Below are 288,358 nucleotides of genomic sequence, written 5' to 3'. Positions count from 1 at the left end.
CTTCTGACGTTGAGACAACAGCAGCCCCCACCCCAGCAGCTGGCTGTGGTGATGGGGTGGACTTGTGGTGCTCTTGGAGCAGTGCCTGTGTCCTGCAGTAGCTGAATGTGTTTGCTTCCACTGCTTCTTTCAAGAGGAGCCTGAAGACAATTCCAATCAGCAAAGGCAATGAGATTATTTTAATGGTAGAAAAACATGAAAATAACACACTTAAAACTGGTTTTTACAAGGCTCTTTTAAAATATTATTCTACATAGGACAAGAGGAAATGCAATGCTGGAAAGACCCTGAGACAGGAGTCAAGAACTTCATTACCATGTCCTTCCCACTGCTGCCCAAGTGACCTGGGGAGGCCCCTTCCCGTTTGAGGTCCCTGAGTTTCATGTCATGTGAAAACAGTGGTGAGTCCCTGGATGTGGTGGTCTGGGATGACACCCACCTGGGTCCTCTTTGGAAGGAGGATACAGCAGTCTTCCTGCCCACCATTTTACCCATGTATAGGCATAGTTAGTGCATGACCAAAACCCTGTCCCCTCTTTTTGCCCTCATCCCCCAGAAGGTAGCCCCGGGCTCCTGGAAATCACCCATGACTAGCTTAAGCTTTCTGGGTCCAGCAGGGGACTTGCAGTCGTAGGAGGAGGTCAGCAGCAGCTTCCCGGTAGCTCAGTGCTGGAATGCATGGGGAGAGAACCCACCTTTGCCTTCCAACGTTCTGGATGTCACCTGTGGTCACCATGCATGTGGGGTGGCATGGAAAGACAGGCTTCAAGACCAAAGCCAGTGCTCTGAAGATGATGGACTTGGGGAGAACAGTCTTGCCTTTCAGGGCCTTTATTGATTCCAACTCAAGAGCTCTCTCTCTGGGTTTTCCATGAGAATTGAATAATTGCCCCCTAATTTAACACACAGGGCAGGTTTTTTTTTTTTTTTTTTTTTTTTTTTTTTTTTGTTATCTGCAACCATCCACATCCTAAGTGATGTGATCCAGTACCCATTGGGGTGGAGGGAGCCGAGGCAGGGGCACGGAGCTCCTCTGCACCCCACGGCTTCTGCACAGACCTTCCCTGTGCTTTTGGCCCTTTCCATTCCCCTCTCCCCCCTGAGCCCTGTGCCTGGCTTGGTCCTAATCCTTCCCACCTCCACCAACACCTTCTCCCCTCAGGGCCATGGCTTCTGACTCTCAGGCTAAATTGGTATATTCCTCTGGTGCATTCACTGCAAGGTTCAAGGAGAATTTCTCCCCTCCCCATGCATGGATCAGAACCCCAGGTACACAGAATGCAGCCTGTCAACTGCTCTGTCCCTTGAGGGCGGAGACCACTGGTTTATTTCTGTGTCCTAAGTCTTGGGCTTCTCAGCACAGTGCCTGGCAGAGGGAGGGCTTGATCAATAAAGACCACATTAGCCTGAGGCTGCCTACTCACTGCAGCATGTCTGTGCAGCTTCCCGCCTCCTCCCTGAATTCCAGGGTCTGGTGATGTCCTGGGCAACGGGGGTGTGGGAGAGGAGGGAGGTCGCCTTTTCTTCTTATTCTTTATTTGGTGCTGGGGATTAAACCCAGTGGTGCTTAAGCACTACACAGCATCCCCAGTTCTTTTTATTTTTATTTTGAGACAGGGTCTCACCAAAGTGCAAAAGCTGACCTTGAACTTTCCGTCCTCCCTCCTCAGCCTCCCTCTTTGCAGGGATGACAGAAGCGTGCCACCAAGCCAGGCCCTTCTTATTCTTGATGTGTCCATGTGAACTTGACTGAGATGCCCACCTCCATATTTCACATGGGGAACTGGTCTTGCCCTCTGTTCCCTGGGAAGCAGCTTCCACACCTGTTGGCCTTCCTCCTCAGTGCCCTACCTCACTAACCAGGATGTGGCTGCTCTTCTCCCAGGAAACTCAGTGGGCCAGACTAAGACTCAGTGCTCTGCAGGCTGTCTTGGGCTCACTTCCCAACCCAGTCTCCTCTCTTTAGGGTCAGAACACCCGAGTCATTCAAACCCACTTGGGATTGACCCAGGAGAGATACCATCCTCCCTGCCTTAGAGCCTGTTCCTTCTTTGGAGGAGGTCAAAGCAGTTAGACCAAGGTGCGTTTTTAAGATTTCCAACATGTCCAAGAGGGTATGTGATTGTACGGGGCTTTGTAGCGACTGCCGGAAGGAAGAAAGATGCAAGGAGGAGCAGGTCTGCAGAGCGCAGGCAGCAGGCGGCCTGAGCAGCACCCCCTCTGGAGCCCTTCATCTATAACATGAATTATGTATGTCTCGGTCTGATTTTGAAGCTCATTTCAAATGTTTGTTTAATTTCCTCAATTATGAAAACATAAAGCATCTCCCCCTGGGGTCCCTTAAGAGTTAGCTTGGAAGTCCTGGGTGTTTGTTTAGGGGTCTTCATTGGCAGCTAGATGCATCATCTTAAATATTTATGAAAATGTTAACAAATAAATCTCTCTTTGCAATTGGTATTAGATGATAGGGACAGAGTTACTGCATGTATTTTCCTTTGGCATTAAAAACCATAAAGAAAAAAAAATTAGTTTCTGTTACCTCCTTGGAATAAGAGGAACTATGCAAGAGAAGAAAAGTAGTTGCTCTCTGAGCTTCAGACTTTCTTTACGAGGACTCTTTTCCTGGTGATGCTTCTAAGCAATCATTACTGCAGTAATCCTGGGGTCTCCCATCTCACTCTCTCCCTCCTTGTATATTCTTAGGGTCCCTAATTTGAGAACAGTCTGCTTCTGAGCAATCAATTCCTCTATAAGCCCCCTTTTGCCAGAATTCCCAGATAAAGTACAGGAGAGGTAACTGAACTTCAGAGAAACAATGTAAACATTTTTAGAATAAGTATGTCTCAGATATTTTATGGGCTATACTTATGCTGAAAAAGTTGCTAAATGCCTCCCATTAGCTGAGAGGGTTCATGCGGGCTTTCGGGAAGCCTTTGCTGGAGGAAGAAAGGTTATCAAGGGGTTGGAGGAGCACTTAGGATTGGACAGTTGAGAAGTTCCCTCTGTCCCTGCTCACTGCCTAATTAATACATTCGGGAAACAGAAACAAGGGGTGGATCAACTTGCTGTGCCCGTCTTTTTTGCTTTTTCCCAGGTTTCCCAACCTCAAACCATTCATTTGCTAAAACAAATGACAACCAGATGCAATAGTTACAGCCAATGCCGAGAGCTGCTTCAGTATGTAGGATTGTAGCTCTCTCAGTTCGGCCTAGAAAGCCAGGCCAGGGATGTCTGAAATTTATATCTTGTTCTTTTAATAACATTATATTAAAAGTGTGGACTTGCTCTTCATCCTGAGGCTGACGACTTCTTCCCGTTTTCTTATGTTGCTGAATTCCACCGTGAATGATCTGGGTTTTGTATCCCATGCCCTGATTCATCTGCAAATGAGAAAATAACTAGCCAGGACTTTTGCCCAAACAGGTGTTGCAAATTCACTTACATGGACTGGTCAATGTGCATTAGTGCTGAGCCACTGACCTGGGGAGGGAGAAGGATCAGGCTGTTCAATGCCCAGGTGGGAAGAGATTCCCCCTTCTTGTGACTCCACTGAAATAGGGCTCAGGTCTCAGCCTCTGGCTTCAGATGGCACTTCTTCCTCATGGTGGCAGGCCACAGGCCATATGGCCCTTTTCCCCATTCACAGGGGCTTGGCCACACTGTCTGTATGCATGGTGTCACGGCTGCCTTGCCTAGGCCTGCCGACCACACTGCTTCCGAGGCTATAGACTTGTTAAAAGAGCAGCAACCTGGAAAATTGTCCCCACCCCACTGGACGGCTGCTCCCCCTAATGCCCCTTCCCCTCCAAAGTGAACCTGGACAGTGGGTTCCACCCATGGTTACTCTAGTTGATTCCCTTCTAAGTACACAGATTTAAAAGCTCCATTCAAACTGGCTTAAGGCAAAGGGAAGAGCATTTTTGATGTGTTTTCTTAGTTGCTATGGGAAAGTGCATTTTATCTTCTCCTAACTACAGTCATAAGTCCTGGCAATTTCAGCTTGACTTACATAACAGTTCTATTCCTGAACCCATCCCGACCAGGGAGGAGGGTGGAATTGTCGTCTCAGGGCCACCTTTACCATGCGTCTCTTTTCATGCAGTTTATCAAGGCTCCTGTATGTCCATCCAAAACAGGGCATCTATTTAAGACAGGCAATTTTCTGAGCTTGGACACTTGCAAATGATTCTCTCCAGCCAGGCAAAAAGGAAGTCAAAGTTTAACTTTGTATTTCGTCAGGGCAGATACTCACTTCCACAAAACCTGGATACAGCCATCTCTGCTCTTCACTTCTCAGCAGGGGCTCTGCCTCTTGCAGAAGGACGACTAACTTGGCACTGTCAGTTCAGTGATTTTCCCCACTTGTAGGGCAAGTAATTATTTCACTGGGGACCTGGGTGGATGTGCATGCTCCCATTGCTCCTACTCCTGAAAACCTACAAAAATACCTGGCACATAAAAATGAAAACCTAGTTTATCTGATTTCAAACTCTCTGCTGAATAAGACTGGATGCACAGAGCAAAGGGGTAGCAGCTGCCCCCAGGATGCTGTCCAATCAGACAGCCACCAATTACCACCATCTGAACATTGCAACCCAACTGTGGAATAGTCCCTAGGAAATGATTCAGCTATTATGCAAAAAGCAAAATACCTATAGGGATTCATGAGTAGAAAAAAATGAAAAATGTCAGATCTATAGATAAGATATATAAAAGCTCTTATGATATAAAAGCCAGGAAAAAAATTGTAAAGCATATTTTGAACAAGATTTTGAAGTAAAAACACATTCTTATTTGTGTGCTCTGATAAGATGTGCAATCAATCTGCAAAATTGAGCACAGGTTAGAATATCTTAATATGCTTTATTGCTTTCAGGACATGTAATAGTTCCCTTATTTTGAATTTGAGAATAAAGGGAGAGGTATATGGTTTTTATCCTAGAATATGCATTCTGCCTGCCTGGCCCTGGTAGATGTTGTGCCCTGTTGTTTGAGGAGGACCCAATTGTTCTCTTGCTAATACTGGAGATATATTTCAACTGGGTCATGACCTGGAGATAGGTAAAAGCACTGACTCAGGTTAAATGAGTTGGTCTCTTTCTCTGGGTTTGAAATCTGAGTCCAGAAATATCATTAGGTACCAACGAAGCAAAAGCCATGCAAAATAATTGTGGACAGCAGAAATGTCCATCTCATGTGCTGGGAGCTTGCAATCTGGGTGGACAATCTAGGCATGTGCATGGGACATGGGCAGTGCCAGGAGACACCCAGCCGTGTGCCCCTGTGAATACCTGCACTGTGTGTGTGCACTTGTACACGTTCACCTCTCTGAATTTGGGGGTGGAGCTCATGAGAGATGCCGTTGTGGAGTAGAAGTCTCCTCTCCCTGTTTTCTTTGTCTTATTTCTAATCTTCCCCACAGAGCTCCTGAAATAATCTTCAGATAAAATTAAAGTCTTTCTTCATCTCAGCAGGTGTGGGGCAGCCCAGTGGACTCTGGGGCACAGAGAGATTGACTTAATTTCTGCTCTCCCTGGGCTGGGCTCCCACTTGTACCCTTATGATGCTCCTGCCTCCTCCTCTGTCTTACATCTACACCTGAGTTTTTTTTTTTTTTTTCCCAAATGCCACCTTTGAAATAATTACAAGTTTTTTGTTTGTTTGTTTGTTTTTAAACAGTGGCCCTCATAACTGTGGCTGTATGAGGTCTCCTGTCTTTCAATGTCAGGACAGGTTATTGATGGACATATTTAGACTAGACATATCTGCAGTGAGCTTTGCCTTGACAACACAGCTAGTACTCTCAGAAAAGGTTGGGGGGAACCCAACAGCTCACTCTGTTTAGTTAAAGTAGTGAATTGGCAAATCAAGGCTTGCAGCGTGGTGACTCTTTACACACACACATTGTGTAATGACCATGGGAATCACCTTGCTCAGAACCCCCAGTATCACCACTCTGTGGACGAGGTCCCCAGGCCTCATTGGTCTCATAACTGAAGATGGTCCCTTTGGCCAACATGTTCACAAACACACACACACACACACACACACACACACATACACATTCACACATACACGGATGTGTGTGTGTGTGTGTGTGTGTGTGTGTATGACATTGTCGGAAGCACCCATGCATTATATATATACATAAATGTGTGTGCCTAGATATATATAAATAGTTTTCTCTCCACTCATCTGTTGATGGTGCTCAGTTCATTTCTATAACTTGGCTGTTGTGAACAGTGCTACAGGAACGCAGGAGGGCAGATACCTCTCCGACATGCTGATTTCATCTCTTCTGTGGATGTATACAGCAGAAGGACTGCTGGGTTTCATGGTAGCTCCTGTTTTTAATTTTCTGAGGAGTTTCTGTGCTGTTTTCCATAATGGTGGTGTCAATTTGCATTCCCATCAACAGTGGGTGAGAGTTGCCTTCCCTCTCCACCGTCCCCAGCCCTTACCTTGGGTCTTTTGGGTCATCGGCATCCGAACAGGTGTGAGGGAGTGTCTCTTGTGCCAAGAGCACCTGGGGGGAAGGAGACTCCCCTCACCAGATGTTTGGTGAACTGAATGGCCACATGCTAAAGAGTGAAAGTGGATCATGTCTTACCTGACAACCAGAAGAGATTAAAGGCTTAAAATAAGATCTGACATCTAAACTCCTAGAAGAAAGCACTGAGGAAAAGCCCCTCATGCTGGTCTTGGCAATGATTCTTTGGACCAAAAGCAAAGGTGACATGATACCAAGCACACAGACAACAAAAGCAAATACAGAAACATGGGGCCATATTGGACCCAGAGGCCTCAGCACAGCGAAGGCTGCCATAGGCAAGTCCAGGTTGACTGATGTCTCAGATTCCCACCTCCTTGTGACACGGACTCCAGCCCTTCTTGGGTGAGGGTGAGTGTGAGGGGTTTTGAGGGGCCATGAAGATATTTGGATAATGTCAAAATGCTGATGGGAACCCAGGGTTTGCTGAATGGTTCTGCACTCAGCTCAGAGCTCTCCATGCGTGCTGTGGTCCTCAGCTGCCACCACCCCCTGGTGACCATGTGCAACGTGGAGATAGTTCCTGTTCAACAGGGCTGTCACCTTAGTACTCCTGGTTTCCAAGGCTATTTCTGGGACCTGGTGTTGGGATTCTTGGAATCCCGTGCCCCTTTTAGACATGGCTACAGTCAAGATTGTGCTGTGTCCTGGTGATTCTCTCATTCCCAAGTCGCAGATGCACACAGCCACACTGCAGAGACTTACCTCTGCCTTAAACTGTGTTCCTATTGGACACCTGCAGGGGACCTCTGGCTCTGCCCCAGGATACAGGCCTTGGCAGCAGCTCCATCTGGAGCTGAGGACCAACATTGCCATGAAGTGGCATGGGCCACATCTGTGCTCGTTTCTTGGGCCAAGTCTGAGGGCTCCGTTTAATTTCAAGTGGTTTCAGAAGTGCAGTTCTACCACGTGCCCGGGAAATCGAGAGCCAGACAGAATGGACCCGAGGACAACCACACAGCTCCACAGGCCCATCCTTGTGCGATGGAGAAGGTGAGCTGGACATGGATGAATGACACGGCAGGACACTGCGGCCACCACGGCTGAGTAGGGCGATGACAGCCAGACCCTGTCTCACTGCTCTCTGAGCTGCGGTTGGTGCCTGCAGCACTGTGTCCTGTATCCGCAAAGGCACTAGCACAGCCTCTGGGGCAGTGGTCCTCAAAGGTGCTGCTCTGAGGCTCGGTTCTCACCTTGGTGGCTTCCTGGGGAGAGGACACTCCTTGCCCCCCATGTGTGTATGGGGCTCTCAGCACTCTGCCATGGTGTCCTATGGGTCTGAGAGAAGTCAATCCCTTTATTTCTGTGAAGATTTTGAAAATGAAGAGGCCTATGCCGTGCTCTGATGCCTGTTGAAGTTCCTATGCTCTTCGGACAGCTCAGTGGGTGCTCTCTCAGCTGGGGCTCCTTCCAGGCACAGGAGGACTTGTGATCAGTTGAGAAGCCCTTGTGGGTCTCATCAGGGACTCCCAAGACTCCTGCTCCACATGTGGCTCTGAAGCCCCTTCCCACCAGGTGCGTCCCCAGGGCCTCCCTACATATCCTGCAGCCTGCTTTCTGCTGATCCTTACGTCCCTGAGCTAGCAGCATGGACACACCCTTCCATTAAGCCCCCCATTGCTTTCTTTTCTTTTTTCTTTTTCTTCTTTTTTTCTTTTTTTGGTGATGTCTGGCTGATGATGTTATAATTGAAGCTACTCTCATTTTTACTGTCTAGGTCTTTAGAAAACAGTCATATTCACAGTATGAAAACCGAAAACTCCCTCCTCCCCATCTTGACACACAGAACAACAGCCAGCCTGCAGGAATGTGGCGGTGGATGGGCATCCCTCACTAGGTTGCCTCCTCCTGGAATGAGGCAGCAGGGGAGGCGCCAGGTGCTGAGCCACAGATCACCAGGGCCAATGCCTGCGGTCAGGGAAAGAGCAGCAGCACCCAGGGCAGAGGCTGCCCTCCGTTTTACTTTGGTTGGGTGCTGGAGCAATGTGGCCTGTGGTCCTTGCTCTCACAGCAGACTGGCAAGTTTTCTATCACCCTTCCATTCCCACCAGGGGAAAATGGCACCTTCCATGACCTGGGGAGGGATTTTCTGGGGTGTGACTGCTTAGTGCTACCTGGGACCGTCCTGGGGCCATTGGGATGGTTGGCCAGCCAAGGAGCTCCAGGGTATGTGAGGGCTGCCTGAGTCACCTCAGGTCTGAGTGAGAATTTCTTTTTCTTTTCTTTTCTTCTTTTTTTTTTTTTTTTTTTTTTTTTTTTTTTTTTTGTGCTATGGATTGAACCCAGGGATGCTCTTCCACTGAGCCACATCCCCAGCCCTTTTCATTTTATTTTGAGATAAGATCTTGCTAAGTTGTGGAGGCTGGCCTCAAACTTGGGATCTTCCTGTCTCAGTCTCCTGAGTAGCTAGGATGACAGGTGTGTGCCACTGCACCCAGCGGAAAAAGAGATTTTTTGTTTGTTTGTTTATTTGAGAAATAAATCTTAATTGTGCCAGGCTAGTAATTATCTGAGGTTTGTGGAAGCAGCTGCTATGGTCCTCCTTTCTGTCTTCCTCCAAGCCCAAATGGCCCACCTAGATAGACACAGTTGTTACTCAGACCACAGAATCCAAGCACAGTGTCTCTGTTCATAAGCCAGAGGATGTTGTGGAGTGAGAGAAATGTAAGTTCCTAAACTCTAAAATAGGTTGTGTACCCTCTAAGTACCGTTTCTCCCAGCCTCAAGGAGAAATGAATCTACCTGGGCTAGATGTGATGAATGGTCCTCCCGCGGGATACACAGGCTTAATAAATCATGAGGGACTTTGACCAGAGGTGGCTCTATTGTGAATTACATTGCAGCCGCAGGCTGACGCTCCACACATTCTAAATTGAGAGAAATGGGTTCTTTTTGCTCATCTACACCATAGATAATAGAACATATCAGACCAAGAATGGATTCTACAAATGATCTAATCCTAATTCTGTAATTCAATTCACACATTCACTGAGTGGCTTCTGTGTGCCAGAGACTTTGACAGCCCTTGAGGGTTTAGAGGTCAAGATGAGCCACCCCTCCCCTGTCTGCACGGGTAGATGGAGGATAGAGATACCTCCTCACACTCATATAGATATAGACAGGTCAGACTGTGTGCCAGGATCAGGTGGCACAAGACCTTGTCCTGGGGAAGATGAAGAGGAGTGAAGAAAACAAAGAGCCTGTGCCTTTCAACTTGGCGCAGGGCCTGGGATTTGAAGTAACCTGGGCACAATGAGCAAGTGCATCCAAGGGAAGGGACGTCACACTCCGGGGAGACACCGGCACACCCCTGTTCACTGATGCACATTCACCTTGCAGCAGGGAACAGATTCAGTGGCCTCGCATCATTAAGGCAATGGACTAACCTCTCCGAAGGATTTCCTAATGTCTCCAGGGTGCAGCAGCCCAGTTCAGAACACGGTTCCTGGCTCAGATGATAGAGGTGACCATGGTCTGATTCAAATTCTCTTTTTAGAGAAAGGAAGGTATGTGGCCTCTGGACAGGAAGAGGGCAGCTTGTGCAGAGCCTCAGGGATGGTCCCTGATTTGTAAGGGAGGTGGGAATGGGGAGGTGAAGGGCCCTGGCCTGCTGCTAGTGGCCAGCCACATCTAAAGCCACCATCAGAGACAGAGAGCTAAAGGTACAGGGACAGGGACTCCCCCAAGAGGCTGTCTACCAGAAGATAGGGGCAAAGGCTGTGCACAGCAGGGGTCTGCTCCCCACAGGGAGAGTCTGGGCTCCAAGCCCTGCAGGAACAAAGGAGAAACATCTCAGGAAATGAGGCCCCAGTGAAGTAGCCTTATCAGCTGTGTAGAAAAGTTCACTCAGATGAAAGCTCCTATTCTGGAGCACACATAGTCCTTATAGACCCCAAATGAGGAAAAAGAAACAGCAAATCGGTAAGCAAACAACAAATACACAAAACAGAAACACAAAAATATTTACACCTAGCAATAAACCCTTAAGTGATGAAACTAGAAAACAGAATCAAAGACCAGAAAAGATCTGAATCAATAGCAAAAGGTCTTATGATCCCAGATACCTAGATTTATGCAGTAAAGGGATAAATCCCACCTAAACTGTTCCATAAAACCACCGCCATGCCAAGAAGGTTCCAAACAGGCAAGAATTCCAAGAGGGATTCAGGTGCACATGAGGAGAGTGTCTCTGCTTAATCCTAAAACATGTTACAGGACCTCAGCAATTAGCGGAAGCCATCTGAAGCCAGAGGTGAGACAGAAACCAGTCCATGCACAGAGGAGCAGGGCCAGAGGCAAACCCAGAATTCATTTGAAATTCACTTGAATTTGAAACACAAAAAAATGTGGCATTGTGAGTTAATGATAAATCAAACACATGCACACTTACAAATAAAGAAAAGCCAGTGTAAAAACTATTTGGAGCTAATTATTTTAAAATGGCAAATGCTTGCTTTGAACTATGCTCGACTATAAATTCCTATGGAGTAAATAGCAAACTCCACACACACCATCGCAATAAAATAACCACAAGGATGCAAATCCACACCCCCATTCTATATATTGCTTCATTTTTATTCATAACCCTCTGTTCCTAGTGACGGAGACCTGACCTAACTCAAGGCCCTGTTCCTGCAGTCAGCACAGCATCCAGGGAGGGTAGCATGTGCTCAGGGCTCACAGAGCCCTCAGGCACAGGGCATCTACACCAGGCCACAGGGGCCAGGGTCTTTCCTCTCTGGTCTCTGTCACCACATCTCTGTTCTCAGGGCCATGACATCTCTGGGGCTTTCTCACAGCCTGGTCACATTCTTCTTGAAAACAGGGAGATAGGCAGAGGCACTCTGCCAGGCAGGAGAGAACCCTGGGTGTTGGACTCCCAGCCTCCACAGCTGGGAGAAACCGATTTATTTTCATTATAAATCACCCAGTCTGGAATTTTGTTGTAGCAGCAGAAATCAGACCAAGACAACAAATCGTGCACCTGCGGATTGGACTTTTAAAGTAAGGGCGTGAGAAGAGGGAGCTGACTCATGGGGCTTGAGTCCATGAGTGTTTCAAAATTCTTTTTTCACCTAATAATCAGAAAAGAAGAAATAAACACATAATATGTAATGGTTGGGTCTGGGGTGTTAACAGACTCCCAGGCTAACCTATGTGTGGCGATGGGCAGTCCCAAAAGTGCTTCATTAAGACTTTCCAGGCATTGGTCATAGCCATCTCTCCTGATGACCCTCCCTCCCACTTCAGGTACCGTCCCTCTAGTCTGCTGGTCTCTGGTCCTGCTTGGCTTCCCATTCCACCCTCTCAGGCCTGGCTGCCCTCTACACGCTAGCTCCCTTGCACGTGCTGTGCCCTCCTCTTGGAGTGCTGTTCCAGCCACTTGCTCAGGAGGCATCCAGGTCTGCATTCAAGTGCCACTTCTCAGCAGGGATTTGGTGGCTGGCTGTCTGCGGGGGGGGCGGGGGGGGCACTCCTTTCCTACTCCGTGAATCATCACCTTTTTTTTTATTTATTAATTTGTTTGAGAATAAGTTACTTTGTTTATTAACTTATTCTTAAACAAAAGAAAGAAAGAAAGAAAGAAAGAAAGAAAGAAAGAAAGAAAGAAAGAAAGAAAGAAAGGTATCACACTTGGCACTTCCTGAAATTACTTTAAGCTTTTCTCCCAGCCTCTCCATGTAGCACACAAGGCCTGTGAGGCAGGCTTTTAAGTTGCCATAGGCAAACCTGGTGCATGGAAAGCGCTGGGGACCCTGGACTTGTATCTGCTGAACTGATGCAGGAAGGACCGAATGGAAAGGGAAATGTTTCCCCCGAAGCCTGAATGCAGGGAGGTAAGACTTGAAGGCCTAGAGGCGCATTTAGAGAAGGACTCTGATCACATAAAGAATTTGCAAGTCTGGGGAGTTCCTGGGTCAGGGCCTCTCCTCTTAGGAAATCTCCTCACCTGCTGGACCTGTGACCACCACAGAGACCTGCAGCCCTCTGCTGGCCAGAGCCCCACCCACAGCTACAGGGGGTGAAGGGAGGGAGCAGCAGCCTGTCTCCAGTCTCCCCCTGTGATGAGCAGCTGTCTCCCCTGCTATTTTAGCAATTAATTTCCCTGCTGAGCTGCCTAGCCTCTCTCCTGCAGGAAACAGATGACATTTCACTTTGGAGAAAAGAATCCATTGTTCCCTGAAATGGGACGCACTGGAAGCCTGCATTTCCTTTCCTATTATATTATTATTATTTTAATCATTTTCCAAACAAAATGATTAAAATAAATAGCCTGAGTTCCAAGTCAGTTTAATACTTGAAGAACTTTTCCTCCCCTTTCATGTTATCCAGAGAGATGATTTGAATGGATAAGATGGTAATCTCACTTGCCAACACCAACCAGACTGGGCCCCAGCAGGACGCCCTGGAGCAGGTCCTCAGACCTGGGCTTCTGAGGGACTGGACAGACATGGGCAGCTCCTTTCTTGCCTTAGCTCTGTATGGTTTGCGAGCAGCAGGGAAGGGAGCTGGATTGATGCCCAGGCAGGATTGTGTGGAAAAGGACCCCATGACTTATTTTTCTTCAGATGCAGAAGCTTGGACTACTCCCAGGGCTGCAGTATCCCCTTTCCCGCTCCTCTGTCCTGCACAGAAGTGCTCAGTGCCACTAAATCCACCCAAGTCTCAAAAAAAAAAATGAGGCACACTTAACTGAATGCGGCCTCTTTGAATGAGAAACCTGAAACAGGGTCACCCTTCTGCTGAACAGGGGAGGCCAGGGTCAGGAGGAAGCAGCCAAAGTAGACGAGGTGGGTGTGTGAGGAGGAGCTGAGGCCCTTCCGGGGTCCTGCAGTTCTCACCTGCAGTGCTGACCGCTGACTTGAGGTCAGGTGGGCAGGGGAAAGAGGCATCTGCCTTTTCCTGGGCTGCCCTCCCCTTCTTCCTCCCTCCCACAGCCACATCCTCCCCCCAGGTTCCCTGCCCTCTCTACTCCAGCTCCCTGATAATTGCCACTTGAGGCCTTACTGCCTGGCTCTTCTGAGAAGTGATTAGGAAGAGGACCCTGTGCTGGCTTCTGGGTTCAGGTGTTTTATCTCAATTACAGGAAATTCAGAAAGAAGAAAAGGTCATTTCACTTTAGTTTCCTGGTCTCCCTGTGCTTTGGTGAGTTCCAGAAATAATGGGGTTTAGAATCTAGGTGATTTAAGGACTTTCAAAGATAGACTCTCATGGTGACACCAAGTCCGTTTCAGCTGCCACCCACTTCCATCTAGAATGGCACAGAATCGCAGCTCAGAGACGGAGCGTGGAATTTATCTTCTTTACAGAAGTCTTGGTTTTCACTTTGCTAAGGCGGAAAAATATTGGTGGTCAGCTTTTTGGTCACTATAATGAACTCCTTGAGATAATCAGCTTGCAAAGAGGGAAGGTTTTCTTTAGCTTTTGGATTTAGAGGCTGTGATCCATGATCAAGCCGACCCATGGCCTTGGCCCTCTGGTGGGCACGCTAGAGGGTAGAGGGAGCCTGGGGCAGAACCAAGCCACTCACCTTGTGGCCGAGAAGCAAAACAGGAACAGGAAGGGGTGGCAGCCCCCAAGCCCTTCCAGGACAACCCCCAGAGACCTGGGGACCTCCTCCCCTTCCTTGCCTTCCTTCTCACCTTACCTCTAACATAACGACTTTATTTTTTCAAAACCAATCTTTAAAGATTTATTGAGGTTCAATTAACAAATGCCACCTGAGTGTGTGTGTGTGTGTGTGTGTGTGTGTGTGTGTGTTTACCATCTGCTGGGGGAGTGACAGAAACCACCACAGTCCAGCTCTCTAGTAGCCATCACCTGCACAGTGACCACTTGGACCTGTGTGAAGCACAATGAAGACCCCTCCTGACACATGTCAAGGAGACAATGCCACCTGCTCATCGTGGTCACTACACTAGAGGGACAGAACTGTCACCGACACGGCTGAGCTGGACACTTTTGGCCATCTTCTCTGGCTCCCCACCCACCAGCCCAGCAGGGCAGGCTGGCCGCGTGATGCAGCTCTCCACACCCTTGGGGATACAATAGGTCTCAGAGGGCCACCTGCCCTGCCTCCTTCAGTTCAGCAGGACAGGAGAGCCAGAGTGAGAAGGGACCTGCGAGTCCATCCACAGAGGAGTGGAGGAGGGAAACCTGGCCGCTGTAGCTGCCATTTAGCTTTGAAGGAGAAGGACTCCCCCATGATCCTGCTAGGGGTTGACAGCAGCGGTCACTGCCAAGGCTGGTTCCCTCCTCTGCGGGTCCTTTTTATTTTTCTGCTCTTCTGATTCCAAGTCTTCATCGCCTCTCCAACAGCCTAGCTTCCCCTGTGTTCCTATCTCTTCACTCCACACCTTGAGTGTTTTGCTTCCTGTTTTTAAAATGGGAAATCAAGGAAATTGCAAAATTTTTTTTGTTTTCCTAAGAGCTGTAAAATTAGAAAAATATTCCACAGGACTGCAAGGTGGAAAATTCAATCCGGGATCAAAAGGCACAGTGGGGTGCAGAGGTGGAGCAGCCTCATAGGACCAAGAGCCAGAGGAATGGCGAGAGGATGTGGTGAGTGAGCATCGGGGAGGAGGGGGCAGGCTGTTCCTTAGGATGCATTCTGGGAAGGTAATATGTCATGGTGATGTTCAGTGGCTTGAATAAGATGGTCACCTCCTATCTGTAACCGCAAGTTAAAGGCAGGCTGTCTGAGGCTGGTGGGTACCTCTAGTAACTTGAGGGATGCAATGTCCTTCCATTTTTTCTGGTTCACTGATATAATTCAAAATCCAGTCTACTTCATCATGCAGAATGGCTGCTCATGCTCCAGTCATTACATCCATATTCTGACTGCAAAAAGGAATGGGAGAAGAAGCAAATGGGTTACACCCTCTTTTCTGCATCTGCTCTTTCTAGGGAGCTTCTTGAGAACCATCCAGGACCTTCCAGTTCACACAATGCTGGCATGGTGTGACCATGACTAAGACTGAGGTTTTGAGTTTGGAGAGGGAGAGAGGTTGGGTATCGGGTGGGCAGCCTTCTCCCCTGTCCTCCTGCTGTTTGCTGCACATGGAAGGGTTTCCATGAAACCCAGATTTGAATGGGATGAGGGTCTGTGGGGATGGCACCCACTGCAGGGCTCAGAGGGACCAGAGGACCAATGCAGGACCCGGGCTGCAGCTACTGTGCAGGAACCCTGTGGGGCAGCCTTCCCTGTGTGCTCCCCGAGACTTCAACAACCCTGCCCACTGGGGCCAGGGGCAGAGGAGGCCAGGGTCCTGCTGGTCTGATGCCTGAGCCCTTGCACACTGCTCTGCATGGAGTTTATTTGGGACATTCTCCCCAGGTGTCATCTGCTTGCCCCCAGAGTCCTGAACTGGATGCTGTGGAGAGCAGGGACCTGGCTCTGCAGACAGGAATACGCGGGAGGTGCCACCTTCCTGCTGAGGGGGAAGACAATGGCAGTGTTAGCAACACAAGATCTTAGACCACCCACGGGAGCCCGTGGGCCTCACAGGGCACTGACAGCATCGTCTCTCAAACTGCACACTCGGTGCTAGAATCACAGGCTGGTGCTTTTATAATATTTATCTGCTTCAATCCCCATCGTGCTGAGTGGCAGAGACTTAGTGGATTCCAGGGCATCTCAGGCAGCTTGGCCCTGCTCTGTGCCATCTCTCAAGGTTACACCTGCTTCCTGGTTACTCCTGAGATGAACCCTTGGGGTTCATCCACGGTGATGTTGCAACATCTGTCCTGTGCCCCCTGACTCACGGCTCCCAGGGCACTCAAGCTACAGCAGGGAGCCCGGGCAGCATGAAAACTAAGCCCTGTGTCCCAGGTGGAGTTTCAAGAGTCATAACATCTTTGCAAAGTAACTTACGTGACATTGGTTATGGTTGGGCAGTGAGGTGTCCACCAAAGCTCCCGGCCAACACAGGAATGCTCAGGGAGGTGACTGGATGGTTGGAATGGACTGACTGAGTGTGACTGTAGGCAGGTGGGGTGGCAGGAGGAGGTGGGTCACTGGGCATGCCCTGGAAGGTGCCTCTTCCCTGCTGGCCCTTTCTCCCGTTCTGCTTCCTGACTCACCAAGAATGGAGCAGTGCCCCTCCACCCTGCCCACCCATCATGATGTTTGCCTTGCCTTTGGGCCCACAGCAAGGGACTCAGCCCACCTCGGTCTGAACCTCTGTAAAGTGAGCCAAAATAAACTCTCTCTCTTCTAAGTTGCTCTTGTCAGGTCTTTTGGACTCAGCAATGAAAAGATGACAATGTTTAATGATTTTTTTTTACATAATCATAGATGACTCTGTTGGAAATAATAAAAATCCTCCACACCTTTTACCCCAGTGCCCCAGAGCAATAGTGTGCAAAGCTACAACCCAACAGGACATCCGTGACATCTGTGACAGTGAGGCAGGACACACAGCACCGGGCTCCAGTCCTTCCACACCCCCACCTGCCCCCTGCCCCCTGCCTGCCCTCCCTTCACCCCTGGATCAGCCAATGAGCTCTCTGTTGATATAAATTGCCCAGCACCCTACAGGGCCCTCCTGACAGCTCCTGCTCAGCACCCTCCATCACCCCTGGTGACCCCTCTCCACCATCCTCCAGGGAGGAAGTCTAGGCTCTTATTCTCCCCAGGGGTGAGTGGGCCACAGTTGTTTTCGTTGAGTTTGGCTGATGTAGGATAATAATTATCTAAGCTTTTTTTCTACTTTCTAACTTCCCCCTGGTTCTGGGGTCTTGGGCTTTGGCTGGGGTTGATTTTTAAGTGTGTTTCCGGGACATGAGATTTGAGCTTCAGTTTGGGATCTGGGGGTGAAAATCAACCCAGAGAACTCACTAGCATGTCACCCTCAGCTGCAAGGTCCCTGGCCCATCTGTATTCTTTTCTCCACCTCCCCAAATCTTCTTGTGCTTGTTTTATAGATAATCTTAAGGTTATTTTATTTGGTCTCAGCAGAAGGAATAGAGAATGGTTCATTCCTGCTGAAAATTAAGGTCTCTAATATGTGTCGTGTGTGTAAACATACTTGTGAAATAGTGGTTAGATGTTTCTAAAGGACTCTAATGAGAGCCTGGCTGGGAAGGGGAGGGAAGGTGCATTTCCAACGCCAGCGTCTTTGTGGAGGGACTTCTGTAACCCGGAGCACAGACCAAGCCTTGGGCACAGTATCCATGACAGTTTGCGCAACTGATACCCAGAAGCTGTGCACACCCTGGGTCACCCCAGGGGGGCACCTCACCAGGCAAAGAGGAGGAAGAAAATCAGAAACAGAAGATGGAACTGATTACATGGTTTTAAATACACCATTAATTTTACAACAGTATTAGATTCACAGGCAAGTGGAGAAGGTAGCACAGACCCCATGGACCCACACTCAATTTTCCCTTCTATGCACGTCCCACATGAATGCGACACATTTTTCAAAATAACGAACTAACATCCTTACAGTATAATTAAAGGCCACGTGTTTTCAACTTGTTTTTAAACCCAACAAAAGGTCCTCCTTCTGCTCTAGGACCTCATCTGGATACCACGCCACACTTGATTGCCTGTCCCTCAGGCGCCCCTCAGGTGTGACGGAGCCTCAGCTCTCCTCCTTTCTGATGACCCCAGTGGTTTTGAGGATCAGGTGCTGGGGATGTCCATGAGGCTCTTTCAGGAATAGACAGGGGCCAGGGTTTGGGGAGGAAGATCGCAGAGGTAAAGTGCCATGACCTTCACGGGCTCCAAGGCTGGGATTCTCTGTGGGACTTCTCCCTGTGAATGCTGTCCTCCTCACCTGGCTGAGGTGAGGTCACTCTTTTTGTTGTTAATTTTCCACTTTGGAAACAAGCCATGATGAGCAGCCCACACCACAAGAGTGGAGAGCCAAACTCCTGAGGAAGGAGTGTCCACCTGCGTATTTCATTCCTGGCTTGGGAGATGTGTTGACTTATCCATTTAATAATGTTTTAATTACTTATTAATCTCAGTATGGAGAGCTGGGAGAGACTTAGCTATCTGTTAATGGCCATGAGGCTGCGAGTTAAGGCCCAGAGTGCATTTGTTCCTGGGTTGTCTCCAGCTGTCTCACGAACGTGCAGACCCCAGGCTGTGCTGTGTTTCCTGCCCAGTCCTGGACTCATTCATCCTCCCAAGGTCCCCATCCCTGATGCTCAGTGGGGGCACTGCCATTGAATGTGCTCAGGGTGTGGCTGCTCCCCTGCCAGCCAGGAGAGGACAGGTGACAGCAAGAGGGTCCCTGGCCCTTAGAGGAAGAGGGAGTCCAGGAAACTAATTCAAACTAGAGCCTGCTGTGGGGTGCCCTTCAGTGATGCCAGCAGCCCTCTGCACTCTGAGGGGTTGGGGGTAGCAGGAAGATCAGATCTGAAGCCAACCTGGGTGATTAGTTGAGACTCTGTCCAGAATAAATTGTAATGAAGGGGCTGGGGCACAGCTCAGTGGTAGAGCATGCTGAAGGCCCCGGGTTTGTCCCCAGTACTGCACAAAAGCCTACCTCCTTCCTTGGGTGCACATGAGTTTAGGTTGTGTCTTCTTGGACAGTGGCACCTGGTCACTCTAACTCCCTTATCTCTGATGACCTTCCCTGACGCCATTTCTGCTTTGTCTGAAACTGACTCAAGTGGGGCTTTGTCTTGTTCTCTTCTTCTTCTGTTAGTGCTAACACACGTCTCTCTGTGTGCATCTCTGTATTTAAAGCTGGTAACTTGTGGAGAGTGTGAAGTTGGGTCTTATTTTTAGTTTATCTGCTCTGATGATCTCCATCATTTAATTAGTACATACAGACCTTTCACTTTTACTTTGATAGAGTTGGACGAAAGCTCACCACCCGTACCTCTGTTCAATGCATTACATTCTAATTTGATTCTTCTTCTTCTTTTTTTTTTTCCTGGTTTTAACTTCACATTTAAACATTTCCTTTTGTTTCCTCTTGATTATACTTTTTTGTAAAGTGTGTTTATAAAACACACTTCAATCCAAGTCCACTGTCAAGGCAGACTGTGCTGTTCAAGGTGGGCAGGTGCCTTGTGAAGAATATTCCTGATTCTTCCTCCCACACCTCAAGAATGTGGCTGGAGGGCTGGGGATGTGGTTCAAGCTGTAGCGTGCTCGCCTGGCATGTGTGCAGCCTGGGTTTGATCCTCAGCACCACATACAAACAAAGATGTTGTGTCTGCCAATAACTAAAAAAATAAATAAATAAATATTAAAAAATTCTCTCTCTCTCAAAAAAAAAAAAAAAAAGAAAGAATGTGGCTGGACTTCCTTTCCTTATCTCCATGCTGCAAGCACCCGTTGTTTTGTTGCCTTACTACTATGGAATTAAACAAGCAGCTAGACTTTAAGCCTATTAAGGAGAGCATATAAGGCTCGCTGTCTGGCCCTCCTGGGGGCTCCTTCTCCTGTGGCTCCCTCCACCTGAGCAAAGCCTGCTAGCATATCCTGCAGGGGACTTGGGACATAGGCTGATGCCCTCGGGTTTCTGTTGGACTGGGAACATCTTAATTTCCCCTCCACTCCTGCAGAGCCTTTCACTGGACATGGGATTCCACAGGGTGATTTTTACTTTCAACCCTTTAAACATTATGTGTCATTCTCTTCCTTGAGCAGATCTGTCCTGCTTCACCAACCTGACCTGAGGGGCCAGGGAAGAACTCGGGGAAGAGGTCAGAGACCTTCAGTTCTCTGATGGGCCTGAAAAGGTGTGGTGACTTTCAGTTCACCCAGTTTTGTTTCATTAAGCACAGGAGTGACAACTTCCAAGCTCTCTTCAGGTTGGAGCTGGAATTGCAAGTCCCCTTCTATTACTTTTTACAAGAAATCCTTAAAATCTAAACATCACCTGAAAGCCGCTAGGGCACAGCTGCTGTCTAGCAGAGGGAATCGCAGGTTCCTGATCTGCAGAGTGTGCACCAGAGACCCCTCCTGCCAGGAAAATGGTAAGGGCAAGACCCGCCCCTCTGCAGCACTTGAGGGCTCTGTTCTTTCTTGGGCAAGACTGAATTCTCTGCAAGCACAATGTCCTGGCAGTGCCTGCTGCTCTAAGTTCAGGCTGGTGAGGCAGGAGGATGTGTTCTAAGAGGTCTCAGGCCAGGGGAAGGCAGGCAGCTGGAAACCCTGACCAAGTCGTGTTTACCCAACGAGGGAGTTCTCCTTCTCAGGTGACCGCAAGTGGAGGTCTGGTGTTGGTGCAAACTGCAGCCAGACTCCTCATTTCTGCTCCGGGGTTTTGCATGTTTCTGCTCTGCTGCTTGCAGGTTCATTCACCTCAGGCCTTAGGAGAAGGCTTCCAAGTACAATCAGAGCTACATGGCTCTGTGTCTGGGTCAGCACTTGCAAAGACCAGGAGATGACCCAGAACCTCCCCCGCTCTGTGGTCCGGACTTCCTCCTGCTTAGGTCAGCTTAGGTGCTGGACCTCACATTACTACCTCAGCCTCAGCTGAGCAACAGAAGGCCCTACATGGATAAGGCTCTGACTTTTGAGCTGGGGTGGAGTTAGCATCCCTAAAAACCTTGGCTCTGTGGGCAAGAGCAGGACACTTGGATAAAATCAGAGCTGCCCTAAGAAGAAATGGGGCTCACAGATAGAGAACGGACACCTCGTGGTTTCCATGGAGTTCATAGGCCTGCCCGGAACTGGGCTCCCAGACAGGCCTCCTGGCTGGGATGAAGGAGCTGCTTCAGTAACCCCTGTCTTGCCTCCAGTCCCTCATCTCCTGTCTCCACCCTCCTACTCCATCTGTCCACTCTGTGTCCACTCTAGTCCAGGCTGCAGAGGCCACTGCCATCTGCCATAGCCCCTGGGGGTTAAGTAGAATGTACAGAGCTAAGGGGTAATGGAGAGTATGTACGGGACGCAGGGCATTATACTCGTTCCCACTGAGCTCACAGTGTGAGATGAACAACTGCATGTAAGAGCTTGGGGTCTGGTTGAAATTCTGTTACCTCTGGGTGCACAGGCAGGTTGCTTGACCTCTCTGAGTCTCAGTTTTCCCATTTGCAATCTCTCTAGGGTCATGCCACAGTGAGGGTTCCAGGCCCTGGAACACAGCAGGTACCTGGTTATTGCCAGTGACTGTGGCTCCTGTTGGCCACATGTGCTAGTGACAGCTGGAAATTCCAAGTCTTTATTCCATCCCCAGGACTTTGGGCCAGTAGGCAGGACAGAGGCCAGGAGATTTGGTTTCAGAAAGGAGGGTCCAGAGTAAGAAAGACACCTTCTCTATACATCACAGAAGGGGTAGAAGGCAGAGAGTAAGCCATCTGTTAACACTGGTGCAAACCTCAGCAGAGGCTGACAGGATAGTCTGGGTGTAGATGATAATTCCCCCAGGATGATCAAATCATGACCCCCAGACAGATATAAAACCAACACACCATTTAACTCAGATGCTACCATATGAGGAACCCAATGGTAAGCAGTTCAAAGGAGAAGTCAAAAACCAACTTTTATAGGAAGAGAAGTTCTGTTGAATTGAATTTGCAAAGAGATGTGAAACGATCTCAGTCCATGGGGAAAAGAAGTTAATGGAATCACCTCCAGAACTAATTTATTTTCTTATCTACTAAAAAAAAAAAAAAAAAAAAGAAAAGAAAAACAGCTTTGCATGGTTATCAGTTATGTTTGGTTTGCAGATTAAACAATAGCTCAGAGGCAATGGTGCCCCAGGATCGGACCACCAGGAGGGTGCCCCTGCACCAGGGGTTAGCAAACTGAGGCAGAGGGGTCAATCCTGCCTCCCAGGTTTTCCAGATAAAAGTTGATTGGCATGCAGCTGTGCTCATTTGCTGACTCATTGTCTTTGGCTGCTTTGACATACAACGCAGAGTTACTTGGGAGACCAGAGACTCCTACTCTGCAAAGCCTCTGGGTCATCTGCTGGTCCTGTGGAAATGTGCACCCTGCTGCTATCAACAGAGCAGGACTCCCACTCACACAGGTTGCTTCCTATAAATGAGAGAGGGGACTCTTATAAGGAAAAGAGGAAGCCACATGAAGAGCTGGTGGAGTCCTTCCTCTGAGATAACCACATGCATTCTGACCACTCCTGGCACGACTCATCTTTTGGAGCAGCTGGTCATTCCTGGGAAGATCAGACATGCAGGTTGAAAGTGGCCCCAGGGACTTGGATGCAGGATGGACAGCAGGCCTGGGGCTATCAGGCTGGACCCTGAAGGAAGAAGGCTTGCAGCTCTGGCGTTGGCCATAGGCTATCATTATGTGAGTGCAGGCAGGGAAATGGGTTGTCAGTCTATGACGGATGCTGCCTGCAAGCCCATCTGGAGGTTCTCCTGCTCTGCTGTCTCCTCCTCCCGGGGACTTCAGAGCTGCCAGTTCCCAACAAGGACTCACTCTGTTCTTTGTGTGGATATTGTCAAAATGTCGGGTGTCGCTATGTCCGAGTAAAATGAGATCCATTTGAACTTGAGAAAGACAACACAGTGAGAACCCTTCAAAGGTAACCTTGCACGCCTAGTAACTGTACCCATTATTCCTCGACTATACAGTTAAATACAATTAAAATGGCCCATTTGTGTTTTATACCTAATAAAAGGCATTTAACATGCTTTACTGGTGCATTGTATTTACACAAAATATGAGGTTCTTTGTGACATATTGACTCATGCTTGTGATAGAATTTCCTCCATTTCATTCTTCAGTTTCCCCACTTTTCCTCCCCCTTCCTCCTCTTGGTCACCTTCCCTTACCCTATTTATCACCCTCCTATTTAGTCATTTTAAAATTGGTGCTGTGTGATCATAAATAGTGGGACTCACTCTGCTGCTCTCTTAAACACGTGCAGCTTAATTTGGTTTGTTTCATTCTCCGAAGCTCCTCTTCCCCCCACTTCTCCCTCCTGCTTGATGCCTTTCCTCTACTCTATTGGTCTTTCTGCTATTTTCATGAGTTCCCTTTTGAAATTTTTATTTTCTCTCTAGAGAGAAAACATTCTAGCCTTGACTTTGAGTCTGGCTTCTTTCACTTAGCATGATGCTCTCCAGCTCCATCCATTTACCCAATGCCTTCATTTCATGCTTCCTGAGTACAACTCCACTGTGTGCACATACCATGTTTTCTTCATCCAGTCGTCTGTTTACAGTCCCCTGAGCAGGCTCCCTAACTTGGCTCTTGTGAACTGCGTGGCTGTAAACATTGGGCTGCATGTATCACTGCAGCATGCTGAGTTCAGTTCTTCCGGATAAACACCAAAGAGCCAGACAGCCAGGTCACAGGGGAACTCCAGTCCCAGTCCTTTGAGGAATCTCATGCTGATTTTCATTGTTGTTCTCATTTGCAGTCCTACCCACAGTGAATAAGAGTTTCTTTCTCCCCACATTCTTGCCAACATTTATTATTTGTGCTCTTGATGCTTGCCATTTTAATTGAGGTGAGATGAAATATTAATGAAATTTTGACTTGCATTGTCTGGATTGCTAGAGATGGTGGCCATTTTTCATGGATTGTTGGCTATTGGAATTTCTTCTTTTGAGAAATGTCTGTTCAGTTCATTTGCCTGCTTATTGGTTATCTTTTTTCTTGTTGTTAATTTTCTTAATTCTTTATATATTCTGGATATTAATTCTCTGTTAGAAGGGTAGCTAGCAAAGATTTTCTCCCAAACTTCAGGTTCTTTCTTCACACTCTGATTAATTTCCTTTGTTTTGCATAAACTTTTTCATTTGATGCCAAACGCCTTAATTCTTGGCTTTATTTCTTGAGATTTAAGTTTTTTTTTTTTTTTTTTTTTTTAAGGAAGTCACTGCCTGTGCTAATATATTGGAGGGCTGACCTGATAATGTCTTCTAGTACTTCTAGCTTTTCTGGAACAGTTCCTAGGAATTTCATTCCCTTTGAGTTGACTTTTGTGCAGGGTGAGAAGTAGGGATCTGGCTTCATTTTATATATGGATTTCCAATTTTCTTAGCACCATTTGTTGAAAAGCCTGCCTCTGTACCACCTTATGTTTCTTGGCACCCATGTCAAAGATGAGATGACTGTAAAGGTGTGGATTCATTTCTGTCTTCTATCCCACTGGTCCTCACGTTTGCTTGTATTTTATACCAGTACCATGCTGGTTTGTTAACTGTCACTCTGGAGTATCGTGATTCCTCTAGCCTTATTCTTATTGCTCAGAATTTCTTTGGCTCTTCTGGATCTTTTAGTCTTCCTTATAGATTTCAGGATTGTCTTTTTTTTTTCTAGTTCTGTACCACAATAAAACTCAAAAGAGTTTTAAAAAGAAATAGAATGTCCTTCAGTCCTGACGGCGGAAGTAGTGTTATTATTTCAGTGATAAATACAGTCTGGCTGAGTTATAGACTCTACCCTCAGCCCTGTGAACAACAATGCTTTCCAAAATATCTTCCATTACTTAGGAAATATTGGAAAAAAACATATTTCTGAGATGCTGTATTTGGGAGATGTCTGATGTAGTTATTTAAACTACTCTTTTGAAAAGCATATAAGGAACTAATGAAACGCCATATTTAAAGGGGAAAGCAGAATTGAGAGATTTGCTGTGTTAGTGTGGGTGACAAGAGCAGGGTTGTGTTAACGGCAGGCAATGCCCCGTCCTGCAGGGGATGCACCTTCTCCCCTGGGCTGGAGCTGACAAGGTAATCAAGTCTCACCCCCTCTTCCCCCCCACACACCAAAGCTCCATCTTTGACACTGAGGGGCTACATCTTCATCCATTTTCCCTTGTCAGCCCTCAAAGTCTCCTTCCTCTGGGGAACTGATTTCTTCATAGAACTTGGCCAATTATTCCTATTTCACTGAATTGGGGGCCTTTGGAAACCCATGAGGGCTTTACCTTAGTAGGACTGGCGGTTCTGGGTGTCACATCCTGCAGCCCCTGGGCACAGCTGGCTCCCGCAGCTCAGTTAGCTCTGCAAACCTGCTCCTATCACTGGTGGCAGCTGCAAGACAACTTATTTAGCAATGATCAAATTAAGGAAGACCGTGTTTGCTCCTGTATTCAGATCCAAACGGATCTTTCAAGACTGTGACAGTCTATACTGGGGAAGGAAACATGTTGTCAAAATCTAAATATCACATTTCTTTGGCCCCTTAATTGCCATTGTTCCTAATGCTTGAAGTGGGGAAAAAATGACATTGATTGTTCAAAAGCTGAAGGATGTGAACATGTGTCAACAGTTTGTGCTTTGAAATAAAGACTGTTGGCAAGTGTCCCCCCCCCCACTAATAACAGCTGTGGAAATGAGTGTGAGGCTAGTCTTATGAAGAATTCAATGTCTTTTTCATCTTTTGGTTTGCTTTATATTTTAAGAAGGCAAAGTATAGGCTATTCCTGTGGAACCATATAGACAGAAACTTGATAATTAACCTGAGTAGAATGTGTGGGTTAATCATAAACAGATTTCTAGATGCTCAAGGTAACAGAAATGGTGAGCCATCTCCTAAAGAGGGAAGCATGAACTAGTCTATTAGCTGATGTCTATGGAGAGCTGCACACATAGATGTCTTCAAAATAAAGCATCTCATTGATCACCAGTGAAAGCCACATGTAATAAAAGAGGCAATGAGGTTAAAAGATGGTGGAGCACAACTGGGAAGCAACCTTGGACCCCTCCACACCCAGAAAGGAGCTGTGATAGAACAGGGAGGGGGTGACCAAGTGAAGGCTCTAAACTGAATAATGGACAGCTTAGACCTGGAGGGACCTGGAGTGTGCTTACCAGAGCAAGAAAATCAGGACTGAATTCCTTGAACCCAACCTTTGGCTAGAATGAGGCTAGGGGGAGGGTAACAGGGAGAGAAAGAGGGAGAAAAGAAGCCCATAAGCCCACTTCCTCAAACCAGCAGAACAATTTAAAACTGGATGGGAGCAGCAAAGACAGTGAGAGAGATCAAGCAGCTTAACCCAAATTATGGGCAGACGGTTGTGCTGGGCAGGGCAACCATTTTGTCAAACTTTAATCAACACTGCTTCTCCCACTTCAGAGAGCAACAGATAGAAGCAGAGGGAATGCCTCCGAAATGGGTTGTCTCGGTGATCCATCCAGAAGGAACTCACAGAGGGAGCCATCCTAGTTGAAAGACGAGGATACAGCCAGACTACAATACCTGTGCCTTGGGCTGCCACAACACACTCTGAAATACACATGGCAGAGCCCATGTTGGATCTGATGACCATGAATATGTGAAGTTTTTCTTCAGGAGGCATAAGAATACATCCCCTAGTTGGGTAACCTGGCTGATAAGTCACAGACAACTAGAGACCATCTCCTTTCCCCTGCAGAAAGCTGGTGGGCACCTTGACATACCAAAGGTCAGCAGGGACCTCCTGGAATTCTATCAGAGGTGAACTGGGCTGGTCACTCTACCTACACCCAGGGAAACTTGGAGGTAAAGCCAGGAGGTGGTGGGCACCTTCTCAACATCCCAAATCCTGATGAAATCCAAATCAGGAAGACTCAATTAGAAATCTCCTCTCCTCAGTATGGAATAGCATAAATGCCTCTAATGTCAATTTTGATCTTACAGACATTACTTTTCACATTGACTGAGGAGCTGTCACTTAATATTCAATTTTGAAGTCCTCAACCCATTGGAATCTACTTCTTCTCATGTTTTAAAGCATTAACTTGAATTGTTCTTTCTATATGTGTGTTTTCTAGCTCAGGTTTATACTTGTTCCTTCATCGTTTTCCTCTTGGGTTACCTACTCTTGTCTCAAATCCCAATCCTCCATTTGTTTTTCTTCTTTTTATCTTAACTCGTTTTGTATATTTTCTCTTTCTTTTTTTGGCCATTGTTTTCTTCTTCTCTTTTCAATGCCCATGTAGGGTAATGGTAATTTTACCACCAGTAGTAGTAACTAATTTCCCAACAGATTCAAGGACATTACTACAATTTTATACCCAAATTAGTGGAACTGTGGAGAACATTTTCAGTAAGTTTCTTCCCTAAGATTTATTAACACATGGTTATGTTCTGAAGTGATTGTAGTTACCAGGGTTTAGCATCTTCTCTCAGAGTGGTGCTGATACTGGAAACAGCAGATGATACATGTGGAATGGAAGCATCAATACCTGGATACTCAACCAGCCTGGGGCTTTTAACAGAAATAATCTCACTGAACATTGTCTGGCATAAAAGTAGATGAGGTGATCTCAGCAGATGGTTAGACACACAAGCAGTATGAAAAAACAAGTGAGAAAATAGCCAGGGCCCTCAACAACTGATCCCATTAATACAATCATGGAGGAAATGTTGGAGAAAGAACCCTGAGAGTTCCTAGTTAAGATGTCCAATGAACTTAAAGAAGACATTAAGAATGAACTAATAGGGACTGGGAATGTGGCTCAAGTGGTAGCACGCTCACCTGGCATGACTGCAGCCCGGGTTCAATCCTCAGCACCACATAGAAACAAAGATGTTGTGCCTGCCGAAAAAACTAAAAAATAAATATTAAAAAAATTCTCTCTCTCTTTCTCTCTCTCTCTCTCTCTCTCTCTCTCTCTCTCTCTCTCTCTCAAAAAAGAATGAACTAACAGAGAAAATACACAAAGTAGAAGACAATTTTAATAAAGAGATAAAAATTCTGAAAAAGAACAAAACAGAAAGACTGGAAATGAAAGACTAAATAAATCAAATTAAAAATTTAGTTGAAAGCATCACCAAGAGATTAGATCACAGGGAACAAAGATTCACAGGCATTGAAGACAAAGTAGATAATCTTGAAAATAAAGTCAAAATTAAAGAAAAGATTAAGAAACCATGACAGGATATTCATGAAATCTGGGATAACATTAAGAGCCCAAATCTAAGAATCACTATCACACATAAAGGAACTGAAATACAAACTAAAGGAATCCACAATCTTGTCGATGAAATAATGTCAAAATTTTTTCAAACCTTAGGATCAAAATGGAAATCTAAACACAAAAATCATTCAGAACCCCAAATAAGCAAGATCAAAAATATCTTCTCCAGGACACATTATAATTAAACTAGCTAATATACAGAACAAGATTAGGATTTTAAAAGCCACAAGAGAAAACAGCAGGTTTCCTTTAGAGGTAAACCAATTAGGATTTATACTGACATCGAAGCACAGACCTTAAGAGCCAGGAGTACTTGGAATAATATATACCAAGTACTGAAAGATAAGAGATGCCAGCCAGATTGCCATTTCCAACAAACTATCCTGCAGAACTGAAGATAAAACAAAAACCTTCCATGATAAGCAGAAACTAAAAGAATCCATAACCACTAAGCCAGCACAGCAAAACATGATGAAATATTTCACAGAGAAGAAATTTTAAAATGTCAGAGCTGCATATAGATGACTCTCACTAAAAGAATACTCAATTAGAGGAGAACTGAGTCTGAATTAAGTGTTAGAAACAAATCAAAATGGCAGAAAATAAAAAAAAATCTCTCTGTAATAGCACTGAATATAAATGGTCTAAACTCTCCAATCAAAAGACACAGATTGACAACATGGATGGAAAAAACAAGACCCAACCACATGTTGCTTCTAAGAGGCTCACCTTATAGTCAAAGGCATCCATAGACTGAGGATAAAGAATAGGAAAAGATACATACCATACAAATGGAGATTGAAAGTAAGCAGGGGTAGCTACTCATATCAGACAAAGTAGACTTTAAGCCAAAATTAATCAGAAGATACAAAGAAAGTCAATTCACACTGATTAAGGGAAATATAAACAACAAGATATAATGATTCTAAATATTTATGCCCCAAACATCAGTGCATCTATATACATAAACATACTTTACTCAGTATGAAGAATCAAGTAGACTCCAGTACAGGTGTGGAGTCCTGTAGGTGCACTTGTATAAACAGAGCCAGGAGGACCTTGGAGCAGGGAAGAGTGAAGGATTTTCTGAAGTTCACAGAGTGACCCAATTGTCCATGTGGACCAAAGTATTTTCAGGAAGGGGATGACAGAGTGGGATTTGGACACAGCAGTCTGCTCTGCAGCCTTCCTAGGAAGTCTCTCTTGACACATCTCCATTGCTTCCCAAACCCGTTTATGCTAATCGACCCAGCTGGCTTCCACAATGGAGTCATCATCAACTCTGTCAATCATCCTGCTCCGCAGCCACTTAAGTGCTGAAGTACTGATTGACACCGGCTACTCAGTCACCAGGCAGTGCCCAAAGCTGGACCAGAATTTTAACTTCAGGTTATGGGAGCCTAACAGCTCTGAAGGGAGTTTGAAGAACTGAGTAGACTTTACAAACATTACAAAATGCAACTACAAATTGAATCAGCTGTTCATAGGGCCATTGTGCCACGGTCATTAAGGACAGGACCCTCATCCACTGTCCTAATGCATTAATTGTTAAATGTGACTTCTAAAGGGCTGTTGATTTGGGCTATGATCTGGCACTGGCAACAACAGAACAGACCAATTTTGCATTTAACCATGGTAACTGAACTTTGTTTAGTTGCAGGAGTCCTTACAGCCTGTTTACTAATTAAATTTTGACCAACTGACTGGTTGACTGACTAAGCAGCACCAATTAAGTTGTTTCTATGCTTCACCTATTTTTCCATCAATGCTGTCTCTTGATGCTATTGGCCAGAGTTCTCAGAACCTCTTTGGGGAATTGTCAGATTCGTGAATCATATTTTTCTATGTTTTTTTGTGTGTGTTGATTTTATTTGCTCAAGCAACTATAGTAAACTCAATTGTTCTCAGGAATTTCACTCTTAAGAGCTTTGGCTCAGCTTTGCCTTGGAAACAGAGCTGCAGTGACCCCAGAGCACTGGGTAGACAGGCATAGGTCCCTGTGGAGCTGGCCATGCTCACTGTTTTCTGTGACCAGTGGGGACCCTGGGTAAGCTTTCTTTTTCAGATCCAAAGTTCCGTGGGTCTATTTTTGAGCTGAATCTATTTCAGCAATTTTTTTTTTTATCATATTGGGTTGGAATTCAAGAAACAGAACTGGGTCCTGAAAGTAAGTTTCAGGAGTCTGATGGGATCAGAGAAAAACACCTGAGTTAGCAAGTAGGCCAGGTTCCAGGAGGACAGAGACCATGGTTCAGCAGGATCCAGTGTCCACAATGCTACCTCTAAAATCCTTTAGGTTTGGTTTGTGCTATGAGTGAGCCTGCCCCTTTGAAGTTGTGCCCAGGGCCATTTTGTGTCATGAGAGTGCACGGAGCTTTCTGGGGTTTGTACTGTTGCTTGCATCAGACAGAATCTAGATTAGAGCCAGGGTAGGAACCTCCTCCATTTGGAGCTACAGACAATTTCACATACAAATATCCCTGTAAAATGCACCTTTTGAGAAATGAGTAAACCTTGCCAGAAATAACTGGGAGTTTTAATTTAGGTGACATTTTTCTTTGTGGGGTTCATTGGAAAGAGAAGGATCAAAACACCACAGAAACAATGGGGATCAATGGGATGCATTTAGAAATCAGTGCAGGGAGGCTCTTAAAAGACCAGCCAAGGAAAAAAGAGTTGTTTCTATAGGTTGAGCCCTTAGACCAGTGGTTTCTGCTTCTTTAACGGTCCTCAAAGCTTTGGGTCCAATGTTATGCTCAGAACAGGGACACTCATATCCTACACATAATGAGTGGTTGGTTGGTAAATTCATTGGCTTTCTGCACATTTCTTAGTAATTTTCCAAGTGGTGTTGTCACCAAGATCAGAGAACCACCTTCTTCTGTCTAATGAGATGGATTACATGAGATTGAAAGTCACTCAAATGGAGGGCAGGTAGGTATAAAACCACAACACAAACCAACCAGAGCTGCATGAAAGCATCTCATATTCCACGGGCACTTCAGTCAGTGGGAAAAGCCTCCCTCACCAACCCTGATCCCATCCTCTTTATCTGAAATTCACCAGCCACATTTGTTGAGTTCATCCATGTTCATAGGGACTTGAAAAGTCAGCTGCTTTCCTGAGAGCAGGCGCCATATGCATCTGGACACCATGTAGTACAGTTCCTATACCTGTGAGATGGTGGGGAGTTATCTCAAAAGGTTTACAGACTGATTGATGTCATGATCTTATGTTATAAATGGTGAGACAAGATATGACTGCAAAAGACAACATGGCCCCATGAACACTGAAGATGGAAATTCTGAGAATCAGAAAAGAGAGGTATGGGAGGAGACTTAGTAACACCTATTACATCAGGACTTTGTTGAAATTTGGGAGGCGAAAGTCTTAAAGCAGGAACCACACATTTCCCAGAAGCCAAAGAGCCTGCTTAGTCCAGGCCTTCCAAAGACTGTGAACCTGGTTCTGCTGAATGTCACCCAATGCCCTCCTCCTGCAGAGATGAAAAGTGCTAAAAACTACTTTGGGAGTCATCGGTGATGTGCATCTCTCCACTCTTAAGCCAGGTTCAAAAAAAAAAAATGGCTGGGAGGAAGGAATCAATAGCTCCTAAGTGCAGAAGAAGTGAAGCAAGGCAGGAGTCGACCACTCTTCTTCACGGCAGGTTCTAAGCCCAAGGCTGCTTGTAATGAGGTGAGAGGGCCACTAATGTCCACAAATTCAGGGTTTGATGATGCATAGCAAGAGACCATTACTAGGCTGGATTTGCTCCAGTAACTGGGAGACTTGGGAGATCTGCAAGCTCTGCCTAAGACCATGCCCCCAAACCACTGCAGAGCATGTTGAGCTGGGTGGAGGGTTGACCAACATTCACAAGTCCCTTTCCAAACAAACACGCTTGCTACCTCGCATTCTGAGGAAGGCACAGGATAATATGAAGAAAGGGTTATAAAAATACAGAGACAGATGAGAGTCTGTGATCCCAGGGATGCAAATCCAGGATTGCATGGTCCCTGCGTGACTGCCCCTAGGCTACTCCCCACCTATTCTGCTCTGGTTTATGAAGGGGACTGACTGTTGGTTGCTGTAGTAGTGACACCATTTCTCCTGCCATCACTGTTACTTGGGACAATTTACCTCTCTGCTTATGAGACTTGAACAAGACAACAGATTAAAAATAAAGGAACTTTTTTTTTTTTTCAATAAAAGAGTTACCCAGGCCTGGAGGTAAGGCAGCTGTTTGCTGTTGTTGTTTTTGAGAAGTAAACATCCACTTGGAAATGGAGCCCTGGTTTTTGGGGAAGCCTCTCCTCTCCACTTCACTCTTTGTGGTTAGGAAGGGGGCCCTGCATTCTGCTACTAGCTGTGGCCATAGTCCAACTCTTTTCTCAATGACTCCATGTGTCCTACTGTGCTGCCTTTGGTGATTGGTCCTGCAGTTGTCATGTGACCCAAGATGAGCCAATGAGAGCCATTCCTGGGATTTTGCTGTGTTACCCAGCTCTTAGCTGCACCTGTTATGACAGTCCTGAGTGGCAGGCCAGGAGCTGGCTCTTTTGCACAGTGCCCAGGAGTTTCTGTAACAGCCTCTCATTCTTAAGGTCTCCTCCCAAGGGCAGGGACAGAAACATCTCTCAATTATTCACACTCTTGAGTAGCTTCTTATGGGTAACTGGCACAATAATTTTCCTGCTTAGTTCTGTTTTTAATCAAACACTCTACATTATTTATCAGATCCATGGGGAAAAATACAGTTTTCATTAAGTGAGTGGTATTCGAGGTAGTGCTCAGAATCCATTAGCATGGGTGGATTTTAGATTTAAAACTCATAAATGCCAACCAGGGTTGACCTAGTTAAAGAGCCATTTCCCCCATGAATGAGAAACTATTTAATAACTATAAATATAAGGCAGTGACTTGTTCTTAAGTAGCCAACTCTGAGACCATGGCAGGTGGCACTGCCAATCCTGGAGAGACAGGTGGCTCTGGAGATGTTCAAACCTTCCATTCTAAGGAAGGAGGTTTTCAGGACATTTTAACACTCGTCAGATGAAAGTACGTGGCTTTCAGAAAAAGGGAGAAGTACATTTCCTGTGTCTAAAGTCATCTCCAGGTGTGGAGATCTCACAGGGTGGTTAGATGAGAAAGGAACTTTCAGAACCTGCATTTGCAGTCTTGAATTCATAACCCACCAGGGAACAAGGGAGGAATGTTTTCATCTTTTAGCAGTGAGCACTCACATGTGGGGACGTCCTTCCTGAGGTCAGTCCTGGCTCTGACATCTCTGTGACATGGGGTAAGGCCCTTTTCCCTCCCTGGATTCCATGGCCACCTTGTAGAATGGAATCACAGTGCTACCCTCCTCCAGGAACCTAGTGAGGACAGTGCCGGGTGGGCGAGTGCTGCCATTGCCTCCCCTGTCCCCCACCCCCTGTCCTGCTACTTCCGGCCATCCGTGGCCTGCAAGGCACTTGCCGTAAGAGTCACAGTGGTTTCAGGTTCATGGATGGTTCTGCTGCACTGGGGAATGCTGCTTGACTCAGAACTGATTCTTGAGGAATGTGTCTGTCAGACTCATGAATTCTAGAACCCAGGCACACCTGAGAGAGAGGACACTGTCCTTCACCTTCCACAGTCTACCTCAGGAAGACAATGTGATGCCCAAGAAAGACCCCTCAGCTGTAGATCACCCTGTGTCCACGTGATCCCGCTATGTCCCTTCCCTGTCAGGGAGGATGGTGCTGGAGCATCACGAAGGACCTTCCAGGTGAATGAGTAGGTGGGGAGCCTGTGCTGCTGGGCAGTGTCTCTCAGCACTGGGGCATTGAGAATTACCCAGAGCCCTCCTGAGCGTGTTGACTCCACGGGCTGCAGCCCACCCTGTGGTTCTAATGATGCCAATCTGGAAAAGGCAAAGCTGCCCAGATAGGAAGAGATCAGCGTTTGCCAGGAACCAGGAGGGAGAACAGCAGAGCACAGGAAGCTCAGGGCAGTGACAGTATTCTGTCTGACACAGGCAGCTGGAGAGTCCGTGCATTGAGTTCAACTATAGAGATGCAGCAGAACTTGCTGGAAAGAGCTCTCAGGAAGCCTCCTGAGGACAAGTGTCCCCATACTGTCCATCTTTCCTTTGCGCATCTCCTCCATAGTTCTGGAATGTGTCTATGATCCTGGAGACCAGGTGGATGGGAAGAACACCACCCCAAGGACTTGTGGTCATCGTGCATCTCCCATAGGGCCTGCGTCCCAGGTCTATGACGTGCTTTCTTGAAGGTTGCACATCCCTCACAGAGATACAGCCTGCCTTTTCCTAATTAGACTGTGAATTCCCACAGGAAGGTTTTCTACCTTACCTGCTTCTCATCTCTGTAGTGCCCAGCACTGGCCAGCTGGGAGCAGGTGTTAACTGATGGGGAGAGAGGGAGGTGAGGGAGGGAGACGCATGAGTCCCTTCCAGCAAGTCAGCAAATGGAGTTTGCTTGGTTGCAAACATCTTGGGGCAGCGGTCTTGCTGAGTCCTTCCCCTCCCATCCAGGGAGGCTCTGAAATGTGGCTTTCACTCCTTCTTAAGATCCACTAAGCTCCCATCTTTCTTTTTTTTTAATATTTATTTTTAAGTTTTTTAGGTGGATACAATATCTTTTTTTTATTTTATTGTTGGTTGTTCAAAACATTACATAGTTCTTAATATACCATATTTCACAGATTGATTCAAGTGGGTTATGAACTCCCATTTTTACCCCGTATACAGATTGCTGTGTCACATCAGTTACATTTCCATTGATTTACAAATTGCCTTTCTAGTGACTGATGTATTCTGCTGTCTATCCCATTCTCCACTATCCCCCCTCCCCTCCCCTCCCCTCCCCACCCCTTCTCTCTCTCCAACCCCTCTACTATAAATCGTTTCTTCCACTTATATAATTTTTCTCCTACTCCTCCTTTCCTCTTATATGTAATTGTGTATAACCCTGAGGCTCACCTTCCAATTCCATGCAATTTCCCTTCTCTCTCCCTTTCCCTCCCGCCTATCATCCCTGTTTAACGTTAATCTTCTTCTCAAGCTCTTCGTCTCTACCATGTCCTTGGTTACTCCCCTTATATCAAAGAAGACATTTGGCATTTGTTTTTTAAGGATTGGCTAGCTTCGCTTAGCATAATCTGCTCTAATGCCATCCATTTCCCTCCAAATTCTATGATTTTGTCATTTCTTATTGCAGAGTAATACTCCATTGTGTATAAATGCCACATTTTTTAAATCCATTCATCTACTGAAGGGCTTCTAGGTTGGTTCCACAATCTTGCTATCGTGAATTGTGCTGCTATGAACATCGATGTAGCAGTGTCCCTGTAGCATGCTCTTGTTAGGTCTTTAGGGAATAGACTGAGAAGGGGAATAGCTGGGTCAAATGGTGGTTCCATTCCCAGGTTTCCAAGAAATCTCCATACTGCTTTCCAAATTGGCTGCACCAATTTGCAGTCCCACCAACAATGAACAAGTGTACCCATTTCCCCGCATCCTCACCAGCACTTGTTGTTGTTGGACTTCATAATGGCTGCCAATCTTACTGGAGTGAGATGGTATCTTAGGGTGGTTTTGATTTGCATTTCTCTGACTGCTAGCGATGTTGAGCATTTTTTCATGTACTTGTTAATTGATTGTATGTCCTCCTCTGAGAAGTGTCTGTTCAGATCCTTGGCCCATTTGTTGATTGAGTTATTTGTTATCTTATTATCTAATTTTTTGAGTTCTTTGTATACTCTGGATATTAGGGCTCTATCTGAAGTGTGTGGAGTAAAGATTTGTTCCCAGGATGTAGGCTCCCTGTTTATCTCTCTTATTGTTTCTTTTGTTGAGAGAAAACTTTTTAGTTTGAGTAAGTCCCATTTGTTGATTCTAGTTGTTAACTCTTGTGCTATGGGTGTCCTATTGAGGAATTTGGAGCCCGACCCCACAGTATGTAGATCATAGCCGACTTTTTCTTCTATCAGAGGCCGTGTCTCTGATTTAATATCGAGCTCCTTGATCCATTTTGAGTTAACTTTTGTGCATGGCGAGAGAAAGGGATTCAGTTTCATTTTGATGCAAATGGATTTCCAGTTTTCCCAGCACCATTTGTTGAAGATGCTATCCTTCCTCCATTGCATGCTTTTAGCCCCTTTATCAATATAAGATAGTTGTAGTTTTGTGGATTGGTTACTGTGTCTTCTATTCTGTACCATTGGTCCACTCGCCTGTTTTGGTACCAGTAACATGCTGTTTTTGTTACTATTGCTCTGTAGTATAGTTTGAAGTCTAGTATCGCTATACCGCCTTATTCACACTTCCTGCTTAGCATTGTTTTTGCTATTCTGGGTCTTTTATTATTCCATATGAATTTCATGATTGTTTTATCTATTTCTACAAGAAATGCTGTTGGGATTTTGATTGGGATAGCATTGAACTTATAGAGAACTTTTGGTAATATCGCCATTTTGATGATGTTAGTTCTGCCTATCCATGAACAGGGTTTATTTTTCCATCTTCTGAGGTCTTCTTCTATATTTCTCTTTAGGGTTCTGTAGTTTTCATTGTGTAGGTCTTTCACCTCTTTTGTTAGGTTGATTCCCAAGTATTTTATTTTTTGGGGGGATATTGTGAATGGAGTAGTTGTCCTCATTTCCGTTTCAGAGGATTTGTCGCTGATATACAGGAATGCATTTGATTTATGCGTGTTGATTTTATATCCTGCCACTTTGCTGAATTCATTTATTAACTCTAATAGTTTCTTTGTAGACCCATTTGGGTCTGTTAGGTATAGAATCATATCGTCTGCAAATATTGATAATTTAAGTTCTTCTTTTCCTATTTTTATGCCTTTAATTTCTTTCGTCTGTCTAATTGCTCTGGCCAGTGTTTCGAGGACTATGTTGAACAGAAGTGGTGAGAGAGGGCATCCCTGTCTTGTACCAGATCTTAGAGGGAATGCCTTCAATTTTTCTCCATTCAGAATGATGCTGGCCTGTGGCTTATCATAGATTGCTTTTACAATGTTGAGGTATGATCCTGTTATCCCTAATTTTTCTAGAGTTTTGAACATAAAGGGATGCTGTACTTTGTCGAATGCTTTTTCTGCATCTATCGAGATGATCATATGGTTCTTATTTTTAAGTTTATTGATGTGGTGAATAACATTTATTGATTTCCGTATATTGAACCAGCCTTGCATCCCAGGGATGAATCCTACTTGATCATGGTGTATAATTTTTTTGATATGATTTTGAATCCGAATCGCCAGAATTTTATTGAGGATTTTTGCATCTAGGTTCATTAGAGATATTGGTCTGTAGTTTTCTTTCTTTGAAGTGTCTCTGTCTGGTTTAGGCATCAGGGTGACGTTGGCTTCGTAGAATGTCTTTGGAAGTTCTCCCTCTTTTTCTATTTCCTGAAAAAGCTTGAAAAGTATTGGTGTTAGTTCCTCTTTAAAGGTTTTGTAAAACTCTGCTGTATACACGTCCGGTCCTGGGCTTTTCTTAGTTGGTAGTCTTTTGATGGTTTCTTCTATTTCCTCTATTGTTATTGGTCTGTTTAGGCTGTCTATATCTTCCTGACTCAATCTGGGCAGATCATATGACTTAAGATATTTATTGATGCCTTCACTATCTTCTATTTTATTGGAGTATAAGGATTCAAAGTAATTTCTGATTATCTTCTGTATTTCTGAAGTGTCTGTTGTGATATTGCCTTTTTCATCCCATATGCTAGTAATTTGGGTTCTCTCTTCTTCTCTTCGTTAGCATGGCTAAGGGTCTGTCGATTTTATTTATTTTTTCAAAGAACCAACTTTTGGTTTCGTCAATTTTTTCAATTGTTTCTTTTGTTTCGATTTCATTAATTTCAGCTCTGATTTTAATTATTTCTTGCCTTCTACTTCTTTTGCTGTTGTTTTGCTCTTCTTTTTCTAGGATTTTGAGATGATATATGAGATTGTTTATTTGTTGGTTTTTTCTTTTTTTAAGGAATGCGCTCCAAGCAATGAATTTTCCTCTTAAAACTGCTTTCAATGTGTCCCATAGATTCCGGTATGTTGTGTCTGTGATTTCATTTAACTCTAAGAAGTTTTTAATTTCCTCCTTAATGTCTTCTATAACCCATTGATCATTCAGTAACCTATTGTTCATTCTCCAAGTGATGCATGATTTTCCTTCCTTCTTTTATCGTTGACTTTCAGTTTCATTCCATTATGATCAGATAAGATGCATGGTATTATTTCTACTCCTTTATATTGTCTAAGAGTTGCCCTGTGACATAATATATGATCTATTTTTGTGAAGGATCCATGTGCTGCTGAGAAAAAAGTGTAACTACTTGATGTTGGGTGGTATATTCTATATATGTCAATTAGGTCTAGGTTGTTAATTGTGTTGTTGAGTTCTATAGTTTTCTTATTTAACTTTTGTTTGGAAGATCTGTCCAGTGGTGAGAGAGGTGTGTTGAAGTCTCCCATGATTATTGTATGGTGGTCTATTAGACTCTTGTACTTGAGAAGAGTTTGCTTGATGAACGTAGCTGCACCGTTGTTTGGGGCATATATATTTATGATTGTTATGTCTTGTTGGTGTATGGTTCCCTTGAGCAGTATGCAGTGTCCCTCTTTATCCTTTTTGATTAACTTTGGCTTGAAATCTATTTTGTTTGATATGAGTATGGACACTCCTGCTTGTTTCCGCAGTCCATATGAGTGGAATGATTTTTCCCAGCCTTTCACCTTCAGTCTATGTATATCTTTTCCTATCAAATGCGTCTCCTGTAGGCAACATATTGTTGGATCTTGTTTTGTGATCCATTCAACTAGCCTGTGTCTCTTAATTGGTGAGTTTAAGCCATTAACATTTAGGGTTATTATTGAGATTTGGTTTGTTCCTCCAGTCATATTTGTTTATTTATTTTACTAAACCTGATTAATTTTCCTCTTTGATTACTTTCCCCCCTTTACTGTCCTACCTCCCACTGATGGTTTTCAATGTTATTTTCAGTTTCCTCTTCCTGTAATGTTTTGCCAAGGATTATTTGAAGAGATGGTTTTCTAGTTGTGAATTCTTTTAACTTTTGTTTATCGTGAAAGGTTTTAATTTCATCTTCCATCCTGAAGCTTAATTTCGCCGGATACACGATTCTTGGTTGGAACCCATTTTCTTTCAGTGTTTGAAAAATGTTATTCCAGGATCTTCTAGCTTTCAGAGTCTGTGTTGAGAGATCAGCTATTATCCTGATTGGTTTGCCCCTAAATGTAATCTGCTTTCTTTCTCTTGTAGCTTTTAAAATTCTCTCCTTATTCTGTATGTTGGGCATCTTCATTATAATGTGTCTAGGTATGGATCTCTTATGATTTTGCACTTTTGGCGTCCTGTAGGCTTCTAGGATATGGGATTCTGTTTCACTCTTCAAGTCTGGGAAGTTTTCTCGTATTATTTCATTGAATAGATTGTTTATTCCTTTGGTTTGGCGCTCTGCGCCTTCCTGTATCCCAATGACTCTTAAGTTTGGTCTTTTAATGTTATCCCATAATTCTTGAATGTTCTGTTCATGGTTTCTTAGCAGTCTTGCTGAGCTGTCTATGTTCTTTTCAAGTTGAAATACTTTGTTTTCATTGTCTGATGTTCTATCTTCTAAGTGATCTATTCTGCTGGTAGTAATGTCAATTGAGGTTTTAAGTTGGTTTATTGCTTCCTACATTTCTAGGATTTCTATTTGTTTGTTTTTTATTACTTCTAACTCCCTGTGAAATTCATCTTTTACTTCCTGGATTTGTTTCTGTAGTTCCTTGTCAATGTGATCTTTCATTGTCTGATTTTGCTGTCTCATGTCTTCCTTGAGACTCCAGATCATCTGAAACATGTATATCCTGAACTCTTTATCTGACATTCCATCTGTTGCAGCTATTACCTCTTCTAGAGTTGAGTTGACCTGCATTGCTTGTGGTCCTTTCTTTCCTTGTCTTTTCATATTGCTTGTGTTTCTTTCTGCTTGGTGAAACTGTTGTGTTTTTGAAATTTTCCCCCTATTTATTTATATTGCTCTTGTATAGTTGGGAGATCTCTCTTGTAGGTAGTGGCTGTGGTCCTCCTCTAATTAGGGTGATCTATCTACCACGCTGGTTGGTCGTAGTTCTGCCCACCCTGCGGGCGCGGGTGGCTGCTCTACTCTGCCCCCACTCCAATTGTGGTGACGTACCTACCACGTCCTCGGATCGTTGGTCCTGATCTGGATGTGGGCGGCATCTCTGCTCCACCCCTACTCCAATTGGTGTGACGTGTCTACCACGCTGGTCGGCCTCTAAGCCTGTTCCGCCAGTGGGTCTCAGATCTGCCTACCTTGCAGGCTTGGGTGGCAGTTCTGCTCAGCCCCCACTCCCAGTGGGGGTACCTGACTGCCTCTCCTACGGGTCGCTGGGCCTTTTCTGGACACTGGCGGCGGCTCTGTTCCACCCCCACTCCAACCAGTGTGACGTGACTGCTTCAATGCTACTTGTCCACCACACTGGCAGGCTGCCGAGCCTGTCCTGCCAGTGGGACCCAGGTCTGCCTACCTTGCAGGATCAGACGGCTGCTCTTCACGGCCTCCACTCCAAATGGGGTGACTTGGCTACCCTGCCGTCGGGTCGCTGGTCCTGTTCCAGGCGTGGGTGGCTACTCTCCTCGGCCCCAGCTGCAGTTGGGGTGTCGTGATACCACTCCGGCGGGTCCCTTAGCCTGCTCTGGGCACAGATGGCAGCTCCACTCTGCCCCCCAGGCCCCCGCAGCACCCAGCAGGACCCAGACCAAGAAGCAGTCCCTGTCCAAAGCATCTTTGGGAGCCAGTTGCCGGCCTCTCCAATCCCAGCCACATTCTGCTAGGAGCAGGCTCCACAGAGCAACTGCCGTGGGTTCCCCAACCCCAGGCCAAAGCAGCCCCGGGAGCCCAAGCCTGGCCGCACCAGACTCTCCCTGCTCGGTGCACGCTCCGCTAGGTGTAGAGTCAAAGACGCAGTTCCCGCGGGCTCTCCAGCCCCGGCCAAAACTGTTCCAGGAGTCAGAGCCCCGCTGCCCCTCGGCGCACGTTTCACTTGTAGCTGGCCTCAGCTCGCGGTCCCCGTAGGTTCCCCGGCCCTGGGCTCAAGCAGCTACGGGAGCCAGAACCCAGCCTCTCCGATCCCTGCCACACTCTGCTAGGAGCAGGCTCCACAGAGGTACCCCAGCCTCAGGCCCAAGCAGCCCCAGGAGCCTGAGCCTGGCTGCTCCAAACTCTCCCAGCTCAGTGTACGCTCCACCAGGGGCAGGGTCAAAGACGCAGTCCCCGCGGGCTCCCTAGCCCCGGGGCCAAAACTGTTCCGGGAGTCAGAGCCACGCCGCCCCTCAGCGCACAATCCACTTGTACCTGGCCTCAGCCCGGAGTCCCCGAAGGATCCCCCGCCCTGGGCCAAAGCAACACGGGGAGCTAGAATCTGGCCGCTCAAAGTCCGGCGCCCACCTTGCCAGGGGCGAGCCCCGAAGAGTATTCTCCTCAGGTTCTCCAGTCCCGAGCCTGAGCGATCTGTCTGCGAGACGCAGGCAAATACCAGCCTGGAATCACCTGTTCCGTAGTTGAATGAGCTGAGATCAATAGAAAACAGGGATGCTTGCATCAGCTCTCCAAGCTGGCAGCTGCTGTCCTCCTCCGTGTTCCGACCGGTGTCGGGAATCGAACTGGACAGGTTCTCTCCTCTGTCTCAAAGCCGGAACTCAGCACTAAGCGGGGCCAGTGCGCCGCTGGCAGGAGCTCCATCCGCGGGACGTTCCGCCGACCAGGAACTGCTACCCTCCGTGCGGAGAAATCGCCCGCGACCGAGCCCCCGCAGCCGAATCCCGCACGCTGGAAATCTGTCCTCTAGATTCTGGAGCACCTCAATTTCACTGGAAATTCCCAACAAGGTAGCCTTCAGCCGTTTCACCTCGTCTTTCTCCCGCACAGTGACGCGGCGCACTGGGGTGCTGCACTGCCATCACTGCCATCTTCTGCCAACCTCAAGCTCCCATCTTTCAATCACGACTCCTTTCATATATCCAGGGCAGAAAAGGAAAAAAAAATTAGCACCAGAGATTTAATTTTACTTCCTTCCCTAGGTGAAATTCCATAAATAGTAGGCCCCAGTCTAATTTGCAGGAAGAAATTGAAAACACACCTCCCTGACCTCCAGGGAGGATGTTTGGAAGCTTCAGAGGATCTTCAGCTAATGGCAGAAGCACAAGCAGATTAACGGGTCCCAGAGACAAAACGTCTGTGCCAGCTCAGATGGCATCTCACAGAGCAGGGAAATTGGTGGTGGCTGTGTCCATCTGCAGAAGGAAGTGTCCTGCAATCTCGATGGCTGGCTCTGGAACTGAACACATCTCAGTGGAACTGGCATGTTTTCTTGCCAATTGAGATAATTCACCATCTCTCCTGGTAAGGGAAGAGCTAGATATGAATTTACCACTTTATAGGAGGTGAAGTGCCCTGGCCATCGGAGATGCACATGTGATCCCAGAAGGGAAAGAATCTTCATGCTGGAAGCGCAAGCCTATTTGTAATTGGACCCAAGCAAGTAAATGGGCTCATACTGCAGCCCTAGAAACCAGGCTCAGCGTACTCTTTGAGAATCAGAAGAACAAAGGAATGGGATGTGATAGAGATGCCCTCATGGGCTGGGACAGGGGATCTGAAGTGGGGTAGCTGAGGACCGGGATCTCGGCTGCCTGTACTTTTGGGAGAGCAGCCACCAAACCCTGCTGTGCTCGCCAAGCTTCTCTGGCACAATGTACCAATGGGGAAAGGGACTGCATAGTGAATAAATCAAAGCATGCATCCTGATTGTGTCACTATGGAAATGTTTATCTGTTCTGGGAGTGTCAGGGTGTTTAACTGCAGACACAACTTCAAGAGCAAGGAAGCCTCCTTTTGGATTTATAACACATCTATTAATAAATGATGTCTCTGCACTGTCCACCCTTTCAACCCACACATCCAGAGTGGCAAGCCACCTGTGGCTAGGGTCATTGACACATGTCACTCAATCTCAGGGCCACGGTTAGGAGGAATAAGGAGGCAGAGAGGAGCCTCTGAACAATGGAGGTCTGCAGCAATAGTAGAGGAGGAAGGCCCAGGACACTCCCATTACTGTCTCCTGAATTCACCCTCAGGTGATAGCACCAGTCCAGGTTAATTGGGAGGATCCTGTGCTGCACACACACGTCTATGCACACACATTGTGAGATGTGTGCAAGGAGGACTTGTGCTTCACTGTGTGTTTACTTTTTGTGAGTAGGTTTCAATCCTATGTCATTTGCTGGTTTTGAGGATAGACTTCTTAGGGTTCTGACCCTCTGGATCTCTGATCTTTATGAAAAAAAATGTTACAAGAGCTGGTGAAGGACCACGGGTGACTGTCCCATGGTGTCTTGAAGGGCAAAGCCTCAATACCCACTGGATGGGTGCAGAGACGTGGAAGGAAGAGAAGCCTCTAGCTTTTGTTTTATTTACTTGCTTGCTTGATTTCATTATTGCATGAAATCGGACTTCTGTCTTAAAATTATGAGAATCAAGTCGATTAACACACATCAGAAGCTTAACAGAGTGTCTGATAGAGTCTGTAAATGACTGTCAACAGAAGCGACTTGTAGAACCTTAGTTGTTTTAAATGGTGAGGATAATGGAGCCGTCTGCAGTTCGGGGAGAGCACTTGCTTATTTAAAAAGAAGTTAGGAAAAATCAGACAAAGATTATCTGTGCTGATATTTAAGCTTCAAATGACATTTTGGTGCTTTGTCACCAGTCCCCACATGAGAATGTTGTGTGTCATAGCTCTAAAACTGTCAGGGTCTTTGAGCGTGGTTTCCTCTTTCTAAAATGACTTTCTTCATATTGGTTGCTGGTTTAATTTTACTAATTATAGATGGAACATTTCATCTTATTTGTTGAAAACCCGGAAGAAATTGGTAGAAACTGTTACAGTATAGCCATTTATCACCATCACAACTGAACCACGTGACTGTAATAATACCTCCGCAGCACGAATTCTCAGACAGCTGTCATCCGTGTGCTTCTTCTGCTTAAGGAGACATTCTAGAATGACATAGTTTTAGGTCAGCGGAGTTCAACAGGGGCCCCTTGTCCCCAAGAGGGTGTTGGACCATGTCCCCAGTGCCTCAAGGAGCTTTGGTTCTGCACCATGTGTGATTTCACAGTATGGACATTCCACGGTGGAGGCGAGGTGGGCATCTGATACCCTCCAGTGCCCTGGACAACCCCACAAGCAGAACTGTCTGGCCCAAGATGTCAAGAGAGCAACGCTGAGAGACACTCCCATAGGAAAGAGCTCTTCTGCTCAAAGCAAAGACACAGTGCCCGCCATCATCGGATTCTCATCGGATGGTGAGAATCAGGACAGAGTCTGCGAATTCTGGTGCCAGCCTCAAGGTCTATCCGGAAACCACCTCCTCGGCACACACACACCACAGGGTCCACACGTCCTTCAGCCCCCCTGCACAGCTCAGACTCCCTCCAGGGGCTGCCCCTGCATGGAGAAGAACTGGGGGGAAGAAGGAGGAGGAGGGCACGACCCACCCCTTATGTCGCTGCCCCTGAACTCAGCAGGGGCTGCTACATTCACTTTGCACACGGGACGTTGGAGAAAAACTGTTGGGAGTGAGGCCAAGGAAAAGTCTTAAGAAACTCCGTTGCAGGCAAAGGCACAAGCGCAGGGCTCGGCCAGGGGGACTTGAAACCTCTGCCAGTCGCTTCCTGAAAGTGGTATCAGGGGCAGCCAAAGTTAGAACTGGAGGCTCAGAGCCCTGCAGGCCTCAGCTAGGTGGTGGGCAGCTCAGCACTGAGGGCGGGGAGATTCCTGCTTCCATTAGGAGGCAGTAGCTGCTCGCTGCACAAAGCCTTCCCACACAGCACCCGGTGGGCGCCTCCCGGGCTGAGGTTCATCCTATGAAATCAAGTCTTTTAGATTTTGGCAACGAGCCCAAACTGTTTTTTAAATCACTGCTAAGAATCAAAGGAAATAGAGCCAAACAAAAATGAAAATAAATAAGAAGACAAACCAAACAAACAAAACTTCTCTCCGGATCTGGGGCACATCTGGCTCACAGATGACCAGCTTGCAAAACTGGACTTACTCTGGACCTCAGCCTCTCTATCTGCAAAAGGGGAGGGACAGTACCTTGTGTGCAGGGTAGTGAGGAGGACTAAGCATCTTTGGAGCAGTGTAGGTGTTTAGTGACTGTCCCTCCCCTGACAAGTGGACAACCGACCTGCCAGTCCTCTCCTGGTCCTTGTCCCAGGGAAGTATGGGTGTAGAAGACAGACTGTAAGGTCTTTCCACTTAGGTCAGTGATCCAAAGTGAGACCCCAGATGGCCCCCTCATCATCCCTTTTAAGGCAGCATTGTAGAAAGCTGCTAAGTGGAAATCCACCCAAGGTTCGAGGAAGTCCAGCTGCCACTTACAAATTCACATCAAGCCCTGGACTTATTCTCTAAACCACCAATTCCCCACCAGCCGTCAGAGTCTCAGTCCCTCTCCCTCCGCACCATCTTCTAGCTGGATAATACATACCAATGTTTTAGAGGTCAATCAAAGGTGTAGCCAGCACATGTACCCACCCTGGATGGGCTCAGGGTGCTCAGGGGGCATTGCACAGCACCTCACCCCAGGATGTCCCGAAGCTGCAGCATGCTCTCCCACACACCTGTCTCAGGGGCCAGGGACAGTAGGAAGCACGGTGAGCTTAGATTTTGTTTGGATTACGTACCCTTTTTTTTTTTTTTAACTCAAAAAATGAAACAAACAAAAAGATTGGATCTGGAGAAACAGCCCTTACCTCCCCTCTTCTTCCCTAGGAACATCCATCACCCATCACGGAAAGAGAGCACCTGAAGAGCAAGAATGCTCCTTACTGTTCATTACCCAGCCACACCCCCAGCTGAGCAGGAAATGGAGGGTCTCTCCCAGCCCAGCAGCTGAGCCCGAGCCAACCTGGAGGACCTCGGAGGCAGCCTCAAGTGGCAGCAGAGCCAACAACCAAAGCAGAGTGGACGCCAGAGGGTCTCCATTCCTAAATCCCAACCAAGGCTTGAGCAGTCACCTGACCCCACCCTTCCAAATAGAAAAGGAGGAGGGATTCCAAGCACCACGTGGTCTCATTAACCACAAGCCAAGCAGGCTCAGGGGTGTGTGGGTGGGGCCTTCATTCTTCACACCAGCCCACCAGCGTTCAAAATGTCCAGATTCCCCACCTCAGGAAAGCGAAGGGGGGGGGGGAGAGAAAGAGAGGGAGGGAAGGGGGAAAAGGGGGGTGGAGAGAAAAAAATTAAGATATTTATTTTTAAATATATATTTTTTTAGTTGTAGATGGACACAATACCTTTGTTTAACTTATTTATTTTTATGTGGTGCTGAGGATCGGACCCAGGCCCTCACACATGCCAGGCAAGTACTCTACCACTGAGCTACAATCTCAGCTCCAGGAAGAGATTTCTTAATAAAAACCAAATAGTAAGTTTTTCTTTGTTTCCTAGAAAATCTGTAATTAAACTATAGTGAAGGCCACTCTCCAGGAATTGTGCACGTGTGTGTATATGTGTGTGTGTGTGTGTGTGTGTGTGTGTGTGTGTGTGTGTTGGATGAGATGATTATTACCATCTAGGGGTGCTGGGTTCCTTGCTTCTATTCACTGAAAATTGAACAGGACACATAGCAAGCAAGAAGTTGGTTTATTGCAAAGGTGACAGACGTATAGAGACAGACTTCTCCAAAGAGAAGGGGCCCTGGAGCTGGGAGTCCAGTGGGGGAGTTTTGGCCTGTTCTTTTCATGGTCTTCGGAATTTTCTTCTCTCCTTCTCTCTCCCCAGACCAAGTGCTCCTCACTATTATTGATTGATGCCCCCTCTGACCTCACGTCTGTTTTAGTTTTTCTATTGAATCCCTCACTTTGGAGCAAAAGTACAGAGTGTTGTGGGATTGGGTCCCTGCTGTGTCCATGAGACCAGTGTTTTCCTCAAGCAGAAAGTTGACCTCATTAAAAGACCCTCCCTGTGCTCCTTTGTCCTGGCCCTGCCCTGACCTCCTCCCTGGCCCTCCTGCCCTGGCTGCCTATGCCCTTCTGCACCTCCCTCAAGATAATATGATAAAAGTTGCTAACTACCAAGAAACATAAACTGCAAAATAAAGAATATTAGGATGCAAGTGGTGACAGTGTTATAATGTCAACTGTGTCGTTCTTAGCACTGAGTGTTATGTTTGGATCATAAATGTTCCCCTGAGCCCTGTGTGTTCAAGGTTGAATCCCCAGCGTGTGGCACTCCTAGAGTGTAGTGGGACCCCAAAGAGGTGGGACTGGTGCGGGCAGTTAGGTCACTGGTATATGCCCTTGAAGGGGGTGCTGGCCTGTCCTCCTGTCCCTGCTTCTCAGATGCCCTGGGATGAGTGGCCTCTTAGCCACACGCTCTGCCCTGACCACGAGCCCAGAGAGATGGGGCCAGGAGAGGGCAGACTGAAAACTCTCACGTCACCGAGCGGCAATTACAGCTTTGCTCCTTTGTGTGATTATCTTAGCCTGTTGCCCCAGCAACAGAAAGCTGGTGAGCACCCTGAGACCCAGCATTCAGGACAACAACAAAGGTAAAAAGGCCGGCCTCGATTTCCAGGAGGAGAGTGTTCCAGACAGAGACCCTCCCTGCCAAGGCCCTGTGGCAGGACACATGTGGAGCCAAGGGCTGTATCTCCTAGAGTTCATTTGCTCTGGGCCTAGAGAGGGGCTGGCAGGAGGCAGGAGTCAGGGAGTCTGTCAGCACAGTGCAGGACGTCTAGTCCCCTTCTGCCCCAAAAAACCCAGAGCTCAGGATGGGCAGGTGAGGAGCCAACCCAGGTCGGGCAGGCGAGGAGCTGATCCTGCACATCCGGGAAGTGCTGGGGTCCCCGCCCAGTGCTGCTCCCTCCTGTGAGGTCCCTTGCTCAGCCTGATGCTCTGTCCAGATGCCTGTCATTTCAAGAGCTCATTCCCGTTTCATGCAGATATTCCTCCTTATATTATAGTTCATATTATGGGTGGGGCATGGAGGAGACTCGTCCCATTAAGCATGACTCTTCAGTCTGCTTAGAATTCATCTCTGGGCTGAGGAGCAGCCTCCGTGTCACCTGAGGCAGCAATGTCTGTCCCGGTGTCTGGAGAAAGGTCACAGCCCAGGTGATATAGGAGCCTCTTCCCTCCCTCCGGCGCCTGCCTCTTCATCCACACCGCATCTCCCTGCCAGAAGTGATGAATGGCCCATAAGTGTCACAGCTCAGTGGTTCTTAGTGCACCATGCACTGGCAGCTGCCACCCGTTTACCTGTGCCTGCCTGTGCCCTCCTCAGATAACAAGTCACATCCTTCTCCTCCCAGTGTGCTCTCCCCCTGGACCAGGAGGCCAGCCAGGCACAGCTCCCTCAGGGGTTCACCTCTAGAACCCTCTCTGGATGTAAGTATGGCTGGGATCCAGTGAGCAGCCCTGGGTGACTGCAGAGGGGGACAAGGGGACCCAGGGGGAGGTGGAGCATGAGCTGGAGGCGTCAGGAAGGTTCTCACGGCCCCTCTGGGCTCTGCGGCAAAAACTCTCTTGATGTTCATTTTATTTTGATCAACATACATTGACTGTCCCTGTCACCTGGGCTCAACTGCCCGCCTCCTACCTCCCCTTCCCAGCCTCTCCTTGTCACCATTCTGGAGTCTAGCAGCATTTTCAGTCTCCACGTGAGAAAGCAGGTGTTCAGTGCCTCCACCCAGGTCTGGCTCAGCTCACCCTGCAACGTCCTGCTGTCCCTCCATCCTGCAGCTAATGACAGGACATAAGTGTGTCTCTGTGCCACTTCTCTGTGTCCATTCATGTGCTGACGGGCGCCTGCATGGGGCTCCCGCTCCCTCCCAGTGCAGCGGGTGCTGTGAAGGCTTCCCAGGGCGCGGGTGGCACGGTCTGTCTTGTGTGCATGTCCACTGCTCAGGGGTGGGGCTGAGATGTGGGGACTGTCCAGGGGAGAGGGGATGGGGTGAGGCAGCCTGGTCCCCTCAGACATGGCGAGGGGTGCACAGCAGGCATGTGCTGGAGCTGACCCAGCAGCATCTGGAGGTGAGTTGGGGGTCTAAACCCACTGCAGTCGGACCTGACTCACGGCCTCTCTTCCTCCTGACTCCCACCCCCCACTCTTCCCTCTGTCCCTGTCCTCCAGCCACTGCAGACTCCTCATCCCTGTGCAGGACATGAGGCCAGCCACCCCCTCAGCCTCCCCATCCATTCTTTACTCTGCCTGGGCGAATCTTGCAGGGTCCTCTCCTGGTTCTTCCTCACCTCATTCAGAAGCCCTCCTCCCCCCCTTCCTCCTGCTCTCTCCTCCCTTCCTCCTCCCCTTCTCCTACTCCTCCTCCCTCCTCCTCCTCCTCCTCTTCTTATCCCTCTTCCTCCCAGGGCTCCCTTTTCCTCTCCCCCAGGTACCCACCCATCTTGGAGGAACATTTGCCTCAGTCTGCTATAGGAATAAACAAGAGACCAGCTTCCTGGCTTCCTTCTCCCTGGGCCCCAGGACAGGATTTGGCTGCATTTCCAGATGGTAATCCAGATGGGAGGGAGGCTTTGGAGCTTTGGAGTTATTTCTCTGAGGTTGAAAGAGTTGGAACGTAGAGCTAGCATTTGGCCAAGTCCTGCACTAAGTTAGATAATAATTAATAAGGAGTTTCAGTGGCCCCTTCAGGGAATGTGGCACATGGAGCTGTTCCCATGGGCTTTATTTTATTTTTTATTTTTTAAAGAGAGAGTGAGAGAGGGGGGAGAGAGAGAGAGAGAGAGAGAGAGAGAGAGAGAGAGAGAGAGAGAGAGAATTTTTTTTTTAATATTTATTTTTTAGTTCTCGGCGGACACAACATCTTTGTTGGTATGTGGTGCTGAGGATCGAACCTGGGCCGCATGAGCCACATCCCCAGCCCTCCCATGGGCTTTAATTAGAGGTTGTGTACAGGGGGCGCTTGCAGCAGGCACTCTGAGTGGTCTCAGGGTGGCCTAGAGGCTGGGGTGGGCAGCCCTGGAGTGAGGGGTGGGCTCCGTCTTGCTCAGTGTGCCACGGAGCGGCCTCCTGACCCTCAGCCCTGCCCAGTCAGTGGGGTGACCTCTGAGCTCCTCGCAGGTGGCGGAGATGACTGAATGACACAAGGGTCTCAGCCCATCCCAGGAACATGGCGGCGCTTGGGGAAGTTAGGATCACAATCACTCCCACCTCCACTGTGACAGTCCTGCTGTGACCAGCCCTCGGGGACCCAGGAGCCCAACCTGGATTCCCAGCCCCTTTGCCATTTCCTGACCCCTTGATTGTTTTTCTACTGGAGGAAAAAAGCCAAGGTGCGTCCTCTGCATTTTCCACTCAAGCATTGCAGACCCTCAGGCGGCCAAGGGGGAGGACCCCTGGGTGGACAGGTCCACAGGTCAAGAGAGAGCACACTGCCATGGGTCCTGTCTGGGGCCAGAGCTGCCAGAACCCCCTGTGGAGGTTGGGTGACTTCAGAGCCATTGGCACAGAGGGTCCTGGCAGCCCAAGTCCTCAGGGCCATCAGAGCTTCTGTCCCTCAGAGGCTAGTCCTTGGGTTTGGGCAGTTTTTCTAGACTGTCCCTCTGGGGAGCCCTTGGGGACCATTTGAATCCATGTAGGTGACCCTGGCAGGCGGTGCTGCCAGACAGGCCCAGGAAAGCAGGCTCATCTGGCGAGAGCTGTCTCAGCCTGGCTGTGACCAGGCAGTTCCACATCAGGCACTGGGGAATGGGGACAGGTCCTTGGAACAGGTGGGGCCTGGGGAGGGCGAGGCCGAAGCCTGTTCCTGAAGCAGGACGTTTCCAGGAGACTTTCTGAAGAGCAGGAAAAGGCAGCCCCTGTGGAAACCCACAAGACCAGCAGCATTACAAGTCACTTGCTGTGTGTCAGGAACAGAGCTTGCAAGATGGGACAGTCAGTCACGGTGGGATGACTCCGTGAATATCCTCTAGGCACTTGCTTCCTGGCCCCCTTCTAATGGTGCAGCTGCATCGTAGCCAGTGGAGTAGAAGTGGAGGTGAACCTGGAGTTAAGGGAAAAGACTGCTCTTCAATTGCACCATCTCCTGTTCTTTCCTATCTTGGACAAAACTGTGATGGCTAGGACTGCTGCAGCCATCTTGGGACTAGGAGAAAAGAGCCCAGAGATACAAAAGCTCTTGGTTGGGATAGCACTGAGCTTCTAAACCAGCGCCCAGACCACCAACTTCAGCAATGCTTGCTACACGACAACCATGGGCTTCATGTATTTAAACTCATGTGGTCAGGTCTTCTGCTAGTCACAGAAGAAAGCGTCTTATGAGACACAAGATGACATCTTAATTTACACTAATGACATTAGTGTGATCTCCTTAGAGACGTGAAGGATGGAAGCTGGGGTGCAAAGAGCAGAGCAGCCTCCCAGACTGCAGAAGACACCATTCCTCTGGGTCCTGTTGTCTTGCTGATGCTCTTTTTAATCTTTAAGTCCTTAAAATATGTTGCCTTTGTGCATTATTTTAAAAAAAATGTAAAGAAACAGAATTATTCCACATTCCAGAAATCACTGCTGAATCTGCTTTTTGATAATTTCTTTTATACTTTACACACACACACACACACACACACACACACACACAAGTTGTCTCTCTAACTAATATTGTGACTAATACAGGTCATAGTCAACGTTCATTCACAGACACGGTGAATCTAGCTCCTCACTTACTAACAGAAACAAGAGCCCAGCTGTCCTTGATGCATTGATTGTCCTTTGCTTCCTGAAGAACTCCAAGTGGGAGTCTCTGTGGACAACCTCTTGTCATTCTTGTGTGAGCTTCCTGGAGTCACCTCTCAAACACACTCTCTACCCAGCTCTGTTACCCCAACTAGGACCTGTGCTGGGGATGGAGCTGGGAGAACAAGTGGCTTCAAGTTGGAAAATGACGAGGTGGCAGTTGGTCATCTTTTCCCAGATGACTTTGGCCAGAGGAGGAAGGGACCAGTGGGGGAGGGAGAGAGCCTCAGGCAGGACGGTGGTGACAATCACATGCCACCTGGGAATGCCATCAGGTGCCCAGGAGATGGACTGCACAGGATGAGTTCAGGGGAGGGAGGGGGATTGAGAGGCCTGGGGTGCAGACTGAGGCTGGGTTCTGGGAGGGTGCTGGACATGGGGGGCAGCAGGGCCAGGATCTGGACACCTGCAGCTCTTAGCTGCAGAGCACGGGCCAGTTTTGCCCAGTGGCCTGAGGACAAAGGTGGGGAGTGCTCCGGTGGAACTTGTGTCCAGAGTGTGAGGACACTGCCCTGGGGATGAGGAGACCACCTGGGTCACTGGTCATTGTTGGATGAAGCAGGATTGGATGAGGGGACAGGCCCCTGAGGGCCAGGAGGGAGGTCAGCCTTCACGGTGCGGTGTGACCTCCTTAGCCACCCACACCTCTTTCCACCTGGCTTGATGGCTTTATCGAGCTTGCAACACCCGCTCTGCTCTTTCTTTCCTTGAAATACAGACTCAAGCAACCACTCTGTGTGTGTGCATGTGTGCATGTGTACATATGAATACATGTCTGTGTGTGAATCGCACACATGTGGGCATGGGTGTGAGCACAGTAGCTGGTTGTCTCCTCACACTAGGAAAGAAAACCTCGGCGACACTGCTCCACTGGGGCTCAAGCCTGGCTAACATAGGGGAGCAGGCAAGCAAGGTGGGGAAAAGATTGGATGTGTCTTTTGATAAAATGCCACACACACACACACACACACACACACACACACTCAACACATGTATGTTTGACGCATATGCATGGCCCATCTGCAGCTGTTCCTGAATGAGCTTTCACCAGAGTTCCACGTGGCGGGAAAGGTGGGTGCCTGACCCCACACCAGGGCAGTTCATCTCTGCCTATCTGGCTGTTGCCCACTGGATTTCCACACGGCTACTGATCCCCAGTGATGTCCGTGGGTTCCTTCTGGATGAGTGTGGCCCCGGGATGGGCCTCATTCTCCCGTCTGAGAACCAGCACAGGTGCAGAGTCTTCTGCTGCTCAGTTCACCCCTTCCTCTCCCTGCTTGCTGCAGTCACCAGGGGCAGAAGGCTTGGTGGTCTCGTGTGGCTTGGTGGTCTCGTGTGGCTTGGTGGTCTCATGTAGCAGTGCCGGAGCTGGGCGTGAAGGGAGAGGCACCCTGCACCTCCCACCATTGCTTTCCAGGCAGCAGTGGGGTGACATGGCTCAGACCCCAACAACTGTGGTCGCTCTTCCAGAGCCACCTGCAGGGAGCTGCCTTGCAGACATCAGCTCTGGGCCTCTCCTGGCTCTTGCAGCTATCCCCACATCAGAGCCTGTGCTGCCTCCTGGAGACCCCTAAATAACGAAAGCCAGCCTCTATGTCTGGCTGGCCACACTGCTTAGTGAGTGTCCCCAAGTTCTTTTCCCTGTGAACTAGTGGCCCCTCAGGGGATGGAAGAGCATCCTAGAAGAAATGGGTTTGTTTGCACAAGGAGAGGCTTAGAATGTTCCAGAGCATCTCAGTGCCTCTCTTTGGAAGGAATCGCTCTTTTGCCTCATCCGTAGCCTTTGGTTCGGCCACCAGGAGTGTTTGTGTGCAGCTCGGTGTGACGGAGGGAGAGGGCGGATCCTGGCCCAGGGACCAGGTTTCTCCTATGACAAGTGCTGCATCCTAACTTACAAGTGTCTGACAGGCCTGTACCTGCCTCAAGGACAACAGCCAGCATTGGGGGAGCCCAGGGTCCCCTCTGCCGGACGGTGGTGGTCATTGCCCAGCAAGCATGGACAGCTCCACTTTCACGAGCCAGCGAGGGAGTCCACTCGTTGGTGCCACTTCCTATTTGGAAAAGAAAAGAGAACCTCATTCATTTTGATGATGGATTTGGTCCCTTGTGGAACCCCAGGGCAACATTTGAGTAGAACAAGATGTCTTTCATGAACCAACAGCTGGGACATGCTTGGCGGCAGCAGCTGGGATAACATATTCACTGCTAATTGATTGCAAGGTCACTCCTGAAACCCACAAGCCCAGCTCATGAGAGGTCCGCGAGCATCAGAAGGGATGATGGGCAGCTGCGCACCCCATCTCACCCTCGCTGGTTAAGAGGACCAGATGGCCAGGCACCACGAGTCCCCTGTGCCTTCTGGATTGTTGGCTCATGGTGAAGCAGTGCTGGGTGGGTACGTGATGGGCAGTCTCTGCTGTGCCCCACTCTGTGCATGAGATGAAGATAGACAGCCTCCACATGACCGTGACCTATTTCTTCTACTTGCGTTTGCTAAAAGTTTCTGAGTTGATGGCCACAAGGCCAAGATGACCCAAGCTGAGATGTGGCAATGCCATTGGTGTGCCCAGGGTGATGAGCAGAGGGTCCTTGGACTCAGCTTCCACTTCTCCTGGGACTCCAGTGTAGACATGTGTCAGGATCAGAAAACCAGCTGTTACGCCAGAGTTCATAAGTGATTCGCTTATTGTAAGCATTAAAGTAAGACCAGCTTCATTTTCCAATGTGCAAAGAGGAATGAAATATTCATGGACCTAGATATTTCTCAAGTACTAACACTGTGTTCTGGGCTCATTGACTCCACTCTTCCCCTCTCCCAGGAGATTCAAAGTCTTTAATACGTAGACTTCTGTTGAAATAATTTTCCCCTACACTTACCACGAGATAAAACCCTTCCGTATTTACATAACGTTTTGCCAAATGCTCGTCTTTGTTCACTGAATGTCAGTGCCATGAGGGCAGGACAGGATTTTATTATACACACACACACACACACACACACACTCATAATAACCAAATGAGAGTAAAAATGTGGCCTTTGACTTCACAAATGGGCCACAGTGCTGTCTTATTTAATATGAATATTCACAGACCACTGACCCCAGAGAAGCCACTAAGTGACCAAGATGGATCAAGACAATAAATCAACTTCCTAATCATGTTTGAACACAGACAAGAAATCCCAAACATCCCCCTCTTCAGGTGACGTGGGTGACAGCAGCCACCCTGCCAGCGGCTGCCTCAGTCTTCCTCTGGCTCCTGTCCCAGCTGAGAGTGAAGCAGGTGCTTCAGGGGCCACTCCCACCTGCCCTGGCCTCTCACCAGAGCAGATCCCAGCTTCTCTGAACCCTGCAGATCACCCGGCAGCAGGCAGATCCTCCAGTGGCTCTTTCCAGCTCCCCCTCTGCCATGCCCGGGCTCCTCATGGAGCACAGAGGGAAGTAAAGGTCACTCCCCACAGTGGGAGCCTTCCTGCCAGCGCTGGCCGGAGGGCATGGACACAGGGTTGACACGGGGATCCCGCATCTTGTCTCACACTGGCAGATACTTGAGAGGGAATTCCAAAGCTCAAGGAATGGTCCTGTTTAAAAACAACACCATCATCAAGTCCATGGAAAAAATGAAAAGCCAATGGATAAAGATCATCACACACAACGTGTATCATGGAGGTCTTTTAATAGTTTCTTAACAACGCCAGCTTCAAATTTAAAATGGGATGAAAATAAGAAAAATTTTAAGCAGAGCTGATTTCAGTTCCCTCCTGAGCTGTGGTCTGTTCCTCTCCTGCAACTGGATCCTGTGAAGGGGTTGCCCCTACCTGTTCAGCTCAGTGTCCTCCTCTTCCTCCTCCTCCTCCAGGAAGCCTCCCCTGACCACTGCAGACCACCAACCCTCATTTCTCTCACTTCCATTTGCCAATCCTACAGACAGGGAAACCCAGAACCAGGCCTCCATGGATTCTGTAGGAAATGAAAAGGGAAAGAGATGGGCAAACTCTTTTTTTTTTTTTTTTTCTGTAAAAACACAGGGACTCGGCTGGCAGATTTCTGATGTTCCAAGAAGCTGGAGATCTCTGCTTTTCTTTGAAATATCCTGAGGGTTAAAATGATTTCTTTTTGAATTCAAAATGAGCCCAACAAAACCATCCATCTGTGCCTGTGGGTCTACAGGTACCATGCAGCCACTGGGATTAGTTCAGGAGCGGTCCCAGCCTCTCTCTGTTGAATCCAGGCACAGAGTGAACCTCTGAAAAGCTTAGACTGGATTCTCCATCCCCATGGACTGTCTTCCTGTCCCCTTCCCAGCTGTGTCTATTGAGAACAAAGCACAGGAGGGCCACCTCTGCCAATCACGTAGCTATTGACTCATGCAACAGGGATGGAAACTTGGCAAGGTGGGGCCCTTGAGACACCCTCGCCCACCTGCATGCTTCATCTGCCCGCTCACAGCAAGCACACCTGTAAGAAGAGGTGCGTTTGTGTAGGGCTCTGTGTTCCTCTATAAATCCATGTATTATCCCACAAGTGTTTCCAAGTACCCCCTACTGCCAAGTGCACACTCTGGAAACTGAGATGATTTTTATGTAAACAAAATGATGATGATAATGGCAGCAGACAGGAAGCCCTCATGGAGCTTACGTTTTTAAGAGGAAGTGAAAGCCAATTAATGACCAAATATACCCTATGTCAGCCACAAGGGCTAAGAATAAAACCAGAGAGCAGGAAGAGGAGCAGGGTGTGAAGGAAGGGATGGAGTTTTATACAGGAGAGCCAGGGGAAATCTCACTGGGACCCTGACACTGCAGTCGGGATCTTTAGGAGGTGAGGGCTTCAGCTTATGGGTCTCTGAGGGGAGAAACACAAAGGGTACAGTGTGTTCAAAGGTCCTGAGGCTGGAACATGCCTGGTATCTACCAAGCAGAGTCCAAAGGACAGCCTCACTAGAGCACAGGAACAGGAGCAGGAATAGAGAGGGACAAAAGTCCTGAGCATAGAGGGTAAGAGAGATCATGGGCTCTTGTAGGAACTTCCACCTTTATCCCAAGAAAGATGTGCAGCCACTGGACAGGACTGGGCTGAGGAACTCAGGACTGGGTTACACTGCAACCGGGCTGCTCCCTTTCCTGGTTCTGATGCACCCCATCATTCTCTTGGCTGCCTGCCTGGTCCCTGCAAATCTTTGCTTGTGCAACCCCCAGATTGCCAGAGGTGGATGTGCAGGAGGCAGAGGGAACCAGGGCGGAGGACCATGCATTTCTTCCAGGGCTGTTCCAAAGAGGCTTCTGCATCAGTGGAATTTTCCAAATGGGAGAAAATAGCTCTCTGCCAGAATCTCACTTTCGTGGCTTTAGCAGGGGAAAATCTTGGCCTTGAACTCTGGGCATTTTAACCCCAGGACAGGAAACAAGTGAGCAACAGCTCCACCACTTTTTAGGAATGCCCTTTCCCCACGGGTGGTTCAAAATCGGAGACACACCAGGATGCTCTGCAGGTCAGAAGAGGCTAAATGGAGACCGTCTCCCTCTTCCTCCAGCATGGGATGCCCACCCTCTCCTGCGTTTGAGAGAGCTGCGGCCATCACAGAGCCGAGCCGCCCATCCAGGCTCCCCCATGTGCCCAGCCTGTGCTCGGGGTCTGCTCCTCCTAAGTGGACTCACTGTGAGCCTGGTTCCTGCGGTCTCTATGGGCTGCCCAGTAGTAATGTCGCTGGCCTCCTTCTCAACCCCGCTGATGGTACAGGTTATGGGACAGGATGGAGTCCCTGTCACAGTATCACTTTCTGGCTTTTGTTACCATTCTTACCCCCTGAGATTGATAAAGTGGTCTCTGGTTTTACATAGTCAGTCATTACATAGTCAGGGACATTCCTCTGATCTTCAAAAGTGCCCACTGCTCCTGCTCTGAAGATTCATCAGGTACATGAGGGTTTTTAAAGTCACATGGGAGCGTGTGAAACAGGAGCAGAGCCCGTGCCACTGCCTGCCTCCTCCACCAGGGCAGGAGAAGTGCACACTCACCCTGAGGTGTCAGCTCATTCTGGGAAGGTGACCCCAGATCCTGGATGTCCCCAACTCTCCAGGCTTAAACACTGAGAGTCCCACATCCCTCAATCTGAGTAAACTGGGACATATGGTCACCTTACATTTAATGCTTCTAACAATGACCTTACCAGGTCGGGGCATTCCATTCCACAGATGAGCACTGCCAAGGCCATGGCCAACATCACTGTCCCCACTCCCATCCCAAGGCTGGAGAGATGCAGCTGGCCTCACAGTCCTTACTCTGCACATCTGCGCCTAGACAGAGCTCTCAGCTGGTTGTGCTGCAACCTGCTCCACCCCGCAGCCAGCTGGGAGCAACTTCTGTAGCTTCAAACCTAGGATCAGCTGACCTGCCTCAGTCTGCATCCAGGCTGTGCCCCTCATGAACTGTGGACTTTGGGTAGGGGACTTAACATGCCCTTGCCTGGGTCCCCTCCTCTGTAGGCCCGGGAAGGTTGCAGCACCTGACTCGGAGGGCTGCTCAGAGAGTGAGCTGCACGCAGGATGGTCAGGCCCTTACCGGAAGGCTGGGGGATGGTGAGTGCTGTGCCTGCGTGGCTATTATATCACAATAATCTCCAAAATGAAGAAAGTAATGTGAAGTAAAGATTCAGATCATATAGGACCTGTATTATTCGTTTTCAAACAAAACGTTATTAAAGTTTAAAACATTGTCATTGACTGCAATCGCATTTCGTCCCTCGGCACTCTGGACAGAATAGTCTGGTGGCCTGGAAGAAATTGGAGCTCATTGCTTGGGCAGCCGCTCTCATTAATTTTAATACAGAGGCAACTAACTTCTCATCCAAAATGTGAAACATAGTTTTTAATTTAGTTCCTGGGGTTCCTGCAGGACTGAAGCAGCTATCTGAAAAATATATCAATTAGGTTTATTTCCCAGCAAGAAAAGCTGAAGCCCTGCAGACTGGCCAGGGCAGAAGGAACCCAGGATTTCAAGGTGACAGCAGGGCCTTGGAGCTTAAAGACACTCGCAGTGTGACCCAGGGGACTGCTCAGAGGCAGCCAGATTCAGAGGGGCAACCTGGCAAGGTGAGGGGGGCCCTTGATTGGGAGCAGTGGTGCGGGGTCCTGCATGCCCAGCTCCTTGGTGGACAAGGGGATTTGTACAGTGGGGGCATGGTGGACCCGGATGTAGGTGTGGCTTTTCTGTGGCCCTGCAGGCCACGCCCCACAGCTGCCTTCCCTCCATCACTTTAGAATGCTTCCTTCCATTCTCCAGCAATGAAAATTTAGATGTTGTTGAAGTTTTCCTTAGTAGAGTTTGCCTTCAAAGCAATTTAAAAAGGACATTGGTGGAAGGTTACTGACTTGATTTAAAATATTGTATTTTAAGACAAATTAGCCCAGATATTAAGGTTTTTTTCTGGGGAAGAGAAGACTTCCAAATTCAGGCGTGGGGGGAGCTGAGAAACGCCATGTGTGGTGGAAACACGAGGTGAGAGTCTTTGATCTCCTGCCCCCGTGGTGCTTTGGGACAGGCTGGGTCACAGCGAGAGCCACACAGTCCTCAGATATGAGCAGTCCCCAGCCATCTGGTACAGTGCAGGTAGGGGAACCCTGACACCATCCTCCAGCTCCTGGGTGGACAAATAAACCCAGATAAGAGTGGAAATGCTTTTTTGTTCCCTTTTGGAAATTTTGAAATTTTGTGTTGTTGAAGTAACAAAAGTTGTGATGAAAGTATAATAACCCCCAAGGACATATTTCTTAACCAGTGATCCATTCTGGAGTAAAACCTCATCCAAAGTCTCACCCCTTTTTTTTTCTCATGTATTGGACAGCAAATTGCAGACACTATTCTATTTTGAATAACAGATGTCTTAGCATATCAATCTAAGGAATAATGACTTTTTGGCATAACTGTGGTACAATTATGGGCTCTAAAGCATTAATGATAATTACTTAATATTATCTAATATTCAGCCAGTGCTAAATTTGCTGAGGCTCTCAAAATGGATTTTATTATAGCCATTTTGTTTGAATTGAATGAAGAAAAAAGGAAGAACCCCCACTGCATTTAGTTGACAAGTCCAGGGTCTTGAGAACTGGGAAATGCCACTCCCCCCAAGTCATTTATTCAGTGAAGAAGTGGGTTTGTTAACTTGGTGTTCTATGTCACATCTGGGCTGTTCTGACCACACCTGGAGATGTAGCCCATACTTCCTCTGTACCCGGAAGTTTCTGCTCATAGCTGGATAGCTCCGGATGCTGGGTTTGATCTGGCTCCATTCTTCAGGTGAGGGCTTGCAGCTGGACTGCTTCTGGACATGGATACTAGGTGGCCCAGCAGGTCTGCTGTTGCAACATCCAGCCTCGGTCACTGACTGGCCTAGCAGACCCTCGTGCGCCAGGTCCTGGGCTGTGTGTTCTTTAGGGATTTCAGACTGTGACTTCCTGATTTCACTGTGTCCTCAGTATAAGGAGCTAGACTTTTTGTATGCAAAGCAACAACAAAAAACCTGGCCCTATTTTTTTTGTCTGTAAATTAGGACTGTTAAGAGGAGAGTGGTGTTGCTTTTAATTAAGATCCTCCTGTTCAAAACCCAGAGCTGAGCAAAAGTCAGTTACAGTAAAAATTGTTCCAGGGAGCATGTAAGTCTCCTGACACCGTCAAGATCGTGATGCCGAGGAACTGCAAGTCCAGATTTAAAGTCTGTGTCTCTTTCCTCATTGGACACGAGAGGACTGTGGGAAAGGAGTAAAAGGAAGTCAGCTCTCGCTTCTGACCCAAAGACATGCATTCAGTTCATGTAAGCTAATGTGCAGGCTGTGGTACCAGCTCCTCAGGCAGAGGCGTCCTCAGGATGGCAAGGCTTGTGCCAATATTTAGGGAACATAAGCTGTTAGGACCCTTTGACCTCCCAGCTCCCCACTCTGCACCAGGTGTCCCCATCATTTTTATGTGAGTTCCCCTGTCCTCTATGGCTTATTTCAGCTCCTTCAAGTGTCAGTATCTTTGTCCTATCCTGGCCCCTCACCCAGCTATCCAATGCTACCCTGTCGTCCCAGCACAATCCCTGCATTGGTCTGAGCACCTGGCACATGGGCTGTGGCTCTTCACAGGGTCTCTACATGAGGCACATAGGACAGTCATTGGCAGGGATCTGATCCCTGGATTCTTCACTTGCTAAATACACTGTAACTGATTCCACTCCTGAGAGGGGCTGCGTTGGAAACGGCCACACTTTTGCTTTCTCCTCTGAAAGTCAAAAAGTACAGGAATGGGGACTCTTAAGTTCATTTGTAGCAGCTGCTTTTGCAGGATGGATGAAGCCTTCTGGAACTGATCTGTAGAGGGGGCTCTGTGGCTGGAGAAGACCCTGTGAGGCAAAGGGAGGTTCCTCTTAAAATCTGTCACCTGCAGCCCCAGAACTAACTCAGCAGCCTTTGGGAGCACGACACATCTTCTAAGTTTAAGTCAAGTTTATTTTTCATGTTTTAAAAACCATTTGGACACAGTTTTGCTTGCACCCAGAGGCTTTGGATGGCTGTTTTTCCCAAGGTTGAGCAGGTGCCAGGCCCCTGATCTGCCTCCCAGATGTTTCTATTTCTCTTTGTTTTATTGGAAATGGGTGCAGTACCTGTGTACTTTGTTGATGTGATGCAACTCTGCCTAATATACCAGCATCAGAAACACCACTGGCAAATAGGTGTGCAGACCAGGGATCATTAGGAAGAGCAAGAGACAAACACAGATATTTCCCAGTTACAGTTCTCACTCTCATCCCAAGTACCACACAGTTTCCAGGCTGTGCTCAGTTCCTTGATTTTACAAACTGTGTTTCTCAAGATGAACAAATAACATGCAATCCTGAAGGCTTAGGATTCTGGAGAGCCAGTTATATGCACAGTGTGGCCTGCTACCACGGGAGTCAGCCATGTGTTCAGAACCCTCTCATGGACATCTCTCTATATATCTGCCCTGGGGCACGATGGTTACCTGGGTGGCCCCATGGTCCATGGTCCAGTGTGGTGCTGTACATAACTTTGAGACAGTGCTATACCCAGCTGAGGGTTCTTCTATCTTTAAATGACTTATGGGTTGGCCCCTGGGACATCAGTCACTCTGGTTGCTGTTCCAATTCGTCGGCAAAAAAGATTCCTGTCTCCTGCAGCAATTCTGTGTCTCCCGTCCCATCTCTCACCAGAGCAGCCAGGGTATCTGGCCATGGGCCTTGTTTCTGTGGACACCCATTCCTGCCCCATCCCTCTAAGGCTTCAAATAACCTTCTCTGGCAGGTGTGTTTTTATAATAATGGTTATACGCTTTAGCTAATCACTTTTGGTTGAATCTAGTAGAAGCAAACTGTGACTCCTTTAAACAGCAACTAAAAATATTTAAATGGCAGGAGAATGCACAGAGGGTGGAAGGTCAGTGTCAGAGAGGACTCGAGAGCCCAGTGCACAAGGCAACAGGCTTTGGTTTGTTGGAAGGAATGCATCTCCAGGTGTCTGAGAGGGAAAGCCACCTGTGGCCCTGTTTTACTCTCATATCCTCTGCTGAAGAATCAAGTCCCAGGAAGAACTGGACTTGTTTCATCAAATCCTCTCCCCCTACCTGTGTGGGCAGTTTTGGGAGTCTTCTTCATCCCCCAAGAAGAGCCGTGCAATGGTGAGCCTTGCTGGCTCACATGATCCTTACCCACCAATCAGACTACTCCTGCTGACTCACATGATCCTTACCCACCAATCAGAAAGCACCCCATGCCAACTGTCAAACCGTTCAACCATTAAACTGTCATAACTGTCAAACCACCCCTGGCTCTATAAATATTCAGAGCTGTTCCTCAATAAATGGGCATTTTCTCCGACAACAAGCCTTGTTCGTTCTTTCAGGCAGGGGCTGTCTATATTCATGGTCCACCACAGTTTGACACAGAGGGAGAGAGAAACCCTCACGGGGAGAAATTCTGGTTGTGCCACCACTCCCTAATCAGAGACGGCCAGTATTACAATCCTGGAGAACCAGCACGGGCCCCATGTCCTGTGTGGAGGTGAACAATGTGGCTCCTGGGAATATTTTCTTGTTCCTTTATTAAATAATGTTCAGAACAAGCACAATTTTTCAGTTTGCTGTAGAGAATACATGCTTCAGGAGTGAAAGTTATAAACAGACTAAAACAGCTTCCTCATCATGATTTACGTTTTCCTCCTTGAGACTCCATTGAAGGCCTGGGCTTCCCTGTGTCCACCAATCCAAAACCAGTCCCAGCCCGATTCCTGCTTTGCAAGCATCACCAGCCCAGGCAATCCATGTGCAAAACTCTCCTTGGCTTCCCACCTCTGCTGGAGTCAGTCCAAGCAGATGTGGCCCACGGGAGAGGACGATGCCCACCTGGGCATGAGGAATATGCAGTGCCCATCAGTGGGCTTAGCCCAGCTGAGGAATAGCCCCTCCCGTGTCCATCTCATGGAGTCTGCTTTGTACACACAGGCATGAAAGGGCTGACTATGAGGCTGCTGTCACCAGGTTCGACTGAAGGCTTCTCTTCGTCTGTCCTATCTCGGAGTGAGAACCGTTTTTGCACCAAGTTCAACACTTTTCTTTTCTTTTTTTTTTTTTCAACATACAGAAAATAATTTTATTTTTTTTTATTGAATTTCAACACTTTTCTTAGACCAGCGTCTGAATGATGTCCATGAGCAGCAATGCTTCTCTGTTGATTTTAAATCACGTGGTGGAGGCTCTTTTACAACGAGTGAAACATGGAAGGATAAACTAAGGGAAGATGGGGAGGTGTAACTGTTTTTTCTTTAACTAGACAAACCCAGAATGCTGCTTGGGGCAGCCTCTCCATCTCTGGCATCTCATCTCCCAAGTCAAGTGTGCAATGAGCACAGTCGTGTGCACGGGAAGAACTGTATGCAACTCTGAAGCATCCAGGTGAGGGATTTGCAGTGTGGGGGTGACCAGCAGTGCTAACAGGACTGTGAAGTGGTTGTAGACAGTCACTTCTATTTAAATTCAGGTGGTCGCTCACACTGAGTAAGCTGTTGGTGGGTAAGAGGGTGAGGCAGAGCTCCCAGCTCTCATGAAGCCAAAGGCATCAATTACACCCCCTGCAAACTTGTCAACACATCAATATTATTAAATGGATGCAAATATCCTCCACATCATTAATATCAGAGAAAGACAAATAAAAACCCAATGGGATGTCATCCCACCCCTGCTAGCATGACTGCCATTAAAAAGCCAGGGAACCGTAGGTGTTGGAACAGAACTGGAGGAAGGGGAATCTACTCTTCATGGGAAAGTCCTCATTATGGAAATCAGCATGGTGCTTACTCCAAAAACTAAAAGCAGATCTCCTATTTGACCCAGCCATCTCTCTTCTGGGTAATTATCCAAAGAAATGAAGTCAGTGTGTTGAGGAGCTCTCTGCACTCTCTCACAGGGGTTGCAACATTATTCAGAACAGCCAAGATGTGGAATCAGCCTAAATGTCCATTGGGATAAAGAAACTATGGTGTCTAGATATGCAATGAATATTATTCAGCCATGAAAAGGGAATCCTGTCTCTAGTAATGACATGGACATTATGCTAAGTGACATGAGCCAGACCCAGAGCAAGGTTGCAGGATCTCACTGGTGCGGGGAACCTTAGAAAGTTGAATACACAGAAGCAGAGAGTAGAAGGGCAGTTTTCAGAGATGGGAGGAGGGGAAAGCAGGGAAAGGTGTGCCAAAGGATACAAAGTTTCAGTTACACGGTTGAGGTGTCTAGAGAGCTGATTAGAGCATGGAGACTATAGCTAATAATGCTGTATTGTGTACTATAAACTTGCCGAGAGATTTGATTTTGATGGCTCTTGCCAAAACAGATCTTAGCAATAATCATTTCATTACATACATGTATTTCAGAACACATCACACACTGAGTTAGTACTTTTTCCTAAATCATGACAGCATCTTAGTTTCTTTACATCAGTCCCCCTATATGATGTCAGAACACCAAAACAGGTATAGTGCATATTAGAAATAACAGACCTCCTACTGCCTGGTCCCTCTTCTCCCTTGAAACTATGTAACTATGACACTAGGGACTCATAGTTGCATTTAATACAGGCATAAATTATATCTTGTACCATGGAAGAATCTTACAACCATTCAACCATACGATCAATAGTACAAACCCCTGAATCTCAACTGAGAAGGACATGAAAACTTGCCCAAATAAAATCACTTTCCATAGCTCACGCAGGGTGCAAGCTGATGGATATAATTAATGGCCCTGCACAGTGACCTCCAGTTTGTCTGTCTACTTCAGAAGGACTTCTCTAATCTCACACTTGATCACAGGAGAAATCCTCCCGAGCTAGATAGGGCTTGAAGCTTCCCTGACGAATATGCTAATCCATAGAGAAAATGTTGCATTGCTAATATCACAGCAGTTTGATTCTCCTCCCTGGCTGCACCTCTGAATCACCTGGGAAGACTTCACCGGGAACTTTGTCTTGTGTCAGATGTGGAAGGCTGGCCTCTTTCACAATTCCTGGGCATCGTTTCTGAGGGTAGGTCCTGGACACAAGTACTCTTGAAAGCTCCTGATTTCATCAGCAGCCAAGGTGGTAAAGCATGAAATAGACCAAATCCAGAGAAACGAGAAAAATGTAGCAGCCAGGATTCGGTGATTCTGCACATAAATGTGTGGCTGACACTAGAGTCTTCATTTTTGGGTAAATATCAGTGGCCTTCACTGATTTTTAATACCACAGTTAGGAAGTCCCCATGAGTCCCTTTGGACTTTGTCACCTCTCAACGTTACAGAGAAAGCCCAGGAAGGGCTTCCAGACTCACAAGGGCCCACGCCCCATCCGCGAGCATCCTCTAAGTGAGTAGGGACAGGTGGGCAAAGTCCAGGGGCATGTCCCCTGCTCCTGCGACAGTCCTCAAACACCGTGAGGACGGTCGGAGCTGGGCATCAAGTTTCAAATACCATTCTGATCTCTGGGTAGGAGGCATCCCTCTGGGAGTTACCCACTGCCTGAACCAGAGGCTCAGACAACAGGCGTTGCGCGGGAGGGCCCGGCAGTGCGCGGGCGCTGCTGCACACTCCTGGGCACCTCCGCACCCCTGCTGGGTGCAGGCGCGCCTCGCAGGGCCAGTGGGTCTCAGACATCTCTGTGTACTGATGTGGTCTTTTTCCGAATAGAATGACTCCCCCAATAAACACCAGGTAGTAGAAGAGTGTTCTCCTTTCTTTAAATGGCTTTAAAATACAATTATCATTCCACTCTGAAACCCACTATTCTGTTATAATTTTTATGTACCAATTAAAAAAAAAATGGTGCTCATAGTGGACATTAGAAATGCAGGCGCTCTGAGAATCTGGGACACTAGGCACACTGGGTGAGTCACACATGTTACCCAGACTCGGCCTTGAGCCCGTGTCACCTACTCTCCCCGGGCCCACCACACAGGGCAGAGGGTTGCGTGGCTGCTGAGGACAGGAACTGGAGCAGTCCTGAGGAAGTCCTGTTAGATGCACGCTAAGGTTTAAGGGCTTTGGCTAACCATGGAGCTGAGCTGGGGGCAGGAGCTGAGGCCACTGGAAACAGCTGTGGGATTTATGATTGGGAAGTCTTTACCTTTGGAATTTTATCACAGCTTTTTGAGCGTATGTTTGTATATTTTAAATGCATATTAAGACGTCTTCAATTCCTTGAACATGTCTGACATAACATATACTTACATAAGGGAACTATTAAGTAAGTAACCAGGGTTTTTAAAAAATATATAACTCTAATTTCTGTTATTTTCCAGATAGTAAACTGGTGATTGGAGAAGATAAGTGACATTTTTGATGTGACCAAGCTGGACACTGGCAGCCATAGGGCCCCACAGCCTGTTCTCTTACCTGCCCATGCTGTGGATTTTGCAGACCCTTGGGACCTACAGGACTGATGGAGGCAGGGGATGGTGGTGTGAGAGGCAGAGTAGATGCTGCTGCAGCAGGTGCATTTGGGTCCAGTCCCAGCTCCAAGGTTCACTCTGCGAGCCTGAGACACACTTCCATTTCCCTGAATCTCCAGGTCCCCGAGTGTCAAGTGGGACTCACTGCAATCTGTCATGCTGTCCCGATGAGTGAATGAAGCCGTCCAGTCTCTGCCGAGCACAGTGCTGTGCAAACAAGTCTCAGTCCCTGCAAGCACCACGCAGCAGCTTGGAGTCACACGTGGCTCACCACCTCAGGGGAAGGTGTGAAAAAGTAGCCCAACAAAGAAGATTCTGGAAATCGGTCCTGCCCCAGAGAAGGGTGATCAGGTGCGACCCCATGGTGCTGCATTTCCAGACTGCTGGCATGTCACCCCCAGACAAGGCTCCACAGCTGTACCTGCAGGGGCCCTCCCACCATGCTGATTGATGGGACAGATGGCAACTCCTATGATGAGACATTAATGAAGTGCTGTTTGCTATTATCAAATATTATACACAAAGCATTCATTTATTCTAGAAAAAGTGCACACAATATATAGAGTGAGCCTAGCCAATAATGTAGATCTTATTTTAAAAATGCTCTGACAATGATTGATACCCAAACATGCTGAATCCATCAACCATCTCGGGCCCAGGATCCACGTTTTGTCTGCAGGAAACACTTGGTTTCTTCAGCAGGAAGCATGGGAATGCTTCTGAATAATGGATTGAAACAGACATGCCTCTAGATTAGTGCTGTTTAGTATTCTGGAATAAATGCTCTGGAGGAGGGGTTTGCCACAAAACTGTTAAACTCCTGCAGAGGGCGCTCAGATCTTCTGAGTTGAAAATATCAAGCGGGAATTGGTGAGTTGAGGGGTGCTCCCTCAAGATGCACAGAGAGGAAAATGGGAACTCTAGGGTGCTGTTAATGTGCACGTGTCACATAGGAGATTATAGGAGATTCACAGTTTCAAAACCCGTAAGTACTGTTAGTTGGATCATGAAAAGTGATAGGAGAATAGGCACCATGATCAGGGAAAGGAAATCTGAGAACACATTTCCTGAGGAGTGTGTGTGTGTGTGTGTGTGTGTGTGTGTACGTACATGTGTGTGCGCGTGTGTGTGCCTGGCTAATAAACACTGTGGGGTAGTTCATACCCTCAGACAGGATGTGGCCACATCTAATGAAAATTCCTGAAAGGTGAGTCCTGAGGATGTTAAGCAAGACCTGGCAAAAGTCTGCTCTGCAAACCAAGGATTTCTGAATCCATCTGTGTCTTTGCATACAGCCAAGTTTCCCCCGGGCCTGCAGGACATCCTGCAGGAGAGCCGGACGTGAGACAGGGGCCTGCTCCTTGGGAGCCCCCTGGACCAGCAGCTGACGTCTTGCAGCTTGCCCTTTAGAGAGGAAGGTGGACAGGAAAAGGACAGAATGAGCAAAATCTAATTCCTAGAGATAATTTTCTAACACATGGAGGTTCTATCTCACCTGACGTTGGTCAGACTTTATCTACTGCCCACTGGCCACTCGGACTCCTCTCACCTTGCTCCATCGTTTCCCTGGTGCTCACCTGCTTCAGAGACATGGTGCCCTCGACTCACCTTGGGCATTTGGTTGGTTTTCTGCCTCTCCCATCTGCAACAGAAGCCTCGTCAGGATGGGCTTGCAGTCTGTTCTGTCCAGTGTCACCGAGCCTTCGATTTGTTGCAGGAGGCCAGCTCTGAATTGACTGTCCCACTTCCCAGTCAACACAGAATTATTGGGTCACATGTCTCTGCTGGGGGATTTGAATTTAGTTAAAAAATTGCCAGAGTTCCTGCTCTCAAGAGGGGATCCTGACTCTGAAGTCAGCCATGGGTGCGGAGTTTCTATCCAACAGAGATAAAAGCCCCACATAGGCCAACAGCTTCGCATAAACCCTCAATATTTCATGTTAATAAATGATTTTTTTATTGCAATGCGTGAGTCAAATGCTGCTAAGACTGGAGTCCCCAGTCCACCTGCAAGACAGAGTCCCCAGAGACACAGGGCTTCTCTTCTTGCGGCTCTGCTTGTTTGCTTCTAAGTCCATTTTCTTTTTCCATGGCAGAGATTTTCTACTAAATCTTTATTCTAAAAAAAAAATTAGAATTTTGCTTTCTTCTTCTTTTCTGAGACACACAGTCACAAGCCCAAACTTCTTTTTCTCCCACTCCTAGCACAATCCTACACTGACTAAATAACCAGTAAGCTGGTAAAATTATGTATGCAGTATGATTTCATAACGGGGGCTCTGTACACCAGTATCTTGAGTTTCCATTCTTCATTTGATTACCTTTCGATGCCTCTGTCACTTCCTCCCCAAACCATCAATATGTGTAAAAAAAAATAGATATTGTATCAGTTTTTGTTTCAATTCCTTGACATTTATCACCTCCTTCTCCTCGCTCAGACACCCTCTGTCCTCCATCTCCACATTGACTCCCCGTCTGTGGCTGCTGTGGTGTTTTTCGGGGGACGGAGCCCAGGGCCACCTGCAGGCTAGGCGAGGACTCCACCACTGAGCCACACTCCCGCCCCAGGACAACCATCTTTTAACCTCTTTTCACAACCAAGCTGGGACCTCACTTGGAGCTGAAACCTGACTGGGGCCAGACTCCCAGGGTCCCCCTGCTGCAGGAAGGTGTCATGAGACAGCCCCGCCCCCACCTACAGATGTGGGACCCAGGGGAAAAGGAGGACAAGAAGGATGGCCAGATCTTGCTCTTGGCAAGAGCGATACAAATTGCACTAAAGAGTCAGGTGCGAGTGCCAGAAATGAAGCAAACGACAAAATTAAAGCAGGTTAATTGGAAGAAAGGTGGAGAAACGCAGCCCACACAGTGGCCACCATGGGCGGAGACACAGCCAGGATCAGCAGCAGGGTAAAGAAGGGACCGCAGGAGGAAGGGTCAACCAAGTGGCAAGAGCAGACACACGTCCTTATTGGACTGGATGAATACAGGGGTCGTTTTAAGCGATGAAAGTCAACATTTATGGGCTGAACCCATGCCATCGGCTGTCCCCCAAGAGAAATTTTATTGATAACACTGGGATTCCAGATTTAACCAGGTTAACAAGCAGCCTTTTACAAAAGCGATTTTTAATTTAAAATATTTTCACTCAGTTAATAGGCCAATTACAATTAATATTTAAATTTTCAAAATTAAGCCACATTATCTCTACTTAACCAAGCATTATAAAGGAATCAAGCTAATAGCGTTACTTTGAGAAGGAAATTAGTAGTTGTGCAACTGCCTATGGTTCAAGAGCTGCGTAAGTGCAGGCTGCTATTACCATCACAAACAAAGCACTTTAATTTCCTCGTAAAGCACAGAACCAAGTGATTCTCAACCCTGGATGAGTTTGAAAACAGCAGGGTTAGTCTTCAGGGGAACATGGAAGCGCCTCCCTTGGTGTGCTGGGGCGCTGCATTCAGGTCTGTCCTCCATGGAATCTACCATATCTTGGTGCATAAAGAGTGCGTAGAGTGGCCCACTACTAAGCTGGGCACAGAGCAGAAGAAACACAGTGGGCAGGCAAGACTCCAACGAAGCCCAGTCCTGGTAGCATTTTCTCCAAGAGAACTCTTGCTAATAGGGAAACAAACAAAATATTGAGGACCAAAATGCACAGAGACTGTGCCATTAACTGAGGATGGCCTCACAGTTTTGGACATGCACGGGGAGGTATGACTGGATTGGGGCTTTACTAAGAACCAGATAAAGTGATTGAAATTTCTAGAGCTCTATTTGTGGTGTTAGGCTTCATTGAAAATAATTCACGTATCCTACACTTCACCTGATTCAAATGAAAAAAATTAAAGTTTTCTTTATGAATTTTCAAAGCCCTGCAACCAGGAGCAGAGTCTAAATTTAGAACCTTTTCAGCAGTCCATGAAGAAATCATTGCCCCATGTTCTCATCCCAAATTCCTCCTGCCTCTTTCCCAACAGGCCTCAGTGTGCTTCTGCCTCTCTGGATTTTCCTACTCTTGATATTTCATAGAAATGAATTTTGCAGAAGGTGGTCTTGCAAGTGTGGTTCTTTTTCACTTAGCACCATGTTTTCAAGTTTCATCCACATTATAGTAGATGTCAGTATTTAATTCTTTTAGTGCTAAGAATATTCACTGTAGGAATATACGTTCTTTTGCTTATCCACATATCAGGTGATGAAAATTTAAGTGGTTTACATATTTTGGCAATTATGGGTAATGCTGCTACGAACACTTGTGTACCAATTTTGTGTGGCTGTGTATTTTCAATATTTGTTTTTTAAATAAAATTTTCCTCCTCTCATGATGGAAATAGATACATTTCCTCCACCATGGTTAGGTTTTGTTACCAAGAAGTTTAATTTTTTTTCATACTTTTAGCTAACTATTATCAAAAATTCTACTGGTTACAATGAATTTCATTGTAATTCTCAAAATTGTTATTAATATGGTAAATTCCGTTTTTATTTCCGTGGCACTTCTTAACATTGAAAGTAGAAAATGTTGTTAGATATAATTGAAATCTCTGCCCATTTGTGCCCCTGAATAATGAAAATCCTCTCATGTATCCAGACCTGGTGATATTTAATTTAAAATATTATGATGATTCATTCATTTGGTTTTATGCTTTCTAATTATCCTCAAACGTTGCAACAAAAAGGTGAATTTTCTATGAATATGAAGCTTCAGACTCAATAAAATTAAATAATTGAAAGGCAAAGCCTGAGCCCTTTGTCCATGGAAGTTGGAGGTGACCTCTCAGGACAAGGAAGCTCTGGGAGCAAACTGGTGTCCCTAGCACTGGGCTAGGTGCCCTGTCTCCATGGACACCCCTCCATCCCAGGTGCTCAGGGTGTGGGGAGTCCAAGGAGGAGAGGCTGGGTGGGGAGGACTCGATACTCCAGGTTGTGAGGACCCTGAGGCGCACACTTGCCCTCTTGGAAGGCAGATATGGAGGGGGTCTCGAGGGGCCCCAAGGCCACATTGACCTTCTGGTCCTGCGACTCTGCAGGGGCCCCCAGGAGCCTGTGTGACAGGTGACCCTTCCATTCAGGATCACCCATCCATTCAGGATCACCCATCCTGTGGCATCCTTAAAGCCTGATACATAGGTGGCTTGTGCTACTCCATGAAGGGGGACTTCATCCAGCAATCTGCTGAGTAAATGAGGTTTAAGGAAATCATTCCGAGCACTTCCAAGCTCTGCAGACCTCCTGGGAACATTCTTTTATTTTATTTTATTTTTATTTTTATTTATTTTTTTTATTGTTGGTCATTCAAAACATTACATAGTTCTTAATATATCATATTTCACAGTTTCTTGAAGCAGCCATTTAGTGTAAATAGCAAGTAGCTACACAGCCCCATTATATGTTTTCCAAAGAAGCCCTGCGGGACTTTCCTAGACAAAACACCACTGAAGGGTCAGAGCTGTTGGGTTCTCTGTGTGCGTCCTTCCCTTAAAGGGGAAAAGCACATTTTGTCAAAGCCCCGTCATTCACAAGCCTCATTCTGCAGCCTAAATGCCGCTCTAATTAGCTCATCGTTCCTGCAGTGAGGGGCCAGCCATTCATGATACAAGATAAAACAAAACTTACCAGACCCTCCAGACTTTCAGCAGACATGGCCTCATTGGGGGTCTTAAGAAGGGACCTCTCAGACACACTTGTTGGTGCCATTAAAGTCCCAATCCCAGCTGGTCACTAACAAGTTGTTCTGTTTTCCTTATTTAAATGAGTCTGAGTCTTTGTGATTAATGAATCACAAGAACACGTTTGGGGGATTCACAAGCCAGACAATAAGCAGAGGGCAATGGAAGGCTGGACCCCTCTCCGTGGCCTGGGCTGAGCTCCCCGAGGACCCCTGAGCTTCAGGCCAGATGGGAAGCTGTCTCTGTCAGGCCCGGCTCACGGGCTGACCCCTGGGGGGAACAGCACAGGTGGTGTGGGTAGGTGATTGACACACGGTTGCGGAATCAATTGAAAAAACCTGGTCACGCCTCCCTCCACACGCTCCACGTCCCCCCTCCACACGCTGCACATCAATCTCCTGCCGCTGCCTCTGAGGGTCTGAGTCTTTCTTCAGGGAGAGAAGCTATTGGCTTTTTGCTAAGCGGTGGTGGAGGCACATGGCTGTTGTGGGCTGGTGTGGCTGTACCCAGGCACAGCTTGGCTTTGTCTCCTTGCCTAACTGAAGAGGCAAGAAGTCCTCGGCACGTTCTAGGGCCTGTCCTTTAGTGGTGGGGCCATACGACGGTCTCAGGCCACCCAGAGCCAGGCCCCACCAGGGGAGGGGAGGAGGGTGGCCTGGGTCGGCTCACGAACAGAGACCCCAGGCTGCGCAGCGTAGCTCCATAACTGAGAGCAACAGGGACACGTTCTCACCCACCGCGAGCACAGGGGGTTGAGGGACGTGGCTGGACGGGAGGGAAAGCTTTTGAATAATGAATTAACCTGCCGCAGCACGTTTCCACTGGTTCTTCATATTTCAATTCCAAATTTCTTCCGAGGAATCCCTTTTGGGAGGGAGGCTATCTTCAAGCCCTGGTGACATCACAGGTCTCTACCCCTAATGTCATCTGGGTGAATGATCATGCACTTGTTTTTAAGACTGTTGAAACAGTATCTATTTCTGACATGAGAGAGCAAGCTGTGTCCAGGTAAGTACAATTATTTTATTGTATTTGTCACATCATAGGGCGTCCAGCCTACAGGGGCCACTCAACATGTACCTGATGAAAGTTGAAAGAAATTAATCTTTCTTGTGTTCAGAAATTGTGGTTTTTCAAATCCCTGCAGCTAGGTAGAAATATCAATCTTGAAAGTCATTCATTAATCCTACAACCATCAGATAAGCACCAATTTTGTGCCAAGCCCTGAGAGTTTACATTCATCTAAAACCAGCGTGCTCCAAGTGCCAGACGGGTCTCTAATCTCAGGAAGTTTATACTCCTGGATGAAGAGATAAAAAGCAAATTGCCAATTTAGAGATTGATTTCATAATACCTTTATTTTGTTTATTTAGCTTTTTTTTTTTTTAATGTGGTGCTGGGGATCAAACCCAAAGCTTCACACGTGCTAGGCAAGTGTTCTACCATTAAGCCACAATCCCAGCCCATCAGAGATTAATTTCAGATAATGATAAGTGTTATGAAGGAAATTAAGCAGGTTGATGAGAGATGGTGATGTGTTGGGGGACAAGTTTAGATTTTGCTGGTTAAAGAAAGTATCTCTGAGGAAATGTCCTAAACAACAACCTAGGTCATTTAGGATGTTGTTTAGGATCAGGGTTTAGGATCGGTTGTTTAGGATCAGGGATCAGATCAGTACTGCTGGAATTAAGGTGAGCAAGTAAAATTGAGGGAGAGACTGTGAATGGAGGAAGATCAAGTGATGTCAGAGCAGTTATAAAAATTGGATTTGGGGGATATGATTGGCTTCTATAAATATGAGTTTGCCTGGATCTTGGAAAACAGACTGCAGAGGAGGGACAGTCAGGAGGCTGTTACTAGGCCAGAGATGATTGGAGTTTGTTTGCGCCAGGATCGTAGCAGAGGAACTGCCCTCTTAGATGCTGCTGCAGGTACACCCAATTCTGCAAACCACTGAACCTTATGTCATAGTTCTCTGTGGAAACTGACGGAATCTCCTCTGATTGTGTGGTTACTGGGAGAGATGCAATGGTGAACCTGAATGGCTCCGAGAGCCTTCCACACCCATGCCCTCCAGGGCCCTGCAGAGGTTGGAGGTCTTGGGAGAGGCCTCCATTGGCTCCATTACCAGCCATAAGGCAGGAGCCAAGATGGCACAAGGGGCTCAGTTATGGCCCATTAGGGCCTCAGCCCTGCAGAGCTCATAGGATTTGAGGGCTCTCAAAGGTTCTTTGCTAGCCAAAACTCAGGCAGAGTCCCTTGCCCCAGTGTGCAAGCACTAAACATGGAAACCCACTGACGAGAGTGAGAGGGCGGCTCGGCTCAAGCCCCCACCCCAAATCATGGCTTGCTGCACATCTGCAGGCCCCCCGGCTCTGGAAGGATTGGCACTCACTTCTCTAATAATTCAGTCTGAATTTTGCAAGGAAAGCAAATGAAGCTCAAATATCCCATTCATGTCACAAGATGGCATGTGTTTCCAGCCCTAGAATCTGGACAAGAAGCAAGGCCCAGTCCCCTGGCCTCATTTGCAAGAGCAATCATGGTTCCTGTCACCACTCTCAGCCCTCTCATTGCACCTGTTGGGTACCACACCATGGGCCAGGAACTGAACTCTGCTATTGCACTTAAATTACAAAAGTACTCAGTAAGACAAGTGCTTATGGATTCCAGTGTATCTCTAGGAATCAGTCGTAATCACTGGTTTTATTCTGGGTGATTATTTGCCCATGGTTACATCATTGAATAACACAAAATTCTAAAATTATTCCCACTGAATTTTCAGTGCATCCTGCTGGAACAATTAGCTTGACATCTGGGGGATTTTAAAACATCATTTGATGCCTTTTAATCCCCCTTTCATGGAGAAAAGAGCCAGTTTTGTGTCCAGAGTCTTTGACATGGAACAGTCCAGGGAGAAGGGCAAAAATTATGAACGTGGAAAGGGGATGGAGGACGTTTGAGAAAAATGGGGTGCCCTGTCTCCTGAACTCCCCTGGGCATTTTTTAGAATGAGGAAAGATAGTTGGCCCAGGCAGCATGATGTATGGCTTCTAATGATGCCGGCTCCCTTTCTCCTCTTTTTGAAAACCTGTCGCCACTTAAGTTGAGTGAGCACATAATTTATGATCCAGATCAGGGCACACTGAAATCAAAAGGAGTTGCTCTTAATAACTGCAACAAAAAACAGGGAAAGAGCAAACATAGACCCTACAACCACACAAATAAACTGGAATAGTGGGTCATCTGATCAGTGAGCCAGATTGAAACTATGAGTTGTTCTCACTTGTTCTTCATCCCTATAGAAGGTGGGCTGTCCATCACCAGGACAGAATTCTTCATTCTTCATGCAGGTCACCTTAGAGTTTGTGTTCTTGTTTTGTTTAGTTTTTTTTTTTTTTTTGGTTACTGGGGATTAAACCCTGGGGCACTTAACCACCGAGCCTCATCCCCAGTCCTTTTTATTCTTGATTTTGAAATAGGGTCTCTCTAAGTTGCTTAGGGCCTCACTAAGCTGTTGAGACTGGCCTTGAATTTTAGATACTCCTGCCTCAGCCTCTGCAGCCACTGGGATTACAGGTGTAACCACGGTGCCTGGCAGCACTGTTGGGTGTTGAACGGGCCCTCTGAGGACTCATTCCTGTCTATATTTCTCCTTCCCAAGCTCAGTCCCTTCCTTCATGCTATGGAATGTGCCCTGGGAGCTGAGTTTGTAAAATTTCATTTACACACAGTAATTGTGCATTTTTCTAGGGGGCACAGTGGGATGTTTCTGTAGGTATTTATGTCATGCAAAGGTCAAATCAAGGTGATGGGCACACCCACCACCTTAGACATGGAGTGTTTCCCTATTGGGATTACATTTCAAATCCTCTCCTTTAGCTTCTGAACTACACAATGCGTTGTTAGCGGCCCTACTGTGTGACAGAGCTCCAGAACTTGTTCCCTATGTTACTTTGTGCCCATCAATAGACTGCCCCAGTCTCTCCTCCCCTGGACTTTCTCCAGTCTCTGGTGCCCTCTGTTCTCTGCAGTGTCTTTCTAATGCCATCTTCTACCCCACCTGGGGCTCCAGTCAATGAAGCCAGCTGAGCATGAAACCTAGGCAGCCATGAGAACAAATCTTCCGCTCTAAGGTGCCTGTCTCAGGGGTTTTGTACAGTGATTAGGAGCTGACTAAGGGGCTGGGTAAAATCAGAGGTGGCACCCTGTCTGCCACACGATGGCCCTTTGGCATTTGGAGAAAGAGAAGTTGGCTTCACAAGGACCTCGGAGGATGTCCATTGGGGCCCAGTCCTGGACCTTGCCTGGGTCAGCAGGACCTGGTGGGAACATCCTAGGATGGGGTTCCCCTTCCTTAAGGCCTTAGTGGCTGGAGGGTTTTCGGTGGTTATAAAGAAGGTGACCTCTGCTCCCCATTGGTTATCTTCTAGAACACAGGGAGGTGTGTGTGTGTGTGTGTGTGTGTGTGTGTGTGTGTCTGCTCTCAGCCCAATTAATTTTGCTCTGAGCTTTTATATTTTAATTACAATAGCAGCTTTTGTAAATATTCATCAAACACAAATAAGTTTCCTGGTTCATGAGGCCCCAGGCCAGCAGGGAATGATGTGGAGGAACACCTCCCGCATGGTGAGCTCACTCCCAGGCATGCACAGGCAGCTCTGCGACCTGGGGTCTAGGGTCCATCTGCTGAATCCCTTTTGATGAATTTATAGATGGTCAGTAGGTGTGAGGCATATGGATGGGACCTGAGGACGTGAGGCAGTCGAGGCCCCTCCACCTGCCTGTGGGTGTGTCTTTCTGCATCTGTACCCACCCTGCTCCACCAGGTGTGCCTGCACCTACAGTGTGGCACTGTCTCTCTGGCAGCATCTCCATGAAACCATCCTGAAAACTTGTGCATACACATAAGTGCATATACATGTGTGTATGTACACACACGTGTGCCTGTATAGCAAGTGTGTGGGTGTCCCCACACGTGCGTATGATGGGTGCAGATATAAAGTCACCAGAGTGGAATACAAAGTTAGGAGAAATACAGGCTCTGGAAATACCATGCTTCAAGTTCTGACCCATTCTTCTGGATGTTTGCCCATTCTTTCTGAGGATAACTTGTCTTCTGTTCCGGTGCAAAGAAAGCCCCAAAATCCTGAACCTCAAGGCTTACTGTCAACATCTTTGTACTGACTCCACATGTCCTACATGTCCACTGCTGGCCAAGCAGCTTCCCTCCTCTGGTTTCCTTGCTGGGACCCAGGTTGAGACGTCAGCCTCTGTCTGGTCATGCCAGATGGACAGAGAGCATATGGACCCTCCCTACAGCGTCTGCGTGGACACAGAGGCTTGGTGGAGTGAGGAAGGAAGAATGGCCACCCACAGGGAGGTGCAGGCAGGAAGGGCGACCGTGCGTGTCGGCCAGCTTTCCTCTGCGATGACCAGCTGTCTGACCAGAACAACTGAAAAGGAGGGACGTTCATGTTTGCCTGTGGTTTCAGAGCTCTGAGCCCAGGGCCAGAAGATCCACTGCCCTGTGCCTGAGAGTAAAGGGGGTGACAAGGGAAGCAGGGGACAGAGAGAGAGTGAGGAAGGGGCCAGGGACAAGATACACCCTTCCGAGGCACACCCTGACCTTCTTCCCCAGCTAAGCCCTGTCTCCTGAAGTGACAGAAGGGACTCGGTAATACCCTTAGGTCTCTATAAGCTGCTCACCTTGTCCCCAGCAGAAGATGGTGGAGAGTTCACCCGTGTCCTTGGCCTTTCTACGGTGACTACATTGAAGTAGGTTCTAGCTGTGTCTGGACCTTGAGGGTATTCTACAGTTGGCCAGAAGAAAACCCGAGCCTGGAACAGGTGATTGGAGGGTCCTGCGTGTTGGGGAGACTTGGACATCCCATCGCTAAACACCAAGGGAGCTGTTCTGTTTGGGTTTGGACTGAAACTGAAAGATCAATACAAAGCCAAGCAGGGGCTCCAAGAGAGACCTGCGTGAACTGGCGTCACCAGTAAAGGAGGGCTCACCAGTTGTGGGCTCCCTCCTGCTCAGTCTGGGCCAGTGCTTTCTTTGGTTGGATAATAACCTTATCTCCTACTAAGGTCCAGCCTCATGATTTGCTGCACATGATGAAAAACATCACACAGTAGTGGTGGTGGCCTTCTGAATACCCCACGGTCCCTTTAGAAATACCACAGGAGAACAAAGATGGCACTTGAAAGTTTGGGCAACTTAAGAGACTTTACCACTAATTTAAACAGTGTGGATTGCAGCACAGTTTCATATCAACCATGGATGGGCCCTCTTTGGCCAGCCAGATGAGCTTCTTGAATCAGCATACTGGCCACTTGGAAACTGCATGATACATCGCCTGGGTTGGCACCACAATCTCTTGCACATCTGTGAAGCATGCGCCCTGTAATACTGGTGTTACTATTATTTTGTGCTTTCTTCTCTGAATATAAAAAATACACCTGCACAGGGCATTATATATTTTAAGCTCTCTTCTGCCATCTGTTACTTTAGCATCTCCATCATTTTTCAAGCATACATATTACAAATATGCTTTCCTATTAGTTGAGGAGGGAAAGAAAGTTTTACTAGAAATAGCAAGAAGGAAAATCAGAGAATGTCACAGGAAGATGGGGTAGAAAATCAACCCTGGAATGTGCACCCCATCATGAATTGTTCAGACAATCCCCAAATGTTCAGTAAGGCTGATTCAAATTATGAAATGCTCTGCATGAGTTAGCAGTCACCAAAATAAAGCTGTGTAACAAACAGCCCCAAATTCAGTAGCTTAAGGAGACAATTTGTCATGGTTTACAGACCGTGGGTCCACTGGGCAGTTCTGCAGGTCTTGGTTGGGATTGGCCTTGAGATTTTTCTAGTCTTGTCTGATGCCCACTCACAGGCTTGGCAGGGATTCCTCACTGGTTGGCTGATGTGGTCTGACCTCAGCTGGGAAGTCAGCACTCCTTCCCCAGATCCTTGGTTCAGAGTGGAAAGACCAGGCTTATTTTTATGCTGGAGGCTGAATTCCAGGAGGGAAACAAAAAGTGTGGAGACATCCTGAGCAGTCAGTTAATAAAGAACAATTGTCATATCCACTTTATTCTATAGACCAAAGCCAGCCACAGGGCCACCTCATAAATAGGTGGAAAATTAGATTCTCCAAGAGCCCTTGGTTGAGGATTGCTGGGAAGTGGGGAGGGAACAGGTCCTCTCCTGTCTTCTCTGCCCTGCAGGTGGCCAGCTCAGCTTTCAGCAGCTTAAGAGGAGCAGAGAGCCCCAGGCCTGCAGGGCAGCTCTGAATGGACATGGTAACTGCTCTCCATTAGCTCAAAAGTCTGGGATGCTTTAGCTCTCCCTCCTGGAACTCAGCCTCCCTCATACAAATCAGCCTGTTCCAGCCCACTCTGGACCAAGGATCAGGGGAAGCTGAGCTGGGAATTTGGAAGGTTGACCCTGAACAGACTGGATGTCCTTGGTAGTATAACAGAGAAGACAGTGGCAGCCCCTGATCTGTCTACATGTATCTGCCTGGGGACCTCCCTCTGCTGCTTTTGCTTCACTTTCTAACTGGCCTTGGGCTGCAGCCTGGGCACACATTTCCAAGGAGAGATTTTCCAACTGCTAATGTTCTGGTTTTGGTCTCTGAGCAACGTTCGAACTTCTCGAGTCCCCACTGGAACTCTGACTGTACTGCGTTTGGGTGACCTGTGTCCCTCTGAAGCCAACACCAATTCAGAGCTGGTATTTTACTAAGCTGCTCACCACCCAGTTGGCACAGCACCTGGCACAGACTTGTCACTCAATAAAATATTTTAAAATGTTCATCTTAGTGTGGTTTTTAAGAGTATGTCACACAGATCTGCCTTCTTAGCATGTGTTAAGTGTATAACACCGTGTGGTTAATCACAAGTGTACTGGGGAACGGATTTTGAATACAGTTTAGCCATGTTTCTGAGCACATATGTAAACCTGATTTCATGTCAAACCAAAGTTACATTTTGCCGCAGTCTGGCTAGGCACAAATCATGAGCCACTCAAGCAGGAACAAACTTTATTTCCGAACTCCCATGAACGCCGCCCACGCGTCCTTCTCCCGGGACACTCCACACACCAACCAGAACTCTCACCACCCGAACTTCACCAACCAACGCGAACTCTTCAGGAATCCCCGTGAGAGCTCAACCAGAACTCAACAGGAACTCCGGGAGAACTCAAAAGTCATCATCTTAATGGCTCGCTGGCGTCACCTCTCAACCACTACTTCTGGCAAAAATGCCATGCGTCATCCCAACTCGGCTGTGGCCCTCAACAACATTTCCCACTAGATTCTGAGTAAACAATTCACATTATCTTGGGATGAGAAGGCAATCGACGTACCTGAACTTTGGAAAGAACATCCAGTGTACAAAACTCACCCTTCAGGACCTTCAAACAGAAAGTGTGACCAGATCAACATTTCCACTAAATGACATGATTTCTTATCATGTGAGTATTTCATGTCTTCTCATATTAAGCAACTCATGGAGAATAGGTTGCTATCAAATAAAACAATATGTGAAAATGATCAGTGGACATAAAGGTTCTCTCCTTCACACTTGGTTGGCTGCCGAGTTTTCCATGATACTCTGCAAAGATGTGTGATTGCTGCGACTAGAGGAAAGCATTTGGTGGCACTGCTGCTTTGGAACAATAATGACACTGAATCAAGGGTAGAAGCGAATCACACAGAGCAGCCACAGACACCATGCCTAAGGAGGTGATTGCAAGTGCTGCTGGCCAGTGTTATCCTACAAAGTACCATGTGGTGTCCTCCTGTCCTGCAAGGTTCCTTAGGTGACCACTGAGCTGAGGACACCGTGGTTCAAGGAGTCCTCTCCTCCAGCTGACTGGCTCAGCCTTGTTTCTGGTGTTAACCTTCACTAGTCCTTTACCCCAGTCCTGCTGGTCCCATCCCACCCCTGATGGCCCCTTCATCCCCAGCTCTCCTCCCCACCTCAGAAGCTCTTTCATGATGGGGCCACATGGATTTATCTCAGTCTCCCAAAATGACCAGCTGTAGCTTATCTCGACTAGACACTGCCAAAAGAGACTCTTAGTATCTTAAGCCATCATTTTCATGTTGGGTTATATCTCCAAATTTTCCGGCAACTTAAACTTCACCTAAGGTGAGTCTTGTTCGTAGTTTTCAATTAAAAAACAAATCATGAATGATAAATATTGTTAGGAACTTATGATATGCCAGGCCTTGTGCTAAGGGGTCCGTTGGCCTGTTCCTATCTATCCCACACAACAGTCGTGGGAGGGGGGAACTATTGTCACTGCATAGCTTAGTGCAGCTGATTCCTGATTAGGCTCTTCTTAAAATTCTTCCTGTAACTGATCATAGCGTCTGGACACTTTCTTCGTTGGCTGGTGATTTAGATGAAATGGTGGATACATGCTCATTTTAAATCTGTGAAGAGAAGAGAGAAGATTTTTCCCTCCTTACTGACACCCTCCCCCATCCTTCCTCCCTCACCCTTTATAGAAATTATCTTTTAAGGCATAGAGAAGGTACATCAGAGAGGTAGAAAAAATGGCAGGAGGGAAAGCCAAGATGGCCTTCCAATCCATCACTGGTCACCCCAACCAAGTCGTCTCACATCTTATGGATCTTTCTCTAGGAACACTGTGGAGAACGGGTGCTAAAAGTCTGCCCCCTGAGATTGGCTGCGATTGGCGCTGCTCAAACGTTTGCATTCCTTTACAGGAAGAAGTGTGTTGTTTTACACTAGTCTCCATGAGGCTGACTCAGGCTGTGGAACTCAGAGCAGATGAAGGGCATCGCATGGTCTCATTCAGTCGCTCTGTGTGTGAATTATTGCACACTTGTATGTCCCAGATACAGTACCACATTCCCTGTTTGGGGATGACAGTCCCTGAAACCATCACGAATCCTAACGCGTGTGAAGTGTACTCAGATGGGCCCTGGATAGGCAATAGCCTCCCTGTGTCTCTGGACTACAACCTTTATTTACAGCCCTGATGTAAATGGCCACATAGATGCACAGGGCGCTGGTGGAATGCAGATGATCTTTCATCATTTTTCCTGTACAGGCTGAGTTTCTTCCTCTTCTGTCCTTGTGGGGAAGAAACACGCCATGAATTGAGAGACTGAGACTCAGACCTGCAGAGAAGGACTCATGACCAGGCCCTGCCAGTCAAGGATGTGCCCGTGGTGATGAGGACTGTGATGAAAATGGACAGGTGTTGAGGTGTAGACCTGGGCCTGTGCAAACCTGGTGAGAGAGCAAGATTTAATCTAAGTCGTCTCTCCCCAGCTCTGTCTCTGTCTCTATCTCCTCCCAACTCCCCTATCCTCTCCCTCTAAGTGCCACTGATGGACTCTGTGGGTCTCCACTTGGAGCTGCCACCACAAGAAAGTCAGACCCATGCAATGAGAAGCAGATGACCAAGAACTAATGACGTTTTGAGGACCTTGTTCTCTCCATGTTAAAGCATGCCCTGTGTGTAGCCCTCTCTGTCCTTGCAGGCAGCTTGTGCTAAGCCCTGGTTTGAAGGCAGAGAGCTTGGACTGTTTATTTTCTCGTCTCTTGCATCTTGGGAAAGCTCCTCCCTGCCTCTGCCCAGCCAAACTCCTGTGGGCAGCTCCTCTTACCAGGTGCTTGTTTTTGAAATTCCCAACATTCAGGGGCAAAGCATGGCTGACTTTCCACATGCTCTGCCCCTGGGTGCTCTGACGTCCCTGTTGGTTCCAAACCCTGCAGAGATATGCCCCTCATGGATGGCACACTTTGCTGCCAGGTCCACACTGAGATAATAAGGTGCAGCTTTGAAGAGCTGTGATCTGGTTTCTGGTAAATCCTACAGGAGACCCATGAGGGTGAGCACAGATGGCCATTTCTTTGAAGGAAGGCAGGGAAAGTTGTTGGCTTGCATTTAAGGAGAAATTATAAGAAGTTATGAATCTTGCGATGCTAGAACCATATGCAGTCTAACTAGCTGCTCAGATGCAGAGTCTTCATGGACTCCAGCAAACAAAGAACAGAGGATATCTGAGTCCCTCGTTCCCCACTTGATTTTGGAGGCCAAAACTTACTAAATGGAGTAGCCAGCTGATTTACCAGAGCTACATATAATTTGTGTACTCTTTCTCTCAAAGTCCCTCCTGTCTCTTTCCATCTGTGTTTCTCTCTCTCTCTCTCTCTCTCTCTCTCTCTCTCTCTCTCTCTCTCTCTGAAATCACTTGAACACAGTAAGACACATCACTGTCAGACAGACATTCTCAAGGTGTGGTTTTCTCTTTACCTCACTGTTTTCTCCACAGTTGTGACTAAGTCTCCTGCCTGGCTCAGACCTCTGCCAGGTTCCTCTTGGCTCTTCTCCAGGAGGTGTGAGAACTGCTGACTCAGCACAAATCAAGTCTCCATCCCTACCCTGGGGCACTCAGGTAAACTCAGGCACAGTTCCCCCCAGCTCAAGGCCCTGTCTCCATAAGGGTGGCCCCATCCTCTCGAGCTCCTCACGGAGAAGCTCAGCATCACTCAGCTTCCTGCTGCTTCTAGCAGTTTTATCTGTCAACCACACACTTAATGATGAGCTTCATTCTGCTCCCCAGCTTCCCAGGTGAACATGTGGGAGCAGTCACCCAGCTCACGAACAAATCCATCATTTTAGATTGTTTTTCTTCTCTCGGGCTTGGTTAGAGAGCATGTGTGCTTTTCCAATCATTAGTCCACTGGGTAACTGGAGAGAAGAACCTGGTTTATAGAGAGAGCACAGGATGGGCAGCGCTCATGCAGGGGTCAGTTCTGAAGAGGGACTTCCGGGGCTCTGGTGTTGCTGATCCTACTGCTGTCCAAGTGCTCTCAGGATGGGGGATCAGGAGATCCCTGTGGCCAAACAGCAGTTAGGTGTGACTCTCAGGTGAGCATGAAACTGAGACCAGGGCAAAGGGCAGGTGGCTGATTATCAAAGAAAAGAAAATGCATAGATAGCACTTCCCATCCCCATCCATGAGTGGCTAACAGCCTTGGGGGAGGGTACATCACCCCTGAATGGCTCTCTTCCTGCCTTTGGTCAGGTAGGCAGGAGAAGAAAGGAAACCTGAAAACTATAAAGCACCAGGACACCCCCCTCCCTGGGCACCAGCTCTGGGCCCCCTCCATTCCCCAAGGAGTCTCTCTTTCTCTCTCTCTCTCTTTATTCTGTTTCTTAAATAAACTTTACTTTCTGCTCTTTACTTTTTGCCTCGGTGTTTCTTGGGTGTTTAATCTTCAACACTGGGAAAGAAGGACTACATCCTGATTTTCAAAACCAGCCTGTCACAGAGGTGAGGCAGGGGTTATTCCTGAGCCCCTCAGCCTCTGTCTTCATGGTCCACTCAATGTTTGATCTTGGAAAAGTTAACTCACACTTTTGACCTCAGATTTTTCATATGAATATGCCTAATAAAATACTGTATCAGAGGATTCTTGAACAATGGTGTACCATCACCTCTGTCTGGCCCATGGCTGAAGCCCAATAATGTTAACTCATTTCCAAAATTCTCAGCTGCAGAGAAGAGTCATAGGAGTAGATATATCATGGACTTAGTAACAGCTTCTCAGGGATAAAGAAATACTGCTACATTCGAAGTTTATATTATTTATTATGGTACCATATTTGTTTTTTTTCCTGGGAAAAGGTTACTAAGTTAATATTAAAATATGTCAATGTAGACTGGAGAAAATATGCTTTTCAAAATTCAAATCCTGGGCTAGGCTGGGGCTCAGTGGTAGAGCGCCTGCCTAGCATGTGTGAGGCACTGAGTTTGATTCTCAGCACCGCATATAAATAAATGAAATAAAGGTGTTGTGTCCATCTACAACTAAAACAATATCTTTTTAAAATTCAAATCCTCAGGATCTCTGCTCAAGAAGATGCTGGTGATAGTGCCCGGGCCCTGACCACTAAAACCCTGTTGGAGCTGCAGGGTTGGGCACTCAGGCTCTCACCTGCTAGGACTTTTGAGGTGACCATCTTAAAGAAGACGTGGGAGGTGGGGGACCCTTGGAAAAGTGAGGGGAGAGTTTCTTTCCTTCCAATTTCACACGTAAGACCTCTTAGATGACCCTTACTGCTCTGGTGAAGTCCCTGGGGACATGAAGCTTACCCAAACTCTGTGAAGCTGTATAGTTCAATGTTTTTCTTGGATTAGTTTGCTTTTCTTCATGAAAAAATATTTGGGAGTTAACTGCTTAAATGATATCCTCCCCTCTTTTTAAACAAAGGATTCATGTACCCCAAACTGGCGTCAAGCATTGCTGTCATTTAGTTGTATTTTATGCCAATTTCTTTTCTGCTACCTTTACTGAAATGTAATCCTCATCAATTCTTCCAGAATTTATTTATTCATTGGTGCTGGAGACTGAACCCACATCTTACCATGTGCTCTGCCACTGAGCTGAACCTCAGCACCTCTCCTGGTTACTATTTAAAGGCATTTAAACTACTCAATTGGGCTACTTTGCATCTTGTTTCCTTCCTAGAAATAGGTCTCTTATTCAAAATATGAGGCTACGTGGAGAAACAGTGTAATGAAAAAACAGTTTATATATATGTATATATATAATATATATTTGTTTATAATATATAATATAGTATATATTATATTACATATTACATAGTGCCTAGCATGTGTGAGGCCACTAAATGTCAAATTGAGACCCTGCAGAGACTCTTTTTTATTTTGTTGTAATTCACATTTTGCCTCCTTCTAGAAAGTGACCAGTTCTTCCCGTCTTGTCTCTAGTGGCACAGCAACACCAAAGGGCCTGCCTGGAATCTTGGAGAACCCAGCATCCCAGAGTCACATCAGGAGCCTGATTGAATTTCAAGACCTTCATGATAACAATTTGGGTCTCTGTTTACTCACTTATTTAAGGGGAAATGTTCAAAAATAATTTTGCTTTTCATCTGGCTTGGCTTCTTTGCCAGGTTGCCATTCTTCAAAGATGGCAGGAGGCTCTGTCTCATCCTTCTCCGTTTCCCAGTCCTGTACCTAGGGTTAGAGAGTGTGTGCTGGGCTGAGTCTTCTGGTCCTCAAATCGTCTGCACAAGTGGGTGTCACCATCCACCGGAGAGCTCCACCAGAAGCACTGAGGGGCCAGCTCTCAGCACACATGTTCATTGGCCACTTACCTGCTCAGGGAGATGAGCACTTCCCATCCACAGTGTCATTGCCTGTAACAGTCTTTACATGATGGATTTCTTGCCTCTTTTAAAATTTAACTTTTGTTTTTAAATTGACAGGTAAAATCATATTTATCATGAGCACAATGTTTATACACACACACACACACACACACACACAAAGTCATGATTGATGACCTTCTACATTATCTGTGCGTTAACACATATATTATATTATGGTGAAAGCACTTCAGCATGTGTTATGGGATTACAGTAGGCTGTTATCCCCAGGCACAGATTTATAACTGAGCTCTTGAACACACTGTCCCAACAGCCTCCCCTCCTCCACTCCCAGCCTTTAATAGAGAAGGTGGAGCTTCAGGAAGGTCCAAGTTCAAGTGTCCCATAAGTATCATGTGGATTAATTCTCAAAGAAACACTAAAAATGGATCAGTGACAATTTGGTCCCATGTTTTCCTGAGTGTGGCAGAATTCTAATGATGGCAAATATTAAATGGCTTTGAGTCACAGTAAGAAAGGTTCTTCCTAGTCAAATTATGTTTTAATTCTTCAAATTATATCAAGAAGGAAGAAAAAAATCTCATTTGGTGCTAGAACATCTTTATATTCCCAAACATTAGCAAATTTCTTCCTTCCTTCCTTCCTTCCTTCCTTTCTTTCTTTCTTTCTCCCTCCCTCCCTCCCTCCTTTCTTCCTCCCTCCCTCCCTCCCTCCCTCCTTTCTTCCTCCCTCCCTACTTTCCTCCCTCCCTCGCTCCATCCCTCCTTTCCTTCCTTCCTCCCTCCTCCTCTCCTTTCCTTTCCTTTCCTTTCCTTTCCTTTCCTTTCCTTTCCTTTCCTTTCCTTTCCTTTCCTTTCCTTTCCTTTCCTTTCCTTTCCCTCCCTCCCTCCCTTCCTTCCTTCCTTCCTTCCTTCCATCCTTCCTTTCTCTCTTCCATGAAGGAAGACTGGCCATTAGTTTGGTACTTGGAACTTGACCTTTGGTGTGTCCACCATGTGTTCCCATGGCCGCTTTCTGTACAGGGAAACGGGTGCAAGTGTCTCATTAAGGCTAATGATAATTTTCTCTTAAATAAAATTTTTATTAAACATGACTAATTCCATTACTTAGTCCTGGGGTGTGGCAGGAGGGGTTTCTAAGGCTGTATATAACATTTATGTGTATAGAGGGAGCCAAAAAAATGGGAAAAGAAAAAGAATAAAGAAAGTGGGTAAAGGAGAGACTTCCTTTACACACCCACCTAACTCCCACTTGTGAGATCAGAGTTCAACAATGCCCTGGGCAAGTCACCCTAAGCCATGAACAAACCCACTTGCCAGATGAAAGCACAGGGATGCTTAGCTCAAGCCTCAAAGGCAAAAGGGCACAGCCATTAACTCAGCAGAGGCATCGATACAGGGACCCTGAATTCAAAACATCCCTGGCCATGGCCACGACTGCAGGTTTTGGCAAGTGGTAGGACCTCTCTCAGATCCGTTCTTCCCAATCTGAATCATCACCAGGGTTAAAAGTGTTGGCAAATACCAGGTACTGCACACTGGGTTCCATCCACCTAAAGATTTTAACAGATAACTGATAGCATCATTTGTAGATCTTGACTCCTGCATTTAGTGCTTTTCTGACCCTAGACACATCACTCAGCATACTTATAAATGCAAATATATATATTGATGATATATCTCTGCATTTATAAGTATCTCTATAAGATAGATAGATAGATAAATAGGAAAAATATAGGCACAGGTATAAGTTTTTATGCACAATTTGGAGTAAATGATACACTCCAACTTATTGAAGTCTTATAAATAGACTAACATACACCATGCCCAGGACTTTGTGAGTGATCAGTAAGTTGTAGTTATTGCACTTTTCCAAATCAGAAAGTAAAGTTGATTTTCAAACTCCTCCCACTTATGTCTTGACTTTTTAACTTTTGAGGAGCTTCTTCATAGAGCCGTTGAAGCTCATGAGAAGGCTACAGGGACAGAATGTCCTATATCCCTGTCTCACATATTGTAAGAGGACATCATGTCCTGGGAAGTCATATATGTTGTTGAATTCACAGTTAATCCTACAGAAACAACCCACAAAAACAAGAAGAAATTGAGACGTCAGGAGTCACAAACTCTGATTACTATCTCCCTGCATTTAAATCAAATTAGTCATGATATTAATAGGCCCAAGTACCTTTTTGATTTCTTACCATGCAGCAGCACAGTCTGAGGAATTTCAGGTGCTTAATTCTACTTGGTTTTCAGCACTGTCCTAAGAAATGGGCTTTTCTTAAGATGCTGTTTCACAGATGAGCAAACTGAGGAGCTGAGGTAAGATAACGAGCGATTTGAGGCTGAGCCAGGATTTGAAGCCAGAAGCTGACTCCAGAATTGAAGGCTTTAACTTCTGTACCATGTGCTAAATGGACCCGTGGGAGCATGTGAAAGGAAGGCCAGTAAGTTTGGAGTTTCCTTAGATGGTGGCGTGAAGGTTCTAAATTCATCATTATTTCTACATCTACCTTTAAGAATGCAAGTACGTTTTTCTTCAAGTATTTGTTGGCCATTTGTATTTCCTCTTTGGAGAAGCATCTGTTTAATTCTTTTGTCCTGTTACTGGGTTAATTTGTTTCCTTGGTGTTGAGTTTTTAAAGTTCTTTATATATTCTGATTATTTCTCCACTGTGGAGGAGCAACTGGCAAAGATCTTTCCCCTTCATGCTTTGGTTTCCTTTGCTGGGCAGAAGCACAGTGTTTCATGCACAGGAAATGAAAACAGACTTCAAAAAAGAGCAAATGAGTTAATCTCACCAGAAAAGTAGCTTAGCCAAGGAGTACTAAGTCTGAATGAAACATTAGAAATAAATCAACATGAGTTAAAATAATAATTGCTTTATAATACACTGAATATAAATGGTCTCAACTCTCCAATTAAAAGATGTAGACTGGCAGAGAGGATTGTAAGGACCTAACCATATGTTATTTAAAAGTGACTCATCTTTCAGGCAAAGATATTTATATGTGGAAGATGAAAGATTGGAAAAAAGATATATCTTGCAAATGGAGACCAAAAGCAAGCAGGAGTAGCTATTCTCATATCCGACAAAGCAAACTTCAAGCCAAAATTAATCAGAAGAGCCAAGGAAGGCCATTTCATAGTGGTAAAGAACTCTAACAAAAAGTTATAATCATTGCAAGTATTTATGCCACCAATGTGAGTGCAGCTACATAAATAAAACAAACGCTATCAACATAAAGTCACAGAGAGATTCCAATACAATATTCCTGGGTAATTTTAATACATATCTCTTACTAATAGGTAGGTCTTCCTGTAGATCTTAAAAGCCTTTTCTTTGATTCCTTAATACCCAGAGCTACCACAGAATTTCAACCTAGGCACATGCTTGCAGTTTACTCAATAATTATAACTTGTTGACTTGTGCTAAATAGGAATCTACCCACATGCCACATTCCATGCCTACTGTCTTGACTCTAAAAATCTGAGCCTTCATAATTAAAATAGGCAGCTATCCTGACTACTTAATTGCATGATGACTGAACTAAGAAATGGAGTCTTAGGTGTAAGAACATTATTTTCAGTTCCAGATTCACATTTCTAATAAAGGTCAGAGGCACCAAGGACACACACTGGTCTCCATGTTCCAATCTTTGGGAAGGGTACCTGCATTCCACTTGCTGCAGGCCTCATGACTCCCAAATGCTCATACATTTGTTTACTTATGCTTTCTGTATTCATTTAATTAGGGGAACTTGGATTTTTGTAATAGCTATAGAATTTGTGTCAAGTGTCCAGGCCAAGTATCCAGCCAGCCCCACCACCCTAGTGTAGGAATCCCTCCCTCATCAATGGGGTGAATAGGAGGTGAGTATAAAATCTTCTTAACCCCACCCAGTGTTTTAACTCTGACTAATGAAGGGGATTTGGGCTAAATTTTGAAGTAGGAGAGGTAATGCAAATTTTATGATCATGTATGACCATGTATGATCATGTAGAATAGAAAGCAAAGATGACATGGTATGTCAAGTGTTGGCACTTAGGCTTGGTAAGATCTATTGTCCAGATCTATTGGACCCTATTGTCCAGAATCAGGACTAGTAGCAGCTTTCTGGGGCTGGAAAAGGAAGTTAAGAGCATATTAGAGAGCTGACTTTAAGCTAGTTTCTCATTCCCCATATTATGGCAAAGTTTGAATGCAAAGATGATAAGATCTACACCAGATTTATAATTCAGTGGCTCTCAGATATGCATCAGAGGCTAAACTGCTTGATTAGCAGGTTAACTACTGAGAAAATTTACTAAATACAGCAAATTCACTGTCCGCTGCTGCCTTTCATGAATTATAACATTAGTTCTAGTACACGGAGCCTGGAAGGTAATGGACCTTCCCTGTACCCCTGAAGTTAAGTATGTTTTAAACACATATTTCAAAGTTGTTTGAATAAAAATATCCACCATTAGGTTGGCATAATTTCAGAAGGCAGGAGGCCTTGCCTTACCTGGTATCTGTAATTCCAGCCAGGATAATTTCAAACAATGACTACCTGAGTGTGTTATTCACATTTTCATTGCTGTGACTAAAATACCTGGCAAGAACTACACAGAGGAAGAATAGTTTATTTTGCTTCATGGTTTCATAGATTCAGTCCACAGTTGGCTGGTTCCACTGCTCTGGACCTTTGGTTCCAGAGTGACGCAGAACATCATGGTGAAAGGTTGTGAAGCTACTCACCTTGTGGCTGTCAGGAAGCAGAGAGAGAGAGAAAGGGAAGAAACCACAAGACACATAGACCCTCCCAGGGCATGCCCCTCCTCCAGCCATGCCCCATCTACTACAGTTGCCACGTAGTTAGTCCATGTAAATGTACTGATTAGGTTATAACTCTCACAGTCCAATCATTTCACCTTGGAACATTCCTGCCTTAACACAAAGATCTGGAAGACACCTCATATCCAAATCACAACACCTGACTGTTACCATGAGACCAAAACCCTGTCTGTCAATGCACTGGAACGCTGCCTGTAAATGCCAGAAAGGGAAGCTAATGACCTGCAGACCCAAGGAGGAAATTACTTTCTATTCCTCTCCTCCAAAGGAAACCATCAGGAGCAAAGGCAGGAAAGCCATAGAGGTAGCTCTATGTATGTTGACATGGAATGATCTTTATGGGTTAGATCAACATAAAGTGAGATCAGAGCTCAGAGTAGGATCTGCTTCTATACATATTCTTTTAAGGGTGAAATATATGTGGATATGCACTAGATAACTCTGGAAGGATGTAGACACACATACACAACCTAGAAATCATTCTCTGTGAAGACAAGAGCAGGGAACATGGAAGGTAAGGCAATTAATTCTCAATGCTTCTAGCTGTTGCAAACTCCTTTGCATTGTTTGATTTGTTTTAAACATGGATAGTATAAATTGTTTTTTTTATAACATATAAACATTAATGATTTTAATCTTGTTACAATTTTTATTATAAATTCCCCCCAAATACCATGTATTAAAGTCTTGGTTGAGCTATACCTTTAAGATGTGGAACCTATTGGGAGGAAGCTAGGTCACTGGTGTGCATTGAAGGGCGTATTGAGACCTCTGCCTCTTTCTCTCTCTGCGGTCAGCTGCAGGAGATCTGCAGCTTTGCTCAGCTCCCCTCTCCCTGCCTTGAGGTTCTGCCCACCACAGTCCTGGAGCATTGGGGCCAGGTGACTATTGATTGAAACCATAAGACCAAACAAACCTTTCATCTCTTTGAGTCGATTATCTCAGGGATTTTGTAACTGGGACGGAAAACTGATTTAAACACCCCCAGAATAGAAAATAACCATAGCAACTTTAATATTTTAATTTCTCATTAAGTTTCTTATTCAAAGCCAGACCATATAATCCTATTTTCACTTAATGGTTATGATCTTCTCCCAAGGAATACATGTATTAAGCAATCCCAATTGACAGAATGAAAGCTGAGGAAGACTAAGTAATCACCCAGAGCTACACATCCGTCATCTAGACCCCTGACCCACCATTTCTGTGTGAAATCCAAGCTAATTTACCACTGAATTCCAAAATTCTTTAAATTTCAAACAGGTTCCAGCTGCAGTATCACATGTACACTTTTATGACTCTTTTTCTCAAATCTGTAATGTTTTCAAGGTTGTATTAAGAAACTGGGGGAGTAAGTTTAGGGTGATTTCCAAGAGGAAAGTTTTCATTGGAGATCACGTGCCTTAAGCTCATTCATAATTTAACTGTTTTTTTCAAAATATTTAACAAAAGGAGAAATTCTTATTCATTTTTCCAAATTGCTGAAATTATTTTTTAAAATAGTGTTTTGTGTTCTGCAGCAGCTCATCCCTGCAGTTTTAATGCTGCCACTCCATCTTCCATCTTTTGACTGAATTGCCTGAAGGTAATTTGCATATCATTACAAATAATTACTTACAAATTTCACTAGTAAAGCTCAGCTTGGAACTGTGACATCTTTCCCCAATAATGGGTTCAAAATAAACAAAATTGCATTCACTGATCTAAAGTCAAGTAAATATTCAGTAAGCTCTATATATCCAATTCAGGGAAACAGAAAAATCTCAGTCTCTGAAGTTGGTGTCACACCATCCAGAGCCACTTTTTAGAGCTTATTACTTCTTATTCTAAATTGTCAGCAATTGTGATTTTGGCAAGAGACCACCTGGATGGAAGATGTAGTGAGGCCATACACAATCTATTCTTTTTTCTTTTCTTTTTTTTTTCTTGAGAGAGAGAGAGAGAGAGAGAGAGAGAGAGAGAGAGAGAATTTTTTAAATATTTATTTTTTAGTTTTCGGCGGACACAACATCTTTGTTTGTATGTGGTGCTGAGGATCGAACCTGGGCCGCGCGCTTGCCAGGCAAGCATGCTACCGCCTGAGCCACATCCCCAGCCCTATTCTTTTTTCTTTATTCTCCAGAATTGCCGCAGTCTGGCTGGGCACAGAATCACGAGCCACTCACAGCTTTGTAGATTCAAACAGCAATTCTTTATTCCTGAACTCACACTGGCCTCTACACACGTTCTGGGGAAATCTCAGTTCTGCCGCTGCCCAATTCACCTACTCCACAAGGCTTTTTTTCCAATATCCCATTTGAATCTCACGAGAACTCAATGGGAACAAGCAGCAGGAACACCCTAATCCCGGGAGCAATAATCTTCAACCTCCAACTTCCCTAAAACCCTTATTGTCTTAAACCGGGAACACCCTAAACCCAAGGACCGGGATACTTCCTCAAACCTGATCAGCTCTAAACCCGAATCCGCCTTGGTCCTTGAGGAAGGTCACCTTACATGCAATGTCAACAGCGAAATCCATTTAACATGGGGTACGCTAGCAAGGAAATTTCGATGCGTCATTCCTACTTGGCAATGGCCCTCAGCACAGAATCATTACCTACCAGAAAGGAAAATAATAGGTCTTACCAATAAAACACAAATTAATTTAGTCTTCACAAATATAAAATATTCAAATCATCTGTTTACATGTTTAAGAACAAGAAATATGAATCTGTTTATTAATATAATGATAAATAATGCAACCTTTTGCTTTGGTTCTATATTATGGTCAATTATAGCAGAAGGCAGGAGCAAAGGCAAATGGGCAGTAGCTACTGGGCATCAGGAGCCCTGGTGTGGGTGGTGTGTCCTGGGGGATTTTTTCCAGTTTCAGAAGCAGAAAAATGAGCTTGGTGGACACACACACACACACACACACACACACACACACACACACCACGATACCTAGTGGAAGGAGGTGGTTCACACTTGTGGAAACCAATGCCTGTTTGTTTATCTGTTTTTCCCTGACATGAAACTTCAAGGTTTTTTTCTTTTAATACTTCTGCATCAATATCTTTATAAAATTCTTCCTTGTTAACTGACATTGTTTTAGAATGCACTGTAAATTTACATGAAGTTTGAAGACACATATAGAGAGAACGTGAATTTTACCCACTTTCCCCCAACAGTGCAGAAGTGTAACCCTGTGATCACATTAAAGACGTCCAAGCTAATACAACACACCAGTCTCATTCAGAGTTCCTCATCTCCACTGGTCCTTGCCCCTGTGTGCACCTGTTCGTGTTTTCATCACATTGGGCTCCTGAGCAGGTGCATCTCAGTCAGGACCCCTCTTGATGACCTTCTGTATCTGCTCCCCTCAGTCTACATCAGCTGTGCATAAACTCTGGAAAGTGCTGATCTTGTCCTCATTTCTATAATTTTGTCACTGCAAAGCCATTATGTAAGTGAAAACTTTGAGGACTGGCCATTTTCATGGAGTGTAATTCCCTGGGGACTCGATGTATACAGCAAGAGCTCCCTGTGATACCACTAAGCAGGCCCCATGGACTCAGTTTCCTCAAACACTCTCACATTCAAGAACATCTACGCTGTTTCCAGCTTTGGATGAGGCCCAGCCAATCAACCCACAACACAATCCAAAAGAGCAAAAAGTGAAAACACAACTGCTAAGAACCACCCTGTGGAGGTCTTGCACTTTGCCCAGACAGATGCCCGGGTGTAGTTGCTGGGTTGTGCCGTGATTGCTATTTAGTTTAACAAGCATCTCCCCTACTACTTCCCAGTCACTGCACAGCTTTACATTGTCACCGGCTCCTCCAGACAGATTGGTTCTCTCCATTCTCCCCTCTTCCTCCCTAGCACTGGGGTTCACACTTTATAGTAACATTGTAGCTATTCTTCTGGTTTTACCTAGTGTCTCAATGGTTTCAGTTGCATCCTCCTGATGTCTAATGATGTCGAACACCTTGTATTGCCCCCATTTTTTATCTGTGTGTCTTCTTAAAAAAAATTGTATATTTTTCCCACTTTTAAATTAAATTTTTGGCTTTACTTTAGGTAATTTTTACTTATTTCTTTTGGTGGGGGTACTGGGGCTTGAACCCCTGGATGCTTTACCACTGAGCACATCCCCAGTGCTTTTTATTATTATTTTTTTTTTATTTTGAGATAGGGTCCCCTTAAGTTGCACAGGGCCTCACTAAATTGCTGAGGCTAGCTTTGAACTTTCAATCCTCCTGACTCAGCCTCCTGAGTCCTTGGGATTGTTTTATGCAATTTTTGAGTTGGGAGAACTTTTGTAAGTTCTGGGGAGTAGATCTTTGTGAGATATGTGGTTTGTGAATATTTATATCAACATAGTTTGTCTTTTCATTCTCTTTTTTTTTTCTTTTTTTCTTTATTGGTTGTTCAAAACATTACAAAGCTCATGACATATCATCTTTCATACATTTGACTCAATTGGGTTATGAACTCCCATTTTTACCCCAAATACAAATTGCAGAATCACATCGGTTACACACTCACATTTTTACATAATGACATATTAGTGACTGTTGTATTCTGCTACCTTTCCTATCCCCTACTATCCCCGCTACCCTCCCCTCCCCTCCCATCTTCCCTCTCTACCTCCTCTGCTGTTGTTTGATTCTCTCCCCTTATTTTTCCCTCCCCCTTGCCCCTCACAACCTCTTATAATTTTGTGTATCATTGAAGGTCTCCTACCATTTCCATATGCTTTCCCTTCTCTCTCCCTTTCTCTCCCCCCATTCGTCTTTGTTTACTGTTAGTCTTTCCCTCATGCTCTTCCTTCCTGTTCTGTTCTTAGTTGCTCTCTTTATATCAAAGAAGACATTTGGCATTTGTTTTTTAGGGATTGGCTAGCTTCACTTAGCATAATCTGCTCTAATGCCATCTGTTTCCCTGCAAATTCTATGATTTTGTCATTTTTTGTTGCTGCGTAGTATTCCATTGTGTATAGCTGCCACATTTGTTTTTATCCATTCATCTATTGAAGGGCATCTAGGTTGGTTCCACAGTCTAGCTATTGTGCATTGTTCCGCTATGATCATTGATGTGGCAGTATCCATATAGTACGCTCTTTTAAGATCCTCAGGGAATAGTCCGAGGAGGGCGGTAGCTGGGTCAAATGGTGGATCCATTCCCAGCTTTCCCAGGTATCTCCATACTGCTTTCCAAATTAGCCTTACCAATTTCCAGTCCCACCAGCAGTGTACAAGTGTACCCTTTTCCCCACATCCTCGCCAACACTTATTGTTGTTTGACTTCATAATGGCTGCCAGTCTTACTAGAGTGAGATGGTATCTTAGGGTGGTTTTGATTTGCATTTCTCTGACTGCTAGAGATGGTGAGCATTTTTTCATGTACTTGTTGATTGATTGTATGTCCTCCTCTGAGAAGTGTCTGTTCGGGTCCTTGGCCCATTTGTTGACTGGGTTTTTTGTTATCTTATTGTTTAATTTTTTGAGTTCTTTGTATATTCTGGATATTAGGGCTCTATCTGAAGTGTGAGGGGTAAAAATTTGTTCCCAGGATGTAGGCTCTCTATTTACCTCTCTTATTGTTTCTCTTGCTGAGAAAAAACTTTTTAGTTTAAGTAAGTCCCATTTATTTATTCTTGTTATTAACTCTTGGGCTATGGGTGTCCTATTAAGGAATTTGGAGCCCGACCCCACAGTATGTAAATCGTAGCCAACTTTTTCTTCTATCAGACACAGTGTTTTTGATTTGATATCTAGCTCCTTGTTCCATTTTGAGTTAACTTTTGTGCATGGCGAGAGAAAGGGATTCAGTTTCATTTTGTTGCATATGGATTTCCAATTTTCCCAGTACCATTTGTTGAAGATGCTATCCTTCCTCCATTGCATGCTTTTAGCCCCTTTATCAAATATAAGAAAGTTGTAATTTTGTGGATTGGTTTCTGTGTCCTCTATTCTGTACCATTGGTCCACCTGCATGTTTTGGTACCAGTACCACGCTGTTTTTGTTACTATTGCTTTGTAGTACAGTTTGAACTCTGGTATCGCTATACCTCCAGATTCACACTTCCTGATTAGAATTGCTTTTGCTATTCTGGGTCTTTTGTTTTTCCATATGAATTTCATGATTGCTTTATCTATTTCTACAAGAAATGCCATTGGGATTTTAATTGGCATCGCATTAAACCTGTAGAGAACTTTGGGTAATATCGCCATTTTGATGATGTTAGTTCTGCCTATCCATGAACAGGGTACATTTTTCCATCTTCTAAGATCTTCTTCTATCTCTCTCTTTAGAGTTCTGTAGTTTTCATTGTATAAATCTTTCACCTCTTTTGTTAGGTTGATTCCCAAGTATTTTATTTTCTTTGAGGATATTGTGAATGGAGTGGTTTTCCTCATTTCTATTTCAGAAGTTTTGTTGCTGATATACAGGAATGCCTTTGATTTATGCGTGTTGATTTTATATCCTGCCACTTTGCTGAATTCATTTATTAACTCTAGCAGTTTCTTTGTAGACCCTTTTGGGTCTGTTAAATATATTATCATGTCATCCGCAAATAGCGATAATTTAAGTTCTTCTTTTCCTATTTTTATGCCTTTAATTTCTTTTGTCTGTCTAATTCCTCTGGCTAGTATTTCAAGAACTAAATGAATAGAAGTGGTGATAGAGGGCATCCCTGTCTTGTTCTAGATTTTAGAGGAAATGCCTTCAGTTTTTCTCCATTTAGGATGATGCTAGCCTGAGGTTTAGCATATATAGCTTTTACAATGTTGAGGTAAGTTCCTGTTATCCCTAGTTTTTCTAGTGTTTTGAACATAAATGGATGCTGTGCTTTGTCAAATGCTTTTTCTGCATCTATCTAGATGATCATATGGTTCTTGTCTTTAAGTCTATTGATGTGGTAAATAGTATTTATTGATTTCCGTATATTGAACCAGCCTTGCATCCCAGGGATGAATCCTACTTGATCATGGTGCACAATTTTTTTGATATGCTTTTGTATTTCATTTGCCAGGATTTTATTGAGAATTTTTGCATCCAAGTTCATTAGAGATATTGGTCTGTAATTTTCTTTCTTTGAAGTGCCTTTGTCTGGTTTCGGGATCAGGGTGATGTTGGCCTCATAGAATGAATTTGGAAGAGCTCCTTCTTTTTCTATTTCTTGAAATAGCTTGAAAAGTATTGGTATTAATTCTGCTTTGAAGGTTTTGTAGAACTCCTCTGTATACCCATCCGGTCCAGGGCTTTTTTTGGTTGGTAGTCTTTTGATGGCTTCTTCAATTTCTTCCTTTGTTATTGATCTGTTTAAATTGTGTGTGTCTTCCTGACTCAATCTGGGCAGATCGTATGACTTAAGAAATTTATCGATATCTTCACTATCTTCTATTTTATTGGAATATAGGGTTTCAAAATACTTTCTAATTATCTTCTGTATTTCTGTAGTGTCTGTTGTGATATTGCCTTTTTCATCCCGTATGTTAGTAATTTGAGTTCTCTCTCTTCTTCTCTTCGTTAGCATGGCTAAGGGCCTGTCGATCTTATTTATTTTTTCAAAGAACCAACTTTTAGTTTTTTCAATTTTTTCAATGTTTTTTTTTTATGTTTCAGTTTCATTGATTTCTGCTCTAATTTTAATTATTTCTTGTCTTCTATTACATTTGCTGTTGTTTCGCTCTTCCTTTTCTAGATTTTTGAGGTGTAGTGTGAGTTTATTTATTTGTTGTTTTTTTCTTTTTTTGAGGAAAGAACTCCAAGACATGAATTTCCCTCTTAAAACTGCTTTCATTGTGTCCCATAGATTCTGGTATGTTGTGTCTGTATTGTCATTTGTCTCTATGAATTTTTTTATTTCCTCCTTTATGTCTTCTGTAACCCATTGATCATTCAGTAACCTATTGTTCATTTTCCATGTGATGTAGGATTTTTCCTTCCTTCTTTTATCATTGATTTCCAGTTTCATTCCATTATGATCAGATATGGTGCATGGTATTATCTCCACGCCTTTATATTTACTAAGAGTTGCCCTATGGCATAATATATGGTCTATCTTTGAGTAGGATCCATGTGCTGCTGAGAAGAACTTGTATCCACTTGATGATTGTTGATATATTCTATATATGTCAGTTAAGCCTAGGTTATTGATTGTGCTATTGAGTTCAATAGTTTCTTTATTCAGCTTTTGTCTAGAGGATCTGTCTAATGGTGAGAGCGGTGTGTTGAAGTCACCCATAATTATTGTGTTGTAGTCTATTTGACTCTTGAACTTGAGGAGAGTTTGTTTTATGAATGTTGCAGCTCCATTGTTTGGTGCATACAAATTGATAATTGTTATGTCTTGTTGGTGGATGGTTCCTTTTAACAGTATATAGTGTCCTTCTTCATCCCTTTTGATTAACTTAGGTTTGAAGTTGATTTTATTCAATATGAGTATGACCACTCCTGCTTGCTTCCGAGGGCCATGTGAGTGATATGATTTTTCCCAACCTTTTACCTTCAGCCTGTGTATGTCTTTTCCTATCATATGAGTCTCCTGAAGGCAGCATATTGTTGGATTTGTTTTTTTTGATCCAGGTTACTAGCCTATGTCTCTTGATTGGTGAGTTTAGGCCACTAACATTTAAGGTTACAATTGAAATATGATTTGTACTTCCAGTTATGTTTATTTATTTATTTATTTTAGTTTGGCTAGTTTTTACTTTTTGGTTATTTTCCTCCCCCTTTACTGAGATACCTCCTGCTGTTAGTTTTGGGCACTATTTTTCAATTCCTCTTCTTGTAGTGTTTTGCTCAAAATGCTTTGCAGTGCTGGTTTTCTGGCTTCGAATTCTTTTAGCTTTTGTTTATCGTGCAAGATTTTAATTTCATTGTCAAAACTGAAGCTTAATTTTGCTGGATACAGTATTCTTGGTTGGAATCCATTATTTTTCAGTTTGAAATACATTGTTCCAGGATCTTCTCACTTTCAAAGTCTGTGATGAGAAATCAGTCGTTAACCTAATTGGTTTACCCCTGAATGTAATCTGCCTCCTTTCTCTCGTAGCTTTTAATATTCTCTCCTTGTTCTGTATGTTGGCTATCTTCATAATTATATGTCTTGGAGTTGGTCTATTACGGTTTTGAATGTTTGGGGTCCTGTAGGCTTCCAGGATTTGGCAACCCATTCCATCTTTCATCTCTGGGAAGTTTTCTAGAATTATTTCATTTAATAGGTTGTCCATTCCTTTGGTTTGATTCTCTATTCCTTCTTCTATTCCGATGACTCTCAAATTTGTTTTTTTTTATGACATCCCATATCTCTTGAATAGATTGCTCATGGGATTTAAGTATCTTTTCTGTGTTGACTATATTCTTTTCAAGTTGATAAACTTTGTCTTCATTATCTGATGTTCTGACTTCTACTTGATCTAGTCTATTTGTAATATTCTCGTTTGAGTTTTTAATTTGGTTTATAGTTTCCTGCATTTCTAGGATTACTGTTTGTTTTTTAAGATCTCTATCTCCTGGTAAAGCTCATTCTTTGCCATTTGAATTTGTTTGTTTAATTCATTTTCAAAATATACTTTTATTGCTTGGACTTGCTGTCTCATGTCTTCTCTAATATTCCTTTCCATCTGAGTTAGGTATGCCTTCAGTTCTTTCCCTATCCCTGTTTCTGATGCTTCTAGGTCCTCCTGTAGATTTAAGTTGTCCTGCACTGTTTGTACTCCTTTTTTCCCTTGTTTTTTCATGATGTTCATGCTACTTTCCAGCTCTATTTGATTGCTGTGTTTCTGCTCTCTTCTATAAATTTGTTTTGGTTTTTTATATCTCTGTTGTCTCTCCTTTGTGTTGGTAGACTATGCTTGCTAACATGGATTCCGCTGGGAAGGAATTCCGATGGCCGAGCTCCAGTGATGTCACCTCTCTGCTATGGCGGGCCCCAGGCTCCTTGCTCGGGTGTCCAAATGGAGGGGTGGAAGTGGACTGTCTCTAGTTGGTTTCAGCTCCCGGACGCCGGCGGCCAGACGGACTCCAGCCGCCCAGTCTCACTGACAGCGGGTGGGCTATCGCCAGTGAGCGGGCAGTTTCCAGCCACCCATTCGTGCAGGCAGCGGGCGGATGATCGGCGTGTGGTCTTCAGCCGCCTAGTCGCACGGGCATGCGGTCTCCAGCCGCTCAGTCGCAGGGACAATGGGCCGGCTGTCACAGGCGGGTGGGCGGTCACCAGCTGCCCAGTCGCAGGAGCAATGGGCCAGCTGTCACTGGTGGGTGGGCGATCTCTAGCCGCCCAGTCACAGGAGCAATGGGCCGGCTGTTGCAGGCGGACGTGCAGTCTCCAGCCACCCAGTCGCAGGGGCAATGGGCCGGCTGTTGGTGGGCGGGCAATCTCTAGCTGCCCAGTCCCACAGTCTGTCGCCGGCGGGGGGCGGACTCCAGCCGCCCAGTCTCGAGGGCCTGGCCTCTAGTCCCCTGGTTTCTCCTGTTAGTCCTGCTTTCTCCTGCTAGACCAGATTTCCCCTGAGTGATGCCTCTTGGCAGTTCAAACTGTACTCTGGGCCTGCTGTTTGTTGGGCGTGGAGGGTGGCTATTGAGAACCCCCCGGCACTCTATTGTTTTGATTTTTTTCCCTTGCCCCTCCCCCCGTGCTGGCAATACAGGTTTCGTTTTCCCCGCTGATGGGAGGGGGAGTTGAAGGTCGGGTGCCTCTAGTTTTCCCTGTGTCTTTATGCAGGCTTGCTCTGATAATCCCTCCTCTGGAGTGCCTAGGAGAGATTTTATGTCAATTCCCCGCTGTATGGGAGATGAGCTGAGTAACACGCACCTGTTTTATTGTTGCAATCTGTTGGAGAGTGGCAGTGGTTACTTCAGCTCTCCAAGATGGTGGCCGCTGGTTTCCTTGGTGGAGTTTCCGTTGTGGGGGATAGAACTGTCCCGCTTCCTTCACCATCTGAAATCCCGAACTCAGCCCGGGGCTCCGTGAGTGATCAGGTGGCAGGATTCCACAGAATCTGCAGCAATCTCCCTGCTTGCTGGTCGCTTCTTGGTGGCTCCATGCCGTCTGTAGCCGCGGGGCGGGCCGCGCAGATCAGTCACCCCAGATCTCTGGTCGCACAGTTGGCTCGTGTATGAGACTCAATTACCGGACCTCGGTGCTGGAAATCCTTCTTCTAGGTTTCGGTGCACCCCCATTTTGCTGTAAGTTCCTAACAAGATAGTTTTTTGTCCTTCTAACTCGTTATTCACCCATGCAGTGGTGCGGTACAGGGGGTGTGATGCACTCTATTCTCGGCCATCTTGGGAATCATCAAAATTAGATATTCTTTAAGTTTAAAAATCTCCTGCATAATGTTACTCAGGATCCTTTAATGTATTTGTGACTTAAAAAAATAGCAGAGCTAAAAGAAGTTTTGGGCTTGAGGATAAGATACTTCCCACTTGATTGCAGGCGTCCCAGTTCTTTCACAGTTGTGCTCTCGGACTTGGCACCTCTTCTCTCTTGAATCTTTTCATTCTCTTAACACTGTCTTTTTCAGAGCATATGTTATTAATTTTAATGAAGTTGAACTTCCCACTTTCTCTCCCAAGGATCAAGGGGTTTGCAGTGTGTATAGGTTCTTTGTGTTTTGTTGTTGTTTTGCAAATCAATGCCCAGTACTCTCCATTGAAATGACTGTCAATTCCACATGGATTTGTCTTTTCACCTTTGTCAAAGATCAAACTTCATTTTATTATGGTCACATGGGTTTATTTCTGGTCTCTTTCCTCCTTGATCTGTGTATCTGCTTTTCACTGATATCCTACTATATTGATTACTGTCATCTCTTCAAAGAATTTTTGGTATCGGATGGTCTGAGTCTTCAACCCTTATAATTTTTCTACTTTCTTTTTGGTATCCTAGGTATTTTGCTTTTCCACATGACCTTTATAATCTATTTGCCAATTTCACAAAATTTGGGAGTGCATTTTACTTATAGATCAAGTTGAAAAGGATTGACATATTAATATTGATTATGCAATGTATAAACAGAATATTTCTTCATTTATTTTTATAGTTCATGTAAGAAAATCAGTTTTTTGGTTTTCAATATGTTGGTTCCTTATACACTGATTTTTTAGATCTATATAAAGTATTTTTCTTGAGGGTAATATAATGAATAGCATTGTTTAGTTTTTCCTCTCCATTTTTAATTTTCCATTGTTCTTATATGGGAAATACTTGGCTATTGTGTATTAAGTTTGTTTCCTGCCACCTTGCTATATTTACTAGTGCAAAGTTTTATTGTTAATTATTTGGGATTTGATACAAAAATACTTATGTTCTCTGTAAAAAGAATCAGCTGTCTTTCTTCCTTTCCTACATGGGTGCACTCTATTTTTACCTCTTGCATCCTTTCACTGTCCATAACCTCCAGTCTGAGGTGGGCCAGAGTTCTGAGAAAGGATGTCCCTGTCTGTTCCTGATCTTAGGGGGAAGCTTCCAGTTCCTTACCACTGAGCATGATGTTTACTGCACTTTTTCTTTCTTCAGTTTTTTTTTTAATCAATTTCAGGGACTTCTCCTTTTTACATGGCTATGAGGTTTGATGATGTATATCTGGTGAATTCTGTCAAGTGATTCCTTTGCATCAATTGATATGAGCACGCACATTTAGTCTGTTGATATGGGGGAGGGCATTGAGTGCTTTTCCAATGTTGAGTTAGCATTTCAAACATGGAATAACCCCACTTACTCGAGTGTTTGATTCTGTTTACACACTGTTGGATTCAACTCACCAACGTTTTATTAAGGACTTTTGTGTCTCTGATCTTCATGGATATGGAACTGTAATTTTCCTTTTCTTAAGGTCTTTTCATGTCTTTATCTGGCTTCCTTCTTAGGGTAATACAGGTCTCCTTGTATCTCTTGGCTTTGCTCCCAACCCTCAATGTTTTTTATTTTTATTTGAGAATTTTATCTGAATCCATTTTGTCTTATCAGCCCAGCATCCAGCAACTCATCAGAATTTCCCTGCAAGTGTTATTCTCAGTTAATGTCTCCCCCTCAGTTAATGTCCCCAAATTTCCATGGAAATGTTTCCTTCCACCTCAGTTCTCTTGGTTTCCCCAAGAGAAGTCACTGACTTTTAGCTTGCCCATCTCTTCTTTATCTTAATGACAGGAAGTGGTTGTCTCAAAGTTCCTTAAATGTCAGCACGTAAACTTAGAAATCCAGAACAGAAGCTTATTTTGTCAGATATGTGCCACATGAAAGCATTAGTGCCCCCACCCCCTGCATTTGGCCATCAGAGTGATCACAGCCCCATTCACCCAGCTCTTGTTCCTCCCTGGCTCTGTAAGACCCTAGAGCAGGCCCCTCAGCCGGAAGTTCAATTATATACAGAGTATATACATAAAAGAGATACAATGTATTAAATATAAGGCAAATACCAAACAGTTCTTTTCTAACCCAAGTCTAAACACAAAGCAGAGTCCTGTGAATCCTCACTTCTCCTGGCACAGAATGTCGCTCAGTATGGCTGAGGAGTTTCTGCCGGCCCCTTCCCAGCCAGTTCTCCAGGCAGTTCCCATATGCCCTCAGCCAGGCCAGTTCAGTGCCACACCCAGGACACCCACTGCTCTATTTTCTTTGCTGGAGGGCTCTTCCCTGTGCCCACTGTGAGGTCTCCAAGTCCTTGGATCTCAAGACAAGAGCCACTTCTGCACGGAGTCTCTGTGAATTACTGTGGCTCCTCTAGGTCACAGCCCTTGTTTATAACTGCAATTCCCCTTTGCATTATGTGAACATTTGATTTACGTTTTGATTTGCATCTGTTTTCTCCACTGAAATGTAAGGAGGTTCTCAATGGCTTGATATATTCAGTCATGATAGTGTCCATAATTAATTGAGGAGTCAACCAACTGAGTGCTAAAGGAGATGAACAATGTTCCTGATATTATCTCAAACAGCACAGTCTAAATATGGACTGAGGGCTTACACTTGGCCAGTTGCTGTCATTTGCATTAAAGATATTTTAGAAACACAAACAAAATGCTTCTCTCGTAGTTAATAGTATCATTGAGAGACGCACATAAAAATAGGGACAAATGAGGGTTTTACAAATATGTTAATGGAAGTTTTGATGAATAATTAAATATTATGTAGCATGGAAAAGTAAACATGCATACATTCATGTGAGCATGATGTGTCATGTCTATGCTGTGTATGTGGACACACATGAGCACACATGATTATGCATGATAAATGTGTATCATGAACACATTATGCATGTATACATTCATATATGTGCATAAGTAGTTGTGTTTTTATATCTTTAGTTCTGTTCAGAAATGGCATATCCTAATTATGAAGGTAGTTAGTTCATTGGGAAGATGAGAATCATTTGGCATATGTTTTCATGTTATTATTATCAATTTTATTCTGTTTTAATCTTATAATTTCAACATAAAATTATGATTTTAGTTGATGTTTATAATGGCTTGAAAAATAACTCTGATTCAATGAAACTGCTCATAAAACTGTGTAATCTTTTCTATGTATTTTAGCAATATAATTTTATAATAATCTTATAGTTATATGTATTTGAGAAATAGTATTTTAAATAATGTCATTAGGTTTTAAGTTAAACTACATACCAAGACAAAAGAATATTATAAAATTAGAGCTAAATGGGGAATGTATATGTAATTAAATTTAAGTGTAAATTAATATAATTCAATATACAGACAGCCAATGCTGCATTAGCCATTAAAGATCAGAGGCACAGAGTGATTGAGACCATGTTCTCCCACAAAACAATGATTCAAGGGCTAGTGAAATTCTAATGTTTTCACACTTCCAAGATAGCATCACTGTGATTAAAAAAAAAATACAGGATTTTTACTCAAATGTGGAGTTTATTAAGGTTCCCTGTTTGTTCATGCTTCTAACATTTTGGAGAGGTGACCACAATATGGAGAGGTGACCACAACAGGCCAGTTCTATTTTTCTGTAAAGCAAATATGATACCGCAGAGCCTAAAGTTCCACAGTGGTGGTGACTGGTGGGTGGGGGTGGGAGGGGGAGCTCTGAGGCCCTGGAGGGAGTCAATAGACACTGGCAAGAAGTACTCACTGCAGAGAGCACCCTTTCTCCATGGGACTGAATCACAGCAAACACGAGGTCACAGAGAAGAGGGCACCAACTCCAGGTGGGAGCCACCAGGTGCCTCCGAAATTGCTGCAATCAGGGGCTGGGGTGTGGCTCAGTGGTAGAACCCTTGACAGGCATGGACCAGTCCCCAATTCCATCCCCAGGACCACAGAGCAAACAAACCAACAAGCAGGAACAAAAAAGCAAAAAGCCTTACAAATGCTGCAGTCTTTCCCTGACACCCAGAAGATAAGCAGCATCAGAGCTTACTAAACTCTGCTCTCGCAGTGGGTGACGACAGAGAAGGGGAGTCAGCCTGGAAGCCTCGAGCCTAGCAGATCGGACCCCAGCAAATCCAGAGGGCAAAGCAAGGAAGCCAAGGTAGGTGGGCCTCACACTGCAGTGCAGCTCTGAGAAAGCATCAGCCATCCTGCCTGGAGCTGCCGGGAACACACAGCGGACATGCCTCTCGTCCAGGGTAGAATGGCCAGTACCCATCCGGGCCTCTGCACAAAGGGCTGCAGGAGGAGACTGCAGCCCAGGGCGACTCTTTGCCCTTGAGAAGAAGTCCAGATTGTGGGGTTCCTTTGCAGCACACCTTCCTTTTAACATTATTTTAAAACATTCTGGATTATAGAATAGGCTTAGTTTCAGAATAAAAGGAGAAAATGACCATAAAAATAAGGGGAAGATGGTTGCAATTTCCCAACTTTATCCCTCAAAAGCAGTGAGTCTGAATATTTGAATCCTATTTTCTGTGTAAATATAAACCTTTGCTTCTAGTCACTGGGGGTTGAATGGTTATAGCCAAGTTGCCTGAAATGGTTAAGCAATTTGTATTTCAAGTAACATTTCCAAGATAATGTCACACATATCCAAAGATATAAAATTTACCATGAGAAAATGAAAACTCAGATTATGTGTCTCTTATTGATTATGTGAGTTCTAAGCCCAAATTTATAGGATGGCCATAGATTTTACAGACAGAACTCCACCACACAGTGTTGATACTCCGGGTGCCTGAGTTCTCCTGCACCCCAGCTGAAGCACTTCTAAAGCCCTGACCCCTCAACAGGGCCATTTCCTCCCATCTCAGTTTTACAAGCCACTGTGAAATCCTTCACAGCCCAAAACAACAGCTTTGAAACATAGCTGCGCTATTGAAATCGATAATGCATCAGCGCAATGAATGTATTTGACTCCTGTAAATTTGAGAAATGTTGTGTCATTTTGGCAGTTGCAGCCGGAAGCCTTCAGATGCTGACTTGTGTCCAGGTTGGGCCACCTCTGGTTGCTCACCTAGCCAGGGGCAGTCGGGGTGAGGTGTATTTCAGTTAAAGCCTAAGCAAACAAGACAATAAGACACCTCCCTCAAAATACATACATACATACATACATACATACATACATACATAAATAAATAATTTATTGCACAGAGCAATTCGTTTTCCCTGGAAATGGGTAAGCAGGTGCTGGACGTTTCACCAATTAAATCATGAAGCTGATTCTGCAAGGTCCACTTTGCTTTCTTAAAGGTATCTTTTTACAAAAATGCTGATGTACGATTATTTATTTGCCTGGTTTTTCTGCTTTCATCCTCTGTCATGAAGATTTCATGAAAAATGTACCCTTTTCTCCCTATCTACTGAAAACCTAATGAGCAAAAAATGTGAATGCATTTAACACCACACACATACACACACACACACACACACAATGTTGTGGGGAGTGTGGGTGTGGACCCAGGATGGCTCTGCACTGTGGGTTCACGTAATGTTCTTCTGCCGGGTTCTGTGCTATCATTACAATCAGAATTCCTTCTGAAAAGAAAAAGAGATGAAATTTAAAACTCAAGAATAAAGCAAAACGAAGGGAGAGAGAATCTGGTGTTAACCAGATTTTTAGTAAAACCAAACGAGATGTGAAAACAATGATTACGAAGACTGGGGTGGCTTCTTTTCCCCCAGTAACTAAGTTTCCATTTTTTCTCACTGTGCAGAAGTATCCTGGGTCCTGAGTGGGGGTCTGTAAATGTTTTTATGAGGTGCAAGGATTTCAGGAACAAGTTGGTTTCCTCTGAAGAATGCAAGATTGTTTTAACATAATAATCAATGAAATCTCCTATAATAATAGAGAAGAACAATGAGATTATCTCCACAGCTGCAAATGGAAACATTTTTCATCATCCAATATCGATTCCTAATATAAAGTCTCAGTAAACCAGGAATCAACATTTACTTCATCAACCTGCTGAGAAGTTTTGACAGAATTCCTACAGTTGACAACATAGGTAATGTAATAAACTACCGTCTTGTTCCCAGGACTGGGAACATCAGTACTTCTGACCAGTGGCTCTCTTCAGGACTGTACCAGGGCTCCAGGGCGGTGCAATAAAGCAAAACTAATAAATAAAGGACAGAGAAGATGGAAAGGAAGAAGTAAACCTGTCTGTGTTGGCAGATAATATGATCCGTTATGTGGGAGAGCCTAAGCATTTTTCTAAACGCAGCTAGAGTTAATAAATGAGCTTAGCAAGATTGCAAGATACAAGATCAGAATGCAAAAATCACCTGAATTTCTATGCACATGTAATGAGCCACATCAAACTGAAATTGAGAATGCAATGCAACTTAAAGAAACAGTGAAATATTAAATATCATAGTATAAATTTATCAAAAAAGAGACAAGTCCTGTACATTGAAATATCAACAATCAAGGTGGTAGTTTATTCTTGTACATTGAAATATGACTATTGAAAGAAGACATAAAACTAGGCACATATATTTTACTCATTCATTGACAATTTGAACACTCTAGTAGGTGAATTATTTCTTTAATCATCATCATCATCATCATCATCATCATCATCATCCCCAGTTATGGATTCATGGAAAATTAACAACTAATTAAAATTAACAATCTCATTTTTTAAATTATATTACTTTATAAACCAGAAAGCTACAGAGTCAAGTGCAAAATGCAGGAGCCATCTTACGCATGTGTTGGGGAGAGCTGGCTCAGTTCTTCCTGACTGGGCTGCAAGTTTCATGAGCTCAAGTAGCCAACTCTGTGCATGCCAGGTTTCAGAATGATGTTTCAGAGTGAATGGTTAATGAATGTATCTGAAAATAAAAATGGATGGGTTACACAAACTGGTAATTATTTTTTATTCATTAATGGATTCAACAAGCATTCTATTAGATCATGACAGGCACCCTGCTCTGATCACCAGCTGTCTACCTCTGAACACAGGGAAGGCTGCATTTCTTCACTTCCTGGGAACGGGCTTGTCGAGGCAGTGATGTGGGAGAGGAAGTTAACATAGCCTGTGTTTGATGACTTCACTCTCTACTCTCATCCCTGCAATAGACTGCATCCCCCAGAGAGTTCAGAGGACCCATGGCCCTTGCCACCAAGACCAACAAATCATGAGGATCACTGGCATGACTGCAAAAGAATTTCTTTTTGCTTTAAACTCCAGACAGACAAAAAAAAAAATTTTCTCTATTGACACAGATAATGCTAAATTTTAGAGTTTGAGGGCAGACATTCTCTGGCTTTGCTACCCAGCTTTGCTTTCTCAGCGTGAAAGCCACCATAGATAGTATGTGAACCCAGAGGAAGGGCTGTGTTCTGGTGAGACTTGACTTAACAGCCCAGGGATTTGGGTTGCCTCTTGCATGCTCCATCTCTTTAAAACACTGAGTTTTGAGGTTACTGCCCCAGCACAGCCTTGCCCACCTGACACAAACAATCACCACCCTCTTGTAGTTGTGGGTGTCTATGAAAGGGGTGACCTCTGACCTCAAGAAATGACATCTAGGAAAAATGGCTGCTGAACACCAAGGCACAATGTGATTGACATATTGATGGATGTCTGCGTAGCATGACATATTGATGAACAGTCTGCTTATTTTTTTTAACTAATAACAATTTTTTTCTCCTCCAATGTAATACACCCCATCCATGATGGGATAAAGCCTCTTCCTCTTTCCATACTTCTCTTGCTTACTTTTTCCTTATCTGCCACCAAAAATGACTCTGTGAGAACCTCCAGATTCTATCACCAAATAGCTGAGTGGCTCCTAATTCAAAATACTGTGTTGTTTGTATCTTTACTTCTTCCTTCACAGACAGAAATCAACTACATCAAAGATGCATTTTATGACTTGAATCATTTGCAAGGAGCATCCTAAGTCACCACTGAGTTTGGGAGGTACCACCCAGGGTGCCAGCTGTCACCCAGACATCATCACCCTCTGCACTGAATTTCAAAACACCTCCTCAAGACTTGTGCAAAAGGCATTCATGTTTTATCTTCATGGTGGGACTTGGCAAAATAACTATTTTCCCCTGTAAGTTTTGATATCTTCCAAATTTTCTCTAATAAGCATGTGTTACCTTTGTACTAAAATGAATTTATTTGAAGGAAAATACATTACCACTGTTATTCTTCATAAGCCTCCTAATTATCGAGCAGATATTACACATTTCATGCCAGGTTGCACACGACCAGAACAGCAGGTCTCTGCAGAATTCTCGGGAGCTAGGATGGCAGGTTGGGTTTAGCTTCTTCGTACTATTTCCACGAAGGAGGTATTTGTCTCTGGAAAGTGGGGAGAGGACTCACAGGACAAAGCCTTGCCTCAGAAAGTGACAGGATTGATCAGCAATGTCTGCTGCAGATTTAGGACAGGTAACATATGGAGCACCTAGTGACTGACCGTTGGGGTCAGCACCATTGTTGACCCTAATGGCAGCGCATTGATCAGTTAATAATGATTAATCATCTCCACTGATGCTAATAAGAGGAACACTAAATCATTTGTTTCACAGAAAATCTCTGTGCTGGGGGACTGTATGCAAAGCCATCAAGATGACTCTCCTCCTGCCAGAACCTCCCAGCATCCTGAGTCTAATGCACGGTGCTCGAAGCCACCACCCACATCATCCAACACCAGGGTGGCCACCACCCACCCACCAAAGAGTGAACTTTGAAAAAGTGAATAATGAATTTCTTATTTTCTCTGTATAAATAATACTAAAGGCGATATTAAAAATGCAACTGTGCATTTATTCATAAATGCAAATCATGTTTCCAGAAAATAAATTGGGAAATTAAACTCATCAGCTCAACCCCAAGCTAAAAATTACATGATTAATCCTTACTTCGTTTTCCTTTAAGCAACAGACAGACTATCAAAAATTTGAATCTGATAGGCTACTAAGTGAATTGCTTAAGGAAAGCAATACATTTACTTTTACTTTTTTGCATAATAGATAGGCAATTCTGTTACCTTGTTACAGGTGCTTTTATATGCAGTAATTTATTTCTTTCCATTCGCATGATGTTTTATCATTATTTGAAATGGTCTTTTTGTAACATCACTGCCCTATAATTGATATATAATAAACTGTGTATGTTTAAAGTGTACAATTTGATAAAACTTGACATGTTTATGCCCCAGAAAGCAACACCACAATAAGGATAATATGCACATCTTTGCCTCCCCCAAGGATTCCTCCTGTCTTACTCTAGGCAACTGCACAATGCCTTCTGGTTGCTATGGATATCATTTCCCCCATTCCTTTGTACAAACAGGATCATGCAGTTAAGTAGCCATTTGGTTTCCCTCCTGCTCTCTGTGTCCATTCCATATTCCTTCATGCTGTGAATGTTGCACAGTCCCATCCTGTCCCCTGAACACTGTGTGTGTGTGTGTTCACCTGTAGAGGCACATTGGGACTGCTGGGTTTTGGCCTCTGGAAATCTGCTATGAGCATCACGTACACCCTGCTGTATGGCTCTACCCACTCCTATCTCTTGGGTAAATATGCTGGTGTGATGGTTGGTTGTAGGACAGGTGTGTCTTTGACTTCTTATGAAACTGGCCAACTGTTGCACAGTGTCATAGGGAAGGCATGATTCCTGCATTTCCATTAGTGATGGATGCTGGTTAGAGGTGTTCTGCATTCTTGCCAGTGATTGGCATGGCGAATCTTCTTAATCTGGGTGTTCTCAAAGGAGCATGGTGGTATCTCCTTGTAGTTTTAATTTGACTTTTACCAGAGGGTAATAATGTTTAGCATCTTTTCATACATTTATACTAAATATTCTCATTTTGATTAGTTTGTTTAGTTTAATGTTATTTAGAAGAAATTTCCTATGTTCTGAAGATCATTGTCAGATGAATATATAATCCACAAACATTTGCCTCCATCTGCCTTTTGATCAACAATCTTAAATTTTAAGTCAGATATATTATTTTTAAATATATTATGTGTCAACTTGAGATGGTGTAGCAAATGAAACTTTGACTTCTTGAGCATCATACAATTTTCTCCTAGGAGCTTTATAGGTCTCTGATGAACCTCAGTTAGTTTCATGTGTGGCTGCTGAACAGATAGTCCGCTTAGTATGTATTTAGGTGCTGAATTGTTGCAAATCTTCTCAGCGTCCCTGTGCTTTTTCTTTCTGGGATGCCACTTCTGCCTCCGCACCCGAGACACTCCCAGGGCTCTTCTCTTGGCCTTGTAGCCACGATAGGGCTTCACCACTCTCTCCTCTCTCCATGTCCCATTGGTGCCAACCATCTGACACCCAATCATTGACACTCTTGCTTCATATACTTTTCTGTTTCCCAGAAAGGTAAATTCGGATGCTGCTCTTTTATATGGTCAGCAACAGAAATTTTTGCTTTTTATTCAAAGTCTATTTTAAGATAAATTCCATATGAAGTTGACAAAATCAATGCAAATTCTAGAAATCAATAGGTGACATGCTATTGAATGATCTCAGTACTACAAGTACCTTATCTAAAGTGTGTACAGGGTTGCTGCTGTCCTATTTACACGGGGTAGTCTTTCCTGCCAATCAATTCATCCTTAATACCAGTACCTGAAAATTAATTAATTTATACTGAAAAAAAGCATCTGGGGTTCAGCTTGAGAATTACATTTCCCAAATTAGTTTCACATCAGCTGCATTCATTCTTTCAGTAAGTGGTTTTCTTGTACAGGATTATAAATATGCACAATCTCATTTATAGACTCACATGTTATAGGCAGCTAAGGTTGCCTGAACATATGCATAAATGTGCAACATTTGCATAGCAATTTAGAAATATTTACTTTCCAAACATTCTCCATTCTATCATCCTGTCTTATCTTTTGATATTGACAGATTCATTGGCAAGGATTTCATGATTTTTAAGACCCTGTAACCAACTTGTAGATATTCTCTTTTTTTTTGTATAAAATAAGCCAAACATGTTGTTCCAATTGATCCATCTTTCCTCTTATTATATGCTTAAGGGAATTTATTTTTTAAACACTATACTAGAGTATCAATTACGGAGAGAAATGAAGAAACTAAAAATATATGTCGGTGAACATATTCATATTCCAATATGCAGCACTTTTATTTTTTAAACTTTTTAATAATGTTGCTTTAAACTAGAGGCTGTATTTACTGGCAAATGCTAATTCAAGTAAAGGCTTTTGAAGTTTACTTGAAAGAAAAACCTGAAAATATTACTGAGGAGGAGTCACAGCCTTCTCTGTTTTTTCCTGGAGTCATTCCACTTTTTTTCTTTTCTTCTCCATCAGAATAATGCAACATATGGTCTTGTTATAAATGTCCATAAAAAACACTGTGTTCTCTGTTAATTCTTCTGATATCATTAGCCCCAAGAATTTGAGTGATGTTTTGAGAACACTGCTCTTTACAAATATGTTTGCTCTTTTTTTTTTTTTTTTGCTCCAGTAGAAATAAACTGCATTATTACTAAGTTTCCTCCCCAAATTGCTGTGGATCTGAAAAGTGCAAGAAGCAGGAGGGATGAGAGGGGTGGTTAAAAGGGAGGGGAGGTCGGAAGGACAAGGGCTGCATTCACCATGTGATATCAGCTATGTGACAGGCTCTAGTGTGAGCTGAGTTGCTTCTTATATTAGCTATTTTAATCCTATTTAGTTCCTGGGAGGGTCCTCCTAAGGTTCCCCGAATTCTATGCACAATGGCAAATCTGTTCTGACTTACACTTGCCTGCTCTCTCGCCAGTAGTGGGCTTTGCACTTTGACGAGGTGATCGCATTTGTGGGTGTGATGGATATGGTGGATCGTCTTCATGACACTCAGTCACGTTTCCTCGTTGATGAGGTGCCCTGGCTCTTAACCCAACCACAGGATACGGCCTCTGCAGAGGAGGCTGCCATGTATTTGGCAGTGATCATAACACTCAATAAAAATTAGCTTAAAATAGCATTATCTTGGAATAAACACTAAAGAATGGACGCTGCCAAGCCCAGAAGAGCTGGGACAATTATTAAAATGGAAGCCTAAAAGGGCAACGTTCTACTAATTATCAAGATGTATTATTTTTCTCCAGCAATTATGACTGTGGTATGGGTTCAAAGCCAAGTTGACCACTGGAGTAATCTGATGGCCTGGATAATCTGACTCTAACTGATGTCCTGGAGTTGGAGATGGAGTAAAACTGGAAAATGGTAGCAATGTAACAAATAGGTCACTTTCTATAAGTAGAAATCCCTGCAACTAGATCCCTGCCTCACACCATACAGGGACTGTGATATAAGAAGCTCCCTGAGTGTACCTTAAATATGTGCAGACCTTCTATTGTCAATATTGCCTCCATAAAGTGATTTAAACAAAGGAAATCAATTAAGTACATATTAGAAGCTTTGTGAACACCTTTGCACAATCATGTATGAAACAAATGCTGGATATTTGTCGAAAAATTAATTAGGCTGGCTTCAGAACTTGTGTGTAGAAAGGAGACCTTTTTCTTAGGAACTTTTAAGTTGTATAATGTGTGGTCTCAGTTATTTAAGTAGTGAAGACATTCATTTAGAAAAGAAACAAAATTCAAAAAGGCTCTTGAAGAGCTGGATGCTTTAATTCAATGTAATGAAGGAATATGTCAGGGACACGGGACTGGACCAGCAACTAGGCTGCTAAACAAGGTGCAGAAGAGACTAAGCCAAGGCAGCTGGAAAGATGTGGGTAACATATCAGAGTCTCAGGTGGAAATTGACACCAGAAACCATGTCGAAGAGGAAGCCATGGTACCTGCTTGTTGATATCTCCAAGCTCATGAGCAGAAGATGTGGGACACAATTAGCTGCTCACCAAAGGTTTCCAAGAAAACTGTCCTCAGAGGAAAGGGGGCCCTTGAGGACCAGCACAGCAGGTGATGGGGGTATGTGGAGAGGAAAACAAGGGCAAGTTCCCTGAGGGAGCCCAAGCCAGAAGAATCAGTCATCTCAGAATGTGCAAATGCAGCCCGGTCCTATTTTATCTGTAAAACAGACAAAAAGGGGTTAAATCCTATCTGAAAACCAAATCTGACATTAAATGCTGTTCCTTCTGACAAATGCTGATTTATCTCACAGAGGCATCAATGTTAGTAAAACTCTGTTAATGTCAACTAGATTAAATGTAGGGACACATGTATAAGGATGTCAATACAAGAATATCTCTGATTAAATTCAATGCATTTCCCCAAAATTAAACAAAAGATAAACAAACATTAAAAAAGTCATATCACCTCAATAATCTAGAAATTATATCTGTTTCCAGGGAAAAAGCCACCCACTGTCTTCATAAATCCACCCCAGGCCCTGTGCTTGGAAGGCAGCTCTGCCCACCATTCTACCACCAGCCTGCATCTCCTGGAGAGGCCGGGACCCATCCCAGACTCAGAAAAGAGGCAGGTGGTGTCATGACAGACCCTACCAAGCCCCTGGAGTCAGGAGCTCCCTGCAAACCAGGGCTTCAGGACACCACCCACAAGAGGGGTCCCAGGTGCCAGACATCTGTATCCTTCACCACCCTGTCTACATGCCCACATACCAGGAACCACGCTTGGGCCTCTTTTAATCTCAGCATGTCCCTTCCTAGCCTGGCAAGTCTTTCACACACCCAAGTCATTGCTATTCTGACAAGGGAATGTCTAAGCCTCAGGGCCAGTTGACTTCCTTTCAATTCTTTGCCTTTTCTCTGCCCCCTGCAGCCCCACTCTATTCCTGTAGTTCTCTAGCAACCTCCTTAATGGACACATTGACTGGCTCGGAGGGTGTCCGCCTCTGGATTCTCCAGTCCTGCCCCTGGGCCCATGAAGCCCAAGGAGACTCAGGAGCAGATGATGAAGATGCACCAAAGAGACACAGCGGCAAAGAGGTGAGCTCCCTGTCGGTGTCTATTACCCACGGGGCAGATGGAGGTAGGCGTAGAGACAGAGGATGATAGAGAAGAGGTAGGGAGGGAAGAAGAGGGAGGAGGGGGAACAGTGGAGGGGGTCTGGAGCAAAGGCCTGGGCAGAAGCCACCACAGAGGACCCCATGTTCTGTACAGGTGAAGATGCCGAGGGCAGTCTCAGTCTTATCAGGCTGGGGTGGGGCTCTTAGTGCTTCCTTCTCGGCTGTCCTCAAGTGGTCACCCGTGACTAAGCCAAGATGCATTGTCACTCCTTCCTCTGAGCATGAGAGGCACCCCACAGTATTCAGACTTCTGCATGTGACCTGCTTTGCTGAGTGCCGCAGTCTGGCTGGGCACAGAATCACTAGCCACTCAAGCAGGAACAAAACTTTATTTTTGAAAATGCCGCCAATACCCCGTACGCGTCCGGCAAGCAAGCCGGTCCACTCACGCGGTCCCTTCTACCGGAACGGGGGCCCAGGACCTCCCCCAGAATTCCCCCCTACTATCCTTCCCCAACCAATGGGAACTCTCCAGGAGTCCCGTAACATGAGTCCCGTAGCAGGCCAAGGTGGACAGCAGGAGTCCAATTTCCATATGAATGTAAATCTTAACATAATCATTATCATCTCAATGGCTAGCTGGCGTCACCTTACAACCAAAAGTGCCATGCATCATATTATTTGGTTGTGGCTCCTAGCAGCTGAGTAAGGCATCAGTAGCTCTGAGGTTCTGGTGACTTCTGGGCTTCACGTGTGCATGAGCACCACAGTGCCTTTGGATGTCACTGACATTTAAAATGGAGCCAGTCAAGTGACAGAATTGCATTCCCAGCCTCCTGTCTGGATGTCACCTCATTGTCCCCAGCACCAACTACAGAGCCTCCAGGGTGTGCTTGTACTCTGAGCCTTTCTGTCCTGTCCTTGCCTGCCTTTAAGCACCTGCTTTGTTCCAGGTCCATAGAAGCCTCCCCTGCCCAGTATATTAGGTGGAGACCAGACCAAGACCCCAAGTTGGCCATGGCTGGGTGCAAGCCTTCTGGGGACCTGAAATACCACATGGTTCCCAGTGCAGCTTCCACTGGATCAGCGTGAGAAGGCAGACTGTGAGGAAAACTCCACTCAGGGCGTCTGAGAGGACGTTTCTGGGGGAACTCAGGGCCTGTGGTCATCCTCCTTCAAGTTGTTTTTTTCTGTCCTTGTTGAATTACAAAGGCAAACTGGGATCCAGAGCCAAATTGCTCAGAACAGTAAAGAGAAATGGTGACCTCTTACCACTCTTCGTCCCACAGACGGCTTTACTTCCTCCTAAGTGGTTGTTATATTTGTAAAATATCGACTTCCAGAACTGCCCAAATCGTTACCCAGACCAGAGCACCCTTGTCTCTTGATAGAACTTACTATGTCATACAGAAAATTCCAAATGAGCCTATCTTCAGCAGAGTCTCATCTCAGGAGGAATCAGTGAAACTGCTGGACCTCACTGTGGCCTAAGCCAGCTTCTCTATAAGAAATATGAAAGTAATATTCTCTTTCTAGTTCTGTGTTGGTTACTCCACCAAAACGATATGTTATTTACTTTTCTAGTTTTCACAATTCCCAGATAGCAATGCCTTGAACCATTTCTGTTATTAAATAGATCAAAGATGCAATGACTAATTTAAAAACTGTCACTCACGTGAATTTTAATTATGTGTAAGTTGAAACAAAATGGAGAACTGATTTTTTCCTCCCAAGGCAATAATTCTTGACATTAGCAAAATCTCTCCAGTGTTGAAATACTTCAACAGTCCCAAGTCAGAAGGCTCTTTTAGGATGCTTGTCTCAATGTGGCCCCAGGATCCTGCTCCTTAGAGAATGGTGTCCTGCTGCCAGCTGCCCACCCCGCCTGTGACATGCTCACCCCCTGATTTTCTTCCCTCCAAATCCTGCTGAGAGCACATGGGCTCGGCATGCCCACTTGCAGCCCTTCCCCTCCTCAATCACAGGAACCCCATTTCCCAGGGTCTTTGCCTCTGGGTAGTGCCCAGGTCAGCCTGACAGGAGATGGAAGCACAGAGGAGAAGAACCCAGGGTTTTCTGTCTTCCCCTCTCTGCCCCGGGCACTGCCTCTGCAGGTGGCCCAGTCTCCTTTGTGGCTCCTCGTCCCATTGGGTTGGTCCAGGATTTCATTCCAAGTTCCAGGTTCTCAGCTCTCATATCATCACCCCTCTCACCTCTAGCAGGGTGATGGCAGTGTGTGTGGGTTGCCTGACTCTGGGTGGCTCTTCATGTCTTCCATCTGCTCTGGAACAAGTACCCTGAATTCAACCTCCTCTGTTTGAAATACCTGTGCTTTCCCCTTTCTTACTAATGCATGATGAGACAAATTCACCACTAGCACACTGTATTAAACACTTATTTTTTTCCAACAATGAGAACATCCCTTTGTTCTATGACAAGACACCTGTCACCAAGGGCAGTGTGTCCTGGACTGGCCACACACCACATAGTTCTACCTGTCCTTATCTCTCCTTGTGGGCTGGCACCCACCATGGCAACCCATCTGTGAGGACCCCGTTGCTTCCTGGCTCTCATGCCAAGCAGGCGGTTCCAGACACAGCACCAGCCCTGTGGGCATCTTCAGGATTGGCTCTAGCCCCAGGCTTTGTGCACCCACCACCTCCAGGAAAAAACTTCAGAATCTTACCTTTAGGTTGGTTCAGGTGAGCTGCATCCTACCATTTCCTGCTTGGGGGAGAGACAGCCTCAGCCCACTTCCCTGTCTGGAAGGCTGCCCTACACCACCCCACTTCCTGGTTTCTGCGACTTCCTGTCCTTTGTGTGCACTTGTTTCTCAGCATTCAGTGGCAGCCTAGCATCCATGTTGGACTATGGGATTATTTCCTATCACTGGTTCATGGAGCCTGTGAACCTCCCTCGGTAGCATCCAGGACAAAATATAAAGGAGAGCTAACCACGCCAGGGGTCTGATGGTGACAACCACGAGAACCTGCCTGTTGGACCCCACAGTGTGTGTGATGGTGGGCATCGGCTGCTCTGTCCTGAAAGCTGTCACCAAGTCTTTGACTTTTTCAAATAGCATCGTTGAGAGGCGATTCACACGCGGCACCCTTGCATTCGGTGTGCACGGGTCACGGGTCACGGGTCTTCTCTTTGTCTGCAGAGCTGGCAGCCCACACCTCCGTCAAGCCTTGAACACTTCATCTTCTCCCAAAGAAGCCCGGCGAGCTTCAGTGCTGTCCTCCACTCCCCCAAGGCCACAGTCCCAGGAATCCATTTACCTGCTTTCTTTACCCATAGACTTGCTTATTCTAGGTGTTTCCTATAAACAAGATCCTGCAGCCTGGGTCTGTGTGCTGTCCTGACACACTGGGCGTTCCCTGATGGAGACTGTCCTGAGCCTCTGCATTGGCATTTCATGGCCTCTGACATGTCCATCCACATCCCATTCCTCTTTCTTCCACAGACACTGAACTTAAGACTTCTCTCCTGTCCCTCCCCTGGCTCTCCATCTATATCCCCCAGAGGCATCTCCCCTAGAACATCTCTTGCAATTCTACCCTCATCTTGTTCCTGCTCTTGGAAAACCCAGACAGCACCAGTGCCAATCTGAGGAAGAAAATATGAAATATGGGCATCAGCTGCTCTGTCCTCAAATGGTCGAAGCCGTGGGCCCCCTCCACAAGCTCCCCAAATCCCCTCTCCACTTAGAGCTGCCACTTCTCTAAATCTGGTTAATCATTATCAGTGGCTCCTTAATCTGGAGCTTTGGGTGATCTGCAGCATGAAAACGTAAGCATGCTGTTGACAACTCAAAGAGGGAGCACCCCGAGAGGCTCAGCTGCATCTAGACTCAGACAAACCAGCCCTAACAGTATCATTAAAAGAAAACTTAATCTATTCCATTATATTTTACATAACTTAGCTCAGTAAATCCCCTGCCACCAGCAATACTGATATTAAACAGACTTCACATGTAACTGATCAATATTAAATTCCATAAACATCTATTCTAACCTCAGAAACAAGCTTCATAACCACTTTTATACAGCCCTCTTGCAAATAACCCATCCTTTGTAATCACCATTGATTTCAAGTGTGATAAGGAATTTAATTTTATCAAAAGATGACATTTGCCAAATGCACAAAAAATGAATTTTCCTCTGATTACGGGTTTTGATGATACTGAGTTTATTCTCTGCTCTCCAGCGGCAGAACACGGCAGAACACTGCCATCAATACTTTAATCAGATCAAAGAATTGGAGATATTAAAAAGAAGAGGACAGGTTCTGAGAAACAGCTAGGATGTGGACTGGATCCACAGAGAGCTACAAGTTGAAATTTACATTGCTTATTTCAACAAAGAAATATTAATTTTATGTCTTTGGCTGTGGTCTCGGCAATAACATTTCTGTAAACGTTTTAACTTCAGTTTCAGTCCAGGAAAGTGAAGTTGACATTCTGGGCATTTGGTGTTTTTGTACTGTAAGCATTTTTTGGTGCATATTTGGAGTTAATGGGCCGTGGTGATTTTTGGCCTGTCCTTCCAGCTGGGGACGGCCTTGCTCAGGCTGTATTCCTGGCCAGGAATAACAGGGCGCTTTCAGCCCTGGCTGAGATTATAATCTTATCCGCTAGGGGGTACTGTCTTTCTTTGAATTGATGTGTAAACATCCAAAATACTGGAGTCTTCTACCAGCTCAAAAGAAAACACTCATTTATTCCTCAGAGAATGTGGGAAGCCTTTTCTTTGGAAAACATTTGAAAAGAAAGCCAATATTCCCCTTTAGAAAACAATGCGGGCTGCTAGGATATTTTCTTCAGAGAAACATCATTTTCCAGTAATTGAGAGACAGAAAATGCTTTATTTGGCAATATCTGAACCAAACAACGAAAGTTTTAAAATGCTTTTTCATGTTGGGATGCTATCAGATACTTCACTGCACTACTCAGACCTAGGAGAAACGAGCCTTTTTAAACACACAAAGGCACCACCTGAGTTTAACAGTTAAATCTCACCAGAGTTTAACAAGAATCTCTCCCCGATGTGTCCTGAATCTCTCCTCACTGTGTCCTGAATGCCAGCCTCAATTGCAGCTTCCCTGCTCAGAAGCTCACTTGGAACCAGCAGCACTACCATGACAGAGGTGCCATCTCTTTAATTAACATGGAGCCCACAATATGTGTTTGTTTCTAACTGCAGGGAGAAAGGTCCCTGCTAACATAGGTGTCTTTGCCAAGGGCTGGATCTCTGGGAGCTGCATCCAAGAACAGGTACTCTGCAGGCATTTCTGACCCCAACAGACACAGGGACTGAGCAGCTCCCACTTGAGCTGTCCTGGCAGTGGTCACCCAGGAGACACCTGCTGCCCGTACCCCAGCCTCATCCTGTGCCCCTTCATTTGTGGATTGTGGACGGCCACCCCCTCACCATACCCTCACCTGAGGGGAACAAGCTGGGGTTACTTTCCCTTCTTCTTATTCTAATCCCAACCTGGAGGCTCTACCCCATGACCTCATCTAAACCTGTGACCTCCCAAAGACCCAGCCTCCTTGTGAAGTCAGGAGGATGTAAACATGCAGTCCCTGATGGCACCCTGTCAACATTGGCTGCACGCGTATACCACTGTGTGTGCGATAATTACCTTAATCGAAATATGTAAAAATGCTTATGCATTTTATGATCCAAATTTAGAGTGAAGAATCAGTTTGGGCCAAGTCAAGATAGGAAGAAAATGATCTTGCTCAGCTCTGGCAATCCTTCAATATACGTTGCCTCAGGCCAAAACGCTGCTGAGCAAATCTCTGTCCATGCAGGAATTACAGTTCTCTAGGGGTAAGGACCTTTGTGAATATGATGGAATCTGTGAATACCTAGAATGTTCTTGGAAGTGGGACCATGCGACAGGAAGTTGAAATGGCATCTGCCTCAGACTGGGTTATTCCCAAGAGTCAAGTACTGCTCGACCACATGCATAGGCCATTCCAAGGGTGAGCTGCGCATCCAAGGCCTGGTGATGTGGCCCTGGGACCAAGCACTTCAGGCCGCGGGTGGCCTTTGTAATAAGGTTTTACTGGAACCCAGCCATTTTTTAATGTGTTGTCAGTGGCTGCTTGATTCACATCAGCAGAGCCAGGGTGGCTGATCCCATATGGCTGGGAGGCCTAAGATATTTACAATATGGCCCTTCACAGAAAAGGTTGCCAACCCTGCCCTGGACCTTCCCTCTCAGACACCCCAACAGAGCATGAAAAATGTTCTCACAAGAGGGGACAGCATTCTGAGAAGCAGGCCCAGGCCACAGAGCAGAGTGGGAAGCCTGGTTGGGGTCTCTGAGGAGACCACCCAACTCCATGGAAGGAAGGATCTTCCACTGTCCCACAGGGCAAGCTGTGCAGGGGCCCAGCCTTGGGAAACTCTGCCCTCTTCCCTGACCCCTCCTCCTGGTGAAGAGGAAAACAGAAGCAAAGAAGGTGAAGTGGAGAGCTTTCAGGAGGCCGGCTCTCTCCCTCACCTGACTTCTACACAGAGACAGGCAGGGACAAGGGTAAGATGACCGGAGACTGACCAGCAGGTTTCTTCTTATTCTGCATTAGATAGAGAAAATAAGAAATCTTCATAAAACAACAACAGCAACAAAAGAGGAACAGCTAGGCCACAGGACCCCAAATAGTCAGGATAGACTTTATATCCAAGGTGAAGGAGCCTGCATGGAGGGCAGTGAGCACAGACAGTTGTCCGCTTCAGGCAGAGCGTCTCTGTAGGATTTTACTCACAGATTCCTAAGCGTTTCCAGGTGATTTCAGGCATCCCTTGAAACCATTCATGGAACTAGAGGACAAATCCTGAGGTGGTCTTCCACTCCTGCTCAGCTACAGCAAATCTCTCAGTTCTCAAAGGAACTTTTTGTGTTCTGAGATTCCTAAAAAGCAAATGCATCTTATTAGTCTGCTGTATTTTTGGAAGCTGCAGGGAATCTAGCACATGACCAAAGGGAAAATGCTCTGACAGTGGTGTGCCTAGGTCCCCCCAACTCAACTTCACCCCTGGTACTCGGCAAGGCCAGCAGCCGAGACCCAGAGCCAGGAAGATGAGTAGGACTGGGAGCTCAGCTCCAAAGGAGAACCTGGCTCTGTGGGGAGGTGGTGAAGAGAGATGAGGGGGAATCTAAGTAGAAGACACCCTGAGGCAGGAAAGACAAGTCCAACTGGCTTTCAAAGGAATGACATCTGCTGTCCTCTTCACCCCAAGGCTTTATTCCTGCACAATCTTAAATTATTTGATGCACCTGCTTCATGAATAGGGAACCCCAAATCTGTCTATTACATGGGGGGAAATTAATTTGGTGGCCAGCATAAGATGACTCAGAGCACTAAATAACAAATGCTAAAGGAGCAGCCAGGGGTGATTATAAATGCCTAAGTTCCAGGGAATGGGAACTCATAATAAAGAGAAAGGAAGGAATAAGAATAAGTTAGATTCTGGAGGAAGATCAAGAGTCAGGGAATGCTTACACAGGACAGTGCAGGAGAAGAGGGCAAGACCCTTGGAGAGCGACCAAGAGCTTAGAACAGCCTGTTTAACTGGCAGTGGGGACAGATGAGGTGTGAGAGAGAGAGAGACAGAGACAGAGAGAGAGAGAGAGAGGGGGGGGGGGATTACACACTTAGCAAATGGGAATTCTGTTTGTTAACCAGACAGGAAACTGATAGAGTGAGAGAGTCCCAATACAAGGTGATACAGAGTGACAGCTGGCAGCCTCTGCCTTCATTAAATAACCAAGCCTTTTGCAGATGAGCTTCCCCAGCTCCTGCTCTCAGCTCAACAAGTACCAGGGGGCTTAAGTCGAAGTCTCTCCCTGTGTTTCCAGGGTCTGGTTCACAGCAGAGGATCTTTATGCTAAACTATAATTTCTCAAAGAGAGGAAAACAAAGGCTGACCCCCCGTTTGAGTTTTTAAAATTAAGCTTAACTTCACCACTTTTTAACAAGAGCAGCCCATGCCTTTGCTCCCGAGAGGAACTGTCCTGATCTGACAGGATCCCACATGTGCGCATGAGGAATGAAAATGGTTTGCAAATCAATCCTATTGGCAGAAGAGCTGTTTTTTCCTCTGAATTAACAGGATGATGTGGGCATTTTTGTTTATATAATGTTAGACTCTGCCGATATTAAGTAACGAATTAGCAAAGAGAGGCCAGTTTCCTTTGACTTGAACTACACTGCAGCACCTCGGCTGACAGGTGTCTTGTCATGCACACAGCACTCGTCCCAGAGGGAAGTCTGCATGGAGCTCCCAGGAGAGCCTCAGTAGCCAAAGTCATTCCATAAAAACAGCACAACAAACCAATAGTAATGTCCATTCTCCTCTTTTCCCCCTAAATAAGAATCACGATTCCCCTCTTTGATTCCTGACTTGTCCAGTATTGCAGGTCTCGTCTCCCACCGCCCCTCAAACCTCCCCTGCCTCGGGCTCTATGGAGTATGCTCACAAATCTTCATAATCATCTCTTCTATTCTCGATGTTTCTCTCAGTTCTTAGAGATGTCAATCCATAGCGCCAGAGCTGCCGAAGGAAGGTAATTTAAACAACATTCTATCATAACTGTCATCTGTCACCTTTCATCTTATAGAAAAATAAATCAAACATAAAGCTTATGCATAACTCAAATGGCAACGTAACTTCATATTTAAGATATTTAATAAATGTCAGCTTCAGAAACTATGATCTTCAAGGAGGTAATATAAAAAAACCTGCTATTCCCATGAAGCATATTTCCAGATATTTCAAGTAAATATCTTATAAGATATAAGTAGAGGGGCACACTATGGGGAGTCAAGTCACAGAAACTTTTTCTAGTAGGACTCCTTTCAAATAGAAATGAAGATGAGCCCTGTGCGTTTACAGAGGTGCAGAGCTTTGTGATAGACTCGAGGTCTTTTGAGCATCCCCAGTGTAACTCCAACAATCCTTCTGAAGGTGACCAAATTAAATCAAAGAAAATAAATCATCACAATTACATTAGACAAAAATAATTTGAAGAAGAGCTTTGCCTTCAGCAGCACATGCTGTTCTTGGGTTTTATCGCGGTTATTGGTCAGGGACTCCCTGGGTGTAATTTTCTGTAGGACAATTACTCATACGAGAGAGTCATTCTCTAATAAATTGGAAGCAGTATGTGAAACGACCTGTCAACCGTCTTCTCATTGGTGCAGCCACACTTTTTATTTTTTGGAATAATGATGCCAAGTTCAGAAGGAAGGAAGACTCTAGTACCTGACCGCCGGCTACACCACAGGCAGCCACACCTGCCTGTCAGCGTTCACAGAAGTGGCATGTGGCTCTGCAGATGGGGATAGAAAAATGAACCCGAGAAGCTGCAGAGGAGACTGCATCTTCTCAACTCATTCCAGTCCAACAAGGTGGCCAAGAAAGTGGGGCAAACCCTGTGAGAGGGCATCGGATGCCTGCCGGGTTTCTAAGCCTGTGGCCATATGTAACCCCCAACCCATGTGCCTCACCAGGATGTCCCCAGTGGTAATCAGCAAGACCTTTCTAGAGGATGAAGAACATGGAGAAGGCCTCCTGGGCAAAAATAGGCAGGCAGCCTCCAGTGGCCCTGCACAGAAGGGGTGATCGCCCCATGTCACTGCACTCGCATGCTCTAGGTGAAGGGAGACTCTGGGCTCCAGGAACCACTCCCTCCTCTTTGGCTTTCCCTGCAGTGACTTTAGGCATTCCTGAACCAAATCCTGCCCAGACCTCCCACAGTCCAGCTGTGCCCAGTTCAGGGTGGCACCACAAATGAGCCCCCTCCCCCGAAACTCAGGGGCTGCATCTTTCCCGGGCACCAGCTATAAAAGGAGAGAAGATAGAGGCACTGGACCTGCCAGAGGAGCAGGCTGGGAACAGGCAGGTGTGGCTAGCACACAGGGGCCATGAATGCCTGGCTACAGACTTCGGTTGAAGGAACAGCCTGGGAGAGAAAACATCAGAAAGGAACAACTGTCCCTGAGGTAAGGTGGAAGAGAATCAGCTCCTCACTGAGGCCCACACACAAACTTGAAGCCAGCAGTTGAGACTGCAGAGGTGTGGGCCCACACAGCCTGCCTGCCCACAGACCCTCCAACCCTGGGAAGGATCCTCCCACTGAGATGCCCAAGACTCAGTGTTCCCTGGCATCTCAGAGCAGGTTTATAAATGGAAAACCTTTCCAGAAGTAGAAGGGTTTGTTTCTAAAACCAGATTCCCAGTTTTAGGAAGAGAAAGAACGTGTTGAAAGTCCAGAACAGAAAGAAGCCATTCAGCCCAAGTTCCAAGAGAGAGCTGAATTTATTACACAAAAACTTCAGGGGAAACCTTCACAGCCAGCTGTGAGTTACCTACTAAAATCCAGAGGCAGATAGCGCTTCTGGAGTTACCAGGCACAGGCGGTCCCCATGTGGAGGGACAGCACCCTCTGCACTTTAAAAAAATGTCCTTTAGTTTTTGGCCTCAATTCTTGGTGCTTCTACAATCTAGCAAGGTGAATGTGTCTGGAGACATTCCTTCTGAAGTTCTTGGAAGTCCATGTGAACTGTGAAAAGTCAAGCAGCAGACGGCTGGTCTAACTTACCCATCCCTGCACGAGGGGCGGACAGACACCTGGACACAGGTAGCTGGTGGATCCTGCCTCCCAGGATGATGTTTCTTATGCTTGGCCCACGTCAAGATGGGTGGGAGCTGTTCTTCTCCATAAGCAGTTTCATTCATTCCTCTTATTCATCTACTTTCTTCTTAACTCCACTGGAGCAATCACTGTAAAATTGAGATAAAGCTTTGACTTTCTGCTAAAGTATGAAAGATAATTCTTAGCAAAATAAAGTTAAGGTTATGGTATTAGACAAAGGGTAAAGTTGATGGCGTGAAGCAATGTCTAACTTGGAAAATCGAACACTGAACAGAATCTTAAAGCAGGTGACTATAATTCACAAAGGCGAATTATCTACATTTACCCCTAAGTTCTCCTTGCTGATGTTGGCTTCTTTGTCTCTCCTCCCAACCTTTCTATAAAAGCACCAACAACTGCAAAGTGTATTTTTCAAAATGCAATAAAGAAAGAGATATGTCCTATCATATTGTTCTAGATATTTTGTCAATAAAAAGAATATTACTATTTACGTTGAGATTCATTTAACACTGAGCCTTAAATTATACCAGAAATCTACTGTCTTGCAGGGGATGAATCATTTTACATGAACTAAGTGACAGCTAATAGGATGATAATAATAAATAGGAGGAGAAATGGTAAGACCCAGATAAAAGGCAACAGGAATCACAGAACACAGTCATCATTTGAAATGTCAAGGTAAAACAATTATGTTGTCAGAGAAGCTACGTCTCCAGTACTATCATTTTTCCCCCTCTGAGTAGATTCTGTTCAGAAGAGGCAAATCTTACCTGTTTTTTAGTTGGGGTCATCAATATTCACAAGATGTTAGCAAGTTGGGACCCCAGGATTAATTGCATTAGCTCGGCCCAGGATCCCACACCACCAGAGGGAATTCAGAAGGTGACACATATGTCATAAACATGCTCTGACCTTTGCCCCTGAGACAGGGAACAGGTTTCAAAGGTGCCTTTGTTTAGATGAATTCCATTTTCAAATTGAAAGGTAAAGAGAGCAGCACCTGCTGCAGCCTGGGCTGGGAACAAAGCCACAGGTCTTTACTTCTTGCTTGTTCCTTTAATTTAGTTTTCATCAAAAAAAAAAAAAAAAAAAACTTTCATTCAAGCTGTGCCCAGCCAAAGAAATAAAGGTAGCTTTGCCATACTGAATATACACTGTTGACTCTTTGCCTCTTCCTGAGGCAAAGGCACCCACTGAGCAAAGGCACCCATTTCGAGAGAATCACCCAGGTCCATCCCAGAGCCTGTCAGCCAAGGCAGGGAGCAAAGGGACTCCTCTGCACTAGCCAGAAGCTACTTGTGTGAGTTCATTACTGAGACCTTCCCACAAATTTGGGAGATCCCTGCTTAGTAAAAAGGACAGGCTGTGTGGACACAAGGGGTTGCTTCCCTTGTTCCCCAAATGCCATTCACGCAGTGGTAAGGTGACTTATTTTTAAAATTTCCACCACACCAGGACAAAGAGATGGTAGAGGAGAAACAGGAAGAGCACCTCAGAGTCACTTACTTGTGTGTCCAGGATGCCACATGGCCCACCGTGACCTGCAAAACACCCTTCCTGTTTGAGAGCTGGTGGCATCAGGTGGCACCGCGCAGGTGATTTGAGATGTCTGACTCCCAGGAAGGAGGCACAGGCAGCGTTCACAGCAGCCACTGCCTCTCTCCCACTCTAGGTAAAGTCAAGCGTTACAGGTTGGTGTCAGACACCGTGTCCCCAGCCTGGTGGTTCTCAAAAGTGCCTTCGCAGCAGATGATCTCGAGTTACGTATTGAGGTCCTTTCTCTGACTTGGTGGTTCCCAAACCGAAGTCCCAGGAACCACAGGATTACCAGGAAGCTTGTTAGATACAACAACCCTCAGGCCCCAGCAGGGCTTTCCCCAGGGAAAGGCCGGGGCTCCACAGGTGGGAACTGCACGCCAACACCTGTGAGCTTCCAATCCAGGTGGCTGCTCAGTCTGGAGGAGGAGGTGGGCTTCACCCTGCTGGGCACAATCAGAAACAAACTGAGATGAGAGGCGCAGGAAGGCGCCCTCAGAGGAACCCTGGAAGGGCGGAGTCCTGTGTCCAGTGTCCACTGCACCTGCTGGAAACTCTGCCTGCTCCTCGGTCTACCGAGCAGATTCGGAGGTCTTTTAGTTATAAAAATCACAAGTAAATTACAACCAGGAGCCCATTAGGTCTGACAAAGTGCCTTTTCAAAATAATGGAAATGGAGTGCAAATTTTCTAACCCAGTGAGGGAGACAGCTTTTCTTTTTTTCTTTTTTTTTTTTTTTTTTTAAGTCAAGTGTGAAGAAGTTAGGAAAGCTGAAAAAATAAGGACCAAAAGGCAACACAAGCAGAGTGAAATGTGAAGCACTTTGGCAGCAAGAATCCTAAGGAGAAGCTGTATTTTGCAGGGCACCAAGCAGGTGGTCCTGTGAAAGCCCCCTGCAGGGAGCACCCGGCCCTCAGCTGAGTGTCTTTATGCCAATTGAAGCTGCTGGCGCAAGCTGCTCCCCTTCTGTTCTTGCAAGGGGTTACCAGCAGCACATTCAAAGCCCAGTTCAGGCACAATATTTAAAGAGTGGCAGCAAGAGAACCCCTGAGACTAGCAGAGGGAGCAGGTGGCGCTCCCTCTCCTTCCCTCCAGCCCTCCTCCACCCGCAGGAGAACCCCTGGAAGGGCCTCACGGTGCCTTCCAGGTGACAGAGTCTTGGGTGGGCTCCAAGGAATGGAGTGTTTCAGGTCTGGGTTTATAGACTGCACAGCAAAACCAGCAACTGGGAAGTGAGAATCTGAGAGCCAAAAGGACCATTTGAACATGAGCCTCAGAAAATGTGGAAGGAGGCAGCATCCGCCTCAGGGGAGGGGACTGGACCCACCTGGCCCAGGCTCCTGCGCCAGGAGCTCCATGCTCAGTCAGGTTGCAGGCGCTGGACACGGGACACAGTGCAGGGCACAGGACCACACGCCAAGCTGAAGGGACCTGCTCCTCAAAACAGGACTGTTGGGGACTTCTCAGCTTTGTGAGTTTGTCACAGTGAAAGATTCACAATCTTATCATGATCACATCATGTTTATTTACATATTAATAAACTACCACCATTTAGAGGATTGATTTCCACCAGATCAGGACAGTCTTCAAGAACTGAGGAATACGGAGTTAGATCTTTTAAACTTCATTCTTATTGATTAGTTTCCTTACCTCTTGTCTTCATTTGGTTGTGGTACTTTATAATCCTGGGGTACATGAACTGATACAGGTGGTGACAGTAATTGCTGAAAATCTGAAGGATTTTTGGCTTTGAACTGAATGACTGATAAGCTGTAATTAGTTTGGGGATACTTTTAAAATATCATGCCATGTTTCTAATCCCCACTAATGAGAATTGATAATTCTCATTGTGAAGATTTTAAAATTTTTTAATAATCTGAGACTTATTATTAGAAAATAAAGCAGGGGGATCTTAAGATCAAAAATCTATGTATTCGGGGGAAAGAAAAATAAATATTTGTAAGCAAGTCAGCTGAGTCACACAGAAGGAGGCTCAGGCCTGGCCATGCATAAATGAGGACACGGATGTCTAAGTGTCTCTCTTTCTCTCTGTGGACACTTTTGTTCTCTCTCCCCATGAGCTGCTGGGGGACACTGTTCCCAGTTACCTCTTCCTGAGGCTGAGCCACCTCTTGAAAGGTCCCTTTGGCCACCCCTGGTAGATGAGAGGGGAGGCCAGGGAGCCTTCTGGGCAGCATGGTTGCTCTCTGCTAATGAGGGTGCTAGGAGGGCTCTCCTCTCCCCTCCATCTCCTGTCTGGGGCTTGGGCTTAGGGTAATCCATGGACTCCTACAGAGTATCTGCCACCTTGGGGACACAGGGACAGACTCAGAACTGAGGGTTTGACCACACAAGCCCCAGGGAGGACAGCCAGGTCAGTGGCTGGGGAGATGAACACTGCAACCCACACACATTCAATAATGAGCCCCATGCTGCATCTGTCTGCCTGTCCATCAACCTGGCGACCTCGAGGGCACTCACTGGGTCGTTATCAGGCAGGGGTGGCTTCTCAGTCCTCTCACTTTGAGTTGAGGATTTTATTCTGACCAGCCCCTCACTTTCAAAGGAACCCTGAATGAGAAGATATCAAGTCTCCTATTTCTCCAACCACATCTCATAAAATTCCAAATAACCACTGGATCTGTTTTCAAAATGTTATCTTAGCCTGCTGCCCACGTATTCCATCCTGAGTGGTGAAAGGCTTGACAGAGAAGAAGGAAAAGCTGGGAGATGGGAAAAGAATGGAGTTCTATGACTAACTGGATAGAGCTGTACCTGCAACCTGATCTTCCTGATGGTTCAGTTACACCAGACAGGGCTCGCCTTCCCCTGGCCCACAAGGAAGATCATCCATGTTTACTTAGAACATGGAGACCCCAGTGGCGGACTCCCCAGAGTCAGAACCATGCATTCACTTGACTTCCCAGGTATTTAAGCAAACATGAGAACACGCTGAGGGAAAGAGAAAGGGAGAGAGGGAGGGAAGAGAGAGAGATACAGAGAGAAAGAGAAATGGAGGAAAGCAAGAAGACAGGAGGAGTGTGGGCGTGGGAGTGGGCTCAGGGTTTATTCAAAAAGCCACGCTGCAGTCTGATCATCTTCATGACCCCCACCCCCACCCCTTGAGATGGTTCTCATGAGGTGAAACGCCTGGTCTCTGAGGCTGACCTCTCTGAAATGCCACCGCCACTGTCACCAAGACCAGACAACTGTAACCAGAGTGGTTTTACTTAGATTGTAATTATACAGATCAGTGGGCTTCTGAGACAAACTCTCCAAATCCTGGGCTCTTTTTTTTTTCCCAGAAAAGAGCCTCCGATGACACCAAGGAGCAAACCCACAGCATGACAAGCTTTTATTCAAATGCCTATTCATGGGGAGCCGGAAGTCTGTCAACGGATGCCCCCCGCATGGTCAGCAAAATGAGTGAGATTGTCTAGACTGACAGGAGGGACCAGAAGCAGGCAGAGGGATCCACCAGCCTTGGATCCACCAGGAAGCCTCCACTGTGTCTCCAAGAGCCCTGCCCTCCCCCACATAACCGACCATATGTGGCCAGTTCCCAGTGCCATATAAGCTGTAAGCTGCTGTGGTGGAGGTGGGTGCGTTTATTATGCAGATGCATTAAAACTCCTGTCAGGAGACCTCCAAACCAGCTCAGATCCAGTAGGTTTTGTGGAGTCCAGCCTCCTCCTTGCAGACTCCTGGGTCATCCATCTTGCTTTTCCATGGAGTCCATGTATCTTGCATCCCTGGTGCAAATCGTCAGCACCCTCAGCACATCAGTGATTGTGCAAGAAGAAGGAAAACAGGGGTTAGGCAAGAAGGGAAACTGTAAGGCCTCAGAAGGGGCTCAGGAACACTCTGATGAGGAAGCTTGTCCTAAAATCGCACACTTGAAAAGAATTCTAAAACAATCAATAGTGAATCGGATTTCATACTTTAGATGATGGATGGACGTCTTCTCTGGATCAAGGTTAGGGCATGTTTACAACATCAGGAAAGTTGACCAACAGGAGACCTCAACCACAGAACAGTGCTTCCTCCTGACCGCCCAGGGCAAGGCAGGAGGGAAAGGTTGGGAGTCTACATGGGAAGGATTTTCAAAAGAAAAAAAAAAATCATTAAGTTTTGTCATTCTTTGCTTTTCAAAGAACCAGAGGTCACAACACGAAGTTGGACAAGAAATGAATCAAGAGCGTGTTTTGTCAACTTAAGCAGTACCTGAACTCCTTCTAAAAGGTGAAAAGGCAATTTGGAATCCCAAGACCATTTTGCAAGTGGTGACTGGTTCTCCCTGGACATCTTGTCACTGCCAGTTAGAACTGGAGTCCTCAGCCAGTGAAACTGGACGACCCAAAGCTGAGGGAGCCTGACTTGCTGGTGGTGAGCTGGGGGACTCAGTAGTTGCTGGACCCCTGTCACATGGCTGGTCAAAATCCATCAGGAGTGTATGGAGGCTGAGAGTTTTGAGACTTTTTTCAAAAGATGCCACAAGTTAATATTTTATATAAAATTTCTGGAATTCTAAATTTTGTAACAAATCTAAATTATTTATCACATTGTTCTGGCCCAAATCATTACTTCAGATCCAGCTGAATATTGCCTGATTGTACATTTTGCCCTATAGCATCTGTGGTCCCAATGGAGTCTTCAATAAAAATGACAACAGGACATGAGACCACATGGCTGTGTGGAGTGGGAGAGGGCCTATGGACTCACGGGCTTAATATGATAGGACTTTTTTCCTTGCTCAGGTCACCATTCAGGGAAGGAGATGGAGGGGAGTCCTCTCCAGGAATTCACTCTGAGACTCCGGCTCTTTCCATCTTGCAGCCTCGTGTATTCCTGGCCTCTGTGCTTTGTAACTACATCCTGGCTGAGAACAGAAAGGTGTTAAGACACACAGCTCAACTGTTTCCATATGTGGATTCTGTTCCTGTTACTCAAATGTCCAGATTTCTCCCATTTTGAAACACTGACATCTTGAACGCATGGCCTGCGAGTCAATCAGGAGAGAGAAACCATTAACCCACAACCTCAAGGAAATTTGGGAACCAGACAATAAGAAATTGGTACCAGTTTTCCCATATTCCCCTGGCCAGAACAGAACACATGGTACCGCCCAACTTGGGAGGAAGGCTGAAATTATAGCCCCACCCTATGCAAATGAGAAAGAGCCAGATTTTTTTTTTTTCACAAACAGAAAGATCAAAGAAGAATGGGTCTTCAATAACTGTGGAGATGCAGCCTTGGTCCTTGACTACCTCCGTCCTTTGACACGGATAAAAATAAATTTCAATTATGGGACAGGCAGGCACTGTAAGGGTTTGGTGATCTAATAAAAACTGATACATAATAAAACTTGTTGGCGCATCCTCCCCAGCAGTTACAAGGAAGCAAGAACTGACTTTCTTGTGGGGAAGAAAAGCACTTGCAGCTGCATGGCCTGCCAGGAATCAAGATGGCACTACCCAACAGCAGCCCTGGAGCATTGTGGGGATTTGGGCACACTGTCCTCCAGGAACACCCAGGCTGAGCTACTGTAATCCTCAGGATGTATCCATTTAGCACAACTCTGAGTGACAGCTGCAGGCATGGGCTCTGCAGAGACTTCACACAAATCCAGACATCTTTTGCATAATGACTCTTCAGTACATTCCAACACAACTTCACCAACAGGAGGAAAGAAAAATTGGTAAATGAGTGCAATGTCATATTATGAAGTTAATTTTTTCTAATTTATAAAAAATGATGAAGAAATCAGAAATTCAAAGAAAGGTGCAAGGAGAAGTAGTAAATCACTTACACCATCCATAAATATTTTGGTATTTGTGCATTTTATACAAAAATAAAGTTGTCTGTATAGATCGTTTAATAATCGTGTTCTTTTTATTATTAATCTATCTTCTCAGGTCCTCCAAACAGTAATCTAACATCCATTTTATTATTTTCATGGAGACATCATTTTTATTTTATAAATGTGTGCCTATTTATTTTTTCTAATTCATATTGATAGTATTAATGAGACATTTAATCAGTCTCCTAATTAGGGACATTTTCCCTCACTGTAAGAAGTATACTTAAATAACTGCCATACAAATTCCTATTTTTAACCTATTTCCAATGAAGCAGAAAAACATGGTCAAAAATCACACTTAATTTAAAGCATTCAGATTGCCAAAATCATTTCCTGAAAATCTTACTTCAAATAGAAAGATTTTTTTTTTAAAGATGTATGAAAAACAATAATGCCTTCCAACATTTAAAGATATTATCAATGTGTTTGGCTCAAATTGATATCTGCTTATGCATTGTATCAGTCGTTAGTGAGATAATACACTTAAAATATATGTTGATTTTTAATTCAAAGATTAGAAACTGACTTTGTAATATATTTTATAAATTTTGTAATGATGTGGCTTATCTTTTTTGTCTAATTAAAATACGATCAGATTGCCCATAAATAGTCACATGTGGCCCTGGGATGAAGACACATGTAACAATATGTTTTAAAATAGGAAATCAAGGGGCTGGGGATGTGGCTCAAGTGGTAGTGCACTCGCCTGGCATGCGTGCGGCCCAGGTTCGATCCTCAGCACCACATACAAACAAAGATGTTGTATCCGCCGAAAACAAAAAAATAAATACCAAAAAAATTCTCTCTCTCCTCTCTCTCTTTAAAAAAAAATAAAATAGGAAATCAAAGCTCTAAGTGTTTATATATTTTTTTCCAAATCCTAATAAATTCAGAATCTTTAGGAATAGGGATAGGAACCCAGGACTCTTGCTTCCATCCCTTCTGAAATTCCCACCATAGAGATAAACTTGGCCAGCTGTAGGGAAGAGGGGGCAGGATGTCAACCACCCCCACCTCTGAGCAGGACCCTCCACGTGTGCGGAGGCAGCAAAACCTGGGGTGGACTGACTCCTGCCTTCACTCACTTCCTTGGCTGTGCTTCCTCCACGTTGAACACGATGGTGCTCACTACTCCTTCTGTGACATCCTTGTCCCCCTTGCCTGGTGGTTAGGGACATGCATGGGAAAGAAGTGTAAATACTATCAGCAAAAATGACAGCATTATCCTACTGCAAGACACTCTTATTAAAATAAAGAGCTTACTTCTACATAAAAAGGTCTTAAAAGTTTGGAAAGTTCAAAGCCAATATAAAGAATTGGAATTGAATGGTTTCCTCTTAGGGTAACCACCCAGGGTTGCTTCTAACAACCCAAATGAATTTGCAAATCTTAGAACAAGCTAACGCATCACAGACTCATCTTCAGAGGCAGAACTTAAAAACTCATGTGAACTCAAAGTCCAGGATGGGACCAGGCACAGAACATCCTCCCCAGGACTCGAATCTTATAGTGAAAGTACAGAACCAAAAACCTGTGCCTCTGGCAATGACATCTCTGCTGCGCTCAGTGTCTGAGGCTTTCCTCCATGTCTGAGCAAGTCTCTTTGAAGAGCAGCACCAGGCTTCGAATATCACAGGGATCTTTTAAAACCTCGTGTCCCCAGTGAGTGAGTGAGTGTTGTCTTTGAATCCAGATTGTTCCCCGAGAACAAGGGCAGCTCAGGCATCATGGTATCACCCTGAGGATTGCTGGTGAAATTGGAGAGAAAGCCTTCAGCAAGTGACTTAGGATTGAGTCACCCAGCTCTGAGCACTGCTTCTCTTTCCTCAGGAGACAGAAGCTTCCTGTGGGGGTGGGGACATTCACCCCACCTGCAAGCCTCCTGCTCAAGTGCAGATGGCAGGGCTCTGACACTCAGCAGGCCCTTCCCGAAAATTAAAATGAAAATGGACATAAATGATATTACTCATGGTCACATCAACGGAGTAAATTTTACCTTTATATCTCCATTAGGTGGTGAAATCTGAACAAAAGCAATTAGTTCTGTGAGTTGGGGCTCTATTTCATCAGGCTTTGGTAAATCCTGGGTATTTAATTCATGTGTGCTCAGTGAATAAATGAAAGGATCAATTTCTCTAATAATTTTAACATATCAATTCTTAAAGTGAACAGATATTCTCCTTTGTCAAGAGAAGCCAGATAATACTATTTCGAGCAATGAAAGCCCTCTTTTTTTTCTTAAAATGTCAATCTTTTTTTTTAATTTTAAAAATTTATTTATTTATTTTAACTTGTTATACATGAAACAGAATGCATTTCAACTCATAGTACACATACAGAGCACAACTTTTCATGTCTCTGGTTGTACACAAAGTAGACTCACACCATTTGTGTCTTCATATATCTTCTTGGGGTAGTGATGTCCATCTCATTCCACCGTCTTTCCTACCCTCCTGCCCCATATCTTCCCTGCCCTCCCCTTGTCAATATTTAAAAGAATATTGAGTGGCCCAGATTAAATTCTTTCATAGCCATGTGTAGACTCTGTGATAGGTGTCTGTCTCTTGTTCCAATGGATTTGGTTTTCTCTATAATAAACAGGCTATCGTATTGTTTTTAATTGTAAATAATTAGGTTTACTCTGGTAAAATAGGGAGGCGTTTATTACGGAATACCATGAAATTTGCCCAGTTATTGGAAATGGGAAAGGAGATTCTAGATTCAACTTCTATGAACAGCACTCAGAGGCCTTCAGCTATAGTGTTTTGGTATGTGGGTCCCACGACATACACATTCAACAAACGTTGAGGTTGAACCTAATCACCAATGTCGTGGTATATGGAGCTGTGAACCTTGGAGAGGTACTTGGGTCACAAGCATGGATCTTCATGGATGGGATGCACATTCTCATAATAGAGGCCCCAGGGAGCCCCCTCCCCAATCTGCCATGTGAGGTCAGAACCAGGAAGAAACCCTCCCGGGACATCCCCTCTGCAGGCTCTGTGGTCCTGGGTTTTCAGCCTCCAGCACTGTGAGGAATCAGTGCCTGTTGTGCAAATCGCACAGTCTGTGCTGTCTGTCATAGCTGCTTACCAAGGCTAGGACACCTTCCAGGAAATGGCCAGGTGGAGAAGCACAGGGATTCTGCAGTGTGGAGAAACATGTGAGTCAGCTTGTCAGTACTGGAACAAAATACCTGACAAGAAAAACCTAGAGAAGGAAATGTTTGTTTTGGTTCATGGTTTCAGAGGTTCAGTCCATGGTCAGCCAGCTTCACAGCTCCAGGCCTGAGGTGATGCAGAACCTCACAGTGAAAGGTGTAGCAGAGGGGAGCAGCTCAGGACATGGCAACAGAGAGGAGAGAGAGAGAGAGAGAGAGAGAGAGAGAAGGAGCTGCAGGAAGAACAACCCTTCCAGTGCAAAACCCCCCAGTGACCTGTCTCATCAACCCCACCACACCAACCCACAGTCATGACCAGCCATTCCAACTAGCATAGACTGAAGAGGTCACCGCTTTCCTAATCTAACCACTTCACCTCTGAATATCCCTGCATTAACAGGAGCTTGTAGGGCATACCTCACACCCAAGCCATGATAGGAATAGACTGCCATGACCATTGGACCCAGAAATACTGGACTTCTTCAACACCTGTGTCCAGACAGTGGTTCCTGAATCCTCCCCAGCCTGATGCATATATTCATGATCAATTCTTACACAGCAATGTGTGAATGTTGGGCTCTATGGTCCACGTCTAACCCCCATGGCTGTGAGTCTGCTAAGGTACTTCTGTGTATTTCAGTTCATATTATGAAGGCAGGTAGGTTCTCTATGAAGAGAAGTACTAAAATGTGCTACTTGATAGATCCCTGAAACTCAATTTCCTTCTCCATGAACCTGGACTTGGATTACATATTTCATTCCCACTGCATTCAGGGAGCGTCATTCAGGGAAAGTCAGGGTTCCAGGAACCAGTAGACTATAGAAACACGTTGTGTACACTTCTCCCAGGTTTGGGACATGTAATACTCCTACACAGTCTTGTTCCTTTTCTCTCTTCATCTTCTGACCAATAAAGAGGACATGGCAGTATTGAAGCCAGATTTAAAGTTAGGTAGTCAGTGTAGTTAGGTAAATCGGGTCTAATACCGAGTGAAATCTAAAATGGAGGCCAAGCTGAGAATGACTCAGGGAAAACACAGGACAATGGAATGTTAATGAAGTCCCGAAAAGGCCCTAGGCCAAAGTCCATCCCAAAGAAATGATAATGAAGTCCTTCCTGCCCAGATCACTTCTTTGGCCCACCTGTGTCCCAACCCCTCCCACCTACATTTCATCACCAAAACTATAAGAAGGGGAAACAACCGCACTTCCGCGGATTCCACCTTTTGGGTCCCCTTCTTCCTCCGGGAGAAGTCTTTTCCTCTGTCCTCTAATAAACTTCTAATTTCTACTCTGACCTTGCCTCGGCGTGCTTCTTTGGTGTTATTCTTCAACATCGGGGAAGCAAGGACTAGTCACCAGTCAACAGCGGTATCATATTGGAGGTTCCACCGAGATCTACACCGAGGTAAGCGCCTCTTTACGCACCCCATGTCTGTTTGAGGTGCATCTTTTTCTCTTTCTTTCTTTCTGGAGGATAAGGTGGGCACCCGACGGCTACTTAAACGCAATTAGTGCAGCCGCCACTCTACAAGACTCGGGTGAGAGGTTTCCCGGCCTAGGCAGCTCTCAATCACCTGTTCAATACAGAGCAGGCATGTTGGGTTCTGTCAAAGCCGCTTCCAACTTTTCTGTCTGGGCCCGGAGAGCAATTGGCGTGAGTACACAGTGTCCCTAATCCCGGTCTGCCTCGGATGCGTGGAGGTGGAGGAAAGAGTTTGGAACAACTGCGGAATTCCGGTCTGGGCTACTCTCAGATGTTTCCAAAGGTTCCTTTCTCTTGAGCCCCCTTCCGACAGCCCTCAGGGGTATCTAGGGTGATCGGTAGATGAATGGCACTGAGGGAAAGCCCCAATCACATTTGCCTCCGTATGGGCTACGCGCAACACTCCCAACCCCGCATCCATTCCTCCTGGATGCTTCCCTTCCTTCGCAGGTCAGAAATGTTAGCAATTCAGGTTGCAGGACTGAGAAAGGCATGAGATAATTAGCAAAATCTGCCCAGGTTCCTTAAGATGCATAGGTAACTTTCAATAGTCTGTTTTACCGCCCAATGTTTAAAATGAGCTGCGTTCTTTAAGCTACTAGAGAGGCATTTTTAGAATCAACTCCTCTGGTAATCTGCTACCTTACAACCAGTAGATATCCCTTAACACTTAGGCGGCTCCTTTAGTCTACAGAGCAAAGACAACAACAAAAGAGCACACGATTCTCTTTTGCAATGTGTTTTTAGTGGTCGGGAGGAAAGCAGTAAGGCCCTTAAGTCTGAATCCTCCCAGGGTCTCTGGCACAGGGCAAACTGAGACCCTAGCAATTTGCTAAAGGGGACCAGAAACCCCTTGGCAAAGCAAGGTGAGAGACGGGTTTTCTGGACCGTTTAGGAAGCTCAAACTTAGGGAGACGTCCCTAATGAGAACAGTTTTCTCCGGTGCAGCGTGGGCGCCTGAGTCCTGTTTTCTTCTCACTCAGACCGGAGCTTCTCTCTCTCTCCAATACGCCAGGTGGACCACTAGCCTGCGTATTGAAAAATTGGGATAAATTTGAACCTCAGATGCTCAAGAAAAAGCGCCTCATTTTCTTGGCCTGGCCTCAAATACAAGAAACCTGGCCACCAGAGGGAAATATCAATTTTAATGCAATTTTACAGTTTGATAAAATTTACAAAAAAAAGGAAATGGTGTGAGGTGCCGTATGTTCTTTGCTCTAACGGAAAATCCTAAATTATGTCAACAATGTGAAGTAGACTTAACTATGATATCTGCCATGTGAAGGAAAAAATCTTGGACTCCCTGAGGAAAAAGAATCAAGAGAAAAATTTGGTCCGATCAAAGTACATACCCCCTTCCCCCTTCAAGACCTAAGGCAGATAAAAACTGACTCTACTGGAAAGATAGGAGATATGCCAGATTGCCTAGGATTGGATCTATCCAAAGGAGCTAATCTTGCAAGTGAAAGGGAAACTGAGGAATTCCCAGCAGCTGCCCGAGCCATTTTCGCTTTGGGGAAATTTCCTCATAGTTTCCTTCACTGTAAGGATTACTCCACATAAATGCAGTAAAGTCAGTCACACTGAGACACCTATAGTTGCCCTTATGTGAGAACATCTGGTCCACTCATGGGAAATCTAAGGTGCCACTGATAGGAGTCATAATTAAATGGAAGTTCAAAACCTGGAGAGATTTTTTCTTATCTGGTCTGTTTTAAAGGTTATTATAGATTGTTTCTTGGGGATAATCTAGGTTAAATGTGTGTCTAAAAGATGATGTTTCATTGTAACATCTAGTATCTAAATGAGTTTGAACCCCCATTTTTACCCCAAATGCAGATAGCAGAATCACGTCGGTTACACATCCACAATTTTACATAATGCCCTAATAGTAATTGTTGTATTCTGCTACCTTTCCTATCCCCTACTATCCCCCCTCCCCTCCCCTCCCAACTTCTCTCTCTATCCCATCTACTGTAATTCATTTCTCTCTTTGTTTATTTTCCCATTCCCCTCACAACCTCTTATGTGTAATTTTGTTTAGCAATGAGGGTCGTTGTGGTATATATCCCAATATTACTCAGCTTTAAAGAAGAGTGAAATCATAGCATCTATAAGTTAATGGTTGGAGCTAGGGAATATCATGCTAAGCAAAGTAAGCCAATTCCAGAAAACCAAAGGCTGGATGTTTTCTCTGATAAGTGGATGCTGATCCATAATGGTGGGGTGGGGGCACAAGGGAAGAACGGATGAACTTTGGATTGAGCAGAGGGGAGGGAGGAATGGGAGTGGTGTATGAGGGAGAGATGGTGGGGAGAAATGGACATTATACCCCTATGTATGGGTATGATTGCATGAATGGTGTGACTCTACAACATGTACAACCAGAGAAATAAAAAGTTGTGCTCTGTTTGCATAAAAAATAAAATTAATAAAAAATAGGTTTTAAAAAAAAATAAATAAAAATAAATGAGTTTGAAGCATTGCGTAATCTTGCAGTTAAAAGTTAGGGTTAGGTAATTGATTAGTTTGATTTCAGATAATTCATGCCAGAGAACTTAAATACTTAGGATAGAAAATTAAAAGAACTCTACTTCCAAGTTGGCAAGTAACTCCCAATCATGCAGTTTTATTTTTTCATCAATTTTTGAACTGGGTAGCCTAAGGAGATTTCACTAGGTATACAGTGCATTGATTTGGGCAAGGATAGTAAATTATGATTTGGTATCTGTTTCTCTCAGTGTGTAAGATTTAGGAAAAAGTGTTGAATTAAAACGTTGGTCTGGCTGATTGAAATGACACTAATTAGCAACAGTCTTGGAAATTTTCAAAGTTTAATTTTAGATACACATGGTAGTGTGTGGATTTTTTCCAGGTGATTTAATGTAACTTAATACTACTTTAGGAACTTCAGAACAAAGAAAGTAGCTTAATGATCCTGAAGGAACTTCTTCTGATGGTGGCTTTTATATTATCAAGAAAGATCCTATTTTCAGTTTTCTGTGAGCAAGTTTTTCTAGTATAGGAAGATATAAAGATGAAATTTTGTAAATTGTATCTTAAACTTTTAACATATTTTTAACTTCCAAACCTGAAAATTGTGACTTATGGTTAAAATGCCTTAGACATGAAGTTTCTGCTCAAAATTCCAGTTTTCCCAGTTCCTTCCAGACCTCAGCCAGGACTTAAATTGATATGCAAATAGAAGAAGCCTGGAGCACTCAGTAGGAGACAGATCTGAGGCCCAAGGAAAAAAAAAGTAAAGGTGTCTTACCTGAACTCAAACTAGATTAAACCAAAGAGTAAATTGTATGGCATTTACTAATTACTGGCCGGTCAATTTTTTCTAGGACTTTTGCCTTTTCTTAGATTCTATGTTTTTTTTTGAGCTCATGATTTTTATCCTACAGACAAGCTAATGTTTTTCTGATAAGTTCTATTTTTGATCAACTGGAGTTTTTTTTTAAACATTGCAATGAGATTTCACCTGAGAAAATTGCAAGGCCTTTTGTGTTATGTGTTACACTTGTGTTACGTGTTGTATGTTGGTATGTCTGTGTGTATGTCCATATATCATGCAGTGATATGACAATTGACAGATGAGGAGCGCTCATGAAAAATTAAAAATGGATCCAAATAGCTTTGATTCACGTGATTCAAATGGCTCAATTTAAATTGGGTAAACAGATGAAAGTAAAGATGCCTTTAAAATTAAGCTTATAAGTTTTTCTAGGTGTTCAAAAAGGCCCTAATAAAATGTTGATGTCTATGAAATAATCTGCTTAAATTCAAAAGTTTACAAGTATTGTTTCAAAGTGTGAACAGAAGGAGGTTAACAGAAAAAAGAGAAACTAAAAGGTTCTAGATTTCTGGATAAGAGTCTATATGATTAAGTAATTAAGAGGGTTTAAGTAAATGATATAAAGAAGGTCTGTGTAAGTTTTTGAGCAAGTAATCTTAAAGACATTAAACAGCTGGTTAAACAAGTGCTGTCGTTTTAGAGAATTGTGCTATGTTATTTCTTGAAAAGCTAAACTTGGTTAATATAAAAACATCAATGTAATTGGTGCCACTAATGTGTTCATATCTTCCAGGTATACAAGTCTGAAAGGTAGAAGCTTTAGAAAGAGCATTATACCAAGCTGGTGTTCTAAAATTGTATGGTAATTTTAGGCTTAAAAGACAAACATATTGAAAATTTATTTATATCACTTGTGTTCTATAACTATACTTATTATCAATAAGTTATGTAAAGTTCCATGTTACTTTTTACACTGAGATACAATTTAAATGTATTTTTAAGTTAATGAGACCCTAATCTATGTAAAGGTTTTATTGCAAAACACAAAAGTACTTTGCTACTTTTCTACAAAAGGTTAAAAGCATTCAGCCTTTCTTTAATTCTTGTTTTAGATGTGATATTATGTTGTGTTAGCTAATATTCATGTGAACTTAAGCAACAATTTATGTAGGCTTTGTAAAATGATGTTTAAAAACAAAGATCAGCTTCAGAACTATAGTATTTAAGATTTATGAAGAGCCCCACCTTACTTGAGATAAGGCTCCATGTCCCATCTCATGTGAAAGTGACTATGAAAGAAGTAGGCTAGATTTCAGTACATTTTAAAATTGTGTCCAAAAGTTGGTTTTTGTCACGATTGCCAGGATCTCAAACAGGGGATATACTCCACCAAAATTCAAGGTAGCTATTATATGAACTAAATGTTTTTACTCTTGATAATTTCATCTTGTAGTTTTCTTATAAATGATTTAAGATTGCCTGTTAATGTTTTGCAGAGGTACTCACAACCTGGGTTAATTTAAGACAAGAAGTTATCACCTACAAGATAGAGAGATAGACATTAAAGCTCAGTGCTCTTAATATAAGGCTGTTAACTTATTTGCTAGATGTTTAAGATTAAGTTTTAAAATTAAAAATTTGGCTTTTGCCCTCAGAGTCAGTCTGAATCAGGGAATAGGGGACTTCTTCAAAGGGCTCTGCAACTCTAGGCCACATAACCTCCCAATCAGGGAGATTAATGAGACCAGTGGAGGACAGGAAGCCAGTCAGTGCATTTGCTGTGAAGAGGAGGGTCATCAGAAAAGGGAGACATCCCTGATGCTTCCGAGGGAAGCCACATGGTCAAGCAAGGCCTGGACCCATCCTAGCGCAAATGGCACTAGCAGAAGCTACTGTGAAGTTCCCGAGGACTCCCACCCAGAGTAACTCAGCTGACTGTTAACAATAGATTGAAACAAAAGTCAGTTTGACTTGCTTCATCTTAAACACTTAGCAAAGACAGTCAAAGCCAAAACACAGCTATTCCTGGACATTTTAATAATAATGATAGTTAAATGAAACTTCCATAAATAAGTAAACTGGAGGCTACAAAAGAGATTCTCAGACAGGAATGCCTGATAACTATCAAAAAAAAAAAAAAAAAAACTGCCAGAGTAGTTTTTAGTTTAAGGCCCACAGATATTCCTAACCTACACAGGTAGGCTTGGTGTTTGCTAGTATGAGTATCCAGCCCTAGGTAACAGAATTAAATATTTCTATTAGACACAAAAAGGATTTTGCAAGATCAGATGATATTAAATTATTAAACTATATCTTAAGGGAAGGACAACTGTAACCCTAAAAGTTAAATGTTGTGTTTACATCCCTGACAATTCTGGCAATGTGACAAATATCCTTAAAGATTTACATGCTCAGATAGAAGCCATGTCCTCAGCAACTTTGTCATGGAGACAATATCTTAGCTCCTGGTTCTTGGTACTTCCTGGTGGAAAACATTGTTAGTCTTTGTCTTTGCCATCATACTCATTGGCATATTCCTGTGCTGTGTTATTTATTGCTGCATCAATATGGTTCCACTACTAATGAATTCTTGTTTCTCTTATAGACCACCCATCACTCAGATGGCCTTCCAGTCTATTACTTCTCAATCAGACTTCTATCATGGACCACTCAATAGACCCGATTTTTAAAGGGGGACTCCAAACTGCTTGCCCCAACATCGCCCCTTTTGTCAGCCTGAAGAAGCCAGAAAGATCTTCGCCCCCTTTCCTTACAGCAGTAAGGAGTTCCCAAATTAGAGGGGGGAATGAAGCCAGATTTAAAGTTAGGTAGTCAGTGTAGTTAGGTAAATCGGGTCTAATACTGAGTGAAATCTAAAATGGAGGCCAAGCTGAGAATGACTCAGGGAAAACACAGGACAATGGAATGTTAATGAAGTCCCGAAAAGGCCCTAGGCCAAAGTCCATCCCAAAGAAATGATAATGAAGTCCTTCCTGCCCAGATCACTTCTTTGGCCCACCTGTGTCCCAACCCCTCCCACCTACATTTCATCACCAAAACTATAAGAAGGGGAAACAACCGCACTTCCGCGGATTCCACCTTTTGGGTCCCCTTCTTCCTCCGGGAGAAGTCTTTTCCTCTGTCCTCTAATAAACTTCTAATTTCTACTCTGACCTTGCCTCGGCGTGCTTCTTTGGTGTTATTCTTCAACATCGGGGAAGCAAGGACTAGTCACCGGTCAACAGCGGTATCAGTATCACAGGGGGCAGTGGAGCCATAAAGTGGGAGGATCTTGGTGCCCTGAGTGACTGCATGGAGCCCAGCATCCAGCCTCCCACTCAGCCAATCAGCCTTTATCTTGACCACGAGCTACTTCTCTGTCTTGTTTTACCAGCTGCATTAAGGGATTTACCAGTTCCTACAGGTGACATTGAGGGATGATGGCCATGAATAAGACACACCCTTCCAAAAGGGGAAAATACAAGGGTGCATTAAAGTCCTTCCCTCTAAGAAAGAGAGAAAAACAAAAACAACAACAAAGAAATCCCAAGACAACACAACATGAAGCAAAACCAACACAGTCACTCCAGCCATCTCTGAAGAGATAATTCCAGCAACCCCCCACACAGGTGTTCCAGCTGTCCAAGTTTAAGACTCATCCTGTCAGCCGCGTATGAAGGTGGCTGTGTTACATAGTGTCAATCAGTTAAAATAACACTTTGCAGAACCTGATGAAACCCCAAACTTTAAAACCACACCCCAGCCAACATTCCCATAGGAGCCTTATAAACCCTCTCTGCCCAGGAGATGCACCAAACTGATTTGATTGCCTGCTCTCTTCTGTGAGTATTGCATATTTAATATATTTCTTGTGAGAGAAAATATGTGATTTGTTTGTGTGGATGCTTTGCTGTGTTTTTAGGCCTTGAAGAACAAGTCACTGGTCCTGTTAGTGTGGACATGTGCACTCCAAAATCCTCTCCCAAAGGTTCCAGCCCTTTGTACCTGACCTTTCCAATTGAAGCTATTAGTTCAATTGTTCTCTGTCTTCCCAATCCCAAGTGCTTATCATCTTTTCACATGCTAAGAAATGTCCCAGGAGGTCAAACTCTGTTGATGGTTGTTAACCATTCAATTGATAAAATTTTCTAAAATGGGATCAAATACAAGGCAGGAAACTATTAGATTGGATTAGCTTTGACCTTGTGTTCCCTGATCTCTGTGTGTGGTGGTAAGAGGAGGGAAGTGGTGTTTGGGACTTCTCTGGGTTGCTGTGCAGGTTTGAGGTTGTGGGTATCGATGGGGGGTGTACCCTGGATCCATCAGTTGCCTGCAGTGAGACCCTGTGGGATCTACTCACACTGTACTATTCGAGCAGATTTCAGCTCTTTCCTGTAGACATGCACTGGAGCCTGCTCTGTGCCAAGCACAGGCAGTGAGGAGAGGCTGCCTAGGTGTTGCCCAGCCACAGCACAGTGGGTGGAGAGGGGGGAGGTACACGTTCCCCAGGGAAGTCCCTCTTCCATTGGGATCTGTCTTTGATTTTTCAAAGATCAGATTAAACCTGTCTTCAGATAAATATTACATGGGCTCTGGAGGGTTAGAGGCTGGCTGACGTGCTTCCCACCCCAGGGGAATCTGCTTTTCTGGAAAACCATAGACTTGGCATAAAGAAAGTATGAATGGCCACTCAAGGTGGGTCCCCGAACATCAGGTGGCTCATGAAGGACGGGTGGGGGTCCTTGTGCTGAACTGCAGAGGCTGATACATCTGTCAGCTGCTGAATAAGTCCCTGGGCCAGAGACCCTTCTCCATGGGCAGGCAGACTTGAAGGAGAGGCTTTCTAAGTGGGCGGGCACGCTCTCAGATGGGAGTGATATAAGGTGATGGACTTCTGAGTTTATCAGACAGCTAAAGAAACAGATTTTCTCACCTCTTGGAAAACTCTTACACATGCCTCAAGGCCCCCCTCAGTGCTGCCTCATTAGGGTAAATGTGTGGTCTTGCATGAGTGGATGTGTTGGGTGAGAAATTTAGCAAAGATTCCTTTGAAATGAGGGAGGAAGATGGGAAGAAGTTACAGGTGAGATGATGGAAATCCTACATTAAGCAGAGTGATGGCAGCAGACATGCTGTGCTCAAAAGCTCAGAAGCTCGGCAATTTTAACATGTGCAGATGGTTCTGTAGTTCAAGGTGCTGGTGACAGAGAAGTGTTCTGGGCCACTAAGTTCTCCATTAAGCCTCTCAAAAATAGTTTACTGGCTGCTTACATATGCCACACCTTCTGCTAGGAGCTGAAATATGGCAGTACAAATGCACAGTCCCCAGTCCCAAAGGAGAGACTGGCCTTGAACAAGTCACACAACTATAGGGAAAAGCACAACCATGAAATAGTTAGGACACTGCACACATGTGGTACAAAGTGTAGGACTTGACCTGCTTTTCCGAATTGGCAGGTTTCCCTCAGGAGGCAAAGCTTCTGTAGACCCCTGGGGTGCACCAGAGTTGCCAGGCAAGGGTGGAGAGCCCCCAGGCACAGGCTGTGGACAGGACGGAGATGGCAGCCCACAGGGAAGTTCGACTGCCTGTTGCTTTGGTAAACAGTTGTAGTAGGTGAGCCTTCTATTCACTCCCCTCCTTTTCTATGTTTCTGGAGAGGAGGGCTTGGATGGATGAGCAAAGAAAGCCTGTGAATTTGAAAGGGTTTCTTTGTTGCAGGGCTTTTCAGAGTCTTGGCTATTTTGTTTCCACGCACAAAGCTGCAGAGCCTGGATCTGTGGACCGGTTGCAGCTGGCTGTGGGAGATGTGGGTTTGTCCAGGATGCTACTCCACCACAAGGTTGCCACAAACAAGTGGGGAGCTTGGGTTTACCCCAGCCTCTCCTTTCACCAACAGAGGGAAATGGAGTGCAGAGGCAAGAAAGACACCAGTCCCAGGATTTCATTGCAGGATACGAACTAGAAACCTTTGTTGCACTCACTTAAATGCATGATTTGATTCATTTTTTGTTTAGCTACTCATTTTTGTTTAGCTATTTCAGGAGCAGCCACCTCCACCTACTAGGTTCTGTTGCATTAAAACCACAACTCATAACAAAATTAGGGTACATCTCTTATTTGATCCTTAGCAGAATGCCCTGGCAAGGAACCCATCCTTGGAGCTGGCCATATTCCAGCTCTGGGATTCCACACTGGGGACCCCTGTTCTGAGCAACTTTATACTTCAAAGAAAGCAGCCATCCCTTGATAGCACCTAGAAGGGCCCTGGCACTTGTCCCATGCTAATTAATGCTCTGCCCATGCCAAAGTCAATATTCAGTGTCTCCTTTTTGTGTTGGAATAGTAGACAATACACAAGATATTTCTTTTTCCTGGTGCAGGAGAGAACAAAACATGTGAGACCCAAGAATGTTAATTAGAATTTCTCATACAAAGACTCACTGCCTCACTGCCGCTAGCCCCTTGGGGCAAAGGGAAGGGAGAGACATTTACAAAAATATAAATAGATAATCCAACATGAGAGTGTTCTATTATTTATAATCTCTGTAATGACACCTTGGATTTAAGAGCTGTAATTAATTATGAGCCATGATGAATGGTCAAGGAAAAGCCAATGACCATGGCCCTGGTGGTGACAGCCTACTCGGATGTGAGGACATCTTGTCACATTCAGGCTGCTGATTTATTAGGCACTCAGACTTACCCAATCGATCTTGCAAAGAGAAATTGCTATAAATATAGAACAACTACAGAGAAATCCATCCAGGGTAGTAAAAAGACAGAGGCAACGACCCCAAATGTGGATTTTCAAGTTTGTTCAGGGAGCTGCTTCCCTGCGCAATGAGCACACTGGGGCCCATCCTGGGCCTGACTTGTCCCCAGAGCCTAGCACAAAGCTGGGCCCAGGAGAGGTGCCTTCAATTATTTTGAAATAATTCTTTGAATTAAATAGAGCCAAGTAGGATCTAATTAAGTTTAAAGAAAAAGTGCAGAAAATAAAATTCCCCCAAACCTAGGTGGAAAGAAATTCTCCCAAATTTTGGGATAATTAAGGCACAATTATTTAGTCCAGAAGCCCAGAATTGGGAAGGCATGTGACAGTGCATAAGGAACAGAGAGGGTCGAAGGGACCACACATTCCAAAGAGCTCATGCTCCCTCCAGGATCCAGGGAGTGGGAGTAGGAATGGATTCTTTTACACCTGATTTTGAAGCACAGAACAAAGATCTGTCCTAGGAGATGCTGCTTCCGTCTTAAAGCTGGAAGGATGCTTCTGACGACCTTCCTTCCTAACCTGTGATTTAGAGACCAGATCATTGCCCTTCATGGGCAAGCTGGTGTGTTTCCCACCTTCCTGGACCACCCAGAATCCAGGAAGTACCCTCTGTTCTTTGAACCCACAAAAGTGGCACCATGGCACCCAGGCACCATGAGACCTGCCCGGCGAAATCCTGTGGAAGGCCAGTCTTCAGGACAGGAGTCAGGCTACAGCTGTCCTGGCTGTGGCAGGGGACCACGGACGCTGAATGCTCAACACCAGGACTTGCTCCAAGGTGGAACAGCCACAGCAACTCTGGAAAAAGGAGCCCAGTGAGGGACAGGTGATCAGGGCCACAAGACTAAGCTGGCTGGGAGGACTCACACGAAAGGAGTCCTCTCCCACCTGTGTCCAGAGGCCACATCCTCCCACCTCCTGGGATAAAGATCAGGGAGTGGGGAGGAAGAAGAGCCTGGGAAGCCATCTTCTCAAAGGATAAGCAGAGCCGGCGGAGCTCTGAGGAGGAGTCACCAGCCGCTAGTGATCAGCCATGCCCACTGCCCACGCACGTGCAGCAGACAGCCATGCAAAGAGGTCCCTGCAAACCCTGAGAAAACAAGCTCCAAACAGACACTCAGTGACACCCAGATGAACAGAACACCCAGGAAATGTAAGGGACCACTCTTCCAAAGGAGTCAGAGGCCACCTCTGCGTCAGGTGCTAAAATCGTTGAGAGAGACAGAGTGGGGTTCAGGTCAAAGTTAGAATCTAAAGTTTTGGCAAATATTGAAAACTTAATTTTGCCTTAGATCATTTAGGTAGTTCTGATGCAATTAAACATGCATTTAAACAGATTCTATCATGGTGATAATAACAAAATAACTATTGCTTGGGTACAAAGAAATATAATCAAACTGTTTGCAAAGTCATTTGCAGGTGGCCCCAATAATCCACAGGTCTCCATGTCAGATTCAAGCCAGTAATCGTCATTAATTATTTTGCAAATTCTATAAAGCCACATTAATTTAGAATCCATTATTTCTGCAGAATGTGTGACATTTATGCTAAGGTGGAATCAACAGCACCTTTGTCTTGTCTGAGATGAAAGGGTTTCCTGTGGTAGGAACAAAGAAGTGGAGGATTTAAACTGAATACGGATGAAAACATGTTGGAAAATGGCATGTTATTTGTTCATAAATGATAATCATAACTGGAGAAGCAAAAGGTTCTGTTCATCCTTGTCCCCAAAAGCATTTTGAAGTTCTCTGCCTGGATAGCATTTATTATGTCTTAATGCACATTCAGAGTCTTAATGACAACTCAAAGCTCCCAGCATGCATTTCTCTATGCAATTTCCATAATTCAGACTTTTGCTCATTCAAATTGGCCTTCTGATTTCATTAGTCTATATGTTGTACTCACAACCCAATCTCCTGGAAAAGGCAGTTGCAGGCACTGTCTGTTGCTGGACAATCCATGGAAGGTCCTTGTTCCCTCCCTTTGGCTTTGTGACCTTGAGCCACACATCTGAGGTTTCTGTGCCTCAGCCTCTTCTTTGGTTAACTGGGGGTGATGATGAGCCTCACCTTTCAGGTTTGTTATGAGAGCTAAACAGCTTATATTAACAAAGAATGTCCCTGCCCATCTTCTCATGAAGCCCCAATTAAGATCAGCTTTGCTGGGTGTGGTGGTGCATGCCGGTAATCCCAGCAACTCAGGAGGCCAAGGAAGGAGGATTGCAAGTTCAAAGCCAGCCTCAACAACTTAGTGAGGCCCTTAGGTAACGTAGTGAGAACCTGTCTCAAAATAAAAAGTGCTGGGGATGTGGCTAAGTGGTTAAGCACCCCTGGGTTCAATCCCCGGTACAAAAAAAAAAAAAAAAAAAGATCAACTTCAATGTGTTAGTATCCTTTTTCATCAAAATGTCATGAATGGCCATACCCCTGGTCTATCTGCCAAGGAAACACCTTCGCAGTGGATCTGCTCTCTAGCATTTGGGGATCAGTGTTCGGGGACTGTACCATTTGCCTCTGCTGCTCTAAGAAGTCACCACAAACTCAGTGGCTTTTGCCATTCAGTTATTGAGGTCAGAGATCCCTGGACCACAGTGTAAGTTGGGCTGCTCTCTTCTGGAGGCTCCAGGGGAGAGACCCTTTGTTTGTCCTACCAGCTTCTAGACCTCAGTGTCCATGGCCAAGTGTCCTTCTCTGATGGGCCCTGCTGCCTTCCTGTGAGAAGGACCTTAAATCAGACTGTCCTCCCAGTTGCCTCTGGAAGATCTTCCCGTGGACAGGTTCTCAGCTTAAGCACATGGGCAGAGTCCTATCTCCCATGTCAGGGAGCACACTCACAGGTTCTGGGGGTAGGAAATGGACATCTTCAGGGGACCCTTAAATGACCACTTTCAGTCTTTAGTTTCACTCTTGTCTCCCAACCTGCTCCACCCTCTCCCAGTCTTTCTCTTCTTAGTGAACAGTGGTGGCTTTTAAAGATGTATCTACAATTACAAAAAGATGGCTGTGCTACTGATAAGCTTCCAAGTTATATCAGTCTTGATTGGCATTAAAAAAAACTTGCCAATTAAGCAAATACACATAAAAAAAAAAAGACGACAAACAAGAGGAATAAACAGATGTCTCTCATTAGCAAAATAAGGGATTTTATTTTTACCAACTTTACTTTTCTTTCTTAATGCTCATCCATAAATGAGGTAAAATGGAGGCTTGGGCTAAATAATGAAACCTTCAAGCTTCCAGACATAGGGAACAGCAGAGTTGAGACAAAGGGCACAGCAGCAGGCTTCACTCTGGGCAAGACAACAATGGCCCCTATGAACTTGCTCTGGGGTCATGTGACCTTCTGACATCTTATGCATATAAAAGAATTTCCCAAAGGGGGCTCCATGGATTCCCAGGGAAAGCAAGTTACAGCCTTGACCTTGTCCTGACCTTGTGGCCACCAAGGTGTCTGCCCCTGGTTTCAGCGCTCATGATTTGCAGTGATGGTCCTCACTGCCTAGACATAATCCAGGTTCGTGCAGGGGCCACATAGGTGATTGGAAGGGGTGAAGCTGGCTGAGGAGCCTCCTCAGGCCCACACTTTTATTTATAGTTTAAGTACTTTCCAAAACAAGTATGGGCTTTCCCACTCCTGTAGAAATACCTGGCTCTCTCAGCCTATCTTTGGCTTCCCCACTTTGAATAAAAGCATAATTCTCAAAAAAGGTCTAACCTTCCTCTTAACCCTACCCCAAGAAATGAGACCACAAGAAAGCCAGAGCATCTCAGCTCCAGGTAGATGATGGTGGACGGTGGGAGGAGGGACTGGGCATTGTGGAAGCTCCCCTTGAAAAGGGCACTTGGGCTTCTCACCCTGCAGTTGGCTGCTGGGTGGTAGGAAAGAAGGTAGCAGAGGAGGGCATGGAGACTCTGGTGGCCATGAGTGTTGGGCGTTGTGCCCATATTGATGCTAAGTGCTGGCAGTGAAGGACAGGCACGTGAGGGCCTCCACCACTGCTCCCCCACGGAAGCCCCTTTCTAGCCAGCCCTCCCTACTAAAGGAGCTTCCTTCCTCCATTCCAGTGACGGTTCCCTGTGCCCCCTCTCTGCAGCCACACAGAGGAAGCCAGGTCTGTGCTCTGAACTAAGACAGGGCCAGAGGGTCTCCCCACCTGGGAATCCCTGGGCCAGTCAGGAGTAGGGAGCTGGCGTCTGAGAAAAGGCAGACTTGGGCTTGGAGGTGACATGTGAGAGCCCCAAGCCATGGAGTGGAGAAAAACCAGAGCAGGGGGGGAGAGTGGCTGAGAGATGGAAACTAGACATAAATCCTCGGTGACAATGAGGAGCATGATGGGAATTCAACACTAATGACCAGTCAAACCCTCATCTGAGCACCAGGCCTTACTCTTACCTGGTGACACCATCTCTCAGCGCTTGTCTTCTTGAAAGAAAGATTTCGGTCAAGAGCCTTAGATAGAATAAGGACAAAGTTGATAGAGTGAAATGGAAGTAAGGGCCTCGCTGGGTCCTCCAGGGAGAGGAGGCAGGACAGGTTTTCAGTTTGGTCTGGAAACTTCCCTCCTCAGGGGCTATTTGGGTAGTTCCTCCCAGGCCTGGGCCTCGGGCTCTGCGGGTGCTCCAAAGAGGAACAGGCCTTAGGCTGGTCAAACTCTTTTCCACCCTTCATTCTTTCCTCCCTCCCTCCCTCCCTCCCTCCCTGCATTATAATCACACATACTAGTGGGACTCAGGATGCAATGATGCTCTAATTTTCACAGGACTTGACCAATCTCACCCTTTTCACTTTTACATCCATCTGTGAAGGAGGTGATTTTATTTATGGTGGGCTTTCTTGCCGCCTGAGGTGAAGTGATCTTCGTCACTCAAGATAAAATGAGCCTGATTTTTTTCTCCGTCCATTCCCCTGTTCACGTCTAACTACATACTTTACATTAAGGCATTAAAGAGTAGGATTTGATAATAGTAAAAACTATCATAATCCTCAGTTTACAAATAGAGAACTGGCCACTGAACCACAAGGAGCCCACACTGTCACCTGCTTAGTGCCACCTCTCTGGCACATCAACTTTGTTCCTTTAGTATAACTTTTTCTTTTATTTACCAATTTTTTTGGCCTCCAATAATGAGCCGACTGCCCACCATGCTGGAAGCCCTATAGGTGATCAGATTTTAAACAGTGGAGCTGAGTCTGTTTGTCCAGGGAGGGAGTTTGGTATCTGAGCGATGAGCAGCTTCCCAGACAAATAGATGTGTTCACCACATGCTTTATTCAAATGAGGGCTACTCTCCTCTCCACTCGGTTACTTAAGCTGAATATGACGCTCCTCTCTTCCTCATCCTGTTATTAAATTTCAGCACAACACACAAAGGGCACCCCAGCAGGGGCCGCCCCCACCCCACCGAGCTCCTGCACAAGCTAAGGAGCCGCGATGGAAACTCTTGCTGCCTGACATGGGAAACAGAAAAGCTTCGTTTTCATAAATGACCTTGGATTAAAATTATTAAGTTTCCCAGAACTTCCCCTAGGGGTTCAAACATGGGAAAAGCGGTTCATGAAAGGAAAGAGATGCAGCGGAGGCTGAAAAAGAAAGGGCAGGAGTCTGACTAATGTCATTAGTTTTTCATCTCATAATAAGGATGAGGCATTTTAAAAAAAAATCTAACAGGTCAGAGAAGCTGCACAAATGAATGAGAGTTGCAGTTCTAACTGTACCCGGGTCCCATGCAAGACACTGGGGGCCTGTGGCCATGCCATGTGAACCACAGGCAGCCCCTTCTCAGCCTCCAACGTTGGTCTTCCTTCCAGAGAGCTCTTTTGTTAGGAAAGGGTTTACGGGAAAATTAAATGTTCAGAGGGAAGTGTTTCTAAGGTAAAGCTGCATCGTGCCTGGACTGTATATGTTCAGGTTATGCAAAGGCAAGACTTAATGATATCTGCTCCCCAAAAGCCAGCTAACTTATGTTCTCAGAAATAATATTTTAATGTTTTATAGGAGGGTCATGTTGTGGTCAAAGATCACACCTGGGCTCTTGGCAGAGCCTCCATTGCGTTGTCAGGGACATTTGCCCTCATCTGAGGGAGAACCAGGTTCCCCTGGGAAACAAGAGTGAGGGCCCAGTGGCCCCAAGACTCTGCTCTACGAGGCTCAAGGCTCACAGTACTGTGGAGAGGGAGACAGATTTATATTCTGTCACAATTCAAGACTTAAAAAAGGAATCATAGTAAATTTGATACCCAATTACCTTTTCATTCCTCTTATTACATTAACTAAAGTCTCAGTTCGATGCTGATACCTCCTTAGCACCTCCATAACAACACTCTCTGGCAACCAAATGCCAGATTTGGTTAGACTAACTGCATAGAACTAGAACTTAATAACATTGTTTATGCTCATTGCATATTTGGAGAGGAGTGATCTTTTCCAAGTCAACCGGTCATATTTATATTTTCACAAGACGTACAACTTTGTACATGAACTACGCACTCACATAACGCCACGTTTCCCTTTGTACTCACTTTCCTTTATGCAATACGTTTGGCAATTCATCCTCATCGTGTCCCCTTTAGTCATTCTCCTTGCTGTGCAGAATTCCCCTAAGTGAACACCACAGGTGATTCACTTCTTCTATGGTGGATGGGCCTTTGATGCTTCCTATTAGGGAAAGGCAAGCATGCCCTGGCTGGGGTGGGTTACCCAGAGAACATTTGTGGGGAGAATTTGTGCACTTTGGGGTGCATGTGCACTTATGGGTAGAGTTGCAGTTGTAGAGCCATGGGGTGTACACATGCGTGGCACCAATGGATGTCTCCAGAATCAAGGGGGTTGTTCCCGTTCACTCTCCATCACGGATGCAAGGAGCCTGCAGCTCTACATCCTGGCCAGCCCTTCCCATGTGCCTGTATTCCCCGTTCCATCATTTTCGTGGGTATTGCTTTGCATTTTCTTGGGGACAGTTGAGAGCCACCTTGTGTTCTTGGTCACTTACCCACTTTGGCTAGGTGGCCATAAAGTCATTGGCTCATTTTCCCATTGGGTTTCCTGTTACTTCTGGAAGAAGCTTGTGTCCTTATAACCCCATCTGTGTCTAGAAGAGCTGGAAACACACGTGATCAAAAGGGGACATCAGGGGGTCACTTTGAGCCCTGGTAGCGTTCTGCATTTTTATAGGAATGTGCAGAATTTGCAAAATTCAAGCTGTACACATTTTCTGTGTAAACTTAAAAATGTAAAGGAAGGTGCAATTACCAAAAAAAAAAAAAAAAAAAAAAAAAGAAAAGAAAATAACAGCAGAGGGTGTGCACAGTAAGTCCAAACTTGCATGGGTGCCCACGAGAGGAAGAGTGGTGAAGGCATCAGCTGGTGCGGCTGGAGGACCAGAGCCTGCTGGAGAGCCTGAGCAGCATCTTAGCCCTGGTGTTCAGGAGTGATTGGTACTAGTGTCCCTGGAGATGCTAAGATTTAGGATGCTTAGGTCCCTTACATAAAATTTAGGATACTCAGGTCCCTAGGATGGAAATAATTGCCAAAGGAGAAGGAGAAGGTGAAGAGAAATGCTGTGGATTCTTCCCTCACATCTTCCCACTTTCCACTGATGACCCTGACGCCTCTCCAGCATGGGGATGGAAGCCTGGGAAACAGAGTCAGCGAGAACCAGCCCTTTCACCTGGGCCAGAGCAGAGGAGCAGGAGATGGGTCTGAGAACAGCACGTGGGAAACTCAAAGATCAGCTATCGGCTTCTGTCCAGGGGCCAGTGAGTTTGAAGCCACTAGCTTCTTTCCAAATTCCAGGTTGGGCTCCCGCTGCACAGAGTAGGGTGGGTATGCAGCCCCATCCCATGGATGGGATGCCCACTCCCTCCATCCCTGGTATTTCTAGGCTGTGAAATGTCTCTGGAGTGTGTCAGGAGTGGTCAGATGCAGGAAGGACAGGTGAACACAGGGAGGTGATTCTGGTGACTGTGATGCTGTAGCCAAGACCCACCATAGCTCACATCACAGCCCCGTGGGAAAGCAGAGCTAGGGCCTAGGTGTGTGGGGAGCCCTCCCAGGTGCTGCAGGGCCTCTCATCATCAGCCTCCCAGTCAGCGGGCAGAGGCCAGGCCGCCAGCACTCCTGAGCTGACAGTGGTGGTGGATGACCCCACTGAGTGCACTTCTCTCACTTAAACGTGAGGGTTAAGAACTTCAAACCTCAAAACAAAACACTCAAAAGGAAAAAAAAAAAAACCTTAAGAGTGAAGACAACCTTCTAGTTATTTATCTTTACCAGGGTATCCATTCTCTCCAAATTACATGAGAGATAATTTGAGCATGGAGAAGGAATTGGTCAGCCTGAGTGGGGCCCGCAGGAGCAGAGCCAGGTCAACCCCCATGGCCTTTCCCTTTAGCCCCGTAAACAACAAGAACCTTTATGATGTTTCCCAGGCCAATAGCCTTTATTAGATAAAGAATTCAACTAAGAAGAGACTCCAGGGCGCTAGTGGCACATTGTAGAAGAGAGTGCTGTGCTGGGGCGCCCCAAGGGAGGGGAAGAAGGGGACCCCCTATAGTAAGGGAATTCCCTGGATCGGAGTCCCATTCCATCTGTCTTCTGTTTTCTCTCCTGGTGCTGAGGATTGAACCCAGATGTGCTAGGCATGCTACATCCCCAACCCTTATATATTTTTAAATTTAAAAGTCCCCGTCTCCACTTTTTGTGACTTGAGATTCATGACAAGTGAGTCTACTGGACCACCTGCACTCACTCCCCTCCTTGCCCCTCTCAGGCAAAATACTGGTTTCCGTTCAACTCACGGGTGGCTGGACAGATGGGAGGCAGCTGGTTCAGATGCCCAGCAAAATGCAGCTGAGGATGTGGAGGGAAGCTTCACTGGAAGTATTTGTAATTCTCCATAAATGTCCTCCGAAGGCCTCCTAGGAGCGCGTGTGTGGGTCTGCTAACTCCCTCTCCAACCACACAGAGCAAGTGATGGAAATTTTATCTTCAGTCATAAATTAACTTGGGGAATTTGGAAATATCCCAGAATATCTGAGTTGGAGAGGTCTATGAATTTCAATCTGTTGATATTCACAAATAATCCTGAAACATTAGAATACACAGCCTTCGGAGCCCAGGACATCTGGCCCACCTGTCCTTTTCTGGCTTGGCCGTGGCTCGTGTCCCCTGGTGCCACAGGCAGGAGCCTTGTGGATCCCCGAGGGCAGTGAGCCTTCTGCCCAAGCTGGACTCATTGAACTCAATCAATGGAGCTGTTGTTCTGAGCCTGAAACGTCTCTGCTTCATTCCTCCCTTGGCTTCTTCTATACACAAGTATGATATTCATTCCCAGCTCTGAGTGGCAGATTCCTCCCAGCAATAGAAATGAGATAGAAGAAAGGAGAGGAGTGCTGCCCGGCACCCCCCGGATGTCCCTTCTCATTTCACTGGCCTCAGAGCAAACACCTCAGGCGGCTGGTGGTTCAGTCTCACCAACCCAGTCAACGGCAAATGGTGGCGCTCCTGTCTCCGGCCATTCTCACTTAGCACAGGTTTCTTTTGTAATGTTTATTTCCCCATTTCTTGTGTCCTGGATACACTGAATAGGGACCTTGAAGGATGGGGGATTCCTTAGGCGTCCCCTATGAGCACACAGGGCTTGTACACCCAGGGTGGCTGAGGGGGACAGTAACAATGGCAAGGCAAATGGAGCCCCTGACAGAAGAAGCATGTTCAGGTCCCTTCTGTAGTACCCCTGGGCAAGCCTACATCTCCTATTGACTTTAACCCTGGAAGGACCGGGTCACCTGGGGCAAGGCACCCCAGAGCTGAGACTGGGCATGTACTCTTCACTGATAAGAGCCCCAGCCCCAGCGGTCCCAGCACATCTAGCTAACTGCCATTGAAGAGCGGCAGTGTAAAGAGGAGAACCTTGGGATGCTGGGCATCTGGCCCTCCCACCACACGCAGCCCCTGAACCTGGACATTGTCTCTAACTATCACACCTACCCAAGCACTGCTGGGTGGTTTCCCTGCGTCCAGGGAAAACTGGGGCCTCTAGAATCTAATTTCAGGGGAAAAATAAGGAAGGAAAAAGAAACAATGACTTATGTGGTTGTGTCTCCTCCTTCTCCTCCATCTTCTCACCCCATCCAGGCCCCCATCTACCTGAGATCAGAGAGCAGTGTGCCCCTGAGCAGTCCTCAGCTGGCTTTTTTTTTTCCATAAAAACGTCAGCAGTCTGTTTCCCTGGGGAAGTTGGGTGCACCCTAAGCCCTCCCCCTATGCAGTGGGAAGGCCCCAGCCACCATACACCTGGCTGTGGAGAGTGGTGAGCACACACAGGAGTCCTTGCTCTCTGCCTTTCAGCCTGCTTAGCTGCCACAGCAAAGCCCAGACCAGGTGTTAACAGAAAGGTCTTTCTTGCAGCTCTGGGGGCTGAAATACAGGACCTGGGTGCCAAAACTGTCAGGCTCTGGTGAGCACCTCTTCCTAGTTTGCAGGTGGCAGCCTTCCTGCTGCGTCCTTGCACAAAGGACAAAGAGACAGAGCAAGCTGTCCTGTTGAGAGCCACAGCAAAAGGAGCCCCAGCAAACTTCCAGCTGCCAGCTGATGATTGGCTCACAGCGGCCCCAGCAAACTTCTAGCTGCCAACTGATTGGCTCCTCTGTGGTGATGCTCATTGGGCTGTTTCCCTCCCCTTTCAGACCACGGAGCTGCTCATTGGGGGACTTTTTTTGGCTCCGCCCATGTGACCCAGCCAATCGGCCTTAAGAGCAGGAGGAGTGGGGGAGGTTGAGAGGCTTGTGGGAAGCCGGTGGTGGCAGTTGGGCTCTGAAGGTTTTCCTGAAGAGCTGTGTGGTTTGGCATGTGTGGTTCTAAAAATAAAGTTCATTTCTTTTGACAAGTGGCTCCTGAATTGTGCCCAGACAGACTGCAGCACTGTCCCTTCTTAGAAGGGCAGGAATCCTGCCACACAGTCACCACACTTATGACTTCATCTTAACTTAATCACTTCCCAGAAATCCCATTTCTGAATACCACCGCATTTGGAAGCAGGACTTGAATACACAAATCTCAAGGAGGGCACAGCTCAGACAATAGCTATGGCAGCCCCAGGTACTGGCATGTGGCAGGTCATTCAATAATCCATGAATGAATGAAAGAAAGAGAGACAGTCCCTAACTTGCTTTTCCTCTTTTGTTGGGACAAGCACATCTGTGTTAGGTTATTTTTTTTTTTTTTGGCTGATTTTGTCCCACCAATACTCCCTTATAAACCCAGTGACTACTTTCAGAAATCCTTCAACGATGGGAAATTAAATGAGATGTCTAAGACAAAGCAAAATGATAACCATTCTCATGGAGACCATGCAGGTAGAAGGGCAGATATGTGGACTTCCCCTCCTCTCCAAAGCCCAAGGCAGCCAGTGAGAAGGCTCTGGGAGCCAGGGCTTTCCACTGCTTACTACTCAAGTCAAGGGTGATGGTTCCTCAGACCCCCTGCAGTTCCCAGACCTTCCCTCTCTAGCACACCTGTGGTCTAACTCCAGCGTTAACCTGGTGTGACTTCAAACACCTGTAATGACTGCAATGACTCCCTTTTTCTTGATGGAACCCAGGCAGATGCTCCACCCCAAGGGACATGTTTTGTATACATTATGTAACATGTTTGTTCTACTGGGGTCTCCTCCCAAAATAGTCTAACCTCGACCTGTCTGCCGGGAGTAGCTGTGATGCTAAGGTATGAGCTGCTATTTGTATGAATCAGTGGGAGTGAGACCGTGCCAGTGGAAAGCACTGGATGAGCAAAGATAAACACTGGGAATAAGACCGGACAACAGACTTCACTGTGCACACCTGCAGATGCAAAGTGTGGACGCCTCTATCAACAGTCCCCTAGACCAAAAGCATGTGCAGTATTGAATTTAAAAGTCTGAAGGTGCATTCAGAACTGCTTTAGACCCTTGCCAACTTTTGGATCCTCCTTCACAGAATGACCTTAAAGGAAGGATGGAGGAGGGGGTCCTAGCAGGAGCCCTCTTACACTACAGTTAATGCCAAAGAGAAAAATGTTGCCCAGAAGGCCGTGGAAGATATGCCCTCATGTCTGATTGGCCAAAATGAATCGCATGCCCCAATCCTTGGCCATTTAACAGCAAGGGAGTAGTGTGATGTCACTTGGATGAGGCCAATCACAGCCTTCCCCTGGAGTGCCAGCAAGGCTGGTACTGCCCGTCACTGCAGGCTTCAACCTGCTTACCTGCAAAGGGGACAGCACCTCACTGGGACTCAGGTGACAGAAACACTGGAGCTTAACCAGCTCCAAGTCACATGGTGATGGTGACAGCTCTTTGCACAGGGCTTTGTGTTCTTCTGCCCCACCAAGAAGTAGTCAGATGATTTTCTATCTGCAAAGCCTCCCGATCCTCCCTTCTGACATAAAGGAAGCAGAACTCTGGTGTGAAGCTGGAGCCGGCTAGGTAATGGTATTTCGTGTTCATCTATTGCATTTATCTATTTTTACATATTAAAGTGGTTAACTCACATTAATTATGCAGATGAACGGGCTTCTCTGAGACACTTGCACATGCGCACCTCCTGCTTTGTTCAATGGACGGCTTTAATTTCCATAATTACACCATATTCTTGACAATTGATAATGGCTTCCCATTTATACTATTAATGTAGTTTAAAATGTCTTTTTTGAATAAATTTAAGTAAAATGAGACTTTTAGAATAAATATTAAGGAGATAATAGTACAATTATGGTAATTGTGGAGAAAATTATAAGAATGTTCAATCAAAGACTGGGAATAGGAAAAGGCTATTTGAGGAAGAGTGGGAAAGAAGGTTCTGGAGGGTCCTGGACTTATGGTGTGAGTAGACCTAAAGGACAGCTGGAAACTGTCTCTGATTAATTTCTAGAGCAAAGAATATGAAAAAAAAAAAACAAGCCTTGTTCTGGTCTTTCTTCCCTCAAACAGCATTTTGACATGCCACTATGGATCCCCCAACACAGAAATTGTTGTGATTTTAATCATCAAAATATTGGGTTATTTCAAAATTTATTTGATCCACCATTGGCAGTTTCCATTAACGGCTGCCACTATGGCAGGATTCTGACAACAGCCTGACATGCTCCAAGTCCTATCAACCATCTATTGATTTCTTGTTTTCAAATTTGGAATGACAGATGAATCCACAGGCTGATCTTTGTGTGTATACAACGTGTGCCTCTGCAGACATACACAAACATGCAATTTTAATCATGTTTCTTTAACTTTGATTCTTCCAAACAAAATCTGTATAATCCATGGGCATCCTCAGTATCTCCTGCCCAGGAAAGCCTTCTGCTTTTTCACACTGTGGAACTGAAACAGGCCTGGAGGCATATAGAAGTTGGCTCTGGGTAGGATCATACTCACAGTGTTTCCACTGGCAATATGTGACAGCACCTCTGGAAATGCCCAGTCTCACTTGGGGATGGTGTGTTTTACCACCAACAGTCCCCCTTCCCTGTGACCAAGGGCATCACAGTGATGGAGACCAGCACTCCTGGTCTGGAGCTGGCCCAGATACCTCCTTGCCCTGGGTAGAGGCTTCCCAGCAGAAAGGGCTGAGCCATGCAGAAGGGACTCAGCACCACCAGCGCCTGGAGAAATGTAATTCCGGTGGCCAAGGGCGCTCTGTGCATGTCTTTAAATCTTTCTTTCTTAGTCAAAAACAGCTTCCTGGGCTTCAGACATCAAATCCATTGTCTCCCAACCTCGAAAAGAGTGTGCCTAGAAAAGGTGAAAGGAACGTTTTCTGGAAAGACCTGTCTTGCTTTACTTGCAGGCTTTTTCTTTCTCCTGGTTGTTTATGTTGGCTTCTCTGTGTCTGTTTTAATTTTGTTTTTTCTTATGATTGTTTTTGTGTGTTTTCCTTCCCAAAGTGCCACCTGTGACTTCTTCTTTTACCTCATTGGTCAGTACCAGGTCACATGCCCGCCCTTAGGCCAATCCCAGACAACGGCACCTGTACCATATGTCTGGCTCCAACCAAACAGGCGTCATCTCTTGGGGCTGTTTGTTTGCACTTTATTTTCCATTCACGAGGATGATAGAAAGCAGAAGAGCCACTCATAGAGTCTCAGGTAGGATCCTTGAAGGCTGACTCCTAGTTCTTGGCTGATTACTGCAGGAAGAGTAAGTCTGTTAGAGCAGAATGCAGGACAGAGGAGAGAGAGGAGACACTTAGAGCTGCCCTTAGCTCTTCTGCATCTCCACTGAAGGCCACTCAGCCCAGGCCAGATGGAGAAGTGGCTCTGCTTAGGGCATAATTATGTTCCTTAGGGATGGCCATTGCTGTGCAGGTGCCCCAGTTAACCTGCCCCCAGGGCAAATGACAGCTCAGTGCTCCTGTTTGGAGTGAAATCCTGAAGCAAAGCTCCTTTTTTTTTTTTTTTTTTTTTTTCTCTTTGGTGAACAGGAGCGCTGGCTGGCCATCCAACCCAGCTCAGAGCACCCTTTCCCTGTCTGTTCACTTTCATTTCTTCAGTGAAACCCGTGTTGAGAATTGAGATTAGATGTGTAATGAGATTCCCTGCCATTCTAATTGATGAAACATTAATTCTCTATTAGTTGTAATTTGAATTATTAAAAATTTGAAATCAAATATAGAATAATAACTCAAATATGGTACCTATTATATCTCAAAGAAAATTAAAAACATCACAACACATTAATTTTTTATAAACCTGTTTAATGACTAGATAATGTGAAATTGTCTCTATCTTACCAGATCAATGTAAGGTTAACATAATTAAACAGGAATTGTTTATTTACACCCTGGAATTGTTGTGGTACTTCTGTGCTTTTTACATTTTATCTATGAATTTGAAAATATTTTCTTTCTTATGAGATATTTTCTTGGTTTATACCTTATCCTTATGCAAATTAGTATTAATTTCAAATGAGAAGCATCTGAATTAGCAAAATGTGTGGATCATAGAGGAATTTGGGGGAACAAATGAATCTGTAATCAAGTCTAGGTGTCTATCGAACTCTGTCTGGTGATTCCTCAACTATTCTACATTTCGTTTCTGGTAGAACTCACCAGCTGAATAGGCTTTCCAAATTCTTTGGTCAATGCCTATGACAGAAGCATCGTCAAAGGTACCTGTGGGGAAATTTCATGGGCACTTCAATGTTGTTTCATAATTCATGAGAGATACGTGTAGAAATCTGACTTTGTCCTTCTTTTGAATGTGCTTGTATGAGGATACGGTGCTGGGAGCTCTGGCAGCCATTTGGGGGCAAGGACCAAGCCAGTAAAGGACCATAGCTAAAGAATATGGAACAGAAGGACGGAAAAGCCTGGGTGCCTGAAGACATCGCAGAGCTTCTGGAAGAAACCTGCAGTCAGACGGCTTTAAATGTCTTGTCGTCTGAGGTAATAGAATCCTGTTTTGTGAATCCTTCTATCAGAATAGTTGTTTCTTAGCACAAATGCTTGGTTGCACTGGAGGACTTCCAATGCACCTGAGTTCTGAAGGTGAAATTCCAAGTACTGTCGCATGCAGATGTGGAACGTATTTTGAGTTTCCATGCAGCTTCCCTAGAGACCTTAAAAATTGAAGAGGAATTGTAACAAATAGGTATGTAGAGCATTTCCTCCAGCTTCAGCACCAAGGTGACTGTAGCCCAACTGTGCTCTCCTTGCCTGGGTAAAGTCCACCACTGGTGTCTCAAACCAGCCTCATGAGTAAGTATGGAGGTTCCTCGCCCTTTTCAGGCACGTGCAACCTTGATTACTTCAGGGTGTTTCCTGCATCCCGCGTTGTCCATTCTATTCACCACATCAGAGGTCTGACCTGGCTGTGTAAGGCCCACAGTTTCAATAAGGAGAGGCTGACGAGTATAGTCAAAACCATAGGGATCTGCTACTGAGTCATGGGAATGAGATATCTGGCCTATTTCTTTCTATTTCCAGTGAAAAGCACAACTTCCACAATATTTTGGAATCTCCCATAAGAAAAATATTTTTAAAAATACATTTCTTATTGTCAGTTTTGGAAGTGGCCTACAAACAAACTCCAAACTCCTTTAGCAAACTGAAAATATAAAAATCATATTCTAGTTCTAATATATCCATTCTTCCCCTAAGAAAACAAAACTTAAAAAAAAGATGAAATGGAGCTTTCTCAATATTTTCCATGATTTCACTTATTAAATGTAGAGGTTTTATTAAACTGTAGACCATGGCAGACAAAGTATGATTTAAGGAGATTAAATGAGTTGGATGTTATATGCCTCTTGTATTTAAGGCATTGAAAAATATCGAATTAATTGGAAAATGATGTCTTGTGGACACCAGGATATTTTTCAGCTGAGCAGATAATAATCAGTCTTCACAATGTTCCAGATGTGTGTGTTTTCCTCTAATAATGGGGAGTTAAAAATAACACTTCTAATCCTTCCTCCAAATGATGATAGGCAGGCCCACTGCCACCAGGCCAGTCCCTGGAGGGAGTGCCATGGGTGTCTCTGAGCAGCTCCACAATAAAATAAATATGCAGACTCATCACATTATTCAAATACAATCTTAATTACTCCAGAACTTGCTCCAAACTTTTCCAAGTGAGCTCACGATAATGAGCTCCTGGGCTCTTGTCTCCCCGCTCATGCTTTTGTTGCTAAATGGGCTGCAACTGGATGTGCTGCTTGCTGGAATGTTGATCAGTCCTGAGTCATTTTTCCATTCAGGGCCTCGGGACCTCCGGGCTCAGCTACTTTCCCTGCTCTCCTTCCCCCTCCGTCTTCTGGGTGAGTGTGTGAGGCTGGCATGTGCTTCTGAGCTACGTCCAAGGTTTTGTGCCACATGTGATTGACCTTAAGGTTTTTGTTACTTGGCAGGAGTGGAAATGACCCTGTCCCTTCCTCCAGCAAAAGTGCAGCAACTCTCCTCCCCATCCTAAGGGGGGTCTGCCTCTGGCTGGGATCCTGCTGTGGGAGTATATTTGGATTCTTCTTTTCTCTAACCTTCAGTCTTTTAGCTCTTTGTTGGCCCCTGGGCAGGGAGCTGAGGGGCAGTAGGGTGGTGGGAGGTTGTACTTAAAAGCAGTAGGGTGGCACAGAGAAGGAAGCTACAGCCCTGCACTACCTTTCATAGCTTTAGCAGCCTCATCCTCCTGTCTAAAGGGCAGAGATTCGACCTGCATTTGGGGTCACTGGGTCGAGCCTGGGCTGAGAGGAAGACTTGGATCCTGGTCGAAGTTCTGCCAACCCCTGGGTGGAGGGCATGTTCTCAGAGCCAGCGTTCCCACTGCAGAGTGAAACAATGATATTCCAACTTCCTTGAAATGAGAAAATACAGGACATGGGAAACACTGCACATGTTAAGAAGAACCTGCAAGTTCAAGTGGACCTCTACCCCGCCAATAGTGAGGTCACACCTCGAGGACAGGCCAAGCCCTCCCTGAGAGAAGAACAGTAGATCAGGGTTTCTGGCTGAGCTTTGTCCCTGGAACAATGCACCTCCAATCTGTTCCCCACCAGTGACAGGGAGGGCAAGAGCACCCTCCCTGTGACACAGAAAAGAAAACTAATTCTCTTTTCTCTTCCGGGTCCCTCTCCAGTTTACTCAGTGGGGAACTCTACTCTACCCTGACATAAATAAGGTTCCCTTCTCATGGTTGAATAATTGACCACTGTGGAGTAAACAATTTCGTTTGGAGGAGGCAGGTCTGTCCTTTGCCCTCATACCTGGGAGGCAGCCCCTGAAGTGAGATTTCTATCTCAGGAGTGATCAGAGTATCTTGGTTTTTTATATTGGCCCATTGGGCCCTCTGATAGATTATGCTGCCGAGTTGACTCATGGCAGGGCTAGGCCAAGCCAAAAAGGCCAGTGCTTAAAGGTTTGTGATTTGGAGCTAGGTGACAGCACCGTGCTCCTTGCAGGGTAGGTGCTGGGAGCTGAGTTCCTTCATGGTTCACTGAGGCATGCAGACAAAATGAAGCCCCAGGAGAATCTCTAGACCAGAGGCTCTGGTGAGCTTCCCGCTGACAATGGCCTCTGTGTATGGTCACATGCCAGAGCTGGCAAGGGGGACCCTGCCCAGGGCTCCAGGGGGCACGACAGGAACTTCCCCCTAGAGCCCTTCCTAAGCGTCTGTTCTTGGAAGGTTCTGCTTTGCATCATTTGCTCTGATCAAACAGCTCCCAGGACTAGCACCTTTCCCGAGAACTAAGCATCTCTCCAGTGAGCTTTCAAAACTGAGAGTGGTTCATAGGCAGCTGGTGTCTGAAGTATCTTTGAGGATAGGCCCCTCGACCGTGATGCTTGCCTGTCTCTTTATTCCCATCCACGGCCAGCATCTCCCTGGGAGTCCCCAATCAGCCTGGTGCTTCTGATTTCACAGCACCCCTCCCCCTGCCCTGCCTCGCTCTGCCTCTGGGCCGAACCCTGTAGTGGGAGGACTTCTTGATTCTTCTCTTTTCTAGTCTGTGGCCTTTTAGACATTTGTTGACCTCTAGAACTTGTGCAGGAAATTGAGGGGCAATAGGTCAGGGGAGGACTTCTTTAATCTGTTAACTTGGTTGAACAGTATCAAGCTCTAAGAATCTAGCACGTTTGACCCTGCCGCTTGGTATCCTCAAAGTTCTGTGCTAGGCCAGGCTCATGTGCAGTCACGGGGGCTGAATGGACAAGTTCCTGGTGGACCAGCACCTGTGAGCGCCTCCTTTGTCCCTTGCACGGACCTCTACCTCAGTCTCCTTCCTCTGTGTCCGCCTCCCTGCACAACACTCCTCAGCAAGGCCCAGGGGACCGTGCCCTAACCTTCGCTCAAACCCACATCTTCCCAGGAGCTCAGAGTGAGTCCACTTGCTCCGAGACAGTGGTCTAGCTGGAGTCCATGATGGACATACCCATGAACTTGTGGGAATGTGTCATGCTGTTTAAACACGTGCAAGAGACCAGCAAGGTGCCAGCATTGATTCCCCATTGCCAGGGTGTGACGCCTCTTCCCCTTGAGAGCCTGGGCCCCCGCACTGTAGTACATGCAGGAACTGGCTTGTGCTCCTGGTGCTTCCTGGGCTGGATTCCCTTGTTCATTATTTAACTCTTCACTTCCAGCACCCACCTTCCCTCTGTCTTGGGGCTTGACCACATCTCCAAAGACATGCAGGCTTGTAGAGACATCCCCCAAAGGAGGGCTGGCTCCTTAATTTGTTTCTGGAATTCAAGATGCAATTGTTTCTGGAATCTACCATATAATTTGAAGTGTTGAAATTGAAAATAAGCCCCCTACCCATGCAGGCTGAGTATTACAGGGGCGTGGGTACAGAGGAACAGCTTGGGCAAGGCTGTGACTCTACATCCTCTGTGAAGAGGTGACACCTCAGTCCTTCCATCTGCCAAGTCCAGCATCTTTCAGTGCCCTGGGCTGCCCCAGCCCTGCACCAGGGTCGCCTGGGACAGCAGTGAGCTTGTAGGTCAAGGTCTTCATCCAGACTTGCCCTTGGAAATGTCACCCACAGACAGAGGAACAAGAGTGCAGGCACTGTGTGCTCCCTATGCCGACTGTGCTCACCCACAGCCTGAAATTGACCTGAGAGCGGTCCCCATGCACAGCAGAATACATGGAATCTGGAAGAAAAAAACATTCCGAAGTGGAATTGAAAGGGGAAGAAATCGCCCCTTGCCCCCAAGGAGGCAAAAGAGGCGTGACTAGTGGGTCAAGCCAGCAGTAGACCTGGAGGCTCTTGTTACTGCACAAGTGGCTCAGATGATGGGTTGCTTTATTCCAAGCTCATAATAAAATATTAAATTGTGGATGTCCCCAGTTTTTTAACATGATTTCAGAACAAAGAAATATCAGGGACAATGTCAGGTCCCTTGTGATGTCAGGCAACCCAAAGAAGTGAAATACTTTTCAGGAGTAAAAACAGAGCCCTGCAGACCCTCCATTTCCAACATGGACCTCCTTGGAAAATACTTGTTCTCAGAGACCAAAATCATTATCTCCACGCTCAGTCTCTGCAGTATCTAAGGTGAAAATCTTCAGCAAATTTCAAATTTCAAAAGAAATTCATCTAAACAAAGGTCCCAGACTAGCAATTAAAGCCAGAGATATTTCAGGTTCTTTTCAAACACCAGCATCGACTTGTCTGGTCTGCGGGCAGCATCTGCCTACCTAGGGCAAGGGGGTGGTCCCCAGTTGGCCTGTAGCCAGGCCCAGGACTTTCTAGCTACACAGTAATGGCATCTGCTGTGTCTAGCTGGGGAGAGTTTAAACTATCCTCTGAACTTTCCTATTTTATTTTTTTTTCTCAAACCAAAACAACACCTTACCACAACCAATATAAATTGTATAAATTCAGGAAAAACATATTTAGCAGGTACCAAGAACTCCAGTGACTGAACACTAATACAGTACTTGCACTCTGCAAACAAACTGCTAAATAAGAAGTGTTTTTCTTTTCTCAATTTCATTTCAAACATACTGTGTGCCTTTTATTTTTGAGTCAATTATATTAAAAGTTATGCATACACACAGAGATCTGGGAAGAGCTCCAGCGGCCAGCAGCTCACTGCTCGGTTTTTCCATTAGAGAAAGAACTGGGTGAAGTGCTAAGAGAAAAAGACTTTTTTGAAGTTGTGAGAAGCCGTGCTGAAGGGGAGGAATATGGAAAAGCATTTTGATTCCTATTCTGCCAGCTCCCACGCTGCTTCAGAGTTGGCCCTGCCTGCTCTGTCTGCATCCGTATGCCCAGTGGGGCTTGCAGAAAGGGCAGGTGTGGGGAACAGAAGTATTAAGACATATCCAGAAATTCTATCCAGGGTTGCCAAGATGTCTCTTTCCCTCTGCACCGGCCAGAGTGACGTGAGATGCTGCCAGGCCTGCAGATTGTGTGCATCCTGAAGGGGAAGCCTGGGGGTCTGGGCCAGTTCACCTGCCCACTGTCTGAATCATCTTCAAAAGCCTTGGAAGAGCAAAGCAGAAGCCCCAGACCTCCTGTGATGTCTCATGTCTGTAGCTTGATCCCCCGGGAATGCAGACCCCTTCCAGTCCCTGCCCCTGACATGCGCACACACACAACACAACCACACACAGACATACACACATGGACACATACATGTACATGCTTGAGCCCACACACATGCACATCAGTATAGGCACAGATATACACATCCTTACCATCACACACAGTCACATACAAACACCCACACACAAACACACACATACACATAAACGCAGACAAATGGACACAAATGCCATCATACATACAAAAACATACACATATAGAAAAATATGTATATGCACATAAATACAGAAACACACACATAACACTCATGTAAGCACAACTACGTACAAAAGCACACACAACATATAACACATGTTCACTCACACAAAGACCTACATGTAAACTCACATATGTATACACACACACACACACACACACACACACATCCAGGCCATTAGCAAGGACAGTCCAAAACAGGAAAAGTAATGACCATCTAATAGGTGTGGAAGGTTCCCATGAGCCTCAGGTTCCTGTGCCATCTAGTTCCTACACGACACGGGAGAAGTACTTAGACCACTACCCGACTTCAGCACCTGGGACTCTACCTGAAGCAACCTTCCCTGGTTGCTAGAAGAAGAAAACGGCTTCTTGAAAGAGATTTCCCAGTGATCTTCAGACATTTCAAGCTCACAGGTGCCTTCTCGGATTGCTAACCAGTGCCAGGCTTTCTGATGGCAGTCTTGTCAGACCATGGAGGTGTGCCTCTGCCCCACGCCACGCAGCTGCACACCACAACTACAAGGTGAGCTTCTCAGTCCACCAACCAGCAGAAACCTTGGGGCAAACAGGGTGTATGTCTCCACCTCTGCAGAGAAGCCCAGAGGAAGCGTGACACCTAGCATGGGGACCAGCACCCACCACAAAATGGATCGTCTCTTTCCATCTAAATGTCTGAACGTGACCTTCGCCCCTTCTCATGAGTCCTGAACTTGGGGAGGCACAAGGGCTCTGTCCCAATTGTGATGTGCCTTTGGATGTCCAAAAGTTAAAAAAAAAAAACATATTGAGTGTGTACAAATAATGCAATCAAGCTGGAACACATTTCAGAGCTTATTCCATGTGTATATTGATGGTACTCCATGAGTAGACGTCATCTATTTGCTGGAAAATGAGGTCACTTTATTTCTTCTCCTCTTGCTTTCCCTCCCCTCAACGCACCTATAGGTTCAAACTCCAGCACTTTCCAGTAGCCACGCCTTCTGCATCTCTGTGTTTTGGCCTTTGAAACAGAGAATGTCAACCCTGGAAACTGACAGTTCACACACTCTGCCCAAAGTGGTGGGAGCAGTAGAAGCATCCAAACGTCCATGCCTTGAAGTGCTTTCAAAGACCTGGTGCTCTCAGGAGCAAACCCTGGGATGGCTTCAGGAGGGATCTACTCCATCCTGGGCGGAGGAAGGGCCTTTGCAACTACAAGTTGTCCAAGTGGTGGGACAGCTTCCCACTAAACCCACTTCTCCTGGATCCAGGCAAATATCACTGGACCCCGGGAGTGGCATTTCTTATTCTGATCTTCCTGTTCATTTTCCCACTTTGGTTTATGCCCTGCAGAGTGCAATGCCTGTTACTATACGGAAGATGAGGATGACTAAATCTGTGACTTGTAATTAGCAAGAAACAAAGCACAGGAAACATCGCTTACATTTTGGAAAGCTGGGACGTAGCAATGGCAAATATGAGAAAAATTAAAAATCATATACAAGGAAACTTGGCCATTTGGTTTTTCTCTTTGAGCTTGAAAGAGTTTTAGCACCAAGAAAAAAAAATGTGACTGCTGGGAAGAGACGATGTCTGAAGACAGCTCTGCTGTGCTCAGAAGCTCATGTGTGAAGCCCTCTGGGGGAGGTAATGCGGTCACAGTTCTGACTGCCTTCTCTTCTCTCACCTCCCTGGCTCTGGCTGGGTTCCTCTGGCCACCAGCCACCTCGCTGTAGGATTCCGTGTTTGGCTTGCAGCTGTCCTTGGGTTCATCATTTCTAGAATCATGCAGGTCACCTTCTGGCCCCACAGTGCAGGCCCCCACCCCTGCCTCAGCCATGACCACATCTCCCTGTCCTCAGGGAATGGTCTCCCTGCTGCCTCTGTATGACTCATCCTGTAATTGAGTTTTGATGTTCCCATTTCAGAAATGGATTCCCATTAAGCCTGGGCCAAAAGTTAAGCATCAGAATGGAGAGAACATTGCAAGTACCTCTGAGAAGGAGCAGCCTTTATTTGAATAATTATGTTTGGATTAGCAAACCCTTCTCTCTACAGCAGGGGCTGCCTCCCCTGCTCAGTGGAGAGGGGCACCAAGCTGTGTCTTGGAGCAGAGGAGCTCAGAGAACCTGTGCCGGCCATCTTTCCAGAGGATCATTTTATAGCAAATGGGTCTCCTGGCCCCGTTCTCTAGTTGGACTGAGGGGGAATAAAAAGAAAGAAAAGAAAAGAAAAGAGAATCGACTTTCAGTAGCCTCTCTTCTCAACCCTAATTATAACATCCGCAGGGCTCACTGAGCCCCAGCTCCTGGGACAGACCCCACTCCTGGTGACCTGTATTTAGTCCCCAGTTGTTTTAGTCAGGTTTTTTGCTTCTGTGACTAAAAGACCCTCCAGAACAGTTGTAGAGGGGGAAAAGTTTATTTGAGGGCTCGTGGTCTTATTCAGAGGTCTCCATTCCCCAGGGCCCCAGGTGAGGCAGAATCATGGGGGAAGAGTGTGGTGGAGGGAAGCAGCTCATGAGATGATCAGGAAGCAGAGAGAGACTCTACTTGCCAGGTACCAAATCTGTATCCCAAAGGCACACCCCCAATGCCACCTCCTCGAGCCATACCATATCCACCTTCAGTTACCACTCAGTTAATCCCCATCAGGGAATTAAGTCGCTGATTGGGTTAAGGCTCTCACCACCCAATCATGTCTCCTCTGAATCTTCTTGCATAGTCTCACACATGAGTTTTGGGGGGACACCTCACATCCAAATCACAACAACAGCATATTCCAGCCCCTTGGACAAAAAGACGCAGGAAGAACACCCCAGGAGCTAGTGTGAGGAGCACAGAGAGGCGGCTGGCTGTGGCGCTCCTGCCTTACATCTGTGTTTCTTCGAGAAGCAGCAGCTCAGTGAAGATTTTCATGAACCATTCTTGGCCAATATCTGTTTCAGTGACTAGGCCATCTTCATATATAAAAGCTGTGTTCAATCTCCCTACCCTCGAATTCTCACTGCGCTTTCAAACTCTTCCTGTGGTTAACTCACTAACATTTGATATTTTAAAAGCCATTCCCTGAGTCATGTGATTACATTGTCCGGTTTTCCTAACAATTGCTTCTCCACCTTCAGAATAGCCATTTCCTATTACGATTTTATTTTATTTTAGTTTTTAGAGTACACATTGCTTTGCTTCCCCAGTGAGCATCCCCTGAATGTTTTCTCTCTGGCAGAAAAATAATTGTGAATATTTTCTGGCCAGCTGTAGATGGTTTCCACACAGTGTGGAGTTGTAACATTATTCATCTATTTGTTTTTAACCTGTGCTCAGGCACATGGCGAGCCTCATCTGCACGTGCTTCCTAGGCAGTTACCTTTTTGTGCATATCAATACCATTTTTTGGATTTCAGACTGGATAAGAAAAAAAAACATGGTATTCATGCCCTTGATGTCATTGCTGCCTCCTTGGTGCTCCTTGATGCCCAACTCAAACCTGACCTTGGCTCTTCCTTTACCCACAGCAAGAACACACTTCCTCTTGGTCTTCTGGCAAGGCTCACTGATCATCATCTCCAACTTGGTCAGGGGACCTTGTCCTTCGCCCTCTGCAACCACAACTGGCCACTGGGACTGCAGGTTTGGCTGGACAGACACCACCATTTCATCCAATGAGGAGACAGTTATGGAAAAATCCTTGGCATCATAAATGTCTAAAGGTGTCACGGAGCCATCACTGAACAAAATCCAAGAACTGACTATGGCTTCCTGAGGAAAATGAAACCAGAGCATGATCAGCTCCCTTCCTGTTTGTAAGCATGTAAGAAGTGCAATTTCCTATAAAATAGGTTCTCAAGCTAACGACTGAGATACATCAACCCCTCTGTTTTAAAGTTTGGAACAGGATCGGATTTACATGGACACAGCATCAATAATGTGCTGCAGCCCCCATGGCGTGGAGAACAGAAGAATGACTTCAGTGGATGTGGTCATGTGTGTATTAGCTGATATTCATAGAACAGAATTTGAGTTTGATGCTTCTGAAAAGAGTTTGAAAGATCACATGACGCATCTGATTCAATTTCAGGCTACTGCTCCAGATGCTCTCACCTCAAGCATTCTTTATTAGGCAGATTGGCTTGAAGTGTCTGAGAAAAGACACCCTCTGGGGATTGGCATGCCTCAAAGACACAGTGACCTTGATATAATTTAGGAGGGATTTGCTACAGGTTTCAAGATGGAGGTTCAGAGCCACCCAAAATCAACATGAGCCAGCAGAAATCCTGCTCGTCTCAGCCACACTTCTTTAGGTGGCTGAAATGGGATTCCCAAGTACCAAAAATTGTTTTATAAAAGTGAAGATGTGATTCTTTGGTTCATACACATATACCCACTAGAAAGCAAATGCATGTGGACACGTGGTCAACGTAATGTCACCTGGGAGGAAAGCTCTCCTTAGATTCAATGAGGGGCTGTGAGGCTCTGTTGACTCTCTGTGTGGGACAAAGCGACCTGGAGAGGAGCTGACCATGGACCAGGGCACAGGCCTCTAGGCTCTCACCTGCTGTGGGGCTTGGAGGACATCCTGGGCAGCCACTGTGGAGACAATGGCCCTCCAGTCCACCCTGTGAGGCTACAGGGAGAGGGACAAGTCAGCTACCAGCTGCACGCCCAGCTCCATGATGGTGACACAGTCATCCAGGACCATCACTGTCTCCTCAGCCAGGATGGAGTCAGAGAGAGGTGAGAGCATCATCCCTGACCTCTACCCACCAGATGCCAGTAGCAGCACCCTCTGCCTGGGGACAACAATAATATGGCCAGACATTGTCAAGTGTCCCCCAGAGCTGCTAACCACCCTCCCACGGGGGGAAATAAGATTGCTCTCCTGTGACTGTGTGTGATGCTGGAGTTTGAACCTGGAGCCTGGTTCATGCTGGGCAAGGGCTCTGCCACTGAACCACACCCTTGTCTATAGTTGAAGTTTGAGCTTAGTGTCCACTGGTTAAAATAAGAAAATTTATGACAATAATTAAAAGTTGTTCTGTGTTTCCTTCATTAAAAAGTGTATGAGTAATGAAGATGGATGATTCCTGTGTATTGTTTTTATTATTTTATTTCACACAAAACATGTACATGCGTGGAGTTACTCACAGATGCATACTTAGATTGTCCCTTACAAATGGTGGGTATGATTTGGAGGAGGGTCCATTATTTTATAGCTACACAGTGGTAGTTCCTGGGTCCCAAACAACCAGGGCCCTGCCCTCCTCTCCCTGGGTGATTTCTTGGTTTCAGGAGCTCCATTGCAAGGTCAGTGATGTCAGCCAGACCACAACTCCTTTGTTGGGAAGGAGAGTTACATGCCACTGGTTTTCAGTCTGTGTGGCTATCCAGAGCAAAATGATCCATGCAGGCTCTGCTGTGTCCAACGTTCCCATTTCCCATCCCATGTGTCCCCGGCCACCCAGCAGGTCCTGGGTGTTCCCACCCCCTCCCATGTGTTCCCGATCACCCAAAAGGTCCTGGGCATGCTTGCTGTGTGCAGAGCTTCTGCTTCTCACTCAGAACTCAGGAAGCACATGCACTGCCTTCTGTCTTCAACCTGCTTTCACTCCAGGGGCAGCTACAGGACCAGGACTTGAGTCAGGGGTTCCCAAAGTGTGCTGCTGAGACCTTGGGGAGCTTGTGAACATCCCCTTGCCAATATGCCAGTCCACAGCAATTAAAACAGGATTCTCTTGATTGGAGCCAGTCACTGATGTTTGGAGGAGCATTTGACATTTCCAAGTGCACTCCTATCAGGGTTTGGGCACCTGTGTCTTCACGTTCCTCCCTGTGACGTGGGGAGGTTCCTGCCCCTCACAGGCCATTGCAGCCCTGAGGGAAACAGCTCATCAGTGCACTTGGTGTGAGGCCACACACTGAAGTGCTCAGTAGAACTGAAGTGTCATTGTTAATGGTGCTGGCAGAGCTCTCAGAATTCAGGCTGCATTCTGTGGGACCACAGAGAAAGGGGGGCTCACCCAACCTTAGGAAAGCAGAGCCGTCTCCCAGAGCAGGGGAAGCACCAGGAGGAGCCCGACGGGCAGGGCAGTTCCCAGGCACTACCTCCCTGGAGCCTCACCAAGCCAGGGGGTCCAGGCTCCCCACCCAGAAATGGGACCCTCTGGTGGGTGTTCAGCAAGTGAGGGGTTTAACCAGATTGGTATTTAGTAAAGTCCATTCTTGAGCAAATATAGTTTTGGGATTGAAAGATGGATGGATGAGAAGGCGACTAGATAGAAGAATCCTTGGGGCAGCTCCATGCCAGGTCCTGCAGGTGGCAGTGGGCTAGTGAGAACGGCCCCAGCTGGAAGTCCACAGACCAGAGGACCCAGCAGGGCCTTGGAGCAGAGCTTCCACACTTGTGCATGAGCCCCACTCGCATATTCCTCTGCCCCCTCCCTACCTGGGGCCATGTGTGAGCCCCACCCCTGTGCTCCCTGCCCCCCACCTGGGCCATCTGTTTGGCAGCTGTGAGGTGACAGGCTGCCTCTGTGTGTGATGTGGTCTTGTCTTGAAGCTGGTTGGTTTCCCTGCACTTTCAACTAACTTCCTGAGGCATCTAAACCAACTGGGAGATACCCAGAGCAGGAGTGTCGTTTCTCAATGAAAGCAGCATTTCCAGGGGCTTAGGGAGGTTTAGGGGAGGAGAAACAAAAGTCTCAGAAGAAGATCCTCTGTTTTGGGCAACTTAACACATATTCACTGAGCTTTCCTCACTCAAAACCCCCAGGGAAAGAAGGTGTTGGAAAAAGTAGCCATCGGGGGCTTCTGTCTGTATTTTGGGAGTCAGGACCAGTGAGGGACACCAGATGACAACAGGCTTGCACAGGTTTAGAAGGCCCAGGAACCCTGGATAAGCATCTGTCCTTCCTGGCGGGGTGGTGCCTGAGAGGCAGGAGGGTGCAGGTTACCACAGGGACAATGGGCAGTGGCAGCTGAGACAGAAGCCTGCACTCTGACCCTCACTGGCTTTGTGAGTCAGGTTGTTGGAAGGCGTCCACACCCACGCCTCTGTATCTTCCTAGGTTTCTCGGGTTCTCTGGCTCCTCAGGTCTCTGATCAGCAGCAGCCTCAACTGCTGCCTCTCCTGCCCTCTACCCAATGTTGTGCCAGCATAAGCCCTGGAGCCTCATTGCCTGGGCCCGGAGCTCTCACCATGCCTGAGTCAACAACTGATGCCTTGAAATCTCTACCCAGGAGCAGGATTACAGCAGAACCCACCTGGCAGGATTTTCATAATTAATTAATAGAACTGCTGCTTGGAACAGTTTCTGTTGAGTCGGGGGTCATGGAAAGCCTTAGCCACCATGGTTGGTGCATATGCTTCCTGGGATGCCCCATCACTGGCCTCCCCAGACACACAGGGGTCACCCAGCACTCAGCCCCACTAGTGGGACACTGCTCTTCTACCTCCTTAAAGCTGAGGAGCTGCCAAGAGAGAGACAAGCAGCATTAGCAGTCAGCTCTGTCTTCGCCAATCACACTGAGGACTTAAGTGGCTGTTAGACTTCCCAGGACATAAACACTCTCCTCTCTAATCCACTTTCTGTTTACACAACAGGATAGGCACTTTACCCCTCCATTCCAGCTTTGCTTTTTCTGCCTCAAAAATCAGACATTCAGCCCCAGGCCATTGAGGGGTTTCTCATTAGGACCCCATGCTGGAGAATTCATTGCCTCAAAAACTCTTGATTTCTGAGCTGATAACTATTTCTAAAGTCAAAGAAAATCAACTACAACAGCAAAATCGCTTATTTATGATGGTCTTTGGGAAGGCTTTCTTCTTTTCTTCTCCTTCTGTTTTTTCCCTCAGGGTATTTATTCTGTCTCTTTATAGACTGCAATGAGATGCTAAGAGCTATCACTAAAGGAGATTTCTGTTATTGTAATTTGCTCTGTGGCAATGCCCCACCAAGGAGCTCCCAGCTCTAATCCAGGCCACTGAATGTCTCCATCAAGCATTTGGCTGAAGGCAGCACATGAGCTCACGTGCTGAAGCAGCAACTGGGAAAGCTGGCCTGCAGCTGACCACATCCCAGCACATGGCAGGGAATGGGCCACCCCCACCCCCTCACACCCAGGAAACCACATCTGCAACCTGTCAGCAGAAATGCAGGCTTTCAAAAGAAATCTCCTCTTAATATATGAGCAGTTCGTCAGGGATATTGCTCTGAAATTTTCTTTCCTTGATGCATCTCTGCCTGGTTTGGGTATAAGGATGTCTCTAGAAATTTTTTGGTGTCTTTGAGGTTTTCTATTTTATTGGAATATGAATTTTCAAAATAGTTTCTAATTGTCTCCTTTATTTCAATAATGTCTGCCATGATGTTTCCTTTTTCAATGCAAATTTAGTAATTTGAGTTTTCTCCCTCCTTCTTTTCATTGGAGTGGCTAAAGGTTCCTCAATTTTATTTATTTTTTCAAAGAACCAGCTTTTTGTTGTGTCATTTTTTGAATTGTTTCTTTAGTTTCAATTTCATTAATTTTCATCCTGATTTTAATTATTTCCTATCTTCTACTATTTTGATGTTGGTTTGTTCTTCTTTTTCTAGGGCTTTGAGCTATAATGTCAGGTCATTTATTTGTTGACTTTCTCTTCTTTTAAGAATGAACTCCATGCAATGAACTTTCCTCTTAGCACTGCCTCCATAGTGTCCCAGAGATTTTGATAACTTGTATCGGAGTCCTCATTTACCTCTAGATCATTGACACAGCAAAAATTCTCAATAAAATTCTGGCAAATCATATACAAAAATATATTTTAAAAAATAGTGCTCCGTGATCAAGTGAGGTTCATTCCAGGGTTGCAAGGTTGGTTCAATCTATGGAAATCAATAAATATAATTCATTACATCAATAGACTTAAAATAAGAATCATATAATTATATCAATTGATACAGAGGAATCATTTGACAAAATATAGCACCCTTTCATGTTCAAAACACTATAAAAACTAGGTTTAGTAGGAACAAACCTCAATACTATAAAAGTTATTTATGCAAAACCGAAGATCAACATCATTCTAAATGGAGAAAAATTGGAAACATTCCCTCTAAAAACTGGAACAAGACAGAAATGGCCCTTTTCACCACTTCTATTCAACATAGTCCTTGAAACTCTAGTCAGAACAATTAGAGAAAACAAATTAAAGGGATACAAATAGGAAAAGAAGAACTCAAACTATCACTATTTGCTGACAACATGATTCTGTACTTAGAAGATCCAAAAAACTTCACCAGAAAACTTCTAGAATCAATTAATGAATTCAGCAAAGTAGCAGGATATAAAACCAATACCCATAAATCAAATGCATTTCTATACATCAGTGACGAATCCTCTGAAAGTGAAATTAGGAAAACTACCCTATTCTCAATGGCCTCGAAAATAAAATAAAATACTTGGGAATTAACAAAAGAGGTGAAAGAACTCTACAATGAAAACTACAGAACACTAAAGAAAGAAATTGAAGAAGAGCTTAGATGATGGAAAGATCTCACATGGGCTTGGATAGGCAAAATTAATATCCTCAAAATGGCCATACTACCTAAAGCACTATACAGATTCAATGCTATCCCAATTAAAATCCCAATTACATTCCTTATAGAAATAGAAAAATGAAATAATTTAGAAAAACAAGAGACCCAGAATAACCAAAGGAATCCTTAGCTAGAAGAGTAAAACAGGAGGCATCATAATACCCGACCTTAAACTATGTTACAAAGCTATAGTAACAAAAATGGCACGGTATTGGCACCAAAATAGACATGGTCTACCAATGGTACAGAATAGAAGACACGGAGACAAACCCACATTAATACAGTAATCTCATACTAGACAAAGGCACCAAAAACATATAGTAAAGAAAAGATAGCCTCTTCAACAAATGGTGCTGGGAGAACTGGAAATCCATATGCAGCAAAATGAAAATAAACCCCTATTTCTCACCCTGTACAAAACTCAACTCAAAGTGAATCAAGGACCTAGGAATTAGACTAGAGACCCTATGCCTAATAGAGGAAAACTTAGGCCCAAATCTTCATCATTTTGGATTAAGTCCCGATTTCCTTAACAAGACTCCTAAAGTGCAATAAATAAAATCAAGAATTTATAAAGGGGTAGACTCAAATGAAAAACCTTCTAGTCAGCAAAAGAAACAATCAATGAGGTAAAGAGACAGCCTCCATTTAGGGAGAAAATTTTTGCCACACACATATCATAAAGAGCACTAATCTCCAGAATATATAAAGAACTCAAAAAACTTACTTAACACCAACAAAACAACCCAACCAATAAATGGGCCAAGGAGCTGAACAGACATTTCTTAGAAGAAGATATATATTCAATAAACAAATATATTAAAATTGTTCAACATCTCTAGAAATTAGAAAAATGCAAATCAAAACTACTCTAATATTTCATCTCACACCACTCAGAATGGCAGTTATCAAGAATACAGACAATAAATGTTGGTGAGGATGTGGTGGAAAAGGCACAATCATACATTGCTGGTGGGGCTGCAAATTGGTGGAACCAATTTGGAGAGCAGCATGGAGATTCTTTAGAAAACTTGGAATGGAACCACCATTTGATCCAGCTATCCCACTCCTTGGTCTATACCCAAAAGTACTTAAAATCAGCATACTATAGTAAGGCAGCCACATCAATGTTCATAGCAGTTCAATTCACAATAGCTAAACTGTGGAAGCAACCTAGATGCCTCTCAATAGATGAATGGATAAAGAAACTGTGGTGTATATACATAATGGAATATTACTCCATATTAAAAAAGAATAAAATCATGGCATTTGTAGGTAAATGGATGGAGTTAGAGAATATCATGCTAAGTGAAATAAGCCCATCCCAAAAAAACCAAAGGCTGAATGTTCTCTCTAATAAGTGGATGCTGATCCATATTGAGGAGGGAGGAGGCATGGGAAAAATGGAGGAATTGTGATTGGGCAAAGGGAAGGGAGGGTAGATAGAATGCATGGGGGAAGGAAAGATGGTGGAATGGGATGGACACCATTACCCTAGGTACATGTATGACTGCTCATATGGTGTGTTGCTATATCGTGTACAACCACTGAAATGAAAAGTTGTGCTACAATTGTGTACAATGAATCAAAATGCATTCGGCTGTCATATATACCTAGTTAAAATAAATTAACTAATTTGAAAAAAATATGTATGAGCGTTAATTTTCTTTTTTAGAAAAAAAAGCTCAGGCAAAATTGAACATACGTAGGACCACTGTGTTATCACAGTTATAGGCCCCAACACAAAGGCATACACTCTATGATTTTCCATAATAACAAGTATTTTATTGAGATAGCCTAGTCACCTCCACTTGCCATGTCCTACCTTCTTGTCAGAGATGGAGTTAGGGAAGAGGATAGGATAGGATTCAGTCCTCTAATGCAGGATACTTCTGGAACATACTTCTTGCTATGAAAAGAGATGCCATAATAGGTTTCCCCTGGGGCAATGGAACATGCTACATCACAGAGGATCCCTGCTATAGCCTGAGGGGCAACCTGACCATGGCAGGACACTGTGACAGGAGAAGTGAAAGAACCTGGGCCGTGGGTACAATGGGATCACAGACTTATCCAACGCTTGGGGTGTTTCATGTTAGTTGAAACAGTAAGATTTTTCTATTTTGTTAAGGCCATTTGAGTCAGGGTGTTCTGTTATCTAATTAATCCTCATCATGATCTTGCAAGGTAAAGTGAGCTTGTACTTCTGAAATACAGAGACAAATGAGTCTCATCTAGGCCAAGTGGCCAAGGGTGCACAGTGAGGAAGGGATACAGCCAGCATCTGAATGTGTACCATCTGGATGCAAAAACAGAGCTCCTCTTTATTCCTTTATTTTAAAAAAAAAATTGAAAAAGAACCATTGTATGTATTTGTGGTGCACAACATAATGTTTTGAAAGTTGCACACATTGAGGAATGGCTATGTGAAGTAAATAATGTATTTTCTCACATACTTATTTTTGTGTGTGTGCTAATAAGATTTGAAATATACTCTCTCAGCAATTCTCAGTAACAAAATATTGTTATTAACAATAGTCCTCATGATGGACCAAAAAAAAATCCCATAAACTAACTTGTTCTTCCTGTTTAAAGGAAACTTTGTGTCCTCTGCCCACCATCTCCCCAGCCTTTCCCTCCCAGCCTCTGGTAACTGCAGTTCTACTCTCTGCTGTATCAGTTGGTTATGGTTTGGCTCTTTCACGCTCCCTGGAAAGCTGCTGTGTTGTGAGTGTGCTCCCCAGTGCAGTGGGGTTTGGAGGTGGGGCTTAAGGCAATGATTGGGTTATGAGAGCTGTAACCCCATTGGTGGATTAGTTCATTCTGTGGATTAATAATTTGAATGGACTTCTCGTGGTAGCCCTGGGTGGGTGGGGTGTGGCTGGAGGAAGTAGGTCTCTGGGGACATGGCCAGGACTACATCTGTCCCTGGCTCCTTCCTCCTGCTCTCTGCTTCCTCACTGCCATGAGCTGAGCACATTTCCTCTACCAGATCCTTCCGCCATGATGCTCTCCTCATGTTAGGTCAGAGCGATGCAGTTGGTCAACCATGAACTCAACCTCTGAAGCTATGAGCTCAAATAAACTTTTCCTCCTCTAAGTTTTTCTTGTCAGGTATTCTGGCCATAATGATAAAAAAAAAAAAACAACAACAATTATTACACAAACTTTTTGAGATTCCACATACAAGTAACTCCACACCACAATCGTATTTCTGTGAATAGCTTATTTTACTTAATATCTTCCAGGTTCATCTACATTGTCAAAAAAGACAGAATTTCCATCTTTTTGAGACTGAATAGCATTCCACATGTATATATGTAAAGTGTGTGGGTGTGACATTTGCTTTATCCATTCATCAACTGATTAGTACTTAGATTGGTTCCATATCTTAACTAATGTAAATAACGTTATAATCAACATGGGAAATACAAAATATCTCTTTGATATAATGATTTCATTTCTAAAAGGGCAATAGCATGATCACATGGTAAGCCTAATTTTACTCTTTTGAAGAACCCTGTATGTTTCCATTACAGCTGTGCTAATTTACAGTCCCACAGAGGGTACCAGGGGTCCCTTCCCTCCACATCCTTGATGACCACCATCCTAACAGGTGTGAAGTGAGAGCTCTTTGAGTTCTAATACACATTTCTCTAATGACCAATGATGTTGATTTTTTTTTTGTATACCTATGGGTCAATTGTGTGTCTCATTTAAAAAGAAAAAACCTATTCTAGTCTTTGTCCAATTTTAGTTGGGTTATTTGTTTTCTCACTATCCAGTTATCTGAGTTCCTAAACTAAAATAAATTAATAAAGTCCAAAGTGCTTTCAGAGTAGATTTTCTGTTGCCAGAGAAGTATCTTCCAAAAAGTTAATACTTATCAACATTTGAGAGCATCCTTGGAATAAGACTCAGTACAAAGTTCTACACATGCTGATCTGTCTTCATTGAAGCATTTTCTCTCTCCGCTTGAGAGATTTGAGAAGCACCACCAATGCTTGCAAGCTGAGGACAGGATCCCAGGCTCACGTGCATCATGCTATCCCCAGGACAGAGTGTCTCCCTGCTGAGACCCTGCTCATGGTGCTGCTGGTGTCCTACAGAGTTGTGACCAGGGGAGCAGTTCTTCAGTTTAGGTGCCATGGGTACAGGTGCTAGGGCAACAAGCTTAGGTGCACAGGGTGGGCATGTAAGTTAGTCATGTAAAAGGCAAAGCTTTTGGCAGGTGAAGAGGTTTTCTAGGGGGGAAATAAGAGGAGGGGGCTTGCAGAGTTTTGCAAATTTCTATTAAAGTTTCTTAGGACAGTTTCATTACTAAAACAAATACAGTTGCAAAAATAAGAAAACTATGTATTATAGCTCAAAGTGTAAAGCTCCAAACACTGTCTACCTCTGTGATTTGAGGGACAGGGTAGGAAGTAATGACAAACAGTGGCCTCAAAGCACCTTCCACACACACAAAGTGCAAAAGAGGAACTTAAAAAGACTCCACCTGAAAAGACCTGTCTGATGCAGAATAAGTTCTCTGTTACCAAGAGAAGGCAGGACACCCATGTCACCCTCTCAGCCAGTATTTCTCTAGAGACCAGGCTTCCAGAACCCAGCCAAGTCCAGGTGTTCTGTGAGAAACACTGAGAGCAGTGTCATGCCTCAGCCTCACAAAGGTTTTAGCACTGATGCACTTTGATGTCCCTCACCATGGCGAGCACAGGGTGAAACCTCTGCTTATGTCAGCCCTGTTCTGAGCTGCCTGACACGTCATATCCACAAACTCTGAATCAACAGAAATGACTCTTACTCCAGTTCTGCTCAAGTGTGCTACATGTACAACCTCCCCACCACTGCCCTGGTGAGACTGTGGGTGTTACTTACTTTGACGATATCAACATCTACCCAAAATCCACATCTATGTCAGCACTAGACAGACAGAAACACTCATCTTCTCTTTGGCATCCACACAGTAATTCAAGTAACACAAAAGTAGTTTGTCTATCAATCTTCAGGTGTCTAAACAGAAGTGACATTTCACCAGGTACTTCTAGGATTAGGAAAGCAAAGACAAAAGAAATCTAAGTACGGGCTGGAGAGGTGACACAACATCACTCGTGGTGCATGATAATGCTGGGCAGGTTGAGGACAAAGCAAACTGGGTGAGTCTATTTCACTGGAAGGATGAAACTGCTTCTCAGAAAAGATCCTGTCCACTTGTGAATGTTGGTCCCGTCTCCCACCCAGCTGAATTCAAGAGAAGCAGTGAGTTCAGGTTGTGCATAAAATCTCTCCATTCTCAGCACAACATGCCAACAGGGAACTTCAGGACGTGGCCCTGTTGAAGGAAGGTGAGTCTCAGCACTGCATTGGCCTGAGATGCCATTGCTTGGCCTGTGGCATAATAGTTTCCTTGACAGTGGGACTCCAATGCCAGGAGGGAGAAACTGAGGTGGGTTCTATTTTGTTCATTTTGTTGTTTTTTTCCAATGTGTCGAACCACCTTAGAAACTCATAAATTGGTGCCTTGTGGACATTGTGTTCTTCCTGGCTCCCCAAGGACTCTAACATAAACAAGTGCATGCTTCATCACAGCTGTCGAGAACAAGCTCTACCTTCCTGGAGAAGGAATCTGGGGTCAGGCAAGCGGCGTGCTGGGATGATTACTGATGTTCTCCTTGGACAGGTACTACAGACCTGGATGGGCATGTCTGGCTGCTGTAGTTCAAGTCCAAAATTCTTAGCTGGTCCTGAAGGTTTCCTTTTTTTTTTTTTTTTTTGGGGGGGGAGGGGGTGCCAGGGATTGAACTCAGGGGCACTCAACTACTAAGCCACATCCCCAACCCTATTTTTTTTTTTTAGGTTTAATCTGCATTATTTTTTTTATTGGATGTTCACAACATTACAAAGCTCTTGACAAATCATATTTCATACATTAGAATAAAGTGGGTTATGAACTCCCATTTTTACCCCAAATACAGATTGCAGAATCACATCGGTTACACATCACATTTTTACATACTGCCATATTAGTGACTGTTGTATTCTGCTACCTTTCCTATCCTCTACTATCCCCCCTCCCCTCCCCTCCCATCTTCTCTCTCTACCCCATCTACTGTAATTCATTTCCCTCCATGTTTGTTATCCCATTCCCCTCATAACCTCTTATATATAATTTTGTAAAACAATGAGGGTCTCCCTCCATTTCCATGTGATTTCCCCTTTTTTTTCCCTTTCCCTCCCACCTCATGTCTCTGTTTAATGTTAAACTTTTCTTCCTGCTCTTCCTCCCTGTTCTGTTCTTAGTTGCTCTCATTATATCAAAGAAGACATTTGGTATTTGTTTTTTAGGGATTGGCTAGCTTCACTAAGAATAATCTGCTCTAGTGCCATCCATTTCCCTGCAAATTCCGTGATTTTGTCATTTTTTAGTGCTGCGTAATACTCCATGGTGTAAAAATGCCACATTTTTTTTTATCCATTCATCTATTGAAGGGCATATGGGTTGATTCCACAGTCTGGCAATTGTGAATTGTGCTGCTATGAACATCGATGTGGCAGTATCCCTGTAGTGTGCTCTTTTAAGGTCTTCAGGAAATAGTCCGAGAAGGGCAATAGCTGGGTCAAATGGTGGTTCCATTCCCAGCTTTCCCAGGAATCTCCAAACTGCTTTCCAATTTGGCCGCACCCGTTTGCAGTCCCACCAGCAATGGACAAGAGTACCCTTTTCCCCACATCCTCGCCAGCACTTGTTGTTGTTTGACTTCATAATGGCTGCCAATCTTACTGGAGTGAGATGGTATCTTAGGGTGGTTTTGATTTGCATTTCTCTGACTGCTAGAGATGGTGAGCATTTTTTCATGTACTTGTTGATTGATTGTATGTCCTCCTCTGTGAAGTGTTTGTTCATGTCCTTGGCCCATTTGTTGATTGGGTTGTTTGTTTTCTTATTGTCTAATTTTTTGAGTTCTTTATATACTCTGGATATTAGGGCTCTATCTGAAGTGTGAGGAGTAAAAATTTGTTCCCATGATGTGGGCTCCCTATTTACCTCTCTTATTGTTTCTCTTGCTGAGAAAAAACTTTTCAGTTTAAGAAAGTCCCATTTGTTGATTCTTGTTATTAACTCTTGTGCTATGGGTGTCCTGTTAAGGAATTTTGAGCCCGTCCCCACAATCTGCAGATCGGAGCCAACTTTTTCTTCTATCAGACGGAGAGTCTCTAATTTGATATCTAGCTCCTTTATCCACTTTGAGTTGACTTTTGTGCATGGCGAGAGGAGGGGATTTAGTTTCATTTTGTTGCATATGGATTTCCAGTTTTCCCAACACCATTTGTTGAAGATGCTATCCTTTCTCCATTGCATGTTTTTAGCTCCTTTATCAAATATAAGATAGTTGTAGCTTTGTGGATTAGTCTCTGTGTCCTCTATTCTGTACCATTGGTCCACCCGCCTGTTCTGGTACCAGTAACATGCTGTTTTTATTACTATTGCTCTGTAATATAGTTTGAAATCTGGTATCGCTATACCACCTGATTCACACTTCCTGCTTAGAATTGTTTTTGCTATTCTGGGTCTTTTATTTTTTCCATATGAATTTCATGATTGCTTTATCTATTTCTACAAGAAATGCCTTTGGGATTTTGATTGGCATTGCATTGAACCTATAGAGAACTTTTGGTAATATCGCCATTTTGATGATGTTAGTTCTGCCTATCCATGAACAAGGTATATTTTTCCATCTTCTAAGATCCTCTTCTATTTCTTTCTTTAGGGTTCTGTAGTTTTCATAGTATAGGTCTTTCACCTCTTTTGTTAGGTTGATTCCCAAGTATTTTATTTTTTTTGAGTATATTGTGAATGGAGTGTTTTTCATCATTTCCATTTCAGAAGTTTTGTCGCTGATATACAGAAATGCCTTTGATTTATGTGTGTTGATTTTATATCCTGCCACTTTGCTGAATTCATTTATTAGTTCTAGTAGTTTTTTTGTAGACCCTTTTGGGTCTTCTAGGTATAGAATCATGTCATCTGCAAATAGTGATAATTTAAGTTCTTCTTTTCCTATTTTTATGCCTTTAATTTCTTTCATCTGTCTAATTGCTCTGGCCAGTGTTTCGAGAACTATGTTGAACAGAAGTGGTGAGAAAGGGCATCCCTGTCTTGTTCCAGATTTTAGAGGGAATGCCTTCAATTTTTCTCCATTCAGAATGATGCTAGCCTGAGGCTTAGCATAGATAGCTTTTACAATGTCAAGGTAAGTTCCTGTTATCCGTAGTTTTTCTAATGTTTTGAACATAAAGGGATGCTGTACTTTGTCGAATGCTTTTTCTGCATCTATCGAGATGATCATATGGTTCTTATTTTTAAGTCTATTGATGTGGTGAATAACATTTATTGATTTCCGTATATTGAACCATCCTTGCATCCCAGGGATGAATCCTACTTGATCATGGTGCACAATTTTTTTGATGTGCCTTTGTATCCGATTCGCCAGAATTTTATTGAGGATTTTTGCATCTAGGTTCATTAGAGATATTGGTCTGTAGTTTTCTTTCTTTGAGGTGTCTTTGTCTGGTTTCGGAATCAGGGTGATGTTGGCCTCATAGAATGAATTTGGCAGAGCTCCCTCTTTTTCTATTTCCTTAAACAATTTGAAAAGTATTGGTATTAATTCTTCTTTAAAGGTTTTGTAGAACTCCGCTGTATACCCATCCGGTCCTGGGCTTTTCTTGGTAGGAAGTCTTTTGATTGCCTCTTCTATTTCGTCTATTGATATTGGTCTGTTTAAGTTGTGAGTTTCCTCCTGACTCAGTCTGGGCAAATCATATGACTTAAGGAATTTATCAATGTCTTCACTATCTTCTATTTTATTGGAATATAGGTTTTCAAAATAATTTCTAATTGTTTTCTGTATTTCTGAAGCGTCTGTTGTAATATTGCCTTTTTCATCCCGTATGTTAGTAATTTGAGTTCTCTCTCTTCTTCTCTTTGTTAGTATGGCTAGGGGTCTGTCGATCTTATTTATTTTTTCAAAGAACCAACTTTTTGTTTTGTTAATTTTTTCAATAGTTTCTTTTGTTTCAATTTCATTGATTTCTGCTCTGATTTTAATTAATTCTTGCCTTCTGCTACATTTGCTATTGTTTTGCTCTTCCTTTTCTAGGGCTTTGAGATGAAGTGTGAGCTCATTTATTTGTTGGTTTTTCCTTTTTTTGAGGAATGACCTCCAGGCGATGAATTTCCCTCTCAAAACTGCTTTCATTGTGTCCCATAGATTCCGATATGTTGTGTCTGTATTTTCATTTATATCTAAGAATTTTTTTGATTTCCTCCTTTATGTCTTCTGTAACCCATTGATCATTCAGTAACGCATTGTTCATTGTCCATGTGATGTAGGATTTTTCCTTCCTTCTTTTATCATTGATTTCCAGTTTCATTCCATTATGATCTGATAAAGTGCATGGTATTATCTCAACCCCTTTATATTTACTGAGGGTTGCCCTATGGCATAATATATGATCTATTTTTGAGAAGGTTCCATGTGCTGCTGAGAAAAAATATATCCACTTGATGATGGTTGATATATTCTATATATGTCAGTTAAATCTAGGTTATTGATTGTGATATTGAGGTCAATAGTTTTTTTATTCAACTTTTGTTTGGAGGATCTGCCCAATGGTGAGAGAGGTGTGTTGAAGTCACCCATGATTATTGTGTTGTGGTCTATTCGATTCTTGAACTTGAGGAGAGTTTGTTTTATGAACGTCGCAGCGCCATTATTTGGTGCATAAATATTGATAATTGTTATGTCTTGTTGGTCAATGGTTCCTTTTAACAGTATATAATGTCTTTCCTTATCCCTTTTGATTAACTTAGTCTTGAAGTCGATTTTATTCGATATGAGAATGGCCACCCCTGCTTGCTTACGAGGAGCGTGTGCATGGTATATTTTTTCCCAACCTTTTACCTTGAGCCTGTGTATGTCTTTTCCAATCAGATGTGTCTCCTGGAGGCAGCATATTGTTGGATTTGTTTTTTTAATCCATGTTACCAGCCTATGTCGCTTTATTGGAGAGTTTAAGCCATTAACGTTTAGAGTTACTATTGATATATGGTTTGTACTTCCTGCCATGTTTGATTATTTATCTCTTTTTTTCCCCTAATTTAGATTGTTTCTCCATGGTTAGCTTTCCCCCCGTCCTCTGTCTTTACCGAGGCACTTCCCGCTGATGGTTTTGGTTATCGTTTTCCATTTCTTCCTCGTGTAGAGTTTTGCTCAAGACGCCTTGCAATGCTGGTTTTCTGGCTACAAATTCTTTTAGCTTTTGTTTGTCATGAAAGATTTTTATCTCGTTGTCGTATCTGAAGCTTAATTTTGCTGGATACAGAATTCTTGGTTGGTATCCATTGTCTTTCAGTGTTTGAAATACGTTGTTCCAGGATCTTCTCGCTTTCAGTGTCTGTGATGAAAAATCCGTTGTTAACCTTATTGGTTTACCCCTAAATGTAATCTGCCTCTTTTCTCTTGTAGCTTTTAATATTATCTCTTTGTTCTGTATATTGGATAGCTTCATAACAATGTGTCTTGGCGTTGGTCTACTGTGATTTTGTGTGCTTGGTGTCCTGTATGCATCTACAATTTGTATATCTGTTTCCTTTTTTATTTCTGGGAAGTTTTCTGTAATTATTTCCTTCAGCACGTTACTCATTCCCTTGGCATGAATCTCTGTGCCTTCCTCTATCCCGATGACTCGTAAGTTTGATTTTTTTAAATTATCCCAAATCTCTTGGATGTTTTTCTCGTGATTTTTTACCAGTCTATCTGAGTTGGCTAGACTCTTTTCAAGATGATATATTTTGTCTTCATTATCTGACGTTCTGGCTTCTACTTTCTCCACTCTGTTAGTAATACTCTCGGTTGAGTTTTTAATTTGGTTTATCTTTTCCTTCATTTCTAGAATTATTGTTTGATTTTTTTTTTTATAATCTCTATCTCCTGATAAAGATGCTTAACTTCTTCTTTTATCTGTTTATGTAATTCCTTTTCAATGTGCTCTTTAAGGTTCCTTTCCATCTGTCTAAGGTGTTCCTTGAGTTCTTTATATGGCCATTTTTCTGATGACTCCAGGTCCTCCTGAATATTTAGGCTGTCTTTCATTGTTTGTACTCCTTTTCTTCCTTGCTTTTTTATGCTCATGATACTTCTTGTTCTGTTTGACTGCTGAGTTACTGTTTACTCTTATAAATTTATTTGATGCTTGGGAGGAGAGGTATTAGAAGGGAAGGGAAGAAGTTACTAAATAGAGTGAGTGTAGGCAGGTGGAATTCAAGAGAGGGGGAATAAGAAAATTGAAAAGAAATGAAAAGACAAAAGAAAAGAAAGTGAAAAGAAAGAAAGAAAAAACGAAAAAATAAAAATTTTAAAACAAACAAAAAAAAATTATAATGATAATAGAAAAATGGAAATTGGAGTTTAAAAAATAATAATAATAATAGAATAAAAATAATTAAAAAAATTGAAACCATTAATAAGAAAGTTAAACAACAACAACAACATCAACTACAAAAAGTGAGAATAAAAAAAATACTAATAATAATCATTAAAAAAATAGTAATAATAATAAATGCAGTCATAGAGCTCGATTAACTTCTCTTCCAGTAGGTGGAGCTATGCCCACTGGGCCAGGCTTCTCCTCGTGATAGGTGGGAACCAATCACTGTGCCTCAGCTCTTCTTCCCAGACTGTGCGAGTCTCCAGTCCTGAGTGTCTAGGTCCTTCTCTTGTGGTTCCTCAATCCAGGCCCCACTCACCTGTGACACTTACCACTTTACTGGCTACACGCCGGGTCTGCTGCTCCTGGGAGCCCTGTTTTCACTGATGCCTGGGCACACCCTTTCTGTTTGCCTCCCTCGGACCCTAAGTTTGTAGGTCTTGGAGCTGAGGACCCCCAGCAAATTTGTTTGCCCTTAGGTAGCAACTCCCCTGGTAGCTGGTGCAAGGGACCTCTGTTGTCAGCCCTGTTGGGAGCGGTAGCCGGGGATTCTGTGCTGCTAGTCCCACTTCACTCCTGATTCCCTGGGTCTGGCTATGGTGCTCAGTTGGCTTTTACCTCTGTGAGATCAGGTGGGCCGACTAGTTATTTCAGCAGGATCGTTAGTGCTGAGTCACGAGAAGCAGGCGATCCGGGGCTTAAATGCAGCCAATTCGTGCTCAGTGTGTGTTTTCTGAGGGGCCCAAAGTGTGCGCCCTAGCTCCACGTCAGCTCAGCATTGTCTAGTAATCCTGAGCAAATAGGCTTTAGATAATTTACATCTCCCTATGCCCTCGCAGTTGAAGAGTTCAGAGACTTGATCCCTCCGCGTCTGCTGTCATGTTAGACCTCCTCAATGATATTCATGTTATCCTTACAGTTTCCTGGCATAAGCAAGATCTTGGGGTTATACAAACTGCTGCTTCTGTTTGCAGTCCAGTTTTCTAGAACTGAAATCCTGCTGCCGTCGCCTCCACCTCTGGTCCGAGCTCTTTGGCGTCGCGCTTGTCTGCGACCTTAGCAGCACCGCCGCGGGGGGCCCAAGGGGCTGCCGCCGCGGGGGGCCCAAGCGGCTGGCGCCGCGGGGGGCCCAAGCAGCTGGCGCCGCGGGGGGCCCAAGCGGCTGCCGCCGCGCCTGTCCCCTTGCAGAGGGATGCCGAATGACCCCAGAGCAGGCTATGCCCCAAGGTGCAGCAGGGAACAGGCGACCGAGGCACTTGAGGCCGTGGTCCAGCCTTCGGAGGACAGGGTTCGGCACGCAGCCCAGTTCCAGTATCTAGATGCAGCAGCTGGACTATGTAGACAGGGCCATCAAGACAGCGTGCAGAAAGCAAATGGTGGCTCCCGCGGAGTGGATTTTTGGCCCCGAAACTACAGCCCCGCCAACAATTCCAATCCACTAACTCTCCCTGTATAGACAATATTCAAAAAAAAAAAAAAAGGGCGGGGTGTACTGAGCTTTTTTTGCCTCAGGTACTTACAATCCACTGCTGATTGCCCCTTCAGCTTCTCTGCTGGGAGCGAAGTGAAAGAGGAAGCAGATGGGCGCAAAGCGCCCGCGGTTTGGAGCAGGAAAGCGTCCGGGAGCCAAGCGTCTCTTTTTCAATCTCTTTGTTTTTTCTGCTGCTTGGCCGGGTGGTCCACTACAGATTAATGGTGAAAGGAGCTCTAACAAGCTGGGCGAAGTCTCTATTAACGCCGCTTTTCTGAGCACCAGGCTCAGCACTTCAGCTACCCCCTTACGCAGCGGCCATCTTTTCTGGTCCTGAAGGTTTTCAAATCCCAATCTGAGTGTCGTTTTTCAACCACCAATGTTGCATAAACCATGTTCAGGGAACACAACCTTAGGGATTCTTTTTTCTGGAAAGCTTTATGCCCTGTTGAAACAGCTCTCTTGAAACCTCCTGTGGATTATCTCTGGCTCTCATTTGAAGATGTTGAGGAAAGTTCATGGATGAGGAACTATGGCTAAACAGAAGCTGCAGAGAGCCAGCAAGGCCTCCTCTCAGCATTGTGACTGTAGTCAGAGACAGAATGATCTGCCCTAAATAGAAGCAGGCAACTCTCAATATGTAGCAGCTTATTTTAACCATCATAGGCTGCAGATGCTTCCTTTGTCCTTCCCACATTGAATTGGTTGTCTGACTTTCACAGTGGGACATGATGCAATATTACAATAAGCATCTTTAATATATAGACAGCCTTTCCAACCAGCCCCCAGATAAGCTTGTCAAAGTAGATTGCAAACCCTGCCTATAACAAAAGAGTCCCAGGTTCAATTAAATGACTCACAGGTGGGAGGTCTGGTTCCCATTCAAGAGTTCAGAATAGCCTGCACAATATACAAAGGTAGAGATTTCTTTGGAAACTTGATTTAAGTCTTGTTTAGATTTCTGAGACTGAGGATTCTGTGTGCCAATCTACTGAGCCAGCAGGGTCCCATTCAACACCTTTGCAGGGAGCCCAGAATGAGTTGGTGGCCATCTTCTGGCTTCCTGGGGCTGAGATCACCTATGCTTCACTTCATAACATCTCTCACATGCCACAGTGATAATCAAAGTTTAAATGAAAGGAAAATATCCACATTGGAGGACTCTGACATGTTTGATATAATGTCATGTACATTTTCTTGGTGGTCCATGAACCTCAGGCACCTGATCTAACAAAGCTACTCTCTTTGCCTCACATGCCATCTGTGATACCTCTGAGGGTCTAACATTTCTAAGACACTTCTAGGGGCCCTGAATTTTGGCTCTTAGCCCTCAGAGAGCTCTCTGAAGTGAACCAGGGATTATTTATAGGCTGTCAGCAGCGAGACTGAAACACACTGGTAACCATGTATAGACTGGCACCACCCAGAGACTACCACCTTGGGGAACCAAGTTCTCCCAGGAAGCTCAAGTCTGAAGGACATAAGCAGAGGCAGGCCTTGACTGGTCAATCAGCACACTGCATCCTCCTATCAGCACTGATTGGTTCAGCAATAGTCAGCTGATTCAATTTCAGCCAATGAAATACACAGAGACAGGTCCCTTCACAGCCCCCTCTGCAGGTGCCTGGGAACTCTAGGTACTCCAGGGCTATGGTCAGTGGATAAGATTAGGTGGATCTGTGGGAAGAAGCTTGTGAAGGTCAGTCCTGTAATTTCTTTTCATTTTTAGGGGAGGGGCTGTCATGGGCTACTGAACCCAGGACACTTAACCACTAAGCAGCATCCCCAGCCCTTTTTTATATTTTATTTAGAGACAAGGTCTCGCTAAGTTGCTGAGCTTTGAACTCACACTCCTCCTGCCTCAGCCTCCCTAGCCACTGGGATTACTGGAGTGCATCACCAAGCCCAGCCTGGTTCTGTAATTTTGGTCAGATCATACTCAAGAGTAATCTTACTCTAGATACCCGTATTATGTAATGCAAACACTTCACTTTTCTTGATTAAGCAACTGTGCCAGTTAACTGCTTCATAACTTGCACCCATTAGCACTGACAGGTACAAGATCCATGTCAATCCTGGAGCATCTCTGTCATTTAGTAAAGCTTCAACTTGGGAAAACACTGAGCATTCCGAAAAAGGACATATGTGGGGCAACTAATTAAGGAGTGATCATGGTTTAAGTGTCACTTTAAGCACCGATATATTTACAGGTGCCTGTGGATTGGTTGTGATTTTGTGGTTGAACATGTAGAGATTTTCCCCAACCTATAATGGGGGTTGTGTCCAATAAAAACATCACAAATTGAAAATATCCTGAGTTGAAAATGAATTTAATATATCTCACTGAAGATCATAGCTCAGTGACACTGTGGTTCAACCTTGAATTGTGTGGCTGGGTGGCAGCTGCCATTCATCATAAAGAGAGGGTATGGGTCATACGGCATCTGTCTAGCACCGGGAAAGATCAAAACTGAAGATGAAAAGGCACATCCCTTCTCCACCATTGCAAAATCGAAACTCAAATGTCAAACCATAGTTCACAGGAAGCCTCCTATCTGCTAGGTGTCTTCTAGCTGATCACACACGGAGGTGACCTTGCCAGGGAACTCAGGCCCCTCTTTTAATTCATTATCTGGAGATCAACTACTCAGAACATACACTGCACTTTGAGAGGAATAAAGACAATTATCACAGCAGTTTCACATCTTATGCACTATTTCCCAAAAGAAATCCAGTTTGAGGATGAAACTCAGGGCGTTTCCCCCTCTCTGGAGTGGTGTCCCTGACCCCGCTTCTCCCCACTCCCAGCGTGGTGCTCGGGGGCGCCATTCTCGAGGCCCTTCCCAGCCTCCGCCTGCTTCCTTCTCTCGGGACATACTTAAAATCTATGACACTCAAGCTATAGGTTTATTTTTTCATCTGTTCAAATTCACATTTACCCCTTTTCACCAGGATTTTACTGCCATTTACTGTCTCTATTCTTGTATTGCTGGCATTAGCTGTTACAATATGTGCCCCTTGTCTGCTGCCTATATTTCATTTTTCTCATTTGTTTCATTTATTGTTAAATTATTTTTGTCTTGGATCTTCTGTATCTCACTTTAGATTGAAAACCGGAGCCATTGCTATATAACAGACAACAATATAGTGAGGATTTTCACTTCTGTGTTTCCTCTGTGGAGACAGCCCCTCCCTCCTCCCTCAGCCTGCTCCTCCATCTCTTGGCCTGACGCTCACCCTACAGTGATATCTACCCTCTCCCCCAAGTGCACTGGGCATTCTGCAAATAGCTAAGGCTCTGCCACCGTGAGGAAATTCTTTCTCCATGATCTTCTGGTCAGAGGCCCTCTATGGGCTCTCATTTCCTATTTTGAGACCCTTTCACTCTTTTTCCAAATCACCAAAATAGTTTCTTGTAACCCTTTGATGAGCTAAAATAGCACTTTGTCCCAATTTTACCTGTGCATTTAGTAAACTGCACTGTAAGCCTTTCAGAGCAGAAGAAAAGGCGTCATTCATCTCTACATCCTGGACACTCAGCCTGGTGAAAGACACCAGCTGTGTGACTGACAGGTGAGGAAATGAATGGATGAAAGGAGGAAGGATGAAAAGGCTGTGTGAGCCAATCCGAGCCCCCAGAACCCTCCCACACAGGCAGCTGCACAGGCCCTGGCAATGGCTGACCACACCCTTCCTCCGAGTGTGTGATTTGAACTTGGAGGGGACCATCCTGCTCCTTTCTGTCCAGAGTTACAGGAAAGAGCCTCGAGGTGCTCGTGGCAGCTTGGGGAGGCTTCCTGGAGAGGAACAGAAGTGAAGGGCACAGTCTGTCTCATGTCTGGTCCTGTCACCCCCAAGGCCCAACCTGTGACCTTGCTCACCAGTGCCCTCCCCACCTCTTCTCTACATTATTCTCATCTGAGGACAGTTTTCCTTCTGGGAGACATTCAGCAACATCTGGAGGCAGTTTTGGTGGTTGCAGCTCAGGGGAGTGTTGCCACTGGCATCAGCAGGCAGAGGCTGGCATGCTGGTAGCGGGCCACCAAGCACAGGGTGGGCCCCTGCACACACCAAGAATCATCGTTCTCAAATGGCAGGCTGAGGAACTCTGAGCCCCTCACTCCTCACTCACAATAAGGATCCTAACTGGCACGTTTGTACCAGACCCCTGAGGGCCACACCTGGCATGGAAGGCTGCACCCACCCGGAGAGGCCCCCACCAGGTGAAGTGAGCACCTCCCCAAAACTCATCCTGCAAAGGGGAAGGTTGATGTCAGGAGTCCTGACTGTCACTTGCACACTGTCTTCACTGGAGTGGACATGGACAATGTTTCCTTTCTTGGTTCTGCTCCATGTGGTCAATGTCACAGGCCTAGCTTTCATGTTAAACCCAGTAACAGTGGGGCAAGGAGACCTCCATAGGCTGTGTGTGGGGGTGGGCTCTTCACTGAACGTCAAGGAACGACCTCGGCTTGGCACATAGTGGCCTGCTTTTCTGTGCTGCTTTCTCTGAGCTCTTCACCAGACTTCAGTTCCTAAAGACCAACTGATTGGTGCAGGCCCCTGGTTAAGGAATCCAGAGCCAAGGGGACAGGAGGAGCCTCCTCCTCAAGCTCACTTGAGGTGCACCACCTAGGCAGGGATCCATCTCTCTAAATGTTTCTGTCCTGTCTTTGTTTCTGTGCCTGGGGGTGTTCTGTTTCTCTGTGCCCTCCTCTTTAGCATGATGGGAAAGGCCACGCTGCTCTTGGTGACTGCACTCTGGTTCCAGGCAGAAGTGTTCCTCTCCAAGCCAGGCAATCCCAGCTCACTCTAGACACTAGTAGGCCACGGACATTCCATCCAGTGCTCCAGCACCCATCTTGAAAGGGACATATCCCATGATTTGTGGCCCTGCCCACAAATACCACACCTGATTGAAAAATCCCTTGAGGTCCATTAAAGACTTCCTTAATATATCAAATAAGAAATGGTTGATTTAGCTCAAGAATAGGAAAATACAATCTCTGGAGCTGTAAAAATTAGGCCCATTTTCTTGCTTAAAAAACAGAATATGCTCATGGGGCACTGGCTGGAGCCTTGGCCTGGTGTAGGAAATGGCGGGGAGCTTGCTCATCTCTAAGGGCTGCTGTGCCATGGCTTGCACTTAGCAATCCCTCCTGGCTGCTGCAAAGGAAGGCCCTGAGAAGGAGCTTAGGAAACTCTGCACTTCTCACTGTGGTCCTCAAACACCCTCCAATGCAACAGAGGAATTACTTTGAAAAGATTAAGAAGCAAGTCTTAGAAGTGTTAAGCAACTTTCCCCAGTGACTGGGAGTGAGTTGCACTGGGCTGAGTCTTGCAGGGCATCTTTGTCCTTATTTACCCACACACAGCCTCCATTGTACAGATGGTTGGAAATGCACCATCAGCAACATGAACAGAAATGGGAAAAAAAAGTGCTGTAATCCGATGGTGAGAAGAAAACATGGTTGTGGAATCAGAGAAGAAGCAGTGGGGAGCTGCGTTGTGCGGGGAACCGTGTTGTGGATAGGGGCAGGGCTGGAATTCAAACAACACAACCTCTATGACAATATAACCAACCATAGGGAACAAATAAAAATGCCTCTGGGGACTCCTGGGGAGCAGGATGGTGAAGCATGTTTTAGTCTTCTCAGAACTGAGCAGAGTGCAAATATAAATGTGTCCAGGTGGCTCATGGGCTGACACCCCTCTAGGGCTCTCTGTACATCCCTCAGCCACATTTAGCAAGGGACAAGGTCACCACTGAGCTCATCATCAACTGGAAGAGGAGTTCTTCAATCATAGAACTCCAGTTTCCACACACATCTTTAAATGCCCCCTGCTCTCTCCTCTAAAGCTGGGCATTGAACCTTAAAATCTTCTAGGGAAAGACCAGGCCCTTCCAGATGGAGGCAGAGGGGCACCGAGCTCCACAGAGGTCAGCTGAGCTTAATCTGCCAAGCTCAGAGAAGGCAGGGAGGTACAACAGAAATGGACAGGCATCTCACCTCTGAGCATCCAAACAACCCTTTGAAACCAATGGTCACAAAGGGGAAATTTGACAACCTTAAACTGTAATAGTGGCCTACAAAGTCCAGCAAAGGGCTGAACAAAGCTAAGCTGTGCTGGCTGACAGTTCTGCTCTCAGTGTACCAGGAAAATGCCCTCACTTAATGCAGAGACACTGGGGAGCCCAGAAAATTGTTCCTAGGAGAAACAAGGATAATAATTATGTGATTCTGTTTCATTATTTGCATCTTGCAAATTGACACATGTAGAAATGCATTACCCACCATCGTGTTCCATTTTGCTTAAAGAGCCCCGAAAACACAGACATTATTTGACTGGCTTGCTGATGAATAATGAAATTATATTATATTTATATAGCAGCAGGGCTTGGTAGGTGGCTGAAGCTTAGCTTTTCTTGTAACAGAAAGAAGTCAAGGTGCTCAGAGTTGAATTGACTGCTGAAGGACACAGTCGGGAGCCAGGATGAGAACCTTGGGTCTCTGTATCAGAGGCAGATCAAAGCAGCAGTTATGTGTAGGGATAGCAGAACCACAGGTACTGGGTCCTGATTCCAACTCTGTCCATCACCTGGGAAATCCTAGCCCAGTCAACTTAACTTTCTGTCACTCAATTTCCTCATCTATAAAATGGGGATAATGACATCATCCATCCTGCCCTCCCGAATTATAGAACCTTAAATGGCCTTTGGAAAGGGAACTCCTTGGAGCAGTGACTGGTCACTGTAATCATCCAGAGATAGCCGCTGTGATCTGTTCTCCTGCTCTTCCTGCCATCCGGTGGGGCAGGTTTAAGAGCACAGGGGTGATGGAATAGAAATTGTTTGACTGTCCACTAATCTCTGCTTCTTTGAGTAAAATCATTCTGATTTTTTTCTGGGAAGCTCATCTTCCCAACTCAGCCCACACTGTTTGGGTCTGCTGGGTCCAGGAGGCGGGGTCAGGTCATCCAAGCACCGCCCATGCCCCTGTGCAAAACGCTTGCTTTAGAGTCAAGCATAGGTCCTGAATCCTCCTATCAGACCAGAACCAGGCCTGGTGCTGACACTCCCAGGAGACAGAAGTCCCTTTCAATCTGGGGTGCTCAGACTGGGGCCTGGGCCCCAGCAAGAGTGATGGCCATCCTAACCAAGGGGATGCAGAGCACATGTTGGGGACACTCAGAGTACCTGTTCGTGACCTGAGATCCAGCTGGGCCTCAGTCTGGACCATTTAGTGACATGAGCTGATGCCCCATCACTTCCCTCCATCACTTTTGAGTTGCATTTCTGGCCCATGAAACTGAATAAATCCCTGTTGCTTTCATTGTAGGTTCTGCAGGAGCTCAGAAGAAGCAGATAGGAAGCTGTCTAACTCTGAAAATGGCCTGTGTTTATACTCTGAGCCGAGCCTGAAACAGGACTCTAGTTTCTCTTTTCATGAGCACAAAATAAACTTTTCTCCCAAAGTGAGGACAGTGTTGGAAAGGGTGGGAGGTCAGAGACAAGCTTATGATTGCTGGAAGCCCCCAAGTGAGGCAAGCCCAAGGGGAGGAGGCAAGCCCATGGTGACGCCATCGAGCGACAGGAAGCCAGGGTTTTGCAGCTTCAAGATGATGTGTCCAGGGATTTCACTGAGGAATGCTACTTCTTACTGGAGGTAGCTGAAATGGAAGGAAAACCAAGAACTAAACACTTAATACTGAAGTTAATCTATGCAGCAGGAACAAAAGGTGAAGAAGGAAGCATTGTCTGTGAGCCACCCAGCGAGCACACAGGCCACATCTCCAGTTACAAGGAAAATAGGCCGGGCACAGTGGTGCATGACTGAAATTCCAGCAACTCACAAGGCTGAGTCAGGAGCATCTCAAGTTCCAGGCCAGCTTTAGCAACTTAGCAAGGACTTAAGTAGCTTAGCTAGATCCTGTCTCTAAATAAAATACAAAAAGGGGGGGCTGGGAATGTGGCTCCATGGTTAAGGACCCCTGAGTTCAATCTCTGATACCAAAAAAAAGGGGGAAATATAGGTGGCTACATTACTGAATGAAGTAAAAATTAAGCAATAGCTTGCTTGAGAATTTCTATTTAAATGCCATGTCTGTGCAGGAGGTGCTTCAAACATTTCTGGATGTTCTGCACACTTCCACGCTTCCTTCCAAGCCCACAGCTCCACCAGCTGCTCCCTCTGAAACATTATTCTAAGCCATGTTGAGACAGGGCCCACTGTAGGGACAAAGGGCAGATGTGCTCCCAAGGCCTTAACCTATGGCCTACTGCCCATTAGAAGTGCCCTGTGTGTCCTTCCCTCGCCCTCCGCTCCACACATTCTTATCAACCACAAAACCAGGTGCATCATGGGTGCCAGGATGCCTTTGCTATAACAACACCAAAAGTCACCTAAATGAGAGAATGAGCCTGTTTGGACCATTGCAGAAGTTTCAGAGGACAGCATAGCCTGGGCTCTTGACCCACTGGCATCGCGGCCTGGCTGCCCTTCCCACCCCGCCTCAAGCTCACTTAGGGGCTCCAGCAGCCCAACCCAGTCCCAAGGCAGGGTGTCTGCAGGAGGGGAAGGGAAGGGAAAGGCAGGGCAACCCGGGGTTCCTCTTCTTTCCCCAGCAAGACAAAGGAAGAGAATGAGGGTAGAACGTGCACAAAGCAATGAAACAGGACTGATTAGAGTCGTTTTATGTAACGCCTCCATTATTCTAGTAAGAAGAAAATACAAATATAGATGTGCAGATGAAATCCCAATTGCTTAATTTGAGTGGTTCAGTGTGTATGTCACATTGTTATGTCTGTCTTTGAGACAGTCTCTGTGCAAAGTGAACATAAATAGTAAATTTCATACGAATAATTCAAATTGTCAATATTCTTTAATAACATTAATTAGCAAATTTAAAACATCATGCCAAGTCAAGAGAGGAGAACCTGTGGAAGCAAGAAAAACACTGTATAACTTAGAACCTTTGACAATTGTTTTCCAGGCTTGTTGAAGAAAGGGAACTGCATTTGCATTTTATCCCATGAACTTTGGAACCCACTCTAACCACGGACTGACATAATGCTTGTGAAACAGAGATGTGATGGTGCTAGGAGCCACAAGCAAATAATATGATGCATGGCACTTTCGGTTGTAAGGTGACACCAGCTAGCCATTGAGATGATATGATTATGTTAAGATTTACATTCATATGGAAATTGGACTCCTGCTGTTCACCTTGGCCTGCTACAGGACTCATGTTACAGGACTCCTGGAGAGTTCCCATTGGTTGGGGAAGGATAGTAGGAGGGAATTCCGGGGGAGGTCCGGACCCCGGTTCTGGTAGACACGCACGTGGGTGGACCGGTTTTTGGCTTGCCCGCGCGTACGGAGTATTGGCGGCTTTTTCAAAAATAAAGTTTGTTCCTGCTTGAGTGGCTCATGACTCTGTGCCCAGCCAGACTGAGGCAATTGGTGGCCCAGACGGGGAACGCCTGAAACTTAGAGGTGAGTAAAATTGCTCACCCCTGAGGGAAGGCGACAGAATGGGTGACCATTTCAAAAAACAATGTGTTCTTGTTTTGATTTATTTTGTTTTTATTTCAAGCTCCCTAGCCCTAGAATTTTCTCAGGTGAACTGGGAAAAATGGTTGGCTCAAGGTTTGAAGTTATTTGGCCCTGAGAAAGAGAAAATTGATATAACCATTCTCTGCTCCATTTTTGTTTCATTCTGCTTCGGCTTTGTTTTATCCTATCTTATTGGGTTACTTTACCTTTATAGTAGATTAGAATCTAGTAAAAAACAAACCGAAAAACTGTTAAGTAAATTGTTAGAGGTCCAAACTATGGTAGAAAAAACGCTAGGTCAAGCAAAAGAGAAGGTCTCTCAAGCTAGTCAGACAGAGGAAAATTTAAAGAAAGAAAGCTTAGAGGAAAAACAGCCATCAGGTGGAGAATTACAATAGGAGGCTGCTACTAACTCCGTTCTATCACCAGAGGGCGTAATTCAACCAACAGCTCCATCTACAGCTGAGCGCCCCTCAACTCCCGTAGTTGATGGACGGAATTCTGAGGCAGGACCCCAAAGATTAGCATGCCCTGTACTTGAGCAGGCAGGAGGGCAACAAATTCACCGTGCTTTAGATTTCAAAACAGTAAAGCAATAAAAGGAGGCTGTAACAACCTATGGGCCGCAAGCTCCCTTCACGGTAAGCATGGTCGAATCTGTTACCAACTTGGACATGACGCCAGCAGATTGTGTTAGCATGTGTAAATCTGTGCTAAATGGAGGACAATATTTGTTATGGAAGGTTGCCAATGAGGAATTTTGCATGGAGACAGCTAGGCGAAATGCAGAAGCCGGTTATCCTCAAAGAAATATAGAAATGCTATTGGGAAAGGGACCTTATGAGGGTCAAAGACAGCAAATTGAATATGACCCTGGCGTATACGCACAAATTGCTGTAGATGCAGTTAGGGCATGGAAAATTTTACAGGGGCATGGAGACTTACAAGGTCAATTATCTAAGGTAATACAAGGAACTAATGAACCTTATGCTGAATTTGTAGATAGACTTATTCAGTCAGCCTCTAGGATATTTGGAAATACAGAACAGGTAATGCCATTTATAAAACAACTGGCTTATGACCAAGCAAATCGTTGCTGCAGAGAGGTCATTAGACCATGGAGACATGAAGATTTAAACACATATATTAAATTATGTAGAGACATTAATGAACAAGGGCAAGTCTTAGCAGCAGTACAACAGGCTTTAGATGCCAGGCCAAAAACATGCTATAATTGTAATCAAACAGGACATTTTAAAAGGAGTTGCCCCATAAGAGGAGGGTTTAACAAAACTGGGTATCAAAGGAATAGAATACCGGGTATTTGCCCACGATGCCATAGAGGGAAACATTGGGCTAATGAATGCCATTCTCAAACCACCATAGAGGGTATTCCGTTATCAAAAAACGGACAAGGACCAAGTGTTTACCCACGATATCGTGGAGAAAGGTATCAGGCTCCATTGCCAAAAAACGGACTAGAGGGCCCAATGCCCCGGGGCCCAAAACCACAAATATATGGGGCAATGGAGGAACCCAGCAGCACCATCAAGGTAGTGCCCAGGACGCATTATCCATTAAATCCCTCATCAGACAAACTAGAGGGAGTGCAGGGTTGGACATCTGCGCCTCTGCCAGAGCAGTACTAACTCCAGAGATGGGAGTTCAAATCATTCCCACAGGAGTAAAAGGACCTCTTCCCCAGGGAACAGTAGGCTTATTATTGGGACGCAGTTCTTCTACACTAAAAGGACTTATGATAAGTCCTGGGGTAATTGATCCTGATTATGAGGGTGAAATAAAAATTATAGCTAGTTCTCCAAGAGGTATATCAGTAATTTCACCAGGAGATAGAATAGCACAGTTATTAATAATACCCAGCCTGCATGATAAATTTTCCAGTTGTAATGTAGAAAGAGGTTCCAAGGGATTAGGCTCCACAGGTGTAGATTGGGCTATGCTGTCTTTAAATTTAGATTCTCGCCCAATGCTAAAATTAAATATTCAAGGACATGACTTTAATGGGCTGCTGGACACAGATACTGACCTCAGCATCATATCTCGTCAAGAATGGCTAAAACATTGGCCATTACAACAAGCCACTCAAACGCTTCAAGGCCTAGGAGTGGCAACAAATCCCCATAGAAGTGCTATGCTATTAGATTGGAGGGATCCTGAAGGATGTGAAGGAATTCTACAGCCCTATGTATTGGATCATCTTCCCGTAAATTTATGGGGACGAGATGTCCTAGATCAATTAGGATTGACATTAACAAATAACATCAATCCTAATGCGCCCACTACTAGGGCTAAACAAGGCTTTAGGAAAGAAAAAAGATTAAGAGAACAAGAACAAGGTATGACAGAACCTATTCAAATAAATCAAGAAATAAATAGACATGGATTGGGTTTTCAGAAAGGGCCACTGAGACAATCAAAATTACTTGGAAATCAGAAAGACCAGTGTGGGTTCCTCAGTGGCCCCTGACTAAAGAAAAGATACAAGTAGCCCATGACTTGATCAGACAACAATTAGCGGAAGGACATATACAACCTTCCGTATCCCCCCATAATACTCCCATTTTTGTCATTAAAAAGAAATCTGGTAAATGGAGATTATTACAAGATTTAAGAGCCATTAATAATGACATGGTTATTATGGGACCTGCTCAATCAGGGATTCCCCAATTGTCTGCTTTACCAAAAACCTGGCATGTTTTAGCTATAGATATTAAAGATTGTTTCTTTTCAATTCCAATTCATCCCGAGGATAGTCTACATTTTGCATTTACTATCCCTGCACTGAATCATGAAGGTCCTGATCAGAGATATGAATGGAAAGTACTCCCTCAAGGGATGGCTAACAGCCCAACTATGTGTCAAATTTATGTTAATAAAGCAATGCAGGCACTTAGAAATCAAAACCCTGAACTACAAATATTTCACTATATGGATGATGTGTTATTGGCACATAAAGATAAAAACACATTGCTAGAATGTTATGCCACACTTACAAACTTATTGAAAAATTATAATCTAGAGATAGCAATAGATAAAGTACAATTAAATCTTCCAATTAATTATTTAGGAGTTCTATTATCCTCAACCATGGTCCGTCCACCAAAAATTCAAATACGAGTAGATCAACTCAAATCACTTAATGACTTTCAAAAGTTATTGGGAGACATAAATTGGATAAGGCCTTATCTAGGCATACCAACAGGAGAGTTGGGACCTTTATTTGATATTCTAAAAGGTCCATTAGATCCAAATTCACGCCTCATGTTAACGCCTGAAGCAAGAAAAGCATTAAAAATCATTGAAACATATATGGAAAATATGCATTTGGATAGAATTGATATAAGTTTACCTTTATTATTTATTGTACTACCAACAAAAAATATTCCTACAGGAGTATTTTGGCAAGAAGGTCCATTATTGTGGATACATTTATCTTATTCTCCTAACACTATTCTTACTAGATATCCTAAGGCTATAGGACAATTAATACTCAAAGGAATAAAAGCAGCAAAGGGAGTGTTTGGGATTTCTCCCAATAAAATTATTACTCCATATACTATGGATCAAATTGATGAATTAGCTAATGAGTTAAATACTTGGGCAATAATCATGTGTAAAACTAGTGTTTCATTTGATAGTCACTTACCATCTAATCCTTTGTTGTCTTTTTGGTCTAAGCATCCTGTAGTTTTTCCAAAAATGACAAGAAAAACCCCTATCATAAATGCTCCAAATATATTCACTCATGGGTCAAACAATGGTACAGCAGCAGTAGTTACTCCTGATCAAACTTTTACATTTTTAGTACCCAAACAATCAGCTCAAAAGGTAGAGCTTAATGCAGTATTACAAGCTTTTATGATGTTTAAACAGTCTGTATTTAATTTATTTTCTGATAGTCAGTATGTAGTTAATGCTATAGTATCCCTTGAAGATGCTGGTAGGATTTCACCTTCTTCTACTGTTTTCTCTTTGTTTTCCACTATACAAAGTCTAATCTGGGACAGAAAAGATCCATTCTTTATAGGACATATCAGGGCACATACAGGATTGCCTGGAGCCCTTAATATGGGCAATGAACTAGCAGATAAATCTACATATGACATACATATTTTCTCCACAATAGAAGAAGCTATAAATTTTCATAAAAGGTTCCATGTCAAAGCTAATACTTTACAAAAGTGTTTTAAAATAACTAAAGAACAAGCCAGACATATAATAAAACAATGTCAAAATTGTGTGACATTTTTACCACAAGTTAATCTTGGAGTCAATCCTAGAGGACTGATACCTAACCATATTTGGCAGATGGACGTCACACACTTGCCAGAATTTGGAAAATTAAAATATTTACATGTTACAGTTGATACTTCTTCCGGATTTTTGATGGGCTCCCTTCATGCCGGAGAAAAAACTAAAGATGTTATAGCTCATTGCTTACAAAATTTTGCCACTGTGGGCGTTCCAAAACAGTTAAAAACGGACAATGGTCCTGGTTATCCTTCCACCTCTTAAACAATTTTGCTCATCATTTGGCATTACTCACATAACAGGAATTCCATACCATCCACAAGGACAAGGCATAGTTGAAAGAGCTCATCAAACTATTAAAATGTACTTATTAAAACAAAAGGAGGGAATTGGAAAGGGGTATATACCCCCAAAAGATAAACTTATAATAACCCTTTTTACTCTAAACTTTTTAAATTTGGATTCATCGGGACTTAGTGCTGCGGAAAGACATTTGTATCCAAAAAATGTACATAAGCCTAAGGTACTTTGGAAAGATATTCTAACAGGACAATGGAAAGGTCCGGATTCAGTGATAGTCTGGAGTCGGGGCTCTGTCTGTTTTTCCACAGGAGGAACAGCAGCCGATTTGGATTCCAGAGAGATTAACCAAAACAATTTCTACAGAAAAAGAAGATGATTTGACTCAAATCAATAACAGCTGATATCCAGAACTCCAGCTTGGCTATTCTTACATCTTCGACAGTGATCAACCAGGATGCTTTTTTCTTTTTTTTTTTTATATATTATTTTATTGTTGGTTGTTCAAAATATTACATAGTTCTTAATATACCATATTTCACAGATTGATTCAAGTGGGTTATGAACTCCCATTTTTACCCCGTATACAGATTGCAGTGTCACATCAGTTACATTTCCATTGATTTATAAATTGCCTTTCTAGTGACTGATGTATTCTACTGTCTATCCCATTCTCCACTATCCCCCCTCCCCTCCCCTCCCCTCCCCTTCTCTCTCTCCACCCCCTCTACTATAAATCATTTCTTCCACTTATATAATTTTTATCCTATTCCTCCTTTCCTCTTATATGTAATTGTGTATAACCCTGAGGCTCACCTTCCAATTCCATGCAATTTCCCTTAACTCTCCCTTTCCCTCCCGCGTATCATCCCTGTTTAATGTTAATCTTCTTCTCCAGCTCTTCATCTCTACCCTGTCCTTGGTTACTCCCCTTATATCAAAGAAGACATTTGGCATTTGTTTTTTAAGGATTGGCTAGCTTCACTTAGCATAATCTGCTCTAATGCCATCCATTTCCCTCCAAATTCTATGATTTTGTCATTTCTTAATGCAGAGTAATACTCCATTGTGTATAAAAGCCACATTTTTTAATCCATTCATCTATTGAAGGGCTTCTAGGTTGGTTCCACAATCTTGCTATCATGAATTGTGCTGCTATGAACATCGGTGTAGCAGTGTCCCTGTAGCATGCTCTTGTTAAGTCTTTAGGGAATAGACCGAGAAGGGGAATAGCTGGGTCAAATGGTGGTTCCATTCCCAGCTTTCCAAGAAATCTCCATACTGCTTTCCAAATTGGCTGCACCATTTTGCAGTCCCACCAACAATGAACAAGTGTACACATTTCCCCGCATCCTCACCAGCACTTGTTGTTGTTGGACTTCTTAATGGCTGCCAATCTTACTGGAGTGAGATGGTATCTTAGGGTGGTTTTGATTTGCATTTCTCTGACTGCTAGTGATGTTGAGCATTTTTTCATGTACTTGTTGATTGATTGTATGTCCTCCTCTGAGAAGTGTCTGTTCAGGTCCTTGGCCCATTTGTTGATTGGGTTATTTGTTATCTAATTATCTAATTTTTTGAGTTCTTTGTATTCTCTGGATATTAGGGCTCTATCTGAAGTGTGTGGGGTAAAGATTTGTTCCCAGGATGTAGGCTCCCTGTTTATCTCTCTTATTGTTTTTTTTTGTTGAGAGAAAACTTTTTAGTTTGTGTAAGTCCCATTTGTTGATTCTGGTTGTTAACTCTTGCGCTATGGGTGTCCTATTGAGGAATTTGGAGCCTGACCCCACAGTATGTAGATCATAGCCGACTTTCTCTTCTATCAGACGCCGTGTCTCTGATTTAATATCGAGCTCCTTGATCCATTTTGAGTTAACTTTTGTGCATGGCGAGAGAAAGGGATTCAGTTTCATTTTGATGCAAATGGATTTCCAGTTTTCCCAGCACCATTTGTTAAAGATGCTATTCTTCCTCCATTGCATGCTTTTAGCCCCTTTATCAAATATAAGATAGTTGTAGTTTTGTGGATTGGTTACTGTGTCTTCTATTCTGTACCATTGGTCCACTCGCCTGTTTTGGTACCAGTACCATGCTGTTTTTGTGACTATTGCTCTGTAGTATAGTTTGAAGTCTGGTATCGCTATACCGCCTGATTCACACTTCCTGCTTAGCATTGTTTTTGCTATTCTGGGTCTTTTATTATGCCATATGAATTTCCTGATTGTTTTATCTATTTCTACAAGAAATGCTGTTGGGATTCTGATTGGCATTGCATTGAACTTATAGAGAACTTTTGGTAATATCGCCATTTTGATGATGTTAGTTCTGCCTATCCATGAACAGGGTATATTTTTCCATCTTCTGAGGTCTTCTTCTATGTCTCTTTTTAGGGTTCTGTAGTTTTCATTGTATAGGTCTTTCACCTCTTTTCTTAGGTTGATTCCCAGGTATTTTATTTTTTGGGGGGATATTGTGAATGGAGTAGTTGTCCTCATTTCCGTTTCAGAGGATTTGTCACTGATATACAGGAATTCATTTGATTTATGCGTGTTGATTTTATATCCTGCCACTTTGCTGAATTCATTTATTAACTCTAATAGTTTCTTTGTAGACCCTTTTGGGTCTGTTAGGGATAGAATCATATCGTCTGCAAATAGTGATAATTTAAGTTCTTCTTTTCCTATTTTTATGCCTTTAATTTCTTTCGTCTGTCTAATTGCTCTGGCCAGTGTTTCGAGGACTATGTTGAACAGAAGTGGTGAGAGAGGGCATCCCTGTCTTGTACCAGATCTTAGAGGGAATGCCTTCAATTTTTCTCCATTCAGAATGATGCTGGCCTGTGGCTTATCATAGATTGCTTTAACAATGTTGAGGTATGATCCTGTTATCCCTAATTTTTCTAGAGTTTTGAACATAAAGGGATGCTGTACTTTGTCGAATGCTTTTTCTGCATCTATCGAGATGATCATATGGTTCTTATTTTTAAGTCTATTGATGTGGTGTATAACATTTATTGATTTCCGTATATTGAACCAGCCTTGCATCCCAGGGATGAATCCTACTTGATCACGGTGTATAATTTTTTTGATGCGATTTTGAATCCGATTCGCCAGAATTTTATTGAGGATTTTTGCATCTAGGTTCATTAGAGATATTGGTCTGTAGTTTTCTTTCTTTGAAGTGTCTCTGTCAGGTTTGGGTATCAGGGTGATGTTGGCCTCGTAGAATGTCTTTGGAAGTTGTCCCTCTTTTCCTATTTCCTGAAATAGCTTGAAAAGTATTGGTGTTAGTTCCCCTTTAAAGGTTTTGTAAAACTCTGCTGTATACCCATCCTGTCCTGGGCTTTTCTTAGTTGGTAGTCTTTTGATGGTTTCTTCTATTTCCTCTATTGTTATTGGTCTGTTTAGGCTGTCTATATCCTCCTGACTCAATCTGGGCAGATCATATGACTTTAGAAATTTATCGATACCTTCACTATCTTCTATTTTATTGGAGTATAAGGATTCAAAGTAATTTCTGATTATCTTCTGTATTTCTGAAGTGTCTGTTGTGATATTGCCTTTTTCATCCCGTATGCTAGTAATTTGGGTTCTCTCTCTTCTTCTCTTCGTTAGCATGGCTAAGGGTCTGTCGATTTTATTTATTTTTTCAAAGAACCAGCTTTTGGTTTTGTCAATTTTTTCAATTGTTTCTTTTGTTTCGATTTCATTAATTTCAGCTCTGATTTTAATTATTTCTTGCCTTCTACTTCTTTTGCTGTTGTTTTGCTCTTCTTTTTCTAGGATTTTGAGATGATATATGAGATTGTTTATTTGTTGGTTTTTTCTTTTTTTAAGGAATGCGCTCCAAGCAATGAATTTTCCTCTTAAAACTGCTTTCAATGTGTCCCATAGATTCCGGTATGTTGTGTCTGTGATTTCATTTAACTCTAAGAAGTTTTTAATTTCCTCCTTAATGTCTTCTATAACCCATTGATCATTCAGTAACCTATTGTTCATTCTCCAAGTGATGCATGATTTTCCTTCCTTCTTTTATCGTTGACTTTCAGTTTCATTCCATTATGATCAGATAAGATGCATGGTATTATTTCTACTCCTTTATATTGTCTAAGAGTTGCCCTGTGACATAATATATGATCTATTTTTGTGAAGGATCCATGTGCTGCTGAGAAAAAAGTGTAACTACTTGATGTTGGGTGGTATATTCTATATATGTCAATTAGGTCTAGGTTGTTAATTGTGTTGTTGAGTTCTATGGTTTTCTTATTTAACTTTTGTTTGGAAGATCTGTCCAGTGGTGAGAGAGGTGTGTTGAAGTCTCCCATGATTATTGTATGGTGGTCTATTAGACTCTTGTACTTGAGAAGAGTTTGCTTGATGAACATAGCTGCACCGTTGTTTGGGGCATATATATTTATGATTGTTATGTCTTGTTGGTGTATGGTTCCCTTGAGCAGTATGCAGTGTCCCTCTTTATCCTTTTTGATTAACTTTGGCTTGAAATCTATTTTGTTTGATATGAGTATGGACACTCCTGCTTGTTTCCGCAGTCCATATGAGTGGAATGATTTTTCCCAGCCTATCACCTTCAGTCTATGTATATCTTTTCCTATCAAATGCGTCTCCTGTAGGCAACATATTGTTGGATCTTGTTTTGTGATCCATTTGACTAGCCTGTGTCTCTTAATTGGTGAGTTTAAGCCATTAACATTTAGGGTTATTATTGAGATTTGGTTTGTTCCTCCAGTCATATTTGTTTATTTATGTTACTAAACCTGATAGTTTTCCTCTTTGATTACTTTCCCCCCTTTACTGTCCTACCTCCCACTGATGGTTATCAATGTTATTTTCAGTTTCCTCTTCCTGTAATGTTTTGCCAAGGATTTTTTGAAGAGATGGTTTTCTAGCTGCGAATTCTTTTAACTTTTGTTTATTGTGAAAGGTTTTAATTTCATCTTCCATCCTGAAGCTTAATTTCGCCGGATACACAATTCTTGGTTGGAGCCCATTTTCTTTCAGTGTTTGAAAAATGTTATTCCAGGATCTTCTAGCTTTCAGAGTCTGTGTTGAGAGATCAGCTGTTATCCTGATCGGTTTGCCCCTAAATGTAATCTGCTTTCTTTCTCTTGTAGCTTTTAAAATTCTCTCCTTATTCTGTATGTTGGGCATCTTCATTATAATGTGTCTAGGTGTGGATCTCTTATGATTTTGCACTTTTGGCGTCCTGTAGGCTTCTAGGATATGGGATTCTGTTTCATTCTTCAAGTCTGGGAAGTTTTCTCATATTATTTCATTGAATAGATTGTTCATTCCTCTGGTTTGGAGCTCTGTGCCCTCCTGTATCCCAATGACTCTTAAGTTTGGTCTTTTAATGTTATCCCATAATTCTTGAATGTTCTGTTCATGATTTCTTAGCAGTCTTGCTGAACTGTCTATGTTCTTCTCAAGTTGAAATACTTTGTCTTCATTGTCTGATGTTCTATCTTATAAGTGATCTATTCTGCTGGTAGTATTGTCAATTGAGGTTTTAAGTTGGTTTATTGCTTCCTGCATTTCTAGGATTTCTATTTGTTTGTTTTTTATTACTTCTAACTCCCTGTGAAATTCATCTTTTACTTCCTGGATTTGTTTCTGTAGTTCCTTGTCAATGTGATCTTTCATTGTCTGATTTTGCTGTCTCATGTCTTCCTTGAGAGTCCAGATCATCTGAAGCATGTATATCCTGAACTCTTTATCTGACATTCCATCTGTTGCAGCTATTACCTCTTCTAGAGTTGAGTTTACCTGCAATGCTTGTGGTCCTTTCTTTCCTTGTCTTTTCATATTGCTTGTGTTTCTTTCTGCTTGGTGAAACTGTTGTTTTTGAAATTTTTCCCCCTGTTTATTTATATTGCTCTTGTATAGTTGGGATATCTCTCTTGTAGGGGGGGTAGTGGTTGTGCTCCTCCTCTAATCAGGGTGATCTATCCACTACGCTGTTTTGTCGTAGGTCTGCCCACCCTGCGGGCACGGGTGGCTGCTCTACTCTGCCCCCACTCCAATTGCGGTGACGTTCCTACCACGTCCTCGGATCGTTGGTCCTGATCCGGATATGGGCGGCAGCTCTTCTCCACCCCTACTCCAATTGATGTGACGTGTCTACCATGCTGGTTGGCCTCCAAGCCTGTTCCGCCGGTGGGTCTCAGATCTGCCCACCCTGCGGGCCTGGGCGGCAGTTCTGCTCAACCCCCACTCCCAGTGGGGGTACCTAACTGCCTCTCCAACGGGTTTCTGGGCTCCTTACGGACGCTGACGGTGGCTCTATTCAACCCCCACTCCAACCAGTGTGACGTGACTGCCTCGATGCTACTCGTCCACCACACTGGCAGGCTGCGGAGCCTGTCCTGCCAGTGGGACGCAGGACTGCCTACCCTGCAGGATCAGACGGCGGCTCTTCACGGCCTCCACTCCAAATGGGTTGACTTGGCTACCCTGCCGTTGGGTCGCTGGTCCTGTTCCAGGCGTGGGCGGCTACTCTCCTCGGCCCCAGCTGCAGTTGGGGTGTCACGATACCACACCAGCGGGACCCTTAGCCTGCTCTGGGCGCAGGAGGCAGCTCCACTCTTCCCCCCAGGCCCCCACAGCACCCAGCAGGACCCGGACCAAGAAGCAGACCCTGTAGGATCCCCACCCCTGAGCCAGAGCCGCTTCGGGAGCCAGGAGCCGGTCTCTCCGATCCCCGCCACGTTCTGCTAGGAGTAGGCTCCTCAGAGCAACTGCCGCGGGTTCCCCAATCCCAGGCCGAAGCAGCCCCAGGAGCCCAAGCTTGGCCGCACCAGACTCTCCCTGCTCGGTGCCCAGGCCTGGCCGCACCAGACTCTCCCTGCTCGGTGCACGCTCCGCTGGGAGCAGAGTCTAAAACGCCCTTCCTGCGGGTTCCCCAGCTCCAGGCCAAAACTGTTCCGGGAGACAGAGTCTCGCTGCCCCTCGTCGCAAGTTTCACTTGAGGCTGGCCTCAGCTCGCAGTCCCCGCAGGCTCCGCGGCCCTGGGCTCAAACAGCCACGGGAGCCAGAACCCAGCCTCTCCAATCCCTGCTACACTCTGCTATGAGTAGGCTCCACAGAGGTAACCCAGCCTCAGGCCCAAGCGGCCCCGGGAGCCCGAGCTTGGCAGCTCCAACCTCTCCCAGCTCAGTGTAGGCTCAGCCAGGGGCAGGGTCAAAGATGCAGTTCCCTCGGGTTCCCTAGCCCCGGGCCAAAACTGTTCTGGTAGTTAGAGCCACGCCGCCCCTCAGCTCACAATCCACTTGTAACTGGCCTCCGCCCGGAGTCCCCGAAAGATCTCCCGCCCTGGGCCAAAGCAACCCGGGCAACTAGAATCTGGCCGCTCAAAGTCCGGCGCCCGCCTAGCCAGGGGTGAAGCCCGAAGAGTATTCTCCTCAGGTATTCCCGTCCCGAGCCTGAGCGATCTGTCTGCTCGACGCAGGCAAATACCAGCCTGGAATCACCTGTTTCGTAGTTGAATGAGCTGGGATCAGTAGAAAACAGGGATGATTGCATCAGCTCTCCATGATGGCGGCTGCTGTCCTCCTCCGTTTTCCGACCGGGGTTGGGAATCGAACTGGACCGGTTCTCTCCTCTGTTTCAAGGCTGGAACTCAGCACTCAGCGCGGCCAGTGCGCCACTGGCAGGAGCCCCAGAATCCGCTTCGCTGTAATCCCGCCCTGGAACCTCACCGCTAATTAACTCGGGCGCGTCCCAGACTCCATCTACGGGGCGGCCGCAGACCAGGTACTTCTTCCCTCCTTGCGGAGAAATCGCCCGCGACCAAGCCCCTGCAGCCGAATCCCGCGCGCTGGAAGTCTGTTCTCTAGATTCTGGAGCACCTCAATTTCACTGGGGATTCCCACCAAGGTAGCCTTCCGCCGTTTCACCTCGTCTTTCTCCCGCACAGTGGCGCAGTGCACTGGGGAGCTGCACTCCCTTCGCCGCCATCTTCTGTCTCCTCAGGATGCTTTTTTCAATATCTATTTTATTATTGTTTTTCCCACATCATAAAGTTCCATTTTAATTTTGAGCTCATACAGACATAAATTAATGTTTTTCTGATCAGTTTTATTTTTTGACTATGGAGTCTTTAAACATTGCAATGGAGATTTCACCTAGGTAATCTACAAGGCCTTTACTATTGTCTTATATGTTGTATGTTACGTGTGCACATTTCTGTTTTGTGTTGTATGTCTGTATGTGCGTATGTCCATATATCATATATGAGGAGCGCTCATAAAAATATGGATCCCAAATTTTTTTTATTATTCACATGATTTTAATGGTTTAATTTAATTTGGGTAAACATCTGTTGAAGACTGTTTTAATATGTGTACAAATAAGCAGGTTAACAGATCTGTTTGTTTACTTTCACCTTTCCTTTTCATTATATTTAATAATTCTGTTCAGGATAATGTAAATTGTTCTAAAAATTGTTTTCTTAATACCTGTTGAAATGTTACATTTTTTTTCTCTTTTCTTAACATCATTGTCAATCCCTATTTTCATCCCAGTGCCGGTGAAGACAAAGATGAAACCAAACTACAACTTCGTCAATAATTATCACAACAAACTGTATAAACTGATGCATCAATGAATAATAACTCAACAAGTAATGCTCAATCACTGAGTCGATTTATTTTGGGAGGAAATGGATATATTGATAGATTCCTCCACTTTGAACTGCTTACAAAACTTGCCTGGACTATGTATCACTTGTATGCATTGTGCTCTATCTGTTGATGCAGCGAATTATGGTAGTGCTGGCGTATCTTTGGTGTAGTGTCACCAGTGATGCAATTTTTCCTAAAGAGCCGTCTATTGACTTGATGTCGTGGCATTTCTGTATCCTCCTCCCTTCTACTAGTGATGGTCTAATTTTGGGGGCCAACTGAGGTGAGGCAAAGAACTTCACCCCCCCCACCGGCACCAAGGTCAAATTTGGGGGCCAACAGAGGTGAGACAAAGAACCTCACCCCCCCAACTGGTGAATAGGCCTATCCACAGGTATGGCTATATACTGGACCAGTAGTCAGTGACAGGTATGATTCAGTTGCAGTGGTATCAACCTAAGACAGGAGGCTGACGCCTAGAGGTCAGTTTTCCGATGACGGGTAAGAACCATATGTTGAATTGGACATACCTAACAGGCACGGTCCCTAGCCACATTGCCTGTTGCTTAATTAAACAGAAGGGGGCAGATGCTAGGAGCCACAAGCAAATAATATGATGCATGGCACTTTTGGTTGTAAGGTGATGCCAGCTAGCCATTGAGATGATATGATTATGTTAAGATTTACATTCATATGGAAATTGGACTCCTGCTGTTCACCTTGGCCTGCTACGGGACTCATGTTACATGAGTCCTGGGACTCCTGAAGAGTTCCCATTGGTTGGGGAAGGATAGTAGGAGGGAATTCCGGGGGAGGTCCCAGCCCCCCGGTTCTGGTAGACGCGCACGTGGGTGGACCGGTTTTTGGCTTGCTGGCGTGTACGGAGTATTGGCGGCTTTTTCAAAAATAAAGTTTTGTTCCTGCTTGAGTGGCTCGTGATTCTGTGCCCAGCCAGACTGAGGCATGATGGACCTTGTGTGTATCCAGAGGTGGCCTGGCTGTCCCTTCCTAGAGCACAGAAGCTGTATTTTAATATGCATGGTGCCATGTTTCAGCTGAACATCAACTGCTGTGTGCTGCTCATCCTTGTCTGTCACTTGTATTTAAGTTCCTGCAGGTCTGGGTCTGACTCCCACAGGAGTAAGATGCATATTAAATGTTTGGTGACTTGAAATTTTCTCCCCAACCAAGATGCAAAACTCTTGCAAGGTTTTCATGTCTGCTTTCAATGCCTGGAGTGGTGCACGCGAGAGGGGACATTGGGAAGATATGTGCTGATAGGCTCTTCCTGCTGACCCCCAGTGCAAAGGGTAGCCTGGCTCTTTTCCAGGTAACCTCCCTGGGTCCTGGAGAGAGCTCCTTGGCTTTCCTCAGAGGACCTGAAATCCCCTGTTGTGGCATGTTTCCTGTTCAGGATAAGTTAATCCTGCACAATCCTGGAGGTGAACACAGGACCTTAAAGTTGCAATGATAAAAGTCATGGAGATGCATGTGGGGGACACAGGGAAAAAAATCCATCTGGAGAAAGAAGGAAATTCTGCAGAAAGCAAGAGATTAGAGCAACTGAGTCCTGGAGGCCCTTCTGGTCCAGTTTTGCCTAAATCCATTGTGACCCTTCAGATCCTGAGCTGGAGATTTCCTCTGGGGAGCTAGGGTGTGAGCCAGACACCTGGCCTGGCATCACTGACACACATCAACTGGTAAGGCAGCTCCACAGGAGGGCTCTTCCCTGGCTGCCTGGGTACAGATGCTATATCCAAGCAGATGATTCGCCCAGATGTGACTTCAGGTTAATTTCCTGACCAGCTGGCAGCAAGTGACTTTATCCTTCTTTACACAGAATGGCCATCAAAAGACACCCTGCCTTACCTCACCCTCCACAGACCAGGCTGGAAACAAGAAGCTTCCTGGCCCTGGTGCTGGGACAGCTTTGGAATGCTAATGCTCCTTTGAGCCCTTGCTGCACCTCATTAGCTCCTGGTCTGGTTGTATGGGAGCCTGAGAACTTAATTACTGCAGAGGCCTTCACTGTCTGCCTGAGCAGCAATGGTGTTTTATTTATTTATCTCCAAGAGTGAGAAAATTCGGCCCCATGCTGACAACACTTGATTGACTTCAGATGTTCTGGAAACTGTTTCTTTCTTTCTTTCTTTTTTTTTTTTTTTTTAGATCACAAAAGGACCCTTTTTATAGTGTAAGAGCTGCCCAGGAAACAACATAGCTACTAATCCCATCAAAGCTGGAACTCATCCTATAGTCAGAAGGAGGCTTTCCAAGGATCATCACACCCTGCAAATTGCATTTTGCTTTCTTCCCATGAAGATGTTCAAAGAAACTAAGAATAAAGAAAGCTCACTTTGGAGGTGGTGTGCTTGAAAACGCAGGTGTTTGAAAAAGTGCCTTCCAATGGACTGAGCTCCATGACCCACCAACTGGGGGTGTGTCCAAGGAGCTGAGGAGGATCCTGTGCCTCTGGAGACCCACCTTGACTGGAAGGATGTGCAGAGTCAGGATATAGTATTCTTAGGTGACATTAAAACCATGACAACTACACCGCAGCTATTGAAAAGATCCACTCAACTTATGCAGCCTCAGGGTTTGAAATAGAGGCCAACATCCTCAGCTCTGGAAACAGAGCCCACATCCAGTCTTTTCCTTGAAGGTCAGGTCAACCTGTGAACATCGACTTTGGCACCATCTTTAAGTAGTTGTAAGCGAGGCCATCACATATAAGACCATTGTTTCCCAAAACCACTCAGCTGTGGGACTGGGCACCAGTGTTTTAGTAACTCCCACAAATGGGTGATGAGCACGAATAATGTAGCAGGGAAGGGAGTCTGCGGGGCTGGGAGGGCCTTGCTGGGGAGGGACCTGCCCTCATGGGAAGAGTGAGGAGTGCATAGGGCAGCCGCACAGTGGGACCTGGTCAGAGGAGAGGCAGGGATGTGAACCTGCAGCATCCTCAGCTCCTGAGCAGACCTGGTCTTTCTAACCCTTGAATGCCTTAAAACATCAGATCTCTTTGATCCAAGCCTGTCCTTCAAGTTTATAGATGTCAAGGTTGTTCATAGTGTGTCTTTAGGAAAAGGAATCTTCCAGTAAACAGATCATTCCAGGTCAGCATCTCTAAGGATAATAAAGCTTTTGAAAAGGGTCTTTCATAAATCTCTTGTTTAATGAAAATCACTGGTGACTTTATAGGATAGTGGCCTTCAGAATCCATAAGTTTGGATTAAATTAGTTGATATTTCTCCCTCTCTCTCTCTCTCTTTCTCTCTCTCTTGTTTGTGGTCCAGGGCCTCACATGCGATAAGCTTTAACATGAGCTACATCAGCCCCAATTAGTTGATTATTGTTGTTGTTTCCTTGTAACCATGATATGCTATGTGCCAAGGTGCCGTGAGAGACTGAAACATAAAAAATTACAGAAATAGATAAATATCACTTGCTCCCCTCAAAGGCTTCCCAAGACCCTGCGTCAACTTTTTCCAAGAGAACTGTCAAGGGGGAAGAAGTTCAACCTGCAAAACGTCAAATTGAAACTGGCCTGAGCTGTTTTTTTCTTATACATTTCTTTGTAGCTATATCCATCTTCCAAATTCCCCTGTAGTATATCTGTACCTTTTCTCTCTTTTCTAGAGCCTCTAAAAAATTCCATTCACTACCTGCTTTTGATACAAGGAGAAAACTGCTTCTAACTCTTCAATATTCTCTGCTTATCAACAGATAAATAGAACACTGAGCCTTAGCTTTGTACTTATTTTTGAGCCAGTCTTTATATATTTTTGTTGAATAAATAATAATAAGTTGGGGGGCGTGGTAGTGCACACCTGTAATCCCAGCATCTCAGGAGTCTGAGGTAGGAGGATAGTGAGTTTAAAGCCAGCCTTAGCAACTCAGCGAGAGTCTGTCTCTAGATAAAATATAAAAATGGGCTGGGGATGTGGCTCAGCAGTTAAGTTCCTGGGTTCAATTTCTGGTACCCAAACCCACACCACTATATATATTTCTGTATATATATGAAATGTATTTTATATATACATATATGTATATATAAAACATTTTAGATGTTTTATATTTATATAAGTATAAATATGTAATAAATATGTGTGTGTATATATATATATATATATATATATATATTTATGTATCTATATTTATGTGTATATATATGTGTGTGTCTGTGTGTGTGTGTGTGAGTGTGTACTTGAAAGCAAAAGTAAGGAAAGAAATTGAAATGAACCAGGAGGGATGATCAAGGATGTGGATATTTGAACTCATGTCAGTCTGATTTCTAAAATTAAAATCTTCATCACTAAGTCGAATGGACTCTCCCAAACTAAAAGAGAAAAATCACACTGCCAATCTGAGTGATTATTCATAAGCTTTCAAGCCAAATCCTGCCGAGTGTCAAAGCTGGGGCTCCAGAAGAGAGGGTCTGCCCATCTTGCCCTTTCGTACCTGAGCTGCCCAACCCCTTGGTCCTGGGTAGGAATGCATCATGGTGTCCCTTGGCATGCATCAGCAACATGGAGATTCAGCAAAGCACAGCAGCACCCCTTCCCTCCTGCTCCACACTTTAGTCATTGGGAAAGTGTGGCCTTGTCATGCCAGGCAGCACAGATACCAGGAATAAACTAAACCTGATCTCAGCTCCTGGACATCAGATCAAAAGGAAGGACTAAAACAAGCATTTAGCCAATTGAAGGCATAAACCACTTATATATCATGGTATTATAAAGACCTTAAATAATACCTAATGAACGTTTAATAAACCCTTCGTTGTGTGCTGTGCCCTGTGCTAGGTAATTCGTGCCTGGCCCTCGGATGCTCACCTTGGGTTACTGTCCACAGCCTGCTGGCAGCCCACCGTAATGCACTCAGTGTCTGTAGTTTGGTGAGCATCTTGGCAGATGATCAATACTCTTATTATGATCTCATAATCCTTACAACACCCGCTTAAGAGATTAATGCTTCAGTGTTCATTTAATAACAAAGGATTGGAAGCTCAAAATGGTGACATGATGTTCACTGTCCTGCGTTATCCTGGCCAAAATGCAGTCTCCAGTGATTGAACCAAACACTAAGCTAGGAGCTGCTGGAAAGGGATTCCATAGGTGTGATTGATAGACTCTGAACCCAGCTGAACTGAAGTTAAAAAAAACACCAACAACCAAGTGAGCTTAATCCAGTCAAAAGTAGAGTTTAAGATCCAAGCTGAAATTTACCTGAAAAAAGAAGAAATGCCCCATGTGTTACAGCAACACCTCCTGCCTGACCTTATAGTCTCCTCCCTGAAGGCTGTCCAGTGAGTTTTGGATGTGGCTATCCAGCCTCTGCAATCCTGTGGCCAACTGCTTGCCATGCAACTCGAAATACATGCACATTATATTGGCAGCTGATACCACTGAAGTATATCATTGGCTACTTGGTATGACCAAGATCAGTTTGAAGTCCACCATCTTGCCTAACAGCCTTTGCTTCCCCCTCTCATGGCAAAAGATAAATGAAACTAAAATTGCATCTTATCTAACTAAAAACAATCTTTGAGTGTCAATAATTCCAAAAATCTTGATTTTAAAAAAATGCACACATATTGATTATATGTTTCCCTGTGAATTTCTGTAAGTCACAGGAATTTCCCAGAGACCAAGAGCATCTTCCCCAAGGCTTATGGATGGTTCCATTTTGGATTCTCCTGTATCCAGAAGGTCTCCAGAATGACACCAGCTCTGAGAGGTCTTTTGCTCCTCTTCTGCCAGCTGAGTTCCAGGACCAAACTCTGAATGTGACTCTCAGGATAATGTCTGTTTATTTCCCTTTCTTTGTCCCTAGGACCCTCAGTTCCCACTTCTAAAACCATGGGGCAGGGATAAACTTCTGCCAGAGAAAAACTAGGATGTTTGTTGCTTCAATTTCAACAACATTGATTTTTGATGTCTGTAGCGGGTGTGAGCCGTCTCTGCAGTCCGCTGAGTCTGCTATTTAGACTCTTTTCTGATGGCCTCTGATAATATGCCATCACAGTGGCATGTATTCTCAAAACTCAGCTACCTGTTGTTCCCTGAAGAAAAAGAAGAAAGCTGCTTGAAATATGATAGCACTTGGGTAAAAATTCGATAGAAAACCAGCACTGCTCAAAGCACAGTTCTTATGTCAAGGGAGTAACAGGAAATGCAGAAAAGACAGACACTGCGGAGCTGCTTCCATTCCCACCGTCCCTGTGGACAAACGTGTCCACCAGTAGCTTAGAGTCCCAGGGAAGTAGCTGACTGGTCCCAGGAGGGTCACTACATGGGAAACAGCTGCCCAGGGGCACTGCATTGTATTTGACAGGTTTTCTTGATTAGGCAATATTCACCTCTTGCATTGACAAAATGTGGAACAGGGCAGCTATGTCCTCTGTGGAAAGCTGGAGAAGCAACTACAAAGACAAAGGGGAAATAAACCAAGAAAGACCCCAACCACCTCAAAGCCCAGAGAGCAGAGACCAGCTGCAGCGTGGGGCTCACAGTGAGCACCCAAGTGAGGGTCATGGACGTGAGGCCATCGAATAGTACAGTCCTGATCACCTGCTGGGAGGCTCCTTTTCTCATATCTGTCTCCATGGCCAGGTCAGCAGGGACCTTGGCAGCTGTTTGGGGGACGTGACTCAGGCACCCCAGACATGCTGACTGGTCCATAGGGGAGCAGCCAGGGCACACATGATGAGGAGGAGGTAATGAAGGGCACGTCTCTGTCTTGGCTCTCTCCTTGCAGGCAGGCTCCTGCACTCAGCAGCGGTTGCTGCTCATTTTCTGGCTCAAGGAGTGGGAAGGGGGCTTTTCTGTAGGCACAGCCCTCGTGCAGCACATCTGCAGAGAGACAGCAGTCAGAGCTCTAGTGCTGCCCCCAGCTCTTGGTGAGGGGGCTGGCCAGTCCCCTGCCCAGATGCCTATGAAACGCCCTTCCATTATAATGGCACAAAACTATTCCCCTTGAGTCCCCAGGGAGGGTTCCTGACCTAGAGTCTCTTCCTTTTTCCTATTGTCCTGAAGTGGTTAAGACAATGCTCTGGCCCATGTTTTCTCATATCAGCCATAGAGGAGTCCAGTCCCTACACCCTCAGCTGCAGGTCCTTGGTGTCACTGCTAGGAGACAGCTGAGTGAGCCTAGCAGGACATGAACCGAGAGGCACAGACATGGGTTCAGCTCAGTTATTCTGCAAGCTTCCTGGGTGGGCCCACGTCAGCATGAACCTCACTGGTCTCTGGTTCTCATGTGCACCCTTGGGAGAAGTAACATATGCTACTGCAGTCCCCAGGGGCCATGTTGAACTGACAAGGATGAGGGAGGGGAGGAAGAAGGGAAGAGGAAATACAGAGAAGGGAAAGAGAATAAGGAAAAAGAGGAAGAGGGCTGGAGGGGGTGAGCAAGAGGCAGGTTGATGGTAACAGAGGAGGAGAGCGAGTGGGAGGAAGAGGGTAGGAAGACAGCCATCATGGTGATGAGCAGAGAAAGGACAGTTTGGAACCCTGTTCCTACAGGGACCACAGCACAAATACACCTGAGGCCCAGCTGGTAGCACATATGAACAGAGCAGCCTAGTATATAGACCCTGAGGGACAAAGCAATGACCCTCAGAGGGTGGTCTGGATCCCCCCTGTTTAAAAAAGAAGAAGAAAGAACATTGACTCAGAGACAGAAAGTGATTTATCTAAGGCCACCTGCCTGATCAGCAGCTAAACTGGGACCTGCCCAACTCCAAGCTCAGGCACCTGGACAGTGTGCACCAGCCCTTGGTGGGATCCCATAGAGAGTAGATGCCACTTTCCATCATTGAGGCTGGAGGCCAGGTGGGATTGCCCTTGGCCTGGCAGGGCCTGAGCAGAATCCTACTATGTCACAGCAAGTAACCACGCAGGAGAGATTGAAGATGTACCCCGTGGCTCACCATCTGCATGAACAGAAAAGCAGCAGCAGGTAAAGAGACATCTCCATGTCCTGCCATCACCCGGGCCCTGGTCTTCTGCCCAGGCTGAGCAGAGGCTGACACTGCCTGTGAGGCTTTTGAGAATAGGAAAAGTGTTGCGAATCCTCTGGGGGACCTGTAGGGCCCTGTGAACCGACCCCGGATTCCAGCAAGTGCCAGGGAGGGTCAGAGAGGACAGCTGGGTAGAGAGGAAGGAGCTGAGCCGAGAGGGAGAGAGCCCTGGGGCTCACTAAAGCCGAGGAGGGAGAGGTAGACAGAGAAGGAAGGGACACACGCCATGCTCAGCTAGAGCACAACTCAGGAGAGGAGCACAGAGACCACACAGCCCAGAGCAAGGGGTGGGGTGGGGGGGTGTCTTAGAAACCACAGAGAGAGCGGGTGGCGCAGAGCATGGTGAGCTGGGCCTCTTGCCCCTTTGCCTCCTGTGGGGTGCTGGGCTCCTGCCAGCTCAGGGCTGCCTAGCCACACAGCTCTGCTCTAACTCAGAATGATGAGACACAGAAAGTCCTAGAAGGAGGTGATGTTGCAACACCTGCTTTATAAAATGGGAACCTGAGGTCGGAGATACTACTTGGCAGGTCCAAGGTCACATGTCTGGGAGCAGCAGGTGGGAACTGGAGAGAGACCAGATTGTAGGGGCTTGACCTGTGGAGCTTGTGCAGCCTGCTGTGTGCATGAGCCACTTCACAGGCCCAGAACTGCTGGCCAAGCTTGCCCCTTCTGCCTTGGGCATTGTGAGGGCACATGAGGACCCATGATACCCTCAAGTCCCAGGAATGAAGACAGTGGCCAAGGGCTCAGGGCATCTTCACACAGCCAGGCACCAGGCTTCCTCTTCAAGGAGCTGGGATGAGGCTCGGGGAAGAGGGAGGCACTCACTGACTCATAACCAAGTGCCCTGGGCAGAGAGGTCACAGGCCAGGCCTCCATCATCTCATAGCCCTGGGGGCTGGAGGCCCAAGGTGGGGGGACACATAGCAGCGTTCAGGTGAGGGCACTTCCTGATGTGCAGACCATGATCTTTTGACTGTGTCCTTGAATGCTGGAAGAACAGGCCACCCAGGGGCCCCCTTTGTCTTCTTATTCATACACCAGTCCCACCACTAGGCCCTGACTCCAAACGCCATGACATGAGGGTGATGTCTGCAGCAGAGGCCGAAGGGCAGCAGATGGGCATTCCTCATGCAGGTCCCTTCTCATAGTGTGAGGGGGAGCAGGGACAGCAGGGGACCCAAAGTGCTGAACCCCAACACCCCAACCCAACTGTGTTGCTTCTGTGGCAAAAAAAAGATGGGGTGGGGTTTGCAGACAGGAGAAAGCTGGGGATTGCAGACGTGTTGTCCTGGATTGTCCCTGTGGGCCCTAACGAAACTGCATCTGTTCTCTCAGGGCAACCTGGTCCTGCCGACACCAGGGCTTAAGCCTGGATGAAGTGAGTTGGCTCTCTGGCCACTAGAACTATGAGAGGACAGCTTGATGCCACTTGATGTCACCTGGCTCGTGGCAGTTCATCCTAACAGTAACCAGAGACCATCACAGCCTCAGAGTGTCGAAGGCAAACACAGGAGCTGAGACAGCCCTAGGCCAGGCGCAGGCAGCACAGCACTGAAGACTGGAGCTGAGTGGGAGGAAGTGGGAGAACAGGGAGCCCACCCAGGATGCCCTGGGCTTCCAGCCTCTTGTGGGGAGGGGGTTGCTAACTCTTGATCCCAGGGCCAGCACTGAGTAATCCCCACACAGGTGTTTATGCCACCTCCTCCTGGAGCCTGAATTTGTTAGCACTCAGCACAGAGCTGGCCCGCCCATCTCCCTTATTTAATTAACACCTGGACCTGCCTAGACACACTCTGAGGGGAGTGCTCCAGCAGATGGCCATCCTTGTGGCTGTGGGAGCACCTGTCCTGGACTGCGGCCTGTGAGCCCTCGGGCAGCTCCAGCAAGCTAGGGGAGGCGCAGATCTCTGGGTGACTCTCCATCCCTCGGGGCAGGTCTGGTGTCTGGATGTCTGGCAAGGGTATGGGAATGGAAGACAGGGAGGCAGAGACCAAAATGGACAGAGAAAGAGAAAGAGACCAAGGATCTGAATCCCTCTGCAGAGTTAGAAAACAGAAAGACTGGGAAAGAGAAATGTAAATGAATACAAAAAACAGAGACACAGAAAACCCAGGCAGAGAGATAGAGGCAGAGATGACCAGAGGAAGAAGAGGAGGTGGGGGGAGGAGGAAGAGGAGGAGGAGGAAGGGGAGTAGAAGAAGGGGGAGGAGGAGGGGAATGAGAATGGCAATGGGAAGGGAGAGAAGGAAAGGCCAGTCTGGTTTTAAAAGGAGACCAAAAGTCCCAAAGAAAGAGAGAGCTAAGTAGAAAGAAAGGAATGAAAACAGCACAGAGGGATGGAAAGCCGGATAAAGAGAAATGTCCCAGAGGTAGAGAGGACTCTAAAGGACCGGGGAGTCAGAGGAAGACTGACCAGCTCCATGGAGGACGGTCACAGCTAGCAGCCTGAAGCCAGGACCTCCTGCCGGCTCCTCACACTGCCCTGTGTGAGCCCAGATGTCAGGCTCCTGGAGCACACTCAGAAGCATCCCAGGTAGGAAGGATGTTGGGAGCTGGGGAAAGGAAGGCCTGGGAAGAGCAGGAAGGAGAGGAAAGGGTTCCCACACCCTGGGACTGGCGCTTGCCTGTCCTGTGATGCTGAGGCTCAGGAGGGTCAGCTGTCTGTCCCCAAGGCACTCAGCAGGTGGGCATCACAGACAATTAGAGTAGGAACACACTCCCAGCAGCCATTCCTGCTTCATGGAACTGCCCTCTTTCCCAGCACCAAGCTGCAGCACCAAGCATTGCAGTGTGGGGCCTCAGAGCCCGGATCCAGGCAGGCAGCCTGCTTCAAAACCCACTTCTAGTTCCATCCTCAGTTTCTTCATCTGTTAAATGGAGATAATAGAAAATTCTATATGTCTCAGACTGTTAAATGATTCACAGTAGCCGGGCATTTAAACTCGTAGAATATGTACTCTATAGAGTTGCTGCTTGATGAAAAATAACTTGATGTTCTTACTGCCAGCTCCTTTTCCCTGGCAAACTTCTATCCAACCTTTAAAACCTATTCCAATTTTGCCTTGACTTTATGTTTTTCTCAGATGAGGTATTTCCTCTTAGGAGAATTAGTTCTTTCTTCAAATATACCATCATGTCATTTCAAAAATATCCCCTCTTTACACCACGGGGACACAGTCAGCTGACACACCTGCCTCTCACCTTTCCCATCAGCTTCTGAGGGGAGAGATGGGTCCTTATGCCTAGAATCAGGTTGGGGCCTGACACAGAGATGCAGCTTGAATGGATTAATAGATACACAAGTAGAGGAGAGCTCTGCGGGGCAAGGGCCGTGAACCCATGGGAAGGACAGACAGGAAGGTGCAGAAGGCCTGAGCGCCCAACCCTGCACCCTGAGCCCTGAGTGCCTCGTGGCCCTCCCAACTCTCCCCTGCTTCCCATCAGGAAGGGAAACTCACCACAAGAGTCTGTCTGTCTAGGACACTTTTGAAAATACCTGCACATAATCAGGTTGTGTTGTTACAGTCAAGTCTGAAGCCAAACCTACTTGGGTCCCCAGAGCCCTTGCAGTACCTGCCTCTCAGCAAGGCTAAAAGAGGCAGCAATTGCCAAGTTCCACGAACACAGCATCTTACCTTGGGTTCTCTGGCCCTGTGCCAACCATCGGGAATGGGCATCCTTCCTTTGTGTCCCTTTAGCAATGGGACTTAAAAAGAGATTGGGATGTATTTTTCTATGTACTAATTATTCACCACTTTTTTTTCTGTCAACGAAAGAAGTGGCTACTGAACCAGCTGAACAGATAAATTAGATGGCTTACTAAATTATGATAATCCAAAGGGATTTCAATGGGCTGCTCCAGCTTCAGGGCAGAGATGCTCTGGATGGACCTGTGGCAGCACAGGGTCTTGGTTTCTGGCATTAGATCAACGCCTGCTCCTTCCTGCCTCTCCCTGCATCTTAGAGGACTTATGATGTATCCACGCGATGTTTGCTGTTGCTGGCTTGTTGGTTCAGGGTATCTGAACCTCTGGCTGGGCCCTTACTCTGCTCCCTCCCTGCTCAGGGCCTCCTTCCCCACTCATCTTCTGGGGGTAAAATGTGTGGCTGCACAAAGCAGAACAGACACTGATAGACCCTGGTATTTCTCTTGCTGGAAATATGCGCACACGTGCACACACACATGTACACATAGGCACACTCACCGCACTCCCCTTTATGAGAGGAAAAACCTAATTGTTCTCATCCTCCAAAATTAACATCAGTGATTTCAGGAAAATGATGGGTTTGCCCTATTCTGTGAAGAGCTCTTCATTTGCAAAACAACCATTTCTGACTCCTCATCATTCCAGGGAAGGACACTGGAAACAGCGATCCTTGTGAGGATCATCACAAAGGTCTGTCTTTGCTTCAAAGCATCTACCCCAGAAAGGGACCCCAGCTTACTTTCACGAAAGAAAAGGAGCCTCAGGTATTTTCCCCTTTTCCAGCGCTGTCACCAGCAGCACAGGGTCCCTAAAACATGTCCCCAGCTGGGGCATGGGATCCCTCTGCCTGCCCAGGCCTCCTACAAGTGAGGATGGGCTGCACAGAGCTGCTGCGACCTCCCCAGAGAAGGAAAATGAGGACACTTGGGGAAAAGGGAGCAGATGACCAAGCTGGACTCAGCTCCTTCCTCCAACTGCTGCTTCCAAGAGGAACACCTCCGTAGCCCATCTGGAAGGAGGTCCCTGGGGTACTGGTTCTGCATGTTTGGTTTGGGCTTACCCTGCTGGGAAGTCTCCCACACTGTCTCCTATACCTGTGGCTGGACCAGTCTCTGGAGGTTCTAGGTCTCTCTGGTGGCTCAACCTGTGGACCCAGTGCCCTACAGCGAGGGTGCCAGCACCTGCTGTGAAATGGGCACCATCCAATGCAGAAAGCATGAGACACAGAGCTCCACCCAAGAGGCCAGTGTTGTTGGGGACAAGAGTTCAGGGGACTTGGGCTGTGAGAGGGTCCCACAGGGGCATGCTAAGAGTCCCAGAGATGGCCCCTGTTCTTCCCAGGTCTCCTCCCAGCCAGGACCTATCTACACACCTCTCACATCTGCTTCTGGGTGCAAACAGAGCTTCTGGGCTGTCGCCTGAAGTCTGGGAGCTGCAGTCTCTCACCCTGCACTGAGGGAAGTGAGTTTTATAGCTTGGACCGCGGTGGCCATGTACCTCTACCCGCCTACATTAGTGACCACCCTGGACCTCTACCTGCCTACTTTAGTGACCACCCTGTGCTTTGGGGAACTAGCCAATGTCAAGGTGTCCATATTTGGAGACAACCTAGAATAAGTGTGTTTGTTTGAGCTACTCTGGTTCACCTGTTCTGCTACTGACAGACGAGAACATTTCTAAGAGAGACTGGCAACAGACAAGGGGAAGTCCACGAGGCTCAGGACCGGGGAAGGCAGGCCAGCAGGACATCAGCCCCCTAAGAACACATGAGAAAGGTGAGGGAAGAGGGCAGGTAACTCAATCAACCACAAGAAGTTCATTCTGTGACACAGTTGGCCGTGGATGAGACAGGACCTGCTGACAGTGAACCAGAGGGAGCGTCTAAGGTAGTCAAGCCTAAGCGTGGACTTGCTTGGCCTCTGCTCTTGGAAGTTAAAATGGACAGTCTTGGGTTTAAATTTTGCCCCTACCTCCTTCCTCAAGTGCAGACATGTGCAGGCTGGCGGGGAAGTCTCAGGGTTGATGCTGCCCTGTGGATTTCTGCAGCCTCCCCATGCTCAGAAGCACCTGGCCTGTCCTCTTCCATCTGGGTCCTCAAGGCCACCATCCTCCTGAACTCTCCACGGCACCTTAGTCTAAAGAAATCCGTGTGGGAGGATGCTTCTCTGCTGCCTCACAGGCGGCCTCAGTAGAAGCCTCTGCTGCAAGGAGCTCACAAACCCACCCTTGATCCTCACCTCCACCTCCAGCATTTTTAACCCTTCAAAGGGCTGTGCGAATTGCTTTTACTCCCCGCTCTCTAGAAGCGAAAGAGAAGCTGCTTCCACCAAAGGACACAATGCACTCCTGCCTTTTAACAGTAGCCACAGACCTGCAGGGGGAGGTGACCTGGACCACATTCTTCAAGGGCCTTCTCACCTCTGGTGAAAATGCTCCTGCAAGTGTGATGGTTAGCCACACAGCCAAATGCCTGGGGCGGCTGGAGACCCCTGCATTTAAAACAGAGGATGTCTGTGCCAGTTGGTGCCACTGAGGAGCTGAACTCCCCGGGGAGCTATGCCTGTCCTATTAGGGAGGAGGACAAAGCGTCCTCTGCTCATCCAGTCCCAGTCCCCTCCACATAAGAAGACAGGCACAAGGGGTTGTGGCTGGTCCCCTGCAGATCCCCACAGGGACACACACCAGTGACAATGAGGATGGTGGATCCACGACCTCTTGCAGGTGGGCACTGGCAAACCTGAGGGGCACCCGCCTGATGGAAACCCCTGTCACCCAAGCACCGTCATCCATAGGCACAAATTCACTAGAGCCGAGAGGCCTCCAGAGTATCACTGCCTTGTACTTTCTCCAAGTGGGTGCCGGCCTAAGCTCGCCAGGCCACAGTGCACCTCATGGCTAGTGACAGGCACCCAGAAGACCTCAGTCTGCTCTGCCAGCTTTGTTGGATTTTCTGCTACACTTTAATTTCAGGGACATGTGTGCATGTGACATATATGCATGTATAATGTCTATTTGTATGTAAGTGATGATTGTGTGTTGCCGGGAAATGTGTCCAGCATGAGCCCAGTTTGATTGCTAAAAGGGTGGATGGCTACATACGCTAGTGAAGCAAGCTTCAGGACCAGCCAGTGATGCCCTGTGTGTGTGCCTCTGTGTGCAGAGGGGACACCAGAACAGATCCACCACGGAAGAAGAGTGAGGGAGAAAGGAAAGGGTCTCAGCGCTGGTCCACTTCTCCTTCACTGAGGCCAAGATAGACAGTGTTTGGCCCATGGTCACACAGTGAGGCAGAATAAGAGCAGGTCTCCTGCATGGAGTCCAGGGCTCAGGAGCCCCCCTAAAAAACACTGACTGGTGCATGGGTTGGAGAGAAGGACACAGCCATTCTGGGAGCAGGGGCTGGAGAGGAGGATGTCCTACACATTGCCTGGACTGTGGGCCTGTGGGTGGCATTGGAGAAGGAGCTCAGGAAAGAACCTGGATTTGCTAACAGGCACCACCTCCAGGAATTGAGGCTCTGCCCCGGCTCTGGCTCCCTGAGACCTACAGCAGCATCTCCTAAGCAGGCAATCCAGGCACCATTTCATGACTTCACCCTGATAGTAAGCCACCTCCATTATTATTGATTACTTCATATTTCGCTGAGTACTATCTTACATTTTATTTGCCCTGTATATATTCACTTTTAAAAGGAAACTTACTGTTATTTCACTCAAGTATTCCAGCATCATTTGTTACAAATAGAAGTAAATATAAAATGATGTAATGAAAGAAAAATAGTGCTGTCTGATTGCCAGAGAATCTAACCAAGGCTCTGAACCCAAGACCTTGTGGTTCTTTTTAAAAAGTAGGGGTATTTTTACTGAACAGGGCATATAGATGGCATGTAGACATATGAAAAAATGCTCAGCATCATTTTCCATTATAGAAATGGAAATGAAATGCACTCTGAGATACAACTTCACATTTATTAGAATGATTAAAATTTTAAAAATATTTTAACATCCAACGCCGGCAAGGATGCAGGGCCTGGGATCACACATCTAATGATTTTGGAATGTAAAGTGAGACCACCACTCTCAAAAGGGTGTGTCAGGTGTTTTATAAAACTAAACATGCAGTTATTATCCAACCCAGCAACTGTATTCCTGGGCAGTTCCCAGGGAAATGAAAGCTCATATTCACACAAAAACCTGCCCACTTTATTCTTAATAGCCTCTAACCAGAAACAACCCACTTGTCCTTCAACCACTGAATGAGGACACAAACTATGGCACATCTATGCCTGGAATACCACTTAGGGATCAAAAGTAACCAGCTATGGATAATACAACACTGTGGATGAATCTCAAGGGAATTAGGCAAATGAAAAAATCCAATCTCCAGGTGTTATACACTAGATGATTCCAGTTATAGAATAAGCTTGAGACAGCACAAATATAGAGATGGAGAGAGATGAGTGGCTGCCGGAGTCAGGGGTACCATGACAGTATGAAGCACAGGATATCACAGTTGCAATTGTGGTTAAATGCAGTTTGCATTGGTCAAATTGCAAAGACCTAAATGCAAGGGTACACAAGGGTATAAAAATCACACTCAAATATTAGTAAAACTTGTGAAATTTGTAAAAGCTTTGAATTGTATCAGGTCAATTTTCTTTTGCTGATATTGTACTACAGTCGTGCAAGATGGGAAAGAGGGTAAAGGGTATATGGTAGCTCCCTAGACATTTGTGCATATTTTCTGTGAATCTATAGTAATTTTTTAAAAAATTAAGGGAATTTAATGAACACCTGTTCTCAACAAAAAAAGGTGGAGAGGAAGTTAAAGGGGTGAAAATAGCACATGTAGAATCTAGGTATGAAGACAGAAGACCTCACTGAGACTTTCTTCTTGACTGCCCCCAAAATATCTGAAGATCTTTCTCTCCACGGAGCACAGAGACCTTCCCCTGCTCTCTGCTTTTGTTCTCTTGTCCATGTGATTGCATGACCTGACACCCCTGCCCACCAGGGACATGGACCTTCACTGTGAACACCCTAGATCATAAGGAAAAGCTCCCCACTCCTTAGTCTAAATTCTCTGGCTTCCTCCAAGGACCCCACCCACAGCTCACATCCATCTTGGACCATTACCACTGAGTCCCCAGGGCCCTGGCCAGAAGCCCCCTCTTTTCTACCTCTTTGTGGCATCTTTGGCTCTTTATTCATCTTGGCATTTGGGAATTAAACAGACTCAGGTGTGTCTTGGCTGTTCATTGTCTGCCTTCCCCTAGAGCACACAATCCTGGTATCAGGGCCTCCTTCTTTGTTCCTTTGATGCACCAGGGTCTGGCTTGTAAGGGGCCCAGCCAACATTTTTCAAATGTCGTTGTATGAATTGTTGCTCAGGCCATCTCAGGAGGCAATGCATTCAGTGGCCACACAGTGACCTCTCCCTGCCCATTACTATGAGAGCCCAAGTCCCCCTTCGCAGAACACTTCACACTCATCTGCTAGGAAGCTGCCAGTGATTTGTCAAAACAGGACACCGTGCTGCCACCTGCCACTAAATTGCACCCCCAGCTGCTCAACGCTAGTCATATAAGATGTGCAGGGCCCCTGGCATGTGACATATTTGTGTGCTGCACATTGGCAGTGTCTTAATGGCGTACTTGGGCATGTGTTCAGGTGGCATTGGTCAGGCAGCCACCATAAGGAGGCTTCAGCTGGATGGCTGAAGTCCATAGCCTTAGTTGCCTTCTGACCATGGGATTGACTACCCATGATGCCCCCCCTGCTCTGGATGGCCTTAGGCCCCCATGGGCCCCTACAGAACCTGCATATAATGGACGCTCCATCACGACCTTCGTATATCCAGATAAATGTCTCACTTGAAGACTACAGAGGATGAGAAACCAAGGCAGTAAAGATAAGAAAACAGGGAAACTGCTGAACTCTGAACTGGCCGCATCTGAGAACGCACCTTTGTTCAGACCAGGCATGACGGGACCTCACGCAGAAAGACCTGGCAAGTTTGTGGACCAAGGGAACAAGAGGAGGTGAGCCCTTCCAATGGCCCTGGGCATGGGGAGGGGTGGAGGAGACATGAGGAAGAGACGGGTTCCAAGAGTTAATTTCCTTCCTTCCCAGGGGGGTAACAGCAGAGCAGAGAGCTGTGGATTAGGCAGATCCCAACCCAGGACAGCCAAGTCTAGAGATGTTTCTGGTTGTCAGTTTCCATGGAAGGGACCTGGCACCTGGTGGATAGAATCTAGGGGTGATGCTAAGCTGCCTGTAATTCAGAGAACCCCTCACAACAAAGAATCATCCATCCCCAAACAGCAGCCCTGATGTTGAGAATCCTGGTGGAGATGACAGCCCTGATTTGGACTGTGGAGACCATGGATGCAGCAGGAAGGGCAGCCCCCCTTCCATTCACACACACCCAGTGATGCCCCTCCCCACTAACTCAGGGAGCGCACACTGTTTCCTCTCAGCTGTGGTCAACCCTCTACTCTAGTAGAAGACTAGTCATGTCTTCATCATAATCTCTATCTGAAGCTGCAGAGGTTATTTTATCAGATTGTGTTCTGAACTTGTTTGAGTGTTCCTTTGTAATGGAATGAGACAAGAGCCATTACTGATAAGAAGCTGGAGGAAAACGAGAAGTTATTTCTTACTGGAGAATGTAGGAGACCCAGGAGAGGTCACAAGAGGGGTAAATGGCTTGTATTTTTTCTTTTGAGAGTAATGGCCTTTCTCTCAAGTTCAGATATAGATTATAGAGTCACACATGGAACAGGGGTTGCCAGTTAAGGGGCATCAGAGGACATGCTGGATTCACAGGACACCAGGGACTAGGGTGACAGACCCTATTTCTCTACACTTTCCCATGTCCTGGGTCGGGTGCAGGAGTTCTTGGTTGTGACACTGGTTTTCATGTAAGATCACTGAGTTCATAAATAATCACAGTCCAGTGCAATAAGACCCTTCCCCATCCTCCTCTACACAGCTGACCCCTCTCTTGTTGCTCAGGAAAAAATTAACGAAACTATCGCAGGGCTGGTGCCATCCCACTCACACCCAGGCCTGTGCCCATCCACAGATCTTACCAGCTTCACCTTCAAACACTGAGAACCCAAGGCTTCCATGGCCTCCACTGCCGAGCCCAGGCCCAGGTTGCCCACCCTCCTCCCACCTGGAGGAGTGTGCTGGCTTCCTACCTGCCTACTTTGATTGGCCTTTGCTCTCCAGTCTGTCCTCAGCACAGCAGCTGGAGTGCAGCAAATAAGGTCTGTACAAGATGTTCCTCAGCTCAAATCCTCCCATGGCTCCCTATTTCCCACAAGGAAAAGCACCATCCTCAGGTCCATGGCTCTTACTTAATCCTCTGCCTGGAATCATTGGCTCAGCTGGCACTTCCTGGATTCCATCCTTACTCACATGCCACCTTGTTGGACAGAATTTTCTTAGAATGTATAGGCTGAGCCTTCTTTAGACCCCTAGGAGAGCCACGAGCTACCAATATTGCTCAGCTCTTTTATTTTCTGTTGCCCAAAGAACAGAAACTTTGTCAGGTGTGATGGCACATGCCTGTAATCCTAGTGACTAGGGAGGCTGGGGCAGAAGGATCACAAGTTCAAGGTCAGCTTCAGCAATTTATCGAGGCCCTAAGCAAATCAGTGAGACCCTGTCTCTAAATAAAATATAAAAAAGGGCTGTGGATGTAGCCCAGTGGTTTAGCAACCCTGGGTTCAATCCCTGTTATGAAAACAAACACACAAACAACAACAACAAAAAAATCAAAGAAACAAACAAAAAGAACATTTTTTGATGTGATTGTGGTTCTGAGCCAATGTTAAACTTCCAGAGCCTGGGATCATGCCTGTCATGTACAGGAGGCTCCCAATGAAAAGATGCAATAAACTATTGAAAATTAGACAAGAGGTATTGTTTATGTGGCTTCATACAAGTGCTATTGCTACAAAGCTCTAGCAGGCTGTAATACAGGTCATACTTCTCAAGAATATCAGGAATCAATCAGCACAAGAATCTTTGCCTTACAAGTTAACAAAGAAATACAAATAAGAGCAATATGATGCTTCACTTGTCAAATTAGCAGGTATTTAAAAGATAAATTATTACTGCCTAGCACCAGTGTGTGTGCACATGTCCTACATTATCTACAAAATGAAATTGATACAACTTTCCTACAAAAATGTTTGGCAATATATTTTCAAATGTTTTAAAAATATTTGTGTACATGGAGCTAATCTTTCCATTTAATAAAATATTCAAATAATCTAAGGAAATAAGAAGTAAACAAAGACACATCAGAAAATATTTGCTAAAGTGTTGCTTATAATAATAAAAACTTGAAAAAAATTCTTGTATTCAGTAAGAAAAGTATTGGCTAAATGAACTGCACTTCAGCCATTGACTCTGTACAGTAAGATCCATGAGGATTCTTGTCTTTTCCTTGGTATACTGGATATTCTACATCCACAGTGACCATTGCCAAGGCCAGATGTAGTTGAGTCTGGAATCCAACAGCATGACTAGAATGCAGAGCTTTAGCTGGGGCCTAGCAATTCAGCAATGGATGAATCGAGATTCTCTCCAGCTCTGTCCTTATCCCCGTCACATCTTTGCCTCCTTTGGGTCCCTAGGTCAACGTAGCAGTGTGACTCATGTCTGAAGGGTTCTCAAGGTCTCTGTGGAGCCCCATGAGGCACACAGCTGAGCCATCAGCTGGCAACCTGGGAGGAGGGAGCTAAATAGATGGCCCCACAAAGAGAACACACCTTCTGCTGTTAAAAGCGAGGGCTTCTCTCCCAGTGGCCCCCTAATTGTTCGTCATTTGAGATGAGTGGCCGTTCTGCCAGGATGGGCTGTGTGTCCTGACTGTGGTGATGGCATCCAATGGGGACATGCTAAGGACAACAGAGCCTTCCTGGTATAGGCCTTGGTGCCCTCCTGGGGAGGCAAACACTACCCAGAAGACCAGGACCTGGAGATGCAGACCTTGGGTCCCCCCTCATCTGTAAGGCTCAGCAGTCATCAGCACTTTCTCTCTGGACCCTAGGAAGAGGGAGAGGGGACCCCAAAGTAAAGGGTAGGAGGTCACTTCTATTGGGAGAACTTCAAGGTCCCCATCCAGAGCAGACACTGTCTGGGAACTTTCAGCTTTCCCACTGCAGCTCTCTGAGACAGGGCACGTCCTGCATCATGGAGAGGGGCCCAAAGCCAAAGGCCTGGTGGGCAGGCGAGCACAGAGTTCCACTATGCTTTTGGTGACTTCTACTTGCTAGCCGTCTGACCTTGGCAAATTTCCCAAATACATGTGTGCGCCATTAGCACGTCGGCCGCAAGAGGGCGCTGTCAGCAGCATAGCTCAAGGCTCCTGGGTATCAGGGGAGGGCACCCTGCAGCCTGGACCTGCTCCTGACATAGGATGCTCCCCCTCCCCTCCTCCTCTGACTCCTCCTCTTCTTCCTTCTTTGTCTCCTCCTTCTTCTTTTAATGATATTCCAGAAATATTACCCTCAAGAAAAGTTCCTTAAAGAATCGACATTTTGAAGGTCAAGTAAAAAATATGAAGACTTTGAGTGGTATCCACACACAGTGTGCCCAGCACGCAGGCTTGCACATTGCAGTCAACGTCGTGTAATATGAAACAAGCACGCACCTTACACCCTAGGGTGACCATAGTTGCTGCCACATCCCCTCAGGACTCTGTGTTTGACAGTGCTGGACACCATGGGCATGTTCCCACCACTCTCTCAGCAGTGTCATTTCTACTTGGTAGATGGGAAATAGAGGCCTGAGAGAGCAGGTGATTTGGCCAAGGTCACACAGCAGGGCTTTGACCCCCGGCCTGCCAGTCCCAGAGGCAGTGTCCACACAAACTCTGCTCCTAAGTCTCTCCTCCCACTCTTACGTGGTACCACTTCCCCTCCTCTCCTGGGGACAGAATATGGCCAGCTAAGCTGGATGTCTCCATTCAGGGCTGGTAAGGGGCTGACACACATCACCCCAGGTGAGGTCACCTTGAGGGTGGGAAAGGCCCAGGATGAGATGGGTCTGAGCCAGGCAGCTCCCTGCGGCAGTGCTCCCGATGCACTATCATTAAGTAAAAGCTGCAGTTTCTCCTTCAAATGCAGCTGTTCTGCCTGTGTAGTCTATTCTCTGTTCAGAAACCCCATTCAGCTCAATGTGGAAGCTGGCTCAGAATGTTCCTGAAGGCTGGCAGGACAGAGTTTTCCATCCTCATCCATATTCCCACTGCGAATTCCCAGGCAGCCATTGACCACAGCAGATTTCATTCATCCTATCAGGTGACCCTCCGTCTTGTCTTCAGAGGAGTCCAGGACTTTTTGTAAATTCTCTTTCTCTGTCTCATAATTAGTCTCAGACTGATGGGATGTGCCAGACAGGGTGACAATAGTGTCAACTCCATGTGTGACTTGAGCAGCAACAGAGCCAAGACTCTGTCATGGTGGATGCCCATTCCTGAGGCCACCATGTTGTCCACTCCAGGATGTCAGAATGCCACTGGGCAAAGTAGAGGGTCAAGGTTTATCACAGATACAGCAGGAGCCAGTGGAAAGGAAGCCAACCTCAGTCACAGAGAGACTTCAGCTCAACTTATGTTTCAGCCATTGTGTCATCTCAAGAAAGTAATTTTGGGGGGAGATTTGCTGATTCTTTAGATTTTGAGAGGTTTATCTTATAATGTTCTTGAGAATTTCTTTTTCCATTTCAAAACATTTATTGAATAGATGCTGCCTACAGGTAATAAGTGAAGACCTCCTAGGGGTGACTGTAAGCAGGGAGATCATTCTCTGGCTGGCAACTTCCTGTTTCCTAAACTGTGTGTTAATTGTACAAATGCTCCTTAGGGTTGGTCTCACAGCTCGAGTGCACGTGCTCTGCCTGCACAGATTCAACGCTGTCAGGAGGTTCTTGCTGCTGCCCTGGAGCCCCGTGCTCTGGATTCCCCCTTCACTGACTTGTCTGTCCTCCCAGGGAGCATCCAACCTGCTCATGTGCACCCACGCACACAGGTGGGTGAGGCACGCAGGCTAGGCGTGGTCTGGTGTTCACACAGCAGTAGCATGAGAAACAAAGTGCTCTGCCCTTTGCTTTTCTCTTTGAGCAAAGTATGTTGGCAAATGTCCAAGGTCAACAGGAAGAAAATTCCTTCTAATGACCACTGTCCTGTCAGGGAACTGTCTAGTCCATGCTCCACTGAGGTGCCTCAAAGCAATAGAAACTTCATTGTTTGCCAAATTTGCTGTGAGGATTAATGCTGCAGGGTAACTTTGGGACATGCAGGTCTCCATTTTATTGTTGCCTTATATCTGAGGGATAAAGGCCTAGGGGTGAAATGCCGATCTAAACACACCGCCCTTTCCGTACCAGCTAAGTCCAGCTGTCACACTGGATGTCCTGGGTAACTGGATTACACATTGTCTCTGTCACCAGACACCAGGAAGAATCTAGAGCCATTTAGCAAGGCAGCGTATTGCCTTGCTCAACAAGAACCTCCTACTTACTCTCTGTAAAACCCACTCCACTGCCAGAGACATCACAGACAACCTTGAATTTGTCCATGTGGAAAGACAGACAATAGCAAGGGTGTAGAAGGAAACTTTGTGCCTTGCGATGGGGACTTTAAAATGGAGCAGTCACTTTGACAGAAGTGTTTGGCTGTCTCTGAAAGTGTTGCACAGAGATTTACCAAGTTCCACTGCTAGGCGTCTATCTATCCAGGACACATGAAAACTCTGTGCACATGAACACTGGCACTGAAACCCAGAGTGGAAATGCTTCAACTTCAACGTTCACCAGCTTTGAATGGATTCAAAACCTGTGATGTCACCAAGGCCCACTAATATACAGATTAATCAAAAATTCTTTTAAAAATCATGATAGATCCACACAATTAAATATTGTTCAGCCACGTAAAGGAGTCAAGTACTGATGCAGTCTACAATGTGGATGAAGTTTGAAAACATTCAATTCTGCAAAAAGAAAATAGACACCGGAGAACAGATACTATATGGTTCTACTCATAGGAGATGTTTATAAAAGGGAATTCTGGATGCAGACAATAGTTTAGTGGTTGACAAGGGCTGGAAAGGAAGATGGGATTAATCGCAAATGTGTATGTAGGGCTTTTGCTACCCTGATGTAAAACTGAGGTGGCTATTGTACTATATGGACAGTTACTGAAGACCACAGCCTTGCACAGTGGGGAACACAGAGGTGGAAAGACAGGGTGGCCTCTCCCCTCACCTGGACAGCAATGGTTCTTGCAAGCTCTTTATTAATTATGTACTTTATTGAAAAAATTTGCAGTGAATATTGAACTTTCTGACTGGTGTCAAACTAGAAATCTGCCTCACTGTCCTCATGGACCTTGATTGAAATGATCAACAGAGTCAAGGAGTGGGTTCCCTTGGAGATAAAGGAGCCTTAGCCTGCCCAGCCCCATTCCTCTCCCCCCAACCCCCAGGGTCTTCACTGGTCCACATTATGAACCTGGCCTCCTGCAGGGATTTGATGTAGGGCATCCTGGCCTGTGTGGCCAGCTTTGTGTTAGGCATCATGGAAATTTTATGAATCCCCATCTAAATAATAATAATAAATAATGAGAGGGGTTGTCCAAAGAATAGTGACATGAACCTGGGCATGGCACTGGGAAGAGAAGAACACAACACGAGGATATGTGTGCTATAGGGGTGCATCCTGGGGGTGTGTGGCAAGGGGACAGTTGAAGACACGAATGAGGAAGATAACATCAGATGCATTGAAACAATGGTCCTCATCACATGATTAATGTCAGGAGTGGTGTCAGTCTAAGGTGGCACAGAGTGTTGCTGGGCAGATGTCCATGCAGAAGTACCTGTGCCTCATGTGCAGTGGCCTCTGCAAGCCCTGCCTATGTCAGGGCCACCTGCTGACAGTCACTATAAGGCTACTGTACAGAAGAATGCTCCCTCATGACCTCCTGGCCCCACTGACTTTGGTTTTGGTTGGGTTGACTAAGCATCTTCACTCGATTCTGACAGCTTCCTGATTCCTTTAGGTGGACCACAGAACCCTATGTGGCTTGGGGAGGCAAGAGGACAACAGAGGGGACCTAGGGTCTATGGACAGACTGCACTCCTTTCACTGAACTTTCCCTGGGGAAATCCGGGTTTCTGCCCTCTTCCTGGCGAGGTCTTCTCTGCCCAATACCAGCGTCACTGTCTGACATCTGGCTTCCTAGGGGCGGTCTGGTGTAGCCATTCTGAGAAGAGGCATGTGGGTGTGGACTCAGTTGTGGGTCGGTGCTAAGGGCACCCTGCACCTTCATTCCTTGGTGGGTCAGAGATCAACAAGTCATGCCGAGCCAGGTACTGAGGGCAGATGACCAGGCGGCCTGCACACCCCGACTTGGCCACCTCCCTGTAGAAGCCAGCCTTTCTCACGCAGCTGCCACTTCAGTGGGAGTCTGAACAGCCCACCAGGGAGACCTGATGGGAGCTGATTGGACACAAAGTCCCAGGGCGGCTGCCTCACAGAAAATTAGACAGTGTTCTGTCCCATTAGGTGTTCTACCGCCCGGGCAGCTCATAGTGCTGAGTAATTTCCTCTGTCTGCAGGCTCTCATCCCGGGAGAGAGATCAGGCATTTCCACCGTTACTGTAAATGAGCTGCTTCATCAGCCAAAGGTAAATATTTTTCAGAGGTGTGTGGTCAGGGGAGACCATCCGAGCCGACCAGGATGTCCGGGGAGACCAGCTGAGGAGACCAGGGTGGTCTGGGGAGACCAGGGTGGTCTGGGGAGACCAGGGTGGCTTGAGGTCTGTGTTACTTCCCTTTTTGCTTTTCTTTCTTCTACTGTTAAAAACTCTACGGCTACCTTCATCTGACCTTGAATAAGTGACCTGCCTCATAGTGTTGGTGTGTGAAGCATGCAGCTTAATTGCAGGGAGAAACCTAGTAGATGGCATTGACGATTATCCTACACTATCTTTTTCTATTTTTTGAATGGAGTGGGATTTATTTGAGTGAGAAGAATAAAGATAGAATTCCTGTAGGGTGGGAGGGGAGCAGTAGCAAGTTCTCCCATCCTACATTTCCTTAATGTTACATTCACACTCAAGGCATGGTCAGTTTCCTCCCCTTGACCTCGGCCACAGTATCAATCACTCTCTGTAAGCTCTGAGCTGAGATGTCCACAGGCCATTCAGCTTCTATGAGACCCCACGTGGGACCCTCCATCCCATCCCTATGAAGATGCAATATTAGGTGTGCTGGCCCACAGTGCCAGCTGTCCACCAATGTCACATGAGCCCTCTGATGACTCTGCTCTGGCTAAGGTCACTGCATCTGTCAGGGCTGTCCAGAGAAAGATCCAGTAGAATATGCAATTATAAGAAGGAGCTGTTAGGCAGACTTACACAGTCACAGAGTCACACAGTTACAGAAGCTGAGAAGTCTTACAGTGTCCATCAGCAGGCGGGAGAGCCAGAAATGCTGCTCAGTCCTGGAAGCCAAAAACCCAGTGTGAGGGAGAGGCTGACGTGGAGACCTAGTTTGTCCAAGGCCAAAGTGCCTGGAGCGTAATGTTCAAGGGCAATACTCCAGAAACAACACCTGCTCAAGGTCAAGGAGGGTTAAGCACAAGCAAGAAAAATGTGGGAAAGAGCAGGGGAGAGAGAGTAGAGTGAGATCCAGTGGGAAGCTCAGCAGGAGGCTGAGATGGAGCACTGCCTATAGCAGTAGCACAGCCCATGCCTCAGGCCAGGTGGACAGCATTGAGGGCCAGAGGAAGCACATGCAGTCTCTCTGTGCTCAGGGTCATGAGCCAGCCACAGGAGAGCAGGAGGCACTGGTGCACACTCCCACGTGGACGAGCCCTGGTGACATGACACTGAGGGCAGGAAGCCAGGCACCAGAGAAAAGGCCATGTACTGTGTGATCCCATCCATGAGAAATGTCCAGAATTGGAAAATGCACAGACACAGAGACATTCGTGGTTCCCTGGGGCTAGGGGTGCTTTCAGGAGGAGGAGGAGGAAATGGCAGGGAGTTTCTTCTCGGCATGGTTAAAATGTCAAGTGATGACATTTTAATGGCAGCAATGGTTATACACTTAATGGCATAAATGGCAGCAATGGTTGTACAATTCTGAATATGCCAAAAAACATTGAATTGCACACTTGAAGTACGTGGGTTTTACGTCATATATATATAGGAATGTACTGAATACTGTGTGTGTCAAACAAATATGACCTCTCTTCTGTCAGGAGTGTGAAGTAGGAAAAAAGAACTTAAAGAAAATCTAAATGAATTCTTTCAAGTAGATTGTGATACTAGTCTTTTAAAAAGGCTAAAATCAGGAATACAGTATGTAAAATGTGTGTTGCTGCCGAGTGTCCCCCTCTGGTCAGTGGAGTGACACATGGCTGGGTGTTCATGGTCACAGTTATGGGGGAGTCTGTGGGGATACGTCTTTGAGCTAGTGCTCAGAGGTCATGATGGTCTTCTGTCAACTAATTTGTATAGCATTTCTTTTCTAAAACTTGTCCTCTATCTTTTTTCAATCACAGAGGCCTGAGGCAAAGGAAAGTGATAGTTTTCTTCAGTCTTTAAGTCTTCAAAATACCAGCATGTGGAATTTCTGGTAGGACTTGTTTTACCTTTTGCAGATGAAGATTCTAGGTTGTGTGGTCCTGGAGCATGTTCTAGGCTGTACTGCTGGTAAATGAGTGTGGGACTGTGTCTGAATATATTGCATTATAATGCCTCCGGAGAGACTGAGGAGCGAAATGGGGCTGCAGCAACATCCATCATCGGCCTCCACCAGCACAGGAGCTGGAGGAGAGGCACTGAGGACAGGAGGTGAGCCTCTGCATGGCAGAGCAAGCAGCCCAGACATGGAGGAGGGAGGTCTCCAGAGCCAGCACAGTGCTCTGACTCCACACTGCAGGGGACACTCGGCTCACCAGCTCATCCAGCCACAGGGAGGGTGCTTATTTCATCAGTGAGAGCTTTACTGTGTGTGAGCTGCTCAGCCTGTTCAAAGACCCCTGACAGGGTGTGAGAGCCTGGCAGTGCAGAGCCCCCTCCCACTCCTCCTCCCTGGACACTCAACCAAGCAGAGCAATTCCAGTCTCAGAGTCCCCGTGCACTGGGTCCCACAGTTGCTGCTAAAGTGTGCCGTAAATATTAATGGCATTGGCAGAACCTTTAAACATTTGATAAGTCCCATTCTTGCCACAGAAACACCAGACTTCTATTAGTGACTGATGAACACCAGTTTCTCCCCTGAACTTGTTCAGCTGGGTCAGTTTTTCTAATCCATCTTAAGAAACTGCACATCAGCAACAGTTTTCCTGAAGAGATGCGGGTCAGTTGAAGCAAATGCCTTTATAGTTCATTTCTCCCCTTCGTTTATAATTTGCTGACTCTAGTCTGCTCTCTGGATCAATCCTTCTGTATTTCTGTATTTCCAAATGTGTTGTAGGAAATGGTTTACCATCTAAGTGCTCTTCTCTGGACACTGCTGTAGTAATTTTTGTTACTAAAGGTGCTGGTTGGTATTGCCATGCTGTATAATGGTAACTCTGGGGAGGTGATGAGCCCCCTCTCCACAGCAAGTGCATACAATGGCATTTGCAAAATGCCTGGCTTTAATCCTGGCCAACAAGGAGTGCTACTTCTGGAATTGCACTGTGCATTCACTGGGCATACATTCTCCTTGGGATGTGCAGTTTCCTCTTTCAGCCCAGGACAGGATGGATCCACTAGTTAAAACCATGTGTACATAACTGAGCAGACAGGAGTTTGTAAAATATATTTCTTAGTCAACACAGAAGCATGGAAGGTCTATTTGCCTCAAGTTTATTCTGGAAATAAACAGCCTCTCAGCAAACTCCTCTCTGGTATACAGCCTTAAGCAAATGCTGACAAACTTGCTTTGAGACACAGATCTGCAAAATCCTATGATGTGAGTGTTAATCAATTTTAATATGAAAATGAAACTGTTATCATTGATCATTATGAAAATGCTTTAACCATTGAGAGTCATTTCAGGACTCACTGGAAACATGGAAGGTGTAGGAAATTTGCCCGTCATACCAGATCCAAGGGAGCAAGTACACCACACACCTGTTACCTGCCCCACTTCTGCACTCAAGGTGAACAGTCCCAGCACTCTGTTCATCAAGGGCCAAATTTGTCTCCAGAATCCATTATATCCTAGTGTTCTTATTACAGCTGTGACACTTAGATTAAGGTATTAAACATATTTTTTCACCCTCAAACCAAAGCAGACTTTAAAGACTGCAATGAGGAAATAACATTGAAAATGTGATAATCTAAAATTTCAACCAAAGGAAGTCTAGGTGCCCACTGCTAAAGATCCTCAGCATAGAATAATATTCAAAACTTTCAAAAATATGAAAAGGATCCAGGCTTGGTGGCACACGCCTATAATCCCTGTGATTTAGGAGGCTAAGGTGGGAGGATCCCAAGTACAAGGACAGCCTCCTCTGCTAATTAGCAAGGTCCTAAGCAACTTAGTGAGACCTTATCTCAAAATTAAAAATAAAAAAGGGCTGGGACTGTTTCTCAGTGATTAAGAGCCACTGGGTTCAATTCCTGGGACAAAACAAACAAGCAAACAACAAAAAATAACTATATATGAAGAGGAACTCTTGTGCTGTGTTGAAAAGTTCTCCAGGGAGCACATGCTGGGTCCACAAATAATGCAAACAGCATAACACCTCATCTTCAAACACACCCCATTCAAATAATCCCATATGTTTTCCATATATACAATGTATAGTAATGTAAATAAATGGATAAAAATTTTGGATTAAAATGCCATAATGGTAACGGTAGTTAATTTTATAATTTTTTGTTAACACTCTTCAATTAAAAAATGGAAAAATGTGCATGAAGTAAATATTTTTCCTATTTCCATATCTATTTTGCAAAAAATTGTGCTGGGTAGCTGGCAGCCCTCCATAGTTGGAAGGAGTAAAGAAATCCCAGTGTTGAAGAAAATGCCACAGCAGGACATGTGTCAGGGTGTGTGGAACTTAAATTAATCTAAATGTATTAATCCCCTTTCTGAGCCTTTCGGCAATATTGCACATTAAATGTTTATCTGCTACAGAAGGAAGTCAAAACTCATTAGTCCCTGCAAGAAACAGGATTACACACAAAACAGCTTAACTGAAATGAAAAGAGAATTATTTACCCATTTTAAAGAAATAAAAGAAGATGCATTTCAGCACCCTAGAGCTAGGACTAACTGCAGGGGACCAGGGAGGGCAGAAATGGTTTCCTCTGATCTCAGCCAGGGCCGGGCCTCTTGGAGGACAGGCTGCCAGGAGCTGCGGCTGTGCACAGATGCCAGAAGCAGGAGAAGAAACAGGAGGTGGGCACTGAATTCCCCTCTCTCTTCTCACATCCTGGACCCTAGGATGCTACTCAAACTGAGCCCCACACACAGCCATCAAGAAGGGTACCCAGGCAGGCAGGTGTGGGCCAGGCCCGCCATCACAGGGCAGAAATGGAGGGGGCAGGGGATGACATGTTGGGGAAGTGGCCAGCATGGCTGCTATTCAAGGAACTTTTTTTCTGATCTTGATCCTCCTTTACAGTGGTACCTCCTCCAATGCCATTTCAAACACCATAAACTTGAGAAAATGTACTCATACATACATACTATTGCTGGGAGTACAAATAATGTGAGCTTAGTGGAGGAGGACGTGGCATAAGCCATATATGCTGGCCATGTCCTTAAGAACCAAATATCCTCAGCTTAAAACAAAAACAGAAAGAAAAAAAAAGAAAGAAAAGCAAAAATGCCCTGAAAACCCTACAATTTATAAACTTATTTTTTCACAATAAATACCTCTGTTTTGTGCTCATTCTCCCTGGGGAAGTCTAGATGTGATGCCATTTGATATTTCAGATTCAGGAGAGAGTGCCTAATGGATCACAGGTCCCACCCCCAGGGGAAGGGGAAACCTTGGTTCAGAGCTTCAGCACCTGGTGTGTGGTCGTAAGAACTCAATGTCCAAAGGGACCTTGATAAGCTGCTTCCAAATTGGGGAGATGGACCTGGGTGTTGGACCCATCCATAGCATCTGGTTCAGGACGCACTTCTCCTGAGAAGACTGCCCGAGGAGGAGTCCTCTTTTTGAGTCGTCTTCCAAGTTCACACCTCACTTTTCTAAAAGTAGCCCATAAGAATAGACTCCAAATGCATAACCCACACCCATCTATCATATGGATCTCTCTTGTCTTAGGAAAGTGGACCAGTGACAAATAACTGAGCCACTGGGAGTCATTGATTGGCTCTCAAGGACCCAATCAGGTTTTGCATGGAGATACATAAAGACTGCCAGGAAAACTGAGTCAGAGGAAGGGCAGAGCATTAGTAAGCAGATCCAGGACAACTTCCTCCAGGTCTCCCAAACCCCCTCCTGGCTTTTACACTCTGATGCCCAGTTACTCAGTATAACCTTGGGTTTCCTAGTTTAGCATGTTTAAGAAGGTTTGTTGTTGCATGTAGGAGTTTTGTCTGGGTTCAGGTCTACTAAAGGATTCAGATCCTGTTTTTCTGGAGTAAACATTTTATCAGAACCCCCAATTAACATAAATCCATGAGAGCAAATACTGTAATTTTATCAAAAAAAAAAAAAAAAGGAAATCCAGAGTGTTCACATGATTATGTTTGAATTGTTTCCCAGTGCTCAAAAATATGCTTGGGAAAAAAATTAAATTCAGGTTCTAGAATATATGTGTGTGTGTTTACATCTAAATATGGATATATATGCTTATGTATATGAATTTTACTGATGATAAATATGGTGAAGCAAAAAGTTACCTACATACCTGAAAAATTTTTCAGAATTCTCTTCAAGGAAGAGAGTGATTGAGTGAGAAAGTGAGAATAAATACCATAAATAAGAATAAATACATTATTTCATTATCTCTTTGCCTTAGTTTTCTCCTGACTTTTTGTTTTTAGTTAGGAGGAGATGGATCATTTTTTTTTTACATTTAAAAAGATTTTATAATACATTCAGCCACCTTTAAATGATAGTCATATACATGTACACACACACACACACACACGCACACATATATACATACATACATGTATATATAATTCTGAAATGAAGGATATAAATTCAAGTTCGATTCAAAACTTGATGAGAAATATGGAGTTGCATACTCTATGACATAAATTATCATTTGTGATGGTTGAAGAGGGACTGGCTCTGATCAGATGGTAGTAAATCAGGATGGGAATAGCTTTCTGCATCTGAATGCAAGTGGGAAGGCATTCTCTTCTCAAACATACTTGGCACTCCATATATGAAACTCCCATCCAACAAAAACTATAAATCTAGGTGAAGAAAAGGATTACATATTAGCATACTCCATACAAACTACTTCCAAATTCTAAAATGGCTCAGGTAATTAGGCTGAGTTCGCCAATCCTTCCAATCAACGGGGCCATGTTGGTGAGGAAATTGAGCTGTGAGCAGCAGTGGGCACCAGGGGACAGGTGGCTCAACTGTCATTGTGGCCTTTGTATTGAGCTATTGCTTCTCATAACTGTGTTTAAACATCATCCTTTTTTTCTCCTTTTACCTTTCTTTTTTACTGTAAAAGAAAACCTACATAAGTGCATATTATCATGTGTCTTTGTACTTCATTTTTAATCAGTCTCTCCAAATCTTAATTTGCATGTGGTGGGTTTCAATGACAATGTTTACAAAATATATGACCTTTTCACATTACCAACCCCAAAACCAGAACTAAGTCAAATTTACAGGCACTCTGTATTCAAGATTTATGAAACCAATATTGGAAAAAAAGTTTAATTAGTGGCTCAAATGAAACCATAGTGCTCTGAAGAAACTGAATTCTAACCATCTGCTTGGAATAGGGAAAAATAAAAAAATAAAAAAAAAACTTTTTCTTATCCTTATAAAGAAAGGTACAGAAGGAACTAAAATATTTCTTCAATCTTTCTTCTTGGTCTGGGATAACTTTATTTTATTTTTTTTTGAATATGTGGTATTTCTTTTGTTGGTATAGGTAGAAACAAATGGATTAATGGAATCACACAGCAACTCCAGATATAAACCCTAAGGTTTGTTTTCCCAGAAGCAGACCATGAAATAAGAATTTCTTTTTTTTTCTATTTTTTTATTGGTTGTTCACAACATTACAAAGCTCTTGACATATCATATTTCATACATTAGATTAAAATGGGTTATGAACTCCCAATTTTACCCCAAATGCAGATTGCAGAATCATGTTGGTTACACATCCACAATTTTACATAATGCCCTATTAGAAATTGTTGTATTCTGCTACCTTTCCTATAGAGCTCTAATATCCAGAGTATACAAAGAACTCAAAAAATTAGACAATAAAAACAAATAACCCAATCAACAAATGGGCCAAGGACCTGAACAGACACTTCTCAGAGGAGGATATACAATCAATCAACAAGTACATGAAAAAATGCTCACCATCTCTAGCAGTCAGAGAAATGCAAATCAAAACCACCCTAAGATACCATCTCACTCCAGTAAGATTGGCAGCCACTATGAAGGCAAAAAACAACAAGTGCTGGCGAGGATGTGGAGAAAAGGATACACTTGTACATTGCTGGTGGGACTGCAAATTGGTGCGGCCAATTTGGAAAGCAGTATGGAGATTCCTGGGAAATCTGGGAATGGAACCACCATTTGACCCTGCTATTGCCCTTCTCGGACTATTCCCTGATGACCTTAAAAGAGCATGCTACAGGGATACTGCCACATTGGATGTTCATAGCAGCACAATTCACAGTAGCTAGACTGTGGAACCAACCCAGATGCCCTTCAATAGATGAATGGATTAAAAAAAGTGGCATTTATACACCATGGAATATTACGCAGCACTAAAAAATGACAAAATCATGGAATTTGCAGGGAAATAGATGGCACTCGAGCAGATTATGCTTAGTGAAGCTAGCCAATCCCTAAAAAACAAATACCAAATGTCTTCTTTGATATAATGAGAGCAACTATGAACAGAGCAGGGAGGAAGAGCAGGAAGAAAAGATTAGTATTAAACAGAGACATGAGATGGGAGGGAAAGGGAGAGAAAAGGGAAATTGCATGGAAATGAAGGGTCATTGCTATACAAAATTACATATAAGAGGTTGTGAGGGGAATGGGAAAATAAACTAGGGTCTGGGATAACTTTAAAGAAAAACTGAAAGTCTGGCGGCTGAAGTTGTTGAACGTATAAAAACAAACAAACAAAAACCCCAAAACACATAAAACTGACATCTCCTGCCTGCTCTGTAGGGACGGGAAGCTTGCTGGCTGCGTGAGGCTCACCTCCCTGATGTACCGCTCTTTCACCATCTCCAGACAGGCATGTGCACACTGTCCCAGCATCCCTCAGCACCCCATGACAGACCATGTGGATCCCATCACTGCCCATGATCTCACCCCGTTGCCATGGACGACACCCATTCAGCCTATTCAGGCCCCCATGTCTTCAGGTTCAACCATGTCTCACTTTGGCCAATAGAGAGAGAGGAGTTGGTGTTGCACCTCTGAGCCCAGGTTCTACGAGGCATGAGTCTTCTCCTTGTCCTCTTGGCTTCTCCTCCATCTGCCCAGCAAAGCAAGGCCATGAAGCCTGCTGGTCCGAGGGAGGCAAGGGACAGGTAGAGCAGGGCCAGCTGCCCCAGAAGCACAGCCACACCAGGAGGCCAGCCAGCCTACAGACTTGAGGGATGCTAAATCAATACATTTAATAGGTTTTCATTAAAATGTATTTAATGAGCTTAATATATTAACATTGATTATAATATTATATAGTAAATAGTTCTTCTGAAAATTCTAGGAATTCTTCATGCTCTCCATGGGGAGTCTGACTTCAGTTTCTTGGAGTTTTATTAATTAGTCATTCTCCATCTATTTCACTTTATGGCAAATGGCTTATGGTTGTGGATTGACCCCTAGCTCAGCTGCTTCCCAAGGGTAAGCCCATTGGGTAGCAACTCACCTTTCCCTGCCTCTTTTTACAGATGTGTAAAAGGGACACTGGAGCAGCTGAGTGGCCATATGGGGCCCTGAGCAAGAAGCCCAGCCCTCCCGGGTGTCATGTGTAACAAGTGTGGTGGTCTGACCCTCAGCATTCCCCAGGAGTCTAAGACAGCCAGAGTCCACAGTGCTTCCCTGAGGATAGGAAAGAGGAAAGGGAAAATCCATCCTCCAAATATTCTGATATTTACTGAATCTCTCAAAGTTGCTACCTAAGACATTTGTGAAACAAAATGCTGAATTTGGAGTTTATCTAAAAGAATGGTCTTCTGTGACTTACTCACATTTTATATTGCTACAGAGGCATTTTCTGAGTAGAACAGTTTTCCATTAAAATAAAAATATTAGTCTGAGAGTAAACAGTAAGCTTGTCACTTAATACTTTTGATTTACATAAGCAAAATAGATAAGTGTCAATGTGATAGACCATATTATTTTCAGTGACCCCATAAAATCCTTTTGAATTAAATTGAGCTTTTTAAATTTTTATTCTCTCTTGATAATTTCATTCAACAAGAAAATAAACTTATTAAGCTTTATTGGGCAGTATTCTTCAAAACTGCAGTCCAAGGTCAGGCTGTCTCTAATTCAGTAGATTCCTCATTCACTGCATGGAATATTGACTAATAACCAACATGGGGATTCAAATATGAAAGGTACAAGGCATGTCCCCAATCCGCTAAACACTGCCTTCCTTGGTAACTGCCTATCTTCCCTTCCTTTTTCTCTGATCATTCATTAGCCCTGGTGTCTGTTAGCTTTTTGTTTAATCTAAGCTCAGTGGAAAGCAATTGGAAGAGAGACTACCCTGGTGCTCCTATTGGACAAGGAGCTCTGTTCCTTGGAATGGCTGCCACCTCACAACTTATGGTTTTCTGTAGTTTCTTTTGTTGCTGCATTATAATTATATGTAATGATGAGGTTTGTTGTAACAAATTTGAACATGCACATCATATGACACTATAGTTTGCCAATATTATTCCTTACTATTTACCCTATTCCTCCACTCCTCCCTCCCCTATCACTTTCCTCTACTGATCTCTCTTCAGTTTTCACAAGATCCCCTGACAGGTTTCTTTCCCTTTTTCCTCTCTAGCTTCCACATATGAGAGAAAACACATGACCCTTGACTTTCTGAGTTCTGCTTATTTCATTTAACATAATGTTCTTGAGTTTCATTCATTTCCCTGCAAATGATAGAATTTTATTCTTCTTTATGGTTGAATAAAACACTATTGTGTTAGTGCTACATTTTCTTTATCTATTCATCCATTGATAGATACCTTGGCTGGTTCCATAGTTGGGCTTTTGTGAATTGTGCTACTATCAATATAGGTATACATGTATCACCATAGTGTGATGACTTCAATTCTTTAGTATAAATAATGAGGAACTGGGTCAGAAAGTATTTTCATTCTTACTCTTTTGAAAAACTGCCATAAACATTCCATAGCAGTTATACTACTTTACAATCCTACCAGCAGTGTAAAAGTGTGTTCTTTTTTCTTCTATGTACTTCCCAGCATTCGTTATTGCTTGTAGTCTTGATGGCTGTCCTTCTAACCAGTGTGAGATAAAATCTCAGTGTGGTTTTTATTTGCATTTCCCTAATTGCTGAAGATAGTGGAGAGTATTTTATATATTTTCCGGCCATTTGTATTTCTTCTTTTGAGAATTGTCTGTTTAGTTCATTTACCCATTTATTAATTGGGTTTTTTTTTTTTTTTAGTTCTTTATTGTTTTAGTCAGCTTTTTGGCTGCTGTGACTAGGGATTGTAGGGGAGGAAAAGTTAATTTAAGGGCTCACAGTTTCAGAGGTCTTAGTCCATAGTAGGTCAATTCCATTCCTCAGGGCTCCAGGTGAGGCAGGAACAACATGGTGGAAGAGTGTGGCAGAGGGAAGCAGCTCACATGAAAAACAGGAAGTAGAGAGAGAGTAAACATATACCCAAAAACCATGCCTCCAATTCCCACCTCCTCCAGCCACAGCCCACCACTGCAGTTACCACTCAGTTAATCTCTATCAGGGGATTAAATCACTGACTAGGGTAAGACTCTTATGACCCAATCATTTTTCCTCTGAATTTTCTTGCACTGTCTCACATGTGAGCTTTTGGGGGACACTTCACATCCAAGCAATAACATTTATATGCTGCATATTTATCATCTATGGAAAAGTAGCTAGCAAAGTTTCCCCCCGCCCATTTTGTAGATTCTTATTTCATATATTCCCAGGTCTTTTTACATTTGGAGTTGACTTTTGTGCAGGGTGAGAAATAGGGGTCTAGTGGCATTCTTCTACACATGGACAACCTGTTTTATCAGCACCATTTGTTAAAAAGACTCTCTTTCCTCCAATAAGTTTCTGGCACCTTTGTCAAGGATCAGATGACTATATCTGTGTGGGATTGTCTCTGTGTCTTCTATTCTGTTCATTGGCCTATGCATCTCTTTTAATACCCATGCCATGCAGTTCATATTACTAAAGCTGTGTGTAATAATTTGAAATCAGGTATTAAGATGTCTCCAGCATTGCTTTTTTGGCTTAGAATGGGTTTAGCTATCCTGGGATATTTATTCTTCCAAATAAATGTCAAGACTGTTTAATTTAATTCAGTGAAAATTGTAATTGGCATTTTAATGGAGACCACATTGAATCTTATATTGGTTTTGGTAGTATGGTCTTTTAACAAATATTAAGTCTTCCTATCTATGAACGTGGGGGGCGGTTTCTCCATTCATGAACATGGGGGGATCTCTCCATCTTATTGTGTCTTCCTCATTTTTACTTCATTGTTTTATATATATATATATATATATATATATATATATATATATATATTTTTTTTTTTTTTTTTTTGCAGAGGTCTTTTCCTTGCTTGAGTACATATATTCTTAGATGTTTTGAGACTATTTTAAATGGGTTTGTTTTTCTCATTTCTTTCTCAGCATATTTATTATTGGTGCATAAGAAAAATACTGACTTTTTGTTGGTTTGTAACATGCTACTTTGCTGAATTTGTTAAATAAGTTCTGGAAGTATTCTGGTGGATTTTTTGGATCTTCTAGTATATGGTATTATCTGCAAATGGTGATAATTTAAATATTTACTTTCCTATTTCTGTCCTTTTTGTTTTATTATCTTGCCTAAGTGCTTATCCTTTGAGTAGTGGCTCTTCTATGTAATTAGGTGCACCAACATTTTGGGCATAAATTATTTACTACCATTATATCTTCTTATTATATTGTTCCATTTATCAGTATAAAGTACCTTTCTTTGTCTCTGCTGATTAATTTTGGCTTGAGGTCTTCTTTGTTGGATACAGAGTCTCTACTCCTGCTTGTTTTGGGGGGTCCATCTGCATGGTATATCAATTTCCATGCTTTCTCTCTCAGCCTGTGATTGCCTATACCTGTAAGGTAGATCTCTTTTAAATAACATATATTCGGTTCTTGTTTTAAATCCACTGTGACAATTTAAGTGTTTTAATTGGAGATCCAAGACCATTTGTATTCAATTCTACAACAGAGATATTCATTGATTTCTGGCATTCTGATTTATTAATAAAGTTTAATTTGGTTCTATTTCTCATTTGCTCTATTACTCTTCAAATGATATGTATCTCTTTTAGAGCTCTGGGTGTTGTTTATTGTTTCTTCTCTGTGTAGTATTTCTTTAAGTATTTTCTGTAGTGCTGGATTAGTAGTCAGAAATCCTTCTGGTTTCTGATTATCTTCAAATGTTTTTATTTTTTCTTCAATTTTGAAATATAACTTTGTTGAATATAGAAATTTTGGTTGACAGTTATATTCTTTTAAGGTTTGAAACACATAATTTCCAACTCTCCTGGAATTTAGGAGTTTGCTCTAACAAAGCAGAAGTAAATTCTGATTGTCTTATGTCTAAATGAGGACTTTCTCTTGAGGCTTTTAAAATTCGATATTTATTCTGTACCTTAGACATTTTAATTGTAATGTGTTGTGGAAAAATTCTTTTCTGAACTTGTCTATTTGGGGTTTTGAATGCTCTTGTATCTATAAATCCATCTCATTCTCTATGTTTGGAAAATTTTCTGTTATTATTTACTGAAAGAGGTTATTCTTGTGATTAGCCTCTATCTCACTTTCTTTAATGCCAATGTTTCTTAAATTTGATCTTTAATAATGTCCAAGATTTCTTGCATATTCTGGTCATTGTTACTTATTTTCTTTAATACTTTTTGAATGTTCAAGGCTGGCAACTTTGCCTAACAGCTCTAAGACTCTATCTTTAGCATGGTCTATTTTATTAAAGAGAATTTCAACTGAACAGTTTGATTTATTGTGTATTTCATTTTCAAGATTTCTGTTTGGTACAATTTCAATATCTCTATTTTCTTATTTAATTTCTCATTCATATCTTATACAATTTTTATGTATTCAGTTGTATTTGTATTCTCTTGGAATGCATTACTTATTTTTATAATCATTCTTCTGAATTCTTCATCTGATGTTTGACCTCACCATCTTTGAGTTAGTGGTGAATTATGAACTTTAGCGAGTTTTGTTACTTACCTTATTTTTTCATGTTTCTTGCATTCCTACATTTGGTTTCATGGGATGATTTTCTTTTCCATTCTTATCTGTGGGTATTTTTAAGTCACAGCCTTCTCTTGTCCAAGTGTTCTGGATGAGGTTTTTATAATTTTTTCAAAGTATTTACAAGTGGCTTTTGTAGTTTATTTTCTTACCTATTTATTTGGTGATGATTAGTGTATTCTGATGAGTGTATAGGGTTTCAGAGCTTGAGAATTTTGCTTTTTCTGTAGGTTTCTAAGTGTGGCAATTGTGTCACACATAATCATATTGCATACAGGGGTACACCCACTCTCACTTCTTTTCTTCACTTAACACTGCATATATTCTAATATTGTATGCAAGTTATTTAGATTTACTTCTCATAAATTTTGCACACACAGCCTTTGTGTTAATTCTCTGATTTTGCTGTAGGCATGGACATCTATGAGTGGGACCTGTGGGTTCCAACAGCTGTTCCTACCTGGGTATTGTGCATTTGCATGGGAGTTTTGTCTATTCTGTTTTTCATATGAAAGTATTATTGATGTTCGAGCATGGTTAGTTTGTGTGTGTAGCAAAGTGCACTGTCACTTGTCTGGGTTTAGCTCAGTAACAGTCTACCCTGTGAACTTATAGTATCAAGATACCCAGCACCTCACAAAAAAGGAATAACAAACAACACCATCAACAGAAGCAAATAATATAAAACACTATAATAAATACCAAGTGCCTATTATGGCATCTACAGCATATATTACCACAAACAGAAATGGTGGAGTCAGAAATTTCCAACAGCAAAAAAATAAATAACCATGAACATGATCTAGCCTTAAAGTAAACAGCAGGTGTCAACTATGCCATTTATTAATAATTGTAATAACACAAATGGTAGTGACAGGAGTTTTATAAACCATATAGTTTTAGAAGATGGTAAAATACAGTTCATTAGGAAAAAAGAAAATATGATAGTAAGGTAAAAGAAATCTTCTAATGTTAAAATATGGACATAGAGAACACAGAACAGATGTAGCAAGAGATGACTGTAAAGTAGAAGGAGAAAAAACCAAGTAAAGAGAGAGAGAATTTGGCTATTAGAAGGAGAAGAAAGAAAAGGAAACAAAAGAAACAAACAAAAATCAAACCAAAATGAACAAAAACCCTAACCCTCAATAGACAAGGCAAAGAAAAATAATAATCATTTCCAAAAATGTTTAAAATAAAAAGAAAGGAAGAAGTGTGTGTATGTTTGTGTGTGTGTGTCTCCACAAATCTTAAAGAATTTTCTTAACTGAGGTAGTCAGAACTGTCATTGAGGATGGATGGACACTATCTATGCCTGAATGTCCTTTCCATTTCTTTTTGGGCTGTGTACCCCTTAGAGAGAACAAGGGCTGGGCATTGTTATACCCTTCCTCTTTTTGTGTTGTTCACTGAGCTGCCAGCTGGAGTCACCTAACACTGGTGGCTGAAGTAGTGCCCAGCTTCCCTTCTCATCAGTGTAAATTAGGACAGAATTGGAAACAGTGTCAACAGGAGTTCTGTCCAGACAGACCAGAAGGATGCACTTCCAAGGTGGGGTTGTTGCAGGGTTCCAAGTGGGGAGTTCTGGTGACTTGGGCTCAGGTCTAATCACACCCTTTTTTTAGGTGGTCACAACAAAATCCTCCCTGGAGAGATTAGATCAACACACCCCCAGGGCCCAGCAGATGGCAATTTCTTCTGGGAGTCTGGATTTCAGGAGCTTCCACTCCTGAGTCAACTCTCCCAGGTCTCTCAACTCTGCTTCCCACAAATGTGACCTTCACAGGTTTAGGACCAGAGTGTTCACACCCACCTACTCAGTTTCCTGTCTTTTACTGTTCACATGAGCCACCAGACTCAAAGATAAAGTGAGGTTCCACCTGTTTCATATCTCTAACTTGAACCCCTGTAGGTACCATCTTCTCTGTTCCTGTTCCACTCATGTTCTGTACCCTAGGTCACATGAGAGACAGTGGCTGGGACAGAATGGCAATGTTCCCTATGACCTCCTGACTCCCACTGCAGCATGACCTCCTCAAGATGGCTCCTCCTCTGCTCTCCACTTGCCAGTTGAGAAAATCAGAGCACTTTTCAAACAACTAGTCACTGTGCAGCCACTGGATCAGCTAAGTCCAGGCTGATTTTCTGTTCTATGTTTTGTTTTTTCCATATCACATTCATCTACTGTGATTCTCTGTGTTCTGTCTCCCCTCTGCAGGAAACCAGCATCTGTGTCAGTGCTGCTACCACTCTCTTGGTTTCATTGTACTCTTTCCTGACCTTTGTTCTATGCACCCAAATATCTGAGTCTCTAAGAGTGTCTGACTGTCCAATATTGAGTTTCAGTCGATTTCCTCTTTCGTTCACTTTGCTGAGAAGTATATTCCTGCTCATTGAATCCTGAGTCACAGAGCGAGTGGACATGCACAGCCTTCCTCTACTCCAACATCTTGAATCATCACATCACAACTTATGATGTAATATGAAACACAAGTGGGTGTATGGATGGATGGATAGATAGATTGATAGAAAGAGAGATAGGTGGTATCAAGCACATCAGAAGGACATTATTTTTTACAAAACTAAAATAGTTCTCCTTTTTTTAAGCTCATTCTGCAAATGTGATGTGTTTGGAAGACATAAGTATTATCTCCACAGTGCTGAGCTATCCCAGCCATTGACCAGTTCATGTATCTCCACCTTAGCCTTGTGGTAGCATAGTGCAATAGACTGTGATGATACTGATTTTCATAAACAGAAAGCATCAGTTGAGCACCAACTATATGTCAAGTATGTGTCCAGACTCAGATAATACAGATGTGAGGAAAATAAAATTCTTGCATTCAAAGAGCTCCTTTGGAGTAAGACAGACCACAGTCAAAGCAATATATAACATGCCAAGTGACAATAAATGCAAAAAAATCTAAATAAATCAGTGTAAGGGAGGAGTGAGTGAGGATAAGTATTATTATTTTAGATGGGTCATTGATTATTCCTAATCAGAAAATCTGAAATCTAAAAGGGATTAAAAATCCAAAATGTTTTGAGCACTAACATGACACCACAACTTGAAAATCCCACACTTGACCTGAAGTGATGGTTTGCACTAGTAATCAGAGAAATGCAAATTAAAACCACACTGAGATTCCAGATCACTCCCATAACAATGGCAGTGATCAAGAACACAAGTAACAATAAATGTTGGCAAGGATATGGGGAGAAAGGTACTCTTATATATTGTTGTTGGGACTGAAAATTGGTGCAACCACTATGGAAGACAGTATGGAGATTCCTTAGAAAACTGGGAATGGAACCACCATTTGACCCAGTTATCTTACTCAGCCCATATGCAAAGGACTTAAAATCAGTATACTACAGCAACACAGCCAAATCAATGTTTGCAGCAGCTCAATTCATAATAGTCAAGCTATGGAAATACCCTAGATGTCCTTCAATGAATGAATAGATAAATAAAACATTTTATATATATACAATGGAATATTACTCAGTCATAAAAAGAAGGAAATTGTGGCATTTGCTGGTAAATGGATGGAACTGGAAAATATCATGCTAAATGAAATAAGTCAATCCCCCCAAAAAACAAAGGCCAAATGTTTTCTCTGATATGTGGGGAGGGGAAGAATAACCCTCTATTGGGTTAGAGGAAGGGGAATGAAGGTAAGGTAGGGGGAGGAGAATAGGAAGGACAGTGGAATTAATCAGACATAAGTTTCCAAGCCTTGTATTTGAATACACAACTAAGGTAACTCCACATTATATATAATCACAAGAATAGGATCCTAATTATAATAAGTAATACTCTATATATTTATAATTTGCAAATATATTCTACTTTCATGCCTAAATAAAAATAACACATAAAAACATTAAAATATTATATAAAAATTACTATCAGGCTTGTATAGAAAGTGAATATAAAACATAATTGAATTTAGAGTTCAAATGAGGGTCCCACGCACAAAATATCTCATTATACTCATGCAAATATTCTAATACTCAAAAAAATCTGAAATACAAGTAATTCAAGTGAGAGATAGTCAACCTATAATGCCTGCTTAAAAAAACAAATACCACAAAGATCATACACTTTTAAAAAATGCCCAAATATTAATTATTAATGACCTGTTTTAGCTGTGTAGTGCTTCAATTTTCAACTGAACCCTAATCTTATATTAGATTCATAACTTGCAAAGACATCTATGATTTTAGGACTATGGCCAAATCTGGAAACCCCTCCCACAAGCATCTTTTACACATGATATGGAAAGTCATTTTCCATAGACTACCAATGGTCAGGATCCAGTGAAGGGAAACAAATATGGTGACATGGTGTTGCAGAAGCAATTTTTTGAATCATGGAAGCATAATGAAGGAGGTTTGTCTGCCAGCACCAGATTCTAGAGGGACCATCCAGTCTCTGACTCTCTCGCTAACTATCATGGTATACTCTAAGTCGGACTAGGAGATTATCGTTGACTGATGGTTTGTTCAGATACTTGTTGTACCAATCATGGCCTAACACATTCCTTCAGAGTCAATGCCTAACCAAATCAGTGTGTGATTTACATATTAACTGCTCTGTTCTACTTACCTTTATCAATACCAATGTTATCAACAATGAGTATTAGTGTGGAAAGTTTTTGTCTCCATACCCTGCAGAAAATACTAAATGAATGATGAAATTAAATTGGACATATTTCCAGGCAATTGTTGGTGTTGGGAGGGCTCCTAGATAGAGGATATATAATGAGGTAGGAGCAGCAGAGTTTTCTAATTCCTCTATGACTTCAAATCAACTAAGAAGTCACACTGGGATAGTGGCCAAGAAAAGAGGGTATGTTATATTGGAAATGTTGAAAACAAACCTCAGGCATCTGGAGGAGGAGAGGTTATATACACAATTACTCACCTGCATTTAATTGATGCCCAGAGAGTTTGATGAAAGCTAAGTATAGACTAAGCTAAGCCCAACCAGTGACAATAGCAAGTCTGGGATACCATATGTGAGGAACTGGTCTGAAATGACCAGAGCAGACTTCACTGAAATGTATGCTGAAGACGGTATAGGAAAAAATACATTCCCACCTCAGGGAACTCTCTGCTATCCCTTCTAATTATGTCCCTGTGGCAAAGACAATTTTTAAGTGGGCTGTGACTGGAAATCTCCTTTCCCAGGTGTGACTTCAGTGGCTCTGCACACATGAGAGCAGATCGTTCTCTTATGCACTCCCGTGTGCAGCCATGGGTTTCCTAGGGCCACACAACCACAACTGTAAAAGTGAAATGAAAAGTGTTCAGAGGGAAGGAAGGAGTAGCTATAAACATCAGGGGAGGCTTCATTATTGAAACATGAGAGGAAATGTGATTCTGAAGTGCTCATCATGCTGGGAACACACCGTTACACTGTCATCTAGTGATGAAAACATTGATATTGTAACTCAGATGATAAGGTGAGATTTCTTGTCAGTTTCCTGAGTACTTGGGTACATTATGATCATGCATTTCAAAAATATTCTTCTACTAACAAGATCCTGCTCATTACTGAAGTAGAAGTGACTTAACTCTTCTAGGTCAGGAGATGATGGAAAGAGTCTTCAAACAAATGTTTACTTAGCCCCTGATGATGGTCAGTTACTTTTTGCCATACTTACTATCTAAGAGCTCAGTTCTTGCCTGACTGGCTTTTACAGGTGAGCACGATACTCCTAACATCACAGTAATAGGGTTGGGGTTGTGGCTCAGCAGTGCAGTGCTTGCCTAGCACATGTGAGGCCCTGGGTTCGATCCTCAGCACCACATAAACTAAAGGTATTGTGTCTACCTACAATTAAAAAATAATATTAAAAAATCACAGTAATATTTCAGACTTCACAAGAAGAAGGCTTCACAATAGACTTTCTAGGGGGAAAGTTGATCCAGCAACACAAATTTCTACTCCCCACCTTCACTAGTTAGTTCATTAAGAAGGGGCCTGAAGTCTTGGCAAGAAGATGAAGGTTACAGGAAAGGAATCATCTGTATACTCCATGTGCCCAACTTGCAGGATGCAAGATGTTGATGGTGAGATATTTCAGCCTTTCTTGCAGAGGAAGAACTTGCAGTTAGTGCTGGAGATGTACCTCAGTGGCACATCTCCTGCCTAGCACACACAAGGGTCTGAGTTTCCTCCCCAGCACCATAAAAACCAAGTGAAGGTGTATTGGTGAAAATCACATTGAAAGAGTTCTCTGTAATGCCATAACCTCTTCATTTCCATGGAATGGTGCTAGACTTAACGTAAGTTTGCTTGTAACTCAGTGTCCATTCTGAGTCCAGTGAACACCCAGAACCACAGCTCATCCACAGTTCTTTGGTGGTGCCTGCTCACTCTTCAGATCTGAGTTCACCATGGACTATCCAGGAAAAGTGTTGCTATCTTTCAAGCTGTGTCAGCATTCTGCTATTTTCTAGAGTGATCTCTTGTTATGTATCACTGCCCATTTCATCATTGTTTTATATGAAATAATTTCAGATTTACAGAAAAGCTGTAGGAGAAAATGGCCACCTCACCCAATCCCCACTGATGCTGACATCACACACAGCCATGACACAACAGTCAAAAGCAGGAATTAGCACTGGTGTGTCATCAGACATTACCAGCCAATGGAATTTCACCACTAATGATTTTGCTGGCTGCAGAATTCAATCCAGGCATTTAGTTGTAGCATCTCCTAAGTCTCCTGGATCCATGACTGTTTATTATTTTTGCCTTTGATAAAATTTAAATGTTTCAGGAATACTTTTCAATTATTTTGAAGAATGTACCATTTTCCACTGGCATTTTTACATGACTACATTAAAGTAAAGCATTGCTAGTAATGCCACAGAGGGATGCAGTGTCTTGTCATATCCTTGTCATAGCCTATGGTGAAGGTAAGTCTTCAAGATTTTGCCACCACAAAATTATTGGTTTTTTTTCTCCTTTTATTTGATCAACATGTGTGTGGGGCTGCTCTGAGACTATTGCAATGTATCAAAGTGTTATCATTTAAAGAGATTCTAATGGAGGGGTGTGGGGGGCGGGAATGGAGTCACCATTTCTCAGTCTTTCATTCCTTCATGCAGATCCATAGTTCCATGGGACACTTTTCTCCTGCATGAAGTATGTCCTTAAGTGATCCACTATATACAGTGGTGACTATAATAAAACAGAAAGCATTGTACACTTCAAAGTGGCTGAAAAAGTAGATGTGAAACATTTTACCACATACAAAAAAAGGCGACTCGAGAGATTTGATAATTAGTCTGATTTAAACATTTTACATTATAAACATGTATCAAAACATCACATTGTGCCCCACAAAGGCCTATGCTCAGTGTTTGTCACTTACAAATAAAATTTAAATTAAAAAAATTATAAAGAAAGGAATTTTGAAGTGAATGTCTCCTACTGGCAAATTACTCCACCTGTCATATGTCTGAAACATAATTAGCATTGTTTTAGCTTGTGAAAGGTGTTCACTGGTTAGAATGCTAGGTGAACAGTTTATTTTGATTATTTTTGAGCTTTCAGGACTATAATTTTTGGTTTCTCTGCCTCCTCATCTGCAATGTTTCCAGTGAGAAAACTGCTGTTGTTATGTACAGAACCATGAAGATAATGATGGCAGCTGTTTGTTTTTATGATTTTCTCTCTTTTTTTATTGGTTGTTCAAAACATTACAAAGCTCTTGACATATCATATTTCATACTTTAGATTCAAGTGGGTTATGAACTCCCATTTTTACCCCATATACAGATTGCAGAATCACATTGGTTACACATCCACATTTTTACATAATGCCATATTAGTAACTGTTGTATTCTGCTACCTATCCTATCCTCTACTATCCCCCCTCCCCTCCCCTCCCATCTTCTCTCTCTATCCCATCTGCTGTAATTTAATTCTCTCTCTTGTTTTTTTCCCTTTGCCCTCACAACCTCTTATATGTAATTTTGTATAACAATGAGGGTCTCCTTCCATTTCCATGCAATTTCCCTTTTCTCTCCCTTTCCCTCCCACCTCATGTCTCTGTTTAATGTTAATCTTTTACTCTTGCTCTTCCTTCCTGCTGTTCTTAGTTGCTCTCATTATATCAAAGAAGACATTTGGCATTTGTTTTTTAGGGATTGGCTAGCTTCACTTAGCATAATCTGCTCTAATGCCATCCATTTCCCTGCAAATTCCATGATTTTGTCATTTTTTAGTGCTGTGTAATACTCCATTGTGTATAAATATCACATTTTTTTATCCATTCATCTATTGAAGGGCATCTGGGTTGGTTCCACAGTCTAGCTATTGTGAATTGTGCTGCTATGAACATCCAATGTGGCAGTATCCCTGTAGTACACTCTTTTAAGGTCTTCAGGGAATAGTCCGAGAAGGGCAATAGCTGGGTCAAATTATTTTCTCTTTTATCACTTGTTTGAATTGGATTACGATGGGCCCTGCTATTATTTTCTTCATGTTTCTTGGGCTTCATTCAGTTTCTTAGATTTGAGGGTTTATAGTTAATTAAATTTGGAAAATTTCCGTCTTTATTCTTTCAAGTATCCTACTCTCCACTCCTTCTTCTCTTCCACTCTTTTTGGAATTATTGCATGAATCACTTAATGTACTCCTCTGTATTTTGGTTTTCTCTAGTTTGTTTTGGATAGCTCCTATTGTTATATGTTCAAGTGTACTATCTTTAATTCCATGGCATGTAATCTGCCATTAGCCACATCTAGTGTATCTTTCATCTTGCTCATCATAGTTTTTATTGCTAGAAGTTTGAGACTTTTTATATCTTCCAAGTATTTAGCTAACTTTCAAACATATGGGATACAGTCCCAAGTCATTTTATCTAATTGTCAATTATAACATCTGTGCTGTTTATGAATTGGATTGGATTGATTGGATTGATCTTTCTCCTCCCATGGGATCATATTTTCTTGTTTCTTTTCATGACTAGTGTTTTATCCCTGGGTGGCAGATATCATGCATTTTACTCTTGCAGGTAATGGATATTTTTGTATACCTACAAATGTTCTTAAGGTTGGTTTTGGGGAATTAATTAAGTTACTTGGAAATAGCTTTGTCCTTTTTGGTCTTTCTCTTGATTTGTTAGGAAGACATGGACCAGTGCTTAGTCTAGAACAGATTGTTTCCCATTTTGGGGACAACACCTATCTGTGAAGACTACTCAGTCCCCATGAATCACACATTTTCCAGGTTGCCTGTGGAGACAGGAGCTATTCCAACCCCAGGTGAGTGTCAGCACTATACTCACTCACCCTTTCTGTAGAGGTGTGGGTCACTTTCTCACATCTCTGCATAATCACTAGTCTGCTGCGGACTCAAGGAGGTCCTACTGAAGATCTCTGGGGTTTTCTGTTTCTTATCTGTCATGGTCTGCAAGATGTAGACCCTTGGTCTCCCTAGACCCCTATCTCTTTGTGTTCAACTCAGATGGTCCACCATTGTCTCCCTGTGTCCCCCTCTAGGAGCTGGCAGTTTTGAAACTCAGGGCAATAGTACGGGACAAATATAAGGGACCAGCTTGCTTGTCTCCCTTTTCTTGGGGACCACTGTGAAGTATTGACTGACCAATGTCTCAAAAACTATTATTTTCTTTGTGAGTGTTTCAAATGAAGTAATATGAATTTGAATTCATATTAATCCCATAGCTTGGAGGGTACTTCCTTGTATCATAATTGTATATAATTAATTGCATCTTTATGAATTATATTTTCTGCTAAAATTACAATGCTTTGGGTAAAGAAACCATACCTGAATTGATCAACGATATGGTTATAATTCAATGGAATTACTGGTACAAAAGAGTATTCAGTTTCAAAAAACTGAATAAATAATAAACAGGAGACATGATGGCATATTTATTTTGGAATTTAAGATGCTTGGTTAAATTGGCCAGCTGATAGAATATAACCCAGCATTTCTAATTTAGTTGATGGTTCAAATGGATGAATTACCTATAGTTTTAGCTAACTTGACACCCACTCTCCCTTCTCCTAAATAAAAAAAGCACTGGTTTTCCTGTGGCCAACCATCTCTTCCCAATTCCCAATTAACTGGAGTTAGTTTAGTTGTAACTAAAATAAGTGCCAACCACTGCCTGCAGAGGGGCTTGAAGCCCAGGATAAGCCATCAGTCCAACCTATTCCATCATCTCAGTCAGGGAGAGACAAGTACCTCAACTAGATCACTAAAACCAAGGTTGATCCTTTTGTAAAAAAGCATTGAAAAAGAAAAGCCTTGTTGCTTCCAAATATTTTAAACTGGTTGAATGAAATCCTCTTGCTTGTGGGGTCAAACTTGCTGCTACAAGGAAAAATAATGAATCTGGAAAGCTAAATAAAGAGGGATCCTAATAATCTTTTAATATCTGGATTCATGTATGTTGATGACTTTGCCCTGTGCATTCAGCTAGTTATGCTTGGGTGTCTGTCACAATCTTAAATGACATACAAATGAAATTGGAGAATATTATAAGGTGATACATAAACTGTTTCTCCACCATGTTTACAGTGAAGGATAAAATGATGTAAGAGGAGATAGGATCAATGTGGGTGAATAAGTCAGCTATTGCCGAATAACAAATCACTCCAAATGGAATGGAATAAATAATAAGCCTCTATAAGCAGGCATCCAGGTCTTTCTTTGTATAAAGCCAGAATAGCTTTTCAGAGTGCAGGTCTATGCATCTGTGGGTCAGCTCTAGACCATCTGTCTTATACTATTCTATAACAAGCAAACCATCTAGAAGAGCAAAGGGAAAAGCTGACTGCAGAGTATTTTTTCATACTTTAATCCAACATATTCACTAAATCTAATGAGCAAATTCAAGTTGTACAGCTAAACTCAAAACCAGAACACACATCCAACAGATGTTCAAACATAGACACTTGGACAGATCCAACGTCACAGAGTGAGGAGATATGTCTGCCCATAAGTGGGGGGCTGGAAGTGACTGCACACTTGAACAGACATCCTGTCTGTCAGCAGCTGTAAGCAAGAGGTTTTTTTCTAAAATTTCTCCATTGGAAATTGCCATGTATATAAAACATGACTAATGGACACACCAAGCTGGGGGCTGGCACCTGGGCACTGGCATGAAGAGTGCTCTTGTTTCCAGAGCCTGGCCATCCAGGGAAGCAGGGAGTGACAAGCCACATATGCCTTCTCCTTTTGCCAGGCTTCTTTTGCTACTGTTTTGCATAACAGCTGCCATCCATGGACTCACAGTGGAAAACTCAGGTCAGAAAAAACTCATTGAGGTTTTCTTGTTATGTTTGGTTTCCTCAGCGATCTCACACTGATTGCTTCACTGTCTGCTCTAAAGTCTTACTCTCATTGCTCACTTGGATGGGACTGAGCCAGAGGTAAAGCATCTTTGTGATCCAGAGAGTGGGCTCCATTCAGTTCTCCAGAGCCACCTGCAAAAGAGTCATTGAGTGGAGAACAGGCAGGCAGCATCTTCCACCATGTCTGCCCTGCTGGAGCAGGAGACATCAGCACACAGGAACAGACAGGGCAGTGTGTCTGATGAGGATACCCAGATGTGACACACCTGAAGCAGCTAGGGTCTCTGCACACCATGCTGAGAACTCTTGCCTTTGCTGCCATATGATGTTAATCATCTCACCAAAAAGACAGGGTTTCACTCCAGGATTTATCACTGCCTTGAATATACCAAAAGCCAGACCCTGTCATGGTGCACTTAGGGGTCTGTTCACATCCATGACACCCAAGGGCACCAGTCTTTAATCACATGCAAAACTGTTATTTGAACACTAAAAGGAAACAAAGAAAACCAAGCTCACAGACAATAATGACAATCAGCATGCGGTGAGGGCCCATGGTACACTGGCCAGCTTTCTAGAGACCTCCTATGCTTTTCTCTCTTTAGCAGAGAGAACTGTGTCCTCCTCTTTCTTTAGCAGAGAGACTGTGTCCTCCTATCTACTTCCTACATTCCACAGCCAGGTGCACAGGGGCCAGATTCCATGTGAGGTAGCTAGCTGGCCAAAGATGCACCTGGTTACAAGTTCAGGGCCCACTTCACACAGTACTGCACCACTAAAGATGCCAAGAGACAACTCCCTTGTGGGAGCAAGAAGACAGCCCATTCAGAGTGGAAGCCATTTACCCCCAGGGGAGAAAAGCCAGCTCAGTGATGCACCATCTTAAATTGATGCACCTGCAAACCACACACATACACACAGAATAAACAAACTGACAAGGACACCCTGTAGGTGTCCAGAGATGACAGTGCACAAAGTGTCCTTGCATCAAGGGGTAATTGCAGGCCACAGAGAGGGCCCATGCTGGCCTCACTCACAGCCTGCCCCTGCAGCTCTCACTGTCCTTGCACCCCACGCTAGTCACCAACATTCAACAACACTGAGCTCTACCTGAGCCCTGTCTTCCCTCCTGTCCCCATTCTTTTGCTCACTATAAAAAATAAAAATTAGAAAATCACAAGGCTCCTCTATATTTCCCTGTGGCCCCAGTGTGAGCCACAGCTGACCCTTTACTTGTTTCAGAACCAAGCACAAGAACTTCGACTTCAAGATGTCTCTTGACAGATTAGCTGAGAACAGAATTGCCAGTTCCTCTGAGATCTGGACGCGAGGCACACACACACTGCCCAGCTAACTGACAGTGTCTAGAACCTTGTGGCCCTCAACCTTCAGATGTGTTATGCATGCCCAGTGAGGCAGGTTAAAACCTGGGTAAGTCGCCAGTCTATGAGAATACAGAAATTTTCATACTAATGGATCTCATCACCATTCATCAGAAACTTCCCACAGCTCTCAAATCACAACTAATGATTTACACTTGCTAATCAAACGTGGACAACAAAGAAAAGTGCTGCTTCTCATCTGACTCATGTGGGGTGTCACTTGGGAGTCACTCGTGGATCTGCGAGATGTCAGCAACTTCCACACAAAAACAGCCTTTTCATCTGTTGAGGACCATTAATTGGGCATTTTCTGTCTTCCAATGAATTACACTAAATCTTTAAAATAGGTGATTTTAGCTAATGCTCACAGCTGGTAATGTGGGATACAGGGATTCAGAAGGCCGAGTCACCCAAGGTCACATGGGCAGGACTAGAACCCAGCTCTGTGTGGATGCAGAGGCAACTGATGGACCTGCCAGGGCCCCAGTAGTCATTCTTCATTCCAGTCCTTTGGGCACATCTTCTATACACCTCAGATTTGGAAAACTCCCCTTGTGTTTCCATTTAAGCCACAAACATCTTTCTTTCCCCCAATAGTCTGTTTTTTCCCCTCCCCAGATGCCTTCTCAACTTGCAAATCCTCCCTGAGCATTAATAAATGTGGGTCTGGGCCTCTGGCGATGCTGTCACTCACTGCCACTTTCTGAATAGGTGTGGGATGAGCTGAAAACAGTCTCTGGTAAGGAAAATACAACACAGCGTGAACCTCATGAGGGCCGGTTGGTCCAGGTATTGCTTTTAGTTGAAAACAACACCAGGCCTGCATTTCAGGCAGGGAAGGAGACCACTTGAGAATATGCATTTGACCTCATCTCTTGCAGGCTGGCAGTGAGGAAGGAGGAAGGGAGGCTGAGTCCCTGGATGGCTCCCTCTGCACCTGCTAGGAAACACCTTGAGAGTCACATATTGAAATTGTGAACTAAAATGCAGGTAGTTAGATAAAGTTAAAATGAAAATTACACAGTTTTCATTAACCTCAAAGTTTGGAAACTTATGCAGGGAGACATGACCATTTTTCCAGGCAAAGTCAAAATAGCAAAACTCCACCCTCCTCGTCATCCATTTTTATCCTTCTCATCTCCCTTAATCCTTGTCCTCGTAGAACTGTAAATGGGAATGGGAGACATATTCATGATAAATTTCATCTCATGACTGGGAATCAGGATGGGAGTCCCAGACTTCTAGGTAGATGTGTTATTATTTCTCTGAGTATCCTCTGTGGGCCCCATCTGACCAGTGGGCCCCCCACACCAAGAATCTCCTACATTCCTGTGGATTGTGGGCTTGGGAAGAATGGGAAATGGCTGAAGTTTCAATACATTATTCACAGAAGAAGCCAAATGTTCAATAAACATGTGAAACAACGCTTGACTTTCTAGCATCAGACAAATCCAATTTTAATGAGAGAGCATTCCATACCTATCAGATTGTTAGAAAAGAGCTAAGTGTGTGTGTGGATAAGATTATAAGAAATAATAATTCCACACTGTGCTGACTTTAAGTTTTAGCAATCTCCAATCAAGCTGCAGAGGCACACACACTTTCACCCAGTGATTCATTCCCAGGTAGACTCAAGTGCACACAAGCAGACTTGTAAAGGAAGCTCACTTAAGGAAGAACGCCAACCCAGGCCATCTGGAAGCATCTGTTTCCCCAGGAGCAGCCCAGGACCTGACATCCATTCCCTTGGCTGGGCGATAGTGTCAGGATACTTGCAAGCTTGCACGCTGTTCTGATCTCTCCTCTCCTTTATCATCACATTGTTCTCATCTTCACTATTCATATTTCCTCAAAAAGAGTGTTCACTAAAATATTTTAAATTAAGACCATTCCTACTCTTCTAACTCAGTGCACTGGGTCATTGCATTCAGAGACTTTTTGAATTCTTATCACAGTATTTCAGGCAGGTTGTATATTATATTCTATTAAAATGATTCTACCTAAGGTTGTCAAAATTCAGAGATTACAGCTTCTGCAGCATGCTTTGTCAGGAATATATTCATATATTCACTTTGTTAGCCACTAAACACATCCCACAAGCTTGTATTTAACATCTCATTTGGTAGTGTCATTCAACAAGGAGGATAAAAAGAAGGGATATTTATTTGTATTATAGAATAGATTTTCTAGGAATGTTAGATAAGCACACACTATCATTCCAAAGCAGGTGTTTCTGTACTTCTAATACCACCAGCAAGGTCAAATACAAAAAGGGAATGGGCAGAGAAAAGAGAAAGTCAGAGAAATGTGATAACTTCTCCTAATTATGCAGCTCTGTTATATAAAAAATCCTCCTTCTTATCCAATCTTTATCATCTTTTCTAAAAATATTACAGGGCTGGGGATGTGGCTCAAGCGGTAGCGCGCTCGCCTGGCATGCGTGCGGCCCGGGTTTGATCCTCAGCACCACATACCAACAAGGATGTTGTGTCCGCCGAGAATTAAAAAAAAAAATAAAAATTCTCTCTCTCTCTCTCTCTCTCTCTCTCTCTCTCTCTCTCTCTCCTCTCTCACTCTCTCTTTAAAAAAAATAAAATAAAATAAAAAATAAAAATATTACAAACATTCTCACAAAGCAAAAATGGTAACCCTCATCTGAGTTTCTCTTTCAATTTTAAAATATGACCAATTGATCAAATAGTTTAAGAAAACATGTGTCACATGAAAACTCCACAGGTATTGCCCCTGTACCCAGACAGGGATTCCTGAGGGCACAGAGTGCAGAGTGCCCACTGGCCTCCTCCAGAACAAGGTCAGGGTCCCTGAGACTGTGGTGACTGGAGCATCCCCCACTAATGCACATCCCCATCAGTGTCCAAAGCCCACCAGTGTGAGCCTGGCTGATGGTCCTACAGCTGAGCCTTGGCGAGGCTTAACAGAGAGGGTTGGGAGACTGTTTGTGGTAGAGCTGGATTTGAATCTGGGGCACTGGCTCCCAAGCTCACCCTGGTAACCACACCATCAGAAGGCTCCATAAACAGCAAGTAAGTGACAGGTTGGGTGTTAAAGCCAGGTGCGCCACCTGAGCTGTGATAATGAGGCTGTGCTATTCTTTCCCCAAAGGAGAATAATAGGACCCAATCCATATATTATTGTGAGGGTTTCATTAGAACAATTCCTAGTGCTAGCAGTGAGGACATGCTACATATGAGTCCACAAGTATTCCATCGTACTGCCATGGAGAGACAGAAGGGAGAAATGAAGGAGAACCGAGAAACCAGTCTGCTTGGGGAAGTGATGGCATTCCTACCAATAAACTAAAAATTTTAAATAGAGCAATTAAGACCAGGAAAATATATTCACATTACTTTTGCTTCTGGAGGGTTGTTTTGGGGTGTTCCCACCACCCAGGAGGTTGGACACATATGCCTACGGAGGGCAGGAAGATGTGAGAGGTAGTGGTGAACAGAGAGCTGTCCAGAGGAAGAAACCTGGGTTTTAACTCCAGCTGCAAGGGTGGCCAGCATTGAGATGTTGTGGAGAAGGCACTTGACATTGCTGAGCTCCAGTTTTCATGCAAACAGGAAGATAATAATACTGACCTCAAAAGTTGCTGAAGAACTAAGTTAATGTACATCAAGTGCTGAGAAGAGGGCTTGGCACATTTGAGGTGCTCAAAACACCACAATGAACATTGTTATTTCTCTAAAAATGAATCCCATACATGCCTCAGATATCTCGCTCACAGGCCCTTTGCAAGGTGTCTTTTAGGGCTTCTCTAGGTCTCCTGCAAGACCTCAATCACCTCCTCTCCAGCTCTTATGCACTTGCTCTTGCTCTTGGGTAGATAATCCCTTACACATCACCAGGCAGGGAAGTGTCTCCATTTGCCAAAGCAAATTATTTTCAATTGTCGTTCTTTTTTCCATAAAATTCCTATAGTTGCCCTTTAGACTTATCTCCTTAAACCATTCACAAAGCATTTTTGTGTTATTTTTGCAACCAGAACTTCCTCTGGTGAGATGTTCCTCTGAACCACCTCTGAGTGGTTTGAGAAGACTCAGGTCCACTCTTGATTGTGTTGTAGGGAGGTGAAATACCCTGTGTTTGCAACACTCCAAAATACTAATCACATTTGCAGCAAGAACCTACACTGACCCTGGCTCCTAGGAAGCATAATAGCTACTGGTTTGAATGAAATATCTATAAGATGCCAGCTCTCTTTGGACTCATGAGTCTGTATCTAGAGTGACCAGCATGGTGGTTTTCTGGGGTATGAAGAAATTCTTAATATGCAGGATTTACAGTGCCTAACAGAGTAAACTCAGCCAAACCAGAGGTGTCAATCCTCTATGTGACCCTAAGAGCTCACTGGCCCACAAGAGTCCCTAAAACCACTAAGGCCAGAGCAAAGGGACATCAGATGCAATGTGCCAGTATTTACCACACTCTCAGGCACACCGGCACCATCTGGCAAGCTGGAGAACGACACCAATTTCTGCATTCCACCGCCACAGGCTCTGATTCCAGCTCCTTGGGGACAGGAGTCTGGGCCTATAAACAGCTCCTCAGCCTTTGGAACACTCCCCAGGCAGTCCTGCCTGGGACGAATTTCTTCACACCACACTGTCTACATCATCACATCCTTGCAGTCATCAGACATTCTGAGACATTCCCAGCACTGGAAACTGAAGCACTTTTAGATGGTGATTAATGACAACTGTAAGGACACTTCTAATTTGGATTCCCCAGCAAACCACATTCTCTGTGATAAATTAACCACAAGGAGACAGAAAGAGGCTTGCAACTCTCTCTGGGCAGCTGAGTGGCTGGCAAAGGCCTGCTCCATGGGAAAGGAAAGCTTTTTTTCAGAACAAGATAGATAAAAAGATTCCAGGGAAGTGAACTTTGGAGGCACCCCATGGTGCAGGAGCTGCCTCAGGTCCACAGAGCAGAGGGGGAGCCTCACTCCTGCCCTGTCAGTGTGGGGCACAATGGCCTGGCCATCAGGAACACCAGATTTGGGTTTCTGAAGCATGAAGTGAGTTGGAATCATCTTGAAAGAAAATCAATTAGTGGCAGAAAAGCAACAGCCTACGAATAAGCATGCAAAGTAGGGATTTTAATTCTGATACCTGGACGCATGAAAGGGAATCTCTGTGCAGATGTGAACCTTCTCCAGTGAACAGTGATTGCCTGAGATTTCTCCCTCTTCCCTTGTTTCATCATTTATCATATTTTTTTCTTCTAAGAATGGGAAACTCAAAGCTTATCTGTTCCATGACTTAGATGTATGTGTATATGTGCCTCTATATAAAATATATACATACAGTATGTATATATGTTAAATTATGTTTAAGCATAACATAAAATGTAATAAATACATGTTAAGTTATGTGTATATGTGTATATAGTAATACTATCCTTTTTGCTAAACGGTTGTATTCAGAGGTGAGTATACATTGAATTTCTTATACAAAATAATTATTTAAGATTTCCTACTAGAAGTAAGCTGCTGAAGCATTTATTTTATGTTATTTTCCAAATAAAAGACAGACAGACCTCAGCTGCTGTTCAAATGATGTGGAAGGAGAGGCCTCTGATTGGACCACCAAAGCCTGGCTGCTGCATTCGGTGGGCCTCTCCATGAAGAATGTACTGGCCTCCACCAGTACATGACCCATGCACCATGATGGCTGAGCCAGTGAGGAGAGCTATGCTGAGACTGATGTGAGGTCCAGGGACTTGGTCCCAGGATGTTATTTAATGTAAACACCTCTCCCTGCTCCAATGGCTTTTCAGAGTGGGAGGCAGGGGTATTTACCCCCACCACACACACACACACACCCTGCACTGCTTCATCAAAGGCTCCCAACTCAGGCAGAAGCTCAAATCCACATACTACTTTTCTGAAGAAATTACTGGAAGTAAATTGAGATGGTCATAATATGTAGTTTTGTCAGGAAAATTAATGAATTAAAACCACATGTATCAATGTGAGTCACACAAATATAATATTTAGTAATAAACACAAGTTGTTACTTTCTTAAAAATGATTACATTTTATAACATTTTCAAACTTGCAAAATGCTTCCTAAATGCACAGATAGAAATCACAGTGGCTAAAAACTAACAGGAAGGACAGACACACATATGCAGGGTAACGATGACTGGATGGGATACAAAAAGGAGATGGGATGAAGAGGTGTAATAGTGTCTTCATAATGTTTTATGTCTTAAGCCTCTTCCTGAGCACCAGTGCACCCCAGGGGTGCAGATTATCTACTGTGTTTGCCATTATCAGTCTTCATGCTTTTCTTAGATATTGCATCATAATTTTTTTTTTAAAAAAAGCCTCAGTTTTGACTGACATCCACACAAGCAAACACCTCCAAGTCCACCAATGTCCTCTGTCACTGACCCTGGATGTCCTCAACTCCCCCTACTTCCTAGCCAAACATCACAACCACCAAAATCAGATGCTGCAGAGGAAGGCTGGGTTTCTGGCCTGGGGCATCCTTTCTGTTTGCATTTATGCTCCTCTGATGTTTCTAGGACATTCCTATGCTGCTGAAGCCTGTGACAAGAGCAAGGAGGATCAAAATAAATGGCCAGTTCAATCTGAATATGAACTTGCTCTATCAAAAGCAGCTTCCTCACACAAAGCAGTGGTAGGACACCAAGGTCTGCACGTTCTCACCTTGTCGGGCATTTTCTGCTTTAGAAAGGATTGGTTTAGATTTCATCATAAAAAATATCTTTCTGAAATTCACTCCCACCAGTGGAGCTCTAGCATTTAATCTTGCTCATCCCTGCAATTTATTCTCCTGCAATTCTCCCTAACATCTTTACATCATTTTCAAACTGTAGAAATCTTTCAGTTGTATGTCTTTGGCAGAGTCTGAATCCATACAGAATGAACATGAATTATATTCTCTTGTGTCTTTCAAATGCAGACATTAGGAATTGAGACTAAGTTCAAGGTTGGTGAAAGCATCCTAAATGTCTCTGAAGCCTTGGATTAGCACCTCCCTGTCAGCAACACTCATTTCTATGTCTCCAGCCAAGGCCTCTCCTCTGAGCTCCAGACTCAGGTATCTTCATCCCTATGAGAACTCCATCTAGATATTTTGCAGGCATTTTAAACATAGCAGGCCCCAGATTCAAGAGCCATCCTTTAACTGTCCCACCAATAAGTTTTTCTCCTTCTGCATGTCCATCTTCACAATTGCATCCAACCAGGTGCTCCAGACAGGTTCTTGGAATTTACTCTAGAACGCCCTAGAGCTCCTCAGTCATCAGAGCCTCGGTGTTTTACCTCCAGGTGGATACTGAATCCCTCCCATTCCTCTCCTCCTCTGCCATCACCACATGCCTCCCACCAGTGTGGCCACAGTCCCAGGACGCTCTCTTTCTACTGCAAAAGCCTCCGGACTCATCTCTCATCCTCCATCTGCCCTCTTTCTACATTCCTGTTATCATCTCTTTAAAATAACAATTCCTCTGCCTAAGACTAAAATACCCTTGGGACAAGGCTGATGCCCTGTGTGAGTGGTGCCTGCCTCCATGTGTGCCTGGCCTCCGGGGTTGTCCCTTCTCCAAGCTCCAGCCACATGGCCTTTCATTCAGACTTCTGTGTGGCAGTCACTCTCTCATCTAACACTGTAGCCAGGCTTCACTTTCCTTCCCATTTGCACTGCAAAGCTTGGCAGAGCTAAATCCAGTTTCTTCCGGCTCAGCTGAAACTGTGTTTGCCCCAGTGCTCGGCTCCCAGCAATGAAACAAGATGTTTGTCAGGTGCCTGTGGTACAGATGCGCACTCTCAATATAAACAGGAAAAATGTCACTGGTGACACCCCTTCCATACTTCTACTTGCTCTAAATGTCAGTGTCAATTTGGGACAATGGTGCCTACCTTGTAACCATGAGGGCAGAGTAAGCCAGTGGGAGAAGGTGAGGAATTGTGGGCTGTCTGCCGGCAGACTCATGTTATATCCTTGTTCTTCATGATCATATTTGTCATTACAGAGAATTAAGAGTATTCAGGACAATTAATTAAATACATTATTACTGAATTTCAGGTCTTCATCTGCAAATAAAAGTGGTGCTCAGACTGCCTCCTAGAGGACCTCAGACCTGAAATGTTATGATTCCAAGACAATGACATTGCAGTTACATAGCTTCTGGTCAGAAGAGAATGAAGAGAATTAACTCCTAGAGACATAAAAGGTGCTTTGATTTATGTGCTGCTGATATCACTAAAAACAAACACACATTCTTTCTGTGGTTCCCAACCCTGTTACTATGGATACTGGTGGTAATAGCAGGTAAACCTACAAAACTATGCATTACAGTGTTGTAAAGAAAGTGGGCAGACAAGGAGATAAAGAGAGTAGGTAGTCACCAGCTATTATCTAGGCTATTTATGTCCCTTGACATCAACTGTGGAGTGTAATTGGCATCCAAACACCTGAGCCCTGATTTTTTTATTTCCTCATGTCAGGTCAGTTTGTATCAGGACAAAATATTAAGAAGGATGCCCTTCTACTCCATAATGCACTATAAATAACTAAAAAATACATGTCCATTAGCAAAGAAAGCATCTGTTCATGGACTGCTGTGGGTTTGTCAGGAAAGCAGACTGGTGGGCATGAAGTTGATAACGTGGTGGGGCATGTGTTCTTTTTTTCTTTTTTTTTTTTTTTTAAAGAGGAGGGAGAGAGAGAGAGAGAGAGAGAGAGAGAGAGAGAGAGAGAGAGAGAATTTTTTTAATATTTATTATTTTTTAGTTCTCGGCGGACACAACATCTTTGTTGGTATGTGGTGCTGAGGATCGAACCCTGGCCTCACGCATGCCAGGCGAGCACGCTACCGCTTGAGCCACATCCCCAGCCCGGGCATGTGTTCTTTATTCTCCTAAAACTCAGCCATCCTACCCTAGACACTGAAGAATGACTGAATGTTGCTATTCTTAGAATCCCTTAAAACACATTTAGATTCACAGAACAACTGATCTGAGTGCACAGAGTTCCCTGTACCACCCTCACTCCTACCTCCACACTCTTTTTCTGATTCTGAACATTTCCATTAGCCTGGTGTATCAAGTACAATTAATGAACCAATACTGATTAATTAGTTTCATATAAACTCTGTTCCTTCATTTTTAACTGTTTTCTCTTCTAGAATCCCACCCAGCCTGCATATAGCTCCTCTGGGATATAATGCCATCTTGGGCTTTTCTTGTCCAGGACCTTGATAATTGTAAAGAACACAATTCTGGGATTTTGTAGGATAGAGACTGGAATTTTTCTGATATTCTCTAATGATTAAACATGGGTCACAGGTTTGATTAGAGAGGTAAGATTCAATGGCCATCACATCATCCTCATTGTTCCCACAAGTTTTAGGACTGAAGTGCTGGCCTTGGTCACTTGGCTGAAGTGGCACTTGTCCTCCTCTGTAAAGTTACTCTTTCCCCCACCTTTCCATGCTGACTCATGAGAAGAAAGCCCACTATACACAACCCCCACTTAAAGGATCCCTACTTTAAAGTGAGAAGTTACATAATTCTGTTGGGATTTTCTACATGAAATAATTGTCCATTTTCTATCATTTAATAAATCATGTATGTATGTCAGAATGTACTTGTAGAGATTTAGTGCTCTGGTGTATAGTATCATACTAATTTATTTAACTTGTCTCCAAAATTGTTCCAGCTTTAGCAAGTGGTAATCACTTTGGCTGGGTTCTGTAACCCTTAAATATATGTCCAACAAAGGAGTTTTGTGTGTGTGTGTGTGCGTGTGTGTGTGTGTGCGTGTGTGTGTGTGTGTGTGTGTGTGTGTGTGTGTAGGTATTGTTTTAATGCTAGTGCTATAAGAAACTCTGGAATCATCTTTTGTTTTCTGCCCCAGTCCTAGAACTAGTCATTTTCCCAAGGACCTCTGATTCCTTTTATTGGAGAACAGTGTTAAAAATAAAACTGAGTGTGAGGTGTGTTCATGGGCTGCATATTTCTTGTAGATCATCTTGGTTGTCCAACTCAGCTGACAAGGAAATACATGCATGTATACTAATGCATGCACATACACATGTCTGTAGATATTTCTCTTACTAAAGTTCTGTATCTGTTAAGTGAAATGTGAGTTTTCCATGGTGACTTCCACTCTAACCCACTGCCATATTATTATTACTAATTATTATTATTATTCTAGCCTCTTATTCTTTGTTACCTGTCTATAAATTCTCACCCTGTGAGAGATTTAACTTCCAGTCTCCACTGCCCATTTTCTCAATTGTTCATTTCCAGTATGTATGTATATCAGAAATTTAAATATGTTTCTCTGGGGAAACTTTGTCTACTTCATTAGTTATGATAAGTCCGTTTTGCCTTTAATCTTAAAGACTTCATTTACAAAGATATTTAGGTCAACATCTTTGCCTACTTACTGTAAGGCCGTTTTGCATATTTGTAGTAAGCTAGAAATCTTAACACATCATGTATTTCTTTCTCAGATACCTTGCCTCCCAAATTATTTTCCTTTAAATTTGCTGTAAAGATCAATTGCTGAGAGCCATAGCCTAGTCCGAATGACCATGGCATTTTTGCCAGAATGGAGTGGTTGAGAGGTGATGCCAGCAAGCATTGAGATGATAATGGTTATGTTAAGCTGTGTATATTAGACCCCTGCTGTCTGCCTCAGCCTGCTACTTTGGAGTTCTCTTGTGGATTCCTGGAGAGTTCCCATTGGTTGGGGAAGTACTGGAGGCGGGATTTCCGGTTGGTGTGTGGTGTCCAGAGAGAAGGTCCCATGCGTGGCGTTCAAGGGAGTGCAGAGAATAAAGGAGTTCCTGTTTTGAACCTACAAGGCTGTGTGGTGGCTCGGTTATTTTGTGCCCAGCCAGACTGTGGCAATCAATTGTATTTAACAAATAGTTATATGTCCATAATTGGACTGCAGCATGCAATAGTTTTATTGTCCTAAAGTTTTCCTGTACTTCACCTTCTCATCCTTATTCATCACAAACTCTTGGCAATTGATGGTTACTTTACTGCCTCTAGGGTTTTACACTTTGGAACCACATAGTATAAAGTCCTTACAGTCTGGCTTCCTGTAATTTGCACTTAAATTCCTCACCTTGCCATTGCTTGATAGCTCATTTCATTTCACTGCAAAATAACATTCCATTTTAGAGTGGTATCATGTTATTTTATTCACTTATTGAAGAATATCTTGGTTAATCCATGTTTTGATTATCACATATAATAAAAGTGATATCCCATCATCTTGCCATATTCCACTTGAGCAATTTCCAGATACTCTCCCACTCATGGGTAGGGGAATATTGAAAGGCATGAGCAACGGATCACAGGGATCATTAGTGGTCACCATCTGGAGTATCTCCACCACATAAATAAATTGCTATCTTATCATTTCCCATTATAGGGCACCTGGGTATACCCATAACCCATGAATCAACTGCTGGATCCAGAGTCTGAAGGTGAGGTCTTGAAAGAGCACCCAGGGAACTGTCCTGGGTGCTGAGATCCAGAAGTGAGTTTTCTGCCTTCTTTGAGCTCATGATACTGATGGTCTAGTAGAAGAACTCAGGGCGTAGATACATACATAAATTTATGAAAATAAAACTAAGATTATTTCAGATTGACTGGATAATGGGGCAGGAAGAAACTGGGGTAGGGATATCTTAGAATGGTCAGAGAAGACTGCCCGGGACACAAGTTGAGATGTGACAAATAGGGAGAGGTCAACCCAGAACATCTGAATTGACAGACTTTTAGCCTGATATAACAATGAAGAAAGAGGTGAGATGAAAATAAGTCTGATTTTCAAGGAAGCAACTGATGCCTTTGTAACTCTGACCAAGACGTATAAAGTGTAAGAAATAAGTGGGAAAGAAACAGGGTTCTGAAAAATCTTAGTCTTTGTTATTACTCAGCTTGAAGACTATCTCAAAAAAAGAGTTAGTCCTTCAATTCACAGACAGGATTCTTGAATATTCAGAGGAAAGCCATGCCCTTCTAGATTTGTATTTAATTGAAATTATAAATAGGGTTTACAAATCATCAATGGCCTAACCTCTCAATGGTGTGTATATGTAATCCAGGTCTGTAGTTTAACTACCAACATATCTCAATTAGGAAACTAGAGAAGATAGATAAGATTCTCAACTTAAGAAACAACCTCTTCAACCTCAACAGAAAGGTAGGATCAAAAGTCCCTGCAGACAGGACCAAGATTTTCCTTAGAAACAGTTCTTAAACATGATGAAAATGCTGTACAATTAAGTGTTATAATGAATAAATTCCAAAGTGTTATGAAGACAGTGAGCTGGATCAATTAATGCCCTAGAGAAATTTTAAGGAATACTTCATATATGAAATCGCACTTGCATTAAACCTTGAGGATTAAGGGGTAGTTTGCCACTCATAAAAAGGGCAGTATGGTGATTTTCCCTTCATGCTGTGGGAATCTATTTCTACCTTAATATAAAATAGAAATTGCAATTAAGGTCAACTCAAGTGGAGTTTTTCACTCCTGATGTAGGCTTTTGGTTTCCATTTGCAAGTAATTTAAAGGTTCATCCTAAATATTTTGAGATTATCATAGGTCCCAAGACACAATTTTTTACATGATAAAGGCCTATAACCAGGATGTCATATTGGGAAACTCTTGTCTTTGCAAGTAAAGACTAACTTGATTCCTAGGAATTTTCTTTTGAAGACAGAAGGTTTCTGCAATTATTATATGGCAGCTCCCAGACTGATAAGGTCTTGGGGGAAAAAGTATTTATGCTGATAGTAACCTCTTGGTGTTCAAACACTACAGTGGATGGAAAGAAAAAAAAATAATTAATGGGACCCCTGAAAATTGATTTAATTCAACAAACAGTTTACAAATGAGCAATATAAATTCTGACCCCCATTGGCTTTGAAATGTCATAGTCCTCTAGGAATTGCCAGTAACGACTCTGAAAGAGCCACAGATAATTGACCCTGAGAAAAGTTACCAAGTTACAAATGAGTTTGAGGTGCTGCCTAAATGTCAACCGTGGTGTCCGTAAAGGGTCCTTCCTGCAGGGTCACAGGGTTTGCTCTCTGGGTAGCCAGGGCCCAGGGCCTCCTCTCCCTTCAAACCCCCAGCCCTCTTCCCGCTGCGGGAAAACTGCGAGAGGAGGGTGAATGCATGCCCCATTCAGGCCTGGCACCCCTGTGGCTGAGACCCCGGAACCCACACAAACCTGAGCGTGGTTCTGGTTTGGGCCAGGCTGGCCTGGGCCCCAAATGCCTTCACTCCCCGACCCTAGAGGAGGAAGCGAAGAATGAAGACCTGCTGGGCCATCTCCAGCATCAGGCGAGAAGCCAAGGAGGCCATGGAGCAGGTGCGGCCTGGCTATGTGCACAGGAGGCCTGCTAAGGGCGCCCTCCCACATTCTCAGGGCGCCATCTTGGCCAGCAGAAGCAGCCTCTGGGGAAGAGTTTCGGGAAGTCCCACCCACTAACTTCTGCCCACACCTCATTGGACCCACCAGTCACGTGTCCACAGGGGCTACTGGGGAGGTTTTGCTTTTGTCTCTAAGTGCTTCACAATAGCAGAGGAACACAACCAGGGTTCTGTGAATGAAGAATAGAATTTAAAAGACTGATAACACAGAGCAGGCGAAGAGGGCCAGCACCTGGGAACTCCCATGCAACCTTGTACGGAAGGTAAAATGGCACAATCACATGAAGACACTTTGGCAACTTCCTATCAGCTTAGCTCACTAGTTACCAGGTAGTCCAATAGCAGTGCTGGGGGCTTACTAAGTAGAGATGAAAAATGCAAAACTTGACACATGAATATTTTGTAGCAGCTTTGCTCATAATAACCCAAACCTGGAAACTAGCCAAATGAGTGTCAGCATGTGACAGGATAAACAAATGGTGATAAATGTACTCCCAATAACAAAATTCTGCACAGCTTTATAAAAGGACTGAGTTTCTGGTTCACATAATGACACAGATAAGTCTCAAACATTTGTGGAGTAAAAGAACCTAGACACAGGTGTCGTATGCTTCTGCTTATGTGATATTTCATGAAAAATTCTAATTTGGATGGACAGAAAACAAGTGAGCATATGCCTGAGACAAGGGTTTGTGTATGTGCTGACTGAAAGAGGAAATTAGGGGATTTGGGAGATGATAGTCATGTTCAAAATCTTAGTTTTGATGGTGGATTTGCAGTATAGATGTATATATTTGTCTAAATGCATGAAGCCACACATTTAAATGGATATAATATACTGCATAAAAATTATTTCTCCATAAATTTTATTTTTAAAAAAAGTTCCATGAATTTGATAAGCTAAATATATAAAACACATAAATCCATCCCAAATGTCACCACTCATCATACAAAGCACTTCCACCACAGTCTAATCCAACTATCAACTTCTGCCTAGAGAGCAGGAACTAGCTGCCGTGTACCCACTCCATGGCCCTTCATGACTGACCTCTCATGGCAGCTAAAATGAACCCCTAAAATCTGTGTATCTAGTCATGTTACTTCCAGGCTTAAAAATCTCCAACATTTCCTCTAGGTTAGAACAAAAATTGTTTTTATCTTGATATATCAAAGATTATGCTCAGCAGTGAATCACAGGAAAGCCCCAAGTACAGCTTTAAAGAACAAAAGTTTGTGGTAGACTAGTATTACCAAACTAATACCACATCTAGTATTAGACCTCCAGATCTTCCTGTTACTGTACTGTGCAAAAAATCCACTCCTAAGTCAGCTTATGGTCTAAGACGGACACTGGAGCTCGAACCATTATACCCACATACCAGCTACTATGAAATAAGAAGCCCTACCACTGCTATTAGGAGCACATCAAGGAAAATTTTAAGCCCTCATATTTGTTATATATCATAAGTTACTCACAAGGCACACCTAACTGAAGGAAAACAAAAGCAAGAAAATATGGTCATTATTTAGCAGAGCTGAAAAATCTATCTCTATTCCTGAGGAAGAAAGGGAAGGATGGCTATTGGGAGCAGTCACAAATGATCCATCAGGGTCCACAAGGGGTCTCTGTTCCTCCCTTATTCCATCTCTCCAACTCTCCACCTTCCTCTTTCTGCCACCTGACCAACTAACTATCCTCCACCATGCCAAGCTGGTCATAGCTTAACTTGTCTTCTCCTGCCTGCCTGGAAGCCTCCTCCTAAGTTCTTCTCTCCCTTCCTTATGTCTCTGCTCTAAATCAGCCTTCAGGACCATCCCTCTAAAAATTTTTCCATCTACCATTCCCTCATCTGGTTCATTCTGTCTGCTTCTGGACATCAGTTTTGCTTTTTCAAATTACCATAAAAGAAGAAAAATGTCCCACTTATGCAAATTTAAAGTTCTAGAGGGAAATGAGGCCCTGCTTTTAAGTAGCAGAGAGCATGTTTGTGAAAAGCTGGGTCTCCCTCTTCTGTCTGAAAACCTTCAATCTCAAGGACAGTGGGTTCCCAGGGGATTCCAAGCTGTGTCTAATGCTTTTAGAAAGCAAAAGCAACTTTTCAATTTCACTTGGCAATTTCCTTCCCTGCCAGCTTATAGCTGGGCTTCAACTATTTTAGTCAGGAAGGAGGGCAGAAGTGGATCTCCACCCAGAAGCCCTGAAAGGAGAGATAAGGCAGGAAATGGCTCCCTAGACCTGCAGCTCTGAGTCTCAGAGGTTGAAGCCATGCTTCTGTACTCCTCCTGTGGCCCTGTGGCCACTGAGCCCAGGGAACCACCCTAGGTGCACCTGCACTTACTAAAGACAGCCTGATTCTGTGCCAGTAATACTATTCCCAGAGAAGTCTCCAGTCACCGTACTAGGTTTGCCCTCAGAATTCTCTACACACCAAGAACCTGTACATTCCCATGGATGACATGAAAGGCCTGCAGGACAAGGGCCTGGGAAAGATGGTTCTGTTAACCAGACTGGCACCTGCCTGGGCAGACAACAGCACCACTGAGCTATGCAATCTCCACCTACAACCTAAAGCCCATCTGGAATCCAGCTCAGCTGCTGGCGGGGGAGCCCCAGAGTGCAGTCAAGGCAGCTGTACTAGGAATGTACCTTGCTGGGTGGTGCTTAGGCCTACACTGAGCTCCTTAGACCTGCATCGACAGCCCAAAATGGAGCATGGTTGTAGGGATGGAGTGCAAAGATTGACTTCATCTTCCACAAAGAAGGGTGACTGAGCTGGAGCACCTAGGGCTGAAGGGAAGATGAGCCAGGAGCCAGGCTCTTCTCATTCCTAGTATCACAATTTTGCTGATTGGAGGGTAGCAAGTGCGACCCTAGATCCCGTTCCCTGGAGACCATCCGCTGAACTTTTCATAGCCATAACTTTTCATGAGCTCCAGCGACCCTCTGGAGACCTTGGACCAGCTGAGCTTGCCCCATGCACCTAAGAAATCCTTACAGAAGCAGCTCAACCAAGGGAAGTGAGGCTCTCAGGTGCCACCAGCGCCCTCTCTGGCAGCCCAGACAAATCCACAGCAGGTCCCTTCCGGTCCCGTCCAGCTGGAGGTCCCAAGAGACTTCCAAATGCCTGGCCCCCGCCACCCAGCCGCTCCTGCGTTCCCTTAGCCGGGCAGCGCGCAGCGGAGCTGGGACCCTGCACTGGACACCTCCCGCCTACGCTCAGAGAGCTGCGCTGGACCCGCCAGACAGCCTGCCCAGGTCACTGCTTCCCAGGAGTCCGCGCTGTCCCCGCGCTGGTCCTCCCGAGGCGCTGCCTGGGGCTGAGCCTCAAATCACTGCAGGACTTGCATAACTTTCCCGGAGCGCCCCAGTGGCACCTGCGGGGGCCGCTGCTCCCCAGCCCACCTGTGCGGGGCTCCAGCCCTCTTCCCTCTCCCGCCAGCTCCTGCTGGATCCCTCCGGATCCCCACCCGCTCCATCCCCATCAGCTCTGGGGGTGCCAACAGCCTGCTCTCGGGCCTCTTTTCCAGCTCTGTCTCCGGAATCCGCCCTTCTCCTGGCTGATTCTTTTTTTTTTTTTTTTAATTATTTTATTGTTGGTTGTTCAAAACATTACATAGTTCTTAATATACCATATTTCACAGATTGATTCAAGTGGGTTATGAACTCCCATTTTTACCCCGTATACAGATTGCTGTGTCACATCAGTTACATTTCCATTGATTTACAAATTGCCTTTCTAGTGACTGATGTATTCTGCTGTCTATCCCATTCTCCACTGTCCCCCCTCCCCTCCCCTCCCCTCCCCTCCCCTTCTCTCTCTCCATCCCCTCTACTATAAATCGTTTCTTCCACTTATATAATTTTTCTCCTACTCCTCCTTTCCTCTTATATGTAATTGTGTATAACCCTGAGGCTCACCTTCCAATTCCATGCAATTTCCCTTAACTCTCCCTTTCCCTCCCGCCTATCATCCCTGTTTAATGTTAATCTTCTTCTCCAGCTCTTGGTCTTTACCTTGTCCTTGGTTACTCCCCTTATATCAAAGAAGACATTTGACATTTGTTTTTTAAGGATTGGCTAGCTTCACTTAGCATAATAAGAGAGATAAACAGGGAGCCTACATCCTGGGAACAAATCTTTACCCCACACACTTCAGATAGAGCCCTAATATCCAGAGTATACAAAGAACTCAAAAAATTAGATAATAAGATAACAAATAACCCAATCAACAAATGGGCCAAGGACCTGAACAGACACTTCTCAGAGGAGGACATACACTCAATCAACAAGTACATGAAAAAATGCTCAACATCGCTAGCAGTCAGAGAAGTGCAAATCAAAACCACCCTAAGACACCATCTCACTCCAGTAAGATTGGCAGCCATTAAGAAGTCCAACAACAACAAGTGCTGGCGAGGATGCGGGGAAATGGGTACACTTGTTCATTGTTGGTGGGACTGCAAAATGGTGCAGCCAATTTGGAAAGCAGTATGGAGATTTCTTGGAAAGCTGGGAATGGAACCACCATTTGACCCAGCTATTCCCCTTCTCGGTTTATTCCCTAAAGACCTAACAAGAGCATGCTACAGGGACACTGATACATCGATGTTCATAGCAGCACAATTCACGATAGCAAGATTGTGGAACCAACCTAGAAGCCCTTCAATAGATGAATGGATTTAAAAAATGTGGCATTTATACACAATGGAGTATTACTCTGCTTTAAGAAATGACAAAATCATAGAATTTGTAGGGAACTGGCTGATTCTTCACAGCGGCCCAGGCCCCGCCCGCGACACTGGGAGCAGGTGGAGAGAACCCACCAGGAAGGAGGAGAAAGTGAGCGCAACCTCTGGTACCCAGGTGTCCGTTCAGGGAAAAGAAGAGGTGGCATTTATACACAATGGAGTATTACTCTGCATTAAAAAATGACAAGATCATAGAATTTGGAGGGAAATGGATGGCATTAGAGCAGATTATGCTAAGTGAAGCTAGCCAATCCCTAAAAAACAAATGCCAAATGTCTTCTTTGATATAAGGGGAGTGACTAAGGACAGAGTAGGGACAAAGAGCATGAGAAGAAGATTAACATTAAACAGGGATGAGAGGTGCGAGGGAAAGGGAGAGAGAAGGGAAATTGCATGGAAATGGAAGGTGATCCTCAGGGTTATACAAAATTACATACAAGAGGAAGTGAGGGGTAAGGGAAGAATAATACAAGTGGAAGAAAAGATTTACAGTAGAGGGGGTAGAGAGAGTAGAGGGGAGGGGAGGGGAGGGGAGGGGAGGGGAGAGGGGATAGTAGAGGATAGGAAAGGCAGCAGAATACAACAGACACTAGAATGGCAATGTGTAAATCAATGGAAGTGTAAATGATGTGATTCAGCAATCTGTATACGGGGTAAAAATGGGAGTTCATAACCCACTTGAATCAAACTGTGAAATATGATATATCAAGAAGTATGTATTGTTTTGAACGACCAACAATAAAAAAAGAAAAATAATAAATAAATAAATACATAGTATAATAAAAAAAAAGAAAAAGAAAAATATCAGACAAAAATACCATCTGACAGAAGGAGACGTAGCAACTAAAAGTGTATTGCATTTGGTTTGTAGCCTGAATGGGATCCCAGAACAGAATAATGATACTGGATTAAAACTAAGAAAATCTTTATAGATAACAGAATTTAATTAATAATAATGTATCAATATTGATTCACTACTTATGATAAATATAATAATATAAGATGTTAATAATAAGGAAAGCTGGGTGTGCGTTGTGAGAAACTGTGTTCTATCTTTATGATTTTTGTAAAACTTCTTTAAAATACTAAAACCACTATAAAACAAAACATTTAAGTAAGTCAATAGATGCATTAAAATAATCAAGTAGTGACACCAAAAAAAAAAAAAAAAAAAAAAAAAAGAAGAGGTGGAGGGGAGGGGGCGGCTTCTCAGTAGGAATCCGCTCCTCCAGCTGAGGAACTCATTTAGCACCCCCATCATTTCTGCTAGGAGTGGCAGCCTTGGAGAATTCTGCCCATGACGTAGCGATGTGGAGATGAGCACGCCTCTTCCCTCGTTCTGAGTCCCTGAGGGGCAGTGGTCAGGCACTTGTCAAACCCAACTGTAGGTTCGGCCTTGCTCTGGTCTTGAGTACTGC

This window comes from Spermophilus citellus (genome assembly GCF_964194105.1).
Source record: "Spermophilus citellus genome assembly, chromosome: 3".
Lineage (NCBI taxonomy): Eukaryota > Metazoa > Chordata > Mammalia > Rodentia > Sciuridae > Spermophilus > Spermophilus citellus.
This window is presented reverse-complemented; position numbering follows the sequence as displayed.